Consider the following 288,358-nt stretch of genomic DNA (forward strand, 5'->3'; position numbering starts at 1 on the left):
TATGTGGTGGTTAGATTTTAGTTATAGTATCTTCTTAATGAATAAATAAAATTCACCATCTTTTTTTAAAAAATAAAGAAGCCTACAAAACACATACACACACACACACACACCACACACACACACACACACACAAAAGTTAATCACATCTTTAAAAATACCTCGACAGCAACATTTAGACTGGTGTTTGACCAAACAACTGGGCACGGTAACTTAGCTATGTTGATGCATAAAATTAACCATCCAAACCTTTAAGAAATTGGTTACATTTTGGTGTCACTGCTAAGATATGGATAGAGAAGAACAAATAAATTTAGGGAGAGAAATAACATCAGTTCAGAAAAAGCAAAATTTCGGTGACCGTCGGGTAGACCTTCAAGAGGCAGCTCTCCAGTAAATCTGTGTGGGGTTGCTGGGTTTGTCAGTGCTTTTGACCCCAGGGAGTGAATGGCTGGCAATTGGCTGGGCTGATGTGCTCAGCTGACCTTCATGTGGCCTCTTAGCTCAGCCTCCCTGTCCTGCAGTTGAGGGTCCATGAGGACAATTCCTTGCTGGGTCTCTGTTTGGGTCACATTTTCCAATGTCCCAGTGACCACAGCAAGTTCACAGAATGCTCTCTAATACATGTTAAGCGCATTGGAGAGGAAGAGAAGAGGGGGAAATGACAGATAATTACATTCGAAGAGGTGACTTCAGCAGACAGGGTGATCGGAGAAATGACATTTGAGCAGAGACTTGAATGGAGGTGGTCATGGAGGCGAGGCCATCCCAGACAGAGTGATCTGCACGTGGAGAACGTGAAGCCGGGTCTCACTTGAAATGCCCGAGAAACCAGAGAAGGTGGGATATATGTATGCCGGGTTGCTCGCAACTAAAACACTCAGGGGTCACTCCAGGGGAACTGGGCTAATTTGGCTGTGTGAAATAACCACACAAGAGACAGAAATACCTTTTTCTTTGGGGGTGCTGTGACGGCTCCTCTGACTTTAAGGGTCAGGAGAAAGAGAGAGCGAGAGAGCACTGCTGACCCCTTTTATTGAGAAGCTATTCAAATGAGGCAAGGGGTCAGGTTTCAAGGGGCTGAGTCTAGCTTCATGATGTCTGCTGTCAGCAGGTTGACTGACATCTAGGAAGGCCACACCCAAGGGCAGCGTAAGAGAAGGAGACACACAAAGGGCATTTCTATGGAACATTTTATCCTAAATAGGGCAAGGGGGTAATATCACAAAGGAACAGGTGAGCATAGCTCCACCCATTGGGCTGTAAGAAGACACACCCAGGCACGAAGACACAGTGGCTTGCACCCTAAAGGATGGGGGGAATCGGCTGGGTTACCTAGGCAACCAGATCACAGAGTGACCTACGATGCCACACCAATCAGAAGAGGAGACAAATGCGCTTTGGCCTCCCACATATGTATATATAAAGATTTATTATAAGGCCTTGGCTCATATCATCATGGAAGGAAGAAGTGTCACAAACTGCTGCCTGCAAGTTTGGGACTTGGGAAAGCCAGTGGCACAGTCCCAGGCTTGAGACAGAGAGCCAGTGGTGCGCATCCCAGTCCAGGCTAGATAGCCAGTGAACCAAGAGCTCTGGAGGCAGAGAATCGATGAGCCAGCTCAAGCAGTCAGCAGACAGTGACCCCAACTTTCCTCTACTCTCCATCTATTCAGGCCCTCAGCACATGGAGCCTTGTCCTCCCACACTGCGGTGGGCATCTGCTTTACTGAGTTCACCAGTTCAGATGATGATCTCTTTCAGAAACACTCTCACAGACACACCCAGAAATAATGTTTAGGCATCTGTCTGGGCCTCCAGTGGCCAATTTGACACACAAGGCTAACTATCACATACAGACTTGGAGAATTGGACTTATTGGTGGGTGGGATTTTCCAAGACAAGCACAGGAGACAAAGAGGCCAGGTGGAAGTTGAAGGTACATAACAAATGAAAATACAGTGACCGACCAGAGATCCACAGCTAGAGGAGGAGGCAAGCTGTGGACACCGAAGAAGGCGGTGGGCTCAGTGCGTCTAGAGGTCTTCAGGGGGCATCACTGTTGGAGCGTGCTTTTCTCAGGTGTGCTGAGAAAAAAATGGAGATGGAGCGGCTTAGAGAAGGAGGCTGAGTTGAGAGGGAGAAGGTTGGGGAAGTAAGGAGGCCAAAGGACAAGAATCCAGTCACTGGATGTTCATGAGAAGGAAGTCTCCAGAATAGTGTTGCAGAGAAAGATAAGCAGATACTTGGACAAGGAAGAATGGATGGACCAAGGGCATTGCCTCCAAGTGCCTAAGGACTTTCTGCAAAGAAAGAAGATAAGGAAGTACAAGGGGCAGGTCATTGCACAGTCAATCCTCACCCACAAGGTTTTGAGGTTTGGGGGTTTCATTTAGAGCCAGGTGGTGCAGAGAACTCAGGAGAGGTGATGATTAGGGGGTTCTGCAGGTGACAGATCACCCACTGCAGAGGGCTCAGGCGAGTGGGGAGAAACGAGGGCATTAGCTGAGTGTGATGAAAGAGAAGGTAAGGTTTTCTGACTCTGTGTGTGTGTGTGTGTGTGTGTGTGTGTGTGTGTGTGTGTAGAAGAGGAATCAGCAAAGCTCACATGGACAGTTGTTAGTTACTCATATGAAGCCAAGTTTTGCTTCCTTGCACATTCTTGGCCATGTTCTGAATGACTGTGTTTGCCAAGTAAGCACCATATGAATAATTTATCATCACAGAAAATGACATTTACTATGTTTTAATTATATAACTCTATTTGAAGAAAGAATCCTACATGTTTCATTTTTTTTTTTTTTTGGTCAGACATTGTTATATATTCTAATTTAAGTTCATTTGAAATTAGTTCAAAAAACAAGAATTTAAGGAGGACTGAGTTACATTGCACATAACATGAACTCAGGCCAAGCTATCCTGACCTAGCAATCATGCCACATCTGGCACCGCAAGTGCCATGGTGACTACTCTTTGTTGAGTTTGCCATAGTTTGCTGTCGTCCTATCCTCTAAGATCGCTCTGGTTTTTGTAAGGCCCAGACTTGTGAATTAAATGGCGATATAATGGGGTTGACCGCCCATTCCTGCAATTTGCCCCAGGATGCATGTTATTTTAGTTGCACTATTTGGTCATGGAGGAGATTCATTTCAGAGAATTGTCCTGGGTCCTCTATTATGATTGATAGTCTTACTCTAAGCCAAGGAACCAAAGTGAGAGTGTGCACTACAAAGGATGTGTAATTTTATTTTATATTTGGGAGGTAGATGAATGACCATTGGGTTGGTCTGCAGATCACTGGCCCTATTAAGCTGGATCTGAGCCAATCTCCATGTTTTACCTAGTTCCAATATTCTTCTACTCTTACTGGGGCCCATGGTGTTGATTTGTGCCTCTGTGTGTTATACCTGTTAAGACCTTGTCAACAGTTGTCAGTCACCCAAGCAGATTTCTTGGGGGAGTAGATCTAGGCCCTCACACTGTTGCTATGGTCTTCCTCCTGGGGACCCAGACTTTTCTTCAGTTGGTGGGCCTCACTCCCAACAATGGCTTGGGCCTAGAAACTGACAAAGAACAGAGGCTTTTTGTGGGCTCCTCATCATCCATCCTTGATTTCTTTCTATTACACAGATTGAGCCCTCCCGATAGCTGCCTGCCTGTTTTGTTCCTAGGGATTCAGTAGCTCATCAGGATGTTGAGTTGACTTACCTTAGTGTTCTTTTTTGGCTATAGGAGGAGTTTTCTGTATCTGGGGGAGTCTTTGTGGGTATTTCTTGGCCAGAGGGGCAGGCTGTGGCAGTGGGAGCTGACTGGCCAGCATCACACTCCCTTACGTAGCGAAGCTCCGTTACTGAGGGGCAGTTGCCCAGCCTGCGGCTATACTTCCCAGCATCCTTTGCTCATAAGCCATGCCACATGACTAGATCTTGCTAGCAGATCTTAAGCAGAGGTGACATCATCTCTCCGCTGAGGAGTTTAAGAGGTAGATGACCTTACCCAGTCAACTGCTCCTTTCTGTATGTCAGCAGTTTCTGTGCCCAGGGAGACCATGCAAGCTAAATATAAAAGAAGGAATTGCCTCTGTCGGTCAAGGCCTTTGAATAGCCACAAGAAAGAGCCAGCACCTTCCCAGTGTTATACCAATATTGGACGGTTGTGTAAGCAAGAAACCATCTTCAGTTGTGATAGGTAGTAGACATAGAGGGGTTTGTTTGCTAAAGCAACTATATAAATTCTATATCAAGTCTAAATAAAAGAATTCTGTCCTGGCTAAATAGCTCGTAATCAAATATGAAAGGTATGTTTGTGATGGGTTTATGTAAGATTGTAGATTATGTGACACATAAAATTCACAAAATTATGTGGGTTAGAACAAAATTAATATTCTTACAGTTCTGGAGGTCAAAATTCTGACACAAATTTCATGAGTCTACCATCAGGCCTGGTTCCTTCTAAGGATTCCACGCCCCTCTTGGCTCCAGGGCTGCTGGCATTCCTTAGTTTGTGGCCCCTTTCTTGCATCACTCCAACCTTTTCCATCGTCCCATTTCTTCATACTGACTCTGATCTCCTGCCTCCCTCTTATGAGGGACCCATTTGGACAAATAGCATGATCTCCTCCTGTTACACCCATAACTTATCTGGAAGTCCCTTCTGCCAAAAAGGAACATCCACAGGGTCTGGGGATTAGGACACGGGTATCTTCGTGGGTGGGGGTGTTCCTCATCCCACCACATTTGGATTCTTAAGTGGGTTTTAAAGGCACCAGATAGATGACATGGAAATGTGGGAAGCTGGCTACCCATGTAGTGCAATTAGGCAAGGAAAGGGAGACAGAACCAAGCCAGGAAGGTAGATCTTCCTTCCTGCTGCTGACTGCTCTGGGGTGGGACTTCCCTGGCTGCCCTTGGCCATGGTGAGAAGAGCCACACAGGAGAGCTTCCCACCCTCCCTGACCCCACTCCCTTTCCTGGCTGCCCTGGGATTGCACTTCCTGAAGTACATGTAGTTAATTTCTGCCTCATGCTCTGTTCTCTAGGGAATCTCAGCTAGCGTGACCCCAAATTGAAAGTTACAATTTATTCATTTGTTAAGAAATACTCAGTATCTAGTACATTCAGATATGGTTCTAGATAACAGTGACAGTGATAATAGGAAATGATTTCTGCTCTCACGGAACTTACGATTCTAGTTGGAATAAAAATCATTTAGTAGCAAGTGCTACTTCAAATAGTGGGGCAATAATGACTCAAATTTGGTGGTAAGGTAGGACCCTCTGGAGACCATGTTTAAGCAGAGGCTGGAATGACAAAGAACTATTCCTGCAGAATCCAGACAGAGCGGTGTGCTTTGCTGCAGGTATCAATTTGCAATCAATGTGCTTCTTGCATGGGTGATTCCGGGGGATGACAGGCAGGAGTTGAATAGCAGCCGAAACTTAACTTTTAAAAAATTCATGATTCTACCAAGTACTAGATGGCCAGCTGTTTAAGATACAAAATAAACATTCCAAGCAGGGTTAGGGTTAGGGTTAGGGTTAGGGTTAGGGTTAGGGTTAGGGTTTAGGGTTAGGGTTAGGGTTAGGGTTAGGGTTAGGGTTAGGGTTAGGGTTAACAAATTAATGGTGCTTTCTCTTTGTCATAAAGGAATGTCTTTCATTTTATTTTAGAAGTTAGATTGTCTTGCTGTTTTACATTCAGCACAGGGACCAGCACAGTAGGTGTTATAAGGTTTAGGCTTCCTCATCTGCATAAGTATAAATTGAGTTGACCACCTCAGTCTCTTTCCATCTGATACATAGCTTTGCTCTTATGATTAGTTGACATTCACATCACAGCAATTTCTACCTTTCATTTCATACGATTTTGTGAATCAATTTACTTTATTTGGGGGGGGGGGATACTGGGATTTAATTTAGGGGCACTCAACCATTGAGCCAGCCTTATTTAAAGACAGAGTCTCACCAAGTTGGTTAGCGCCTGCCTCGCTTTTGCTGAGGCTGGCTTTGAACTCACTATCCTCCTGTCCCAGCCTCCTGAGCCGCTGGAATTACAGGCATGCATCACTGCACCCAGCTAACTTACTTTTCAGTTCAGACTAGCATAAAGAAGTCAGGAGCTGTGACACAAGAGGACACTGTTTCTTTTAGATTTCCTTTTAAATGTTAAATGCTTGTGATAGCATTGTAAAGGTGTTATTTTTAAAATTTTGCTTTATAAAATTTTGCTTTATAAATGGTTGTTCACCTTGTGAATTTTCTTCATTTGTGTCACTGTACTGGCGCATACGCTAAATGTCATAAATCTATATGTTTTGGCTCAAAGTCCCTTTCAAAACTTTGCTCTCTGCACTCTTCTTTCTGGGTCCCTTCAACACATGCCCAGACTGCCCACATACTCCTGCTGTTCCAATTGTTTTATTGTCTCCTATCTGCCTATCCTCTACTCCCAACTAGTCTTCAAGTAACTTACTAAAGATACTTTTATTTCCTTTGAAATCCCACTAAAGTAGTGTTGTTTTCTCATCCAAATAGCAACATAATAATACGTACTTATTAAAATTAATTGAATTATGTTATGGTTGGTGTTGATCCTCGGGGTCATATTATCTCTAATCAAGAGACCTATTAAATTTCCTCAATGCTGAGTCACATGATGAATTTAGAGAATCATTCTCCCAAGAGATCAGATTTATAGGAATTATTTGTTTTCTTTTCTGGCCTATCACGGGGGAAATGACAAGAACTATAATCTACCAACTGTTTGCCACCAAGCAAATGTATGAGTGCCTGAGGAGTAGACCTGTTCAAGTCTCAAACTGCTTATCAATGCAATCCTGTTAGAACTTGAAATGGAAAAGAGAAGTCCCTGGGAAGAATAAAGATAGGGACAAGATTCTATATTTTGTGTAAGCCCTGGCTCCTAGCAGCTGGGAAACTTGACTGTGTGCATCTCATTCTGACTCTGCATTCAGTGATGCCACCTTGGAGTCTGGAAGCAGCCACGGTGAGAATATTTACACCTAGAAAACCAACAAACACTCCGAAGCAGGCCTTTATTAATTTACCAGCACGTCACTGCCAGAATTCCAAATGCTTAGGAATTCCAGCTCTGGTCTTGTGGAATGCAGGTACTGGGTGTCACCAGTACTGTTCCCTTTGTCACTGCTGGCTAGCAAAAGACTATAAGCTAGGGACGGACACAATGGGGATGAAATGAAAGCATGCTCTGACTTTGTACTGATACCTGCCCCAAGCCCATCTCTACTCCACACCTGAGCTTGGTTCTTCAGGGCCCTCCAGCAGGAATTTCTTCCTCTCCACCAACCAAGACCTGCCATATTGCAGACCCGGCTCAGAGCCCACCACCCTTTCCCACACATCCATCTGCCTGCTTTAGGCATCTGCAATGCTACCTTATTGATACTCACCTGACTCAGGCTATCTATGCAGTTATTTAGCATGTTCATGTGTATTTATCTCATTTTCATAATAAATTTGTTGAAAGGTGGGGCTGTAATCTGTTCACTACTTATGGCTAAGTTGAGCCCCTAAAGCATTTGAGGCAGGCAGAATGCTGGATGTCCTGGGTCAGGTGGAAGGATGTCTTTGTCCTGGAGAAACTTTATGTCCTTTAATCAATTTACTGACAGATCAAGAGAAATGAGAGGTGATGCTGAGCTAGTTTGTACTGATGGGGAAATGCAGGGAGAGGAGGAGATTCACTCAAAATAATGAACAAAAAACAAACCAAAAATCTCAGGCTGGGGATACAGCTCAGTTGGTAGAATGCTTGCCTCGCATGTACCAAGGCCCTGGATTTGATCCCCAGCACCAAAAAACCCAATAAACAAAAAACAAACAAAAAACCCCCAACCAACCAACCAACCAACCAAACAAAAACCCACCTCAAAAATGGGGACTATACCCCTCACATAACACAGAATAGAAATTCTAACCACAGCTGAAGTTATAAAGGAAATATATTTCTGTAATTACCTAAAAGAGGAAAGTCAGTAAATCCTTTCTTTCTCGTTTTACTGGGGATTGAACCTACGGGCGGGCACTTTACCACTGAACTACATTCCCAGAACATTTTATTTTTTGATTTGAGGCAGGGAGTCACTAAGTTGCAGAGGCTGGCCTTGAACTTGCCATCCTCTTGCTTAAGCCTTCAGTCACTGGGATTAGGTGTGTGCCATTGTGCCTGGCAGCAAATTCTTTAAATAAAAGTATGAGAGAGCAAATATTTTCAGCCTTAAGTAAAGCTACTTAACTTTGCTGGTGCAGATCTGTTCTAATAAAACCACTTAAAAAAACATGTGGCGGGCTAGATTTGGCTTCTGGGCTTCAGTTTGCTGAAACCTGGTCTAAAAGATTGCATACTTTGAAAATAGAAGTGCCAAACCTAGAATCCAAGCCCCATATTTTCTCACATGTGTATCATAATGCTTTTCTGATCAACTGCATGAAATAGCTGTAAATATATTGGTTAAATTTAGCTCTGGAGGCTGAGCCAGGAGGATCATGAATTCAAATCCCATCTCAGCAACTGAGCAAGGCCCTAAGCGACTTAGAGAGACACTATCTCCAAATAAAAAAAAAAATAAAAAGGGCTGGGGATGTGACTCAATGTTAAGCACCCTGGGTTCAACCCCCCTCCCCCCCCAAGGATTCGCTTTATGTATATTTAGTTTTTTCTCAAACACTTCTGGTGCATTGGAATCTTTGTATTCATTAGCACTTGCTTTTATATTTGTAAAATACTTCTAGAATTTATTGAAGGTCCCCAGCATATGACCTAGATAATGTAGAACTTTATTATGACATATTTTTATGTCGACCGATTGTTGTTTGAATCAAGTCTCATAACTGAAAAAACTGCCCTGTTAGATTTCTGAACTATTTTTAGAAATAAATTAGGTGGCCATTTCTTTTTTCCCACAAAGCTGTTTGCTGTACTCTACACTGGTTGAAAAGAATAAGAACATCTCTAAGTATTAATGAAGAATGGCAATTAAAACAGTGTTCTGGGGGAAAAACAAGGTACAAAAGGGTTTAGGCTTTTATATTTTCTTTAAAAATAAATAACAGGGGCAGAGGATATATATGTGGGTACATGCTTGGGACAGTTTAAAGTATTTCTGGAAGAATATTTAAGAAAATGGCAAAAATAAAACAAAACAACCTTGGCTCTACAGATGGAAAACTGGGTAATTCTATGCTGGGAGGAAAAGTCACTTTTTACCTTTAGTATTTAAAAACAAAACAAAAAAAAAAACAGGGCTGGGGATGTGGCTCAAGTGGTAGTGTGCTCGCCTGGCATGCGTGCAGCCCGGGTTCGATCCTCAGCACCACATACAAACAAAGATGTTGTGTCCGCCGAAAAACTAAAAAATAAATATTTAAAAATTCTCTCTCTTTAAAAAAAATACTTAAAAAAATCACCTGTGTATTCTCTTCCAAAGAATTAAAAATAAGAATATGTGAAAATATAGTTGAGCTTAAATCTGAATGACGCTGTCCTTCACTCTGATGCTGACCTCAATAATAAAAAGGCACAGTTCCCCCACTCAGGTCATTCAAAGCCATGGACATCAAACATACCAACAAGCATGTGCAGAACCGGGGACTCAGAATGGACCATGGGTTGAGGAAGCTGCGGGCTCCTCTCCAGGGTGCGGGACAGTTCTGCAGCATTGCAGGCTGTTATGACTGGGGGACCCGGTGGTGTGGACCTCTCATTCCTGTATGCTGCGTTGCAGCACCCTCTGAATCTCCAAATACTTCCAAATAAAACATTAAAGCACACAAAGCTACCGGCACTCAGTGGAGATGCTATTCTTTCCCTTTCCTTCCCTGCCATTTGCTCATGTAACTGGAGGGTGGGGGTGCCCTTCAGGTAGTGGTTCCAGAGGGGATCCAGCCCTCTGGCAGCAGGCCTCTTCAATTGCCACCCCTTGAGGCCACAGGTTCTCAGTAGCACCTGGCTTCAGGTGACTTCCCAGGGCATGGCCAAATGGCTTGTGTGCTCTGCAGCACAGTGAATTGCAGGCGGGTCTGGATCATGGATTTCAAGGTCAGGCATATTTTGGAGACAGGCAAAGGAGACTGACAAAACATATTTCAAAAACTAGATGTGTCTAATGTCACTTACCAATCCTTTCACCTTCTGAGAGAATGATCAAGATGGCCATTAATCTGCCTGATTTTGAGCCTGGGAGCAAAGAGTCCACAGATTCTTTTTCCATGGGTCCAACTAATCACAGATCAGTGAGACCCTGTCTCTTACAAATAAAATACAAAATAGGGCTGGGAAATGTGGCTCAGTGATCAAGTGCCCCTGAGTTCAATCTCTGGTACCAAAACAAACAAAAAAACTGTATCAAGCACACAGACTTTAGTCAGTATTCCCCAGTACAGCACACCTACATAGCATGTTATTTTTTACGTAATCTAGAGATGATTTACCGTATACGAATGGATGTGTGAGGATTATGTGCAATACTGTGTCATTTTATATAAGGAAGCCGAGCATCTGCAGATTTTCACTCCTGCAGGTCCTAGAACTAGTCCCTGCAGATACGAGGGATGAATATACAGGAAACACAGAGCCAAAAGCAATACAACCAAAAATCAAAACAAAAATGAGCCCCTCACAGTTATTTAGAGTCACCTTGATAAAGGAAACACACAGCATGTTAGCTAATATCCTTTATTGTCAGACTTTCTGTGAGCCAACAAACAATTTCACATAGTTGTTCATAAGGGATAAGGCAATTTTTTTTTTAATGGGTAGACTTCATTGTCCCAAGTCTTTATAACTTTTCCATATAAAAATAAAGGTCCAAGTCCAGAATATTTTTCTTCTGGTCAAAAATGCTGACTTATTTAGAGGGGCCAGTTCTGACCACCAACATAAACTTGGGATAAAATGGTCTCATTTTACCAAAGCCTCAGCGTTTAATACGGGTGTGCTTCAGAGGTTCGCCCCTGTGTTACCCCTTGCAGCAATGCGGTAGCTTCCCCATATTCAATGCCATTATGTCTGTAATCTATCCAGAGTGGTACAGGCTTACCTCCAAAGAAAAATGTTTTTTAACTTAACTCTTTTAGAAATACAAAGACTCCAAATAAAATGACTTCATATTGCTCTAAAGACAGTACTGGAGTCGGCAGTTTTAAGAGTGGTTCATAAATACAGTTATCTTGTGGGCTGCAGATCTGTTTGTAATACAGCAGACACAGAGTGCAGACTTTGCTACATGTAAAACAAAACTGAGTCAAAACATGTTTTTTCAAAATACAGCAAAGACAGGAAAATCCAGGATTCCGGTTTGTTAATAAAACCACCTTAATAAAGTAACAACTGAAGACTAGAACTCTGAACTATTAAAATATACAGACTGTTTACACCATTGCACATCCTCTTCCCTTTGTGTTTAATGTTCATGAAACAATGATTAAAAGTGTTGAGTTTATGAACACAGGCATGCACGGGCAAGCACAGACACTCAGAAGATGAAACAAAGCAAAAAAGTTAATACATGTCCACGAGGAAGGCTGCCAGCAGCGCTCCAACTAAAATATACCACCCCTCCGCCCTCACCTCCCCACTCCCTCACCTTCCCTCACCGCAGGGAAATCAGGCTGGGAGGTTAGTGCATAATCACGACAGACAACCCCCTCCACTCCGCAGGTTTCCCCGCGGGGAGCACCTCCCCTCAGTAGCACAGTTAAGGTCCACGGGTTGGATCCCAATTAAGGCACTTCTGGCTGCTTTGGTGGCAGCGTGGTTTTTCTCCCCTTTCTTTTTTTAAGGCATGTGTCATCTAAGAGTAGTAAAGCTTTGGAAATTGTGCAGACTGTTAAGGTTGACAGCTTAATACATGATCATTGAAGCTGACAGGGCGAAAAGGACCCCTGGAGAATCCTCCCCCCAGCGAGGGGCTTCCAGAAAGCCTGGGCAGGTTGGCCATTGGCCAGACTCGGGACCCTGGAGCTGGCCTAAGCCAGAGGGTGGCATGTTCAGATATTGGCTGTGTGGGCTCTTCTGTCTTCACCTGGAGCTGCCCTCGCTGCTCATGGAGCGCGTGGTGCTGTAGCGCTTCTTCACGATCATGCTGATGTAGGCTTTCATGAGCTTGGCCACGTCCACCACCTGCCCAGGGGAGCAGAACCCACACTTGGTCACCAGTTTCCACCAGGTCAAAAGGCCCAGCCTGAACACCAGACATCCTCTATTTATTCTCCAAGCATAAGGCAGCAGCTTTCCATACTAATTCAGGGCTCCTGTCTTCAGTTGAGCTGCCTTTACCTATTCCTAGTCAGGGAATGCGGCTTTTCCAAATACAATGTGCGCCACCTGGTGGTTCATGCATGCAAAACAACAGTTTTGCTTTAGGTAAGTTATGAGAGCTTGCAGACACTAGTCTGGGTATCATCAGGGTTAGAATTACTTCCCTTACTGAAAACAAATGAGAACTGTGAAGTTCACAATCAGTCCTGAAGTTTGAATCAACCAATTTTGGTCTACCCCTTGGGAGGCAGCTGAAGAAGCAGCACCTTGGTCTTGGAGGCCAGCAGAGGGCTCTGGGAAGCTGTCCCGACACCTGGCCTGCTTCTGTTCCCTACCAGCCACCTCATAAAACTGGGAGCTCCCATAGCTCCTTCCAAGGGTGCCACCATCACTGCTACCCTCTTTGGCCAGCCCTCCTCACTGCTGGCTATGTCCTGTGACCCCATCCTAACAGGCTTCATCTCCCTGATCCCTCTGCCCTTCCAATCCCACTCCAGATCACTGTGAGCAAAATCACTGTGGAAGTGTCATGCATGAAGATCCCACAGTGACCTTCTATTGTCTACTGGATTCACCCAAATCCTACAGCCCTGCGTTTGGGGCCCTCTGGTTGGGGAATCCCCAGCCCTTTCCTCTCATTGTGCATTTCTGTCTGCCTAGGGTGCCTGCTGCATGGCACCCCCCGCCTCCCTGCCTTCCAGCACCTCAAGCACCCTCCTCGTTATCATACCATGGGCAGCATTTCCGTCTACCTCTTTGCCGCCAGCCACTCCCTTTGTGCAGGCCTCAGTAGACTAGTATTCTTGCTATATTTGTTAAAGTTTGGAGTTGACATACTTAGAGGCTATTTTGTGTATGACTTTGAGATCTAGAATTAGCTACACAGATGGTCATGCCCCTCGGCTCCCTCCTGCTCTGTGACCGCAACCAGAATCAAGTCTCACTGCTGCAATGCTTTGTCACAATTGTCTAATTTTCACTTTAAATATTATGCTTTTTCATGGACATCTTTATCATTTCCCTTTCTCTTCCTTTCCTCCCTGATAAAACAGAACCAAATTTCTCTATTTTAAAGGTATGCAGAAGAAATTTGGGCTTAATTTGGGGGGAGGGGCCACAATACTGCACTTTCATATAAAAACAAGGAGAGAAATATCCAAATGGTCAAAGGTGTCAGGAAATGGGGTGCCACCTTGCTCTTTCCTCAAGGTCACCAGTGAACACGTGCCTGTTCTGCCTCTTACCTCACTGGTTTCGAAGAGCAGTTCCCGCTCGTCCACCACGATCTTGTACGTGTTTGCCAGGGGTGCCCCGAAAGAGAGGATGTGTTCATACTGGAAGACTTCTAATGGTCTTCCCTCCCCACGCTTGTAGACAGAGACGGCATCTGCGCTGACGCCCAGCCAGAGCTCCTGGGGGAAGCCGCCTTCCTTGCACTGGTGGCCAAAAGAGTTGGGATGAAGGTTTAATGGCAAGGCAGGAGAAACACAGTCTAGAAGCCACCAGACAGAGTGAGACAAGAGCTCAGCACAGAACTCTGACTGCATTCACTGTATTCACGGCAGCTCTCTGGCTACCCTGATTGACTTCTGACTAGATGATCAATCTTACGAACTGGGAACCTCATCAGTCTAAGGTGCTGTATGGACTCTTCACCTCTTGGAAGCATTCTACTATTTAGCCACCTGAATCAGCCACATGGAAGAGGGCTGATAATGCCATTGGCCAGGGACTTGACCAAGATCTCCAGCCACCAAGTGGCCTGAGCCAGGTCTGCTGCTGTCTCTAGTTCTTTCTCTAATCCTTTCTGGGATGGCCACAGAGGAACATTCTCCAAGTCCCTGTGTGCCAGGCAATTTTGGCTCTTCTTTACAGGAGCAGCACCAACTTTTTGCCTTTTAGTGTAAACAGGCAGTTCACTGTCTAACTAAGATTTCTTATATACATCAGTGGAAGAAAAGGAGCCTAAGTGGAGAGAACAGCAATGTAGGCTGAGCTGAACCAGTGCAAACAGGAGACGTATAAATTGAGGATGATGAAAAGAGGAGGAACACGGTACAAAGCATCTGATTTATACTTTGGGACAAACATAACTGAACCAACCATGGACCAAACCCCAAACAGCATCCAATGAGAAGCAATTAAAGGATCTTAGAAACTAAAATTAACATTTAGATTTTTATAGAGCCTCAATTTAAAGTCATCAGATAACATACTGAATTACTGTGACTATAAGAAACTGGAAGCTAAGCCAGATCAGAGAGGAAATATTTGGGCTTTCAAAGTCATGTGCTCTCTAATTCACAATAGCTAGACTGTGGAACCAACTTAGATGCCCTTCAATAGATGAATGGATAAAGAAACTGTGGTATATATACACAATGAAATATTACTCAGAAATAAAAGAGAATAAAATCATGGCATTTGCAAGTAAATGGATGGAGTTAGAGAATATCATGCTAAGCGAAGTAAGCCAATCCCCAAAAACAAAAGGCTGAATGTTCTCTGATAAGTGGATGCTGATCCATGGGTATGTGTGTTTTGGGTGGGTGGGGGGGTTGGTGAAGAACTTTGATTGGGCCAAGGGGAGGCAGGGAATAGGAGTGGGTATGGGGGTTGGAAAGATGGTGGAATGAGATGAACATCGTTACCCTAGGTACATGTATGACTGCACAATGTGGTGCGACTCTACATCGTGTACAATCAGAGAAATGAAAAGTTGATGGTCAAAACCTTCTTTTGACCATCAGTAAGAATTCCTTTGAAATAATGGTCTACTTTAAAAAGATTAAAAGAAGAAGAAAAAAAAAAAAAACGGGAAATGAATCAGAAATTCATTAAACCTCAGCTGGTGGCTAAAAATTTTAAACAACTTAAATGCAGGTTTCTATCAGCATCTAAAAAAATCAGTTCTGTAGCTTCCATAGGAAAAAGTAGCAATTATTTAAGAACAGATGAAGGGGCTGGGGTTGTGGCTCAGTGGCAGAGCACTTGCCTCGCACGTGTGAGGCACTGGGATTGATCCTCAACACCACATAAAATTAAGTAAATGAAATAAAAGTAGGTGTCCATATACAACTAAAAAATTAAAATAAAAAAAAAAGAACAGATAACATCTTAATTTTGTATTCCTTCCTAAAATATTATAGGAACATTTACTGCAAAGGAAGAAAAAAAGCTCTGGGGAGGTAGGAGGTGTTAATGGTAAAGTTCGGGAGGCTTTCATAAAAGAGGGTGAGAGAGCACAGTGTTCCAACTTGTCTTCCCGCCACATGAACCTGCCCACCCGCACAGCAGCCAGCTCTCACCTCCACGTCGAAGAGCGTGGACCCGTAGCCAGGCCACTCCTTGATCAAGGCCATGTACTTGGCCATGGCCTGCTCCTGATTCATCCCCTGAAATTTCTTCCACTTGTCAATGATGCTGGCTCGAGCAGAGCTGACTTCCTCCTTAATCCACATGTCCAACATCTGCTCCTCCTCAACCTTCTGCCGAACAACAGACCCCGTCCGGAAGCTCCGCCTCAGTGTCCCCTCCAGGAAGCTTGTCCTCCTCTTCTCCAGCCGCTCGCAGGGGGTGAAGCTCTTGGTGGACTGGCTGATGCGGGTTTTGAGTCTCTGCAGGGAATAAACCTCTTCGAGAGGTGGGATTGTGGCATGCAGAGTGTAATCCCCCTGCAGGTACTGGAGCCGCAAGGCAGCGAGAACCTGGAGGTTTTCTTCAGGAGCTGGATGGTGGCCGTGGATAACTGCTTCGTGGGCCTGAAAGGAGGAGGCGACAGCCCTGTGGTCAGAGCGGCACTGTTACAGGATGCCCATGCCCCCCTCATGACTGCTCTTGAATGTCACCTTCCTTGACTGCCTGAAGAAAATCATACCCTGAGCCCCTTACCATTTTTAACCCCAAATTACTCCCTGGTGCAGATACCACTGAACTCGTTCCACAGCTTCTATTCCTCGTGATCTGTGTTCCTCAAATGAGAAGAGTTTCTGGCAGGGAAGCTGACATAAACTTTGTAGAAGTTCCATTCTACAAATGAATGCTAGAGCCGCTGGCCTTGTCCCTGCTGGGAATCTAGCACCACGCACCATTTCTAAGGACCAGAGGTGGATTTATAAGGTGCCATCATGGGATTCTCTGCTGTGTGCCAGCAAGGATCTATTTTTAAGAATTCTCTTTACCTGTTCAAACATAAACGCAAATTCCACACTGTCTTTTGGCACGTTGTCCGTGTCCAGGAAGCAGTAAAGTTTGAAGTAGAATTTCCAAGGCAAGTCCCCTGATTCTGATGTGGCGGCCAGCCTAGAGAGAGAAGTCACAAGACTCAGAAAGCAAAATGAGAGATGGCCCTTGGGTGGCCTGCAGGGAGCTGACTTACATGGCAGGAGGAGGCACTGACCATGCTCAGATGACAGTGAGGCTGGACTTGGGGATGGGGATGGGCCGGGGGAGAAAAAGAGGGGGCTAATCATAGTTCCCGGCAGTTTTATCTAACCAGAAGTCTCACTCTACAAAAACAAACATGAAGCCTTCAGTTAAAACTATGCCAACTAGTACTTTTTGAGGAACCCAGATTGATTAGTACCAGTTAGGCCTTATATTGAATCCACAGAATGGAAAGAAAGAAAGGTCATTTCTTCATTTCCTTTACCAATCCTGAAATGATTCATAAATATTGAATATTCTTGTATGCAGACTGCATTTATGCTGAGGAATAACTTTTGTGCCACCACCTAGGGGGCACGAAATCAAAAATGAAAGTGTGAAACTCCAAGTGTGATACTGCAGGTGCATTTCATAATGGAAACATCAAAAGTGGTTTGAAGAGCTTCTAAGTTGGCTGATGGCCTAATTCAAAGCTTATGACAAGTGAAAACCTAAGAATCAAGAAATTCGAAGACAATGAATACAACAAGTGACTGAGAAAGAGAATGGGGTGAAGAACCAGTTTCAAGTTAAATCATATTTGAGACTGTGGCTTCCTCTAGTAATCAAGAAACACAGCTGGCAAAGCTGAAAAGATAAACATGCTCAACCCAGGTAAAACCAACTAACTTGAACATACAGTGAACCAAACACGGAATGGAAGTCCAAACCCTCAGCCCTTGCTCTGACATTTTTTACTTGCCCTTTCAGCACTTTATGAAGGACTTACTTTTCAAACTTTGCTAGAACATCAGCTACAATGGTTCGGCTTTCGATGGCTTTGTCCAGGTGTCCATTGTACTCAAACAAGGCGAACATGTTCCTGCTATCCTCCATGGCGAGGCCCCGGATCAGTTTCTCTACCACCTGGAAGACACATGGGAATTCCTCAGCTCTGGAGGCTATGGTCCCAACACATAATTCTAGAACGTGCCTTCATGTGGACCCAGAGGGAGCTGCTGGCACAAGTGAGGGTCCAAGTAGCCTCCTGAAACTGTCATGTGTATGATCACCCAGAATCTCAAAGGTGACATTTTCCCCTTGTTCTCTTGTTTTTGGTTTTGGTGCAGTGGACTGAATCGACAGACGCTTTTACCACTAAGCCACATCCCCTGCCCTTTATAAAAGTTTGAGACAGGGTCTTGCTAAGTTGCTTTGCTTAGGTCCTTGCTGAGTTGCTGAGGCTGGTCTTAAACCTGTGATCCTCTTGCCTCAGCCTCCCTAGTTGCTGGGATTACAGGCATGTGCCACGGCGCCTGGCTTTCCCTTCTCTTAAAAGTTAGCTTTATCTCATTCTTGCCAAGGAAGAACATAGGGTACTTTACCAATCAATGGACACATTTCTTGCAAACCCATACTAATAGGGAAAGTAATAAAACACTGAAGTACTGTCTTTTAGCTAATAAATTCATAAACTCCAAAAAACAAGTGACTTCAATGATACTTCTTCCACACAAGAAGCCTTCTGAGGTTTTACTGTACTAATTCTTTTAGCCAATGGGTTTCATAATGCTAAGATTAAATTGAATAAAGAAAATGAGTTGGGTGCACAGCTGTAATCCCAGCTTCTCAGGAGGACCTCAAGTTCAAGGTAATTCTGGGCAAATTAGTGAGATCTTATCTTAAAATTAAATTAAGAAAAGTGGGGGTGGGCTGTGGAGGTAGCTCAACAGTAGGCCCAGCATGCCTTGGGTTCAACCCCCAGTACTCCAAGAAAAAAAAAGTTCATCTGACCCAACATTCTCAATATTCACGTGGCAAAAAGAAACACCCTGGGGCTGGGGTTGTGGCTCAGTGGTTGAGCGCTTGCCTTGCACATGTGAGGCATTGGGTTCAATGCTCAGCACCAGGAAAAAATAAAAATAGAAAAACAAGATAAAGATAAAGTGTCAATCTACAACTAAAAAAATATTTAAAAGAAAAGAAACACTCTGTTGCAGAAATAACACCCTACATCCTTCAGGAACACAGCAATGTACCTGAATCAACTCTGCTGCCTCTACTAGATTCTCAGCTGCTTCTCAGATTAGCAGGCACGAGTACAACTTTTTGTTTCCACTCATCTTTAGGAACTATTTGAACCTCTAGGTACATGCAATTGGTTGCAGGTTGCGCTTGCTTCCCTGTTTACCGAGCAGCTGGGTACTGTACGAGACAGCCAGTCTAATCGTGCACGACCTCACTGACTTGGGCGTGTGGGCAGCTGTGCACCAAGTGGGATGAGGACATGCCCTATGCCTCACCTCCCCAGCTGTGGTGTGGGAGGTGATGGTGATCTTGCAGGAGCCGCCGCCATGGCAGTACACTGTGGACGTCATTTCCTGCCTGTGGATCAGAGCTTCGATTTCATCCCGGGAAGGCACAAACTCTCGGCATTTGGTTTTCTTAAGTGATTCGTAGATGAAGAGGGCGTATTTTTCCATCTCGGTTCCTGGAAACTGTTCCCGTACCCTAGGAGACAAATATATGAACTATTAACTGTAGATGGAGACTGGTTGGTCTTGGGATCTGGGCTGTGGGAAGGTCCTGGAGCCCAAGATGGTGAAGGCAACAGTACCTTCCTGTTGAGTGCCCAGTTCATTCTGTGCAGATTTCAGCCTAATTACAGAAAAAATAAAGAGCTGGTGTGTGTGTGTTGGGGGGGGCACTCCCACTGCCAAGCACCTTGCCAGTGCCATTAACACTTCAACTAAGTCTCATGCTGCTGCTGCTCCCCGCCACGCCTCCACCTTTTTTTTTAGTACCAGGGATTGAACTCAAGGGCACTTAACCACTGAGCCACATCCCCAAGACATGGTCCTGCTAAATTGCAGGAGCTGGCTTTGAACTTGTGATTCTCCTGCCTCAGCCTCCTAAAGTTGCTGGGATTACAGGCGTGCGCCACCAGGGCTGTCTCATGCTTCTTAATGTCTTATGAAAGTTGTTTCCCCACAGTTAACCAAAATCAGTAGATTGAACTACATAAGGTAACAGATGGGTTTATCTGCTAAATAATAACCATATTTCTGTATTTTTTTTTTAGATTTTTTTTAGTTGTTGATGGTCCTTTATTTTATTTGCTTATTTACATGTGGTGCTGGAAATTGAATGCAGTGCCTCACGCATACAAGGTAAGCGCTCTACTGCTGAGTTACAATTCCAGCCCCCCATTTTACTGTTGAATGTATCCAATTAAATTAAACTATTTATAAATCTCAGACACAATAAAATTTAAATATAAATATATAAATAAAATATAAATACAAAATAAAATTCTTAAATATTTTTTAAAAACTTAAATCAGATTGTTTTCTACTTGATTGGCCTGAAATAAATATCCAAGTTGGTTTTTCTGTTTCTGTAATTAAATGTACCCAATATCCTACACATGAGGACGCTACATCAAAGTGACCTGGTCCCTGTCATGGCCTTGCATGACCTGAAGAAAGGACACCTGCATCCTATGAGCTTGCTGAAGCAGACCAAAGGGTGCCTGCCTACAGGGTGCTCTTTGTCAGAACTGGGACTGCCCCTCTCCCCACTCGTGAAACAGTTCCTGCTCACCTCGCAGCCCCTGGGCATTACCTTTTCAGATGGAACTTGAGATACTTGAGAATCCCTCGGCTGGGCAGGAAGGTGCAGCTGAGGCAAGTCAGGATCTGCCAGCTGTACAGGTTGCCCACGCTGCCAGGATGGGGCACTTTGTTGGTCTGCTTGATGAGCTGGCAGTACAGCTCATCCCGCAGAGGCCGGAGGTCATGCCCTGTCTGCAGGATGCCCTGGATTATTGGGATAGGGTCGGACATGGATTCCAGTTGTTGGAGGGAATTGAATATCTTGATGGCTTCATCCTGAAGGGTTGTGTAGCCTTTGTCTTTGAGCACTAGGAAAAGCAACAAAACGGATGTCTCAAAGGGGTATGACGCAGACAAGAGGAAGGAATGAATGGAGACAGCCACTTCCTGATACAGTGCCCACCCTGTGCCCCACACTTTAGAATCAGTTGAACAAAGCAGCAAAACACAGGTGGGTAAGGCACACTGTTTTGTTATATAATACTTTTTAGTACATAAAATGCTTATTTAGCCTATGGGACTGGGGTTGTGGTTCAGTGGTAGAGTGCTTGCCTATCATGTGTGAGGCACTGGGCTTGATTCTCAGCACCACATATAAATAAACAAAATAAAGTCCATTGACAACTTTAAAAAAAAAAGTAGTCTATGTCTCAATGGGTTCTGTGCTTAGAATGCAAAATCGTTTAGGATCTGCTTATCTGGTATTGATGCACCTCAACATAATGATGAGGTTACGTTCTGATAAGCCCATGTAACTTAACCTCATCATTATGCATTTAATGCATCTGGATACAAACTATCTTGCTTAAAAATGTGCTCCAAATTCATGTACACAGCCTACATTTGAGCAAAATCACCTAACACAGGCCTGTTTCATTGTAAGGTGTTGATTTAATTTACTGAGAGTTCATGCAGAGTGCTGGCATCTTGAGTCCCTTTAAATCTTACTATAGCCCTTGTACCTCTAAAACTCTGAGATCCCCATTCATGATGACTAAGTATTTGAGTTAAACCAATGCTAAGTTGTTAGAGCTCAGAGTTATTAGGGAAAAAATAAAATCACAGCCCCTGAGGTCCGATGGGATTCTGGACTTACAGTTGAGATTGATGTCCCCATAGGGGAGGGGCAAGAGCGGGGAGTGCAGGGGGTGGTGGGTGTATCGCAGGATGGGGTTCCGCTTATAAATCTGCTCCACTACATCTGAGTTCAGGCAGTTCTCCTTGAAAATAAAGAAGTCATTATGAGAAAGAAAGCAAAAATATACACCTAAGTGAAGAGAATCAACAGTAATTTTCCATACATACAAAAAATCTCCAACATCCACAACAAGTTTAATGGGGCAATGCTGGTGGGAAGCTAGAGCTGATCATTGTAAAGAGAAAGAGAACCATGATGTGGTTTAAGGACAAAACACAAAAATACCTCCTTGCATAGCTCACTCTATTTTATGTGTACATATCATCCCCTTGCTAAAAATGTCCCCTTGGAGATTATATATACTTAAGAAAATTAATTTAAACTTCTCTTCCTAATGATTTGCCCATCAATCATGTGATCTCTATTTATAATTCATTCTTAAAAATATTTTGTAGTTGTTGAAGGACCTTTATTTTATTTATTTGTACATGGTGCTGAGAATTGAACCCAATGCCTCACACTAGACAAGCGCTCTTCCACTGAGCTACAACCCCAGCTCTTACAATTCATTTTTTAAAAACTTTTTATTTTATTTATTTATGTGGTGCTGAGGATTGAACCCAGTGGCGAGATAAGCACTCCACCACTGAGCTACAATCCCAGCCCTTATAATTCATTTAAAAAATATCCCTTGCTAGTTATTTCCCCTGCCTCCGCCCCAGTACTGGGGATGAAAGCCAGGGCCTTACCACATACTAGTTCTTTTTTTTTGAACCCAGGAGTGCTTAACCACTGAGCCATATCCCCAGCCCTTTTGATCTTCTGTTTTGTAACAGGGTCTCTCGCTAAGTTGTTTGAACTTGCAATCCTCCCGCCTCAGCCTCCTAAACTGGGATTACAGGTGTGCACCACTGTGCCCAGCTTTGTGCTAGTTCTTGTTTTTTTTTTTTTTAGTACCTTTATTTCATTTATTTATTTTTACGTGGTGCTGAGGATCGAACCCAGCGCCTCACATGTGCTAGGGGAGCGGTCTACTGCTAAGCTACAACCCCAGCCCTCTTTGCTAGTTCTTAATTGTTTTTTTGAATCCTCTCTATACCTGAAAACTACACATGTTCATGTGTTCCTGGGAAAACTCTTCCTTTCTATGCCTGCCCTGAAAATTAAGAGACCTTCTCATAGAATTAGATCGTGTACTGATGCTCCTAAAATGTTAATCTGGAATATGAAAAAGCTAAGTTATTTTTAGAGCTTTAAATAAACAGAAAAGTTGGAGGAGTGGTGATGACTCATTCTTTCGTGGCAGTTTCATTTCCACTATGAAACTTTTTCAAATAGCACTCAGTTTGAAGGCCAGAAGAAAAAATTTTAATTACTTTTAAAATTTTCTGTGGACTTAAATTAGGATAACTGTCTCATTTCTTAAGCAGCATTATTTCATATCTGGAAAATTCTATTTATTCTTTGAATGCCTGAATTCATAATTAGAGAATATAAAAATAGATATGATACAGCTTTGAAAAGACAGTGTAGCTGATATGTGATTTCTTCTTTCACTGCTTTTTCAAAAGAAACCTTCAAGAAATAATTTTTTTTTTTTAAACTCAAAAATGAGGTGATTTATATCTAGCATCCTGGGTTCCATGGAACACTTTGAAATGTTAGAGAAAAATTTGTTAGAATTTGGATCTAAATGCCTACAAACATCACTTTGGACCGAGGAGGCTAATGTTAGCCACACATCAGCCCCTCTTCCCTTCCACGAAGGCAGCATTTGCCACCTGAACCCCAATGACTGATTGTCTTTGATGTACATCAGTAAAACACCGCCTCACCACCATTCTCCCGTCTTTCCTGCCACAGCACCAGCTTTTCTCCTTGCCCTGGGAATCTGCCTGCACGGGGAACCGTAGTCTTCAACAGGATCCCTTCGACTTGGTTCTGTGCCAGAGGCTGTCAGCTCTGTGAGCAGAGCAACCAGAACATCCATGTCTCCATTTCCACTCTTGCCCATGGCTGAATCATTGATTCCTTCAACTGATATACATTTACTGAGCCACTAAACTTATATAAACAGGAAATTACAACTTGACATAAAATCAATGTTAATCCAGAGACATGGAGCTTCTTGGCACTAGGAGGCACCTGTCAGGGATCCTGAGTTCTAAACCAATCCAGGCTCTTCATGAACCTACTTCTGTGGTCTAGAAACTGCGCAGCCAGGGTAGAGTTGTGGTCTTACTCCTAGAAGGTCCCAACTGGAGCTGAGGTGAAACCTGAGACTGGTCAGGACCCAGATCACGCACATGGCTGTGGCCAGGAGGCCCTTCAGTCCTTGTGCCTACTGAGACCAACATCTAGGCTTTTGTCAGCTGCAGCATCTGGCACCTCCCTAAAAGCAAAATGTTTTTACTGTAATATTTTCACTTAAAATCTTGCATTTAGATTCCTAACTCCAGATTAACCAAGCACTAATTTTGGCTGCACTGGCCTACACTATGGACTTAATGGCTGAGGGCAGCATGTGGGATCGACTCTCAGCTGCTCTATTTTACCTTGATATCCTGGATCAGCTGTTGGGTTGGAGTGTCAATCGGGGCCTTGGCATCTGTCACGTTTTGAATGGCACTGGACCATCTAGTGGCCTCATTGAGCAGCTTGGTGTAGAGCCGGTAACAGTGCTTGCGCCCATAGACAGTGACATTCCAGTAGCCTGCAAGGACAGCAGCAGCACATACACATTGGGGCCAACTCTGTGACCAAGGTGATATTCTTGCACCAGAGCCCCAGAAATTCAGTACCATTAGAAACCTATATTGTGTCAGACCGGGGTCCCTTTAAATTAATTAATGATTTAATTCAATAACACTTGATAAATGCTACATGTGACTGGCACTCAGTAATCAATGACACATTAAAAAATATGGAGATTTCAGTAAAGAGGGAAAGATAAAACTCAGAATTACAGACGTAAACTGTAACGTTTCCTTTTAAAGAGCAGCAGGTATAGACCAGTGTTCATTTCTAGGCTCTAGAATGAACTGAGACCCTCCCTTGGATTTTGACTTTCCATCCCCATTGGCCACCCACCCAGCTCTCCCTTCTACAGAGGACAAGGAACTAAGTGGTGTGCATGGCACAGAGATCACCTGACCCACCCAGACCTGTGTGACTATGTTTAAAAAGCACAAAATCACAACTGGAAACAAAAATCAAAGTAAGTAATCTTCCAGAACACCTTGTAATTCTCCAAATTAGAAGAAAAACAAAACGAAGAAACCCCTCTATGTTTATATGCTGCTCCTCCTGCTCTAGGAAGGCAGGATTTATCTTTTGTAGGTTGCATGCCCCTTATGGCACAATGATGAAAAGGACAAAAACACAAATGTGATCAGTGTGCTCTGTGTCCATCTACACTTTCTTGTCCTTATCAGTCTTTCTATACCTCTGTAAATCAAATCTGTTTACTATGGCTTAAATATGACATGCTCGAACAGCTGACTATAGCCAGCCTCAGAGATAACTCAAGAGCAAAGTTCCTTTTGGGGGAGGGGGATGAAAGTACACACAGTACCTAGGAATCCCACTCCTCTGCTTGGAGCAAGCCCAAGCCTTGTGATCTGACTTCCTGAGTCCCAGGACAGTTTCCAGTCCACAGCCCGGTTACCTGTCTCTTTGAATATCTTCTCGTCCGGTGGCACGACAGAGCAGAGGCTGTTGAGGACCAGGGTGCCCAGCTTCAGGGCGTTCTTCTCTGAGCTCTTGTAGTAATCCAGGGAGTTGTGGGTCAGGACAAACCACCGCTTCTTCAGCTTCAGTGATGACGTCTTAGGACTGTTCTTCACTTCTTTGTGTAACCACCCTGGAGAGGAAGATTCAAATGTGAATTAAAAACTATAGGCCATGGTGTGGTTCAGCAGTAGAGCACTTTTACAGTATACACAGGCCCCAGGTACCATCCCTAACATTGAAAAGTGAAAACAAAACTTTTTGAAGAGCCAGGTGTGGTGGTGCACGCTTGTAATCTCAGTGGCTTAGGAGGCAGGAGGATGTCAAGTTCAAAGCCAGCCTCAGCAGCAAAAGTAAGGCACTAAGCCACTCAGTAAGACGCTGTCTCTAAATAAAATATAAAAAAGGGCTGAAGATGTTGCTCAGTGGTTACGTGCCCCTGTATTCAATTCCTAGTACCAAAAAAATTAAAATCATTAAAAAATAAAAATTAAAAAAATTTTTTTTTTAAAGAGAAACCACAAAGGGGCTGCATTTCTACCTGCTAGGAAATGGCCATGATCTTTGCTTATTCACATTTAAAAACTTCAAGAGTCAAAGTGACTCAGAAAAGTTGCTCAGGGTGGAAATGATGCAGGTATCTACACAAAGGAAAATAGACATCTAGAAAAAAGACAGTGCAAGTATGCAGGGCAATCACCTCTCACTATAAATTCCTGGCCCTCCACTCTGGTGTCCCCCTTGGATCTCTGCAGCAGCGTTATCCAGTGGTGCATCTCCTCTGGCGTGTCTGCGTTGCAATGGAGCACCCGGTTGGCCGTGATGATCACAAATGAATTGGGTCTGAGTGACAGGGGAGAGGGAAGCACAGCCTGTTAGCTCTACTGTCAGCATCTTCTCCCTGGGCACCAAAACTAAATGCCTTTTTCCTGGCTTATGGGTCACAGGGAGAAACACTGTTATGCTATTTGTATTTTTTGTATTAAGGCAAACTTTGCTCATTTCTGCAGGATTTATTTTATTCATCATTAACCTTTAAACTTGGAGGAACACATTCATTCCAAAGGTCCTTGGAGGGAAAACATTTCTTCATGCAAAACTTTCCAGATGAAACTCAGTTCCGGAAAGGCTAAATAAGGTGACTATGGGGGAAATTTTTTTTTTGATGTTTCTCCAAAGTCAATTTCTTTTTGCCTCTGGATATTGCCTTGGATAGTATTTCTGCGGGTCAGGAATGAGCATTAGACACCGGTAAGAGGATCAGTAAATACGTGTAAATGGAACATCTTATGCACTTGGTATGCTTGGTACAAAAAGCCAGCTGGGTCCATGTTTCCAAAGCAATCCAACAAGGGTGCATCTCTCAGTGGGGATAAAGTGATAATGGAAATTTACTTGTCATACTCAGCTCTTTTTCTGTGACAAAGCTCTGAATTGCTCATGAGCCTATGTTTACACTTAATTCCTATACCTAACTGCTTAAACTAATGAATTTGACCTCACCCTCTCATGTGTTCAAGTGCTTACCACAGTGAAATACTACTGAAGTTCAAGAAACAGAAGATTCATTGAACTGTAATAGTCAGGGAATTCAATACAAAAAGGTTGGACTTAAGGTCCCCTTAAAAATAAACATAAAAAGCCCCCCCACCCCCCCACCCCCGAGAAGGGAAAAGTTTGGGCAGTTGAAGAGAGAAAAATCTGAGCAAGATGTCAAGTTCGCAGCATGGACCATCATGTGCCCAGTAAGGGGATGTGAGAGAAGAGGAGGTAGATTAGGTAAGCGGGGAGGTTTAAGCACTGCAGTGAGAACCTGGCCCCAATGACTGTCAATGCGCTCTTGTTACAGATTACATATTCCCCTTATGCTGCTGCTGTTTTAAAGTGACTGTCTAGTGAATCTTTAAGAAGGTGCAGGTTCACTCCTGAAAACAAAGGGTCCATAGTTAGAAGGGCTGTGTTAGTGGTAGGATGATGGAGGACCTCCCACACCCACCAAGCTCAAATCCTGCTCCTGCCCAGTAGACACTATATTTGTTGTCAATTTTAATACACTCATATTCACATTCTGGCTATCTTACTAAAAGCATTAGTCAGTTTTGATTCTGACTCTGGCTCTAGAGCCACTTTTACTGAAGACCAAGAACAGAATTTACAAGCAGCAAAACAATAAACAATAAACAAAACTCACTAGGTACAAAGACTGTAAAGATGATTTGCCTTAAAAAAGCAAAACCTACAGCTGAGTGTGGTGGCACACATGTACAATCCCAGTGACCTGGGAGGCCTAGGCAGGAGAATCACAAGTTTGAGGCCAGCCTCAGCAACTCAGCGAAGCCCTGCCTCAAAATTAAAAATGGGAAAAAGATGGGGTTGTTGATCAGTGCTAAGGCACCTTGTACAAAATCAGATACCCCAAACATGTTACTTTAAGGGCACAGAGAAAGCAGAAATGTCAAAAAAAGGAAATGTTTGTGGTTTTATTTGTTAAAGTTCTATATTTACATTGACATAAAAATCCTTTTCAAATTTAGTAAAATATAGAAGTATACCCTCCTTATGAGGAAACAGCATTTTCTCAATCAGTGATTTTTTTTCCATATGAATCCAAAGTTTGTCCTTCCAACCAAATAAAGAATATTCCCCTTATGCTGCTGCTGTTTTAAAGTGACTGTCTAAATTAGGTCTCCACTGCTTCCATCTGCACTCCAAAGACAGCCAGGAGGTGATGTAAAACTGGATACCAAAAAGGAAAACTTTGGATTATGGGAAATGCCAAGCCCTGTGGTGCCACGGTGCAGTGAAGGGGGTAGTGGCCAGGCACAGGATCTGTGGGCACTTGCAAGTGCTTGGTCATCTGAACTTACCTGTCGGGGCTGTCGGAGGCGCACACGGAATCAATTAGCCCCACATCCAAGGTGCCCTGGGAAGGAGCAAGGAGTAGCCAAAGTGAGAGAACACCAAGGTGGGGCACATGGAATAGCAACATCCCTAGACGACTCCCTCAATCAGCAAACCAAAGAGATACCTTCTTTTTTAATTAACTGCAAAATAACCATTATTGAGGAGAGGTCCCTTTGGCTTAGTGAGTATGGTCAGCCGAGACAGGCAGATTCTACAGGCCTTTCCTTAAAAGTGTTGTGAATTAACCATTGCCTCACATTCTCAAAATATCTTCAGTGAAGAACATTCATGAACTTCTTTCAGCAGTATACGTGTTCTGATTTTTTGCTATATTTTACTACATTTTACACTTAACTCTGCTAAGATATTTTATTTGATTTCAAGTTCTTCTTCTGAGGAAATAATTTTTTCTTATAAACTAGTATTTTATAACTTTGCGTCTGGGATCGAGACAGAAAACAATTTTGGAATTCGCCTAGTCCTTTGAAGAAAAAGTCTCATATGCTTCCAAGATGTCATAAAAATTGTAATTTTTTTTTGTTCCTTTAAAGGTCTGAGGTAGGAAAATTAAAATACATCACATTTCTAACCATCTGTAACTTTCTGTTTTATTTCTATGCATAATTTTTAACCTAAATGGTTTTGTTTTTCCCTTTAATTATTATACTTTTATTTTAAAAGATTATCTAGAAATTCCTGGTCCTGTCCTTTTTGCATCCTGATTGCCTTTCCCTTGCCCCTACGGAACACCCCACCTCCACCCCCAGTGCTCACACACCACGGCATTCTGTGGGTTTGCCTGCTCGTCGTGCATCTCCCGGATCTCCTGGTCCGTGGACGAGTGGACCTGACTCAGCACGCTGAACCACTGGCTGTAGAGAGAGGACAGCTGTCAGGGGCAGCCAAGGGTTGGACTAGCAAAGCAATGGTGCCCTTTTCCATGTTCTCTGTGGAAATATCATCTCCTCCAAGCACCTTTGATTCAAATTTGCCTTCTTCCCCTTAGGGAAATGTGGGATTCACTCTACCAAGGGGAAAGTTCAAAAAAGCAGCCAAAGCACCTTTAAGTATCATGTGTTCTGATGTCTATTGAAGACCTCTCCTCAAAATCCCCACAGACATCTGATGTTGGTATGTTCCTTGAGAAACTGTCAGTAAATAATGAAATACATACTTCTACCTAAAATACTTAAATCAAGGACATTTACTGAATCTTACGTATACCCTAGAGGTCAATCAGGCTCCTTCCCTGTCTTGAAAATAAATTACAAGGTTAAGAAGGTCAATACTATAACTAAGCCCATTTAAGCACAGCACTGGGTATTTGTTCTCTACTTCTTAAATACTCCAGTACTTCTATTTAAGTGAATAAAACCACTGGAGAGTGGGAAAGAAGAAAAAAATAGCTTAAAGTAGAAAGCAGAAAGTTATTTCCACCAGATAACTCGCCCATCTTCATTTCAAATGAGATTTCTCACTTCAAGCCTCACCATAAACAGAAAGTAAGGAAAAATATTTGTGAACTTCAGAAAAATCAGGACATGCACAAGGAAAAAGATCACTAATGGCTATCTATTCATTTAGCATTAAGCAACTACAGCATGTGAGAAGTTACAAGTAAGAGAGAAGCTATGTCATCATCCTCCTACTAAGGGTTTGCAAACATATTATATGTGTGCCCCTACTAAATAATACAGAAGGGTAAGTACGTGGTATGCAATGGGATATTTAAGTGAAAAAATAACACCCACAAATAAAGATTAGGCCGTATAGCAAAGAATTAAAATCTATCTCCTGTAATTCCTGGAGGAGAAAACGTGAATAAGATCTTAAAAACATTCAATCTGAACAACAGCTTAGGGAGACCAAGAAAAGCAGCTTAAGATGGACTTGCCCCGTCAAATGCTGGTGAAGCAGAAGGCAACCCTCTAGTCATCTCTGAGCTTAAAAATTCCCTAAATCAAAATTGTAAAATATATAAACTCAAGATGTGTGCCACATGCACACACATATACTAAGAGGAAAAATGTGCAATCTGTACAGATGCTCTTAAACTTATAAAATTTCTTCACTGAATCAAGTTATAACTTGGAGTCCAAAAGAGAATTTTTAAAAATGTGTTCCACTGGTCAGGGGAAAAAGTCCTTGGCTAAAATATCCCAGATGCTAAATTTAGCAGGTTCATTACAGCATAAAACAGACAGGACAGCTGCCAAACGCTGGGTCTATAATTCAGCTAAAAAGCTGTGGGCACTCCCTGGACCGCAAAAAACCACACGAGGTCTCTAGGAGTCCCAGACGGAATGATGGTGCTGTAATTTCAGGTTTGCTTGTTTTTCCAGTTTGTGTTATAATTTATGAGTCAAACCAGGGTTTCAGTTTGTTCCCATGGGAAGAATTACTTTCTGGTGTCTTTACCCTTAATGTTACTATCGAGAGGTTATATTGACTTAAAAACATTCAAAGGGCAAAGGGTAGTGAGAAGCCCTGAGAACTCAGAGGGTTCTAGTGACTTCTGGGATGAACTGAAGAATAATACATAGGCCATTGGATGTTACCCTCATAAATTGGAACCTAGAGCTGCCCAGAATTGATGACAGTCACCTCCAACATAACCCTACAAAGCAGCAGAATGGATGGGACAGTGACTCCACTGAGTCACACTTACTATGTGACCTTGTGATGTCTCACTGAAAAGCAAAAAGTTCTTCTGAACTTTGTGCTCCATGTCCTCAGCATTCCAACATGGAAACCAGAGGTCCAGAAACAGAGGCAACTTGCCCCAGCCAATAGGGAAATCCTTTCTTGTCTCAATCAAAATTCAAACTCCTTAAGAAAGAAATGTAGGAATTCTAATGCCTCCATCAATAGAACAAAGCTTGCCTTATAAGCTGGGCGTGGTAATCCCAGCGGCTTGGGAGGCTAAGTCAGGAGGATCACAAGTTCAAAGCCAGCCTTAGCAATGGCGAGGAGCTAAGCAACTCAGTGAGACCCTGTTTCTAACTAAAAATACAAAATAGGGCTATGGATGTGGCTCAGTGGTTGAGTGCCTTGAGTTCAATCCCCAGCACCCCCCCCACCAAAAATAAGGAAAAAAGAAAAAAAAACAAGCCTTGCATTACATCTAATTAGAAATACATTAAGAAGAAAAACGTGCAATCTGTACAGATGCTCGTAAACTTACAAATTTTTTTCCCATACCTTCAACTCTTTCTCTGCAAAGTACAAATAGTGGTAATGATAATACTTACCCCGCTGGACTGCTGGTGAGTTAATATACATGATATACTTAAAATACTGCCTCCTACAGATTTATTTCTACTAACTTAGTATCTTGTCTCTCAAACACTTTAGCACAGAGATTTTTAAAAGCCTCCAATTTCCAAAGCACTATCATTTATTTAAACAGCCCCTGCTTAAATTATGCTTCTGTTCCCTAGATCCTTGTGCACATACAAGCTGTTCGCTTTCAAAGTTGGAAACATCCAGAGAGTGGGCTTTCAGCCTTGTTTACACTCACTATCAGTGACCATAAGAGCCTGAACTAAGATAAACAGGAGGGTTGTGCAGGGCACATGAGGACGAAGTTCCAAATCTGTGCTGTGTTTAAAGACTGCAGGACAGAACAAACAGAAAGCCAACTAGAACATCAGTTAAACTTCTCGAACCAGGTGAACAGCGCCCTGTGTGCTGCATATGCCTGTGAGGAAGGACGTGGTTAAAAGAAAGCTGAGAGTGCAGACCCCACCTGGCATCTTCTGGGGATTCCGCAATCAGGTGGAAGGTCCTATCAGCCATAATGATATCAATCCCGTTTTCTTTGTTGGTGTTATCTATGATCTCTCTGCAAAGAAACAAAAGCAATGAATAAAAATCAAGAACACAGAATTTCTAATAAAAAACCAAGAAAAGGAATTTTTATGACTAAGTTGAAACTGTTACTAAAAAACTATATGCGATAGTACCCACTTATCATAGGGAAACCAGATTTCCATGGATACTGGAAATCAGACTACTGAATCCAAATTATTATGATGACTATTTTTCCTAGGTTGAAGAGTCTTTATCCAAAATGCTTGAAATAAGAAGTGTTTCAGACTTAGGAATATCTGCATGTATATAATGAGATAGATGTCTCAGGGATGAGATGTAAGTCTAAACATGAAGTTCACTTGTGTTTCTTTTACACCTTCCACACACAGCCAGAGTTGTTTATTTTTGGTGTCTGGGGATTGAACCCAGGGCCTCTCACATGCTAAGCCTATAACCTACTACTGTGCTAGACCCTGAGCTCCCTGGAGGTAGTTTATAAAGTATTTTTAGTATATGTTTTGTCTATATTTGACTGTGACCCATCACATGAGGTTGGGTGTGGAATTTTCCACTCGTGGCATCACGTCAGCACTCACAAAGTTTGGAGCATTTTGGATTTGGGGGTTAGAAATGCCCAATCCATACACACATACTTGCGATGAAGCTTAATTTGTAAATTAGGAACAGTAAGAGATTGACAATAGTAATCAACAATAAGCACAATTCTAACAACATACTATATTAAAAGTTACATAAACAGTCTCTCCCTCAAAATATGAAATTTTCTGTTTAATATTTTCAGATTGCAGTCGACCACAGGTAAAATTGTGGAACGTGAAACCGGATCTGGTGGGACCACTGTACCTATATCAGCCTTTTTTGATTTTTCTCTTAGAAATGATGAAGATTCTTGTGACCTCAAGGGGGAGCCAGGCTCCTCTCTGACCCCAGGAGCAGGGTATGGTGTTGTGTGTGTGGTATCCCTTGGCTTCTCCAGAGAGGGGCCTCTTTTACACAGCCTGCCCAATGCCTTTCCCATTTAGGTTCTAGAGAGGCTTTCCTGTGGCTCCTGTCTGATCTCTTTCCCTACTTTATAATGGCAGCTATGATTTGATGTGTCCCCCAAAGCTCGGGTGTTGAAAACTTAATGCCCAATGCAACAGAGCTGAGGAGAACCTCTTAGGAGGGCTCCCCCCTCATGAATGGATTCATGCTGATCATTAAAAGGCTTGAGGCTGCCAATTAAATCTCTTGGCCTTTTCTCCCCCTCGATCTTGGACTTCTCAGCTATGAGTCAAATAAATTTTTGTTCATTACAAATCACCCAGTCTGAGGTATTCTGCTACAGCAGCCCAAACACACTAAGACAACAGCTTTCCATCCCAGTTAAAGGCCTAGGCTGCTGTCTTGATGCGGTCCACCCAACAGGGACACACTATTTCCACCAGGGGCCACTGGGTGAAGAGAGAGGCCTTTGGTATTTTTGGATCTCACCATCATCTTGATCTTATCCCTAAACAACTCCTGAGATGCTAGAGGGTGAATTAACAAAATCAGGGTAAAACACAAGCAGATGTTGGCACCAGATCAGAGATGGCAATATATTTGATGGAGAACAGTCTTGGGGATAAAGGCAGCTTGCTTTGACACCTAAAGTAGTAGAGCTGCTCACAGTAAAAACTTAAACAGTCTAACTGGTAGAAAGACCGTTCTAACAAGCATATTGCTATCATCACTGAAACAAGATAAGTATATTCTTTAAAAAAATTAAGATCAGAATTGCAGGCCCCCTCTGGGTGGAAGGACAAATATGACTCAGTGGGTCTAGCAATGGAGCCTCCTGGGCAGGGAGATGATTCCCAGGAAAAACTGACCTGCCTACTGTTCTTGGATGACCCACTTTTCTCTCAGGAACTTGGGTACCTCGTGTAGAAAGTAGGGGTAAGACCTTGTGATCTAGCTGTGAGGCCAAGGTTCTGAACCACAGTGGTCCATCAGAATCTTGGGAAGCACTCATAACACAGGCAGGCCCAGGGACTCAAAAGCTTCCCCCGTGTTGGCAGGGCTCCAATCATGCAGCTAGGCTCTAATTCAGGACTCCGCCCAAAGCCTCAAGTTCAAAGTAACAAAGCAAACACTCAGGAGATCTTTGTTTATACAGCCTGAATTGTAAGAGTAGGGAACATCTTCTATCAGAAAGCAAGGAAGGTATTAAAAACTACCAGGATGACATGGGAAAGACAAGGGAACATGGAGAGGCATCCCTGTGAAAAGTTGCAATGACCGAAAACCCACTAAATACATTAAAATGCACGAGCTCAACTGATACTTGGAAAAATAAATGAAATACCCAAAGTTGCCATCAGTGGAGCATGCAGGGGAACCCACTCATCTTCCTGGAAACTGGGGTAAGGGATGGGGTCAAGCATTTATGTTGCCTTGCCTAAACAAACAGTACCTTAGGACCATAACTACCAGATTAGAAGTCTCTCTTGCTAGAAATCTTCTAGGTAATAAATGAGTACAGTTGGCCCTGTGTGTCCATGGTCTGCTCAACAGCAGGTTGAAAATATTCAGAAAAAAGCCTGTACCTGTATTGAACACGTACTTGCTGCTTCTTTACATCATACCCTAAGCAATACAGTATAACTATTTACACGGCATTTATATTTTAGTTATTATTTATAGAGGATGTGTAGTTTACATGCAGATACTGTGCCCTTTTCTACAAGGAACTTGAATTTGGATACCCCTGAGGGGCAGGGTGTTCTGTAACCAACACCCTACAGACTCTGAGGGATGACTACCACCATTCTGTGACCCCTAACAGTCTACAGTCATACCCCTGGATGTGCCAGGTCATGTTTGTTGCCCCTGAAGAAATTCATGCTCCTAAGCAACAATTGGAAAGAGACCTGCCATTTATGGAGCACTGGTGTGCAGAAGACCTGAACTGGAAGTCTAACAGCTAATCCACAGAAGAAAAATGAGAATGAAGATCATGTTCAAGAAGGCACTGGCCTGGCACCAGTGAGGCTTGGAAATCAGTGAGCCAATGAAGTTGTTCAGCTGCAGCTAACTAGTGGAAGACAGCATGTGGGGAGTGGGGTGTCTATCAAGCAAGAAACCTAATGTCAACACCTACGACAAAGTCTAGACCTCGTTTGGATTCTGATTTTAAGAAAGAAACTATAAAACCAACCTAAACCACCTCCATTTATGAGATAACTGTGGGAAATTGGAACAACTGGAGTTTAATACTGGAAGGTATTTTTTTTTTTTTTTTTTAAGTACTAGAGGTTGAGCCCAGTGGTGCTATACCACTGAGCTACATCCTCAGCCCTCTGTATTTTTTATCTGGAGATGGGTTCTCACCAAGTTGCCCAGGCTGGCCTTGAACCTGCAATCCTTATGCCTAAGCCTATACACCTACAAAGGGCTGGGGGTGTGGCCCCAACTATGAAACCATGAAGAGGAACATCACAGTAAGCGGGCTGAGAGTGGGCAGTGAGGCTGGCAGGGCTGTGCCATGCTGTGGACACTTGCTGTAGGACTCGCACCTGAATTTCCAAAACACCTAGACTGGTTCCTAGTAAGCCCAAAGAAGCAGCCTGGAAATGTCCAATGTGCTGCTCTGTGCACTCATGATTTGTCCTAAAGCCAATACATAAAGACCTTCCTCTCTGAGTCATTCAACTTTCCATTGCCCATGAGTAATTTTCTGAAGTTGCTGATGCTGGCTGATGAGAAACAACATTTCATTTTTAAGTTGTATGACTTCGGGGTTAATTTGATCTTTCCAAGTTTACTTTACCACTTTCTTAAATATTTATAGTCGCTCAGTTTTGAGTGGAGTACAGCCACAGATCGCTCTTAAACAAGTTTACCTAGTACCTGAGTACCCAAGAAGATAAGGTACCCTTAGCATCAACGATATTTTCTAATAACATTATTTAGTTTTTAACAAAAACAATAGTCCCTTGATAATCCAAAGCCTTGGTTCTCTAAAGGGTGGCTGAGAGAGTGGTTCCATGGGACTCAAAGGCCAGTCTTGTTCCTCTTATTGCTGGGAATGGGGAGGGCTAGCATTGAGGACACAGGTAGAAGACAGATGACCCATTTCACAACACTGGCAGTCTGCTCCCAACTTAGCTAATTAAACTGCTGGCTAATAGCCAGAGCGAGGAAGAATTCAAAGTGCCAAGGTAACCCATGAAAGGACTCTCAACCAACTGCTGCAGATTCACACCATTTTTCCTGCATGCGAACATAATTCCAGTGGGTTAACTGTACATTCAAGGGGCCACCTTCCCAATGAGAGACTTATGTCTGAGTGTAACCACAAAAGGCAAATTATTCACAAAGTCTTAAATTCCTACTAATTCAATGCACTGAACAGAATTATCAGACTCAACACCTAGTGGAGCCTCTTACTGCAAGAAACGTGCACAAGGGAGCACTCTATCATTTGGTGCAAATTAGCAAGCAGTGCACAGCAGTGCACAGCACCGCCCAAGGGCCACACCCAGGCTCATCTACTTACTTGGCTGTCCTGACTTCCAAGGTGCCCTTGAGCTTCTCCTCGCTGTCATTTTCAAAGTACATGAGCTTGGACTGGCGGAGGACAAACCAGCGCTTCTTCCAGTTTCTCCTGGACAGGGTGGAGGAGCCACCGCCTTTTTTGTGCAGCCATCCTTGCTTGAGGGCCTCCTGCTTGGAGCGGAACCACAGGAAGGTTTCGTCCTTGAGGACACACCAGCGGCGCTTCCAGGAGTTCATTAAGCCACCTGTTGCCCCAAGAGGAAGTTTTAAAGGAAAAGGTTTAAGAAGTCAATCACATGGGACGACAATTTCTGTAACAGGTCTCAAGGCACAGACAGTCTTTAACCTTGCCTGGCTGAGCTGCACTCAGAAACCCTTCAAGGAAGGCTGGAGATGCTGGCTCCAGTCTCACAGCAGCTGGGTGCCCCTCCTGACGGACTAAACAGCGCTGACTCACTGAGCTGAGAAGACTGTACGGAGCACACAGAAAGGCAACTAAGAATTGACACTCCCACCCAGGAATGAGTCTAGAACCATTTCTGTGTATGGATAATGGTGGCTTCCAAATGCCCCAAAAAGTGGGGAAGTTATTTTAAGATGGTATCCTTTATAGGTTTCCTTCCACATCTGGTCAATGTGGAACAAGAATTCCATCATTTGGTGATAAAGTCTAACAGAGAACAAGAAAATATGGTGTTTGAGGGCGATAGCTCAGTAGCAGAGGGCTTGCCCAGGAGGCCCTGGGTTCAATTCCTAGCACCACAAAATAAATAAATAAAGAATTTAAAAAATATATGGTATACATGTATAAACATGGTTTTTTCAAAGAGCATTATCTGAAAATGGCTTAAAGGAGAAGCTATAAGATGACATTATTAAAAAAAAAAAAGCCGAGAAATTGGACATTAAAAGAGAAAGTTCAGCTTAAATTTGTGTAGTAGTAAACTTTCTAGCTGAAATTAAAAGAATATGCAGATACTATCTTTCACAGAATTAAAAAAAATTTCAATGCCCTTTCCGCAGGACAATTTTATCTTAGTATTATAGATTCCCTGAGGATGCTTAAGAGTGACATTATACCATGACTGTTTAAAAACCTGTTTTAACTAGTATACTGAAGGACAGAATCTACTTCAACACTTTATTATGAGACTTCCCATATTTCAATCTTTGATCACCCAGTAATAAGAGATATTTGACATGGATAGTTAAATAAGCAAAAATAATACTTTATAGATTGGAAAACGAGATCTTTCCTCAAGGACTGGGACAATGGTTGTGTAATCAACCCTCTGACTAGAACCAACGAGGTGGTGGAAGTCCCCTGGCTTTGCTGCAGTGCACAGATGCCGGCTTTCTTCACCTCTGAAGTGCTCTCTGCTTGTCTGGCTGAGATCCCTGTGTGGTCACACTCCAGAGCTGTTTCCTAACCAACAGCAAACTTGCCAAGGACTCCCAGTGAAACATTATTACTATTTTTTGATTTGTGACTTTAATCTGGGTTTTTCAAAACAAGTCCAAAGGAAAACTGTAGTACAAAGTTGTTCTGTTCGTTAAATGATCGCATTCACCCTCAGCTGTGTCAAAGACAGCATTAGTCGCCACAGCAGCCCTCACCACTGGTGTGGAACCTGTCACTCCTCTGTTCCCAGAAGTACCAGTGATAGCCCTCCCTCGGGATTCTACATGTTCTTCTGATACAGCATCACATAGAGAATTTGATCAATGCTGTTAATTTCCTAACTGCAAACACGTTTAGTAAGCTATTTGGCTGGTGAAACCTCCTCCTTGCCCATGAGTACAAAGTGCTGACTGTATTTTCTTTTTTTATGGTTTCTCTGAAAATTCTGGGCATTATTTTATTCAAGAGTTTGATAAAAATTAATTGATGCTATATTTAATCAGTAATGTACTTTATTAAGAGATACTCCAAAATAGTTACCTCTATGAATTCTGATTTAAATGTTCTACTTTCTACTTTTTCTAATCGTTTAGTTTTAGTCAGACAACAATGTAATAAACCAAAGCCACATAGCCACGTATTTTTAGCTGTTTGCCTGTTTTGTTGCTGTGGTACTGAGGATTGATTCAGGGAGTATTCTACCACTGAGCTACACCCCTAGTCCTTTAGATTATTTATAAAGCTGCTCGGGCTGGCCTTGAACTTGTGATCATCCTTCCTCAGCCTCCTGAGTAGCTGGGATTATGTGTGTGCCACTGTGCCCAGCTTCAATGCCAATACTGCAATCAACTGTGATATTATAGGAGATTTTAAAGCAAATTTAGAGAACTAGAAATTAATTTGGGGAAGGAATTATATCAATAAAAAGCTTATATTTATTCTACCTGAGAAATGTCTAAGAAAATCTTTAGATGCCATGATTAAACATTGATTGGATCATCAGGTTCTGATTTGTGATTACATATTTTCCCATATCAGGGGTTCCAATGTGGGTACACGTCTTGATTAAGATCCCCTGTGACTTCAGGCAAGTCTCCCCTAAATCAAACCTGGTGGGGGTTTTGTGAGCACTTTGGATCTGAGGCAGAGGATGAAGAACTTAAAGAGAAGGACTGATATTAATCATCAGACTCCTGTTTTACAAAGGCAGCAGACCTAGCAAAAATAAATCAAATGAAAAGAAAACCACAGGAAAGGCAGAAGAAAATATTAAGGAGGGCAAAAGATGACATATGGAAAAGATAAATATGCCAAGAGCCGAGAAACAAACTGGAAAGGAAAGAAAGCATCCCAAAGCAAAAACTACACAAACAAAAATCAAGAGGAAATAGGGAAAGGAGGCAGAATAAAAGTTTCTCAAGGGAAAGAAGAGGAGAAAATGGAAGAATGAAAGAAGGAAATAGCACTAGAAAAAAAAGTGAAGAAAAGGACTGGAGGGGCTGGGGATATAGCTCAGTTGGTAGAGTGCTTGCCTTGCATGCACAAGGCCCTGGGTTCAATCCCCAGCATCACACACACACATACACACACACACACACACACACACACGGACTAGAGAAGACAAAACACTTGATGGGGGAAAGCAGGAAAAGGAGAGAAAAGAAAGGGCAGCAGAGTCAGACACCACCAGGGGAGGCTGGTTCCTCTTCTGCTCTGTCCCCACGTTCTTGACTTTCCCATCGAGTCCAGGATCATGTGGGAAATGAGGGTTCCCTCTTGGCCACTCAAGTAAAACTCCTACCAAACAGTTTTTCTTTATGCCTTCCCCTGAGGGGCCGGGAGAGCCAGGAATAGGAACAAGGCACGAGTACCAGGTCCTAAGTAAAACATTTTCCAAATGGTATAAGGCTCAGGGTTCCCAAGGGCTAAAGTCCAATATAGTATATTCAGCATTTAATAGCAATTAAAGGAAAATCCTCTTCAGGAAGTGGGTGCTGTAAGCAGTTTAAGCAAACTGTGGCCCTGTCATATCTTTAATCCTCGCCCCCCAGAGCATCACCTTTTTAGGTTCTCTAACACCCTGTGCATGAGGAAATGCAGTCTGTTACTTCTAGCAGTAACAACACACACATTTGTTTTTGTATGTGTGAGAGAAAGAGAATGAGTGAGAGGGGGCAGCAACAGACAGGAGAGAGGGGCTGAAAATGAACTCAGTGGTTGCAAACTCTTTGTCCTATCACTGTGGACCAAACCAGGGGTGCCAGAGCCATGCTCATCATAGCAGGACCACAACCATCCTTAAGCCAACCCAGTATGGTGTTCCCATTTGCTTAAGCCATATAACTCCAAGGAGAGGCACAATGGAGTGGCTTTCCCAGGTCCATCAACCAGTTCAGGGAAGGCAAAATCCATTTCCCACTGCTGTACCCTGGCCCAGGCTCTGGGGCTGTAGGTCATACCTTTCATGTACAGAAAGCTGTGGAAGTAAGGCAGTGTGACACAGCTATACACAGAGTCACGCCGGTAAGAAAGTTCGTCATCTGTATCGAACCTGGAGTCAAAGTCTTCTTCGCTATCTTCAAACTAGAGAAAGAGGAAAAGAGACAGAACATTAATGTTGAGAAAGGATGGAAATCAAGCAATGGAAATGCCAGCATAGGTAAACATCAAAAAATGACAGATCAAAAAGTTCACTCTCAGCTCATAACATTACAATGGAGTGTGGCAAAGGAATTCAGAATAACAAAATACTAATTTTTAAGGTCAAACTGTCAGTTGAACTGAAACCTAAAAAAACAAGATATACTTTAATCCAAAGGCTTGATTCTAAAAAGAGCACTGTTCTTTAAGGGTATAATTTTAATCAAACCATGCAAGAGTTAAATCTCCTTTAAATTACTATGCTAAAACATTTTCAAGTCTTAGAAAGTAAAGACAGCATTTAATGCATGATCAAAGGGGGAAAAATGAAAGTAAACTATAAATAACATTAGAAACTGGAAAGAGCATATTTAAACTCAAAAGTTCCTCCCTTACAACCAGTACAAGATAACATCACATAGTGTGGTGTGGATTGTGAAGTTACTGTAAAGAAAGTTCTCAATATGCCCATGGCTAGTTTGATTCCAGTTTGGGGTGTGTCTGCAGCAAAGCAAACCTAAGGCTCCATTTAAAATGCCCGTTTTCGAAGGTCCTGGGCAAAATTCAGTTCTGGGCTTTGGGCTCCAACCATCACCAGCACATTAAAGTATCACTTATAATTCAAATGGCCTTTGGAAAGAGAAAGGGGTTTAATTACCTTCTTTGGTTCTAGACGTGTGTCTTAAGGGGACAGATGACAAGGGGGTGAGAGGGTGGAGCGCTTCCACATCCCGGACTACTCACCGAGGACTGCGCCCCTTCGGAGCTGAACCGGTAAGCCCCAGAGCTGTTGTACGTCCCCACGGAGCACCGGTAGTCTGGGGACCACTGGCTGCCATAGGAATTGGAGAAGGTCACGCTGCTGCCAGAGGTGATGGCGCCATCCTCGTAGTCATCCTGGTCGTAGTCATAGTCGCCGTCCGGGGAGGGCAGATCTCCAGTGTTCTGGGGCATGCAGTAGGTGGACTCGCCACTGGACGAGTCATGCACGGAGGGGGCGAGCAGCACCGTGCTGTCTGCGCTGGGGCTGGTGGGCACCACTGTGTCATTCATGTAGGGGTCTTCCTCGGAGGAATCGTCGCTGGTCCGGATGCCACTTGTCCGCTGATCCGAGTGGCCGTGCTCACTGGGGTTGGGGGAGTCCTTGAAGGCGTCATCGTCGGCCTCAAAACCCTCATCCACCTCCTCCTCGGGATAGGGCTGGCTGAAGTTGAAGTTGGGCTTCTCGGCGCTTGCATTCTCGGCAAGTTCACTGAGCTCGCCCGAAAACTCGCTGCCCACGGACAGGGACCGCTCGATGTTCCGCACGCACTCGTCGATCTCGTCGAAGTTGAGGGACTCCAGGAACTCCTGAGCAGCCCGGCACGCCTCGTCCTCCAGGCGCCGGAGCTCCTCATCCCGCAGCTGCTGCAGCTTCTGCAGGGAGGCCTGGGTCAGGGACAGCTCCTGCCGCTCCTTCATGCGCTGCAGGTCCTCGATCTCTTTCTCCAGGCGCAGGATCTCTTCCACCTGCTTGTTTTCCTTCTGCTTCTCCAGCTCCCGGGTCAGTTCGGCTTCCTTGCGACTCTTCTGCAAGGCCGCCAGCTCTAGTTGCTTCCTGGCTTCTTCCTCCTGAATACAATGGGAAGGTGGGTTTTAGAATGTCACACTACCAAAACCCACAAGCATCTTCCTTCTTTGGAACTATGATGAAATATGATCGCCATGACCTGAACTGTGCCTCTGTACTGCTCAACACCTCAGGATGTGACTGTACTTGGAGACAGCACATATAGAGCGGTGAAGGCTCTTAGAGTGGGTCCACATCTGACCTGATGGTGCCCTTATAAGAAGTCATAAGGACACATAGACACCTTGGACGTGCAAACATAGAGGAAAGCCCATGTGAGGACACAGCGAGAAGGTGGCCATCAGCAAGTCCAAGATATGAGGCCTCAGGAAAAACCAAGCCTGATCCTGGACTCCCACCCTCCAAAACTGTAAGAAACTCAGTTTCCATTGTTTAATCCACCCGTCTGGTATACAATTACATCAATCCTAGCAAATTAACACAGGGTTTTCCTTGGCTTCAAGAAACTATGCTGTTGTGATCACAATAAAATTTGACAATCACAAAGCTTTCCCCAATGGAAACATGTAAGAAAATGAACCATAAACATTTCCTCAAGCTGTTCTTTCCTTCTACCTATCCCTCACCCCCACCCCCCCAGTTTTGATTCCTACACGCAGTGTTTGCAGTGGGAGGGAAGCAAATAAGGGAGAGGCCAAACTGTTACAGTAATCATCACCTGCTGGGCACGGAGCTCTGCTTCTCTTCTCATTCTCTCTTTTTCTCTAAAAATGGAAAAGAGAAAAGAAGATAAAAATCATAATAATTGTAGAATGATTTTTCAGCAAAATCTACTTTTTTTTTTTTTTTTTTTTTGGTGGAACCCAGGGCCTTGTTCATGCTAGGTAAGAGCTCTACCACTTAGTTATATCCCCAGTCCAAGATGTAATTTTATTTTTTATTTATTTAGGTACCAGGAATTACACCCAGGGGCACTCAACCACTTAGCCACTTCCCTAACCCTTTTTATTTTTTAATTTTAAGACAGTTTAATTGCTTAAGGCCTTGCTAGTTGCTGAGGCTGGCTTTGAACTTGCAATGCTCCTGTCTCAGCCTCCTGAGTAGCCGGAATTACAGGTGTACACCACCACATCCAGCAAAATGTAACTTTTAAAAAGCTCTGCTAAATGCAAGTTAAGAAATATGAAGAATGTAGCCTCTGCCTTTGGCATGGTCCCTATTCTATGTGTGAATAGAAATATGCACAGAACTGGGCTTCAAATACTGCCAAGGAATTTTACATTCCAGATGCCAAGAATCCCTGTTTGTTTCAATAGGAGGTTCTGCAGTGTCCACTGGGAATTCTTGAGAGAGATTGAGCATAAAACTCAAAATGTGTCCTATTGTTTCATCCAAGGAAGAAAGACATCGCACCTTTCCTCTTCCTCCCGTTTTTTCTTTTCTTCTTCCTCCCGCTTCCTCTTTTCTTCTTGCTCCCACTTCTCTGCCAGCAGTTGTCTGTAAAGTCTCCGGGCAAGCTGGCCTCTGAGTTGCTTCTGGAACACTATGGCTGCTTTTTTCAGGTGCAAAAATCTCTTCCTTAGAAGGAAGGCTCTATAATTCTTCTGTATTGTCACTACACCACAAAGGACCTTTCTGTATTGCTTTCTGCAAAGGAAAAGAACAGCAGTTGAAGTAATGAGGTTGTGAGTTATTCAAATAAGCTTCATTAAGGCTTCAAGACAAGAGGAGAGAACTTAGTTTTGAAATGGTACTCTCATCAGATACTTTCATTAGGAGACTGGAGAGAACAAGGAGGCCCTTTGGCTAAATCAAAACAGAAGAAAACAAAAGAATAATAAACAAAACAAGTAAGAACTCTATCACTATCTTGTCTAAATAAACACAGAACCCCTAACACTGACTTCGAATTGCCCGGCAGGAAGCTGGGTAAACAGAACCCAAGTAGATATGATATATTCTCCTGCTCATATGAAAACAAACAAAGCAAAATACCATCATAGAGAGCACTCTATTTCAGAAAATGCTCTATTTCAGAAAATGTGGTTGTGTGAAGCTTCACGTGGCCCGCTATTACACATAGTGGAGAGAACTAAAATGCAGTTAAAAGGAGGTGCCTCCTTCCCCAAACAACTAGAGAATGCATGGACAAAAATGACACAGGGTGGGCATCCCTCTTCTAAAAACCTGAAACTAGTGCTGACACAATGCTCAAAAAGTTTTGGGTTCTTGATGTGGAGGGCATGCTTAGCATGTGGGAGGCCCTGGGTTTAATCCTTAGCACTGCAACAAAAAGACAATCAGATTCTGGAGCATTTTAGATTTCAGAGTGTCACATTAGAATGTTCAACCAGTACAGTGCATGCAAACATGCCAAAATCCAAAAATTCTGGAATCTGAAATTTTTCTGGTCCCATGCATTTTGGACAAGGTATAGTTAACCTGCAATACCAAAGTAAACAGAGGTGCTGTGGCTTCAGCATAGGATGCAGTGCAACTAGGCAAATAATTTAGGCATCTTGGTAGAATCCTCTAATGAGAATTGCAACCGAGATGTCAAAAAGTGGCATGTACTCTTTCCTGCTTCCGCCCAGGTCAGGCTTACTGGGCTTGGGCTGCTGGTGTGGCTACTTAAGAGGCCTGACCTGGGACACCCCTCCATGCTAATGACTCAGGCTACCCCAATGGAGCCACACACAGCCCCTTACAGGCCCTCTCCCCTTGGCATGGCTCTTACCGTGCCAAATAGCCCAAGATGTGGGCCCGGATCACCATGGCTGCCCGAGTAACTTCTTCTTCCCGTTGTTTCTCCAGCTTCTGCTCCAAGGATTCCCGAAGGAAGACCTGCCCAGGAGGAAGTTGCACGTCAGAAGAAAGGAACTTGGTTGGGGGAAGGAAAGCATCTCTGAGTCAGGGCTGTTGTTTGTGGGCAAGGCTTTTTCCTTCTCTTTTTGTCTACTGCAAATTCATAGGGTCATGTTTTCTAGAAAAGTGCTTTTTAAACTTCCCGCCTGCCATGGAGTAATATGTTTGTGAAATCCAATAAAAATATTTTTTGGTATAAATATATACAAAAGGCTGGGCACAGTGGCACACACCTGCAATCCTAGCTGCTCAGGAGACTAAGGCAGGAGGATCATTATTTTGAGGCCAGCCTCAACAACTCAGCAAGACCCTATCTCAAAATAAAACTTAAAAGGGTTGGAGATGTAGCTCAGTGGTAGAGCAACCTCAGTTCAATCAATTGCCAGTTTTGCAAAAATAATAAGAAAATATATATGTATATAAAAGATGCAAGTCTCATTATTTTTGTTATTATACTAGATTCAATAGGCATAAAATTACTATAAAATTGCTATTGGAGTTTCTAAAGGTTTATCTCACTGTGGGCCAGGACACGTAGTTCATGGTCCAGCACCAGTCCCTTCAATCTCGGGAAGAGAAGAAAGGATGATTCAGGAAAGTCGGATAAAGGTTATTCTGCTATGAGGAGGAAATCCCTCCACTCTATTTGTATAACAATGTATCAAGCCCAGGTCCTTGAAGGGCTGCTTTACCATTTGGCTATATTCCCAGCTCTTTTTGTTTTTTTATTTTCAGACAGGTCCTTGCTAAATTGCCCAGACTGGCCTCAAACTTGTGATCATCCTGTTTCAGCCTCTAAAGTCCCTGGGATTACAGGTTTGCACCACTGTGCAGCTGTGGGGAAACCCTCTGTTCACACCTGTTAAATGATTATAATCAGAGATCTTGGCTTTAAAAACTTATATGTGCATAAAAATATCGACATTACAAATGCAATTCTGAGGGCCGAGGTGCAGCTGCAGATGGGGTGCTTGCCTGGCCTGTGAGAGGCCCCAGGTCACATTGCATTGCATGTGTAGGGGTGGGAGGATCAGGCGGGAGGACGAGCTCTTTGGAGAGATAACCTCCACTGCCTGCATTTCTGTGTGCGGAGTCATATTTGTGTCTCTCCCATGTGATAAGACCCTGGAGGGGAGTGGGGAACAAGTGAGGTTTTGGCAATTCCCTGACATAGGAGAAGAGGTCGTTCAATTGATTTCATGGCTGATTTTTGGTGTTCAGGCTAGACTGCTTCCTACTTATCTCTGTCCAGCATAAGCGGCTTAAGGCCTCTGCCACTGCAACATGTTCCAAAGCAGATTTTACTTCTCACTGTCTGGACGGAGCTTTTGGCAACCTGCAGAATTCCAAACTGCCTGCTGGCTCTTGCACAGCAGCTGCTGCGGTAGCAGCAACACCATCCAACATTCAGTCACAGAAAGTTAGAATGGTTGGGGCGCGGGGGTGTGGGGGTGTGGGGGTTCATTTCTGGAAATTTGGGAGCTGCCTCGTCCATTTGTGACCCTGAGACACTCACCAGCCAACATGTGTCTTCTGCTTGAACATACAGGAGAAAAGTTGGGACGAGATGTTTCAGTGTGTCTCCTGAGGAAACACTGTCCTTGAGGAGTCAAGGACTTCACATAAAACTTCCAGTGTTTGGAAGACAAAAGATGGCAGTGGATATGGCAACATGAGCTTTTTCCAAATACTAAAAAGCTAATGGTGAGCAGTATCTTGGAACACTACGCCTCACGGGCATCACCCTACATGTCTCTGGTGTTTGATTGTCCTCTGCCACTGTACCTTGGTCTTCCCCAGCTGCCACTCGCTGTTGGAGGCGTCGTAGAGCTGCAGTAGTGCTGTGCACTTGCCCCGGACATCCTCCGGCAGAGCCAGGTTCCTCATGAGCACTTTATACCTGCAATGCAGAGATGGGCACTGTCACCTTGAGCTAGGGTTACTTGTTTTCTCCCACCCCTTTGAAAAGAAAAGAGGACTATCCATTGAGCTCTCTCTTGCCTTTTGTAAAAATCCTGAAAGGGTCTTCGGACCGCATACCCGGCTTTGCGAATCCGCACCGTCTCCAGCATCCCGGAGTACCGCAGCTGGTTTAGCACAACTGCCTGGTCAAACTGGTCTGGCATCTAAAGCACAAGAAAGGCGAGATGCAGCAAGATGACACAGTCAGATAAGACGGTGCTGATATGGCCATCCTCACCTCTGCCTTTCACGAGTGTGCACACATAACTGTAGAATTTTGAACAAAATACACAAAAACACAGGCTAGAAAATGAACCCCAGTGGATGTACCACCTCTCCTCAACGACCATGCCAGCTAGCCCTCCCCCTTCAGGAGCCTGCTTTCATCCTCTCCCTCTGTTTTCAAGAGAGTTCCAAACTTCATACCATCTCATTTGTAAATATTTTAGCATATATCATATTTTAATAACACCATTATATCTTAAAACTTACCAATAATTTCTTAACATAAATATCCATGTTCAAATACCTATCTCACAAGTATCATGAATGTACCACCATTTTAAAATCTATCCATTTCCAAAGAATCTAATGTATCATAAATATCCCTTTGTTTTACTTTTTGAACTTCAATTTAAGAGCATTTTAAAGTTACAGAATATAGTGAAAGTGAGGGGGAAACATACACACACACACACACACACACACACACGCATGCGCGCACGCGCGCACATGGAGGGATGGGGAAAAGGGGACCAGTAATGCTGGCCAGTGCATAAAAGAGACAAAAAGAATTTAAATTTCCTCAGTTTCTAGTCAAATATCGCATTTATTGTGAGTCCCATACTAGACACAGTGAGCCCAAGAACATACAAATTAAAGACAGGAAATCAAATCAAGACTAAGCATCTGAAATGTGCTCTCTTCTCTGCTCAGCTGCCAAACAAATTGGCATTGCTTCCAGGACAATAGTTTCTTTTAGGATAAAGAGAAAAAAGTGGGTCATTCCTCATTTACAGCTTTTTGAACAGCAATTCATTTTTTAATTCAACCACCCCATCCCCTTTAATTAACTTTTATTTTGTTATTCCGCACGACCTTGAATAAAGGAACTGTAAAACAGAACCAAAGGATGCTATTGCTAAAAGGTACAAAAAATGCAAGGAGCTTAATCTGTGGTCTTTAGCAAATGCGGTCAGTCACTAACACAAAATGAGGCTTAAAGCCATGATATCCTGCACACTTCCAAAACTAACAAAAAAACTTAAAGAATGCTCTGCACACCCTCTGACAGTTTTTGATGGAATAGCTGCTGTCTTCTAGCAGGCTGACTCCTCTCAAAAATTTCTTATACAAACACTGGCCAAGTCGTCTTTACTTAGCAGTATTCTGACCAATGCAGCCAAGAAATCAGGGCAAACAGTCAAAGAGCTGGAGCTATCTGATTAAGAATTGGGGCTCTCTGATTTTTAGTCTAGATTGAACTATCCTTAGAAAAGTAAGAGAAGCATAAAATATGGAAACAAAATGACTCCTGGCAGACCTTAGGCCAGGGTCTCAGGTTTTAAAAATGAGGGTAGAGGTTAAGTAACTTGTTTTGAAGTTATTTGGTTCTGCTGCTTCTGTTCTATTTAACTTGGGGATATAATCTGAACCAGTAACAATCTACAAAGGATAGTGAAGAGATACCAAACGAACACTGAATAAAGCATCTGAATTATGCAACTTTTGTTAAGTTCGTCATATCAGAGAAACCCACATTTAGGAGCTAATCATCTGAGCCTCAGAGTTTAATTCAAAATCTCCAGCTTCCAAAAATCTGTAGCTCTGGCTGCAACTGATGCAAAAAATTTCTTTAATTACTTTCTCCTCCAGCCTCTAGTTGAAAAAGTCCGCACAATTCCTTAGTTAGAGCTCGAGCTATTAAAACAGCCTGAAAGGTATTATTGGAAGGGCCTCCCCCTCCAGGAAGTTTGCTGTGTGCACTTACCATCTTCCAGGCTCTCCCAGGGACATTCCACCTTCCGTTGGGCTCTCAGGCCAAAATTCATATGGAAAACAACTGCCACACTGACCTTTTCCCCACAGCGAAAGACACGGAACAATAATGAACACCATTCCTGCGCTTTAAAAAGTGCCCGGTCGCCATGACAACCCCTTTCCACTCTCGGGCTAATTAGTGTGGTGTGGCTGTAGGATTTGATACAGCTCATGGAGGGGAGGGAGACAGTCCTGGGAGCGGCTGCTATTGTCAGACTCCCATCACCATTGTCCTTTGGCCCCTTCCCAGCAATTTAACCAGGGGATGGGGGATCTACAGGCTGACTGTCGCCCTGAGCAACCCACCCCGCAATCACGAGACGGGCAAGCCTGGCTTTCCATTGGTGCTTCTCTTTTTGCGGGGCAACTTCCTTTTCTGGTGAATTTAACTTTCAAAGATGTCACAGCTGGAGGCTGGACAAGAAGCAACTTAAAGGCTTTTAGCTTTTCAAAACTTTGCTAATGCACTCCAGTCTGGACTGGTAACTAGTTTTCCAGAGCGGGAGTTTGCCCCAACAAAGACTGCCTGCGGTGTGCTAACAGTGACCTTTGGATGGTGACAAATAGGTTGGATTTTGGAAGGAACAGCTCTACCCCCCAGGCAATTATGGTCACAGGAGTCCCAGCTGGATCTGGTTAGTGAATAGTTATTAAACACCTACTGTGTGCAAGGTTTCCAGGTTCCTAGGGAAGATACACAAAAGGGTAGGAGGCTGGATTTTGTTTTCCAGGACCCTGAAGTTTAGGGGGGTGCCCCGTATGAAAACACCACCACTCACATGGCAGGAAGCCCAGTATTATACCACATTAAAGATAATTTGTATCTTTAACACAAATTAAGTTCCTTGGGAACAAAGGAGAGAAAAGTCTACTGAAAGGCTAATGGCAGCGTGTGGACTGGAACCAGAGCTTGGAGGAAGGGGGCTCCACTCAGAAAGAGCAGGAACAAATGCTGTGAAGCAGAGAAAGAACATGCCCAGCTCAGTCTTCAGTCTGGGAGGGACCTGGGCTGAAGGTGTGCTCAAAATGGATGGTGCTGTGTTCAAGAGCCACTGGCCACAGACAAGGTCAGACCTGTGCTGCAGAAGGAATCCCCGTGTCCACATATACAACACTGGGAACAAGACCATCATCAGAGGGACAGCAGAGTCCACTTCAAAACCATGCACACCAGGAAAAATAGCAGCTATTAAGAAGTAAATCCAAATGAAAGACATGTTAGTTGACTTTGGGCCCTTACATAAGGTTTTACTGAGAAAAAGAAGCTAAGCTCATTTCATAAAAGCAGCAATGGCCCTTCGCCACAACACCTGCCCCATCCATCTTTGGATGTGCACATGAATATACACATCTAGATAATGTCATGCAGAAAAGCAGGAAAGACATGCTAGTGCTAAGTCATTACTGAGTTGGGGGTGCTGCTATGGGTGGTGGCAGGAAGAGGCAGCTTAAAAAAAGGGATAGAAAAAAAAATCAGACTGCACTAATAGAAGGAAATAGTCACATAGATAAAAAGGAAAAATTCCAATACTTTGTATCTTTGGAGACATTTCAAAATAATAATTGTTACAATGGGAAAAAATCAGACACAGGATGAACTTTGGAATGGAAGAAAGAAAAAGAACCGGAGAGTGTAAAAGGTTGTCAGAAGGGAGACTGGGAAAGTCACAAGAAACAAGAGAATGTCAATCAACTGATGAATGGATAAAGCAAATATGGTACACACCCATCTAATGGTATATGGTTGTCTACTGGCATCTGTGAGTGGGAAAGGGACCAGGACCCCCTGTGAATACCCAAAGTCTCAGATGCTCAAGTCCCTTATATAAAATGGCATAGTATTTTCATATAACCTACAAGCTCCCCTATACTTTAAATCATATGCTAAAATGCTAGAGAATAAGGACAAGGAAAAAATCCATACACATTCAGTACAGATACAGGTTTTTTTTTTTTTGGTCCAAATTATTTTCAATCCACAGTTGGTTGAGTTCATGCATAAGGAACCCAAGAATACAAAGGCCACCCCCACACAGCACCTTCATGTTACAGAAATATGCTACAATATAACAACATCATGCCAAATGAAAGAAGCCAATCACCAAAGACCACCTGTCATATGATTTCATTCATATGAAATGAAATGTCCAGAATTGGGAAATCTCTAGAAAGTATATTAACGATGGACTGATGGATGAGATAGGGGTCCATATAGGAGGGTAGACAGCTAGAGAATCAGGGGGGTTCTCTGTGAGAGGATGAACATGTTCCAAAACTGACTATGATAATGGTTTCACATATGTGGGGACTTTTAAAATCCCTGAATTGCACATTTTAAATGAGTCAACTATCTGATCAGTGAATTCTATCTCAAAAAGTCTTAAAAGAAAAGAGTGTGTTAAAGGCCAGGGCGACACTGAGGCATTTAAAATGGCAAGAAGGGAGGGGCTTAAGAGGAAGTTTATGTCCCGGAGATGATCAAATATATTTAGCTTCAATTTATACTAGGGGTAATTGAATCCAAACAAACAAAAAAATTTGAAAAGCTTCTAGTTCTATAATCTGAAACCAAAAAAAGACAGGAAATACTAGACAAAAACAAACAATTGATAACTGAGCACACTAAACTCTCCATAAAAACAAAACAAAAAAAACACAATTGCGGCAAATCTCATCTCCTGCTGCTTAAAATTTATATAAAGAACCTCTGTCCCCAGTTATGTTGACAACTGGGGACAGAGGGGACACAAAGACCAGAGAGGGTGGTTTACATCCAAGAAGACAGAGTGCATGCATTTATTGAATCTGACTGCCCTGAATGTTACCCAGCCTTCCTTAATTTCATAAATATTGCATAGTGACTGTAAGAAGCACGACACCTGTCTATGGTGAGGGGAGGTCAGTCTGGCTTATGAAAGAAGACATGTGGACTGCCATGTTCTGCTGCCTTTTCAGCATTTGAGAATATCAACCTGGGAACCCTGGGAGGAAGGCAGGAAAGGAGATGGGTGAGAATCCAGCCTGCCACACTGGATTCATCACCAGTGCCAGCTAGGACTTCAGGGAGACCTCCCTCTACTCTCTGAAGGCAGGAATCTCACACACACATGATTAAGTTCTATAGTGCAAGAAAGCATTTCAGGTGATGATGGGGGAGATCCAACACTATGGCTGAGGTGAGACCCTCCAAGGCCGGCAGCCTCTGGAAGAGAACAATACTCAATACCTTTCACCTCACAGAGAGGGGAGGGCTTGCTGAGTAAGGAGACAGGGCTGACAGGAAGTAGATTCTCATTTCACCCTGCTATCATCCACTGTCCCTAAAAAGGATCTTCAGGGTCACTTTTTAAAAATAAGTTTGAAGGGAAAAAAATAATTTTCTCTAGAAGAAATGGTGTGCTTTATCCGACTATAAATGTATAAACTGATCACTATATAGTTGACTGTAATTAACTTAACTTATAACTTACCATGGGCCAAGAGGAATTAAGGCAGGCTAAAATAAAGTGAAATTAAATATGGTGATTGAGAGGGGAATTAAAAAAAAAAGAAAAAGAAAGAAAATGTACTGTATTGCCCATTTTGCCTTGGCTGACAAAAATATCTAAGTTGAATTTAATTTTCAACAGTAGCTATTGTTAACTAGGTTATTTTATTTTGCCTTAATCTCAGAATGAATTTTCATATAGGTTAATCAACAGATGGCTCAATTTCTTTATAAAGGATATATTATTAAGTCTAAAATAATCATAAATGTTTAAAAACATTAATGCTTTTTTAAAAAAGATAATTCTATTATTCTAGCCTCAAAGATCTGCTATTTCTTATTCAACAATTCTGAAACTGAAGGAATTTCAAACCTTTCAATTTCAAGTCCTTTAATTTCAGGAAGAGATTTCAAATTCTTGACTTTAAATTCTTGAATTTCAAATTCTCAACAACTTTGAAATTGAAGGAATTTCAGATCCTTGCTTAGCAGCCCTGCAGGAACTACAGGCTGCTTTTGTTTTGTTTATGAGAATGAGGTGCTGATAGAAATCCTTCAACATAGATAGCATTGTAACACACAAACTTGACTGATGGCTTAGGTGGGTAATTTTATTCCATTTTGTGGCTTTTGGGTGGGTAGATAAGAAAACTGCAGGCCAACAAGGAAAATGGCTTATTCAAGGGATTTAATATTGCTAAAATTGAATAATTATATTGTTCAGTGGTAATGGCCATTGGTTCAATCCCCAACTCCAAAAGACAAAAATAAATCAAATGATGGAGAACGTATATCAAAGAGTTCTGCATTTTTGAAAACTAGTACTGAATGTCAATCAAACTTGTACATATCAAACCTATTTTCCTATCAGCATATTTCTAAAAACAGGGCATGCTTTTTTAGGATATAACTTTCAAAAGGATACATACTTCTTCAGGGGAAGCATGAGGCGGAATCTAGATAGCTAGGCATGGTGACACACACCTGCAATCCTAGCTACTCAGGTAGCTAGGCAGGAAGATCACAAATTTTATGCTACCCTGGGTGATTCAGAAACCCTGTCTCAAATAAAAATTTCCCAAAAGGGCTGGGGATGTTAACTCAGAAGTACAGCATTTGCCCAGCATGTATAAAGGCCTGGATTTAATCCTAGCACCCCCAAAGACGACAACAACAAAACCCCAATGTGTTCTGTATTGTAGTGTTCCCTGTAGCCATCTGTTTTCTGAAAACACATTCTCCCAGATTTTAGCACCAAGTAAGGTAGTAGGGACCAAACTGTCAGGTGCTGGCATGGTCTAACAGAAGTAATTTAAAAATACCAATTTTAGCTTATGTGGTGGAGTGCACCCATAATTCTAGTGGCCTGGGAAGCTGAGGCAGGAAAACTGCAGGTTCAAATCCAGCCTCATAAACTTGGTGAGGCCCTAAGCAATTTAAGTGCCCCTGGGTTGGATCCCTGGTCCCCACCCCTTCACAAAAAAATAAACAAAAATCCCAATTTTGGTGGGGGCTCCCTGACTGGCACCTGGAGCCCATCTACCCAGGTGGCTGAGGTAAGAAGATGCCAGCCTGGACAACACAGCAAGTCTCCATCTCTAAAAATCAAAAACAAAAGGGGAGGGGGTAGGGGGGAGGGGAGACCAAAATTTGAAGAGCTACAGTGACAAGGATAGGAAACCGGTTCCCTGTGTTGTGAGTTTAGCCAAATGTCAGTATGCAGAAAAGACTTCTGAACAAGGAAACCTCGGAAGATCAAACAGCAAACTCCAAGCAAATCCAGCTCCAGCCCTCTCATGAATGGCATCCTTATTTGCACCTCAGCTTCAGATAACTGACATGGAATGCAGAAGTTCTTCTTTGACCCACTGTGGTTTGACTTCACTTGCATCTCTGTGCGCCCCTTGGGCATCTGCCAAGGGCAGACTTTCAAGCTAACTGGATCCCAAGGGTGAACAGAAGGGCACTCTCCAACTGCAGCCGCCACATGTGACAACATATTTAACAATGACTGCTTTTGCTTTAATAACAAATGCTCATTGCAACTTGATACATTGTTAAGGGTGTTTCTAACAATTTATTTCTAAGAGGAGTCCTTTCCTTCTTTTCTGGGGAGGTAATTTATTCCAAGTCTAAATATTTAAATATGATCCCATCTTGATGGTTATGTAAAAGAAAACCTAATTATTTTAATCCATTAAAAATATTTATTGAGGGGCTGGGGTTGTGGCTTAGCGGTAGAGTGCTTGCCTCGAATGTGTGAGGCACTGGGTTTGATTCCCAGCACCACATATAAATAAATGAATAAAATCAAGGTCCATCATCATCTAAAAAAAAAAAAAAATTATTGAAAGCCTTCCACAGATGGAGCAACCACTTAAGTGTACGGGATGCATCAAAGCCAAGTCAGCCCTGGCCTGGACCTGACACCCAGGCTGCAGGGCTCCACACTGCTTAGCTGCTTAGAATGCAAAATGGCAGTGAGTCCTGAGCTGGTGTCCAGGAGGCCCTGAGCTCACAAATGGCCCTAGAGAGCCAGACAAAGACCACAGCAGGACACCCACAGTTCTGGCAGCCCTAGAGGTTTATTCAAGAAGATATTTTTAAAACTCTCTTGTAACACTTAAACCTTCCCTCCACCTTGGTCAATTGTTTTTTCAAAGTAAACAGCATAACTTTCTAAAATTAAGAATTCTACTTTCCCTTATATTTTAAAATGAATCTTGACCTAATTCATGTGAAACACTTTACAACACATATTATGAGGACTGCTCCCCATCATTCTAAGAAATATAAAACATGCTGATTATTTAGTAAATTGAACCATTACATGATTTTTATTTTGATAGGTAAATATCATGGGACAGAGAAATACTGCAACTAGCCTTACAGAGAGCATTTTATATATTCGGTATATTTGCATTTTGTTCCCCCTTTCAATTTTAAGTGCAACCAAACCTACCTTACTTTCTGGAAATCCCTCTTCAGCTTTAATAAGTTGAGGATTCCATAAGAACTTACCGCAAGTCAATTACATTACACTAATAAAATATCATCCCAGATCCTACAATGGCTTCAAAGTCTCACCCAGGAACTCTGATCACGCCTCTGACTAATTCGGAGGACCCTGCAGGTCATCGCAATCTCTATTTGCTTTCTTAGCCACATCAAACCCACAAAAGCAGAGAAGGAATAAATATTATCAGATAAGAAGTTTATCATGCTTTGAACAGTGTTTCAAAGCCTGGTTACTAAAGCAGCAATATAATTTCCCTGACCTTGAACAGGCAGTAAACAAAAGCCAATTAAACAAGGGACAAAGGCCCTTTGTACTTACATCAGTCATTTCACTTCGGGGCTGTTAAACATTTTACACAGTTGTTGCCACTTGCTAATTTTCACATTTCCAGAAAAGAGGCAGAAACTAATTTTCCCTGCAGAAAAGGCAACCCCCCCAGGTGAGAACAGGAAGCTAAATGGTTACATGACTTGCAAAAGTGGAGCTGTGAGTCAGTCCTGGAGGTCAGATTACAGAGTATGGAAATTTCTCACTCAGCAAGGACAGCCTTCAGCCACACCCCTGGCCCCAGAACAGTTATCACCTAAGCAAGGAAAACCTGGTCCCCCTGAAGCTGGAAGCTGCCTGCTCACCACAGAGCCACACAGACCCACCTGCTCCTTACAAGGAAGAGGGTGAACACAGAAGATATGCACATATGCACATTCCTCTTTCCTGAGGCCCAGCCTGGTCACACCAGACCCTTCACAAACACCAAGCACACGCCAACTCAGACTTCATGTCCAAGGTCCCTGAAGCATGGCTCCAATCTGCCTTTCCACTCAATCACAAACCCTGCATTTTAGTTCAATTATAGTTCATTCTAGTTTCTGGATTCACCACTCACTTCCTGTCTTCACCTCAGCAGAAGTAGCCTCTCCACCAGCATGCAACTGGGTCATCTGCAATCTCCCCCTCCCTTGAATTGCTCAGAGTGACCATGCTCACACTTTCCTTCATGGCCTGGAACTGCCTGGCATACAGAACTGGCATACCAGGTACACACTAAGGCTGCTGTGTTGCATCAGAAAAATTGTGGTTCTATTTGTACTTGCTTCTAATGTACATGTTTGGTTAACAGACATGTTTTGTCTGTGAAACAGGTTTTCAAGAAATGAAGATGGTTTTTGCTGCTTAAAAAGTATGTGAGTCTACACAACTATAGTCAACTGATTTTTGACAAATGAGCAAAGGCAATTAAGAGGAGGAGGATAGTCTTTTTAATAAATGGTGCTGGAATAACCAGAAATCAATATGCAAGAAAAAGAATCCATATGCAGGCATTATAACATTTGTAAAAACTAACTGCAAATGGATTATAAACCTGTTTGTATAATGTAAAGCACAAAACTCTTTGAAGAAAACACAGGAGATAATCTAGTGACCATGGATTCAGTGATGATTTAAAAATACAATACCAAAAGTATTGTACATGAAAGGAAAAACTGGTAAGTTGAATTTCATTCAAATTAAGAACCTTTTCTAGGACAGTTAGGAAAATGAAAAATTAAACAGTAGACTAGAAAATACTGGAAAAATACACATCTGAAAAAAGACTATCAAAAATATACAAAGAACACTAAAACTCCACAGTATGAAAACAACCCAATTTAAAACACGGGCAAATTACCTGAACAGATACTTCCCCAAAGGAGATCTGTAGGTGGCTGATCAGTACATGAAAAGATGCTCAACATCACCTGTGATTAGGCAATTATCAGTCAAAACAACCAGGAGGCACCACTGCATACCTACTAAAACATTAAAATCCAGAAAACAGACAATACCAAATGCTGGAAGGATACATAGCAATGGGAATTCTCGCTCATAGCTGTCAGTAACGTGAAATGCACAGTCAACTAGGAAGACAGTTTTTTAACAAAGCTCAAAGCCTTAATATATGATCCAGCTAGTGCACTTTCTCATATTTACCAACTGAGCTGAAAACTCATGTCCATGCAAACTCCTTCATGTGAACAATTAAATAACCAGGTGGCAGATGGTGGGGACCAGGCTTCTCTCTCATTGGAATGAGCCTTTTGCAAGAAAACTGGAGAAAAATGAATTCTATTTAACTAGGTTCCATTGACTTTCATGAAAACAACAGCAGAACATTCTAGGGTCCTGGGGCCAGCAGGGCTAAGAAGGTAAAGGACATGGGTTATTGCTGGTCATAAGACTCAATCAGTCCTCAAGATGGGTCTGTAGAGAACATGGCCCCAAACAGCTCCATACCCTATGCTTTTTTCCAATTATTTACAGGGTGGGACTGGCATGCATTTCTATGGGAAAGAGATTGGTGGCCAGATGTGATGAAGGAGTATTTTGGTACACAATTTAATGAGAATGGATGCAAAAGACTAAAGTTGTCTCTTTTTTTGTCATTAACGAATTTACTGCTGGTAAATGAAAGAAAAAAGCATGCAAAGCATTTGTTTTCAAATGAGGATATATAGAAAGTATCGATAGTAAAAACCCCACAGCTCTCCTAGAGAAAACCATTCTTCCCAGTTTTTTTTGTGTCTCCTTCTGGATGTGTTCTAAGCATGCATAAATAGAACATGTATATGTGTGTGCACATGGGCATCTTCATAGGTGTGCAGAGGAACACACTTTGGTTTTTAAAAATGTAAATAAAAACATTCCACCCTTGCCCCTAACACCTAAGGGAGTCCTACAGAATCCTTGTCAAGACTCCTGGGTCTGTCTTTTCCCAGCTGCAAACTTGCCATTACCAGAACACATTTGATCAGATCCCCATTGATGGACCTTTAAGAGGTTTCTAGTTTGTAGTTTTTCCTTATCCAACTTTCAGGACATGAAAAGAAATAAAAAAGCAGAACCACAGGGTCCCAGCATGAGTGTTTCCAGTTAATACCTCCTCCTCTGCCCCCAAGGACTCTGTTTCATGGTCCTACACTTTTGGTGGTGGGTGTCAGAAGCACAGTGAATTGAAGATGACCACTCCAACACCCAGCTCTCCAACCCCTGCATGTGCTGCCCACCTCTACCTCCGTGAAAACCTGGCTCCTGGCAAGGCACATCCCTGGGAAAGACCATACTGCAGGTCTCCCGCCATTGGCTTATGAAGTGTCAGTGTTCATTCAGTATTAGTTTGGCATATCAGTCTCTCAGTCAGAAAGTAATTACTGATGATGGGAAGAATAGGGATTTAACTCTCAGATTTTTCCTATTACATTCTGGAATATGAAATTTGGGAGTTCATCTGTCATACCATTAACAAGGTCATTTAATAATGTTTCTAGTCCAAATGATGAAAATCTGAAGAGATGGATTATGATAATCTGCTAAGTCTTAAACTGAAAATTTAATAATAAAAATAACAGCTACCTAGTCATTGAGCAGAGACTGTTTCTGCCACTGGACTAAGTACTTCTACATGTACTGTCTCATTTAATCTTTAGAATCACCCTAGGAATTACATCAGTCCATGATGATAAAATTAAGCTTGTGATATAAAGCAAAGAAAGGGACCCATTTGGGAAATGCTATTGGTTATCATTTGTGTAGCACTTTATAACCTACAGGCTACTCTCCGTACATGATGATGTCGTTTGCTTCTTGCTGCTACCCTGTGAGGAGGGCAAGGTAGCTCTCAGTGTTTGCAAACAGCCTACAGAATGTAAGTAACCAGAGACACATCACATAGCATTTACCAGGGCAGAGGGCAACAGGGACCCAAATCTTCTCAATGTTAGAATCCTTGCAGATCCTGCTAAGGTACCCTAGACTGTAGCAGTGCCTCTCCTTCAGGGGCAGGTTTAAGTACAAAGTGGTCACCATGATCACCTGTGGATGGCTGTCTCCATCGACATGGATTGGCTTCTATTCACAGATCTCTGCAGTGGTAGTGGTGGTGGTGCTGACAGCTGCACTAATTCTGCTGATAGTGATGTCACAAGAAGTCCTGTGAGCAGCAGCACTAGTGACAGCTGTAAAAACGAAGGCTAACGTGTGCTAAGGACTATGTCCAGCACTAAGCTAGCTTTTATTTAATCTTAGCAACTCTATGGCATAGGCATTACTGTTACCCCCATTTTACACTCAACCTGAAGCACAGAGAGGTGAATTAATTTGTCTATGATCACAGAGTTCATGCCCAACACAGTCGAGACTCCAATCCAGGCAGAATGGCATGTAAGTCAACACGATGTACCACACTGCTCTTCCTGCAAGGTGCAAGTTCAGGAAGGGGGAGGAGAATTCCTGCAGTTCCAAAGCATTCATCATTTAACAATGAAGTTTATTTCCTGGTCATATTTCCTGAATATTCCTGAATGAAATTCAACACAATAGCTATATTGATAGCAGACCAAAATAGAAATCAACTTCTGAGGATTAAAACCCAACTGAGATAATACATATAGTCAAAGCAGGGGCTGGCACAGGACAACCTGAGAGCTACATCTGGCCTGCCACCTGTTTTTATAAATAAAGTTTTATTGGAACAGAGCCATGAATTGTCTGTAACTGATTTCACGATACATGGGCAAAGCCTAAAACATTTACCAGAAGTTTACTGATCCCTATATTCAACAACAAAAGCCAGCACTGGGGATGTAGCTCAGTGCAGAGGCTGTGTTCAGGATGCAGGAGGCCCTGGGTTCCATTCCCAGCAAAGAAAAAAGCAAAAACAACAACAACAAAACAAACAGGCAAAGCAAAGACGGCATTCGACTAGTGCAAACTGAGTTATTGTCTGAAGTTACTTATACACCAGATTTCAAAAACTTAGTATGAAATAAACAATGTCCGGTACCTCAATAATTTTGAGACTTTGTATGTTGAAATCATAACATTTTGGATATACTGGGCTAAATATATATATAAAAACTCATTTTTGTGAAATTAATTTCGAACACTTTTAAATATAGCTATTGGAAAATGTTTAATTGTTTATGTGGCTTATATGTCCACTGGACAACGTTGCTCTAAGAAAATAGAATCTCTGCTCCATAAAGGCTTGAAAAATAACAGAAATATAAGGTTAAAATTATAATTCTATTTGCATTTGTTTGACACGTAGAGCATGCTTTATATAAATGAACTGTCCAACAAATTTTGGGCAGGGCAAGGACTGGGGATGGAACCCAGGGGCACTCAACCGCTGAGCCACATCCCCAGCCCTTTTTTGTATTTTATTTAGAGACAGGGTTTCACTGAGTTGTTTAGGACCTTGCTAAGTTGCTGAGGCTGGCCTTGAACTCACAATCCTCCTGCCTTAGCCTCCCAAACAGCTGGGGTTACAGGTATGTGCCACCGTGCCCAGCTGTCCAACTATTTTAATACAAGGCTTAGAGACTAAATATATTACTTCTTACCAACATTTATTATTTCGAATTGAAAAACAACACTTAGGCAAAAAAAAAAAAAAAAGTGAACTAGAAGAGACCTAATAGTTCTCACCAGGCCAATGAGTCTGAATGAATAAATTAGATGTGAAGACTTTCCATTAATTTTAAATAACATGTGTGAAAGATCTTTCAAGGTATAGACAATGATTCTCAAATAATATGTGTTAATCTTACAAATTTCCATTTAATTTCCAAAGGCACCCCAAGATTTCCAGAACATTAAGTTTTTGACTTTTGTTTTTGAAACAAGCCAGTGAACCAGCACTTCAGTGCCTAAGGGAATGATGAAAGACAGCCACCTGGGGACTGTGGGCTAAAGCTGGGCAGAATAGGCCCACATGGTCCTGCCCTGTCCTGAACTGGCAAGGAAACGCCTGGCGGGCACTCCAGCATGCAGTGTGAGCCGTCCTCTCGCAGGGTGTCACGGGACACTCACCCACCGCAATCTTAGCTACCGTTGTGTGCCTGTCACAAACTTGTTTCCAAAGCCCAGGGGTGGCTGGAAAACCACACACACTGAGCATCTGGTCAAGCGCTTCCTTGCCGCACAGCAATGGAGGCCTGACCTCCTCCAGTTTCTTCTTTCCTTCTTGCTCCCTCTGGTTTCCTGCTGTCACAGCCCCTGCACCTGCTGCTCTCACCTCCCCCTCCCTCCATGGCCAGGCACTGGAACCCACTGGGGGGGGGGGGGGGCTCCCCCACTGTGCGCCTCTGGTCACTCCATTCTTAGGAGGTCTGGGCAGTTCTTCACGCCTGAATGCCAGCTCCCTTGGGGACAAGGCACCTGGGCGCTTTCCTATGGTGCACGCTCCTGCTGCCCTGCCAGGAAGAGAAAGCAGAGTTCTCCTGCTAATGGAAGCCCCGGCCTGCTGAAAGGGGGCTGCCATCAATCTTCAACACTGAAAGGAAAGCAACTTTCTCTCTCTTGAATTAAAGTGAAACAGCAAACAATGGCACTAATATTCAAGTATGGATTGCTACATACCAGGGATTTTTATTATCTTAACTAAATCTCAAAGAGCTCTCTTAAGACCAGTGGGCAAGACAGGATTATCATTCCCTTACAGACATGGACACAAGCGAGTGGCTGGCCCAAGGTCACATGACCAGTGACCTCAAGGGCCTGTGCTCTTCCTCAGAGGAAAACCCCCAGCAGGCCCTGTGCGGGGTGCCAGTCCATGCCGAGACCCAAGCTGAAGGTGAGAGTGCACATTTAAGAACTTTTATACCAGTTTGACACAACTGCATCATTTTATTGTATTTTTCAAAAATATCAATCCATAACGAATAAGGAATAAAAAATTTGTCCTTTGCCACATATAGTTGGAGAGGTGCTGTTCTAGAAGGTACCAATGCTAATTTTGAGTACTATGTGGACGATCTTTCTTCATATTAGTATGTATGCAGCTCTGCCATTATTACAATATTACTCAGTAACTGCCTAAAGTTCTAACATTTAACACCAAATCAGGCTTAATGGATGATGAAAAGCTATTGAAATCTTCCTTTGAAGTTGTCAGAAGTATAAAATGTTTAGTCACAAAATCTGATATCACATCGTTAAAAGTCCTCTAGTTTGCACACAAAATAAAATCTGAACATTTCTGTATTTCTGCCTTTTCATCTTATCCCTCGTGTCTATAGTTTCACCCTCTAGGGGGGCCCAACAGCTACCCCTTGTTAAAGGAACTCCAACTATATTCAGGGCAGTGTCTTGGGGATGAGATCATTCCACGCCAGCCACGTCAGCTCATTCACCTTTGCCAGATATTCACTTTCTTGGCTTCCAGTGCAGCCAGGCTCGATCCTGGCCCTAGAACCAGGCAGAGAAGCCGGCACCAGGGAGATGGGAGACAAACCTACCAAGTGACTCCTGGGAAAGACTTTCCTTCCTAACAAAAAGACAGGAGCAGAGAGGAGTCTCTTTGGCTTAGCTTTCTCCCTAGGATTAATGTTTACTCTGAGTAGACAAGGGCTTTGTGATGGGGGTGTAGCTCAATGGTGCCTAACAATGCATACGGCCTTGGGTTCAATAAGAAAGAAAGAAAGGAAGGAAGGGAGGGAGGGAGGGAGGGAGAAAGAAAAAAGAGAAAGAAAGAGAAAGAGAGAAAGAAAGAAAAACTGTTGAAAAAACTGAATGACTATGTTCTGTGAGGCTGCAAGTTTGCAGCTATAGCATCTACTTTGTAAAACTGAAGAAAGACTGAGAATGGCAGATGGCCTTGGCTAGAATTCCTGACAATGTGGACAATGCCCTTTTTTTGGTGGTACTGGGGACGAACTCAGGGCCACATACATGCTAGGCAATGCTCTACCAGTGAACTGTATCCCTAGCCTTTGGTTTCTTTTTTTTTTTTTTTTTTTTTGCGGGGGTCGGGGGGTGGAACCAGGGATTGAACTCAGGGGCACTCAACCACTAAGCTATGTCCTCAACCCTATTTTGTATTTTATTTACAGACAGGGTCTCACTGAGTTGCTTAGCACCTCGCTTTTGCTGAGGTTGGCTTTGAACTCAAGATCCTCCTGCCTCAGCCTCCAGAGCTGCTGGGATTACAGGCGTGCACCACCACACCTGGTCTTTTGTTTCATTTTTTAAATTTTTATTTTGCAACAGGTGTCACAAATTGCCCAGTCTGGCCTCGAATTTGTAATCCTCCTGCCTCAGCCTCTCTAGTTGCTAGGAGTACAGGTATGTGCCACCTATACCTGGCTCAAAAGTGTCTTATTAAATGTGACATTTACATAATTTAACTGCACAGGTCACCTATGGAGAGTGGGAGGCTTCCCTGGGCCAGGGGCGGGGACTGAAAGGCAGCAAGTGCACATGGCTTACCTGTGTAAGCTACTGGTGGATGGAAGAGGTTCCCAAAGAGAGGGGAATAAGTGCTCCCAAGGAAGAGGGGAACTCCCCAGGGAAGAGGTTCAATCTTGGTAATGTGAAGATCCAGCTAGGTCAGAAGGTTCAATCCCCAGCACCACAGGGGGGGAAAAAAATCCCTAGCACCCAAAAATAAAAATAAAAAAAGACCAAGGTCTACCTAGTAACTGCAAGGATGGTGCAGAGTTGGAAACTCCACTAAGTTAGTCAGCTAACTCTGTGAACCTTGAAAATATCCCCAGGGCAAGTTGGTATGGAGCAGGGTGAGCAGTACTGATGCCAAGGCCAGAAAGAAATCAGGGGCAGCAGTCAAGTTCAGGTCAGAAAAGCCCGAATCAAACAGAACAGAGGCCCAGGTTTCCCAGACAGAAATCAGATGAGAATGACCAGGTGGCGGCCTCATCCAAAGCACCCAATGCCCAGGCAACCTGAGATGGGGGAGTTCTAGGAACACAGTACTTAAGATACAATGAGGATTAGACAGAGGGAGTGAGACCTGGAGAAAGGGTTCCCTGTAGGTGAAGAGGCAAAACAGGCTAAAGACGGATGTTCTCAGTGCTTTGGTGAATTACAAGGGGAGGTCATGTGCTGGGGGCCAGGGATATCAAGATTCAGGGTGTGGAAAGGTGTCAGGGTATTTAGGAGCAGGAACGCTGTACCCAAGGACACTGTAAATGTGGACCAGAATTGATCAAAAGAATGTTCTTTTTTTTTCTCTATCTCTTTTTGTGGTGCTGGGTATGGAACCCAGGATCTCAAACATGCTAGGCAAGTGCTTTACCACTAAGCTACATCCTGAGCACATTTTTTAAAATTGTCCAGCAACCGTGGGGAATCTGAGGGTGAGAGCAAAACTGGACATGACCCAAGACAGGACTGGCAACAGGATGAGAGGCCAGGGAGCTGCTGAACTGTGGGATTTTGTAGAGGATGCGAGCTTATGACCATAGCTCACTTATGACCATAGCTCATTTATGACCATAGCTCACTGCCCAAGTTCACTTTGTGAACATTCAAATTTGAACATTTGGATTTGAGCACTCACTTTTTAGAATATAAATGCTATACTGCAGTTGGGAACAAACAGTCTAAGGTTAACGTATAAACCCAAGGCAAAAAAAAAAAAAAAATGAAATTCTAAGGGAGCTCATGGGGACACTAAGTAAGGACAGAGAGGCTTGTGTGGCAAAAAGGAACCGTTTCACTCTTCTGGGAGGACGGGAGCAGGCTGGAGGGGGATATCTTAAGTGATGGACAGATCATATAAATTTAAAATTAAGAGGTTAGTAATTTGAGATATTTTAAAAAGGAATTCTGAGAGTTGATTAAATGTGCTGTAAGGCTAGGGGCATGGCTTGGCGGTGGAACACAGCTGTGCATGCTGGAGGCACCGGTTCCATTCCCAGAATTAAAAAAAAAAAAAAAAAAAAAAGGGATTGCAAGAATCTCTCAAAAAACCCAGAGAGGTGGGGATGTAGCTAGTGGTCCAGCCCTTGCCTAGCAATGTGTTCAATCCCCAGCACTGCAAAAAGAAAAGAAAAAGCCAGAGAGAGTGGGGAGGGAAGCAGGGACTACAGATATATTCTAAATCAGACCAAAGACCCTGGAAAAAGCAATAGAAAGTGCAAAATCCTCCCTGTGCAGCCCTCCTCCTAGGTACAATCGCTGCCTTCCTGCCCAGTGAACCTGATGAAACCTTTTTATCTCACAAATCTAAACTCAGTCTCCCTCTACGGTCACTGCTCTGCTCCTACTCGACCATTCACCACACTGACCAGGTCACGGGCCCCTTATTCAGACGGCTCTGGAAAATCATGCTGAGAAATACAAATTAGGAGGGCAGCTGTCTCTCTTTGTGGATGTTGGCAAGAAGGGCCATCAGTCATCAAAATGCTAAAACAGCTGCAGAACTCACTGAGTCACTTGTCAACCCCTAAGGCTATGCAATCAGGATGCTGAACTAGAAACAGGAGTAAAATAAGGGGTCCAGGGGCCCAACAGCCACAGACTTCAATGTCCAAAGCCCGCAACACTGTCACTGAGATCTGCAAGGCTTCATCAGAGTGACGTTCTTATAATACCACATTAACAGCCTCATAAGACCTGCCACCCTGGTAGTGTGACTCAGTGTATAGATGACAATCAGGACAATATACATGCATGGTTCCTTGCTTCAAGGTGCTTGAATTTCAGAGACACAAAACTTCTAATTCTCTGTAGGATAGAATTTACTCATCATACTTAGTTAAAAAAAAAAAGTTTGTGGTTTTTTTCTAAATTTAGTATGCACAGAAAAACAATGGCTCTCAGAGTCAAACAAATAAATAAAAAATCAGACTAGAACTCAGAAGTCTAAACTCTCACAAAGAAGTGAAAACAAAATTTAGAAAAACAGACAGCCACCAAACATGAGAAAGAGGGGCAGAGTCTGGCTGGAGCTGGAAGGGCTGAGGGCTTCACACCCTGCTTAGGATACAGGAAAAACCAGATGTAGGGGCTTCATTTGCATAAAAATATACAGCCCAGAAAAAACTTCTTCCATAATGAATATAGCTGATTTATAAATATTCATGAAGATATACTAAAATACCAGAAGAAAAGAAAAAATAATAGAAATTTACTTGAAAACTGCTCAATGCTGTGTGCTAAGTAGTAATTTGCTGGCAAGTACTGTTCAGAGGGAAGGCTGGCCTGATGGGAAGGGGCTTTGCTGAGTTCCGCATTCTAGGAGTCCTTTCTCCTGCTTATTCATGTATCAAAGTGGTTGTCTGCGTGTCATAATGGGAAATTAGCCAGCCTGCGATCACAGCCAATATCTGTTAAGTATAAATTAGAAACACCACAAAATATTGCACTGAGCAGTTGGGAGTTGCTAGGGAACGGGAGGTCAGGCAGAATTCAGAGGCCAGGTTATTCCCATCCTCAGGGCCTCTCCAGGACTCTATTCAGGCTGGACTCTAAGCACAGTGGGCACCAGGGCCTGGAGGGCCCAGCATCCTAGCTCCACACCCAGCCAGGCCCTCTAGGCTTCTGTGCTGCACAGTCCAAGTTGCTTAAATCTGAAGGCCCCCTCCCAGCAGCAGGCTCCCACCCTCAGGAAGGCGTCCAATGCACAAGGTACCATATTGGTGTCATGTGCAAACTGGTCCCTTTCTGCAAGACACTGGTGTCTAGGATTAGTGTGAAAGTTATAAACAGAATGCTCCAACATCTAAGTAAAACCTTCAAAAAAATAAAAGCAGCTGTGGGATGTGGCTCAGTGGTAAAGCTCTTGCCTGACCTTTGAAATGCCCTGGGTTCAAGCTCCACAACAGCAAAAAATACATAAAATCATTAATTAAAAAATAAAAGAGATTTTAAAAAAAGGAATGGAGAGTACATGCTCCTAAACCCAAGGGTCAGGAAACAGAAGACTCCACTGTGACAATATTTCCCCTACCTGCTCTTAGAACGACATCTTCCACACATTTCCATTAGTGATCCTGGGTACTTAACATTGACCTATCTTCGAGTTAAAGACTAGTTTACAGGGTCCTGATATTAACTTTTCCATGAATTCATCTTTCCCTGTGTCTAAGCCAAAATGAATAGGGGTCCTTCACAATTTGTAGCTGGAAATGTGCTGCCAAGTTTAATAAACGGTAATAAGTTCAAATTACAAATTATGAGAGGAAATGAATCCTTCTTTTGCTGTACGGTTGCAACAATCAGCATCAGAGTCACCACCAAAGTACCTGTTGTTTTTTTCCACAATGATGAATGTGGTAACCACTGTACACTAGCACTGGGACCACAGTGGTGACGTGCCAGAGTGAGGAGTTCAGGGCATGCTCAGTTATCAATCCTCAAACCCACCCCCCAAACGAGAGAACTCTGTCCTCGCATCATCAATGAGAAAACTGAGCACTTAAGTGAGAGGCCAATGACCCATTACTGGCCAAAGGCAGGAGGAGTCTCTGCAGAACTTCTGAAAGGCCCTGGGTTCAAGCCCCAGAATAGCTCGTGATATGCGACACCTCCTGAGAGGTATCATTCATCATTTTACTCCAGAAGTGTTAGAAAGATGACCTGCTTTGTCTTTTGTTAACCACATGCAGGCTACAGCACAGGCTGCTTTAGTCCCTGGGCAAACAGCAACAAAATCATGTTTTTCAAGAATCTTGAGGGCCTTCTGCCATTACCCTGAAAGATGTAGGAAAATGGTCCAGGGTTAATTCATAAATTGCTATGGAGTGACCAGGCCAGCAGGAATAAGTGCAGGATGGAGCTGAAATTCTGATTCACACGACAAAACCAGTGAGACCAGACCATAGGGTGAATGCTGTTTAGACACACTACCAGGACACATCATACAGGGAACACTCTAAAAAATCCTCCAGGGTCTGTCTCTGCACTTTCCTACCCATGTTTTGGCACCACAAACCATGATCTGTCAGCCAGTCAGTAAAGAGTGAATGGAAAGAGAAGGAACTTGAAACTGGCCTGTGCATCTCTTTACTCCTTCCTATATTTCTGCACCCATCCCCTCAATACAGCTAGCATGCATCTATACAGTCTCTATTCATACTCCCTTGATCAGTGCCCTCTCTAGGCCCCGCATCTTTGGGCAATCAGCAGTCTCCACAGCACCCAATAGGGTGCAATCTGTTTTAGGTATGCAGCTGCACGCCCACCAAAAGAACCAGAACAAAGAACAAAAAAAGCCTGTGCACCCAGGCCAGTTGCTAAAGGCTCTTTTGAGTATTCCCAGGCCTCCTGCTACGTGCCATAACAAGCAAAGTGGATGCGCTACAAGCAGGAAAGGTGAGTCACAGAGAACAAGTGGCGATTGTCTTGCAGTTACTTTTTTAAATTGAGCATGAGAAGGGAAATGCTTTTGCCCTACGGACCTCAGCTGAGCCTGAGTTTTTATCAAGCAGGAAAGGCCTCAAGCCTGCCCTGGATAGCAGGAGCTGTCCAAAAGAAGTGGCCTGTTTGCTAATGCAGCCAGGCTGCAAATGAAGTTCCTCTGAAGATGACCAGTCAGTCACCCAGAGCTTCCTGTGCAGGTTTTGTGCCCATTTTTCCCCCTTGGATGACTGACCCTGAGCACCCTCACAGGCTGTCAGAACTCTGGAAATCAGAGTCAAATGCATCACCACCAGGTTGGACCTGCCCTTCTACCTCACACAGGACCTCATTTACCTAATTTGCAAGATATGGCTGATGGAAACCTCTATAGGCGGCAGCCAATATGTGCACTTGTGGGTCCAGGGTACACTGACCAGAGCTCTGCAGGAGGTGATGGAATGCAATCAATCAAACACACAGAACATTCCAGAGTAAACACCAAAGCAAGGAAGAATAATTTTCCTCTGCATGTCCTCAAACCACAATTCACATGGTAACAATGTTTTATGTCCAACTACACTAATCCCATGAGATGTCTGTCTCTCTGACTCAATGTCTTAATTCTCTAGTAAGTATTGTAAGGACCTTATTTAAACTTAATTGTCTCCTAAGAAAACAGCATGGACAACATGTGCCTAAAAGATTTTGCATTTAAATCCGGTCTTTTTGCCTATCAGTCCAAAAAGTGAAATCTCAGTTATCTAAATTTACCTATATTCTTACCTCATTTTCTTGTTTATCCAACAAGATCTTTTTAAAAGATGTCAAACATTTATTTTCTAGTAAAAATTTCACCTTCATAAATGAGGAGGGGAGGTAGAAGATGCTACAGTATCTTTAATGGGGCCACTTTAATTTTGATGGAGGCAAAATGTGAGTAGTATATACAGTATAATTCCAAAGCCAAACAGTATTTCCTTTGAAGTGAAATACTGACAAATGGAGTGTCTGGCACACTTTAATGAGCTGCTTTATCCTTTCAGAGTGGCTGAAAGTAGGGCATCCATTCATCTGAGGAAGTGGACAGCACAGAGCTGCTGCACAATAGTGCAGGACACAGGCACAGAGAGTCCCCCCCCCCAGTTTCCAGTCTCTAACTCCATGCAGGGGAAAAGAAAAAGACATGCTTCACTTAATGACTCAATGTACCCCACCTGGAAAACATTAAATGACACACAATTTCCTATGGTCACATTAAATAGTAAAACATAAGGTTAAAAGCAATAAGAAATGCATAATGGTTTTCAAGGAGTGGCAGTTTGGATTTCTGGAGGTAGGGGCTGTCACTGGGTTAACAACTGGGCTGGTGTTTGAATATCCTATAAAGCACAGGAGAGACCCCAACAAGGAAGTGTCCACAGTGTCAAGGTCCAGGGATGATGCTTGAACCCGATAATGAAGAAAATGCTTATGAATCATCTTTCTAAAAGGCAGCTGAGAAGGGAGGGGAAGAATGTGAAATTTAGTTATGGACACACTTCTATTCCAGGTACCAGAAGCACAAAGTAGAAAACCCGAGGAACTAGAACAGAAAGAGTAAGTCACAGAACTGGAGGAGACAGTGGGAGCAAAGCTGAAAGGAGGGTTCTGAGCTGGGAAGGTGGTGCAGAGGTACCGGTACTCACCCAGCTGCGAGCTCCAGGGAGAGAAGGCGGCCTTTCTTGAGGAGCAGAGCAGGTGAGGAGGCGAGGGCAGAGCCCTAGGCCGTGCCTCCATCTAGAGGAGCCAGTCAAGAGCCTGGCATGGGGGTGGGGAGGCCTGGTCAAGGTGCCAAAGAAGGAGGGGTGGTTAGCGGTGTCCTGGGTCTAGGGGAGTGGGTGGGGATTAGGAGCCTGGGCAGGGAAACCCTGCAACAGAAAGCAGCAGGCAGAAGGGGGCCCAGCGCCACACAGATCCCACAGGCCTTAGAAATGAGACATGGGTACAGACTTTTTGAAAAAATGTTTAGCAGTGAAGAGAAAATTGCTTAAGGTGGGATCCAGTCAAATTCCTATTCACCTGTTTCCTCTCTCTTTCAGCATCTGTATCTATCCTTCTCTTTATATATCTTCCAAGGTAAGCAAGAGAAACTAAGGGGGAAAAAAACAGGATGAGATGATCCTTTTGAAAAGGCTGCAATAATCTGAACTCTGGGCAGTAAAGCACATTAATAGTAGTTTCTTCAAATAATCACAGATCCTGGGACGTTATTAAAAAGCAACACAAAAGCCAGGAGTGGTCATGCATGCCTGTAATCCCAATGATTTGGGAGACTGAAGCAGGAGAGTTGCAATTTTGAGGTCAGCCTCAGCAACTGAGTGAGGTCCTAAAATTTTTAGCAAGATCCTGTCTCAGAATAGAAAACAAAATGAACTGGGGACATAGCTCAGTGGCAAAGTGCCCCTGGGTTCAATTCCTAGTACCAAAATCAAAATAAATAAATAAAGGACTGGGTTTGCTGCTTAGTGGTAGAGCATTTGCCTAGCACTTGTGAGGCACTGGGACTGATTCTCAGCACTACATATAAATAAATGAATAAAAATTAAAAATAAAGCAATACAAAACCAACAATATCATTCAATAATCACACTGCCAAAGTTATCTCCATATTTCAACTTGTGTGCTTTCTTATTATACCACTAATAATGTCAGGTTGGGCATGGTGGCAAACACCTGTAATCCCAGCTACTTGGGAGGCTGAGGCAGGAAGACTGCAAATACAAGGCCAGCTTCAGCAACTTATCAAGACCTTATCACCAAAGAAAGAAAGAAAGAAAGAAAGAAAGAGGGCTGGGGATGTAGCTCAGTACTTAAATCCCTAGTATGGGGGGCAGGAGGATGTTAGGTTATTTTTCATTTATATTTAACCTTTTGTAAATTTCTTGTTTATGTGTTTTACTAATTTCCCTGTTAAAACATTGTCCTTTTCTTAGTGGTTTGTAAGGGCTCATTATATATTCAGGCTGTATGTCCTTTGTTATACACATTGCAAAAATTTTTTCCTTTTTTTTTTTTTTTTTGGTGTTAATGAAGGGTATTTTGGCTATGTGCATATGCATATGTGCTCTGATTTAGTAAATAAACTTTCAAGAATTTAAGAAAATAGTACTGAGGCACTTAATATAGGATTGTTTACAACAACAAAGAAAAAAAAACCAATAGTAGAAATTTGACTTTAAAGCACATTCACTGACAGAATTCTATACTCAGGAAAAAAAAAAAAAAAGCATAGGAATGGTTCATGATATGCTGTTTACCAACAGAAACAAATCTGAACTGACAGTTCTTTTGGCACTTTCTCCCTTCTCCCCTCCTTTAGTGTTGTACCCTCCATGGTTTCTGATGAGAAATCCAGCCTTTGGAACTAGTATTCTTCCACAGGTAACACATTTGTGTTACTTTAAAAAGTTTCTGTCTTTTCTTCTTTGGTTTTCACAATTTGACTACAAAGTAACCATATTTTGGAGTTAATTTCTCTTTTTCTTCTGGATAGGATTTTCTCTGCTTCTCAAATCTGCAAGTTTGTGTCTTCAACTAGAGTTAGTATGTTTTCAGCTATTATTTCACCAAATATCTTTTCAGCCTTATACTCCTCTCCTGGGACTCCAAGGACACAAATATTAGCCCCACCACTGTCCCAGGCTCTGTTCATTTTCTTAAATTCTTTTTCTATTATTCAGATTAATTTCTATGGATCTTTTTGAGTGAACTGGCTCCCTCCTCTCGTGTTCATTCTGTTGTGGAATCTGACAGTAAGGTTCTTTTTTCTTTCACTTATTGTGTTTTTCAATTGTAAGGGTTTGCTTTGGTTCTCTTTGCAATAGTGGTCCACTTTGTTTTGAATAGAGCCCTTTCTGCTCTGCCATTGCCACTTATTTTTAAAAGGACATGTTTCTTTCTCTTCCATTTTCCCTTCCCTCCCTAACCTCTCCCTTCCCTAACCTGGGCCAGTGGAGGACAGGATTACCTTTCTTCCTCATCCCAGGCAGAGGTATGTACTTGGGCACAGTCCACCACTGGAATGAAGTAATTCAGACCTCCACGATGCACCAGAATATCTAAGAAAATGACTATCTCTCAAATTAACAAGTTAATTACAACTCTGGAGAGAGAACACCTGGAATGTAGTCTCTTTTTCTTTCTTTTGTACTGGAGATTGAATCCAGGGGCACTTAACCACTGAGCCACATGCCCTAGCCGGAATGTAGCCTTTGAATCATCTCTTTAAAAACTCTCTGTTCCCCGACTGGCAGAATAACAGAATGACACAGAACTTCCCCCATGTTTCTCCTTTGCTAAAAGAGCAATAAAATATCTTAACGGAAAAAAAAAAAAAAAAAGTAGGTTGGCAGGGCTCAGTGGCCTCAGATATTTGGGAGGTTTAGGCAGGAGAATCACAAGTTTAGGGCCAGCCTGGAAAGTCAGTGAGATTCTGTCATAAAATAGGCTCAAGAATGGAGTTCAGTGGTAGAACACGTTTGTTAATCCTGTACAAGGTCTTGGGTTTAATTCTCAGGATGACAATTAAAAATAATAACAACATACAAAATTAAGGTAGATTATGATCCTTAAAAGAGTTCCTATTCAACAAAATGTAATCTTAAAAAAACATTTTGCATATTTTCCAAATATTTATAAGCAATAAGTATTGCCATCATGTTGGGGGACAGGTGGAGACAAAAAATGGCAATTATTAGGGTGTTTTTCTTATTGTTTCTATTCTTTGTAGTATATATTTTAGCATAAGGCAAGGAGCTGGCCTGAGAAGAGAATAAGAAACTGTACCCAAAGCAAGAACACGGTGAAATGTTGAGGGCAGGCTACGAGGACCTGCTATGAGGCTGAGAGAAATCCCAGGGGGAGCTTTAGACACTAGAACCTGGACCTGGAACCCACCCCTGGTCTCCATCCTCAAAATAACCCCTTCACTCTGGAGCCACCAGATGAGGGTGTGTGGGGGAGCCTGTGTGAGCAGGAGGAGAGGGGAAGCTGCTCCAAGTGTCAGCAGTCCTTCCCACAGCTGGTGACCGACCAGTGGGAGTCCAGATCAGACCTCAAGTGAATCCACACACACAGGAAGTTGCCCATGAAAATGTTAACGTGGGGCTTCTCACTCTAGAGGATAACAATCCTGCCTGCAAGGAGCGGCTGAAAGTTACCCGTGGGACTCCTGTTCTCATTGGAGGACATTCAGGAAGTCAGGGCCAGAGGGCTGCAGTAAGGAGGGCCATGTGTACCCCTGTGGGGGACACAGCAGAAGATGGGTATTCTGTTTAGCACTTGGTACCTCCCAGTGGGAAGCAAGGAGGGCAGATCGGGGTCTAATCGCATCACCTTCCCCATACACCCTTTAACATTCCATGGTGTTCACTGGGAGAGTGCAGTGTGGGCTGGGATGTAGCTAAGGGGTAGAGCACTTCCATGCAGAAGGTTCTGGGTTTGGATCCCCAGCACACCATACACACATACAAAAAGTGGCTAGGGACTGTCTATCCACAATATTTAAACTTAACCAAGTGTGTGAGAAAACCAATTTTCATGTATTGAGAGGGTTAGAAATGTGTGGTATTTTCCCGTAGCTGACTCATAGGCTATTTTTTCTTTAAGAGGGTAATACATTTATGTCAAATTAATTACTCTCACATGCTAATATTTGGGTTTCCACTTACTTCTAGATGTTTTATCTGTTTCAATTAAAGTAGATTTAGCCCGGTAGCAGTCAGTGCATTATTATTCATTTTATTTAAGTAACTCAATTTACTATGAAAGACCACCCTCACATTGAAAACAGTCACTCCCTTCAAGGGTGCATTTAGCAACTCAACACTGGACATCAACTGAACTGGACATCAACTGAACACCCATTCTTGCAGTCAGGGTGTAGGCAAAGATTAGCATTTCAGGCACTCGATTTAGTCCTTTCTTTGGAGATCTCGCTTTGGGGAATAAGAGAATCCAAAATGTGCCTCATCAGGTTTCTCCAGGCTGATTGCAAAATTCCCACATGTGTTTATGGGTGTGAAACAAGCACACAATATTCAACAGATGACCATTGAACTCCTACAACTTCTCATATTTCCACACTTGTGTAAACCAGTTTATAATGCAGTTCAAAAAGAGACTGATTATTCTTGTGCAGATTTCTTTAAAGATTTCTAAAGCTCCAGCAAGGAAAAGAAAAGTTATATAATTAGTGTGTAAGTTTTTTTTTTTTTACAGAGAAATACTTTCAAGTAAATTCAAACAAAAGAAGCTCCCACTACTGTCCACCTTCCAATTTAAAATGTTTTTTCTAATAAAAGGAGTCTGTCAAAAATATATCACATTACCAATGACTTATCTGATAATTGGATTACGTCCTTCATATTTCTTTTTAAAGAAAGAATTAGTAGTTCAAACTTGTACAAACAATCAAAATCAGTACTTACCCATTTGTTTAGAAACTAAACACTTCTGGTGCTCGGAGAAATGGCAAAATCCACTCCTTTCCTATTTAACCTCTGCAGAGTTTTACACCAGCACAACCATTGCAAAGTACATGAAACTTTTAAGCAAAGCAAATAAGAGGAACAACCCTACCTTGGGTTTTCTTTCTCCCCTTTCAGTTTTTGTGCAGTGTAAATGGCTGCATCTTTAGCAGTCTGGGCTGCGAGCATCTAAGCTGACAGACACAAAAACGGGCTTTCTTCAGCTAGATGGTGTTCCCAGCCTTTTATGTGGTGCCTTGGGCTGCGCCTGCTTAATTCATTCCTGATTCTACTCAAAGGAAGTACAGCCTGGCCAGGCTGGCGTAATGATATTTGCTTTAGATATTTCTATCTACAGGAGCAAGCTATCTCATACATACTGTGTGCAAATACATTTAAAAGCCCAAAGAATCTTGATTTTTGAAAGATGATCTTTTTTTTTTTTTTTTTTTAAACTGCCCCAGGGCAAAATCAATCAATTTGGTTGTGATCTTGGAAAATCCACCCTGAGAACAACACTCTTCACTTGAGCTGAGTTTCATTTATGGCTATTTATCCTGGTCTTTAGAGAGTAAGGCTGAATAGTTGCCATGACAACTTGGTAAACAGGACGAAAGTGACCACTGAGGGGTTTACTGGGATTGTTTTGTTTGGGGAGAAGAATGGTTGCTTTAACGCTTCCATTACTAAAATTTCCTCAAAAGGTAAAGCCGCCTTTTTACAGGTTTGTATAAGATGTTCTCAAAAGTCAAAAAAAAGAAGATGCTGGCAATGGGTGCTCCAGTTGCTGGCGATGGGGAAAGCCAATCCGGACATTAGAGGTAATCGGAGAAAAGGCAAGAACTATTCATGGTTTTTGAATGCCAGTAGAATTCCCCTCCTCCACAAGAATGTAGAGAAAGCAGAACCATCTCAAAAGGCTGAAAGTCACAGGAGCTGACAACTGGGATAACTTTAGAAACTCCCGGCTCCCTAGCTGATGCCTGCATACTTCCTCGAGTCTCTTCTATATAAAAAAATATTATGCACAATTTATCACGTGCAACAGAAACCTCATTGTCAATGCTTCAGCCTTCAGCCAGACAATCAGGAATTACCCTATTCCTGTAAAATTTTACTTGAAAAGAATGTTTACTGATGATGCACAGATTATGAACGCTTGGTATTCTGACACATTTTGACAGTATGTGTTCATCAAAAGTCAAAGAACCACAGGGCACAGTGGCAAAAGCCGGTACTCCCAGAGGCTCAGGAGGTTGAGCCAGGAGGAGTGCAAATTTGAGGCCAGCCTCAGTAATTTTGGGAGGCCCTAAGCAACTTAAAGAAACCCTGCCTCAAAATAAAAAATAAAAAGGGCTAGGGATGTGGTTCAATGGTAAAGCACCTCTGGGTTCAATTCCCAGTACAAAAAAACAAAACAAAACAAACCTCAGAGAATCCAAAACAGCACAGAGAGTAAAACACTAAAGTAGACTTTGGACTTTCATAATAATGTAGCAATATTGGTTCAATTTATAATAAGCACACCATACTAATGCAAGATGTTAATGAAAGGAAATTGGATATGTGGGGCTAGGTGTAATATGGGAACTAGGTATATGCTCAAATTTTGTGTAAATGTTTGTCTGTATTAATAAAAACTGAAATAAAAATGTTATTCCAATAACAGTGCCAAAAACTATAGGAAATTTTTATCCAGGTGTGGTAGCGCTATAATAGGGGTTCATTTGATGCTTTGACTACATCCCTTGTGGCTTTGAAACTTACATGTGTTTATCTTTTTCCCAATTTTCTCTTCCCCAATCTTCTTTTCCCTAAACTTCTCCTCCCTGATCTTCTTTTCCCTGATCTCTCCTCTCTGATCTCATTTTCTCTGAATCACCTTTATAAAAGCTCCATTCCTGTGGATAAACAGAATCACAGCCTTTGGGACAGAAGTCCCCTTTGCTAGCAGAGAAATAAACCTTCTTTTTTCTTTTCCTCAAGACCTTGTCTTCCTTATTGGATTGGTGTTGAGGATGAGGACCAAGCTTTTGGTTACAATCCCATTACTCAGAAGGCTGAGGCAGAATGATTGCAAATTCAAGGGCAGCCTGGGCAATTAAACAATACCCTGTTTTAAAACAAAATAGAAAAGGACTGGGGATGAAGCTCAGTAGTAGAGCACCCCAGGGTTCCATCCTCAATACCTGCCACCAAAAAGAAGAAAAAGAAAAATTTTAAATGAGAAAAAAAGAAAAGGCTACCAGAGGTTTGCACTAAACTAAACTCAAGGTGGCTTTGTTGGTGCATACTGGTAATCCCAGAGACTTGGGAGGCTGAAGCAAGAGGATCAGAAGTTCAAGGTCTAGCCAGAGGGGCGTGGTGACTCAGGCCTGTAATCCCAGCAGCCCAGGAGGCCGAGGCAGGAGAATTTCGAATTCAAAGCCAGCCTCAGCAATGGTGAGGCTTACGCAACTCAGTGAGACCCTGTCTCTAAATAGGGCTGGGGATGTGGCTCAGTGGTTGAGTGCCCCTGAGTTCAATCCCCAGAACCATAAAAAAAAAGTTCAAGGACAGTCTCAGCAATTTAGGAAGGCCCTATGAGACTTAGTGAAACCCTGTCCAAAATTAAAATAAAAAGGGCTGGGATGTAGGTTAGTAGTAAAGTACCCCTAGGTTCAGTCTTCAAGGGTAAAAACAAAAGAAAAAAAAAAAAAAAAACAAAACAACAACCCAAAACCTAAAAAGAAAAAGGGTCTGACAATATTTTCAGATTTTCCTGTTGATTCAGCTTAAATTGAGGAAGAAGAAGCCATATGAATGTTGAGTCTATCTACCAGCATAAACATGCAATGTAAGCACGAATTAATGGCTTCTTACAGTACTACGCAGTAGCTGCAAGTCAGCTTGGCCTCCTGCAACACACATAGCTGTCCCCCTAAGCAGGAGCTGTCAATACTCACACGTCAGAAGGCAGAAAATCTTGAGGCCACATAAGACCAAGTGGGAAAAGTCTTAGTGAGAGAAACCTAGGTCACACCTTCCCAGTACTCCACTTTCATCCCACATCTTTGTGGGCTCCCATACCTGGGTGCTGTGCAATTCTCCTCCCAGGCAGCAGGGCTGTGATGCACCAAGATGTGCTAGAACCAGAGCCCTGTCTTGCAGGAGTGGCGTAGAGCCCCAGGAGCCCTTGATATGGAACACAGGTGACCAAATACCCAGGTCCTGCAGGTAAAGGAGTACTCACGGGGTAGAGCAGGGAGCAGCTGAGGGTGGAGGGTGGTAAAGGGGAAATGTAGGCCTTGGAAAATAATCACAAAGTAAGAAACAAAACAAGTGAAAACAAACACAGTCAGTAATAAGGCAAACAAAGCTCTACAAAGCACAGCAGCCTCCAACAGGCTCAGGAGGCTGTTTACTGGAGCAGGAAGATGTGTTCCATAGAGTTCGTCCCAGTTCCGCAGAGAATTGGGACAAAGCACCAGTCTTGGATGAAGAAGAGCCTATGTACAAACCCTCTGATGTTGTGCTTGGCTGTTCTAAGAGGGCCTTGAACCCTACAGGTATTCTATCTGAGAAGGGGTCACTTGAGGGAGGTAGATGCAGTGAAGTAACCTATTAACATGCAAGATTGGTACATATTGAAAATGCTGCCCCAAAGTGGTTGTATTGGTATATACCAAGGCTGACTTTCGACTACACAAATCGAAGATGATCACAAGGAAAAAACATGCCAAAAATAAAATATATAACTAGAACAGAACTTATGGTAGTAATGATTAACGACAGCACACACGTCCTTTCTGTTGGCACAGCTTGGCACAAACCATGGGCAGCTGCATACAACATGCCCTCTGAGCAGCTCAGGTATAGAGAGCACACACCTGAGCCAGCCTGCACCTGAGCTATGCAGGGGGACAGGTAGCATGAGACAGGCCTACAGAGTGGGGCTTGGTCAGGTCTCCTACGAGCTTGGCATACTTTATTCACAGTATGGGATTAGGATGCAGAGACAGAGGCCTAAAACTAAACCCAAAGTGCTACTGGGAAAAAGTTCATTAAGGATAATGAGAAATAAGAGAAGATAAAGACACAGAAGAATAAGAGGACTAGAAATTCAAAGGAAGAAATGTGCCAGGATGTTATCAGATTTTTTTAAAGAAATGTTTTTGTTTCAAAATATTAAAAACCTATCGGAAAAAAAGTGGTAAGCAGCACCCGCCATTCCCTGGATCAGTGGCTGGATTAATGGAATCCACTCATCATGTTATTAGGACTCTGGAAACAAAGGGGCATGTTTCCACCACATCTGCATGGCTGTCACTTTACACATGTCCTCATGAGCTGTCCAGGCATCAAAATGAAGGACTTTGTGTGACATAAAAAGTAGCATCAGGGCTGGGGATGTGGCTCAAGTGGTAATGCGCTCGCCTGGCATGCGCGGGGCGCTGGGTTCGATCCTCAGCACAACATAAAAATGAAAAAAAAAATAAAGATGTTGTGTCCACCGAAAACTGAAAAATAAATATTAAAAAAAAAAGTAGCATCATGCCTTGCGCAGTGGCGCACACATATAATCTCAGCAACTCAGGAGGCTGAAGCAGGAGGATCACAAATTCAAAGCCAGCCTGGGCAACTCAGTGAGACCCTGTCTCAAAAAAAAAAAAAAAGCATCATGAAAGATCAGTCAGCAGGATTCTGTTAGGTAAAAGGCACTGACACTGAGGTCATCTCTGTGAGAGGGTTATGGTCCTCATATCTCAGGACAGGAGACAGGAAGTCCCAAGACCTTGGTCCAGCTCCTTTTCTCTCAATGTTTCCTTTTCCAGAAAACACCACCATAGTTCACCTGTCAGACCTCTGGCTGCCCTCCTCTGGAGCGGATCAGCAGCCTCCCCTGGGGGCATCTCTGCCTCACTCTTCCCTCAGAAGAGAGCCTTATTCCAGGAGGTCTCCTCTGCTGGATGCCTTCCTCCACCAGATCCCAGCCCTGGGGAAACTGAGGTGACCTAAGCCCCTTTCACGAGGAGACTTGATGGAAGCTGTCAGGATATTGCTATGTCAAGTTAAAAGGAATCCAGGATGCTTCCTCCTGGAGTCCCTGTCGCACCAAGCCTAGCCTACAGAAAGAAGGGAGCAGAGGCAGCCCCAGCTAACTCTGCAGCAAGTGGCCCCAGCCTCACACTCTGCCTGGAACTGCAGACAACTGGTTCCCACACAGGCAGGTCTCCCTGATGCTTATCAGTCTGTTCCCATCTTTAATTCTGTCTTGAATCTCCTCAGGGTTTTTCTGAGGAATGTTAATGAGAGACTTTTCTGACTAGAACTTATTTGCTAAAATACCAGGCAGGGAGAGATCATAGACCAGGGATGCCCTTGGGGAGAGATTCTGAGGAGGCCAAGCAGGTTTGCTCTCATCTGGAAACCTGTGGTCGGTTGGGGCACTCTGGGGCAGCCTCTACTACTACCTAAGCAAATCACAGTAAAGGTTGAAAGAAAGCAACCAGAAGTCACCTAATGGAGAAGTCTGCCCTTTGTGAGCAGCAGATTCTAAGCTCGATGGAAGATTTCATCCTCCAGAGGTGCTGGAACCCGAGGACTGGCTGCAGACTTCCTCCTGTCAGCAGATGTATTTTTTAATCCCCTTCCTAACTTGGCGCCAAGAGGATTTCCCAAAGAAGTGAGTGTCGGTGGGTGCCCTTGATACAATGCCCAAGATTAGTGAAAGGCTGTTTATAAAGACAAGGCCACATGTTGTTAACGGTTGAGTTAACATGTGTTGCAGCATTTCAGTTACAGTCTCCCTCCTTCTACTGCTTTTCAAAACAAACACTCCCCCAAAATATAATAGAATTAAATTAAATTAAAAAACCCGAGAAAACAAAAACCCAACAATAAAACCAAATAACCAAACCCCGTGAAGGATTCCCAGATTCTTTAGGCCCAAATACCCACTGGGGGGGTTCAAGCACTTGCCACAGAGTAGAACAGCCCGTTCTATGGGTCTTGGGCCGTGTGGTCCCACTCGGTGGGCCAATGTATGAATCCTGCACATGTTACCTGCTCATAAAAGCACAAAAGTAGCCATCTTCTTTTTCTACAGCTCTTAGGACAGAGTTTAGAGTTGTTTTTCTTCTCTCTTTTTTGGCCACAGAATCTCAACAAAACAAAACAAAATAAAAACCTCTAGAATCTGCCAAATCCCCGTAACACTTGTTCCTGAACAGTACACAAAATACCTACATTCACATAGAGTTAAATACAACTTCCCAGACTCCCACTATGAACCAAATGCAGGAAGATGTGAGGTGAGAGGAGACTCATCGCCCTATAGCCAGAAATGGACATTCCCCATTGCTGCACACAGGGAAGGCAAGATTTTCCCTATGGAATTTTCTAAAAGAATTCATCTTTGGACTAAAGAAATTGGCAAAAAACTCCAAGACACGTTTTATAGAACATAAATATCAGTAACAATATTTTCAGTGGCATCAAATGAATGTGAATTAGTATTTCCCTATTCTCATTAGCATCTTGACACTTATAAATCACACCTACATCTCAGACAAGTCAGTTCTTGTGCCTGGGCCTTCATTTTCTGGGTGCCTTTCAAATGGCAGTAAGACAGTTTTTACAGCCCATCTCTTGGTGTGTTATTAATTAGTGTGTGCTCTAAGTCAGGAGATAGTAGGGCCAGGAGCCAGTATAAATGGGAACATGAGGTTGAGTTGGCTCGTTTTTAAAAGTGCAAAATCCAAAGCAACTGGGTACAATTGAATCTCAGCGTGGAAAAATAAACATCAAAAAGAAGTAATTTCTTCAACATTTAGACTGCTGAAGTGTTTTCAAGCAGGCCTAATTTCAAAAGCTTCTACAATTTAAAGGAAAAAAAATAATTCTATGCCATCTAAGAATGAAACCCAAACCACTGAGGATCAAGTTTGTTTTCAAACTGAAATTTCTATCCTCAAAACAGCACTGCCAGGACATATTCCTGTCTCACTGAATCTGACTGTAAAACTGCAAGATTATATGTCATAACAGGAAAAAAGGAAAAAAACATCTCATGAAACCATGGCTCCCTAGGGAATGTAATGTGCAACCTGGCAGCTAAGACTTTAGACTGAGAAAAAGACTTGTACATTTGAAGGATGAAATATGGTATTACTACCTCACCGAAAAGCAAGGAAAGAACACTGGCAGAGATGAAGTGGCACCTGAGGTATATGCTAGAATCATGAAGCCTGACCACACTGCCTTGTGCACATGCCTGCTGAAGATCACCCAGTATAAGCAACAGGAACATAAACCAGTGTACGTGATACAGTGTCACACACAGACAGGTTCTACCTATTAATTTCCAACACTGTGTCCAAAAATCCTTATGTATTGTTATATTACCATTTTTGTGCTTTGACCTAAAACATTTTAATATAAATTTGAAAAATGGAAAGGTGTTATTTTTTTAAACTACAAAAATGGTATACATTAAGTCATTTCATATCTTGTATATAAAACTGCTCTGGCCAGGTTCCTGCCCTCTCACCTCACAGGCAACAGACTGAGGGGGTTTACTACAGAGATGCCCACCTGTAACCCATCCACGGGAGAAAGTCCAGGTCAGAGTTCTCATCCTCCCTTGGATGCCCACCTGTAACCCATCCATGTGAAGATGGCCTTAGGCCTGAGCCTAAGCAACTCCATTTTAAAAACTCCAGTTTTAAACCTGCTATTTCACAGGCACATCCACAGAGCCCTCCAGTATGGCCTCAAACAAGTTAGTTCCCCTCACTTTGATCAACAGAGTGAAGCCCCTGGCAGGCTGTCCTCACCTGATAAGAGGGAAAGGCGAGAAGATCAGGGAGGAGACTACTAGACTAGATGTTTCTGATCCTAGGATAAATGATGTCATGGAGAAATCCAGTCGTAGCTGATAAGGACTGAAAGAGGGGGTCAAAAGCCCCCAAATTTAGTATAAATAATAGAGCTGATGAACAGGGATTCAGCCAACCGAAACAAGGATGCTCTCAAGCTGGAGAGCCTGATGAGGACCTGACATCCCATCATTTTTCATCATTTCCTGATCTTCTGCATGATCCTCACTGCTCTCAAACTCTACCGCCTCGTCTGGACCCTGGTGAGAGCCGCAACTTCTCCTCAACCGGTTGTCCACTCCATGCCAGGAAAAGCCTGCCTTGGTTCCGGACCTGGTCACCGCGGTCTAAGTGAGTGTGCATCTGCTGGACATAAAACCTTAAGACTTTTGAACTTAGCGTGCAGAGGGAATGTCTGTCATTAGCCTGTCATGATTAAGTGTGTTTTACAGTGCTTAGAATTAATTAATCTAGAATTGTTTGCTGTGAATTGATTATGTCTATTGCAGTGCCTAGCACTAAGGATTGTCATTTTCTTGATTAAGAACCTATAGAGTGAAATTGTATTGAGTAATTTGAATGAATAAAGCATTGAAAAGGGCAGAAGCATGTGGACATTCTTTATTTCTCCCCTTGACTGCATACTTTGCAATTTTGCCCCCTTGCAACATTAATCCTCATGAAGATGGCAGTTCTTTAATATGAGGAACCTCTGGACATGACTATCTTGAGGGTGTTTTTCTCTCTCAAGAAAGGTTTCTAAGAGTCTTGTCTGCCTAATCAAAATTAACTAAGGCAAGGTACCCATTTAGCCTTGGATTTAGCAACAGCACGTTTCTAATACCCCCCCCCCTTTTTTTTTTAAATTTAGGATAACCTCCTTTTTTACTCTCAGGTTGTTTCTAATTGAGTTACATCATTAAAAATAGAAGAGCCTTTATGTTATAACAACTTATACGATGTCTTCAAATTGGTTTCAATCAATTAATTTAACTAAACTTAAAATTCAGCATTACTACTTATAGTATAGCTTCTTCATCATGTTTGACAATAAAACAAAACAACAACAACAAGTCAACCACAACCAAAAGTCACGCCAAGAACTTTTTCAAAATAGGTATACTGCATTTTGAGCTGGATATAGGAATATCAATCCAAATGCTAAAGAAAAATGTGAAGGCTTCACAATATTTCCTTTTAAAATAGACTTCCCGAAAGCCTCATGTCATCATTCAAAAGCAGACCAACAGACTCAGAGGACAAAGGAAATGTTTTTCCATTTAATGCCAGGTTATGAGAAGGTCATATTCATTTCCAACCATTTGTAACGAAAGGACTTGGGAGAAACCAAATCTATGAGCAGGCACCCCAGGAGGCTGTGTCCTTGAGGAAGAGACTCAGCCTGGCACTCATGAATCTTACCTTCTGCATGTTTGGCTTGATACAACGCACGAAGAAGGGGTTGGAGGAGCTCAGGGTTGCCATCAAGGAATGCAGGGAGTCCTAGGAAAGGAAAGGGTATGTATTGACTTGTTCTCTTATTAGGCCACTTTACATTTCTCAACACCCTAGGTACTTATTGGAAACAAGGCTTAAAAAAAAACAAACAAAAAAACAATATAAATCATAGGAGTAACTTAAGAGATTTTCATTTCTAATTATATCATTTTAATGTAAAACAAGGCAAAAGATATTATAATTCATTATAACTGGAATTATTCCATAACATATGAAATGTATTTATTACTTCCTTTGAAGCACAACCTTTTAAAAAGACTATTCTGGCTGGGTGGGTGGTACATGGCTGTAATCCCAGTGGCTTAAGAGTTCAAAGGCAGCCTTAGCAACTTAGTGAGGCCCAGAGTAACTGAGGGACCCTGTCTCTAAATAAAGTACAAAAAAAAAAAAAAAAAAGTCTGGGGATGTGGCTCATTGCCCCTTGGTTCAGTCTCTGTTACACACACAAAAAAATGTGTGTGTATATACACACACACACACACACACAAATAAACAGCCATTCTGAGCGGTACCTATTTTCCATGGAAATTATTTCTATAAACTCATTATTTCCATCAAAATAGCCTAGGAGAGTACTTGGCTGGTCTTTGAGCCACAATCTCTCACTCTCACCTTTAAGTCACCAGTTAGATTTTATATCAATCTGTAATTCTACTTGCTAAACTTTCCCAGGTTGTTTTATTATGGAGAATTTTTCACATTTTCTAAAGCAGACACAATGGGTCACCAGCTCTCATCTCCAGCTGCAGCTCAAGGCTAATCTCATTTCATCTGGTCTCTGTCTCCATACGCACCAGGCGTACCCCTTGTGGAAAAGCAAATCCCAAACATTCCATTATTTCACCCATCAATATTTCAGTATGTATTATTAAAGGCCGAACACTTTTGACATCAGTCAAATATTATTTCACGTAAAAGATATATAGATTCTTTATATTAACATCTAAATAAACATTAAAATGTACAATGGCTAAACATTTCACATTTAAAATTTGTTCTGTCTCAGATTTTATAATTTTTAAAATTTCTTTTCCTTTTTTTGCATCAGAATGAAATGGTTCATGCACCATAGTTAATGTATCTTTTATTTCTCTTTTTAATTCATTGGTTTTCCCTCAAGCTCCCTTTTTTTCTTACAATTTTGCTGTAGAAGAAAACCAGGTTGTCCATGACACCTTGATCAGGTACTTTTCTGCTCAGAAAGCTTTAGGATCTCTAAGAGAACAAAGCACCCTGGTATTCTTGGCTCTTCATACTCTGGTGTTTAGGTGCACTGCCACAGGCCCTTGTCTACAGAGAGCCTTAGAGGGAAGACTTACTCCCGGATTCTGGACTCTTCTCCTGTTCTGGTCTCCACCAGGAAGGCCACCCACCCTTTTCCTTCATTCCTCACCCAATTCAAGTCCCAAATGTTCAAAAAGCCTTTTAAGACACTCCAGGCAAATAGATAGGGCACCCTAGAAAAAGAAAGCAATTCTACTGGAAGATTAAGAGCCGAAGCTGTACAGTCAGACACACTGAGGTCCAACTCAAATCCCACTGTCACTCCTCTGAGGGCCTGAGTGGGTCTCCTCATTTGTAAAACGGAGACAATAACATGCACACATGGGGTTACAGGAGCAGTGACCCAGACAACGAATATAAACTAATTATCCCAATGTGCAGTACAGTATATGTAGCTGCTGTCATTATATCTTATGTTACATGAATATTGTGTTTATTACATTATATCTAATCTGGAAAACACCTAACCTTACTGCTGTACCACCCATGCTGTTTGCATGCCAGTGTGGCAGCTCATCTCCACCTACAGTGTACAGCAGGCTGCACACAGTGAGCCCCGAGCATCCCTGTGTGAGAGGCCAAAGGGAGGCCAGCCTCACAGGGCGTTTAGTGTCAGCTGAAGAACTGACTCCACTTCTCTTCATGCTGGGATTTCCATTTGAGGGCAATATCTTCATTATACTCTACCTTTTAAGGTAGACAAAATGCTTTCACATTTAAAATGCAAATAAGAATCATTTTCCTTGAATTCCAGATACCTGGACAAAGTAACTGAAATTAATCTTATTTAAATCTGAACTTAGTCACTATATCTAGTTGTGATATTGCAAACATACCTGGGAAAAATATAGACATTCAGACATGGGAAGAAAAACCACCTATTTTTACATGAGCTTCTAAACACAAATAAGATGGCAAAACAGAACTTCATTTTTTCTTTTTTTTTTTTTGTGGTACTAATAATTAAATCCAGGAGCACATCACTGCTGAGTGACACCCTCAACCTTTTTATTTATTCTTTATTTTGAGACAAGTTGCCCAGGCTGGCCTCAAACTTGTGATCCTCCTGCCTTAGCTTCTGGAGTCACTGGGATTATAAGTGTGCACCACTGTGCCTAGCTACAACTAAAACAGACCTTCTTAAGGAGATCTGTTATTTCAAAAGCTGGGGCTTAAACAGTTCTCCTTTATGTAATGATAATTTTTAAAAACCATGTTTTCATCTGCTTCAAAAAATGTATATATTTTATATATGTTTATATACATACATACATATATACACACACAAAAACATATGCATAAATGTATACTATATATTATATACATGTATACACACACACACACACACACACACACACGTTTTAGGGGGAAGTCCTAGGGATTGAACCCATGTATCCATGCATGTGAGGCACACACTCTATCACTGAGTTACACCCCAGCCCAAACAGTGTATATTTCTAAAGGACTGACTATTTGAAAAGCATGATATAAAAGAAAACAAAATCAAACATTCCCATAGTCCTTACTATACCTAAATCCTCTTTTGGGTTCTTAAAAATCATAGTAACAATAACTCACGTGAGCCCCAGTGGAGACTAACCTTGAACTGTGAGCTGACTGTGGGCCGCCGGTGTTTGCTTCCACATTTCAAGGTGTCCTGATTGTTGCGGCTTGAGACGTGTTCAAAGAGGTCATAGATGAAGTCGAACCTGGGTGAGGGAAGAGCAGGATCGTGAGGCACACACACCCCCAATTATTAGCCGTCCGATTACTATAATTATGGTACACTTTCCCACTGATAACTGAAAGGGGCACTCTGAGGCCTAAGAGCTAAGACAGCTTCCAAGGACTTTAAACTAACTATTGCCGCGACCTTCAGGCACTGAAAAACTATACCAGCCTTCAGAGCAGCAGACATCGCAGAGAAGTGGACTGGAGGGACAGTGACTTGGCTGGCCTCCCACTCAGGAGTGTTGTGCTTTCCAGAGCAGCACCTGAGCCCTGTCACCTGGGTTTCCTGACCTGTAGGGCGACAGACCCAGCCCTTGGGATCCACAGGGGATTGCTTCCAGGACCCCCAGTGGACAGCAGAATCCAAGATGTTCAGGTCCCTCACGTCATTCTCCCATATACCTAAAATCATCTCCAGATAACTTATAGTGCCTAATATGGTGTATATGCCATTGTTAAAATATACTGTTTAGGTGATAACAAAAAAAAGTCCATACGTGTTCAGCACAGATGCATTATTTTTTTAATCCAAGGTTGGTTCAATCCATGGAAGCAGAACCACAGAAATGCAGAGCCAACTACATTTGTTTTGCTCTTACAGTGTTGTGAAGACCCTACCAGTTAACTTATGGGAAGGTGCTAATGAGGAACACTAAATCTGGACTGAGGCAGACTAAAGTTCAAATTCCGCCTCCATCACTTGCTAGCTATGCTACGAGGGTGAATCACCCCTGGCCCCCCAGTATTGGTCTCAGATTTTTTATCTGAAAAATGGCGATCATTTTAAAACTGTCTCCTAATGCTGAGGCAAGGATGAAATGCAAAAGGTTGAGAGCATGGTCCCTGGCACAAGATAAGTACTGATGTTAACTGTCATTGTCATTACTATTAAGAAGTTCTATAAATTCCATTGCCACTATTAATAAAATTAAACAAAAAAATGTTTCCCCATATTTTCCATCCTCCTTGCATGGAAGATACGGGATATAATGGGGAGTTTGGTGGCTTCACTATCACCAGGAAAGGCAGGGAGGACATCTAGGAGTCCGTATCACCAAGGTGGCAATGTTAGTGCTTCTTGCTCTGCTGCAGCACTTTTTCGCGTTTGTTCCGGGAGGCTGTGCAAGGCTCACTCTTTTAAGATCTCCAACTGTGCAGTCGACCTCTTGGAGAAAAGCTTGGTTTCTATTAAGAGGTCAAAGATGTCAGAGGTGAAAGGGTAGAGAGAGCCAACAGCTCAAGCCCTCAGCTTGCAGAGGTGTGTGGCTGAAACAGCAAGTTCCTTACCCCATCACAAAACCGCCCAACACTAGCAGAGAGGCGACCCGCCAAGCCCCATCCAGATGCTCCAGGCCTGTGATCTTTCCACTACAACAAACTGCTTTTATTTAAAACCCATATGCAGCTTTTATTTAAATGTATCATTTTAAATCTTTTCAAACTGCTTTGACAGATAACATGCTGTGGTATTTTAAAGCATTTTTAATGGGTATGAAAACTCATCTTAAAATGAAAATAGCTGTTGAAATTATCAATAGTAAAATTTTCACAGAGGATCAGTTAAAACAAGTATAAAGATCAAAAACTTCAAATTCTAAGCTCTCAGCTAATAGCTTACCCGGGTTCCCCTTCACCCCAATTCACAGCCACTAGCTAAGTGACAGGATGGCCACCTGGTATTTACATTTTGAAAAGAATTATAGCTTTTTAACAATTGTGCTACTTCCTTCCTTAGATATCAAAAATGTATTTCTGTGTGGAAAAAAAAAATTGAAGGGATGTGGGACAATTTCAATGGCTTTAAAAAAAATAATTTATTTGTTATAGATCCATGCAGTATAAAAAGCTTTCAGGCCAGGGCTTTCCCCCAAACACTCGCCCATCAACAAAGCCTCCCAACAATAGGAAGCTTCCCAGTTTAATACTTACAAGTAGCTAAACAAACCATTAAAAGTTTCTGTATGTTTTCCTTAGCTACTGAATTAATGGTGTGAATTTATAATTCATGAGTTAGTAAACGAAAGTGTAATAAATGTAGAACTTTACTTGAGCTAACAACAGGTTAATCTTCTTGTCACCCCTGTACTAACAAGAGACACCTGGATCCTACAATACCAAGCCTGAAATGAACACTCTGCTCCAAGCTGGCAGTGAAGAAAGGCGGTCTGACTGGTTAAGGGTCTCAAGTTTTTTAGCTAAACAAAGCTCTACAGCTCACTGGTCACCAGTTGAGAGATCTTAGGCAAGTCACTTAACCACTCCATGCCTCAGTTTTCTCATTTACATAAGGAGATCAATCAGAGTACCTGACTCATGGATTTGCTATTATTTTGACATCTCATTAAATGATAGTCACTGCTATTATTATATATCTCTGTGTCATTGTATTGATGAAATACTGTCTGGAAAAGAAGATATAATGTCAAGGGTTTCCACAGTAGTAATTTGTTCTGTATACATGAATAAGTGCATTTGCACAAATTTTAATTTGCTTGCTAATGACTTCATAGAGGAGACCCACATACCGGCTTTCTCTTAGCAAGTTGAGAAGGTCGTCTCGAAATGTGTCTCTGTTTTTCTCCAAGATGCCTCGGACATCATACTGAACCTAGTTTTAAAAAAATAAGAGAGCGACTGGGGTTGTGGCTCAGTGGTAAAGCACTTGCCTAATACATGTGAGGCACTAGGTTAGATCACATAAATCACATAAACAAACAAACAGAAAAAATAAATTAAAAATTCACTTAAAAAAATAAAAGAGAGAGGCTGGGAATGTGACTCAGTATTAGAGCATTTGCCTAGCATGCATAAGGCCTCGGGTTTCATCCCTAATACCACAAAAAAAAAATAAGAGAGAAGGACAAATTGGTCAACAGAAATGTTTCAAGTGAGAAGCAACTTATTTATCTATCTAAATATCTACCTACCTACCTATTTATTTATTTTATTTTATTTTTAGTACCAGGGATTGATCCTAGGGGTGCTTAACTACTGAGCCACATTCCCAGACCATTTAGTTTAAATTTTGAATCAGGGTCTCACTAAATTGCTGAGGCTAGCTTTGAACTTGTGATCCTCCTGCCTCAGCCTCCCAAGTCACTGGGATTACAGGCATGAGCCACTACACCTGGCTAGAAACAACTCTTTTAAAAGCTAGACTCATTAAAACAAAATTATTTCAATAAATTTGTGACTGTTTTCTGAAACTACTACTTTCTCTTAATACCAAATGCACAAATATATTAAGTTATCTCAATAAGAAGTTACCTCTCCAGCATAGTGTTTCACCCCAAAATTGTTGACTGCAACTCTGGGCTTCACATAAAAGTGGTTATTCTAATAAGAAAAAAAGAAAAAAGATACAAATGCCTTAATTCACTCACTGATTTCCTTGAACTTCTAGAGAAAACCATACACAGTGGGCAGTGAACTGCAGTGCCTGTTATGCACCGTCAGTTTAAGACACAGTAGAAGATGCACTGGAACCATCTACCTCTCTGCTGTGTCAGTACAGTAGGTCAGAATGCTTCCATTTTCCACCCATACAATGAACTTTGGCATATTCTAACAAGTAGTCCCAAATCTAACATTCAATTTAGAATCAGAGGAAGAAAGCTCTCATTTGAAAAGAAATAATTAAATGTGGGAAGCAAAGTTGGGCCAAGACACATCTGTGCATTATCTTCATGAGCAGAAAAGCAATTCGGAAATAAAGAGCCAGCAGGGTTGACATACAGCATGCTGATTGTGCAGTTTCTCCAGTAAGGTGCTGTCTGTGGCTTGAGGAAAATGGCTCTCTTCATTGATGAGGGCGAGGAGGCCAAGCTTCTACAGGTGGAAAAGAAAAGGATGAATGAATCAAATGTTGAAATGTTTACCTTTCCAACTACTTTAGAGCTTCTTTCTGTTCTCTATCAAGCCACTGGTCAAAAGAAAAAGCATGTAACTTCTTGGACTGAAAAATTTATAATGTTATGCCATAAAGAAAACCAACTAATTTAAATTACAATAAATATTTTTCAAAAAATGGAAGCCACTGAAATTTGGGGAATCAGTCTTTTGCAACTGGCTAATCTACTCCTGGACTAGCCTGGTAAGGCTCTGCCACTAAGATCTATTGAAGCCAGTTCACACATTGTTGATTATAAAACATTGAGTTCAATGAAACAATGGGTCTGAAGCAGCCAAGTATTTAAATTCAACTTCGCACATTTACATGTATGCTTCCAAATGGTCCATTGTGTTCTAAACATTCACATCTTTGATGTACGAGTTCGTGCAAGTTATTTTGTTCCCATAAATATGAATCAGCCCGGCTGGACACCCTTGGGACTGTTACCATTCTTCAACAACTGCTTACCTTCTCAATCAAGTCCAGACATTCTCCATTGTCTATCCAGTCGATATCTTCCCACACTAATCCCTCTCTGTAGAGAGATGAAGAAGGACAAGTGAAATTAAAATACAGCTTTAAACTATCTGATTTGGTGGATTTAAAAAAAAATAATTGAAATGGAAGTCTGCAAGTGCTTACCTGCTATATTCTAATTGTTCTAAAGAAAAAATATGCTTGTTGAAGTATTCCTGAAGTTTCTCATTTGCATAGTTGATATTGAATTGCTCAAAGTGGTTAACCTGAGAAGGGAAATGGTCAACAAAAATCTTTAGTTCCCTCACCACTACATATAAAAGTGGAGAAAAGGAAAAAAACAATTGACAGAGAAACATATCCATGTCTGTTTCAAGAGATATGCTTCATAGCTGCTCAAAAAACAGAACAGACTTCATGTGTCCCACTCTTCGGAAGCCTACCTCAAAGTTTTCAAATCCAAAGATGTCAAGGATGCCAATAGATTTGAAGTCATCTTTGCCCTTGATCCTGCTGTTGATCTTCTTGATCACCCACTCAAAGCAGCGTGCATAAAGTGCCATGGCCAGGGAGTCTCTGCTGTCCACTGCCTAGGGGACAGGACATGCTAATAGCCCCAACTGCCCACACCTGCTCTGAGGAAGGACCTAGGCTCCCAGTGTTAAGTAAATCCACACTGTGCAGGAAAGCACAGATATCTAGAGAAAGCATAAACTCACTGACTGACTTTCCAGTAAGAGTCTCCAAGAGCCCCTTGAAGTATCAGGGTTCTAAGCTCAACTTTATATGTTCAGTTATATGAAAGAACCTGAGTCTACATATATGAGTACACATTTTGTCAGGTTTAAAACACTGATTAAGACCTGAGTTTTAGAATTTTCATCTTCTCCTCCACTTCTACTTTGTACACATGAAGTTTTTCTTCATGATATGGTTAACATTTTTACTCATCCAATTAAAAAACATATCAGAAGGGCTAGTGCATACAAATTGGCTCAAGGCAGCAGCAGAAGCAACAAGAAACATGCTGTTGCACTGACTTCATGTATAAGAACAACAACAATAACACATTATTATGGCTAATGTTTATGTAGCGTTTATTCTGAAGGAGGCATAACTTACCATATATTTGTTATTTTTACCCTTGTAAGAATCCTATGAATTAGGTGTGATAATTACCGTTGACTTACAGAGGAGGATATCGAGGCACAGTAAATATATTTTCCAAGAATGGACATTAGTAAGTGTAAGGACAAAGTCTCAAACTCAGGGGCTTTGTATTAGACCTGTCCTTGTAAACACTATGCTATACTGTCTCTCAGGAATTAATTCAACATCTTTGTCTATTCCCAAAACTTGGATATCTTCTACATGTGGACCATGAGCCAAAGTCATTTAAACAGCTCAATGTCAGTCACTTGTGTGAATCAAACTCACAGATCTGAAATCCCAGGGGTGTATTTTAAGACAGGCGTTGCAGACAAAGTGTGGGTACCTGTTGAACATTGAGAGGCGTGAGGATCTCTTCTCCCCTGAGGAACATCGATCTCTGGGTCAGGGCATCGGTGAGCTGCGTTGGGTCCAGCCCAAGTAACTCTGCAGACCTGCCCAGAGCTAAAAGCAAAGTGTAAGGCCTAAGTACACCCACAGCCTCCTAAAAGAAACCAGCCACCGGACCTCAAATAGGTTCAGAGCTAACTATACAGAATGACACTACAAAGCAAAACATTTCTGGATCCATTTGGCAGAAATGGTAATACAATGTAACTGTTCTCACAACAGTGTTTTTCTGTTTGGGAAAACAGTTTTTTAAATAAAAAATATTTATTTTAATATGATGTGGGTCTGTTATTTTTATGATTAAATGAATTAATAAATCTTTTAAATGCCTCTGTTCTAATTTCTAACATTTAAACACATTTAACCCACATCAAAAAAGTACTCCCGTGTTCAATGATTTGAGGATACTGAGGAGCACTGGGTGGGATCAAACATTTGAGAAGTACTGGCCTACAGACCATCTCCTCTACAGACCCCGAACTCCTCCAGTTCCCAGCTTCTAGCACCTCACCTACTGCTTCTATCAGAAAAGTACTCAAAACACTGGTAAATAAGTCGCTCCAGAAAAATGAAAGCTCTATGTATATTCACTCATTTTATCTTGACAAAGATCTCCGAGGTCCTGCTGAGCAGGCACCAGGGTTAGGGGATTAACAACACAGGCCACAGCTTGTGGCAGACCTGGGATCTGAACCCAGCATTTTGGCTTGGAAATCTAAAGCTCTTAACTGCTACACTAAAAACCAGGGCAAAGCTCAAGTCCACCTGACTTAATATTTTCCCTACATCAAGTCCTCCTTGTTCCTATTTCCACTTATTTGGCCCATTTTCCTTTTTTCTTAGTAAGGAGAACAAAGACACCATCCCCTTTCAGTAGTAACGATCATATGCCCTGGCCCTTTACGAGCTGACATTTCACATCAGATACAGCTAAAATTCTATAGCTCTTCAGCTGGGGGTTGGGGGGCACTGGGTGGCAGAAAGTGCACCCAGCATGTCCAAGACACTGGGTTCAATCACAGCACCAAAAAGAGAGAGAATAAAAACTTCCCTAGTTCTCTACTGCAGGGGCCAGAAAACCTCTTTCTGTAAAAGGTCAGTCAGTTAATTTCTAGGTTTAAATTGCAAGAGGAAGACTCCAAGGAAGGGAGGAAGGCTGAAGGCAGGTGCAGCCTCTCACCTGTTTTGAAGGACACCTGCGCCCCACCAGCAGTGATGAACTCAATGTTCCCGAGATGCAGGATTCCAGCCAGCAGCCTCAGCACCTCCCGCACCTCCTCCCTGCTGAACTGCATCACTTCCATTGCCGTCTGCAAGGATATAGACACAGGTAATTTTATGTTGATCTTGACATTGAAGGAAACGAACATTCATGGCTCGATAAAATTACGAGGTGTTATTCTTAAGGTAAGAAAACAAGTAACAGATAGTAACGACTCACTTTTCAATGACCCATGTGAATGAAGAGGGATAAAGAAAGGACTTGGAAAGCTCAGAGATTACCCAATCAATGAAATAAAATAAATACCTTTCACATAAGCCCTGTATTTATTCTACAAAAAAAATTACTTGAGGGAGTGATAACAGTGATAATGACCATGGTAACAGGATATGTCAAAGAAGAAGGAACTGTTTTCTTAACATAAAACTTGTGGGGTGGTGCTGGTATTTAGAGGGACTCATACCTGATGAGACTTCAGGGTAAACTGAGGCCCCTGCCTGATGGTTATACAGCACAGGGGCCAAACAGATGGAATAAAATTCTTACTCAGGAATTCCATTGATGGGACACTCTTTTCTTTCTTTTATACAACAGACACTGAAGGGAAATTTGAATAGATGAGGATCTATTTTTCCTGGACAGTCCTGATATCTCTATTTTTAATTTCGCCAAAGAATGTTTATGGCTGTGTCTTGGCCTCAGGATAGTAAGTGGAAGTTAAGTAATGCTGTTTTGGGAAAAATAAAGTCACCTCTAGGTTTTTGTTACTAGAACAAGCATTTAAACAACTGAGCCAGGTGTTTTCTGAATCAAATCTAAGATTCATTCATTTTCTTTTGTGATTTAGAAGCATATTCTTTTTAAGGAAAAAGGCTTTTAAAAAGAATCCCCCCTCCCCCCACACACACCCTGAGGACAGACTTGTTGACACACTGATGACAAGGAGCTGTACAGAGAAGGGGATCCTTACAATGACCAGCAGGAGACCAGGAAGAATGGAACCATGTACCACTGTGACAATAGAAACTGCAAAGGAAACAACTGGAGATTTTTAAATGTGAATGGTCTAATTTCTTTAAAGGGAAAAAGTAATAAAGCCAGAAGGAGAAGACAAACAATGGAGAGGGAGACATAATTAAAAACTCTCCTGAAAGACATGTGAGCAACAAAAACAGAACAGGCACTTCTAGGGAGGAAATGCAAACCCACAGAGAATGTCTCTCTTCCTTGAAATCACATATGTGCAAATTAAAGCAAATCTGAGGGCACGTCTATTAAACTAGCAAAAATTTCTGAATTATCAACTTAAAGACTGGTGGAACAGGGAAATTTATACACTGCTTGTTGCTACTTTAAATTAGTAATCTTTCTGGAAAACAACACAACTATGTAGTAGTATCATGCCAGGTCACACACACAATCTTATCATTTTAGTATCTGGAGAAAAAACAACAAAGTTTCATAGACATTAAATAACTCTTTCTTGGTTACACAATCATGATTTAAAGTCAGGTTCAAGTAACTCAAAGGCTAGAAATTAAGGGTTATTATCCACTCAATTACATTACTTTCTAAGTAAAAAAAAAAAAAAAAAGAAAGAAAGAAAGAAAAGGAAATCTCCTATGTAATATCCAATAATATCAAGGCCAGAAATTTGTTCCAAGGAAAACTTCAGCAGAAAAGCTTTTTTTTTTTTTTTTTTGTAAAATATTCACTACAGTAGAGACTGTAAAAATTCTAACTGAAAAGATATATCTTAGAATTAGACAACTCAAATATACAAAGCAAACTTGTAATAGTAATGTAGTTTTTAAAGAAAATTATACACATTATAAAGAACAATTACATTTCTTATGGATTTACATAAAAAGTGAAAAAAAAAAATCCTTTTGGTTGTGCTGGGGAGGGAACCCAGGGCCTCATTCACTCTGGGCAAGTGCTATACCTTCAGACCCCCAAACTGAATTTTTGCACTTATTTTTAAAGATCAGGCTGGTAGGAAATTTTACAAAAGTGAAAATACCTGCAATAGTAACTGTTAGGGTTAACTGTTAGTTAATGGTGTTGGTAGACACATGAACATTATGTTCTAGCATGTTTTACAGGCATTGATAATATTTTTACAACAAAAAAATCAGACTATTAATGGGTTGGTAGATAAATAAGATTCTGACTATTCAATGGAAAACCAACAGCAAAAAACAAACAAACAAACAAAAGATTGGATAGTGATACATTCCAAGTAGGTGACAGGAGGAAGCTAGATGAGGGGAATACATACTGTATTGTTTCTCTTATATGAAACTAGGGAAGATAAATCTATAGTACAGTGGCTGAAATTAGATCATTAATTTCCTAGGAGTAGGTGAAGGTGGCTAGAATTCTCTGGGAAGGGGTGCAGAGGAACTATCTGGGTACAGAACCATTCCTTATCTTGATATTGGTTGTGGGGACATGGGTGTAAAAATTCAAATTTCATATAGATTTAAATGGAAGCATTTTATTACGTGTACATTATATCTCAATGAAGTTAGTCATAAAATATTTTAAAACCACAAATTAATCAAAAGTGAGAAGCCTTATTTCAGAGGTAAAGGCAAACACTGATGCAAAGAATAAGAACTATTTGTAAGTTCTTTATCAGTTTTAAAAAAAACCTATGGGAAAATCTTTATTCAAATTTCAAGACATTTATCAGTGACTTATTCTAAAAGATAAAAGCAAAGAAATAAGGTTAAGAACTATAGAATAATTTTTCATTTCTATTTTTAAAATTCTCACATATGACATTGGGATGGCCTCTTTCACCACTTCTATGTAACATAGTTTTTGAAACACTGGCCTGAGCAATTAGATAGATGAAACAAATTAAAGGGATATAGGAATTAGCACTATCTGCTGATGATATGATTCTGTATCTAGAAGACCTAAAAAGCTCCCCCAGAAAACTTCTAGCACTAGTAAATGAATTCAGCAAAGTAGCAGGACATAAAATCAACACCCATAAATCAAAGGCATTTCTGTATATCAGTGACAAATCCTCTGAGAAGGACATGAGAAAAACTATCCCATTTACAATAGCCTCAAAAACAAACAAACAAAAAACTTGGGAATCTTTTTTTTTTTTAAATTTTTTTAATACTTATTTATTAGTTTTCGGCGGACACAACATCTTTGTTTGTATGTGGTGCTGAGGATCGAACCCGGGCCGCACGCACGCCAGGCGAGCGCGATACGGCTTGAGCCACATCCCAGCCCCCAAACTTGGGAATCTACTTAAGGAAAGAGGTGAAATATCTATACAATGAAAATTACAGGACCTTAAAGAAAGAAATCAAAGAAGACATTCAGAACTGGTATGTTTAAAAAGTATTGTGGGGGCTGGGGCTGTAGATCAGTGGCACTGTGCTTGCCTAGCATGTTTGAGGCACTGGTTCAATCCTTAGCACCACATTTAAAAAAAAAAAAAAAAACAGATAAAATAAAGGTATTTTTTCCATCTACAACTACAAATTTTTTTTTTTTAATTTTATGTGTGTGTTACTGAGGACTGAACACAGGGCCTTGCACATGCTAGGCAAGCACTCTACCTCTGAGCCATACCCCACAACTATAGTTTATAAAAATTTTCTAAGTCAATCTTACAACGACTACACAAAATCCAAATCTTTACCAATTTAACTATTTACACTTCACATAATACTAAAAAGAGTAAGATTTAAAAAAATAAGTACATGGCAGCAGAAAATTCCTAACTAGCAAATGAAAACCCTCAATACATTCCCCATAAAAAATTCCTTGATTAAGTTCTTAAAACATAGAAAGGTTGTATATGGAAATATGAAATGAAATAAAATTAATGTTTACTATATTCATAAATTTGTGACTTCTTTGCTTTCAAGTTTAGCTCTAAGTGATTAGTTAATTAGCAGTATAGTGATAAGTGGTAATTGCATTAATCATATGATGGGGTAATTTAATGGCTGCAACCAATTATCACCAGTGTGGGTGTGTGTGCTACAATTGCTAGCAAGAGTCTCCATTTACTGTCTCTTGCTGTCCTATTTATAGTCAGTTCAGCAAGCAATCCCCCCTTGGCAAGAGTAGCCACTTAAAGGCTTATTATAATTATTTTATTATCTCAATAATATGGCTCAAGACTGAAAAAACCCTGGGAAATTCTCAGTGTGGCTCAGAATTGCCAAATAGCAACTTCTTATAAAACTGGTACTGAGTTATAAAAAATACTTTCAATAAAAGCTTTTATTAAGCACATAAAAAATAATGCTTGCGAATGTGTGTGTGTGTGTGTGTGTGTGTGTGTGTGTGTGTAAAGGCAACAAATATATGATACAGTCTCAACTATCAAGCACCAAAGGTTGTCACACTGGAAAAAGGAATTGCCCTCTCAGAGGACACAGGGACCTCAGACGAACCTTGAACAATGTTATGACTTAAATGGTAGAAGGGGAGGCAATTTGGGACACAGCAAATTATAAACTGTAATTTGAAAATGATTTATTATGTAATGCTATGTTATGCTGTATGATATAATGTTATTTAAATTTTTTTATATGTATAAAATTTTCTTACGCCCCTGAAAGTTGTCAAAATGAAAATGGAGTCACTTATGTCAAGCTTACCCAACTAAATAAATAAGGCCAAAATGTCGTGAAGTTGGGGGAATCTCACGCACCTGTGCCCAAGGACAAGAAGTTTCACAAAAGACTGCCAGGACCACAACCTTGGGCAGAAGCCACTGTAAGCTCACAAAATCACTTCTGTAACATCTACCCAACAACCACCTGTCCAACCTCAGACGGGTGTCATCCTTGCTATTGACCTTTATAGCCAGTGGCTGTTATTAAAAAACAAAACAAACAAACTTTAGTAATCCTCCCCATTTTGCCTTTAAAACCCTACTCTTGCCTCAACCTCCTTGAATACACATTGCAGTGCTGTTCCTGAACAAAATCACTTCCTGAATAAACTCACTATCTGTGGACGATCTGTATGTTCTTTAGATTGACAACTTCTGCCTTTTCCGAGACTGAAAGAGACTGATGTTTCCATCTTTGGCAAAATGAAGCAAAAAGTCAATCCTTTAAATCTTAATAAAAATCTGACTCATGCTGAACGAATGTATATATACATAACCATGGTCACGTACTACTTGAAACCCACGGATGCAGGTAGTAAGGTCTGTGTGATCAGGAAATTCCAGCTGGAGTCCATGGCCACAGTATTTGTGGAGTGGAATGAAGAGACTATTATTGTTCATCAAAGGCTCTTGTTACCTCACATACACTTTATCGGCCACCATCCTGGTGGGTCAAATGTAGGCAGTAAAATAAATTAATTGTTACTTTTGAATTGAAATAGCTTTTCATCCTCACTGAAAAATTTATAGTGCATTTTAGAAAATTATTAAAAATGGCTATGAAATTGAGTGCAGGTTCACTGCCTCTGTCCCAGGAAAAACCAGATCTCCACTAAAACTTTGCAAAACCCCTGCAGGTTCTTACATCTACTATAGCTGTTGTCAATGATGCATTCTGAAAACACAAAACATTCTCAATGAAATAAGCAATATTCTCAAAAGGTTCTATTGCAGAGTACACTGACATTAGGGTCCACAAAAAGAATAATATATACTTAATGTTTTTATTAGTGCATTAATAGTTATATATAACAGTGGGGTTCATGTTGACATATTTATAAATGGATATAACATAATCAAGACAATTTTAATAGCTACAAATAAACAACAGAAGTGACACTTGCTTACATAATTCACAGAAATAAATTATTCTCCCTTAACATTTTAGCATATTCTGTAAACACACAATCCTTGAGCTCCAACAGAATGTGGTTCCTTCCCTTTGATTCCACTACCTCTGAGAAAAGGAGCTTCATTGAATTAAAATAAAAATATATAAATTTAAATGGTATTTGATATTAGAAATACTGAGAAAAATGACATAAAACTTCTGTTCTAAATCTTTTCCTTTCTCCAGCAGAAGACAGGTAACACGTCTGACATGTTCACTGCAGTCTCTGGTGCCTAACGCAGTGCCTGGCACATGGCAGATTTTTGCACATATGGAGTATATAAAAACCGACTTTGGTTAATGCTGTTTATGAACCACATCTGTCACTCCTGGCTGCAGAGTGCTTCATGAGGCAGTAAGGTGGGACAGCTGTTATCAGTAATGACACATACTCAAGTCCCTTATATAAAATGGTGCAGCATTTGCACATAATCTATATGCATCCTCCCATGTAAATTTAAATCATCTTTGGATCATTTATACTACCTAACATTATAAATGTGGTGTGAATGGTTGTATTGCTTAGGAGATAATGACAAGAAAAAAAGGTCTATACATGGTCAGTACAGATAAAACCATTGAAGGCTTAATTAACCTACAATTAATGGATAAGAAACCTATGGCTACAGAGGCATTGACTGCATGACAGAAACTATATTAGGAAAATTATCATATAATAGTTATTAAAAAGTTAATATGTTCTTGTAGGGCACAGTGGTGTACTCCTATAATCCTAGCAACTTGGCTGCCTGAGGCAGGAGGAACTCAAGTTCAAGTTCAGCATCACTAACTTAGTGAGGCCATCAGCAACTCTAACTCAAAATCTAAAAAAAATAAAAAATAAAAAGGGCTAGAGTTGTAGTTCAGTGGTAATGTACCTCTGAGTTAAATCCCCATTACCAAAAAGAAAAAAAAAAGTCAATATGTTTATTGAAAACATATTACAGAAAATGATGCAGAATAAAATAAAATCCTAGAATTTTGCCATATAACATCTGGGTATACATTTTTGTTCTAATCTTTTTTCTGCACATACAATTGCTATATGTATATGATATGAAAATGTTGATTTTAAAAGAATATACATATATATTGCTTTGTATACATTAATTCATATAAATAATAGCAATATATATATATGTATATATATATATTTATTATCTATAGAGAGCTACCTCCTACCCTCCTCACTTCTTATACAATAGGCAAAGTTTCCCATATAATTAAATATACCTGAACTGATGTTTTACTTGGTATAAGGGAATCTCATTTTATGAATACATGAATTACTTAAACTATTATTTCCCAATTTTTGCTTACCATAGGTTTAAGATGACAGACCCTCATTGTGCACAGAATGACACATGATGTATGATTTTTTTCTTCTTTCCCTCCCTCCTTCCCTCCTTCCATTTTGAAATTCCAGAACGAGGTTAAATAATAATAGCAAAAATGTCTCATATGTGACTTAATGAACATCAGCTAAGTTTTCATTGATACTACTGGTGAGCCAACACTAAAAAATATTTATAAATTAATGTTTAAGGATCTATAAATATATTCTATAAACTGGATGTCTAACTAGAATAAATTTGTTAGGTATATTCATTATGTCAATATCCTTTCTAGAAGATATAACCTCTGGTCATAAGATTGAATTTTAAATGCCAAAACCTCTGATTTTGCTTTAGCAATAAAAGCTAGCAATCGCTGAAAAGAAACCTTGCTCCCAAGGTTAACTGTAGCTAATAAAAAGCTCACACAGTTCTGAGTGGGAAAATGGTGCCCCCAGAGGAAGAGAGTGTAACTCCACCCGTGGAATTTCTCAGGGCCCTCCCAGGGCCAGGGAATCCCTAGATGCCAAGTACACCCTAGTGGCCAGCCAGCTCATGGAGCATGGGACTGCAGGGAAACCAGACCGGGATATTTAAGAGTCTTGTCTGTCTCCAGGTACAACAGCCTGTGATCAACATTATTGTTCTTCAGCTTGAAGAAAGAAACAAAAGGAAAAAATTCACAAGACAGCCTTTTTTGCCCTACTCATTGTTTAAGAAATAATACCAAGGGATAAAGCCTGTAAATATTCAATACAGATGCAATCATTTTGTTGTTTTAAAACATATTTTCTACTTGGGGCTGGCTGAATCTTTGTATGTGAGGCCCAGAAATACAGAGGCTGACAATACTTAGAAAAACAGTTCATAAGGCCCGGTTTGTAGGGCCGATTCCCATGCCTCTTGGTGTACACACTGCAAATGGTGCTGTCCACAGGAAACCACTAAGAGGTTAAGAAAGGGATGGTAAAAGGCTGAGGGTGTCGCTCAGGAATAGAACACTTGCCTAGCATGTGTGAGGCCCAGGTTCTACTCTCAGTACCACAGCAGTGTGTGGGGGGGGGGGGACTAGTGATAAAAATCACTCTGAATTAGAAATGGAAGACATCACTCTGAATTAGAAATGGTGACATCTTTAAAAGACAGGAAAAGAGGAAGACAATCATATTTGAGCTCACCCTGTCTTGAAATTTCATTTTCAACTTAAGGATATACCATTTGATGTGGAGAGATGATGTATGATTTTTGACCACTTTAAAAATACTTGGAAAAAAATAAAAAATAAATAAAAATACTTGGATTCTATTGCACAAGGCATTGTTATACAATCTATGAGACTAAAATGGGATATGGAATAGAGAATTGCTGGTCTTTTAACAACAACCTAAAGAGACAAATCTGAGGTGCATTGAAAGCAGGTGGGCTATGTCTGGTAGTTTGGAGTCTGGGATTTTCGGTTAAGTGTTTGGAAGCTGGGTGTAGTGGCGCACACCTATAATCCCAGCAACTCAGGGGGCTGAGGCAGAGGATGGTGAGTTGGAAGCCAGCCTCAGCAATTTAGTGAGGCCCTAAGCAACTCAGTGAGACCCTGTCTCTAAATAAAATATTAAAAGGGGCTGGGATGTGGCTCAGTGGTTAAGTGCCCCGAAGTTCAATCCCCAGTACCAAAAGTAAAAAGTGTTTGGATACTGGTTCCATCACACACTGCATCAAGGTAGGCTGGTCACCAACCTCTCTGAGACTCAGAACACAGACAACTATTCCAATGACCTGATAGGGTTATTAAGAGGACAGATATAACTCCACTCCTTATAATAAGTAGTTGCCCCTTGATATCCACAGGGGACTGGTTCCAGAATCCCCTACAGAAGTTAGAATCCCAGAATGCTCAAATCCCTTATACATAATGACACAGTATTTGCATATAACCTCTGCACATCCTCTCATACACTTTAAATCATCTCTAAATTACTTGTAACACCTAATACAATGGATATAAGTAGCTGTTATACTGTACTGTCTAGGGAAAAATGACAAGAAAAAAATCTGTACATGTTCAGTACAGACACTTTTTATTTTAAATAGTTTATTAATTGTTGGTAGACCTTTTATTTATTTATTTATATGTGGTGCTAGACTCAAACCCAGTGCCTCATATATGCCAGGCAAGTGAGCCACAGTTCCAGCCCCGAGTATAGACACTTTTTTAAAAAAAATATTTTTGTTCCAAGGTTAGTTGAATCTGATGATAGGAAACACATGGATCCAGAGAACCAACTGTGCTTGATTCCTGTCAGCTGCATTTATGATGATGATGATGATAATGATCACGAATCAACCCCAGATGCACTGCATTCCATGGTTCTAGTAAGGGCCCTGGCCCAAAGTGGGCTCACAATACCACAATCTCCTGGCCATGCTCGGTCAGGTAGGCTGTTAATAGTACTAGATGACCAGGTTTCTTAAATGTCCCTGTGATGTGTAAGAACTGCTAGAGACCATGGCATGCCACTCTTAAGATGCCCACTCTTCATGTAATCAGAAATGGCTGTCACATTTAGGCTCCAGGAAATGGATGATATCACACTGGTCACTGGGTCCAACAGCTGAGGGATTTGTTTTTAGTATGGAAGCTGTTTTTCAAAAGAAATCTGACTTATAAGCTAAAACTAAGGACCTCTTTGTGCTAATGCAAAGCCTAGAACTTTCTTGTTTTTGCCTAGTGGAGGGTAGGCATTCTGCATAGGCGGTTCCAAGTAAGCCACCCCTGGGTCTTAACTTGCCACCTTCTAAAGAAAGAGGATTCCTTGAATTCCCTTCCAGTCTGGGGGGCAGTCTTCCTCTCTACTTGGTATAAGAAGAAAATACCTGAATTCTCATACATCCTTCCAAGTGTAACTATTTCTATTAAAGAAAAAAATGTTTTGAAACAGAAAATGAAATCTGTAGCTTGTTAATAGAGAAAATAATTTTAAAAAATGCTTACAATGACTTCCTTAAAGGATTCCTGGTCACTGATTGTCTTGTCTTCTATACATCCAGACTGATTCAAGTAATGGTAGTTTTCTGGCACAGATAAATAAAATTCTTCTACAGAAAGAAAAAGAAAAATATACCATCAGTACTCAGTTGGCCAGAGTAAGACAAAATTCAAAAGAGTTCACATTGTGATTTTGTGTGTGTGTGTATATATGTGTTTTTTTTTTTTTGGGGGGGGGGTTGTTGTTGTTTTATTGTCTTTCTTTTTTGTGCTGGAGATTGCATTCTATGATTTTTAAAACTACAGTACACACATAATCCTATGTCCCTAACAGTCCCCTAATAATGGATCATTAAGTTTCCTTGTAATCATAATTTAGGGAAAATAGAAAAAGCTTAATCATACCAAATGGGATAGGAGGAAAAAAAAAACTGACGAGAGTTTTATTTTTTCTCTTAACAATCAAATGTTTAGAAATTACTTTTATTTGGCTTTGGTTTAAAAGTAAAACCAGCTATCATAGTATATTTTTCATAAATATTCTTCAAATTAAAAATGTTCCAAGACTCCCAAACAAACAAAAATTCAAGATCGCTCTATTGATCATCCTTTCTAGATATTATTTTGCCCTACAATGAACTGGGTATCTTTCGGTACCCTCATTAATCACATTCCACGGCCATGGATGGATGTGGACAGCATCATCATTTACTCCTGACGAGTGAATGTCCCAAGTGGAGAAGGAGTCTCTGACCCAGGTCATCTGGTGTTGCCCCTTCCCGCCTACCTCTCTCTGCATGTTCCAGCCCTGCCAGCAGCGCATAGAATATGTGATAATTCCTTTCCCCAGGATTTTGCCTTACTACTCGGTTCTGCGGAGAGAAACCAAATTTATATTCAGAGACGTTTCCTCTGCTTAATTCACACAAACTAAGAATTTCTGAAAATTGTTACTGTGGAAAAAATATGAATTCAAGCATGTACTCACTTTTTCTAATAAATCTTCATGTGAGAAGCAATGGCAAGTCAAGGAATAAAACAAAGATGTTACACGTTACACTAGTTCTCAATTTTCTGTTCTTTGTTACCTGATTAATTACAGTTCCCTATTCCTCTGAGGTTGAAACTTGCAGTGCCAAAAAACAAGCAAAGCCCAGACTACTTCATGTCAACTGAATTCTAAGCCTGACACCTGATACTTCATCATGTCCCAAACTATTCGATGAAAATGATTTAAAACAAATATCTGATGTTTGATAATTACTATGGTTTAGATATAGTTTTGAGAGCATCCTCCAAAGGTTCACATGCTAAAAGCTTGATCTCCAGTGTGGAGGTAGTCGGGGGTGGGGAACTCTGTGGAACCTTTCAGTAGTGGGGCCTTGCCAGGCACAGTGGCATATGCCTATAATCCCAGTGGCTCAGGAAGCTAAGACAGGAGGATCACGAGTTCAAAGCCAGCCTCAGCAAAAGTGAGGCACTAAGCAACTCATGAGACCCTGTCTTTAAATCAAATACAAAAGAGGACTGGGGGCGTGGCTCAGTGGTTGAGTGTCCCTGAGTTTAATTTCCGGTATCCCCCCAAATAAATAAGTAATTAACCAGATAAATAAATAAATAATAAAAAAGGGCAGAGGATGTGGCTCAGTGGTTAAGTTTCTCTGCGCTCAATTTCTGACACCAAAAAAAAAAAAAGGAAATAAAAGGTAGAGCCAGATTAAGATCCATTTCATGTTCCTTTTGGGGCTTTGGGATAAATCAGAACAATTTTCACTGACAACAGTTACATGCTATAGACAAAAAGTAAATGAAACAGGATACAATCTACAATTCTCCCGCCCTGAATATTTCCCTTCTGACAGATGTTCAGCTGAACGAACTTCCCAAAGCGACTGGAGTTGTTATTGTACACTGTTTTTGCATTGCCGAAAGCTTCCATGATGGGGCTGTGAAGGAATGAGAACAGTAGATGGTTATTAATTAGGGCAGATTTAAAAACAGCAAAAGCATTTCTCACAAATGTCAAAATATACAAACAAAGAAAAAAATCTGCAACCAAAAGGACCCAGAGTGGCTGTGTTTATTTTCAGAATAGGCAGACTTTTCAAACACTTGCTGAAATGGGTTCATCCTGCACATCCATTTTGAATGAGAGCAAGAATCTACAGCTAGTTACGCTGGCAAAGCATAAGACCAGGCTAAGACCACAACAGCTCATCCCTGTGCAAACTAGCCTCAGTTTATAAACACGAGTCAGGGGTTGCAAGAAAAAGCCTGCCCTCAAATTCTAAAAGCTGAAAAGGTTCCAGTCCTGAAAATGTCATCCATTTGTTGTATGTCCTGTGGGCAACCCATTTAATATTTTGAATCTTCTGCCACTGTAAAATGGAGTCAGGCTAGGCCACGGGTTGGCGACTTCTTCTGTAAAGGACGAGACAGTACTTGTTTTAGGCTTTGCAGACCATGTGGTCCCTGTGGCAACTACTCAGCTCTGCCACTGTAGCTTGAAAGCAGCCAGACACGATACAGTTGAGCATGGCTGGGTTCCAACAAAACTATTTGCAAAAAGGGCTGCAGGAGAAAACAGAAGTTCTGGAGATAGAGGGTGGAGATGTTTGCACAATGATGTGAAAGCACTTATAACTACTGAGCTATACAAGGAAAAGTTGATGGAATTTTAAATTTGGTTATGTATACTTTACTACAATTGAAAGAAATGAAGGGTTTGCTTTTTTTTTTTTTAAAAAAAAAAAAAGGTTGCATGATATATCACTTATAGTCTGCTGACTCTCTAAAAAACAGGCTCTGCAATACCCCCTCCCCTATGAGTTCTAATATCTTCTAAGGCACAAATCAGATACCAGGCAATTACCTATCTTCAATAACAATTCAGATGATACCTGGCACACAGCCCCCTTTCAAAATTGTGAAACTTCCTGTTATGAAATGCGTGTCACTAATCTGTCCCAGCAGAGGCTGCGCAAATGCCATTCTGCTCACCCTGAGCCTCCCCATGGCGGAATGCTGGACAGATCCCTCCTTGCTCCTCTGCACACTGGGCCCTGTGACACAGGGCTGGAGGTTTAGCTCCCACTGATAGCAAATGCTCTCCAAAGCCAGCTGATTTGATTCTCCTCCATAGCTGCCAGACTAGCTAGTGCCCATATGGCCCAGGTCCTTCAGAAGCTTGGAAAGCCTCCTAGGCAGGGAGGAGGCTGCTCCTCCAGCCACATGGCAAACTAGCCCAGCAGGGAAGGGTCAGGAGCATCTTCCCAGAGTGAAAGAGTTGCTCCTGGGGCTATTAGAAGGTGCTACGCGTGTCAAGACCGGTTTTTAAGGAATTGTAAGAGAGAAGGCAAGAAAAAGAGAAACTCGACCAGGTGATCTAAACTATTCCATGCTGGGGAAAGCAAATCCTATTAGTTGGAAACAAGAAAATGGATAAAAGAAATACCTGCTTTCAAGAATAGCTTGTTCAACACAGGATGTCTTCTCCTTTAAGGACAATTCCAAAGACTGTTGACTGATGACTGAGAGAAACTTGAGGATCAATTTAGTGCTTTCGGTTTTCCCTGCCCCACTTTCACCACTGAAAGACAAAATGCAGAAGTTTGTGCTTCTCAGTGTATGTACTGTTTTAAACAACCAGTGTGGTCAATGGCACATAATTCCTCAACAGAACAACTGCTAAAAAGTGGGAAAAGGGAGATTTCGAAAAATTCCTCTGTAGAAGAGCTGAGTTAAAGGGAGGCAAAGGTTCCTTCTCCTGCCGGCTGCCCCATCTTCAGTCCTACACAGGCCTCTTTTAGCACATGGGTGAACAGTACTGCCTTTTGTTAAGTAAATGTCCCAAAATGGATGGTGCTCTCATGGCAGGGAAGTCCTGCAGGAGTTGGGATCTTGCTTTGTTTTGCAGTATTCCAAACACCTCAACAGAGCAGTGGGTTCATACATATTAAATGAATAAGCACATTTCAAGCTTCAAGCAAGTGAATGAATGTGAAATCATTAGTCAATTTTTTGGAGAAGATGAGGAATGAACCTGAAGGTACACGAACGACCCACACTTAATCACTTCATCCTCAGAGTGAGCCAGAACAGAATAGCAGGTTTGTCTGCCCAGAAGCCCCTGGGAGACCTAGTGTTAGTGATGGGTCAGGAAAGTGAACAAAACAACTTAGACAGAGGGTGCCATGGAAAGAAGTAAAGGAGGTCTGAGACATGCCTCAAAAGACTGGCAATAATGAGGCAGGCACGGAGGAAAGGGGAAGGATTCCGGGTAATGATAATGCGAGTGAAGTACAGTAGCCAGACAAGCCTGGACGGACTCTCACAGGACATGGGACTGCTCGGGGCAGCTGGGCCACACCAGAGGCAGCACAGAAAGATGGTTAAGACTGACTTGGTACAGAGGCACAGGCAGGAGCAGGAGGGTGAGACTGACCCGTCAAGGGTACTGTAGAGAGCACAGTCCTGGAAGGAAATCGCTAGAAGGGCTGAAAGCTCCCTCAGGGAGACAGGCTGTTGCTATTACCCGGGGTATAGTGGTCAGGTCCAGGATACAAGTAACGTGACAGGAGATGCAGAAGGAAGTGCGGAGATGAGACGGATTTGGAAGGAGAATCCCAACAGATTTTGTATAAGGCGCCATGCTTGACACTGTGGGGAGAACAGGAGAAGCAAAGAAGCTGAACTTATAAGGAAAGAAAACCAAAAGGATAATCAGGAGCACAGCTGGACAAACGCCCTTGCGAGGTAGCAGGTTGATCAGTGCTTGATGGCGGGCTTCACAGAAGGGTTCCTCTGTATCCTAACGATCTGGTGGAATGCCTGCCAAGACCTGGGATGTTATCAGGAGAGAGAAGCATTGCTGAAAACGTGGTGGATGATTAAGCACATGTAATAAAAGAGAGGAAATGACTCAGAGACAACACCAGGGAGCTAGATGGGGTAACATAACCCCTGGGGGACTCTGCTGGTCCAGGCCCAGCACATTGGGCATGGGAGGGCGCCATGATTCCCACCTCAGAGACATCACGTTGCGGGTGCCCAGGGCTCCTGGCAAGGTAGGTACACACCCAAGAATGACCAAGCAAAAACGTCCCCTTCTTGCAGACAACAAATACCTGAGAATCCACACCTACCTTGAGATCATAAAGCAAAAGCCAAGAAAAGCAGAGAGGAGCCCAATGGGAATGGCTGAACCCCAACCTTGAAACTGTCCCACCCAGTGTTATTTGAGATAATCAAAGACCCGTGGAAGTTAGGGCCAGCTTCGGTTGGGTTTCCTTTATCAGCAGCTGGAATCTTCTGAGCACAGGGCTGAGCTTGCCCACATACCTGGGCGCAAGGAAGGCATTTGGCCATAGTGCACTGAGCATATAACACACACGCTGAGAGAGAAAGTTTCAAGGAAGCATTTAAATAACTCTCCATATTTCAAAGAATGTATGCCTACCTAGCAGCTGTTGGTGACTGAATTATTAAAAATGAACACTAGAGGATAAGTCCTTTAGTTAAAATAGGTGAGGAAGAAACAATGTCATTCCCCAAACCCACTTCTTTATCTCTCAGCCCACAGAAGGGGACATTCCAACATCCCTTGAAGTGAGGGCGGTCAGTTGGCCAATGGAGCTGAACATGGCCAATGGATACGAGGAACTGAATGACAGAGCAAGAGCCATATGCCACTGCCAAACCTGTGCCTGCAAACCCCCTCATGGTTCCCTGGATTCTCCACCTTCCTGCCATCTGGACCCCCTCAGGGTGGCACATCTCCAAAACAAAGAAACACGCAGAGGAGTCAAGTCCCTCCCCTACCCACCAAGAGCAGTGGCATGGCAACAAGGAAACCCTGGCTGTGTCATTCCCCTGAGATTCACCCACCTCGAATAACATGACAAAAGACAACCACGAAGAGCATACAAAAGACTTGGTCAAGGGAAAGAAAAGAACTGTCCCTGTCATCAGCTCTCACTGTTAGGGACATGCACTTGAAGAAGAGATGATATACAAAGAGAACCCACACAGCTGGCGGTTGATGGTCACAGATATCCCTCTCTGCCCATTTCCAGCTAGACTTGTCCTTACTGCATCACATCTTCTTCAAGAATCTTTAAGTACTTTTTTTTTTAATTTTTTATTGTTGGTTGTTCAAAACATTACAAATTTCTTGATATATCATATTTCACACTTTGATTCAAGTGGGTTATGAACTCCCATTTTTACCCCATATACAGATTGCAGAATCACATCAGTTACACATCCATTGATTTACATATTGCCATACTAGTATCTGTTGTGTTCTGCTGCCTTTCCTATCCTCTACTATCCCCCCTCCCCTCCCCTCCCCTCCCCTCTTCTCTCTCTACCCCCTCTACTGTCATTCATTTCTCCCCCCTTGTATTATTTTTCCCTTTCCCCTCACTTCCTCTTGTATGTACTTTTGTATAACCCTGAGGGTCTCCTTCCATTTCCATGCAATTTCCCTTCTCTCTCCCTTTCCCTCCCACCTCTCATCCCTGTTTAATGTTAATCTTCTTCTCCTGCTCTTCGTCCCTACTCTGTTCTTAGTTACTCTCCTTATATAAAAGACATTTGGCATTTGTTTTTTAGGGATTGGCTAGCTTCACTTAGCATAATCTGCTCTAATGCCATCCATTTCCCTGCAAATTCTATGATTTTGTCATTTTTTAATGCAGAGTAATACTCCATTGTGTATAAATGCCACATTTTTTTTATCCATTCGTCTACTGAAGGGCATCTAGGTTGGTTCCACAGTCTTGCTATTGTGAATTGTGCTGCTATGAACATCGATGTAGCAGTGTCCCTGTAGCATGCTCTTTTTAGGTCTTTAGGGAATAGACCGAGAAGGGGAATAGCTGGGTCAAATGGTGGCTCCATTCCCAGCTTTCCAAGAAATCTCCATACTGCTTTCCAAATTGGCTGCACCAATTTGCAGTCCCGCCAGCAATGTACAAGTGTACCCTTTTCCCCACATCCTCGCCAGCACTTGTTGTTGTTTAATGGCTGCCAATCTTACTGGAGTGAGATGGTATCTTAGGGTGGTTTTGATTTGCATTTCTCTGACTGCTAGAGATGGTGAGCATTTTTTCATGTACTTGTTGATTGACTGTATGTCCTCCTCTGAGAAGTGTCTGTTCAGGTCCTTGGCCCATTTGTTGATTGGGTTGTTTGTTATCTTATTGTCTAATTTTTTGAGTTCTTTGTATACTCTGGATATTAGGGCTCTATCTGAAGTGTGAGGAGTAAAGATTTGTTCCCAGGATGTAGGCTCCCTATTTACCTCTCTTATTGTTTCTTTTGCTGAGAAAAAACTTTTTAGTTTGAGTAAGTCCCATTTGTTGATTCTAGTTATTAACTTTTGTGCTATGGGTGTCCTATTGAGGAATTTGGAGCCCGACCCCACCGTATGTAGATCGTAGCCAACTTTTTCTTCTATCAGACGGCGTGTCTCTGCTTTGATATCAAGCTCCTTGATCCATTTTGAATTAACTTTTGTGCATGGCGAGAGAAAGGGATTCAGTTTCATTTTGTTGCATATGGATTTCCAGTTTTCCCAGCACCATTTGTTGAAGATGCTATCCTTCCTCCATTGCATGCTTTTAGCCCCTTTATCAAATATAAGATAGTTGTAGTTTTGTGGATTGGTTTCTGTGTCCTCTATTCTGTAAGTACTTCTTTTTGATGCATCAGTAAACCTTAGACAAAAGTAAAACTCTGATGTGTGTGTGCTCTGCACCAGAGCTTCTCAAATTTGGCTTCACATTAGCATCAGCAACATATCCCTCATCCAGTCCTGCAGGGTAGAAGTCAGCCGTCAGCATTTAAAAACAAAACAAAACAAAACGTTCCAGATGATTCTGTGAAGCCAAGTTGAAAAACTATTGCCCTTAAAAGCAGCTTCAGAAAATTCAGACAGGGCTGGGCTACTGTTTAGATCGTGAATGTCCCCCAGAGGCCCATGTGTTGGTCTGCAGGGTGGTGTTACTGAAAGGCATGGAATTGGGGCTGGGGTTGCGGCTCAGGGGTAGAGGGCTCGCCTAGTATGTGGGAGGCCCTGGGTTCGATCCTCAGTACCACATATAAATAAATAAAGGCATTGTTTCCAACTACAACTAAAACCCATAAAATATATTAAAAAAAAAATAAAGAAAGGCATGGAACCTTTGAGAGGTGGGGCCTTTTGTGAGGTTCTCAGGCCCCTCAAAGTGTGTGCTCCCAAGGGGATTGTGGGACTCTGGCCCTTTCTTCTCTCTTTTGCTTCCTATCCATTAGGTGAATTAGGTTTTGTTCTATCACACATTCCCACCAGGATGTGCTGCTTCACAACAGATCTAAACCAACAGGGCCAATCCATCACAGACAGGAACCTTCAAAACTACAAGCCAAAACACCCCCTATTCTCTCTACAAGTTGATTATCTCAGAAATTTTACTATAGTAATGAAAAAAAAAATTACTAATAAAGATTGCACCAGGAGACAAATGGTAACTACTCACATATGGGGATGTGCAAGTGTTATATCAACAAGACAAAGAATAAAAAATTAAATAACTCGCATATTGCTAAAACACAGAAATATGCCAGATGTCCTCAGACATTAATGTCAAAGTAACAGAACTCTGAAAGTAGTACACTTTTACCTAACTCTCCCCCACCTCTTTCCCCGTCTGTCCCTACTTCTTTTTAATTCTTCATAAGTCCATGATGATTATAGACCTCTGCTTTGGTGCCGACAGGAGAGTAAGTACAAATGGGCTTCAGCAAAAATGTGTCTATCTGCTCGAACCAAAATGATCTTATGTTATTAAACCAAAAACAAAATATAAAAATAAAAACACATCGAAATTCTGTAACTATAACAATGAAAATAAAAAAGAGAAGAAATATAATCCAGAAGCTGCATGGTCCATGTTAAAAATATTGGGTTTTTATAGGCATAATGGAAAGTCATCAGGTGTCTTTAAGCAGGACAGTGGCATGGCCAGATTTAAGATTCAAAAGAATGGTTTTGACTTCTGTGTGGAAAATGGACAGGAGGGAGGTGAGAAAGGAAACAGGGGGGCCAAAGCCACATGGCTCAGTAATTGACAGACATGGGTAATGACCCCTGAGACCCAGGGAGCCTGCTAGTGTGATATTCTGGGTGTTGGTAATGACTGTACATCTGTGAAGACTTAGGCTATACTCAAGATCACTTAAGACATTGTACTGTATGTAATTCTACTTTAAGTTGAAGAAGAAAAGAGTGAATAATTTTTTAAAAAAGATTTTACAGTTATAAATGAACAGTATGCCTTTACTTTGTTTATTTTTATGTGGTGCTAAAGATCAAACCCAGTGCCTCACACATACCAGGCAAGTGCTCTACCACTGAGCTACAGTACAGCCCCAGCCCCAAGAATGAATGACTTCTGGATAGGGTTGGTGGTGCACATCCACAATCCCAACTACTTGGGATGATGAGGAAAGAGGACACAAGTTCAAGGACAACCTCAGCAGTTTAGCAAGCCCCTGTCCAAAACATTTTTTATTTTATTTTTAAAAATTTTTTAGCTCATTGGTGGAATGACCCCAATACCACAAAGAAAAAAAGAATAACTTTTAGATTAAGAAGAGTGATTTTCAGTCTCAGACTCGGGAAAGGACAGGATGAAAGGGAAGCAGAAGACGAGGAGCACGATTCTGAAGAAAACTGTAAGAGTTTACAACACACCATCTTGAGGTGCCCATAAGACATCTCAGTGATGATACCTAGGAGGCAGAAGTCTGGAACTCAGGGAACTCGGGGGACATAGGTTAGTCTTGGGAGACACACAGACACAGGAGGAAAGAGCAGCATAAGAAGTTCAGAAGAAAAAAAGGTGAAAAATGATCAAGGAACTGAGAAGTGGCCAGAGAACCAACCAGAAATCCAGAAGGATGGAGAGCCATCAGGAGAGCTGGGACAGCTTGCTGCAGAAAGTGGGTGGCTTAAAGAGGCTGTGGGATCAAAGACACACCTTTCTGTCCCCAAGAAGGGACATATTAGAAAGTTTTGAGTGAGAGGGGGCTGGGTTAGTTGGTAGAGTGCTTGCTCTCATGCACAAGGCCCCAGCTCTATCAAATAAAAAAAAAAAAATGAGAGAGAAAAAGTTTTGAGTGATAATGCTAATGATCCAGCAGAGGAGGAAAGGTCAAAGAATCAGAAGCAGTGAGGCTCAAAGACAGAGCAACATCCCCAGGAAACAGACAGGAGGCATCCAGAACACACCTGCAGGAAAAGAGCACACAGGGTGCAGTGGTCCAGCTAATCTCCTAGCCGTAGAGGTGATGTCGTATTCCCTCGATTCAGTGCAGTATCAGCAAATGATGACCTTCAAATCAGACCTGCTGCCTGTTTTTACACATAAAGTTTTATTGGTACACAGTCTACTTTACCATGTTTTCATCCCATCTGTGAGCAAAGAGCTGAGTAGTGCAGCAGAGGTGGTCTTATCCACAAAACCTAAAATATATTCTTTGTACTTTTATATTTTAGATGTGAGGTGTCCCCCAAAAGCTCATGTGTAAGACAATGAAGGTTTGGAGGAGAAAAGATCGGGCTATATCTTTAACCTAATCAGTGAAAAATCCCTGATGGGATAAACTGAGTGGTAACTGGAGGCAGGTGGGGTGTGGCTGGAGGGAATGGTTCATTGGGGTGTGGCTATGGGGTATATATTTGAATCTGGCAAATGGAGTCTCTGCTTCCTGATCATCATGTGAGCCACTTCCCTCTACCACACTCTTCCACCATGATGTTCTGCCTCACCTTGAGCCCTGAGGAATGGAGATGGCCTTCTATGGACTAAGACCTCTGAAACCATGAGCCCCCAAACAAATTTTTCCTCCTCTAAAGTTGTTCTGGTTGGGTATTTAAGACATAGCAGTGAAAAAGCTGACTAAAACACCTTACACCTACTTATTGTTGGCATCTGACAATCAAACATTTCTCTTCCTGTGAATCAAATTCCTGAGCCATGTGATTTTCTCAAAATATAAATCAGATCACTTCCTATCTTGTTAGAAGACTTTGGAAACATCTCTTCTGTCTAAAGAATTAAGTTTAAAAGTCTTAGCAAAGAAAACAAAACCCTAAAGACATGGCCCTACACCAAGCAGTAGGATTCTCTTATGTCAGAGAGAGTTAAGTTCAAGTCTTGGGTTTGCTGCTGAAAGCTAGTCTCTTTAGTAAGTCCCTCTGCAAACTGAGTTGCCAGCCTCAGCTTCCCCACACACTGCCCCCGAGGTTCCTTAGAGCATTACACACAAATGAGTCTTCTCAATGGACTTCAGCTCCCTTTCACTGCCTTTCCCACCCCATTTCCTGCTGCAGAATTACAGGAGCAAGAGCCCTGACCCATGCCCTGCTCTGCTTGGTGCCTTTCCAATCCAGGACCTAAGTTTTCTTCAGCATTCCAAAGCCATCATTTCTAGAAACAGAAAAAGACCAAACACCCAATTATCATTCCAGGATACAAAAGACACAGTTAAGCAGAAATTGCTCACATTCTGAACTCCACCCCCAACAAGCCAAAAAAAAAAAAAAAAGAAGAAGAGAAAGTGAAGATCATAAACCAATAGTCACTCTGGATTGTTCATCTTGCTGAAAGCTGGCCTCTACCAGACCCTTTCCTGGGTGCCTCGCTGCAAACAGAAACAGGCCTCAGGCCTATTCACTGTTAAACAAAAACGATGGGAAGCCATTGTTTAGGCTGGGTTCCTGCACTAGTCCCCATGTACCAGATCAAACCAAAATGGAATCACTTATGCTAATTGCCACATAATCAAAACTGAAGCTTTGAGTCCCCAGATTAGTTTTTTTTTTTTTTTTTTTTCTGAAAACAGGAGACTCCAGTCTACCTGAATCAGTGCAATAAGACAGTCTACTCGGCTTCAACCCCTACGAGAAGGTAACCTGATATTGACCACCCGGACCCTTCTCCATGGTTCTTTCCTGATTCCCACCCTACAAAACCCTCTGCTCTGTCAGTTCCCAGCAGGATCTCTCATTTATTTTGTAGAATGAGGCTGCCTTGATTCATAACTCATGAATAAGTGCCAATGTGATATGCACGTTAACTGGCTGTAATTTTGTCTTTGTACTTCTCTGTTATCTTAAAAGGTCATATATAATAAAAAGACCATAATAAACTAAACCCTAATGGCCCAACACAATGTCTGAAAAACTGTACTAGATAAACCAAGGTCAAATGCTGACCTTATTAATTAGATGAGAAAAAAAAATTCTAATGAGTTTTAAGTTCATATGTATTAAGTTTTATTTTTACATTTAAAACTATAAAAGCATAAGATTCCACTTAAATGGATGCACAAAAGTAAAATGAAGAGGTTAAGAGAGGTGACAGTCTTAAAAATGAGACGAATAAGTGTGGAGGCCTGAAGGCCTGTACCACAGGCACAGGATGAAAAACTGGACCATAAACTCCTGTCTAGATCCAAAGAGGCTTATCTTCTTACTCATTTGTTTATTCATTCTTTCATTTCTGGGCTAAGGATTAAATATTTTCTGATTTTAACATCACTAGGCACCAAGAGAATCTTTTGAAAGTAGTAACACATTTTATCCACCAGAGGGCAGATCACACCCAAGGAACACTAAATAGGCTCCTGTAACCAGCAATTTATACTTTCAGACTCAATTTTATTCTCTTAATTCCACAGCTCCATACACCCCCACACCCAACTTAAAAAGAAAAAAGGACTGCTGGAAAGATCTGTTAAAATCAAAACACATTTTAGTGAGAACTATATTCTTAAAGTCTGTTTCCTGAGTTAATTTAGATACACAGTTATTCTTTTCTCATCAACCTTACATAATAAGAGCTTTCTGTTTGAGACTCACTTCCCACCCCCACCCCCTTAATTTTTAAATACTATGGTCTTTGGAATAGAAATGTCAACCTCCTTTTATTTTATTTACACACACACACACACACACACACTAACGTGCGCGCGCGTGCGTGCACAAGGCTCTCATTTGATTTCTCACTTTCTTCCTAAACTGCCCTGTCTAGCAAGGGATATATTAGTCATGCTCTCATTTTTTTTCCACTGGAAGTAATAAATACAAGCAATTATCCATGAAATATTTAGGTATGTAAGTGGGACTAACAATTTGATATTCTTAAAAACAGGTTAGGTTCTCTTTCTGTTCATCTTATGAAATTATATACTGTATGCTGATATAATGACCTTTAATTCTAACTTCAAAACTTTAACATAGTCATCTAAGAAACAAGCACATAGTGCTTCTACTGAACTATCAGTCAAGTTATATTATTAGGCATGTTATTCTTAAAAGCTGTTTCTATTGTAAGAAAGTGGCTTCACTTTGATCAACAATAAATCAGGTTAAATGAATGTCTACAACTCACACGCACACATTGTTAATAGTAACAGGGAATGAGCACAGTTGTTCCCATGTGTGTAATTCCCATCTGTTAGAAATACAAGAAATCACCACAAGGACAATAACAGGTCAAAACCACCCTTAAAAACACTCCCCTGAAAGTCGCTTTCTGAATGGCTCCTGGAGGTATCACACAGAGGGCCCACATCAAAAGCTGCCGGAAGGGTTCCATGCACTGGTACCTGGAAAGTTCCCGGCACAGTGTCCAACACACCATAATCCTTCAAAAAAATAGCCAATTATTTCTTCCTCACCTTCAATTAGATACCATAGGGGACAGTGTCAACGTGTCTCAGGTGCCTTCAGTTAGGGCGACTCTCCATTCCCTTGCCTGGGTTTTGAGGATCTTGAGGAGAGGCTCCTCTGGCACACCTGCCCACCCCCCAGCAGTAGGTGTGGCTTCCCTGGTGGGAGAACTAGGGAGAAAGGCTGAGCACACTTAGCCGTTCGATCTGTTCCTCACTATCTGGGAATTGGATTCTCACAACAACTGTGGTCACCGGCTACCTGGCTGTACCCATTCACAACCAGGTGCTTCTGTCTGTCTGTAGGTCTAATTTTGGGCTACAGTGCTAGCAAGCCCAATTGGCTGGGACTCTAAAGATGGCATATGGCTCTCCATCTGTCTTCTTATGCCTTATTTCCATTTAATTGGAAATCAGTGTGGGGGGCCAGGATGGTTTTCTTATTGTCCTCCTCCAATGCAAACATCTCATTGAGCCACACCCCAGCCCTATCTCACTAGTTGATTAGTGCCTCATTAAGTTGCTATGGCTGGCTCTGAACTTGTGATCCTCCTGCCTCAGGATCCTCAGCCGCTGGGATTACAGGTGGGCACCACTGTGCCCAGCTACCCTTTTCTTTTTAAAATATTAATTACTGTGCCACAAGTGGGGACTGGGAAGTCACCTAAAACATATCAAAATCTTTCACTTTTGCAGTTTTATTAGACCATCACTCCTCAGTAATGCTCATGTTCCATGAATAAACACCCAGACAGACAAATGAATGAAATGCTTGCATAGTCCATGGAAACCTCACTACAACTAACATTCATCACATCTGCTTTGGCAATCATCCAGGGGTGTGCTGATCACAACCAGAACACAATTCCAATTTAAATAATTAACAAGAAGATGAAAGAGGACATCACTAAATATATGTGATGAGATCAATGTGAACTAATTAATAATGGAAATTAAGAATTTTCTTTTCAGTACTGGAGACTGAATCTCGGGTCTTACACATTCTGGGCACTAACTTACACCCTCAACCCATTTTAATTTTATTTGGAGACAAGGTCTTGCTAAGTTGCCCAGGATGGCCTTGAACTTGAGATCCTCATGCCTTAACCTCCCAAAATGCTGGGATTACAATCATGCACAATTACACCCAGCAAAACCAGGAAATATCTTTTTTAAAAAATACATATTTTCTACTACTGTTGGACAGTTCTTAGTGATAAAGGTTTGATGGTGGGGTTCCTGGTTCTTTATTTTTCAAAATGAATTGGATGTTGTCTAAAATAGATATGACAAGTGCATTTTTTCACTACTAAAAAAACTGAAATAAACATGTTCTTACATCATTCTTTTGCCATATCCATACTAAATCCATTTCTGTAGATAATTTAGGGGTAAACATTAGAGGCACCCGATTATTCAAGTCTTAAATTTGGGACATTCTATCTGGAGTAATTTTATCATATTAGACTAGAGAAAACAGAAAGGTTTTTTGAGGATACAGGCATTTTGACTAGCATACATAAAACATTTAAATTTGGAAGAACCATGCAGCATTTTCTTAAACAGACAGCACCATGCCACATAACTGAAACAAACCAAAGAACAATTAAGGCAAATTGCGGGCAGGGAGTGAGGGAGTGAGAAAATGACAATGAACAGGTGAAAGGAGCAATTCTAACTAAGCAAAGAGCCCAACAACATGGTACATCTGCTTTTTTAAGATTTCAAAGTTAGCTCTTCTAAGTGCATGTTTTCTGAAAACTGCAGTCACCAAACTACTCAAAACAGAAAGCTCCATCTGAGAAATCAGGTAGTGAGAAAAGCCTTTCTCCAGGTCTCAGAGCAGGTGTGAGCTGGGCCAATCCTGGTAAAGCCCTCCTTCTCCAGGACCAGAGCCCACGCCTCCTCCCTCGCGCCCCCTGGCGGCCTGCACTAGCCCTGCGCGTTACCTGATAAGGACGCACTGGTTGTCGTGGCGCTTCCACAGGCATCGGTAGCACTCGTTGGCGATGGCGAAGATGTGCGGAGGGAGCTCGCCCAGGTGGCGCCTGCTGTACTGCTCCATGGTGGCATGTTCGTACAGGCCAGCGATTGGCTGGTAGGGGTTCACCGAGGCGATGATGGAGCCAATGTAGGTCTGCAAGCACAGAGATGGGGACAGGGATGCAGGAGTTACACCCAGGGAGCCTTGGCAGATGACTTGCTCTCCAACAGCGCAAGTTTGACAGCAGTTCCACATCCGCATGCCAGCACGACCCACTGGTATGCACTACAGTGAAGGGTGACCCCTATTCCCCACTATCAACTTGTCCCCACCCTTTCTGGTACAAATTTTGACCTTCTGCACAAATGAGTGGGGCCATTTCAAAGTGGGCTTTCAGAGAAAGGTAAATAAGAGGGGAGGATGGTGAGGGGCCAGGCCAAGCCCCTGCCTGGGTGGTCTCCCTAATCCTAATCCCTTCCCTGGAGCAAAGGAAGCTGGTTCCAGTTGGCTGCTCCTGGGGTGGCCCCTACAGGAGGGTTAAAATGGTAAGGGAGGGAGAAAATAAAGTAGAGGGGGATGGGGTAGGGGGAGAGGGGGCAAGCAGAGCTACTTAATGAGTGCTGACTTCTGTCCAGGGTGATGAAAAAGTTCTTGAGGTGTCAGTAGTTATTTGGAAGCATAACAATGTGGATATGCACTTAAAATAGTCAAAATGGCAAATTTTATGTCATGGGGAAGCCACAGCTTTTAAAAAGTGACAAGACCATTTGGAAAATGCTAGGCCTTCTTCCAGTAACCACAGTACATCACAAAGTGCCAAATAACTTACCTGGAACTTAGATAATTGCCAATCTCACCTTTTTAGGACAATCTCAAGGCCAGGAATTAAATAAGAATTTCAGATTAACTAAACAGAAGCTATAAGATCACTAAAGCTTATTACCTGGGGTCCCTTCCATAGAGAAGTGTACTTCCTCAAGATGCTAGGACAGTTTGGTTACCTGGTTTCTAGACACAGGGAGGAAGAAAATCAAATGTGGGTGCAAGCAGAGTCCTGAAACTGCCACCACCACCTTTTGTGGAGCAAAAGCACCATGCTAAGGGCTCTACAGAGTGTTAGGGGCACATCCATGTCCCTCTCAAATTCATGTGCTGAAGCTCCAACCCCAGTGCCTGAGAATGCTACCATATTTGAAGATAGAACCTTTAAAAAGGAGATTACTTAAAAATAGGCTATTAGGGGCTCCTAATCCAATCTGACTGTGTCCTTATAAGAGGAAATTAGGACACACAGAGACACAGGGGCATGCACTTGGAGGAAGGGCCACATAAAGATGCAGCAGCAAGAACATAGCCAAGAAAGGAAGCTTCAGGAAATTAATCCTGCTGACATCTTGATCTTGAAGATCCTGACCTCCAGAACTCTTAAGAAAATAATGTCTTCTTTGATATAAGGAGAGTAACTAAGATCAGAGTAGGGACGAAGAGCAGGAGAAGAAGATTAACATTTAACAGGAATGAGAGGTGGGAGGGAAAGGGAGAGAGAAGGGAAATTGCATGGTAATGGAAGGAGACCCTCAGGGTTATACAGTGGAGGGGGTAGAGAGAGAGGAGGGGAGGGGAGGGGAGAGGTGGGGAGGGGGGAGGGGAGAGGATGGGAAAGGCAGCGGAGCACAACAGACACTAGTATGGCAATATGTAAATCAATGGATGTGTAACTGATGTGATTCTGCAATCTGTGTATGGGGTGAAGGTGGGAGTTCATAACCCACTTGAATCAAAGTGTGGAATATGATATGTCAAGAAATTTGTAATGGGGGCTGGGGATATGGCTCAAGCGGTAGCGCGCTCGTCTGGCATGCGTGCGGCCCGGGTTCGATCCTCAGCACCACATACAAACAAAGATGTTGTGTCCGCTGAAGACTAAAAAAATAAATATTAAAAAATTCTCTTTAAAAAAAAAAAGAAATTTGTAATGTTTTGAACAACCCACAATAAAAAATTAAAAAAAAAAAAAAGAAAATAAATATCAATTATTTAAGCCATCTAGTCTGTGGGTCTATGTTATGGCAGCCCTGGCACACCACACAGGGGGTGGTGGGGGCAAGCCCTTAAATATTCAAAATACTCTATGAGGTTGGTGGCATTTATTTTTTCAAATGAAGAAACTGAGGCATAGGGAGAAAATTCTGTAGTCACAGACACAGAGCCAGTAAGTGGTAGAGATGATATTTGAATCCAAGCAACCTAATTACAGAGGCTTCTCTTAACACATTCATTAAGTATAGCAATTCAATAGAGCAAAAAGCAAAATGCCAAAAAAAACCCCAAAACAACAACAACAACAAAAGAAGAAAATCTAGACAGAAAGTCCGAACGTGCTGAGAACCATATTATAACAATTTGTAGTAATTTATAGTCATAGTAACTTCCAGGAACATCAAGTAAAAAATTATATGTTCTATATAACTTTTTCAAATATAAGACAGTCTAACATATTTTGGAAATAATCTGAACCCAAAAAAGTCAAATACAAATAATATTACCATAGCAATTCTTCTTATAGAATTGACACAGGGAGGAAGTAAATCAAATGTGGGTGCAAGCAGAGTCCTACAACTGCCACCACCACCTTTTATGGAGCAAATGCACCATGCCACTCTACAGAGTGTCAGGGGCACATCTGTGTGCACAGTTCTACTTATAGGCTTATAAAAAAGAATTCATTCAAAGCAGATACTCAAAGAATTACTTGGGCACCCCTGTTCACAGCAGCACGATTCACAATAGCCAAGAGGAGGAAACAGCCCAGATGCCCATCATGAGTTCAACGGAGAAACAGGATGTGGCACATCCAAACTATGGAATATTATTCTACCAGAAAAAGGAATGAAGTCTGGGACATGCTACAATGTGAATGAGACCTGAAAATATGATACCAAGTTAAAAAAGCCAAATCCCTTGAAATAGAAAGATTGGTGGCTGCTAAGGATGGGAGAGAGTGGAACAGGGAGTGACTGCTGAACGGATGGAGGGTTTCCATCTGGGCTAAAGAAAACAGTTTGGAACTAGACAGAGACTTCGGTTGCATAACACTGTGAATGTACTAACACCTCTGGTTTATATAATGATTCATTTATAGCATGTACCTGGTCCTTGGTTCAACCCCCAACACTGCAAAAATAAACAGAAATAAGATGACTAATTTTACATTGCTATATTTCATTTAATTTAGTATTAGGATATACATTTACCATTAATGAATCTTTTTTTTTTTTTAAGATACACCTTTACCTTGGATATTCTGTACCTCCTGTTCCTAACATATTTGTATGAGTGTTGTAAAATTCTGAACTGAGCCCCCCACCTTTTTCTTGGTATTGGGGATCTAACCCAGGGGTTTGTCATCACTGAGCCACATTCCAGCCCCTTTTTATTTTTTATTTTGAGACAGAATCTCACTAAATTGCTTAGGGCCTTGCTAAGTTGGTGATCCTCCCATCTCAGCCTCCCAAGCTGCTGGGATTACAGGCATGTGCCACCATGCCCAGCCTGAGCCCTTTTTTCTTAATGTACTGATGTACACATAAAGCAATCACTAATTCTAGTCATTAACATAAGCTTTCTTTGAGGGAATGCTCATTTCTGCTAGAATCTCACAATCATTTCACCCCTTCATAGTTGGCGAACCTCACCAACCAGCATCTTTTAGACTATTGCTCATTCCACAGGGTGGATGATGCAGTTTTCCTATAGGGACAGGGGGCATGATGACAAAGGTGAAGATGTAACACCCAAATGATCTTACAACTATTTCTATTTGCAGTAATTCACACTATACTTTGCCCAAGAAGAGTTTCCTATGTTTTAGGCTGAAAATGTGGCAGCTGTGCCAGTTAGACCACACACAGCCTGGAAGTCACGGTCCTGCATGCCTTCCCCACACAATCACCAGTGCTTCCGGAGGCCAAAGGAAGCTGGGTATTCCTGGCAGCAGCTGTTCCATGTGAAGGCAGCCCACAGAATTTGCAAATATGTGGTCCATCTCTCAGTGGTTACACACGACGAGGATCACACTTTTCCCTGCTGACCTGGTCAATTGCCACACAGCACTATTGCCACCAACTGCAGATGGCCTATGACTTGAAACTCAGAAAAACCATTTGACACATCAAAAGACTGCTCTACAGAGCCATCACATTTCAGGAGGGAAGGAACCTCTCACACCACGGCCTCAAAAAAGCACATGCTGCAGAGGTGCAGAGGAAGGGGCGAAGTGCTGGGGAGTGATACTGGTCAAAGTAGATTGTTATATTATACGCATATATGAACATGTAACAACAAATCCCATCATGATGCCCTATTACAATGCACCAAAATAAAAAACGTAAGAAAAAGCACATGCTATGGGGGTGAAGGACAAAACCTGATGTGCTTAATTTAGTTAGAGCAAGACGTCAGTCATGGTCAGTGATCACTGTGGTTCTACTGGTTGTGTATGTTTTCTAAAATCACACTGAGCTTCAACACCTAACTCATAAGAAGGTAAAGATGCACTGCTCAACTGTCAATCAGCTTAGTGAGTTACCATGAAGAAAGCATGGTACCTTATTATCATGCATTGTTATGAAATTAAAAGCTCCATGTTAACACTGCTGACTTTAACAAAAAAAAAAAGCCTCGATTTTCCCCACTGTAATAGAAAACTTCAGAGGGGTACAGCTCACACCCTTGTGTTTTTAAACCCAGGTTAGTATAGTTGATTTAACATGTTTTAAGAATTTTTATCTCACCCATACTCTGCCCATAAAAACTATGCCCACTGCAAGTGAGGTTATCTTCTAATCTACACTAAAATCTTTGCTGCTTTGTGGCATGGCCTGCTCCTTCTCCACCCTGCAGGTTGAGCATGTCTCCAAATCCCCTGAAGAATAAAAGGCAGAAGGCTTTTCCATCCTCAGGTCTGTCCAAGGGATGGCTGAGATGCTGAAAAGTCTTTGCAGACAAAAGATAGTTGTTAGAGCTAACTTAAAAACTTGACGGAAGATACCTAACTAGGCTTTGATTTTACTTTTCATTTCGACACCAGGCAAACATCCAATGAAAAGAAAAATTTCAAAATGACTTGCATTTTTGACACATTTAAAACTTTCCCTGCTAGGACTAGGGATGTAGCTCAATGGTAGAGCACTTGCCTAGTGTGAATGAGGCCCTGGATTCCATCCCCAGCACCACAAAGTAAGGGAAAATAAAAAAACTAACTTTTCATCTTTCAAAGTAAATATAAATATAAAAGTATAAGTACCTTAGAAGCTGCCTGCTCAAGTACTGACAGCTCTTCATGCCTCGTGATCCACTCTTATAGCTTTAATCTAGACCACGCACAGAATTCTCCTACCCTAAAAACGTTTGGGACACTTCTCTACTTAAGTATGAAATAAACTGCTGCACCTGATTTTTAAAGACCAAACACTTACGGTAAATGACAACATTCCAACCTGACCTCTTTGCAAGTGTTAAGTATTACTGTATGGTCCTCTCTATTCTGAAGTTGGGAATCCAACATTCATATTGTGAGTAAAAAGAAATCTGAAAAAAAAGTACCCTAACTGGCAGTTTAGGCCGTATTTAATACTCTTAGCAAAAAAAAAGGGAAAGCAAACACCCTGGGATTAGGCAGGAATGGGGCACTGTTAATGAGAACAGAGTTTCAGCTTTGAAGGATAAAGAGTCCGGGAGGCTACCCAACAGTGTGAACACACATAAGCATTCCTGAAGTGCAAGCAGAACAATGCAGAAGATGGTAAATTTTATGTAACAAGTATTTTGCTACATACTCATTAAAAAAAATTAAATTTAAATTTAAAAGAAAAATTAAAATTTTTCTTCTCTTAAAAGGTGAAAGGAATCTCTTCTAACTACAAAGTGAGATTTGCAAAGAAGCCCAGGCTGCAGGGTAAACAACAATATGTTCCCTAACCTTAATGAAGTTTCAGAGTACATGCCTTCAAATTTTAAATCAAAATGAGAAGCAAAAATGCTGCAGTTGACAAATTACAGACCACTTAGAAAGGGAGAGGACGAAAGACATTTACATTCTCAGGGAGGAAGTAATTTCACCAGAGTTAAAATAATTAAGAAAAACATTTTGTCATGGATGACAGTAAATTCCACAAATGCACACCCACATACCAACAGAGATAAGAGAGTTGGAGACAAACTTCAACAACCTGACATCTCTTCTTTAAATTAAAAAAAAAGCAAGGAAAATGTAAAATGTGTATCTGGCTGGTTACAGAGAGAATCTGATTTTTTATTTCCCTTTTAACAATTATAAGAAACCTTATCTCATTAACAATCGAAACGCTGGGCTGGGGGTTCATTTCAGTGATAGAGTGCAAGGCCCTGAGTTTGCAACATATATACATACACACATACATACATAAATAAAATTCCCTTATAGTGCCCCCATTTAGTACCAAGGGTAAACAAGGCTCTTACAACATGAAGGCACAAGCTTCACTATTTTACCTTGTCACTGACATTATGTCACTGCTTAAAAGGTTTTGGGCATCCAGAAACTTCTTCCTTGTTGCAGATTTAAATTAAGTATACATGTTTCCAAAACAGCTTTAACTGACATTTCTTAATCCCCTGGCCAAGAGGGCTACCTGCCCATCATCAGCTGCTCTGACATCATCCTGGTGCGGGTGGGCAGAGGCCACTGCTCCTGCTCTTCTGGGAGGAACAAGGTGGCAGTAAGATGCTCTTTCTGTAGTCTTGAGGTGGATGAGTAACAGTGAGGATGGAGACTCTCATTTTGACAGAGTGCCATCTCATGGATGTAGAGTGCCTTCAGCCATGCACAGAATGCTACCCAGCCCCAGGTCTCCATGTCCTGAACACTCCACTTCTAATTATGTCTAGGATCCACCCTCTTTCCTGCCATCTACAATACCTGCCCTGCTCAGGGACTCACCTTGTTTTGACTCAGTTTCTACAAAGCCTCCTTTCTCCATGATTCCCACAGTCTTGCTCCCTCAATCCAACCTCCAAAAAGACTGATATCACAGCATAGGTCCTAATGAATTAGTCATGCACCACATAATGATGTCTGGGTCAACAGATGGCCTGCATATACAACAGTGGTCCCATAAAACTATATTTCACAGTGATATCATAGCAAACTTGGTTTATGAGAGTACACTCTACAATGTTAAATGTGACCACAAAATAGCCTAAGGACACATTCCTCAGAATATTATCCCAGCTGTTAAATGACACATGACTATATTCTCATAACAGGTTATCAAAGGGGGCAGGGGCTTCAGTCCACTGAAGGTCTTTTTTTTTTTTTTAGAGAGAGAGAGAGAGAGAGAGGAGGGGGAGAGAGAGAGAGAGAGAGAGAGAATTTTTAACATTTATTTTTCAGTTTTCAGCGGACACAACATCTTTGTTTGTATGTGGTGCTGAGGATTGAACCCAGGCCGCACGCATGCCAGGCGAGTGCGCTACCGCTTGAGCCACATCCCCAGCCCCCCACTGAAGGTCTTTACTATTAAGCTCTTACTGTCTGCGCCTATGTACATGCAACAGGGCACTTCCATATCAGCTAAAACAGAGGTGTAACATGAAATGGCAATCACAGCAGTAGTTCACAATGGTCTATTCAAAGAAAGACAAATTACAGTATTTGAAACCTTGGAGGTTCACTGGCAAAAGTAGTATGGCCAAGGACACCACCATCCTCCCTACCCCCACCTTAAACATAACACCTCATTTATATTTGCATGGATGACTGTGTCACTTAAAAAAAAAAAAAAAAAAAAAGGCTGTGTGTTTCAGAGATTCGCTGAGCAATAAGGAAAGTCCAACATGCAACATAAATAAAAATGGCAGCTGGGGCAAGAACAGCCTTATGTGAAGGATGGAGTGAAGACAGTGTCACAGGAAGTCCTGAGAGCTACAGGGGGTGGGAATTTGTTGCATATTTCTATCCTTTCACATTCTACATAAGGCTATTATTACCGCTCCAAAAATGGCCATGATGACTCTGTGCAGCTTAAGACTATGAACACATGCCACCCCCAAGCATGAGGCAGGGCCAGGTACCAGTTTCCTCATGTTGGATTCCAAATTCCACAAGAATAAATAGCCTGGTCACTTTAACGGCTGTTCAGAAATAGAAAGTACATCCTATTTTGAAGCACACAAAACAATTTTCTAGTCGGAAAAGTTCCACATACCTCACCAAAAAATACATTTCCTTGCCCATTTTAATAATTTGGAACAGCTGTATCACATATTGCTTTAAAATGTTGGGAGAAACTCACTGTGTTTCTTCAATCCAAAATGTACCAATTCAAGGTTTGCAAAAGACACAAGAATAGGGACTCGGGCTGTAGCTCAGTGGCAGAGCACTTGCCTAGCATGTGTGAGGCACTCAGTTTGATCCTCAGCACCACGTAAAAACGAAACAAATAAAATAAAAGCATGTTGTCCGTCTACAACTACCAAAAATAAATAAATAAATGAATAAAGGCATAAGTCCTAATATCTAACCCCCACCAGGAAAAAAAAAAAGTATAATTTGACATGAGTATGTTCTATATCTCAAATATATACCTTTTAAAAATTTTTGGTACCAGGATTTGAACCCAGGGGTACTTAGCCACTGAATAATATCCACATCCCTTTTTATTTTGAGACAGGGTCTTGACAAGTTGCTTAGAGCCTCACTAAATTCCTGAGGCTGGCCTTGGACTTGCAATCCTCTGGCTTCAACCTTCCAAGCCACTGGGATTACACTACACCCTATATATACCATATTTTTAAAAATCAAGTAAGAAAATCTGTAATGACCCAGGGGTCCACACTGTGTGGTCATCACAGTTGAAACTAGGACATGCTCATGGTGTGGACAAATCCTCAGTCCTGAAGCTGCCTGCCCTGGTCCTAAATCTCTCTGGGCCTAAGATTCTGATCAGTAACAACAAGGCATCCTCAGTTACTCACTTGATTATTATTTGAAAATGCTACATAAATCAGAGATATTTATTATTGTTATTGCTAATGAAAATAAAACTTTTCATCATGTGGTCCTGCAAAGCTGGATGTAAATCAGCTGAAATGCACTGGGGAAACTAGTTGTGTAGAATTGTGCCATGCACACTTTCCTAAAGGAAAGAAATTTTTTTTTTTTTTTGTATGGGAAGTGGGGGTACTAGGGATTAAACTCAGGGGCACTCAACCACTAAGCCACATCCCCACCTCTATTTTGTATTTTATTTAGACACAGGGTCTCCCTGAGTTGCTTAGTGCCTCATCATTGCTGAGGCTGGGCTTTGAACTCATGATCCTTCTGCCTCAGCCTTCTGAGCCACTGGGGTTACAGGTGTAGGCCACCATACCCGGCTTAAACGGAAGAACTGTTAAGAATCATAAGCCAGATATATCCCCGACCTACCATTCCCCTCTTTTTTTTCTCCCTCAATCATACCAGCTCAATGTGGCAATGACTCACTTTCTAAATCTTTACTTTGAGTGCAACTTCAGTTTAAGTTACAAATCCATATACTGAGTGGTCTACTAGACAACTTCCCTTGGACATCCTGAGATGGCTCAAACTCAACATGGACAAGACTCTTCAAAACAGCACAGAGTTACATCCTGACTAATACCACCAGCATCTATCCAAATGGGTAGTCCAGTAATCGTATGGAAATTCAGTCTCCTTGACCACCAAAGCCAATTAAACTCTTGGACTCTACTTCTTCCATCAGACTTTCATGATTGGCACACCACCATTCCCATCTAGTTTACCGGTCACCTCTCCTCCCAGATTTGATGCCTCCTGCACTCATTCACCAACCTCTTGCCAGAGTGGGATTTCGAAAACGTTGGTTTGAATTTGACTCCTGCAATTTCCATGAGTCCATTCAGCCTCATTAACTTGCACACAAGAGCCTGTCCTTGCCTGCTTGTGGCCATCTTGCCAGCCGGTGGTGTGTAGCCTTTTCTCCAGTCTTAAATCTAGATCAATGCATCATGCTATTTTGATCACATGCTGATCTGCTGCCAGGAGAGCCACCCTCCTCCTTGGCAAATTCCCCACACGTCCTGCAAATTCAGGGAACTAACGCCTTGTCTGGGAGTCATTTTCTGACCCCCTTCTGGCTCTGATGCTCATTCTTTGTGCTCCCAGTATTTTTATTACACTCACAGTCATCTGAGTTGCAGTCAATAGGTTAGTATCTGACCTCACCAAATCAATTCAATGCCTTACATTTCTGTAATTTTTTCAACAATTACTGTGAACAAAAATAGTTGTGCAGCCTTGGAGTCCAGTACAGAGCCTGGCACCTGGGCAGGGCTGAATCAGTGTAGATGTGGAGGGGGCACATGATCTGACCACCAATCCATCAAAGAAATTTGTGTTTAATTTTGTTCTAGTGCTCCATGCTCACTGCCCTCTACATAACAAAATTTTTTTTTGTCTTGGTCCAATTACACAATGAAAATCAGTTTCAAGCAATTTTTAAAAATGTTAAGTATGCAAGTGTCTTGAAAAGAAGTCAAGATTACAATAGATAACTCATGAAGCCTGGCTCTTAGAAGTTCTGGCATTTCCACTTCATTTAATGAATTTCTTTTCCTTTTTAAAGACTGACTGGGACTTATTTAGTTTTTGTTTGTTTGCTTGTTTTGTTTTTTAGGTGCTGGGAACCAAACCAGGGTCTCCCATGTGCAAGGCAAGGCCCTACCACTGAGGTACAACCCCATCCCTCAAGTGAATTTCTGACTCAAATCCTCTCCTAGTTAAAAGCAATCTGAACAGAGGGGGAAAGTAAAGAAAGACAAAAACAGTTTCTAATTGCCACTATCATGTGCTGATGTGGAAGTGGCCACTGAAGAGCACAAATGTTTGGTAAAGTTTAAAAGTATATATATAGTCAAACAGATGGTTATAATTATCTTCTGGCAACGTAAGTCTTGATTTCAAGTGAGAAAAGAAAAAAAAAAAAAAATCCCCAAGCCAAGAACCCCTTGGCAAACTGCACCACATTCAACTGTTCCTGGTACGTGTCACACATCAAGACTGACCATCCGACCTGGGATCATCCTGTGTCCATGAGGGGCACGCTGCCACTGGATACCGCCTTTGGAAAGGGATGAAAACAAACCTAACAGTCTACTTTGGGAAGACTCAACTTAAGGAAATGAAACACACATTTTGATCTGCATGTCCCCCAAAGAGAAAACTCCGTCCACGGCAGAGCTTGGCTGGTCTGCGCAATGCGAACAGCTGTGATCTCCCTGCAGGTGAATAAAATCAATAGTTCTTTAATTGGCTGGTGACTGCTAACATTCACAGAGGCAGGCTTCAAAGTTAATTCAGGAGCATCAAACACATTTACAGATTCGGGCTGGAATGCCACCTAACCAGAGAGGGATATTTTTGAACCACCTAAAAATACAGTAGCGTGAACCATCTTTTGTGCTTAAAAAAGCATGTATCTTTAGACACAGCCTCACTTCTTCAAATGGGCTCCTTTGATTCTGATCTTTGTACTGTTTGTTCAGCAAGACCAACAAACTACCCAAAGGGCCGGGTGGAGCATGGATGGGCTTCCTCTGCAGCCCTCCTCTACTCCATAATTGCAGGCAAGCTCCCAGGTTCTCTGCGGCTCCCCGTGATGTGGTTTTGAGCCATTCCTTAGTGGTTGGGAGAAGAGTCTCCTCCATGCAATCGCCCCAGAGCTCCACAAGTCCTCTAGTGGAGGGAGTGTGCTTCTCCATTTGGCAAAAGACAAAACTGCCTCACCCTGGAGCTTGGCAGTCCCTGTACTGTAGACACAGGGCTTAGAAACCTCGCCTGCTCGTGTCAACACTGTTTAGTTGCTGGGCACATAATCTGAGATGATCTAGGCTCCAGAGGATACAGTAGGAGAGACATCCAAAACCCACCCGCCCTTCCTGCTCTCCTCAAGAAGCTGCCAAGACCATCAGCACCATGTCTCCTCACCAGCCTTCCTGCTTAACAAGGCTGGATCAGCACTGAGGGAGGATGGAAGCCTCCATCCTCCCTCTCCATGCTTCTCAGATCTACTCTCTCACTTCCGTGGCTCCACTGGTCTAAAACCCTCATGTCTTCACCACTGAATTCCTGTAACCCTCTCTCAGCCAATGTACTCTTTCTATTGGCATCTCCTATCACCTCCCTATCCACTCTTCTAAACATATTTTCTCAGGGAAATTTTCCCTTCAAAAACCTTTATCCAGGGCTGGGGATATAACTCAGTTGGTAGAGTGTGCCTTGCATGCACAAGTCCCTGGGTGGGGGGGAGAGAGAAAGAGAGAACGGGAGGAAGGGAGGAAGGGAGGAAGGGAGGGAGGAAGGAAGGAAGGAAGGAAGGAAGGACCTTTATCAAAAATGGTATGCTTGGGACTGTGGTTGTGGCTCAGTGGTGAAGCGCTTGCCTAGCACATTCAAGGCTCTGGGTTCAATCCTCAGTACCATATAAAAATAAATAAATAAAATAAAGTATTGTGTCCAACTACAACTAAAATACAAATATAAAAAAAAAAATGGTATGTTCTCTACACCATCAATCCCAAACTTTTCAGATTAGCTGCATGAAGGAAGGGTCCTGGCCTGTACTACTGACAACCTGGGCCAGATTCCTCCTTGAGACAGGGCTGCGCTGTGCACCTTAAGATGGTGAGCAGCATTCTTGCCACTAGTCACTAGATACCATTAGTTCCCCCTCACCTATCTGTGACAACTAAAAATGTTTCCCAATATAGCCAAGTATCCTCTAGGGGTAGGATCATCCAAGCTGAGAACAAATACATTATGGTTTTCTAAACCTCCTGCTTATTCCATCTCATTGCTCAACATTCCCCAGCAAACATCTGAATCCAAAGCAAGAACAACCTTCTCTGGATTCAGTGAGGTCTATACACCAGACTATCATATCTCAATCTTTCCACATGGGGTCCCACCAGCCTTTTCTTCTAATCAACATTTATACTTCCTTTATAAAGACCATCCTCTCCATAGAGCTTGTTGTAGCAAGTTGAGGCTTTCTGACCCACCCATAGGTTCTCTCTCCCCAGCTCTTACTCTTTGGACCATGAACACACACCCAGTCATTCTCTCCTGAAGTCTTAGAAACATAACAGATGTAAGTACTTGTCCTCACCAGGTCTTATCAGGTAGTAGGAAGAGAAAGGAGAGTGAGGACAAGAGGTTTAGGGTAGAAGCCAGGGGTGGTTGGGAGCAGAGGGGCAGAGGTCTCCACTAGAGGATGGGAAAGTTAAGAGCAGGAGCCTCAAACAGCAAGTCCTGGAGTTGAGGAAGGGAATCAGCAGTAGGGTACAGGACAGGGGTGCCGCACAGCAATGGCAGGAGACTGGGGCTGCCCTAACAGTAAGAGCACCAGCAGCATGGCTCAAGCCAGGTGGTCCAGACACTGCCAACAAAGATGTGTTGCCCAGGGCAGGCGTCTACCCACAGCATCAGTTAAGGGGCCCAGGTAAGCTTTAGGGGCAAGGTCAAAACCAGGACTACGTCACCCGCACGTGACATTTCTCTCAACAAGAGACTTTCTTTAATTATTCAAGATGGTATGCTGGGCACTGGCCTTGGTTCTGTCTCCTTGCTAAACTCCAGGCTTTGAGGCTAGGGCCAATGTTGTAAACCTCTTTCAAGCCCCATCGAACACAATGCCAACCAAGCTCAAGGCAGGAGCTTTCTAAATAAATGCTTACTCATAGGAGAGGAACAAGTTGTATAAGAAGCTAAGTTTCTAAGGCTTTCACCTATTTTAAAACAACCCTGCCAGATGGGGGGGGGGGTAGCTTTAAAAAAACAAACTAACAAAGCAGACATTTTGAAAGATTAAATTATTCATATAGAGCTGAAGAGGAGGTTAGAAAAGGGAGGCTCAACTTTGATTTGTTTGGCCTGAAGGCTTTTATCTTTTCATCATTCTCTACGCCACTTCAGTGGAAGATGCAGAAATCTAGGGGGAAAAGAAATAGTTTACTAAGTTCTGATAAAGTCCTTAGACAAAAAGCCTGGTCCCCAAGGAGAAAAGCTAAAGGTCCTTCTTAGCAGAAAGAGCTGACTTCTCTACCTGGAGGTAATTCCACTCACCAGCAACCTGGGTGGCCTGCCAGCTCAGAGCACAAAGCCAAAGGATGATGGGAAATGCACACACGAGTGGGCGGGAGTGGTGAGCACAGGGACAGCAGCTGAGACCCTTCTCATAATGGGAGGCAAAACAACAGCTCCTCCCCAAAGACATTCACAGTCATCCCTACAGCCCAGTCAGGTATAGAAATGGGTCTTTGCAGATTAAGCATGAAGATGTGATTATAAACCCTGAGATGGGGAGAATACCCTGTGGGTGTGACCAAGAGACCCTAGCAGGGAACCCTTCTTGGCTGTGGGTGTGGGAGGAGGCAGAGGCAGAGAGGAGGAGAGATTTGAAGCTACAAAAAGGACTCAATCACCAAATCAGGGACCAGGGGGTATGATTTCTAGATGCTAGGAATAGCACTCATGTGACAATCAGCAAGAAAATGCGGACCACTGCCCACAACCGGAAGAAGGAACAGTGATCCTCCATTAGAACCTCCTGAAGGTGGGGGGGCAGCCCTGTGACCCACTGCCTTCAGCCCAGGGAGACCCCTATCAGGCTTTTGACCTACCAAATCCAAGGAAATAAACTGATTATTTTAAGGTGGTACACTTATGGCAGTGCGTTACATCAGCAATAGAAAACTAATATAATACCTCTGGCAAAATTCAAGTCATTTTTTTCCCCCCACAATCTTTTAAAGATATAGGCAGATATTTCTGAGATGAAATTCAAGGTAGAAAAGTGGTGGCTTTTCTGACAGTGGTGGTTTTGTTTCTATTTGAGTAGTCTGGCAGGTGCTGCATCCCTCACAAATAACCTCAGTGGTAATAGCGAAATCATGGGGGCTGCCCTATGGATAATAATACAATTGTCCCCAAATCAGAGGGAGGCATATATATAAAAGCAGAATTAACTGAATTGAACTGCAAATTGAATGCACAAAAATCCTGAGTTTTTCCCTCAAAACACAGGAAAAAGACCTTCAGTCCAGGAAACAGGACCATGATCCTATTCAAAGGATTGGCTGGGCAATTTAGCAATGAAACTTAACATCATTATTATTTAAAGGGAAAAAGGAAAAAAAAAAAAACTTACAAAGGCTCTGCCTTTGTACTCTTAGATAGGTTTTTCCTTCCAATGGACTTATGAACTTGAGTCTTTTCTGTAAAGACAAAAAACTATGAGTTTAGAAATGCTTAAAAGAGACATACTCCAATAAAAAAAGAATCCTCAAAATCTAGCTTTATATCTTGGTATCAACTAGAATAGGCTATTTGTAATGTGTGGCAATTATTTTACAAACGTTTATTGCACAACTACCAGGCGCCTGGCAGTGTCCTTGGCTCAAGGAAGGCAAAATACGTCCTTAAAAAACCTGGCAAGTAGTTACATGACAGTGTGGGGGATTTAATAATGAGAATAGCTGCAGAGTGCAGCAGTAGCAGAACCCTGAGTAATGGGTGTTCCACAGCTAGTTAATTCACTAGTCACATGTAAGCAGATTTTGGAGAAGGAGACAAAAGAATAAATGCACATTCTGCCAACACATGTAAAACGCAGAATATGTGGCCACTTTTACATAAACATGGATAAACATTACCTTTTCTGAAGAACATATGGAAACCATTCTAATCTAGAGACTTAGGGTAAGCAAGCCCAGCAAGTCAGAGGACTACAACACGATTGACAGGGCTGCCTGAAAACATTTGGCAAACATTAGGTCAATCTGGCAAAAATGACACTTTCACAATGTAAAAAAAGGCAAATAAACATACTTTATTTTTAAAAAAAAGTTGGGGAAAACGAAACATTAAATCCACAAATACCTGGTTCTTCCTCTGTCCTAACCCTTCCTCCCCAAGTTAAGGGATACTGTAGAGTCCTGAGTAGCCAGCATACCTGGGGTTTCGGGCAGTACCCCCTAGTCACGTCAAAGGCTGATACTATTATTAATCAGAACCCCAACATTAGCAAAGTTACAAATTACTCCTAAAAATTACTAAAAGGTCAGAATTTTTCAAGTATCAAAATTTGGCACTTTTTAAAATTATATGAATTTGAAATTGATAGTTTATTATTAAGACTTGCAAAGAGGCATATGGAAAGGGGAAATACACAGGTCAATAAATCTTTACTTGCTAAGAGGAAGATGGAAAAAGGAAAGAAATACAGAGATCAATAAATCTTCACAGACAGTGTAATATCTGTACTTTAATGTCAAAAAGATATTAGAAGTAATTTTTACATATTACTTTATAATATAGGTTTATTCAAATTTCATGAAACTAAGGAGAAGAAATGCACGAGTGCTTTTTTGTGGACATTTCTCCATTCAAAATAGCAAAACAGCAACCCCACAACTTGGAAAGTTGAATTCCCTTGAATGCAAAAATCCCCCAGGAAGAGCTCCAGAGCCAGGAAAAGCAGTAAAAATCTATAAAAACAGAAAACTGAAAAAAGAAAGAAAGAAAGCAGCTTAAGCTTAGATGGCCTGTCTCCAAGTCAACATTTGCCCCAGTCCTTGATGGAGAAAGCCAAACAACTCCAGGTGACTTCTTAGTCCCTTACAACAGGGACAGGGCGTGCACTTGAGAAGAAAGAGGGCAAATGACCTCAGTGTGCAGAAGGTCCTTCAACAGAAACCAAATCCCCTCTGACAAAATTCGGGCAATAAACCTAAGGAGAAGATGATTTGTTGAATCAAGTTTCTAACTTGGTAAAACCCTCAGAGACTGTTTTACTTAGATTAACAGAGGTTCAGGAAATACACTGAAAATAAAAATAAACTGTCACTCAAACTCGAGGAACTTCTTCTTGAAGAAATTAGAGGTGGAACTCACATATATCTGATTTCTCTTATATCGCTGGAACAGGTTGTACATGATGGAGCCTCCGTGGAGCTCTGACAGGGCGGCCATGTCGTCCACACCCTCCTCGTTCATGGGGTGCATAGGGGTCACCTTCTGCTGGGTGATTGTGCTCTGTTTGTAAGTGAACACCTGAGGGAGGGAGACAAACTCAGTTGTTTAGTCAGCAGTAAATGGTTTTCACAGAAGCTTCCCAAACCAACAACACAATCTCAGTATAAAGATCCTCAATTAAAAAATCATTTTCTTTATGTCACCTATGTATTTCTAAGGGAAGCAATTATTTGACAGTTGCTATCAGGTATTTCTAAAAGATATTAGTTTAAGCACTAACAATTCTTTGAGAAATATAGAAATTACAAATCTATAGTTCATTTCTCTGTGTATTTCTGCAATTGCTATATAACAGCTAAGAAACTAGCTAAGTCCTTAGAAAGTAATTTGGCTTTCCCAAAAGATGTTTTATATTGGGTCATACAGTAATTTCAAAGCTTCATTAAGGTTCAGTAAGGTTCATCAATTAAGTATTATAATAATTTAAGTTTTAGTTTCAATAGTTCAAATATTATATAAATTCTTATTTATTCCATATATATTCCATGTATCTGTTTGAAGACTGGAACATCAATGTTTAGAAAATATTGCTGGCCACATGCCCTCTCAACCAAGACATAACTATTCATTATCTATAGGCTAAACAGATCCATGCTCAGAGTTTTAAAAAATTTGTTTCGTTGACAACCTATATTCCTTAAAATTCCCAACAGCAGCAATGAGTGCTACACACACACTGCTGCTTGTTCATCAAGAGACTCTGATACAGTAGGCTTGATTATTGAGTTTAACATGTATTTGTGAAGATCTGCTCAGTGATCTTTTATCATAATTGATTTGGTATAGGATGAACCACACACAGCAAGTTAAGCCCCATCAGTTGACCAAAGCTTGACCAGCCTCCAAACTAACAAATGTGGTAAAACCATCTGATTATGGAATTCTCCATATTTACTCATTTACTAGTTGGTAAAGTTTTGTATTTGTTTGTTTGTTTGTTTTTTGTGGTGCTGGCCATCATACCTGGGGCCTTGGGCATGCTAGGTAAGGGTTCTATCTCTGAACTACATATCCAGTTCCTACCAGTTAGTAGATTTTATGCTACTTTTATTGCAATCATCATTTAAGTAAAACAAAAATGCCAATAGGTTTTAAAAAAAAAAAAGGAAAGATGTAAGCAACATGAAAAATATAAAACATATAACCTTCACAAGTATACACTCACAGGTACACATACACACTTACACATAAAAAACAATTTTCTGGAATATTTGCAGAAATTTTAAATTGGAAATTATACATTTAAAAAGCAACTAGCTACCTACATGGCAACAAATGGCATGTTTTTGCAAAAGTGAATAACACACCAAGAACTGCAAAAATACCACTCCAATGGTTTTCCTGAGCCTTAAGAAGTGGCATGTTTTATATTTATGGAGAAAAATGAAAGCTTTAGTTGTGGCATTTCTGCCACATGAACCATAAAAGTTGGTCACAAACAGTCCTGAGAAAGTGCTCGAGGCCAAAGCGGGGACCCACCCGTCTCTCCTGAGCAAGAGCCATCTCATCAGCAGCTCCTTGGGCTCGGACCTCCACCAGCGGAATGAGGCAGCACTGGTGGCCCCACCTCAGGGCAAGGGGCCAACCTGCCATGTGAGCACTCAGGCTGGGCAGAGGCCTGGGGCTGCAGCAGAGTGTAGGGTAGAGTGTGCCACGTCCAGAAAAACAAGTATTAAAGCAAAAGACACAAGGACATTCCAGAGTGAAGAAACACATGACCTTTCATTTTGAGTCATGAATACCATGGAAGAAAGTTAAAGAAATGGAAACTCAGGCCAACAGTAAAAGTAGTCCTAAGGCAACCAACAGAATTCCAGATGTTAAGCAATTACACCCCTCTGCCCTTCCCAGCTTGCCACATCCCTGGGACACCCATCTAGGCAGGAATTCCAGAAACATGGCAGTTGGACAGGGTGGCTGGGTCTTCCATAGAAAGTGACGATGGGGTGCGGCAGTGGCAGAACCGGCCTGGCCCCATCAACTTCTGGCCAGCTGAGGAGTGGAAAGGAGGAACTGTACCACCTCCCAGGTCTCACCTCACTCTGCAAGCTCAAAGTACAACTCAACTCGCCTCCAACACTTTCTTCCAGAAAAGAAGACAGGGCACCAAAGCCAGCACAACTATCTTCTACCCAAGGCTCTGTAGATTCACTGTCACCAAGTCTTTCCTAATGTTGACAAAACTGTGCCTATCAGTTTCTTACTGAGTATGTGAAGCAATCCAGAATTTAAAGACAGAAATTATTTAGAATATTAGAAATTTTAGCTATAGGTAAGATCATATTGATGATGCTTTCTAGAAATAATCATGTATACCCTACAATACTTAGTGTGTGTGTGTCTCTCTCACATGCACACATGCAATGATAATTTTATGTTATATGTAAATATTTTCTTTTCTTTTTAATGTATCGGAAAGAGCAAGACAGTGCATGAGTCCAAATGAACAGCTCAGAGCTGGGTACAGTCACTGAAAAGAAAAAAAAAATGCTGTGATCTGTAAACAGAGTCCCCATCTTCTGTGTACAAAATGTGGGCACATTACCGTTCTAGAAGGGGGAAAATCAAAAACAAACAAACAAACAAAAACTCCAACTATTCATTCTTGTGACTTCAGGATCATGTTGAGAGATAGACAAAATAGGAGGCTATAAACAGAAAAAAATTTAAAAGCATATGTCAAGATATAGAGTTGCAGCTGATAAGAAAAAAGAAATGAAAAAGTGGAGAAAAAAATGTATTTGCGAAGGAAAGGAAGGATGATCATCCATCCAGAAATGGGTTAACATTGCTAAAGATCTTGGAACAGTATCTGGCACATATAAGTGTTCGAAAATTTAAAAATTCAGAAATTCCATTCAAACCAGGCAGCTAGGGACAGAGCTTACATTCCAATTCAGGGGAAGGAAGTGAAAAACAAGCATCCAAGTAAATACTCAGCATCACTGATCCACTGACAGTGATGAATGTCTACAACCTGTAAATGAGAGGAAGAAAGGACAAGGCCGACCAAAGGGAGTTATTTTACATCAGGTGTTTGGGGACAGCCTCACTGACAGGTGAACATCAAAGGAGAAAAGCTACCGAGGTAAGGGACACAATGTGCCCCTGCATTCTGGTGTCTTAATGCATTACTGGTTGAATGAACAACTGATTTAATTTGGAAAGATTTCAAAGGATTAATAAGACCCACAATCCTATTCAAGAAGTTTTAAAGAGAGCCTCTTGAACTATCAAAAGTCACTTCTATGTGCAACAATTAATGGAGTACGAGTTGTGCAAGATTATTCCCAAGCAGCAGAGAAGAAACTTTCCAGTTTCAAGAATGAGGTTCTTTTAAATAGGACTGTTTCTAAAAGAAATGACAGCCACAATGCAATAATAAGATGTATTTCTAAAACCCAACTCAGAATAAGCTGAGTTACTTCAAGGGAGCAAATACCAGGAAAAATGCTATGTGTTTAGAAAATGAGCCAAATGTGGAAGATTCATAGTCAGGAAATCAACTTAGCAGAAATCAACTTAGAGCAGTTTGGAACAAACGGCTCTTGTTATAGAATTATAAACCACTGGTCACAAGATGAACTGGGTTTGTGTGGGGGCAGAACAGAGGTAACCAATCAACACTAATGGGAAAAAAAAAAAAAACCTCAGAGATTTAACCAACTATAGGTCCACTGCTGCATAAAAAATGAAAAGGCAGGGAGTCAACTAATCAGATAAAACAGCTTTTATCTTTAACCGTAGAACAGTACAAATATTTCAAGGAAGCCCCTACCGGCTTGTACAGTTTTTATAACATACAGACATTTACAGATTTCTTTTATTACAATTCATTTGGAGCTTTCAGACATAAAACCTAACTTTCCCAATTCAAGATAAGTAGAAATGAAAAAAATCCTGACATGATCAACAGAGGGGACACAGGACATTCTCCGTCATGGCAATACCACCTGACGTTAGCCTAAAATTTCTGTTAGAGCAGTGGTTCTCGATTTCGCTCCCCAAGCACATTTGGCAGTGTCAGGAAACATTTTTGGTTGTCACCGCCTAGGGGAGAGGACATGGGTGCCAGTGGTACCCTGGGCAGGGGGAGGAATGTTGCCAAACATCAAGCTATGACCCAGAAGTGCCAAGCGTGAGGTACGATGGTCTAGAAATGCCTGACATGCCAGAAAACCACATGTCCACCTAGGTATCAGAAAAAGTGGCAGCAGTGAGCCAGAGCCTATGAGCAAACTCTTCATAACACACAGAAGTACGTGTTTAAAAAAAAATCAAAGAGATAAAAACAGCGAACAGAGGCCAATAAAATCAGCATGGTGATATCATATAATTCAGTGTTTTATTATTTTTCACAGGACCCAGGCTAAGAAGGGTGAGGGTGAGGGTGGTGATTTCCAGGCACTGGGATTTGCTCACGTTTCATAAGCATTTTCTAACTATACTGCCTTGTGGTCCAGCACTACTGTCCACTCCATCTCTGCTCCTGGGAATTGTCCCCCTGCTCTTTCCTGCCCAGATCCTCACACCTCCTCCTGTGTCTGGACTGCTGTCACCCTGCTACTCTCCTTCAGGTCTCAGCTCAAATGATATCTTCGTGGCCAACACTGAGACACTGAGTGGAGGACAACCTGCCCAGCCCTGCTCCAGCTGTCTTCATAGCTCCTTTGCAGTTCCTGAGGGCTTACCCACCACCTGGCTTCAAAATCATCACCTAATCCTTCCAAGCTAAACATTCTTGGTCAGGATCTTTCAAACTCTGACCACAGTATGTTTTTCTACTGTAAACTACTGTAGAGTCTCATCAGTTTCATAAAAGCAACACTTACTCTCACCATCTCTTGAGAAGATGCTGGTGCCATGCTCTTAAATCTCCCAGTTCCCAGAAGTCTGGGCCAAATAAACCTCTATTGTTAACATATTACCCAGTCTCAAGTACCTTGTTATACCAACAGAAAACAGACAACAATGTGTGATGCTTCCCCATATTTACTACCTATTTCATTTATTTTAAATGCTGGAGGTGATCTACACTGATTTATACCTCCCTACTACAAGGGCAAGAACCTTGCCTATCTTGTCTCCCAGTGTTCAGCCTTAGCCCACTATACACTCAATACATACTGAGTAATGGCCCTGGCCCTCAAAATGGGTATAATGTGTATGAAGAGACAGAAGGAGATAAGGAGCAATCATAGCCTTGGAAATCACATTGAGCTGGATTCATTTCCCCTTAATACATGCTATTACTCAAGGGCAAGGAGCATGTGTCCTCTAAAATAAGGATGATGATGATGATGTTAAGAATACTTAACTCATAGAATCCATGAGAAGACTAAAGAAAATAATATAGGCAAAAGTCATAGTGACTGTACCCAATGAGAACTCAACAGAAGTAGCTACTGGGCTGGGGATGAGGCTCAATGGCAGAGCACTTGCCTAGCATGTGAGAGGCCCTGGGTTCAATCCCAATTACAGTGGGGAAGACAGCTATTCCTATGGTGACACAAGGAAAGGAACAACGTAGAGTATCCCATAGGGAAATAATCCAGAGTTTAGGGAGTAGAGGAGCCCAGGCTGCAGATGAGGGTCTGAACACCAGCTTGCTGGAGGAGAGAATGAGCAATGGGGCAAGAGGTACATTCAGCCTATATTTTTGATGACAGCCTTGCCTGTAAGACACCTGGTGAAAAACTCTTTGAACATAACACTTGCTTCCCCCATTTTCATACCTCTGCACAAATTTGGCTGGTCTTGTTTAGATTTTCCTTGAAATTCTACCTTGCTTCAGGGGATGCATCTCCTAAATTTCCTTTTTTCTTTTATGTATTGGCTCAGTAATTCAGGAACCAAAGTAGTGACTGGCGACAGAGGTCATTAGCCATCTGCCTCCTGACACATGGCTAGCATGAGCAGTCACACAGCAGCCTTGAGTTCCTCAAGTGGAGCTTCACGGGCTCTGCGCTGCCAGTGGCTGGCATGTGCTCTCCCCAGCTCCGCGATGACAGTGGGCTCTCCGCACCTGTGCACTCTGGGTCCTCAGATTCAACCAACCACAGATGTGGAATATCCAGGGGGTAAGTGTCTGTACTTGTTGTTATTCCCTAAACAATCAGTATAATCATTATTTGCGAATTTACATTTGGTATTGTATTTGGTATTATGGTAATTTAGAGATGAATTAAAGTATATGGGAGGATACCCCTGAGTTACAGGTAATTTACATGCTATTTTATCTAAGGTATTTGAGCATCCACAGGTTTTCATATCCTAAGGGCAGTGGTCCTAGATCCAACTGCCAGGGGATGCCAGGTGGGGACTGCATTCTCCATAAATGCACACTGTTGTGTTTCTTTGTAACCAAGGTCTAGAATGACAACCTAAGGATTGTGAGTCCAGACTAAGAAGGCAACAGTTGGCCTAACTGAAACTCTTCTTGGCCTATTGCTTTTGCTGCTGCCTCAGTAGACTGAGGACACTATTTGAGGGATGAACGTGTAAAGTCCACTAGAAAGTGAAATCTCATCAAAAGCAAACTGATACTGGTCCACCCCCAGGGTGCAGGGGAAAGTAATAGCAGTGCCCTGCGTTCAGCTCCACCCTGTCAGAGACTCAGCACCCTAGCTGTCATGGCACAGGGGGTTACAACTATCTTTATATAAATGAATATTCCGAAACTTTGCTAGATAACCAACTTCTAAATATAGATAAAACAATAAAACAAAAACTGTTTTCAATTTTTTTTTTTTTCAGTACGGGGGACTGAACTGAGGGTCTCATGCATGGTAGGCAACCACTCTACCACTGGGCTGCATCCCCAGTACTTTTTATTTTGAGACAGATCTCACTAAATTGTCCAGGCTGACCTTGAACTTGTGATCCTCCTGCCTGAGCCTCTGGAGGAGCTGGATTATAGGTGTGCACCACCACGCCCAGCTTAATGAGGTTAAATCATTTCAATTGTCATCAGGCTTTCAGCACCCAACGCATCATCTGGTACCAAAACAAATTAAGGAAGTGGGCCAGGCAGAAGAAATGGGCACTTACAGGCGTTGGCTGCTTACACTGGGTACACTGATTATGGTACCTCATTTGGTCCACAGAAAGGAAGAAACACTGTTGCTCAATTTTTTAAGGATAAATTCACAGAGGATCAGATAAGTTGGGGAACTTGCCCAATAGCACATAGCACGGGGAAGCATTCCTGGGAGTCTTAAAAAGGCATGCAAGGTGAAGTCATACCTGTGAGGGTCAAAAGACACCTTTGAATTCCTGTTCTATTCAGTAATTGAGGGACACCTGTTGAATTCCAGCTCTGCCCGCTATCTGCTGTGAGCCACTGAGCACATTCTCAGCCTGAGATGATCTTCAAGTGTATCCAATGAAGTAGCCTGTCTCCAGGGCCAGACGCTGAGAAGATCAGAGCTATGAGGGTAGGCTTCTCCCAGAGCCTGCCCACTTCTCTCTCCATTTTTGTGGGTTGTTCCTCTTCTACACTAATTGAGGTCAGGGGACAGAGCGGTGGGCAAAATCATGAATACAGGGGCAAAGAGCTCACTCAGGGTGGAAGGAAAAGGAGTACAAAGGGCAGAATTCCAATGGCCCTTTGAAAGACAGAGACGGGGGAAAGAAAGGCCAGTTTTCATCTCTTTCCCCAGGGTCTAGGTTTAGTTTTGTTCCATTTTTCACTTATACACTCTCTGATTTCTTCAGTCATCCATGTCAGGCTGTGAACTGGACAGTAAAAGATAATAATGAATTAACAGCCCCGCCCTTGAACAAGCTCATAGTCCCTGGAGGGATCAGAAAATTAAACAGGCAACCCAAACCCATGGGGGCTGGATCAGGATATGCCCCATATACGATGGGAAGAAGCCACCTGGGAAGGCAGTGGCTGGGAAAGTAGCAGACACAGGGTACCCTAGCAGGTGAGTGTGGCTGGGGCAGGGTCTGGGAATGTGAGGGGCTCCATGTGCCACCTCAGTGTGTAGCTTCTGACTGCGGGAACTGAGAGTCACATAAGCCACTAAGGAGGGCCAGTTAAGATTCTACCTACTCATCACCACAAATAATTTTAATACCAAACACAACGCAGCAACTGTTTCTCTAGAAAGAAGATATAAAGAATGGGACTCACTATAAAATGTAAATCAATGAAACCAACCTTCTAGAAACTCCACAGGAAGGCAATTTTCTTAATCCCTTCTACAAAAAGGGCTGCCCCCAAATGGAGGCACAGATGACATACCACCACAAGTGCCAGGAGGATATGCAGGACGTGACAAGGACAGGAGGCTGTGCTGACGCAAGTCCCTGGATAGCACCTCTTAACCGGCCATCTTAGACCTTGCTGATGCCGCCACAAGGCAGCCAGATAGGAGCAGGAGTCTAAGAAGTCACAGATCCCAGGGGAGCAGCCTATAAGTTGGGAGGAGATGTGGAGCCACATGAACTGGGCCATCTGAACTGGCTTGCATGACCACAGCTCTCCATCCAGAAAGAGCCAGGCAACAAACCAGCCCTGACCCCTCTTTCTAAACTTGAGTGGGAAAAGTGAACTACAAAGGGATGGCTAACACACGCACACCCATTAAAGAATATAATCAGGACACTTGCATTTTGTGGAAAACCAGACCTCAAGTCTGAATGTGCACACAAGGTTAAAAACTGTGATTTTCAGGGGAGACTTGTGCACAGGTTTCTTGTTTAATTTTTAAATTTGTAATCGACACATAATTTAAATATTTATGGAGAGTGGTGTGGGGTTTCAATCGTTGTATACAATGTGTAACGATCAGATCAGTCAACTGTATCCATCAGCCCAAACACTTATTTCTTTGTGTTGAGGACATTCAAATCCTTCTCTACTATTTTTAAACACACAATTAAATTTTGTCAAACATAGTTATCCTCTTGTGCTCTAGAATGCTAGATGCTAGACGTTATTTCTCCTATCCCACTGCACCCTTACCTGTTATTTCTATCTCCCCTCCTCAGATTTCTTCTGTAATGCCAAATTACATTTCTTTATGATCAAAAAGAAAATCTTATATTTAATTTTTAAGAAGAATCTACTGTGCAAAGAAAATCACCCTTGTTGAGCCAGTTGTCCTAAGACATTTACTCTAGAGCTTTCTTGTAGCTCTTCCCACCACGCAGGCCAACTCTTCCAACACAAGGAAGATGTTCAAATCATTAAGCCAGTCTCTCCACACCGATCTGTTTAGTATGAAGAAAAAGATCACTGTACAAAAATGTCTTTTCATTAGAGTGATACTAAAATAAGTTTGTGATATATTTGTACTACACGCCCACACAGTATAATCCTAGGTTTATTTTATAAAACACGGACGCACACACACAGGCGCGTCCACACTTGGGCATTGATTCTGGATAAATGAAAACTTATGTTTGCACAAAAACTTGCACATGAGTGTTCATAGCAGCTCTATTTATAATAGCCCAAAGCTGAAAAAAGCCAGTCCCAGAAGTTTATTTCATGCTGTGGGGCTCCATTGCCATAATAGTCTCAAAATGACAAAATTACCAAGAATGAAGAACAGATTAGAGGTTTCTGGGGTTCAGGAGGGTAATGAGTGTGGCTCTATGAGGGCCACAGGAGGGTGGGTCCCTGCACTCATGAGACTGTGTATCTTGACTGTACCCCTGTTGACATCCTGGAGTGTGACTGGGCTCTTCAAAACACTATTACTGGGGGCAACTGTGTTCAGGGGATCTTTCTTTATTATTGCCTACAAATAAATGGAGATCTAAAATTTTATCAAAACAAAAAGTTAAATTTAAAAAATTTTAAAAAAATGCACGTGAACAAAAGACTGAAAGGAAATAGATCAGAACTCCACTAATGGGTGCAAGCTTATAGGTGTTTTCCATTTTGCTTTTTACACTTTTCCTATGACTCTCCCCATATTCTCAAACTTCATCACATTTCTAGGAAAAAAGTGTCCAATCAACATCACCATTCATGAATACACTGGATAAGTAAAATATATATATACATATATTTTAATATTTATTTTTTAGTTTTAGGTGGTCACAATATCTTTATTTTACTTTTATGTGGTGCTGAGGACCAAACCCAATGCCTCGTGCATGCTAGGTGAGCACTCTACCACTGAGCCACGACCTCAGCCCCTGGAATCAACATATTTTTGAAACATGAACATGTAGAACAGCTTTCAAAGCAAACAAGGGAACCAAGTGCCCCCACCTGAAGAGGCTTTTCCTGCAGCATGTGCAGTCTCATCCCTGAGAGCCTCTCCTAGAACAGGCAGGGATGGGTACCAGCCCCACACTGGCTGGACATTTGATGGACAAGCTCTCGTTCCTGAGGCTCCTGGCTCCTCCCCGGAGACTGGTCCTACTAATTCTAAGTGCCATCCTGGTCACAAGCCCAGACCATTTCACATGACACAGAGCTATAACATGAATCTGAACTCTCCCCTCCAATAATTCCAACCCCGCCTGAATGTTTCACAAGCATGAAAAACAAGGACACGCCTGTAATCCCAGGACTCCGGAGACTGAGGCAGGAGGATCCCAAGTTCGAGGCCAGATGAGGCAACTTAGGGAGACCCTATCTCAAAAAATAAAAAGAGCTGGGGATGTGGCTCGCAGTAGGGTGTCCCTGGGTTCAATTCCCAGCAATTAAAAAACAAGAGTTCCCCATGCTTACTTTCAGAATCCCTTACTGTCGACTCCCCAAGCTGGCAACCAATCAACCTAAGATCCTGTCCCCGACCTTGCTGGTCCCCACATCTGCTTTCCAACACCTGGAGATCAGAGAGCCCACCCCACTGGAATCCACCCTTTCTCCCCTTCCTGGGTCCTCACTGACTCCATCTGGGCGGAATTCATTTCAGTGCCTCTACATTCTGTGGCATGGATCCAGTGTTTCTCAAATTAAGAATTCAAGATACATTCATTTTATAATTTTTATTTTAATGACATTAAAAAATCTAGTTCTGATGTTGGTTTTTCTTGGTGCTGATAATTTAAAATTAAAAGGTATTTTTAGAGTCGAGACTTTGGTTTCTTTAGTTGGTGTTTCTCAAATAGGATCTGCTGGAATCTTTACTCCTTAAAAAAGCAAACTGCTCAAGTTGGAGCCACGTGGGCTGGGGGCCAAGCAGTCTTCACTGTGACAGTCCCTCCACTCCCCTCAGTGACAGTGATAAAACACTGGCCCTTCCCTGTGAGAAGAGAGTGAGATCACATACGAAGGAGCACCGGCTAGGAACTCAAATCCCTGAGTCAGTTACTGTCATGAGCAATTTAAACTGGTCATTCCAGGACTGAAATTCTTCCACAGTTGTTGCCAGTGGCTTCCAAGATAAAGTATCAATTCCTTAGCATGATTTCTCTCCAGTGTCCTTCCTGAGCAGCTCTGGCCACTCCTCCTAAACTGACTCCAGTTTTATCAGATTGACCTGGAGTCCTTGGAGAGTTAACTCTGCTGGGGTCATTCCTTCCTTGGCTGGCCACGTCCTCCTGGTCACTGCTCTTCACCAAGCCCTGCCTGAGCCAGAGCACTTGTCTCCACAGCACCCTAGGCAGAAACCTCTCCTGTCACTTACTATACTACATTCTCATCTCACCTTTCTCACCTCGTCTAGTCATCAGGGTGACAGTTCACATGTCAAAGTGGCCGATTCCCCGGAGCTTCCTGATGAGGATCTGGGGCTGCATCTGGGCTAATGGGAAGGGGGGCAAGAAGGAATCATGGTGTCTATACCCAGTAGGGATATGAACAACTGCCTCTCATTGTACTGGACCCATCCACGAGGACCAGGACGCATCTCATGAAGACCAGGTCCTCACTGCTTCATCAAGTGCCTGGTCCCAATGGCTGCTTGGAAACTTCTGCTAAAGGGATGGCCATCAGCTGCCCATCTATGGTGCCACCACCATTTACTGAGGACCTTCAATTTGTCATCCAGAGCCTAACTCCAAAGACTTTGTCCTAAGTCAACATTTTTCATGTACTGTCTGCCTTGAAAATCTTAAACTGAAATAATAGGATATTAATTCCTTGGGGGCTCTTTGAAATGAAAAAGGCGTAGCTGAGCCAAATATGCACATATCTCTGAGTTTTAAAACAGAGTCAAAATCAATTTTTATGAATCCTAGTTTTATGCATTATGTTTTCTCCAGGGTCACTCATGTCAAACAAACACCTTTCCACGTAGCAAGTAAGAATCAGGAGCTCATGTAGAGACACCATGGAGGTATTTATGAATCTAGTGAACAAAAATAGAATCTGAATGATTCCAGATTGCAAACTGAAACCAAGTCATTTTTTGGCGATTTATTTGGTAAAAGATGAACAAAGAGGGCAAGAGGTCAGCTTGGCTCAAACTAGTGTACAAAGACTAGAAGAAAACATACCATCCAGAAGGTAATCAGAAAGTTCAGAGACAAAGCACAACAGTTTAGAACATGAAATAAGTATCTCACCACACTTTCCCTATTACTACTTCACCTCCACCACCAAGGAAATCTGCAGAGATGGAGAAAACCCTACCTGAATCACTGAAAGGAAGAGGGAAGGGCAGAGGCCAGAAAGAGAAAAAGGTCACTAAATAAGGAGGGCAAAGGTTGGGGGGGGGAAGCACTTTTAATAACATTGGAAAAAATTAATAACATGCATTGAGTTTTTCCAGTCCATAGAGCACAAGCAAAATTAGAGGACAAAATACCCTTGGTGTCATAAGAAGTCACTGTTTGTCTCTAAATGTCTATGCAGAGAAACACTGTAAAAGTCCCGCACATCCTGTACCAGAAATCTGTACCTACTATCTAAAAGCCAGCGTATTTGAGAGTTAGAGAAACTAATGGGAGTCTAGTTGAAACCTTACAGAGAGCCAACCAAGGTCATGAGTGATAAACATGACCATGGTTTTGTCAATATCATCATTCTTTGCATAGCTTCCCATCCCCGCTGAGCTTCCCAAAAGCAGAGTTTGAAGCTCCTTCCTTTCAGGTGATATGCTTTATAACATCACATTTCTTCACATTTCCATTTTCTAATGCCAGTGGATCAAAACACAGGTTTTGTTTTTGTTTTTTTTTTTTTTTTTAGAGAATTTTTTTTTAATATTTATTTTTTAGTTCTCGGCGGACACAACATCTTTGTATGTGGTGCTGAGGATCGAACCCGGGCCGCACGCATGCCAAGCGAGCGCGCTACCGCTTGAGCCACATCCCCAGCCCTTGTTTTTTTTTTTAAAGGAACAATGGGCTCTTTGTACTCCGTCACTCATTAGCAAATGGTGAGTGCTCCCAGAGAGTAGATCCTCCCCCTGCTGCTGCAGACACCAACTGTCATCCACGCAATGGCTACTCCCACTTGCATTATCCACCCCCACACCTGCAATGTTCTGAGTCTGCCTTCATCAACCTGGTGCTACCCCTATCTACTTCCCAGGGGCAAAGACACCAGAGAAGGCCAAACCCAGACACTCCTTGACCACACATGTGATGAGAAGATGGCCAGATGGAAACTGACAAAGAATATGCTGGCAAAATGCACCAAGTGATACAGCCCTCACCTCGTGGACATCTGAGAATTGAGAAAAGGGCATGCGCTCAGAGCAGCCAACTCTTAGATGCTTAGGATTCCTTAGATAAGAATGAATAAGTGCACATCATTTTAATCACAATATAGATATTTTTTAAAATAAAAAAATTAACTGTTCTCTTGACAGTTACATATACCTCTTTGAAAAGTACACGAGTTAACACATGGCAGGTGGAAATTTGAAGTGGTGCTGATGATCTGGAGAACAGTCTGGCATTTCCCCAAAGTGTTAAACAGTACTACCACAGGCAAAGGGCCTAGTGATTCCATGTCTAGATAGAGATACCCAAGAACATTACCACACAAAAAGCTGAAGACAAATGTTCAAACCAGCATTATTCCCATTAGTCCAAAGGTGGAAATAACCCAAGCATCCATTAAGAGATGAGTGATTAAACATAACACGGTATAGCTGCACAACGGAATATTACCCAGCTATAAAGGGAAAGACATGCTGATACACATTGAAACAAAGATGAACCTTGAAAACATGCTAAGTGAAAAAGGGCAGACACAAAATGCCACATATTATATAATTATATGAAATGTCCAAAATAAGCAAATCCAAAGAGGCAGATTAGTGATTGGCAGGGCCTGGAGGGGAGGGTTAGGGACAGACTGCTTGCGGGTTTTCTTCAGGGCGATGAAAACGCTCTAAAATTGTGTCGATGACTGCATAACTCTGTGAATATACTAAAAAACCTCCCTGAACTGTACAATATAAAGAGAGAAATTCTGTGGCATGTGATTTATAACTTAAGAAAGCTGTTGTTTTTAAAACACACCCAAGGCAGGCACTTAGCACAGAAATGAACACATTAGTGCCAGGCAAAGGATGGGCTGACCTGTATATGAGAGAAGGAAGCACTGCTCTGACATCTCCAGTCACATTTCCTACTGGAAGATTGCAACATGGCAATTAAAAAGAAAGGATAAAGCAGAAGGGCTTAAGCATACCTGTCCTATGAAATTCTCTGGTCGACAATTCACTAGTAACACTGGGTTCTTTCAGATTTAAATGGCCTTGTGAAAAAATACTATCATTCTAGCACTAACGATTACCAGGAACAGAGCTGCTACTGGCATGGCTGGGCACAGTGGTGCATGGCTGTATTTCCAGTGACGTGAGAGGCTGAAGCAAGAGGATCACAAGTTTGAGGCCAGCCTCCACAACTTAAGACTGTCTCAAAATAAAAAGGGCTGGGATATAGTTCAGTGGTAGAGCATCCCTTGGCTTGATCCCCAGTACTGAAAATAAATAGATAGGTAGGTAGGTAGATAGATAGAGAGAGAGAGAGATGAAAAAAAAAAAAAAAAAAAAAAAAACATTCAGAAGCTGTAGATATGCAAAACCCTAAAGACAAATTCAGAAACAAATATTCGGAAATACTGCATATTTTCAAATGAACCCAATTTTAAAGTTGTTAAAGCCTTTTCACTGTGTGAAAAGAGCTGAGGCATTAAGGATAATTATTTTGTGAGTTGAGCTAAGCTACTTAAGAGAAAAAATATTTCTGCACAAAAGGTCAGAACACTGTACTAACAACTAGAACAATTTCATTAAGTGGGCTAAACCTCAATGGAAGATTTTCTACACTTGTAGAAAAATGGCTTCATATTTAATACTGACACCAAAATGTGTTTGTGCAAATTTAATACTCTTTACATTATGCATCAAACAAGCATCAAATGGCAAAACTAGAGATTAATTTTCATTAGAAAATTCTTCTATTTTTACCATTTTTCCGAGAGAGAAAGGACGGTATGTTTCCATGAGCTCTACAGACCATCAAATGCACGAGCCCACAAGCCTGCAATGCTAATACCTAATTCGGGCTCTCCTCCAACACAGCCAAGCTACTTGAACTTTTAACAATGGAAGCTGACTTCTATGCCAACTTTTCTTACACACTGCTTTTCATTAATAAGCTTTTCTGTCAGTGTGTCTAATAATAAAACCCATGATCTCTTCGTCCTAACCTCATTATTCTAGATTCTGGAGGACGGGGGGCTTGGAATTTTTTGAGCATTTTTAAGCTCCCCACACTCTACACAGCCATGACATTCCCTGCTGAGATGAGCACAATATCTGATAACTAGGCAAAAAAAGGACTCAATCACAGAAGGCATGAGACACTAGCCTTGGGGGAGGAGGGTAGAAGAAGTGGGGGTAGTATCGCATAATAAACAGAAAAGCAGGTGGCAAAGTATATCCTTACCTTCTCAGTAAAAGCATAACCTTAGTAAGGGGTATCTTAGAGAAAACCCTTTGCACATAAAAACACTTTGGATAATGGGCCCTAGAACTGTTGAAGTATAATTTCTGACTCTCATGATGGAGGTTAAAGTTGCCTCTTACCCATCTTTTGCTCAAAGCTCTTTTCTTCAAAATGTACTGACTCTGTACCCAGGGACGTGCAAAAGCTGAGGAAGTAGATAAATAAGAAATGCTGCTGCAATGCATCAGGGGAATGAGTGGATGGGGAAACTGATCTTTGAAGTGCCCTTAAGAGGTACTCCAAAGAAAGCCCACGGGCTCTGGGCAGAGGCCAGCTCCATCAGAGAAACGTGGTCCCTGTCAGCCCTGGGTCCCAACCAGCCCTGTCACTAGGCGAATATTGACTGACACATGTCACTGCACTTCTGGGAGCCCATCTTTCTCTAATTGTGCAAAGAATACCCTCTTCCCTAGCTCACAAGGCTGCTGGAAGCATCAGACAAGTGGTCAGGACATGCAGGACTAAGGACTTTGGAAGTGCAGGCTGCTGCCAAGATATGACTCTAGTTCCTATTTGCTAGCAGCCGCTGGTTCCATCACGTCACAGCGTGTTTCCTTGGAAATCCTGCTGCAGATTCTGGTTCCTCTTGCTCTGCTTCTTCCCTGAGCCCTGGGTCACACATTCACCCTGCCATGTTTGGCAGCCAGGTGACACCACACCCATCTAGCTTGATCTAGCACTGATCTCCACACACCCTGGAACGTTCCATGGGCTCTTTCTTAAAGTGTGCGCCCCACCCCACTCTCACCTTTGAACTTTCTATGGCAGTGACTGAGATGCTGTGACTTACATGTGCATATAAATGACTATATACACACAAATATGCACAAATATCTATATATAAACATAGATACATGTCATTATGGCAATTCTTATTTATATAATCTAGCCAATACCTATGCTATATCTATCAATCAGCCCTCTGGAAGATGCTGTTCTTATCCTAATTTTATAAATGAGAAAATTGGGGATACCAAAGAGCTTAAGGAACTTGTCTGAAGTTATATTTGTTAATATATGGCAGGCAGGACTAGGAGCCAAATGATCATCTATGAGTATGCCAATGTTCATGCCTCTGGGTGCCATCAGCATATGCTCCATTCTCCTGCTTCGGATATGTTTTGTTTGCATCCATAAGGTCCTGGACTCCCTTGTCTAATTTTCTAACTGAAACGAACTCAATCACTCTTGCCTGTCCATTGCTAAAAATCAAGTAAACAATATTTTCAAATTGCATTAATTATTTGTACAGCATGTCAAGTACTTGGCAATGGGTAAATTAAAGACAGATTTAAAAAAAAAAAAAAGAGGGGAAACAGTTATGGGAAATGGACAGTTAACACTTAACCAAAAATCCTCTAAGTCTTCTGAAGTTCATTAATACCCAAACTAGTTTGCACAAGTTGACCTAGGAAGGTTAAGCAAGGACACCAATAAGTAAATAGTAATGACACGATTACATAAGAACTTCAAACACTTGACCATATGACTTCATTTTAATTTATCCCAATACACACAAAGACTGGCAAAGAAACATGGAGAAATGGGCATGAGTTAGTCACTCAACCAGCTCAGCTGCTGACCAGCTAGTCACTTTTTCTCCCTTCTGTTGCCCCCATAAACATGAAGAACTCAATCCATTTTCCAATCCGGATTTCCTTGAGTACCCCTGAATTGTTTCTCTCTAATCATGACACTAGAAATTACTTTCTTTCCAAGAAATTTTGGCTACTTTTTTTCCCTTTGAATAATTAATCCTTTGCCCAACTCAGAGCTGATAATGGAGCTGTGTGGATTTTACATAAACCACAGAAAAAATATACATTTCACTACACTCAGGTTCATGTTTCACTTACATAGACCTTCAGCTTTAGTGTAGTGAGGAAAGTGGAACAGAGATCAATGGTTCTTGAAAATAATGATTATATTCAATGACTTTAAAATTTGTCCCCTTTTACTTTCTCCAAAAATGTGTCTAACTGGCTCTCCTTGTTTTATTAGGAGAAAAACAAAGAAAAGAGCAAACATAGTTATAAAGGTAATCACAGTAAAAACTAGAAATATTTTTAAATGAAGCAAGAAAACTCAATTAATATTTCTACTAGTTAAATTCACCTACTAGAACTGAATGCCTGGTTGTCCCTCCCAAACGTGGCCTTGTAGCACACTAGGACACAACAATGGCATAAACTGGATTCTAGTACCTAAACCACACTTGACTGCTAATTCTAAGCGTCACCTTGTGCACTGGTTTTTGTCCTTACAATGAATGTCAATCCAACTGTGAAAGTAGGTGACAGTTCAAGCAACATTAAGAACAAGCACTGTATTGCCTACACGGGTCTCAATCAAGAGTTTTCAAATCAAAGTGTGTGAAACTCTTACAAGTCTCACAGAAACCAGTTAGGAAATGAAGGAATTCTGCTTACTTCTCCTTATATTGCCTATAAAACATGTAAATTCTCCAGTAAGATTTTATTCACATAAAGGAATTACAGATATATTTTATGTGTGTGTATGTGTATCTATCTATATATCTGATTTAAGTTATTGATATACGATTTAAATTATTATGTTAGCCAAACCTGTAATTGACACTTTAATTTGATGTGTTAAAATGATCAAAAAACTTATCTTTAAGTGAAGGGAATAGAATAAAGTGGCTGTACAGAATTAAACCTCTCCCTAAACAAGGCCCAGGAACAAGGGGTTTTAAATAGGTAATAGAGCCCCATTGTTGAATTATCTGCAGAATTTCCAAACCCTTAACCCAGACTAACTTTCAGTAGCCAAAGGGGAAATGTAAGACAATAGAGCTATTCATAAAGCTTGACTTCTTCAATTTAAAAAGCTATCCCTTATTCTGAGATTATGTCCTTCCTGTTTGGGGTAATGTTAAAATTGTCTTTAAAAAGTAAAATGACAGAAATAGTAATCAAATGCCCTTACCTGACAAAATGAAAGACAGGACAAGTCTATGTTGTCTCCTAGAATTTCTTGCGGCAGGAATCCAAGGGCCTGGTAACCAGTGGGTTACAGTACCCAGGTGCTGAAGAGTATCGAATGCTGACTGACCTTGGCCAACTCCTTTTACGGGCTGGATATTAATTGTTTTCAAAGCGAAATGAGGCCAAACAGAAAGACAAGGTACTGGCAGACTAATTATAACATTACTGTCATTAAGTATCATAAGACTAAACAGGATTTGGATGAAATTTCCTTCACACCAAACTTTCTGCAATATTAAAACCACCCTGAAGTCATTCAAGGGCGACAGTCATTTCTGGGTGTGAGATAGAAACGGTCTAGAATGGACCTGCCAAGTCTCGTCTCTTCTTTCCCACCGACTCCCAAGCATAAACCTGGCTCCACAGAAGTCCATTATCATAAAAAGAAAATCTCCCAAATTTTGGTCATCACGAAAAAGCACCAGCTTCACTCATTTATTTCCAAAACCTGGGTTGTCTGGTTCTTTGCTGGCAGAAGTATCTAGAACACGGTTGAGAGAAGCTGGTGGCCATAGACATCTCCATCAGCAGCAGCATGGTGGGTATTAAAAGGTGGGGAGGAGCATCATCATTATGTAGGATCCACCTTTGGGGTGATGAATGATGATACATGACAAGCGCAGAGTTTTTGCAATAGCAGGCACATCCCTAAGCACTCAGACACTCCCTCCCCACTCCTCAGGCCAACCTGGAACATATTACTATCACCATTTCACAGATTCACAGACAGACACCATAAGTTATTTAAAAATAGTATAATATTCAAATGGAACCTACATGAGATTCATCCTAGAGAAACGATGTTGGTATCGGCTGGTTATCATTGGTCACAAGAGCCCAAATGCAAATGGTAACCACAAAAAAAGAATCATTATGGAATCTAGAACATCCCAAAGTGAATGCATGTTACTGAGCACCAATTTTATAAATGGTTTCTCTTGCTGTTGAGGAACATGATTAAACAAAGACTTGAACATGTTTCTTTACCATAGAAATTATGATTAAATGCAGCTCTAAATTTCTTTTTAAAAAAAGAATATAATAAAGTGGCATTTCCTGGACTTAATTTAAGCCATCTCTCACCTACTCCTCCCATCATTTAGGATTTGTGTTTTCTGGTAAAGTCTTTGGGAAAAACCTGGGGTTGATCCCTACCAGTTGCTTACAGAAAGGCCAGTCTGAACCAGACAACTCAAGAAGCTGGTATCCATCTACCTGACTGACACTGCTGGTCCCAGTGACCATCAAGGGCAAGGCTTCTGCTTTAGGGCTTAGTCCTCAGGTATGGACCACAGCCCCTCCAAGGGTAGCAGTACAACTTGTGGGCATGTGTGTGTTTTCAACTACACTTAGAAATATGAATATTACTCAGGAAGGCTAAAATAATAGCAATTACAAAAGCATCAAATAATTCCTTATTTGAATCAATTATTTTAAAAGTATTTTCCCCTTCCATTTTATTAACCAAAAAATCATTTCAGTCCTTTATCTGCACATCAGTGGCATTTAGTGATTACTGCGATCTAATCTGCTGCTGGACAAAAAGAAGAGATTTAATCCCCTTTCCCCAGTGTAATATATTTTTTGGCAATATAATAGCTTTTCCACAGGTAACTAAAAATAAATTTAAAAGATAACCCCTAGACACAATCTTAAGAGTAACAGATTCACTGAGAGTCAGTTATAACTAAATGTTTATTAAAGATAAAATTTTGGCCTATGCTCCCACAATAAAGGATGTACCTATAAAAGCATGGGTTAGCAAAGAAATGTAAGGGAGAATTAGGAGAATACATTTAGAGATTGTTGCAGGGCTTTGTGGTTGGGATTATCCCACAACATTTCTCCCACTTTACATTAACATAACACCAAAGTATTTCACCATTCTACATTCTTTTCTTGTATATGTTGAAATCAAATCCTAGTTGCAAGATTCAGACATAAGCTAAACATCTGGCCAAAAGACCAGATTAACAGCAAATTTGGAGAAACATCCAAATGGTGTTAAATAAATGTTCTTATTTCAGAGGATACTTGTTCACAAAATATTTCAACTAGTAAACTTAGTCATGAAAAAAATGATTTTTTTTTTTTGTCCTTTCCCAGCTTGGTTTGAAATCTTTTCAACATTTCAAAGTAGCTAAAATATATGCCAACACATACAAAAGAAATTAAGATGGCAGGCTGCATACATCTGCTTTGACCCAAAAACAAAAGCCGTTTTGCTCTGTCTCTAGAGCCAGTGTAATAAAAGCACGAAAAGCCCAGATGGCTTAGATTTTCTTCACACAAAGTAACTGAGAAGGCTGACATTTAAACTATTTATTCAGAGCTGGGAGTGTAGCTCAGTGCTTGCATGAAGCCCTCAGGTTCAATCTCCTGGCACTGCCCCCCCCCCAAAAAAAAAAAAAAGTGACACTGAACTATTTATTTAGCAAGTCTATCCTTGTGGCAGTGGTAGACCCAGAATCAATGAGACAAAGGAATACTTTTAGATAAGTAAAAAATTAATTGGTCTATACTAATATCACTAATAATCAGTCTCCTCTGATAGTCCAGGAAAACTGTCTTCATGAGAGAGCACCTACATTCATTCATTGTTTCTTATTTTTTAGGCTTCATATACAAATCCAACAGACCAACCTCCAGCTGTTGACATATTTTTAAAAATAATTTTTGATAGAAAAAAAATTCTTAGTTAAAGAGAACAAGATCTGAAATGGACACTGGCAGGGAGAAACAGCAGAAGAAAGGACCTACATAAGTGAGCTGGAGTGACGTCCATTCAGATGCCTTAAGGGGGTCCTCTGAAAAGTTTGGGTGGGTGGAGAGCAAATGTTTCACCTGGGTTTTTCCTGTCATATAAAATGGCTTTAGTACTAGACAGCAGAAGGCATAAAAACTTCATTCCTACCCCAGGGTCCATTTTACATTTCTGAACTTGGAAGAATTTAAAAAGTGGCCACTGGTGTCCTGGTGATTTTTGTTGTCATTGCTCTTCCCCTGCATGAGTTTATGCTTTTTAAGAAAAAGTTACAGGGGCTGGGGTTGTGGCTCAAAGGTAGAGCGCTCACCTAGCATGTGTGAGGCACCAGGTTCAATCCTCAGCAACACATAAAGTAAAATAAAGACATTGTGTCCGTCTATAACTAAAAAATAAATACAAAAAAAAGTTACAAGTAAACCTAGAGCAGTGGCCTAGGAATCCCGACCCCACGTACTAAGCTTCAGTTCATAGTTGGCAAGTCAGGTTCCTGGAATGACGGATCCTGAAACTGCTTCTGTTGGTGCAACAGAGAGGGGGTGTCCACAGGTGTTTATAAGTGACATTTTAAGTCATGTGCTTGTCATGAGATTCAGAACAAAGTGAATCTAAAGAAACTATGTTATGAGCTGTGGAGAATTCTGTGCCTGGCAGGCTCAGGAAACACTTCCAACACAGGATCTCATTTTGGTGCTAAGGGGTAAAGTGGGGACAGGGACCTTTGGAGACTTCAGATTTCCAAAACCCATGACTGTGGTTTCTCTTTAGTTTGGTATAATGGAAAATTACACCAAACAATGCAAATTTTAAAAATAGTTTCAATTTGTATGTAAATGTGTGATTTAACTAGTTAATTTAGTTGAAGAAATCAGGAAAATTTGCTGATTACCAGTTAGGAGGAATGGATGATGGATGGACAGATACACTGAAAAACCCAATGAAAACAAAACCTATATATAACTTTAGGTAGATTAAGTGGGTAAGACAATTGAAAGCACTGGTTTTTAAAGTCACTTAACAAAAGTACAGAGTCTAGGTCATCTGTGATGTCTACTGCTGTCTATGTACACCGGCTTTATCGTGGGTGTTTAGGAAAAGTCGTCTCTGTGAATATGTAAATTAACTCGTTTATCAGTCAGGTTGTCATTTTCAATTTTTATCCTAAATGCACTCATTCGGAAGAGTTTACCATGCACCATGTACCAAAAAACTAACTGGGACTCAAAAAAGACTTCTCCCTCAAACAGAGGTGGCCTGCTAACGCTGAATGAGGTCCGTCCATCCATGAGAAGCTGTCTTTCCTCCCAATTCTTCCATTTTTCTCTCACGTGACCTTGATTAACGTTCTCTGCTCCAAGTCTGGTTACACGTAAAATAACACAGCCAAATTAAATGATCTGGAAAGTCTTTTCCTCCTCAAATCCCTAAGTTTAACAAATAGCCAATAAATAAAAGCTTGAATTAAAATGACCAGTAAACCTCCTAGGACTTTCTTCCAGGAATTCCTAGAAAGCCCTTGCCAAGCAGCTGTCCAGGAGCCGAGGTGTAAGAGCAGTAAACTCTGCTCCTGGAGACCAGTGAGGGTGGGACGAGAAATGAAATAGAAATGACGCTGCCCTACACCTGACATAAGCCAGCGCTAGCACCACAGAAAAGAAAACCTCAAGAGTCCATTGTAAAAAAAATAAAAATATTATCAGACAAGGATCTTATCATGTCATTCTCTTCTTAAAGCTCTACCTTCTCTTTAAAAATTGTTCCACTCTGCAATGTTCCCAGGTAAATGTCCAAGCAACCTGCAGTGGTCACTGTGTATCCCTCTGAGGTCAAGATCATAACAGTCTTCCCCGTACAGGAAGCTTTCCTGACAATCTCTCACCTGCTTGGGCACAAGAGCAGGAGGGAAATGGTCCCTGGCAACCTTCGGGGGTATATCTATGGCATGACTAATTTCCCAGACAGAAGAGAGCTGTCTATTTTCAAAGGCTGTCACCCATCTGCTGTGTGGAGCTGTCCTCTGTACTTGATCCTCAGCATCAGTGCCTCCTCTGTGCTACCTCTTATCCAGGATGACATCCATTCATCCTGGGGGAGACAGTAGCAGCTACACTCTCTTCACGTAAGAGAATACATCAGACCTCTTTAATGAACCCCAAACCTCTTCCTGACTCAATACCCATTTTCTGGGCTTCTTCTATGGAGACCATTTCTTAAGACTTACTCATCTATCAGTTTTCTCAGAACTATGAAAAAATGTGTCTATTTTCCTCTGTTCTTAAGGGAAATGGTGATTTTAAATTTGTACAATCAAGATATCCTTACTTTCAGAAATATTAAAATGGGACCCATTATGAAGCCCACAAGAATTGGCTATATATGTAGGCCTAACCATTCTTCCATGTTCATTTTTTTTCTTATGTTTAAAAGACTATTTCTTTTAAATAAAATGTTGCATATCCATACAATGGGATATTATTGAGCAGTAAAAAAGGAATAAGGAACTGGTACAGGCTGTAAGACGAGTGATGCTTGAAAACATTAGGACTACTAAGAGAAGCCACACACAAAAAAAAATCTCATATTGCAAGGTATATTTTCTTCTTTTTTTGCTAGGGATCAAACTCAGGGCTGTAAGTATACCAGGCAAGTGCTCCACCAGTGGATTATACTCCCTGCTCTAAAAGTTCACACACTGCATGATTCTACTCAATGAAATATCAAGAACAGGCAGAGCTGTGGAAGACGGCTGCCTAGGTCTAGAGGGATGATACTGGGAAGGCTGGGGATGACAGTCTAGGGGTATAGAACTTCTTTTTTGAGTAATGAAAATATCCAAAACTTTACTGTAGTGATTACTACACGATTCTTTGAATACACTAAAAGCCACTGAACTGTACATATGAAGTGGATGAATTACATGGGATATGAGTTATACTGCAAAAAAAAAATGCTTAAATTAAAAAAAAAAAAAAAAACTTTTCATTTCATACCACAGTTCCAACTTATGAAAAAAAGTTTTATGAAAGGAAGTTTTTAACTAATGGAATCCTAAGTGCTAAAAAGTGGCTTTAGCCACTATTGCTCTTTTTTTTTTTTTTTTTTAAGAGAGAGAGAGAGAGAATTTTAATATTTATTTTTTTAGTTTTCGGCAGACACAACATCTTTGTATGTGGTGCTGAGGATCGAACCCGGGCCGCACGCATGCCAGGCGTGCGCGCTACCGCTTGAGCCACATCCCCAGCCCACCACTATTGCTCTTTTAACATTTGCTCCAGGAACATCTATGAACTATTTTAAAATTTCCATCAAAGAGAGCAATGAGCCAATAATGGATACTCTGAATGTAATGAATACTCTTCTCATAAGGAAGAATCATTTTATATCATATTTACATCATTGCAAAAATGTCACAAACAGGTGACGTCCAAAATAAGTGTGGGGTTTTGGATGCTGACTATTGCCCCCTCCAGCAATGTCTATAAGGAACACCATACTATTTTCCGAGGCAAGTTAAAGTTCTTTGATGAAGCATAGTAAGACAGAAGAATAAACATTTTAAATGAGCTATGTTCAAATTTTAACTTTAAATATACTTTATATCACTTTAAAAATAAAGCTAAAGTTAAAATCACTGCAATTTCAACCTCCCTAGTCTACACTGCTTGGGGAAGGAAATTAGGTTAATCGGACAGGATTTGTCCTTTACAAAGGCATGCTGGCAACATTCCCTGGAGGCGTGGTCTCTTTTGAGTCCTTTGTTACAAAAGCTTCCTGAAACTGGGGACAGCATATGTTCCAAGCCATTGTCACAGGAATGACTGTCTCTGGACTCAGCCAGTTAACATCTGTCATTAGCTCTGTTTGCAAGAGCAAAAGCAGATGCTTGGAGTTAGACACTGTGAACTCTGACATGGCAGGAAGATGGATCCATTTCAGAACAGAGGATCATTCCAGGAGAATGAAATACTTGCTGAATTCTCAAGGGTGAGCTACCCTGTTACCCTCACTAGAAGACTCAGGAATACTATTAATTATTTCAAAATTACTCCAAGAACCATTTGGAACACCCAAACAGCAGCTATATTAAAGACTGACTTTACCCTCTGAAATGAAGCCACTGCATTTGAAGCTTCTAATACAGGCCATGTGCTGAATTTATAAATGTAATATTAAAGTATTATATGAGATTGCACAAGACCTTTTATAAAGTCTTCATCTAGAAAACCCTTTGAGGATGCTTTTGTCCCTCAAAAATACATTGGAATAATCAAAATATCTCACCCACTGCAAAGTATATTTCAGCCATTTCATCTTAAACAATTTTGGAAATGTATGGACCAAGATTTATGCAGAATCTCTGAAGAAAGAACTCTTCAAATAGAGTAATTCCTTAGAATAGTTTAAAGTCATTGATGAACCATTAGAGCAAAACAAGAGCTGAGTCTGATCCTACAGAGGGGCTCTCTTGAACTAGGGAGTCTTGCTCCTAAGTTCTGATGGGGCAGGGACCAGGTGAGACAAGATGGCTGGGATGAACCCACTCTGGGGGGTCATGCATGACTCTGAGCCAGTGTCTTTTACATTTCCTACCCTAGGGAATGCCTCACCTAGTCCTAGCTTTTTTCTGGTTACTGGCCTGCTGTTCTTTGATGCTAGCTGATAGGAACAATGGGAGAAAAGAATGTACTAGACAGAAATCCATCCATGGAAAGCTCAGGAGCTCTACAGCAGCTTCAAAATAGAGAAACACTCTCCTCAGGCTGTAGCACCTGGCTTTGAAAACAAGGAATATGTAGTTCCTAGCAAGGCAAATGGTGAGTTAATAATAGAGCCACTCTTCATGTTAATAATAAGCTTTAGGGCAAGATTTATACTGGATGTGTATAAGCACAATCGACTTGCTTTATAAAATACTCCAAGAAGGCCTAGACCATCCCTGGAAATGTGTTGGGCTGGAATTAATACACAGCACATGGGCTTCTACCTTTTTGCTGTGCCTGAGAGCAGCTCTCCATTAAACCATCCCAGAAAAACCCACCGAGTTATAGACTAAACCACTGACAGGTGTTAGTGTTTAAGACTAAGATCTCCAGACTCCGTCTTGTTTCTGACACAACACTGGTTCCTTTATGGCTGCAGCAGTCAAAAAAAAGGTAACTTGGCCTATGTGAGTGACCATCTGTGTTTTTAAAGAACGTGCTTTGGGAGGAAGACGGTGTATCAGATGCTTTTATTTAGAACACGGATTAAAAAAAAATACAGGCTGCCAAGCCCTACAAATGTGCTTTCAAAGCATGGCTTCCAGACCAGCAGCATCCACAGCTCCTGGGAGCCCATCAGAAATGCAAATGTTCAGGCTCCACCTGAGACTCTGGCTGAATCAGGAACTCTAGGGTGAAGCCCAGGATTCAGAGGTTTAACAAATCTTCCAGGGGATGCCAGTGCCTGCTCAATTTTGAAAGCCACAGCCATGTGTGGCAAGAAAATGAAAATTGGGTTTTTCCTATCTTTACCTTCCTGCTTTGACCATCTTAGGCATTTCCACTCACAGGGAAAACAAAATGAGGGGGCTTAACAATGAATGTTCTACTAGCAAGTCATGAGAGTTCACAGCATTGCCTCAGACTGGCTGGTTGAGCTGGATGTGGAAAGATTCCTGAACTCACATCCAGGGAAGCTGTACCCTGGGGTGAGGCCCAGAAACCTCATTTATTAGTTCTCCAAATGAGTCCAGTGTACAGCCAGGACTGGGGACCACTGTAAGGCAGCACTAAATATCCTATCAGAAGCAACTGGGGAAAGTGATCCTTTAGATCAGGGACAGCAAACATTTTCTGCACAGCAGCAGATGGTCTGTACTGCGGGCGCTGTGCCTCAACCACACTGCTGTCGCATGAATGCACTCACAGACAACAGGCCAAGCCATGGGAACAGCTGTATCCCAATGTGACTCTACTAAACTGGAGTTTCATATAATCTTCATGTGTCATAAATATTCTTCTTTTGACTTTTCCCAAACATTTGAAAATGTAAAAACCATTCTTGGCTCGTAGGCCATAAAAACACCAGGCTGCATGCAAGGGCTGTGGTCCACTGCTCCTGTTCACTTAAACACAGGAGTAATTACACAAATACTGAGTTTCGTCACGTCTTCATGACACATGTTGTTTCAATATAAACAGCTGTCTTCAAAACAGCTAGATGCTACTTCTTTGAAATATGGGGTTTAATCTGCATTCAGTTACATACAGCCCTGATGAATCACATACAGCAACACACTAAGCATTTCTGTTACCTTAGAAAGTTCGATCTGTCACAAGTACCCTACCTAATCAGAGAGTTTGAAATAAAAGCTAGAATTCACACTTTGACTACAGTTCTAAGTAGCACACATTCCTAAATAGAAGTTACCAGCTAGGCATCCACTGGACATATGCCTCCTTCTCTCTCTAATGCCACAGCTGCTACCCGTTTACCCACCCCTCTTCACCCTGTGTTCTCAACCAGCCCAGGAAGGAGACTCTCCATGTAGGGCAGGAGAACATTAGAGGGAAGTGGGAGAAGCAAGTCAGCCTTGGCGTTGAGGCTGCTAGAATCCACTGCCATGATCTGGGTGGCTCAGAAACAATATGAATGTACTCCTCACAGTTCAGAGCTAGAAAGTCTTTCTCTGCTTCCTGGCCGCCATGAACACTGCTTCCTTCCACCATGATGCTCTGTCTCAACTCAGGCCCAAGACAATGCAGCTGGCCAACCACAGATTCGAACTTTGAAACAATGAGTCAAAATCCATCTTTCTTCCTCTAATGGTTGTTGTCATGTATTTTGGTCACAGTGAACAAAAGCTAACACACAATTTAAGAAGTTCAGTAAAGGAACTATCTGGGAAAACCTAAGGCCTAGTTGTTGAGCATCACAGGTAACACCAGTGCCATCTGAGTCCCAACTGCAAAAATTATGCTTTTTTCAATTTTTAAAGTAATATTTTGAGATAATAGTCTTTCAGTCAATGATAACTCATTCAGTTCAGTTCAGAACCTGGCTGCTCATTATACAGAATGTTGGATGCTTTATAAAAGCATACCCTGAGCTGGGCTGGGTGGTGCACACCTGTAATTCCAGAAGCTCAGAGACTGAGGCAGGAGAATTGTGAGTTCAAAGCCAGCCTCAGCAACTTAGTGAGGCCCTAAGCAACTCAGTGACAGGGTCTCTAAATAAAATATTAAAAAGGGGGCTGAGGTGTGGCTCAGTGGTTAAACACCTCTGGTACAAAACAAAAACCAAAAAACCACCCTGTTCTGATGCCAGTTTCATCATTTTTGCAGGGCCAAGGCTCCCTACAAAAGCTTTCCAGTGCACTAGAATATGCAATCAGGGCTGAAAACCACTCTATTGGGGAAGCAGCATGGAAGCTGCTATGAACACAAGACCGTGAAACACTGAGGGGAAATGGAACCCTTCTAACTTCCCAGAGCAATAAACAAAACAGGGGAGATGGCATGGGATCCTGCCATCTTGAAAAGAAAGCATAAAGGTCATCACAAACAAAAGTCAGCTAGAATAAGTCCCTGGAGCCTACAAAGAGAGGGAAAGATAACAGAGCAACGATAGTCCATAGCCACCAACCTCCTCCCCAGTCTCATGCTCTCTTACGTCACATTCCTCTGTGTAGGAAGATGATCAACTCTGGATGCAAACAGACAACAGACAAGTATGGACCCTTGGACTACTACCCTACTGAGGATCGATATCCATATCCTTACATATGGTTACCTATGCCTTCCTCATAGAGAAGCTGAGAGAATTAAACAGGACTAACAGATTGGAACGCACTGGTGTGATCCTGCTAGAAAGATGTCAGCGGGCACAGCATCCTCTTGCCTGGATTCACCCACCTGAAAGTAGACCCTGATGAGGCCTTGCCCTCACCGATCACCAGGAAGACATGGCTAAGAACTAGGGAGCTCCTTTACCCCTGCTCACCAGCGAGGGGGTCACAGGAAGACTGGGAGTCCCCAATGTCGAGGCTGTGTCCTGGAATGGAACCCTGAACACTTCTTTAAAGTCAGAGTTGAGCAATGGCGGGCTTGAGCATCACCCTGGCTCTGGGGCACTGCAGATGCCTGAACAGGTCTTTGTTGGTGGGCTGGGTAATCAGCTCACCATGAACATCACTAAGTCTTCAAAAAAACTTGTTCCAAATACCAGGCCTATAAATGAATTTTTGGAAAGGAATGCAACCCATTCACAGACAACCGCCCAAATTTAACAAATTGCCTCTGCTTTTTCCACTGAAATTCCACCCAACATTAAATGATACTAAGTCTAATTCACATAATTTCTGAATTGTTTTGTTTCTAAATGAGGTCTTTGCATACATTTCTCACTAAAAGATATTTATAAGAAAGGTATATTTATAAATATTCAAAATAAAAGGATAGAGTTTGATTTAATCAGCTATTTCATTTCTTCTAGTCATAAATTCCAGCCTGGTCTGAGCTTAAGTGTCTAGCTTTAATTATTTTCAGCATTCATGGGTACAAGAACGCAAGATAGTACCCAATTTGCCTTCAAATACAAGGAAATTTAATTTGTGAAGCTAACCCCCAAATTGCAAGCAACAATGGAGGCCCGTGGCCCCAGACATCAACCCTTCTCCTTATGCTCAGACATTCGCAAAGGGAAATATCCTGCTTGCAGGATAGATGTGGATGTACCACAGGCTTGTCCAGGAACAAATGGGCTGAGCTACCCAGAAGCTGAGCCTGGAATCTGAAAGTCAACCAGAGATGAGTGGCACAGGCAGGCCAAGCCCAAGTGCTGGGAAGAAGAGGCACACTCAGTGGATTCCAGGAGGAAATGGGGGTCAAGATCCAGGAAGATCCGTCAGGCAGAAAATCAACAAGTGGCCCCAAAGGAGGACAGAAAGCCAAAGAGGGTCATGACCCACAGTAAAGGCCATCTGCTCTCTCTTTTATGTGTGTGTAATCAGCAGGAGCCTCACTGGGGCCAGTAAATACTGCTATCACAGATTCAATCCCTTCTCCACCCGTGGGGAGGACAGTCAGGGAGGGCCCAGCTGCTCAGTCCAAAGTGGCTGGGGTAGGAAGACAAACGCCAAGTTCTAGAAAAAAAGGTTCAGGAGTAAGCTGGCTTCTAAATCCACTTAAGCTGGATTAACTTAAAGCAGCAGGGAAACAGTTCACAGAAACTAGGGAGGCCTTTTCAATGGTTTGTGGGGTGGTACTAAAAATATGGCAGATCCCAGCAGTGGGGTGGCCTTGGCAAGTGAAGGTCTATGACGTTTGTTTAGTTCACATTCCTCAGAACACAAACCTAGCTGATAGTGTTTGTCACCATAAACGATTATGGAAATGCAATCTTAGGTTTGAAATGCCAAACTCTGAGAAAAGAATTTGAATTGAACTCTCAACATCTACTCCCTCCCCCCAGGAAACAGAAATGCAATTTATCTCTTTCAGAAGTCTATCAAATGAAATAATTCCCTTGAAAAAGCCACTCTTCCTTATCTTTATTTCATTCTGATCCTATGGTCTATAGGTGGCTTATCCACTTCTTGGGTAGAAAAAATACAGTGAAATTCCACCATGATGCTTGTGTATGTGGCACTTCCTTCAACCACCTGTGGTCCTTTAGGATTTATAATTTCTGGCCTAATGTCCCTGAGCACTCAGCAGATTGAGGTGGGAGAACTGCTTGAGCACCAAAATTCAAGACCAGCCTGGGTAACAGAGACTCTGTCTCAAAAAAAAAAAAAAAAAAAAGGCTTATAACTTCTTCATTAAAATGACAGCTGGGCACAGTGGTGCACACCTGTAATCCCAACAGCTCAGGAGGCTGAGACAAGAGGATCATAAGTCCAAGGCCAGCTTCAGCAATTTAGTGAGGTCCTAAGTGACTTACTAAGATCCTGTCTCAAAATAAAAAATAAAAAAAGGTTGGGGACATGGCTTAGTGGTAAATTGCTCCTAAGTTAAATCCCCAGTAGCAAAACAAAAACCAAACAAACAAAAAAAGTCATGTGATAATAGTCTTAACAGAATACACAGCATTCTAATGATTTGTTTGGCTTCAAGGTGATTACAAATGGGGTGACTTCCATCCATTCAGTATTTGCAGGAGACTGCCTCCATGGGCCACGCTCTGTACCTAGGTACTAGAGGCCCAGCAATGAGTAGTGTCCATCCTCAGAGACTTGACCAGGAGACTGAAATAAACACATGTGATAGGAAGTTGAGGCCTGGCTCATTGAGGAGACTGAGAAATCTTCCTGAGAAGGTCCTACCAGTGTGCTCACCCCTGAATGAAGATGGGGGAACTAGAGACATCTACCCCTGAATGAAGGCAGGGAACCAGACACATCTCTGCAGGAACCAGGCTCCCAGGGAGGTAAGGGAACAACAAAGAATTGGCCTGCTTAAGCAAGAGTTTCCTCCCAGGTTACAATAAGTGACCTTCCCATGCAGAGCTCTGCAGTTTTGAAAGCAAAGACATGTGTTTCCTAGAGCTAAGTATACTAATAAACAAGCAAAGTTTTTCTTTTTTCTTCTTTCTATAATCCCAGGGTAAAAATTAATGGAAACATTTGACTTTCCATCTTTCAGCCACAGATGCCAAACTGCATTCCTGGAAGACGTCTAGAGAGTTAGAACCACGTGGGTTTTAAGAGTATGAAAACTTTTTTTTTTTTTTTTAAACTCAAAACTAAGGAAGTTGGACAAGTGCCGTTTCCTTAGTCTTGAAAGCAAGACAAGTCCCTATGGAGTTCATTCCCCTGAGGATAGACCTCTGACTCTAAGAAATTCCACAGGCTGATGTTTAAGGTCCATCTCAGAAACGGGTATTTCCAGGATGCAACAGCGAAATGTGAGAAAAGCACATAGAATTCAAGAGCTTCCCAACTCAGTGTTCCATTTAATACAGCTGCACTGTTTTGAGGGATGTGGATTCCAGGATAACAGATGGGACCCTACTAAAATTTCAATGAAAGAAGACAAATACATCCAGTTGGAAAAAAAAAAAAATATCTGTCATTTGTCACCTGCGTGCCCCATTTGTCCCTACTTTTAGGATGACTTGACAGCCCACTCACCTATTGAGAAGAGCCCTTCACCCACCCATAGGGGTAGCAATGCCCAACCCCACATGCAGAGCATGTAGCCAGGGCCAAGTGGGCAGCTGTGCTAGGCAGACCTATTGGACTATCAGATTCTCTATTCTGGGAACCCAGCATTGGGTCTAAAGCCATCTTTCTTTACCATCTTTCTTTCTACTCCTTAAGAACAGGTACAAACCAGAATTTCCAAAGTGCTAGTATTTTTTTAAAACAGCACCAAAAAAAAAAAAAATTAGTATCTAAGAGGCAAGTAGTTTTAAAAATAAGTTAAATAGGGTGTTACTGCTTACTGGGTTCAAAATTTTTATTTGGGGAGATTCAAGTGTTTTGGAAATAGTGGTGATGGATGCAGAACACCATATGCAGACTTAATTTACATGCCTAAAATTTGTTTAAATGGTTAAAAAATTGTTAAAATGGTTATATTTTATATAAAGTCTCTATAAAAATACATACCACAGTAAACAAGTCACATACACAGTAGAAGGACCAAAAAGAAAAAGGACCAAAAACTGTACATTTATTCATTTTCCTCTCAACTTCAATTTGGACATTTGTAGAAGAGACCAATCATGGCAGATCCTGTACTATACAATTGCCAGAAAAAGCAAAAGCCCAAAAAAGAACATGATAGCTGACAGCAAACACACAGAACCAACAGCTGCAGAATTGAAGCAGGCAGTGGCACTTCAAAAGCCAGGCCTTTGCATATGCTTTGCCTCCCGAGTGGAATGACGAAAAACTTTCTATTTTGTTGAACTTTACTATAAGTCATCAGAAAAATCTTACATTCAAATCATAAGCAGATAAACTAAAGCAAAAATTAAAATGGAGAGCCATTACATGCTGTTAGGCTGAACCACACAAACTACTGCTCAACTCTTTTTGACCCTAAGAATGACAGTTTCACAGGTTGAAATCCATAGGCTGGTTTCATTGGAAGCAGCAACTGAAATACAGGAGACATCCAAGCCTTGAGAAGCTATTATGGACCAAACCCCCCCACATCTTATGTTTCTTTCCTTTTGAGAAAAAAAATGGGTAAGTCATTCCTATTAAGAAGAAAGAAAGAAAGGAAGGAAGGAAGGAGGGAGGGAGGGAGGGAGGGAGGGAGGGAAGTCAGTCTGAAGGAATAGAATAAACTTTTAAAAAATCACATATAATAAAATATATTAATAATATCAAGGGGAACTGTCCTCTTTGTCCCACAGTTTGGCTCTGAGTCACTGTATCCTCATGACACCATTTTGGCATCATAATTGTTGTCCTCAAACTCTGTTTCCTCCATCTTCACAAGTCATGCTGTCTCCCGGCTGGTCTCCCCTTCGCTCCACAGTTCATCACCCAGCAGCGCTTCCCAGGGCTGGAGCTGCCCCAGGGGCCTCTCCTGCTTGCCATCCCTTGTGGGGCCTCACCAGCTGCTGCTCACTCACTTCCTGTTCCAGGCTCCTAAGAGTTGGTGGGTAAGATCATGCTCCTACCTCCACTCTACCCAGGCAGCTGCCTCCACCCAACAGCTGGCTGAGCCTGAAGCCTGGAATGTAGCTTCCTGGCTGCTAGGAAAGCAGGCATTCCGCTGAAAACAGTGAGGACCCGCCACTTTCCCTCCAGTCAGATCTGACTGCTGCCCACCTATGGGTGAAGTCACTGAGCTCCAGTTTTCCAAATCCCGATCACTGGCAGGGTCTGCTCTAAAATCTGACACATGCTGGGCTGCCCCCCACTGTCCACTTCCAGCTTTTGACAGGCTCAGGGAGATTTCTCCAGGAAACAACAGATGGTGTAGTGAAAAAGTGTGAGGAAGTCAAAAGGCTGCCCACAACAAGTCACCAAGAGGCAAAGCCCAGAGAGAAAAACAAAAAAGAAAGAAAGAGGAAAAAAAAAAAAAAAAAGCATCTAGGCAGGGCAGAAAGTGGGGTGTGAGGACAGCAAAAACTGAAGAAAGTCACCCCACACTAACTAAACCATTCTCAGGCTTTATAAAATTAGGTCCATAGCACTGACTCCAAGAAGTCAAAATAAGCAGGTCAAACCAAAAGGGTTAGAGCCAGCTTTAAACAAGAGCTGTGATTACAAGTGATTAGTACTGTTTCCTGTGTGGCTTGAACAAATGGAACTTTCTTAGGGGTGGGGACAACTTGATAGAATAGGGTGATCTAATGACTTTTGGAGGGATTAATAAAATGAGAAGAATAACTTTTAAAATAAAATCTGATTATATTTGTTGCAAATGAAAAGAGAAGGGGTTGAAGAAGGACAATTACTTATAGATTTGGGTTTAAATCCCCAACCAGTAAGTATTTTGGAAGACCCAAATAAAGACAATTCAAACAGAAAATGAAATGCAGTCATCACACCGAGGAGGAGCCTTGATGAAGTTCACGAGGGTAAATTAAATAACTACCCATCAAATACGATTTAGATAAACTGATATCACTAAGCTATTTTGGAGCAATCATATTAGACTCTTTACAGAAAAAGATAATAGTCCCGTCCCTCCAAGTGAAAAACCTAATTTAGAACTTATTACTCAGTTCTACAAGATGCAATGATGGCCACTGCACCTCCTGAACATTCCAGAAAAGACTATGTTCAATGTTGTCTTGAATTTTACCCTTTGGCAAAGGTGGGTCTTTTACCTCTATCTGTACTCTGAAGAACAATGGTATTTTTTAAAAGCTCCTCTTTCAAAATTCTGTCGCACTAAGAAGAATTAATCTTGAACTTCAGGATGTGTGCTGTCCAGCCTGTGTGCTGTGGAGCTCAGAGCCCAGATTTCAACACATCCCAGTACATGTCTTGAAATCTTACCCCCACCAATGCATATTTTTCTACAAACTGAGAGAGCCATGTTATTTGCTCGTTTTTTCCTTCCATCTGCAAATACTTCAGAAAGTATAATTACGAATTAAAGGGAGCATTTTGATTCTCTGTATTCCTAGCTTTAACCTGTAGTATTTTAAATTTTAGAGTGAAATGAAATTTAAAGTGAACATTTGCTATGATTTGGATATGAAGTGTCCCTCCAAAAGCTACTGTGTTAATGCAGAACTGTTAAGAGATAAAGTGATTAGATTTTGAAATTTGTAACCTCATCAATCCAGCCTAATTTGAATGACTGACAGGTATGTATGTGGGGGTGTGGCTGGAGGGGTGAGTCACTGGGGGAATGCCCAGGAAGGATGCATCTTTCCTTTGCACCCCCACCTCACTGCTTTCTGACCTGCCAGTATTATTCATTCTGGATTATGGACTGAATCATCCCAGTACATGTGTTGAAATCTTACCCACCCCCCCACCCAATGCCATGCTATTGGAAGGTAAAGCCTTTGTGGAGTATTAGAGTGTGACAGTGGAGTCCTCAGAAATGGGATTTGGGCTTTTATACAAGAGACCTGGGTGAGCTGCCTTGCCCCTTCCAGCATCAAGGACACAGCAAGAATGCACCTGGGAGCAGGGCTCTCCCCAGACACAGAACCTGCTGGTGCTTGATCTTGAACTCTTCAGCTCTAGAACCACAAGAAATAGATTTCTATTGTTTATAGGCCACCATGTCGATGGTATTCTGGTGGGGACACTTGGTGTGTTCCCTTTGTGGGGACTGTATCTCATCTCTATAGGCACTATGTGTACATTCTACATGTCCTCTGGGATTTTAACTTATCACTGAGACAAAACTTCAAGGTATGAGGTGAGGAAGGGGGTGTGGGGGAGAGCACATTGCCCTTGGGTGACCCAAAGCAGATGTGGAAGCTCAGCAACTGGCTCTTACCTGACCATAGTCTGTCTGGAAGACGACGACGCCCTCTGCACAGGAATTTACAGTACTTGGGAAATGCTGGCCATTTTCCTTCAGCCAGACCCGTGTTCCCTGTAAGCAAAACAAACATCATTTAACTATGAGTTTGGCTTGTATTTTATGGCAAAACATCATTCTTAAAACTACCATGACCCTACATGGCTTAAAAAAAAATCTTTTTGAAAAGAAAATGTCTTCCCAAGAAAAGAAGAAACCTTCAGAAAGCATGGTCCACAGCCCTTCCTATCCACAGTGTGACAAGAATCCTGCTTGACAGAGAAAGCAGGAAAACAGCAGCCCCTGTGCTCCCGGTGTGTCAGTGATTCTTCTAAATGACTGAATTCCACTCTCACAAGCACCCTATGAGCAGGCACCACCATCTCTCCCATTTTATAGGTGGAGAAACTAAGGACCGCAGGTAAAGTAATTAGCCCAACACCAATAAGCAACAGCACTGACAGAGAACCTGAACCAGGCAGCCGGGCTCCACACAGGAGGTTTGACAAGGTCAAAACACCTCTCTGAGAGCCTTCTGGTGGCTCCTGTCTTCCCAGATCACACACACTAGTCTCCTTTGAGGACATCAGACCATTCCATTGACACCCCACCGGTACAAAAATCTACATGTCAATTGAAATCTCCAAAAGAGGGACTAAAGAACTCAGTATGAAATTTGTTAGAATTCCACCACTGAGGGCAAAAGATTATAACTTCTGCAACTTAGCATTTTGGCCATATTTTTTGGCACTGATTCCATTTCCATTTTTTAAGAATTTTCCCACTGGATAAATGAGCAGCGACCCAGGCAGGTCTTAAATCAAGCCTCTCCAATTCCTAATCCCATGCTCTTTTTACACATCACACTGACTCTGCCTCCTTCACATAATTCATAAATAAAATGCATTCGTGAATCTGCCAACAATTGGAAGACAACAACAAAGAGGTCACCTTGACTAGACAGTTTTCTCACATAACTATTCTCTCCTGTCCTCCTAAAAAGAAAATGTCAGAAGATATAAAATTTAGACTGAGTAGTTCTTTCCCTTGTGCCAATAAGGACCTTGTTTAACTCCCTCAGTCAAGGACTTAAAATGTTTGCTGTCATACTCAGGATCCCTATTAGTCAACCTTGAGTTCCATGAAAGCATTTGTGGCCACCTAGCTAGACTTTGGGGTCCCAGAAGGAGGGGCCACTTGCTCAGGAGGTTCTGCAAGCATTTCCAAGAAGTCAGAGGGGGCTGGAGGTGCCAAGGTTAAAACTCTTTTCCCCACAAACTGGCTCACCTAATTCCTCAGTGAGTTTAGAGGCTCTCGCAGCACCCCAATTCTTTACCAGCCACTCCTCCCCACAGACATTCAATTCCCAGGGTTATGGGGAGTTTGAGTTGTTTACCCCATCCCCCATCCATAGTTCTTTACCCATCTCCCTAAGATGGTTGGAATTCCCCCACTAAGAGAGCATAAAAAATGAATACGTGTTTCTACTTAAAATCCTGCAGGCTGCCTATTTAGAGAACACACATTAACACCAACAGGGGCCAAATTCCCACTTCCCCTTGACCAGTCACGTCCCTCTGACTCTGGCTTCAGGCTGAGACGCTGGTAACACATGGAAAGAATGACACTTAAAATTGCCTGTCAGTCCTAATTTCTTTATTAGCAAACAGCTGCTTCCAAAGAGAACAGTGACTTCAGACAGCACCGAGGCCACTCTCTCAAATGTCACTCAATACCCTAACCGCATTATCTATAACTGTCTAGAGAAAGACTTCCAAGTTCCTGAATGCCTTCATTCATCTTCTTTTAAATTCATCTTCTTTTTAATTCACTGAAACATTGAAAGTTTGAAATACCTCCAAATGCGCACATGCACTCTCACACTTTGGGAAATTCCCAAAGCCTTATGAGGTGAGAGTTGTTACTCATTAGGTTAAAGTCATGAAGCATAATTCACAATGCACCTCCATCCCAGAACCCTGGGTCCACAGCTTCCTGTTTAATTCTGACCATCATTAGCACCATTTCCATCAAAAAGGATTTCACACACCTGTTCTCCACTTCATTAAAACTGTCAATTAAGTCAGAATGAAACTATGATTTTATCATATAATATTAGTAAATGAATACAAATCATCACCAGGATTCACATAAACCTTCCGACTTCCAGAGGCCACACATGACATACTCTTAGTCCAGCATGTGTTTTTTTCCCTTATTAGATTCTCTTCACCTTCTCCTTTGAAAGCACTAAAAGCCCTTTGTTGACACAGTGCTACAAACTCAAACATACACCTCAGCTTCTGCGTCCAAAGGTCTTTTTCACAGGTGTGAAGAGCTGCTGATAACAAAGTTTTATGAGAATTCCACCCCAGAGCCCACTGATCAGTTCCCCCAGTCCATAATAAATAGTCGTCTTCCACAAGGAAGAAAGGAAATGCATTCAGAACACTGTCTTTGTTCTTTGAAAGTGTATAAACATAATTTTCACAGAATCAGGATTGCAAAGTAAAACCACTGAAATTGGATATTTTTGCACAGATTGTTCTTGGCGGTTTCTCTGAGCCCCAGTCTTTCTACTTCTATTCTATTAGAACAGAGCACACATGCCCAGGTCCAAGAGAGGCCACCCACAAGCATCTGAAATTGAAGTCACAGGCAGACATTTACCAGATCATCCAAGTTTGAGTGGGGAAGAAAACTTTGCCTGCCACATGCAAACCATTATATTCTTTCATTGTTAAATAAGGCTGATAATTTAATATACAATACAGGCACCCTAACATATGGACAAAGCTCACAATTCAGTCAAAATTGCCTTTATAAGCAAGTGGAACATGTTTAAGCCTAACACACATGTTTTATTAAAACTTGGACAAGTTTTCATCTCTCTCTTAGACAGATATGTGAGTGTTCAATTTAATAACTAAAAACTTTTCCATACATAATGACCAGTAACATTTTTGCAATACAAAGTGCTTGCACATAAATTCCTATCTCCTTTGATGTTTAGAGCAAACCTGTAAGACAGACAAGTAATAACACCCCTTTCTTCTAAAGTGAGGTTCACAGAGGTTCAATTTCCTATGGCCAACAAATGATTTCCTGGCTATAATAAAAAAGACGGACTCTACCAAATGTTGGTGAAGATGTAGAGAAACTGGTGGGAATATAAATGTTATTTCCTCCTTGAAAAACAGTTTGGCAATTTCTTTTTCTCTGTCTCTTTTTTGGTACTGGGGACTGGACCCAGGGATGCTCCATCACTGAGCTACATCCCCAGCCCTTTTAATTTTTTATTTTGAGACAACGTCTCACACTAAGTTGCTGAGACTGGCCTTGAACTTGTGATCCTCCTGCCTGGGCCGCCCGAGTCACTGGGATTGCAGATGTATACCACTGCACCTGGCTAGCTGGGCAATTTCTTTAAAAAGCCTAGACATATGGCCCAACAATTCAACTCCTTAGCTACACCTCATCAAGTATTCACAGCAATATTATTTACAATTGCCAAATACTGGAAAAAATTTAAATGTCTATTAACTGGTAGAGACAAATAAAATGCAGTGAAACTACATAATGGAACTTCTCAGTTAAAAACAATAACAACAACAAACCACTGAGAAGTTCCAATACATTATCTAGTAAGGACAAACCTCCAAAACATTATAGTGAGTCAAAGCAGCCAGACACAAAGACCACATACTGTAGGTTTCCATTTAATGAAACTTCTGAAAAAGGGAAATTCTTAGACAAAGACCGTAGATGAATGGGCCCAGAGCTAGGAATAGGAGAGACAACGACCAAATGAGGAAAAAGACGCTTTTGAGGGTGAGGGAGATTTTCTAAATGTGGACTGTGGTCATGGCTGCACCACTGTCTAAAGGTACTAAAAAACCATTCAATTGTGCACTTAACCTTGATTGTTTCAAGTCATCTAAACTTTAAAAAATTTTTACTTTCCTATATACTTCTCAGCTGTATATGAACATCCACAGCAGGAAAAAAAAACAATTTCGTTTTTATAATTGAGCAATTGCGGTTTCAAGAAACATATTCCGCCTCCTCCGCCCCCAACACACACACACACACACAAACACACCCCCCCCAAAAAAAAAAGGAAAGAAAAAATATCTAAAATGATGTAAGTAAAAGGACAAAAGCTATAGTAAACCTCTTAAGGTCCCATACTGAATTGAGTCCCTGCTCTCCATTAAAACAGACTAGGGGGCTAGGAGACCATCTGAGAGACTTGCCTAAGCTTAGGGTCCTAGGCAAAGGATGACATTAAGGAGGCTGTATCATTGTCTCCAATTTTTAACTCCCCCCTTCCCCACCCCCCAATGGAAAATATAACTCCTGGCCAAATGCCTTATGACTGGCAGCTCCCCGCCCCCAGGCATTCATCAGCAAAGTGAAGTCCTTGCACCAGTCCTAGAATATTGACCTTCTGGCTCATTACACATAAAGTTCCTGATCCCTGCTTTAAGATAAAAAGAACATTATCACGACTAGAGATTTCAGCCTACTATTTACCTTTAAAAAACGAATCTACTTCTTTTGTTTTAAAAAAATGACCTTCCTGAGGTGGAGGGAGTTTACAAATGAGGTAAAGAAACAACTCTAAAGGGAGATGAGACCACCACGTTATGTGACATGTTCTAAACAGACTCACAAAAAAAGAGAACGTCCTTTAGCCAAGTAGACAATTCAGTCTCAGACCCAGGACAGGGTTCCAGGTCCCCTAGTCTCTTACACCAGCTCACCTGGCCCATGGTAAGTACTACAGTTCAAGATTCTCTAGCAACCTACAAAATAAAGTCATAATTTGCTCCTGAAATGTGGTCTGTATTTTTGTTGTTGTTTAATTCAAAGATCAAAGAGTTTTAGAATGGATGTGAGAACGAATATGGTTATTTAAATCTGTATTAATTTAGCCGCCAAAAGAAAGTACATTTTTGCCTATAACAACCTGGCTCAGAAGATCTCTGGTGTAGAAGCACTGGGAGTGTGTGTGTGTGTGTGTGTGTGTGGGGGGGGGTCTTGTTCTTGATGAATTCCAGAAACTGCATGTGGGTAATATATTATAATAGTACAGACTAAAATAGCCCTTTTTCTGCTGTTTTACAATCTCCCTCTTTCCCACTTGTAGGAAATGGGATATTCCTTTCCAATTTATCAGGTGTTTTTCTCTAATTCTTATTACTCAAATCTGTATCAAGGGACATATGGCTTTTACAAGTAAAAGTTCTAATACAGGTTTCTCAACCTTGGCACTATTTATACTGTGGACTAGATAATTCTTTGTTGGGGATGAAGGGGGTCATCCTAGTTGAAAACCACTGTTCTAGAGAAATACAAAATTCTGGAGTCTTGGTCAGATGGAGGGAGTTTTCCAAGCCATTCGTTGTGAGTGACCTAATTAATTGCAAGCAGACTCCACTTTCTAAGTTCTATGAATTTCAACAACCTCATGAAGCAGGCTCTGTCCCGATAAAGCACACCTGGGGCAGGTCTAATTTCCGGCAGCATTAAAGCTGGGTGCACACAGCACTGAGGGCATGCTGCAGCAGCATAATTCAAACCCTTTGACAAACACAAGGGAAAAGGACAAGGGGTCAATGGTCTGATGGCAGTGTCAAAGGGACTCTCTCCTTGTCTTCCTCTCTGCAGGTTGGGCTCTGTTTTCAAATAGAGCTGACTTTTAATGTTCCCATGAAGTTGACTGAGACTATGACACAGCATGACCACCGTGCTCTTTAACTTTAGCCCCCCAAATCTTGCAAACCCCAATACAGAAAGTGTGACTTGGTGCAGACAAGAATGGAGAGGAGTAAAGTGAAGCGTAAAATCACTCCCATGAAATGGTCATGAAAAATGCAGCGCTGAACAGAGGGGGGTGGGGGGATTGGAAGCCAAAGGCAAAGTCTAAGCCTTCGCCCCTGCTGAGATGGCCCTTCTCCACCTCAGCAGGGACCAGCAAAGAGAGTGAGGTGACAGGCACCCTCCCCAGATCCCTGGGCCTGATGCCCAGGCATCTCAGTCGCAGTGGGTGGCCTTTACATACCCTTGCCACTCAGCACACAAACAAGCAGGACCCACAAGGGCTATGGCTACGTCAGCCTCTGACTCATTTCCTTGTCTTCTAGCTGCAGGTTCTGGACCTGAGGCTGGCAATCATTTGTGGACAACTGACTCAGATTCCGAAGAAAAAAGTGTAAACTCAGCCTGTGGCTGCACTGGCTCTGAATGGAATCCGGGTGGTTTTAGGTTTAGGTAAGGGATGCAGAAGGCACCTGGGTATCAGTCTGAAGTGCCAACCTGCACCACTTCTGAGGAGGGGAATGTAATCAGAGGAGGCTCCAGTGGGGAGCTTTGGAAGCACACAGCTGGCAATTCTGTGGGTTTGAGGAGCCCAAGTTTGTCCTATCTTCCTGTTGTCATGGAGCAATGGCAGGGGTTTATTTTCTATATAGGCAGCCCAAGGACAGCTGTTCCATGCCCATTGGAACTGATGCTGCCGTTAAATTCCAGAGGGAAAATGTGTTGCTGACATTCTGTTTCAAAATGAGATCACAGACATAACCTCCCCACACCAAAAAGTAGGCCAGAAGTGTTGGTAACTCTTCAGACTGTCTTACAGAAGTCTTTAAGAGTATTGCCAAATTACTACACACTTTTATAAGGAATGTATTTTCAGTATTTGTAGCTACACTGTATTTGCAGCTTTTAACTATATCATCATCATTACCACTTCTTGGCTTGCCTATGGACTTAAGGGTTACTGATAACACAGCTGACCAAGTGTTCCACAACCAGCCAACCCACAAACACACCTAAAAAGCAGTCAGCTGTAAACTGAGGCAAGCTTGCCTGAATTCATTATTATAAAGTTCACAGATGACTTTGACCCACAGTCTGTCCCAGCTCTCTAGTGCGCTTGATGAGGATCACGTGACTTCCATTCTTTCCAGCTATCCTGCCAATAATGTCACAAGCTGTCACCACTGTCAGCGACCAGGAAGAGCAGCTTCCACTCAGAGGATATCAGAAAAAGTATGTGGCTAGCATGAGGTAAAAAAGGAGGGGAAAAGGAAAGAAAACAGTAAAGGGTCTTCTTTCTCTACCAATAAACTACCAGACTGCTCAATGTTCCCCAGGTATAGATACAAGGGTTCACTGGCTTCCCACACTCCCAAAGCCAAACCCAAATTGAACTATGCCAAAGGGCGAGATGCCTAAATTATGAATGTGTGATTGTGTAGCCTAAAGTTGATTCCCACGGTGATGGGGTTCCACCATGCCAACTAATTTAGTCCTGGTTCTTATATTTTGATTTTCCTCACCCTCCTCACAATTCCTTACAACACTTACTTACAACACAGCCACTCTTTAAATCACAGCAACTAAATCACAACAAATAATTCCAGAAAATAAACATCTCCAAATTTCTGAGATCATCTCAAAACCTGCAGGAATATGATTGAGAAACAAAATCTATTATTCCACCTATGAATTAACCGATCATCAATGCACATCTAAAACTCATTCATCCATCCATAAATTGCTCCACCCACCGATGACTCCTCCTTCGACAAGCTCATCTTTCCAACAGATACTTTTGCTAGGCACTGAGAAAGATTTACCAGTACTTAAAATTGTTCTGGCCATAAAGAGCATAGGGGTAAACTCTGCCCATTCTAACACTCTCCCTAACCGGTTACTTAGCTCTGCAGGGAATAATCATGTAAGATAAGAAGCAGGACATGTGGTTTTTATAAAATGTACAAAACTGTCCTAAAAACTCTCTAAAATCTGTGGGAAATCCTCTTGAAGGGACCCAGGGCAATGAGAGCCGTGTTCCATCCTTCCACAGAACAGAAAGGGCAATAAAGGACCTTGGGATGTTCACACTCTGCGTGAAACACAGCAGAAGTCCCTGGCCTCTTGCTTCCTAGTTGATTGTCCTTTCTCAACAAGAACCATTTAAAAAAAAAAAAAAAAAAAAAAACACAAATAAACAAAAGTGATAGGATTATCTTAATGAAATCCTGGCTGTGTTCTGGCTACCATCTGTCTTTAGAAAAAATACACAAACTTACTCAGAACAGGGTTTTGTTGTTACTTCATAAAAATGAATGACCCAAGAGCCCAGTAGGAGGTAAAGACACTTGAAACAGCTATTTCTCATTCCTGTCACATACATATTAACTTCTTTGCAGAATTCTACTGTTTCAAAAACAGCCAATGTTTTTCATAAAATCATACTTCCTAAATTAAAAGTGCATACAAAATCATCTAGTTCAATCAAAAGACAGATAACATGATGGTGAGAAGGTAGAAAAACTAGAACCCTCTCACACTGCTGAGGGCAACCTGAAATGGTGCAGCTGCTGTAAAAAATCAGGCAGTTCCTCAAAGTTACCTGTAAGGTTCTCATATGACCCAGGAATTCTACTCCTAGGTATATACCCAGGAAAAAAAAAAAAAAGATCCACAAAAATTCACAGCAAATGTTCAGAGCAACATTGTTCAAAATAGCCCAGATAGGAAACAATCCTAATGGAATATTTTTTAAGTGTGGTATGCCCATACAATGAATTATTATTTAGCACAAAAAAGGAATGAAGAACTGGGAGAGGCTTAGATAAGCTTTAAAAGCATTATGCCAAGTGAGAAAAGCCAGTCAGAAAGAAGTGTTGTGTGTGACTCCATTGACATGAAATGTCCAGAAGGAAAATCAATACAGTCAGAAAATAACCCTGGAGGTAGGGAGCAGCTACAAAGAGTGGTAACTGACAGCTAAGATGCGGAATGAATAAAATGTGAGGAACTAGATAGTGGTGATGGCTGAACAACCCTGTGGAGATACTAAAACCACTGCTGTGTACAGCTCGAAAGGGTGAAGTTCATGATGTCTGAATTGTGTTTCAAATAACAATGGGAGAGAAACTCACTCTCTGACTTCAATTATCCTGAAGACCACCTTCATCCCTGACCTCCCTCATTACGTATACAAGGAAAGTCCTCTTCTCAGTTTGCACAAGTTTCTGTCATTTACAAGCAAAAGAATGCTGGCTATTATTTTGTCACACATAAATATCTAGAAAGGAATTCACACTCGTTAGAAGACAAATGACCATAAATAGTTGGTTATTTGTTTTGTTTTTGTTTTTTTTACCCAGAGTGCTTTACCACTGAACTACATTCTCAGTCCTTTTGTATCTTAAACATTTTGCAACAGGGTCTCACCAAATTGCTGAGGCTGGCCTCAAACTGGCAACCCTCCTGCCTCGCCCTCCCAAGTTGCTGGGAATATAGGCATGTGCTGCAGTGCCTGGTGCCTAGTTTTTATATGTTTCTTTCTGGAACATCAAAACAAGACATTTGAGTTTGGGGACTGGATGTAATACTAATATTCATACAATGTTTATGTCACTTGTGTTATGGAAGGCAAAAGAAGATTTGTCTGACTTGCCACCAAATCCTCAGCACCTAGAACAGGGCAGGCATGCTGGATGTGGCTAAGGATTTAATTCATTCATTCCCAATCCCCTGCCCTAGCTCAGTGCTCTCCTGAATGCCCAGTAAATGCATGGTAGGTTTTGGAGGAATTGCATGGATCATAGAAAGGGGCAGGGCCACTGGAAGATTTCCGTATGAGGGCGCTAAAATGGCACTGGAAGCTCCCCTAGAAGATACGGACTCAATTCCAGTTCTACTCCCTATAGCTCAGGACAGTTAACTATCTGAAACCTCTCCACACAAAACGAGGTAATACCATTTGTCTGAGGTGGAGTACATGAAGGGTTGCACCAGCTGACTCAGGCATGTGCTTCAATTATACAGGGCTTTTCTACCCAACCCAGTATCAACATGGGGGTCACTGGGTACCCCTGTGGCTGACAAATTCTTGGGTCACACCCAGATGATTTCCAGCCACATTGTTTCCCCTTTCTTTCCTCTGAAAGCCTTGCTACAGAACCAAAGAACATACAGATCCCGCCTAACTAACCACACACACCCTCCTTTCCTCCAAGCCACCAGAGGACAACTTCTCCCGCTTTCCAGTACGAAGCATTTTAAAACAGCAGCAATGCAGGTTACATCTAGCAGGAAAGAACTGTAAGGGCTGAGGAGGGTGAGAAACTTATGGTGTTAAGTGCCTGTGTCTGTGCCTCTAGATATCTACCAAGAATCTATCTCAGTCAATACCTCATACTGAAATCCATTCTCATTTCTCTCCCTGTTCCCTCTCCTCTTGGCTTTCCCAGACACTTGAGAACAGGCTGACACTGCTTTTTTTAAAAGGCAAGGGCTGGGCGTGAGGTTCAGTGGTAGAGTGTGGGCTTAGCATGAGCGGGTCCCTGGGTCCCAGCCCAGAGCCACAAAACAAACAAACACAAAGGCAGCGTGCACAGCCAGCCTATGCTACCCTGGTTAACTCTCCACCACTCTCATGTATTGAAATCGAAGGAGACTCTTCTCTAAGGTACCAGGCAGCAAGGGTGGGGATGCACACAGATGCAGGAGCGTGACAAGCCAGAGGGGGCGGGGGGGGGGGGGGGGGGGGGAGGGGAAGAGGGGGGAGAGAGAGAGAGAGAGAGAGTGAGTGTGTGTGTGTGTGTGTGTGTGTGTGTGTGTAGGGGGAGTCAGTGTAGATTTTGAGTTATCTCTTCATTTTAGAAAGTTTTAGAATTGTAACTTGTAATATTAGAAGTCCCTGTGTGCCCTTACATCTTATATTATGACAGCACATTTGTCACACTAAGAAACCAACAATGCCACCTTATCCCGAACTCAATGCCACACTTTATTTAGATTCCACCAGTTTTCCCCTGATGTCCCTTTTCTGTCCCAGGATCTCTTCCAGGACATTATATCTAGCAGTCCTTCCTCCCTAGTTTTTCTCTGGTCTGTGACAGACGCTCAGACTTTGCCTCTTTGATGGCCTTATCAGTTTAAAGAAAAACAACAAAAATACCAGTCAGGTGTTGGAGATGTTGTCATGGTTAGACTGAAATTCAAGTTCTATGGCTTGAATGTATCCTCAAATTTCATGTTTTGGAAACTTGGTTCCCAATGGGACACTGTTGAGAGATGAGACCTTTGGGAAGCGGATCATGAGAATGGATTAATCCATTCATGGATAAATGGACTAAAGGGTTATTGCAGGAGTGGCTTTGCTATAAAAGGAGCTTTCTCCATCTCGCCACATGATGCTCACCTCAGCCATGCTACAATAAAGTGAGAAGACATCACCAGTCTCCACATCATGTTTTTGGACTCCCCACATCCAGAATCAAGCTAAATAACCCTCTATTCTTTATAAATTACCTAGTCTTGGTCATTTAGTTATAGCAACAGAAAACAGACTTAGTAGTGGTTTTCAATGATGACTCAAACCAGGGGATCAAATGCTTGAACAGGAATCCTGGCTTGACCACATTTGGGCCAAGTGGCCTTGAACAAATTAACCTCCATGGGCCTCAATTTACAATCTGCCTTGTAGGAACTGCACAGATTAAATAAGGGATAATGCTGAGGATGCAGGAGAGTGGGTGTTCAGAAGTTGTTCCTGGAGAGCAAGGGGTCCCAGTGATTCACTTAGCCACCAGATGCTGTGCCAGAGACATCAGACAAGGTTAATAACAGACACGTCTCGCTTTCAGAAGCTTGTGGTACAATACAGGCAAATGTAAATTTGATGCCACAAGAACAAACCTGGGGACACATTCAGAGTACCAAACCCCAGGATGTTGCTGAAGAAAGCAAGGAGGCAGCTTCACAGGGGCTGAGTGGGTCAGGTCCCCATCATCAAGTTGAAAGGTCCAATTTTCTGCAAATTAGCCAAGCGCCAGTGTAAGGTAAGACATACTGTAAATTGGCTTATGTGGCTCTACTTAATCACCATCCATAAACTATTAACAGCTCCACACAAACTGAACAATGAAGGCATTCACCTTTGTCCAGTTCAGGAACAAACAGTCTCAACAATCTAAGCTGCCAAGCCTAGAAACCATGAAGGACTAAAATTATCTCCCCCTCACCAGTAAAGAGTGTATACTTTGTTATACAATGCTATATTCTTTTTTCAAATTATGTTAAAATACATATATGGGGCTATGTATAATGTAAATACACATACATAGGGATGTAGCTCAGTGGTAGAGTGCTTGCCCAACATGTACGAAGTTGGGGTTCCCTCCCCAGTAACACAAAACACACACACACACATACACACACACACACACCAGTGGTAGCCAAGTCATTGTGAAGGATCATTTTCCATTTCTGTTCTCAGTTCAAAAGACCTTCAGTCCCTCAAAACTTGGATACCCTCAAGATCTCCTTCATTAGAGTCAGTGTGGGGAGCGGAGACTGCTTAAGACCCTGCTGGGGTGAACCAAAATCATTGAGGCTTCTTGGGAATAAAGAGGGGACAGCAGGCTCATCCCAGCAAGGGAGCCACTTCCCCAGAGAGACCTGAGTAACCCAGAGCAATTCCCTAGGAGTGAATTCCAGCAACCCTACCCTCTCTCCGACCCCACCACCCTTCCCAAACCACCAGCCACAATTTAAGCACTTCCCAACACACTCTACCCCACTCAGTAAGCAGCCCAAGTCCTAGCTGGAATGAAGGACATGCATGGGTTAAACCTGTAAGGGCAAGAGTGTCACTGAAGAGGCAGGATATTGCCCTACACTTGACTGTGCATGATGGTCCCAGCTCCTGACCTCTTCACCTTCAATACTCCTGGTCTCACGTATTCTGAGAAATGAAGCCTTCCAAAGGCTGATGGGAGGAAAGAAACTGCCAGCAGAGTAAGTTAATGACTCAGAGGCAACAGTCACCAGTGGCCAAACTCCCAACAAACTCTCACAGGACAGAAATGGTCTAAGAGGGAGGCTCTTACAGCAGCATCAAACCACTGTGAGGCCCTTAAATGTTGACAGTGCCCAAGAATCAAGTCCAGACATGAAGGATTGGAATGCCAGGGTTTGGAGCTTCAGTGGCTCCATCAGAACTTGGGCCCTGTCTCAGTGGGGAAGCACACTTTTGCTAAGCTGAGCCAGTCCTCCAGACAGTTATCCAAATAAATGTGGGCTCCTTTTCCTCCCATCTGCAAATTCACCAACTTGGTGATTCTCAAACCTGGCCTGACTAAAAAAAAATTCTCCCAGGAAGCAAACACCAGCTTAAACATAGAGCCCTGGGTATAAAATTGCTGATTCAAATAGCTGGCCCAGAGGGGAAAGCATGAGCTCCAAAGAAAGCCAGGAAGGGAAGGAGGGGAAAATGGAAGGAGGGAAGGAAGGAAACCACACAAATATTCTATCCACAAAATCGAATGCATTGCTCCTGAGGAATTTACTATAAAATGTTGGTACAGACCTCTGCAGTTATGATTTACTCCAATAATTAACATTCACTGCAAACTGCAAGCATTTGTTTTAAATTATTTAGTTGAAAGGGTAGTCAGTGCATAACCTGCCATTTAGAAATGGTTTTAAAAGTCTGGATAGAAGTGTCCCTATAACAAATCAACAAATCTGGCTTGCAGGATGCTGTGGTTTGAATGTGTCATCCAAAGTTCAGGTGCTGGGAACTAAATCTCCAACAGTGGGATACCTTATCTTAGGGGTGGGCTAGTGTAGGTTCCTGACAAAACGATGTGCTTGGCCCTCTTCCACATGCTCCCTTTCGCAATGTCCTCTTGCCCTTCTGCCTTCTACCATGAGATGATGCAGCAAGAAAGCCCTGGTCTGATGAAGGCCCCTCAACCACGGACCTCCCAGCCTCCAGAGATAAAAGAAGTCAGTCTTTTTTTCTTTAAAAGCTTACCTAGTCCCATCACAAAACAAAGTAAGCCACTAAACATCACCTGAAGCTTGTACTTTGTAAGAAAATGCTCTTTATCCGTATGATTTAGGGACACTGCAATACCACCACAGATACACCAATAAAATATCACTATAAAAGTCCTATTCCAAAACAGCTGCAAAATGCCTGATGGAGTTTAACTAGCACCTCTAGATGGACTCATGTAAATCTGCATTGAAGCCCACACCTTGGCTTCCCAACTGGCAATTCATCTTCCTTGCAGATATCCATATAAAGCACATATTGTATGCTACTTTCTCTCGTTAAAACTGTCAAAAGAAGATTTCTATGGCAAACAATCTGAACTTCTTTGTTCTCCATACAAATGCCCTGGAGGTTTGACGGCCAGTGTAGGAAAAAACCTCCTCCACATTGGCACTTACAGGCTACCGTGACTGTCCCCAAGCACCATTTTAGAAGGACACAGACAAAAGGGTTCAAACTGGACTGGGGCTGTAGCTCAGTGGTAGAGCACTTGCCTAGCATGTGTGAGGCACTGGGTTTATCCTTAGCAACACACACACACACACACACACACAATAAATAAATAAATAAAATGAAAGCATTCTGTCCATATACAATTACAAAAAAATTAAAAAAAAAAAAGGTTCAAACCTCTTATTTAAGAAGAGCAAAAGCTCCCTAACTGTTTAAAATGCAAGTGTGTCCTAGAAAAACTAGCAACAACAAACACAGCCTAGGTGGCAGACCCAGAATCCAGAACCATCATCTCAAATCCACTGGGAGCAGCTGAAGAGTGTTACTAAAGCTCTGCAGACCCTGAAAATCTCGAGAACTCCTTGAACTTGTTTTGTTCTAATAAGAGCTGACCTACAGGCATGCATACCCTCTTGCTGTCATCAATCACAGATGGGTGATAAGCAGAATTCTCACTGCAGGCAGGCGGGGAAGTAGTCACCAAGGAGGCTGCTCAGAGGTTCTCCTGGGAAGGGGGCAGAAGCAGGAATGACCAGCAGCAGCTCCCAGGGATCCACAGAATGCCTTCATTTTATTTTTTTATTTTTATTTATTTATTTATTTGTGTGTGTGTGTGTGGTGCTAAGGATAAACCCAGTGCCTCACAGTTTCAGAATCTCCTGTTCAATGGTCTTGGTTCCATCCGAACCCTTCTTGTCTGCCAAGTCAATTTGTAATTTGAGCTACAAGTGTAGTTTTAAACCTCCTAGCAGTCACATTTACAAAAAGGAAAAGGAAAAAAAAAAAAAACAAAAAACAAAAACCCTACTGGCAAAGCTTGGTAGCATGCTTTAGTCCCAGCTAGTCAAAAGGCTAAGGCAGCAGGATCCCTTGAGCCCAGGAGCTGGAAGACATTCTGTGGAACATAACGAGACCCTATCTCAAAAAAGCCCCAAATAATGAAAAAAACTACAAAGAAATGGGAAAGATGAATTTTAACATTATCTGTTCTTTAACTCAATAGATCCAAACTAGTATCATTTCAACATGTCTTCAACACACACACAAAAAATGTATTCTAGACGTTTGACATTTTAAAAAAATTTTGTTGTTGCTGTTATTGTTGTGGATGACAGAGCAATTTTATTTATTTATTTTCATGTGGGTTCCTTCTGCCAAGGAACAAACCCAGTGCTTCACATGTGCTAGGGCAAGTACTCAGCCCTGAGCTCCAGCTCCAGCCCCTCTTTTCTCCCTACTCATTCTCAAAATGTGCTGTGTCTTTTACCCCCGTGCACATCTTGATTGGGAATGTCCACGTGCCCAATGCCACATGTGGCTCATGGCTAAAGTGTTTTCAACCCCAGAAGGTAGACTCACAGCAAAGGTGGTGACTGAACAAAGATAAAGTCACAAATGCAATGGCTTCTTCATGTTTGCTTTTCCTCATTTCAGGGAACATGTGTACAAAATTCCCCAGTGACAACAGGCAAAGGTACGCATGAATTAGTCATCATGTCACCTACCTCATCCAACCTATTTTAGAGGCAGAAAAATCTTTTTCTCTACCTCTGAAATAATAAAAGAACATGATAAATCAGAATCACTCTTAAGAATGTAAATTCTCGGAGTCCAACATATAAAATGATTTAACCAGTTCTGGGAAATAGCACACAGACTGCCCATGACATTTTTGACGAAAGGAAAAAAAAACAAAACAGCAGTTTACTGCAATACAAAACACACAGCAATTTCCACAGTGGTGTTTTCTAAACTCTCGAATTCCTAACTGCACATGCTGGCTCACCGTCCAAGTTACTGGTACTTCAGAGCTAACGCAAATAAAATCAGAAAATTAAATGAATAGTGAGCAGCAGGAAATATGCACTTTGATCTCAAAACGGCTCCTTCTGCCTCCCAACCAGGCTCAGATATTTCTAATGTGATAAAAGAAGGAGGAGAGAGATATATAGACTTATTTACAGTGGTCTGAGGCACAGTGTGATACCTGGCACCAGAAAGGAAGGAACATAGATGAGAAGGAAGGTGTGATAGAGGAAGGATTCATAACAAAGATCCAAGTACGAGGTGACTTAAACTCACCGGGCAGACACATTGCCTAAATTATCTATCAACACCCACTATTTTTCAGAGTTCCTTACCAGGAGCAGCTCTGTCCTTCTGTGCTGTCCTCAGGGCAGATAAGGAAGTCATTTCCTAGAGGTAGAGAGGGCCCTACCCCTACTGGCTCCCCAGCAGCTTCGACAGCCAGACCATCATGAAGCCATATTTTCCACACAGGCATGAGTTCACTCAAAATAAATGATTTATGAAGTTATTTGCTTTTTCAGCCCTAGATAAGGTATGCAGAAGTCCTTCTAGAACTCTAACCTGCTGCTCTCCTTCTACCATACATCCCAAGGTGGATTCTGACCTTTTAGCAAATGCATTTTACCTGCAGAACAACCGCCACCTAAAATTCCAAATGTATTCATTCATTCTACAAATATCTATTTAGCCTTTAGGACTGACCAGGCATCATGTCAAGGCCAAGAAGGACAGAATTCAATGGCAAGGTCATGGCATTCAGAATCCAGTGGATCAGGCTCTGATCCCCTACTGGCTGGGTCACCCTGGTAAAAAGTAGTAAGTACCAGCAGGCACAATGACCATGTGGCAGCCACTGTCCTGGGCCCTTCACATATACTGACTTGTTTCACTTCTTACACCCTACGAGTGAGTCACTAATAATGCTCCCGTTTTACAGATGTGGGAAATGAGGCTGAGCAGTTCAAAAACCTGCCTAAGTCCCAGAGCTAACAGGCAGTAGGACAGGTTTGGTTTTCCTTTTCTCAGAAGAGCTTTAGTGATGTATAATTTACTTACTATAAAATTAACTGAGCCCAGGAAAGTTTATCCTCAAAACTACATACAACGCCCCTCGACCCACCCACCTTCACTCAGCTTTCCCAAGCCACGGTGTCCTATTTTTACGAGATGCAGTTGACAAACTCTAATCCACAAAGCAGTTAAGGGGTTCAATGAGAGAATAAATAGTAGTAAAACAGCACAGCGCAGAGCTTGGCACAGAGGACTGTTCAAAAAACAGGCTGCTCTTAAAGAGTTTAATCAGAGACAAAACTGGTAAATACAGAGCCCTTTGGGAGGCAGAGAAATGACATAGTACAGCTCAAGCACAAAGGGAACTGTGTGTTTAAATGGGAGTGAGGTCCTGTATCCCATGAGCTGAAGTATTTGAAATGATGGGCCGGGTTGAAAATGCCGACTTTAATATCAGGCTAAGTCACTGAAAGCATAAAGAGCAGCAGAACAGGCAGTGCCTCTAGGAACAAGATGAGTCTTGCATGTGGAACACACGAGGCATGAATCGCGCAGGCTGTGGGGAGCGGGCTAAATCCCTGATTCTAGAGCTGATATAAGGACCTATCTGCAAGCTAACAATGCATACTTGGCTTCCAAACCCTCTGAAGGAAACGCCTCCAAGATGGGACTGAGTGTGCCAGGCAGATGCAACCTGTGCGTTTGTACACTTGTCTGATCTCACTCTGCAAAGCTTACCATTGTCCTCTGACGACAATACACTTCCCTGCTGACCCTGAATCCTTCTTCCCCCACCCGTTACTATGGTCTGGATCTGCCCTTGGAGCTCATCCTTTGTTCTAGGACTGAGGCAGGAGGTCAGTGGGAGGGAGGGGCAACAAAAGGAAGGTTCTCCCAGTCCAAAGGCCAGCAGCCCTCCCTGAAACCCAACCTGCAGCTCCTGCAGGAACGAACCCCAGCCAAGGCAATGGGCCACTGACTGGCAAGTGCCACCAAACTATATAGTTCCATTCTAGGGTCTGCCACAGGAAAAGATGAATACCTCAGACACAACCCACAGTTCAGACACATTTTATAGCTCTCAAGAATCCAAGATTACTAAGTAATCTTATGTTTGTTTTAAAGAATAAACTCCCTTCTGGGAGTGAAACTAAGAAACTTAACTCCTGATTTCAAAGATACTTGTTGTCTGGATAGAATCTTTTGCATTCCAAGTCACCACGAGCACTACCCATGCTCAGACAATGTGTGGATCCAGGGTGACAACCTGAGGAGTCACAAGGAGCTTGTTAACACAGTGACATCTGAGAAGGGACAAAAATCCAGCAAATGTTGAGTCCAATTTCCTGTTCTATGTCTTCCATGGCAAATTTTTTTTTTTAAAAAAAAAAAGGGGGAAAAGCACTTTAAGGTTAGGCTGGACACATCCTCACCTGCAGTCCATCAGAAGCATGAGATTTCTCCTACCTGGCATTTTCACAAAAGTAATGATGTCACACACACATGACCCGAATCCAAAATGGGCTCTGAAGGCAACTACTGCCTGTCGTGACAGTGCTGTCCCAACCCTGTGTGGTGGAAGACTTACAGAACAACCTGATGGTCATGAGGGGCAGGGTCTGGAATGGCTCCTCCACCCCTCAATACAAAACACTGGAATAAAGAGCTCACATGTTGCTCCAAGGACTAATGGAATGTCGTCCTTAGTTCAGGATGGACTAAGGCAGGTTTCTCAACAGTAGCACCACTGACATTTGGGGTTAATTCTGTGTTGTGTCCTTCACCTTTTATGTCAAGGTCACAAAGGTCTGGCAGCATTCCTGACTTATATTCACTGGGTAACCTAAGTCCCCTGTGTGACAAGCAAAACTATCTGCAAACATTACCAAATATCTCTTGGGGAGCAAAACTGCTCTTGCTTAAGAACCACTAGTCAATAAGAAGAGGACTGTTTCTTCAGGCCCACTGGAAAAGGGTTTAAATCAGTAACTACTAAACACTGGGTGTAAGAAGCCAACACGGCCCAAACCACCGGATCACAATCATCATCTCTCTAACCTCCTCCTCCTCTATTCTCAACTCAAAGATCTCTACCATCACTGGCTCGGCCACACTACAAAGGGGACCTTCTTTCCACTCCCACCCCCCACAACCAGAGGTGCCAGATCTTCCACCCAGTTGGTCCCTCCGTGTTGATGGCTCCTGGGGTACCCACTCTCCTCTCAAGCCCCTGGTTAAATGCAGAGGAGAAAAATATCTATATCTGAGAACCCAAAAGGACATGGTCATTTCTGTAGGCAGCTGAAAATCTTTGCTTTCTATTTGTTTTTTATTTGCCTCTTTGCAACTTCTATATATTCAGTGATGGAACCAAGATTCAAAGCAGAAGTAACTCTAGGTCATGTGTGCCTGTTATCATATGCCATTGTTTCTCAAATGGGAGACAGAGAACGAACCAACAAGGAAACCCAGGAAGGGTGGGATAGTCCATGAAGCAACAAAGACTTCAAAACCCGAAGAGCAATCACCAAATCTGTCCTTTAGCAAATTGGTTTAGAGTAATTTATTGGAAAAAGACAACAAAGAGGGACAATTTCTCATCCCTAAATGAGACCCAAGTACTACCATATCCAAAAAAGATTACACAGACAATATTTTAAAATGTCATTACAAATATTTACATAAGGTAACATACACTTCCTCTTTAAAAGCCCCACAGAATATACACCTTCACTATAGAGAAAGTGAAGTTTCTGACTTGTCTTTTAAATGGGGAAAAAAACAGGAAATCTCTGCTTGAGCATTTCCAGGTCTTAGCAGCTGGGAAGAAAATAAGAATGAGCAAAATGTACATCCACGTGACTTCCTTTTTCTGAACTTTCAATTTTATTTAAAAATATAAGACAAAAACTCATCTCTACCTTTCTTTGATTAAAGAAGCAAAACTTTACTGCAGGTGTGGCAGTGCATGCCTAAAATCCCAGCAACTTGGGAGGCTGAGGCAAGAGGATCTCAAGTTTGAAGCTAGCCTGGGCAACTAAGCAAGAGCCTGTCTCAAAATAAAAATAAATAAATAAAAAGACTTGGGGATCTAGCTTAGCGGTAAAACGCCCCTGGGTTCAACCCCTAGTTCCAAAAAATAAAATAAAGGAGCAAAACAGTGATAATCACTTAAAACTAAAGTAAAAACCCACCTTGTAATGTTCTCTTAAGCTGTTCTAAATAGGAAATCTGTACAGTCACATCAACTGGCACATACTTAAGACTAATGATGAAAATGACATAAAACCACGCAGACATGAGGCGTATGTGCACATCCAACTAAAGTGACCCTGGGGAAGCCCCAGGCTCCTGTGAATGAACCACCATCAAGTGTCTGAAAACCTTCCACGGCTTTTACTGCTTGTGTATATTTAGGGGACATAAACTACTCCAAAAAGTTTATTAGGCGTATCAATTGAAAACAGAAGTACAAAGTGGGACTTTTGGAAGAGCTACCATGACACTAATAAAAATAAACACATTCCAAACTAAATGTGGGCTTTCTTGCCAGACAGACATCAGCACAGATAAACATAGAATTTACATTATATATGTAAAACAAATAATAGGTATATGTGTATATATTTTTACAATGTATTTTACACACACTTAGTTATTTAAACTCAGAGCCAATGCTAGAAAATTACTTAACCACAAAAAGGAAAGATGAATCTGTGCATGCTTACAGTATAGATGAATCTTGAAAACACCATGCTGAGTGAAAGAAGCCAGACACACGTCACCTCATACATGATTCTGTTCATATGAAACATTCAGGATGGGTAAATCCACAGGAAAGAGAGAGAAAACTGGTGGTTGCAGGAGGCTGGGGAGGAGTAACTGGGTAGGTACTGCTTCATGGGCACAGGGTTTTATTTGGGGGAAGCAAAACTGTCCTGAGATTAGATGGAGGTAATAGCTGTACAACTATGTGCACCGACGGCCATGAACTATATACATCTATATACATGAACTATCGTACATCTGGAAGTGGTTCATTTTATGTTAGGTGAATCTTATCTCAAAAAATGAGTAAAATTTTAAAAAATCATTGCTGACAGAATCGTCCAAGACAATGTAGTCCGGTCTTTCGTTTTACATACGGGAAACTTGAGTTGGGGCCAAGAAGACATCAACTTGTCCATATTTGCAGATGGTAAATGACAGGTCAGAGCTCCACCTGGGTCTTACACCCTACATTCTTTCCCCATAAAAATTAGTGTATACCTGAGTAGAGTGATACACACCTGCAGTACCCACTATTTAAGAGGCTGAGGCAGGAAGATCACTTGAGCCCAGTTGTTCAAGGCCTGTCTCAAAACAGAAAAATAACTAATATGACATCTGCAAAATGGGGATAATATTGTGTTTTCAAGTTGCAATTACAAGGATCACATTAAATTTTTGTGAAAAATGCTTATAACCCATACCCCATACTAAATGAGCATGAATATTTTAGAAACTTTAGTAGTAATAACAACAATGATCACATTATCTAATAATTTTTCAGTGCTCACTGCCACTCCTCTAAGAATTTTAAATGCATTCACCATTTTATTCCCCATCAACCCTATGTGGCAGGTACAGTTTTGAGCAAAATCGTCTTAGAAGTGGATGTGTGAGGCACAGAATGGAGACTAGCTGCCTAAACTCATACATCCAGCAAGCATCAAATTAGTATTGAAACCCAAGCACCTGGGTTCTGGTGCTTCCAGAACCTTCTCATCTACACTACACTCCCTGAGTAACTCAGTGGGGAGGCACTCAGTCATTGTTGAAAGAATGCTAAGTCACAACAGGGATGGGATAGAATCTTAATATGACATCCAATTCTTCCTCATATCTCTGCAAAAAAATAAAGAAGAGAGCAAACTTTTAAAATACAAAATTAAAACATTTTCCTTCCTTCAAAAGACAAGATTATCCAGTTTCTATCCCTGGATTAACCAAGTAAAACATAAAGAATGAGCTGAAAGACTGGACCATATGGGGATCCAGTTCAAAACTACAGAAATTTAATCTAGGACCTCACTGTCTCAAAACAGCTTCACAATAAAGTAAATATTTTGGGATGCAAGCCAAAACTAATGTGAAGGAAAATACACATCATTCCATTCCCTTCTGTTGCTCAAAATTAAGAAGTACCACTTTTCACTATCTAAAGAGGTATGTCCCAGCCAAGCTGTGTTTGGACCACTTGGTAAAAACCAAAACATTTTGCGTTACTTGTCAACATTTCATAAACTGGAACATTTTCCATAGAATAATCCAGATTTCTGACCTCTTTTAAAATTAAAGGGCTGGGGATTGAGCTCAGTGGTTATATACTCCTGGCTTCAATCCGTGGTACCAAAAAATAAATAAATAAACGTAGAAGGCCTGGAAACACTGAGCCCTCTAAGGTCTATGAAGGCCAGTTAACCAGTCTCCACCACTCCCTCCTGCACCAACCCCGCCTTCTTCACAGCCCTTCCCTACCTGCAGTCTTTGTTCCCCTTTTATACAGGGCTTCACATAGTCTGGGTCTTACTATAGGGTTTAAAAAATGCATTATTTTGTATGTAATGCCCCCCATTCCGGGTAAGATTTTGAAGGGCGGTATTTTGGATATTTAATGGACTCATCAAGCAGTACTCTTTATTATAAAATTTGGCTTAACTCAAAAGGAAAATGAGTATGAGTTGAGACTAGTCTTGGACACCACATATTGAATCATACCTTAACTCTGACCAAATGGCAGAATAAAACCCTTTCTTCAAGTCTGTATTTTAGCCACCCAAGTGAGTAAGTATGCTATTTATAGTCACCAAGGGTTAAGCTTCTAGACACCACCCTTCCCTGTTGCCCTGCACCCCCCACCCCAAGTCCCCTCCCTGAGATTGAATTTCAGTCTCTTGCAAGTCAGGCTTTTCCTTTTAGTTTGGTTTGGGATGATTCCTGAGCTATAGGCACGCTTTCTGGCCATCTGCCAACTGAGCACCAGAATGCAAGGGAAATGTTTATTCCTCAAAAAAAAAAAAAAAGAGAAGATTCTACCTTCCCTTTGGTTTTCATTCAGTTTACCAAAAAAGAGCTTCCATTTCTCAGAGTGATTCCTTCTTCTGTGATTAGCATCAGACCCACACGTAAAACCATTTCTTTCTTCTCAGTTACTAGAAAGGTACAAGCAATTATCAATATTGTCTTAAAACTCTTTCCAGTTTCTTTTAAAAATTCAAATCTTGAGTCCTGGTCAAGTCTTCCTCAATAAGCCACGAGGCAGGAGCTGAATATGTGACAACTCTGGAAGGAAGCCAGGCCGTCAGGACGAGAACGGCTTATGAACATTTCAAACTGCAATTTTCTGCCTCTCCTTGTATGGCTAGCTGAAACTCAAGACCGCATGATTAATTTCAAGTTCACCCTGATGTTGGAGACTCTCCTTCTTTATGGGTTTGGAAGTGAAAGGATCTTTTGAAAAACTGCATCTGCAGAGTGGACACTCCAGCGTAAGTGACAAGGGGACATGTCATCACTGCGACCCCAGGAGGGCAACAAGTCAGACTGCAGGTAGCCAATGCTAAGTGCACCACAGAAGACCAGCAGGAGGATGGTCTAGCACAGAAGCAGGACCAAGCCAGGGGAATGACAGAAAAGGCGGGTGTGCAATCTGGTGTTACATTGTGGCCTGGGGTCCACAACTTCTTGAGCCAGAAAAAGAGGAACAAGTTAGAATTCTGCTACCTGCACAGGTGCACACTGAAGTTCAGAAATAAAGCTGGTGAGAACCAGGGCTCCAAATAACAGGCAAAGCAAAGTTCAGACCTACAGAGCAGGAGGGACGGGGGAGGAAGTCAGGGTACATTGCTGAAGAGGCCCAAAAACAAAAAGAGGAGGGCCCAGAGGTACTTGGAGAAGGATGATGTGTTACTCCCTGCACCTCTTAGAGGGTTCAGTTAAGGTGAAGAAGAGTGCAACATGCTTAGCTGGTCCCACTGGATGCAGACCCTACCCCTTACCCCAGGACATTGGCAAGGAGAGTCAGGAAGGAAAAAAAAAAAAACAGAAGCTACCCACAAACCAATGAAGAACACCATGGTCTGTGAGCTGAGCCTCATGTCCAAGATAGCTGTCTTCCTAGAACACTCTGTGAAGCTGGGTAGAGCACAAGGTGCTTTATCTGAGCTATAGGCAGCTGAACTGAGAGGGCCCACTCACTGAAAGCGCCCCGCTGCTGGCCCTGTGGCATTTCCTCACTGCCACTTCGTGATTCCAACAAGCAATAACCTTCCCAAGGACCCAATGAGCTTCTTCTGGAATACCCTACAAAGCCTATGGGACTAGTTGTAGAAGAACCTACTATCCATTATAGGTAGGTCTACAGTATCAGAGAGTGGCCAGCAAAAGAGCAATTCAGTATGTCCCAGAACCGCTGCCTGCTGGAACTAGTGAAGTCTAAAAAACATGGCCCATCTTTGTCACTGTTAATTCTGCACACCTGTTCTTTCTGCTGAGTCCACTACTTCTGCTTTGCTTATTTGTAAATATTGAGTTTCCAGCCCCAGATATGTCCTACAATTGAGAAAGTCCTAGACAAAACTGGGTACCCAAGCCATGAAAATAACCTTGAAATATAATCTCTGCCTGATGTGACAATCCACCGGGCAGTGAGAGCTGTGAAAAATACATGCATAGCAAGTTGGAAGGAAACAAATGAATACATCGGTTCTGGAGCAGCCAAGAGACTTGGAATCCCAACCAGCTGTGCAATCTGACAAGAGCTTAACCCCTCAAAACCAGGATGGTCAACTGTACATGATATTAGCTATGGAATCTGTTATGGTTTGGATATATGGTGTCCCCCAAAAGCTCATGTGTAAGACAATGCAAGAAAGTTCAGATGTGAAATGATTGGATTATGACAGCCTTAACATAATCAGTGCATTAATTCCCTGATAGGGATTAACTGGGTGGAAACTGCAGGCAGGGAGGGTGTGGCTGGAGTAGATTGGTCACTTTGGACTTAATATTTTGTCCCTGGTTCGCAGTGTCTCTCTTTGTCTGTTTTTCTCTTCCTCTCTCTCTCCCTCTAGATATCAGTCCTGAGCCGCTTTCCTCCTCCACACTCTTCTGCCATGATGTTCTGCCTCACCTTGGGCCCAGAACAATAGAATAGGCTGTCTATGGACTGAGACCTCTGAAACCGTGAGCTCCAAATAAACTTTGCCTCCTCTAAAATTATTCTTGTCAGATTTTTTGGTCACAGCAGTGAAAAAGCTGACTAAAACAGAATCTAACACACAGAGGGTTCAAAGAGACCCTGAGTATAAGGACTTAGTACAGCAGACATCACCAGGTAAGTGCCTCATAAGTGTCCTCTGCTGCTGCTGTTGTTACTCTTAGAGGTTCATAGTTCTAGATACATCTGAGGGAACTTCTAAAAGTTCATCAGTGACTCAACTGTCCTTGTTGGTGCTCTCTGCCACCACTTAGCACAGGCAGTAATGGCAGGGAGTGGAACTCTTCCCAGCTGCCACGTTAGCTTAGTCTCACAGCATTCCAGGTCAACCAGAAGTCCCGTGGCACCACTGAGTCACACTGAATTCCATCAACAGTGGTCTTTAACAAACAGCAATCTCCAAAGCAAAGAAATCACTCAGCATATTCTCATTTCTAATCATTAATCTGGATTAACAGAGCTGATGAGCCAATACTGGGGCATGTCACTTACTGGTTGAATTGCCAGGTCCCAAGTGTTAAATTCTAGCCTTGGTAAGAATGTTATCACTGTAGCCTCAGGACAAACCTTTCTAGCCCAGATTCCATCAGGAACCATGTCCAGAGACCTTAATTCTTACATCAAGTCAGCTAGTGCTCAACAAATTATCCACTTAGTAAATTCACTTGGCAACAGCTGATAGTGGTGCCAACTCTTGGTCTAACAAATTAAATTACCATGTGGAGTCCCAAGGACTCTTTTAACTAAAATTACATCCAAATAATAACCAAGTCATACATAACATTAAAGTTCATCTAGCAAGATGTCTTGTATACTTAGTCTTCCAATGTCAAAAAAGCTACAGTCAGGCTGATGGTGTAGCTCAGTGGGTAAAGTGTGCACTGAGCACAACCAAGGCCCTGGCTTCAACCTCCAATATTGGGGGAAAAAAATAAAAAGCAATGAAGTCAATAAAAATCAGATTAAACTATTTTTTTTCCTCCTCCTGATAGGAGAGAAAAATGAGCAACAAGAAGCATGGAAAGAAGTTACTCCTAAACAATAAATTAAATCAGGAACCTTAAGAAGACCCAACTTAGTTTCAAACCTGCCTGTAAATCGTCTTATTTTCAACAATGCCAAGTACAGATTCAGCTGCCCCTACCCAAGTTTGCAGAGTGATCTCTGTGGCTGCCAAGAAAACGACACACTTTGTGAAAATTAAGCAGAAAGAAAAAATCACACACTCATCAAAATTGGGAGAAATGGAAAAGAAAAGAGGTGTGGAGCTTGCTAGTAAGTTTCACTGACCTCACTCAAGGAGGCTGCCTCTGGCATTATCAGGGTTGGTAACCTGAGTGTTTGGTAATTAACAAAAATAACAAAGGACATGAGGAGGTTCAGCAAGTAGAGTGCAGATTGCTGAGGCTGGCCCCTTCTATTCTTCTTCCATCTCAGAAACACACATATCGGGTTCCAGCACTCTTTGGCAAACTGGTCCTATTGTCCATGCCTTTGCATCTTAGAATAAGTGGAAACCCATCAGCAAGTAGTCTAGAAAATACAGCTACAGACCAATTACTCACTGATGCCTCAGAAATCAACTTTGGAATAAAAGAACTAAGATACAACCACAGACCCAGATATATAATAACCAAGATAACTAAATGAAATGAAGGTATTAAAAGTAATAAAAATCAGATGAATGCATTATTCACAGATACTCCAAAAAGTACACCACAGGAAATTTCTTTGGCAGTGATGATTTTACTTAAAGACAAAGATGATTAAAATAACAAAATAAAAGAAAGTAAAATCTTATAGAAACAAGCCAATCTGATTTTCTTTCTTTTTGGTTCCAGAGATTGAACTTAGAGGCACTTAACCACTGAGCCATATCCCCAGCACTTTTTTATTTTTTATTTAGAGACAGGTCTCACTAAGTTGCTTAGGACCTCAGGCTGGCTTTGAACTTGCAATCCTCCTGCCTCAATCACCTGAGCTGCTGGGATTAAAGGCATGCATTATCATGCTGAGCTAAACTAATCTTCTTTATCAAGGCTTCTCAGTTCTGACACAGTTATCCTTTTGGACCAGATCAGTCTTTGTTGAGGGAACTGCCCTGTGTAATCTGGTGCTTAGAGCATCTTTGGTTCCTAACCCAGTAGAAACTGGTAATACTCTCCCCACATAGGTGGTAACAACCAAAAATGTCTCCAGACAATGGTAAATGTTCCCATCGAGACAAGACTGAATACTACTATTCCATATAAAACATAACTCTAACCCCACTCTGATGTTGTATCCAACCCTTGGCAATATCCAGGCTACACACGTTATCACAGAGAATTTATATCTGTTGATCTAACTATGCTAGTTGGTCTCTTTTTAAACTACAAAATCTGTATTCCTTAGGAAGGAAAAACATGAGCAGCTACCAAGTATCACTTCCTTAACTGAATTACAGCTTTGAAAAGTTGACTTAAATGTAAACCATTCATTATCTTTTAAAACCTCACACTGTGGACTGGGCTGTAATTCAGTGGTAGAGCACTTGCCTACCATGTCCAAGGCCCTGGGTTCAACCTCCAGCACTGAAAGCGGTGGGGGGAATGGTAGAGGGGAATCAATTTCCAAAATAGTTCCTTAAAATTTTTATCACTAAACTTGATTGAAACAGCACTTTTCTCTAGCTCTGGTAAGAAAGGTGTGAACAGATGACAAGCCCAAAGCTGTGACAACTGCCCATCCCATGAACAAAGTGGACAGAAGCGTCAACTCAGCAAGTTACAAGCAAGATTTATAAACTGTGCATGGAATCCAAAGCAAACATAGTCCATGGGAATATGAAGTTTCCTAAAAACAGACTAAAGTCCAGAAAAATGATTTAGGATATTCAGTGTGACCTGAGCCTTCAGCAGGGATGCTCCCTGGAAATATATAAAAACTACTGAAACTATTTTCTGAATCTTTTCCCTGAACAGAAGTTCTTCTTATGCCTACCACACAGCTGTAGCCAGCACAAAACAGCAGAAGCTCTGTTTTTGTTTTTTTTTTAATATTTTTTTTTTAGTTGTCAGTGGATACAATACCTTTATTTTATTTATTTATATGTGGTACTGAGGATCAAACCCAGTGCTTCAAACGTGCTAGGCGAGCAAAAAGCTCTGCTTTTGCTTTGCTTTGATTATAAGAAAATTTGTATTCCTTGCTCCAGTCACGGGCAAAAATAGGTAATTCCTCTTAGGCTTCTATCACATGACTTTGGTCCACTTCATGTGGAGAAGCCAAATACACATTCCTGAAGATTTCCATACAGATTCTATTTTCACCTCTTTTACAAACTTGCACACACACTAAGCGAATTCATGTTCCACACAGCTAGACCCCTACCAAATCCCAGTTCTACCACTTCCCAGCAGTGTGAACTTGGGCAAATTACTTCCCTTTTCTGTGTTCTCATATGCAAAAATGGAGATAAAAACCATACTAACTGTATAGGACTATTGGACAGATTAAGTGAATTCATACATGCAAAGATATAGTGCAGTCCCTGACTGTGGTAAGTGTTCAATAAATTTTTAACCAGTAAAAACTGGATAGAAGGAAATGCAGATTCATTGAGGCTTAATGGCCAGCACAATGGCTGAGCCACATGTAGAGTTTCACTTATTCAAATTTGTACCAAAACCTCTGTACTATATCAAATCTTGGGTACACATATTTTCTTCTTTTGATAATTACACCACTGCCAAATTAAAGGGCACTGCTATCACACAAAAATCTACTTTTAAAAAAAGTTTTCTAAACTGAATTGTGATAAAGACAAGATATACCATCCTTTTAAATATACTCTAAAATTCTGTTTTCCACTAGGGAATAGCTATCCAACTTCATCAAACACTTCATAAGGCAAAAGAAAACCCTCTTGTGAGCCTTTAATTCTCCTGAGGATATCTAATTTCATTTCACACGCACATGCCAACTCTAAAGACTTGCATTTAGGGACTTGGTGGAGGTTTAAGTGCCAACGGGGATTTTAAGAGACTCAGTACATAACAATCTGAGTAATAGTTCTGACCCCATCATTTGATGATAGAGTTTAGATAAAGTAGCATTGCTATCTGTGCTGAAGAATAAAAGGAATCTACTTGAAATCTCAAAGACAACATGAAAATAAATTCACATGCCTGCTAAAAGCCCTCTTAACTCCTTGAAAGAAGGACTTCTCTATTTCAGAAGCACATTTTCTTAAAATACAAACAATACATACTTATAGCCCACAAGCCTGCTGCAGCCAGGCTACAACTATTTTTGCTCCCCATTCTCATTCTCAGAACTGATGGCTTATGTTTTAATTTTCTATGATAAAATACTGGAAAATAATAACTATGATGAAAAGACAGCTGCATAAATCACAATATATGCAAAGAGCCCCCGATTTGTTTACTCCTCAAAATATTGTGTGGTGAAACCCAGCCCCAATTTCATAATAAAGGGTACATTTTATCAGATGTTCTTTCTCCTAATGGATACTTTAAAAACAAGAAGAGATCCCATCTTTTAAATATTTTATAGGAAAGATGCACTGGTCTTATGTAAAAGATCCCTAAGTGACTACAATTTTAGAATCTAAAATACAATAATTGAAGGTAAGAAGGAAATGGTTGCAGCTAAAAAACTCCATCACCATGAGGAACACAATTTTCAAACAGCATTGTTTTTGAACTGCTTACTGCTCTCTAAGAAGATAAGAGTTGGAAGCAGCCTCCCTACTGTCTCACACAGACTTGCCTTGTGGGCATGGGGTCATCAGAGTACTGTTTTGTCTGTCATAGGAATTGTGTTGCCAAGATTTTCCTTCTTTTGGGATTCTTCTCAAAAATAGGTGCCAAGTTCAACTTCAAGGTTATGAAGTTCAGGTGCAGATTATAAATTCTGCACTGATTTTTTTTTTTAAGACCTTGAGAATTACTGAAATTCTCAGATGTTCCTCATGGTGATAGGGTTTTTCAGCTGTAACAATTTCCTTCTTGCCTTCAGGCAGATCTGATGTCTGAAAATTCCACTTCTTTATAGCAAATAGCTTATTTACTAGATTTAGGCAAAAATCTTTGGGAACGTGGCCTTGGTCAAAGACTTTGTTTCCCACGCCAATAGCTGTAACTGCCTCCACCAGGAACCATGAAGCCACAATACTCAATGTGATCTCTACAGGTGCACACATGTATAGGACATATACGCATGTATAGGACCTACACAGTTGGCCATCTACAACTGCAGGTTCTGCAGCTATGGATTCCATTAGCTATGGTTCAAAAACACTGAAAACAAACAAACAACAACAAAAACCCAGTCTTTACTAAATGCACGCAGACTTTTTTTCTTGTCACACTGTTCCCTGAACAATAGTTTAACAACCATTTACGTAGCATTTACATTGTAGTCAGTATTACAAGTAATCCAGAGATGACAAAGTATTTGAAAGATGTGCACAGGTTAGCAGTACCATTTTATACAGGGACTTGAGCATCACAGGGTTTTGATATCCGAGGGGATCTTAGAACAAATCCCCATGAACACTGGAGGACAACTGTATGTTAGATTTATACACACACACACACTAATTTAAACAAAAGTCTTTATCTCTTTCATAGTTGAGAGATACTGGCTCACCGACCTGTTGCTGAAATACTAGACACACTTTATACACACCCTTGGGGTAACAAACAAGGGCGACTGAATGTTTTTCATATAAAACAACAGTGTTCCAAAGAAAATTACTATGTAGAGAAATTCTTTGACTTGACTTTCACAGACAATCTCAGTGGTAAGAGCAGAATACAGGGTGTCTCTCCAGGGCTCAGAACCAATCTCAACTAAGATTTTAATTACAAATGGGAAAAGACAGCAAGATGGGCAGGGAGGGGTTGGGGGAGACCTGAGTACAGCAAGCTGGCTCAGAAACGGGAAGTAATGGTAAAGGTAGGTCAGAGAGTTCCAGGACTGGGAGAGCTGGAGACAGCCCCATCCCTGGCTGATCAGGTGGCTCTCACCTGGTGTATTAAAAAAGTGAAAGAGAACACTGCACTTTCATGGGATTTGCCTCTCTTTTAAGATATTTGAGGGTTTTGTTTGGGTTTTTGCATTGAACCCCATAAACATTTTTCAAAGCATAAGGCCAGAGGCTATAAGTAGTAAGCTGCAAGAAAAAGCTCCTGTCCAGCATGAAATAACTGGAATAAGTACTCCCCTAGCTTCCACACTGGTGCATTCCTCCCCTACAGAGGACCAGAGCACCAGAGAGTATGGAAGGAACCGAAGGACCAGCTGCTGGTCTCAGGTCATCCAGCACCTTATCTACATACTCTGAGCAGGTTCCTAGGGAGCACCTGTTTTTGAAACCAGAGCAGCAGGGCTCCCTGCCGAGCCACAAACCTTTGCGTAGAGTCTGTCCCAGGCCTTTTCAACTTTTTCTTGTCAAACACCTTTTCATGAGGACAATCCACTCACTGTCACCACCACTATTATGTCTGAGTCATAGAGACTTTCAATGTCCTTAGAAGTCTTGGTTTACATCAAAGAAATCCCCCTGCCACTTGGTCCTACTGAGATGCTGATGAATGACAGGAGCAGCCTGTTGTATTTTTTTCAGGGTCCCAAAGAGTCTTGTCCAGGGCTGGGGGTGTAGCTCTGTAGTAGAGCAATTGCCTAGTGTGCCTGAGGAGGCCCTGGATTGGACCTCAATCACCATAAATTTTTTTAAAAAATGTTTTGTTTTGTTTTAAAGAATTCTTGTCAACCAAGGAGATTGAGGCAGGAGGATCCCAAGTTCAAAGTCAGCCTCAGCAACTTAGCAAGACGCTGGCTGAAATTTTTAAAAATTTTTAATTTTTTTAAAAAAGGCCAGGGGATGTAAGTCAGTGATTAAATGCCCTGGTTCAATTCCTGTTCTTAAGGCTTTAGGTGAGAAGACAACCTCCTTCTTCCCAAAGGAGAACAACTGTCAGTGTAATACTCAGTAGAACCAATATTTCTCTAATGCTCTAGAGAAAGGATCTAAAAGAGCACTTGGGGGTGAAGGAACCCAGATGGAACCAGTGGAAGCCTTAGGGCGGAGAGCACAGCTGCACGGGAACCTCCTACCCAGGCTGACTAACTCAACACAGGACTCAACATGGAGTTAGGACTATAATGCCCACAACTCATGGGGAGAATCTGGATCCCAGATAGAATAAAATTTCAGCACCGAGAAATGTGTGGTCCCCATCACTCAGAGAGATGAAAACAATCAGGAAATAGTAGAGATGAGGAAGGCAAAAAATGCTATTGAGACCTAAGTTTAATCTAAAGCCAGAAGAGTGTGGACAGAGCACAGTAGTGCTCAACTGGGGGCAATCCCCACACACACACATCAGGAAGAAACCTGGAGACACCTGACTCTGGAAATATGCAGTGCTACTGGCATCTAGGGTCTAAAGGACAGTGATGATGCTCAAAATCCTATAATGCACAGGACAGGTCCCCACAACAAAGATTTGGTTGAAAACATCAAAGATGCCAGGGTTGAGAAGACCTTAAAAGAGGGCACACTTGCCCACATCTGAAAATCGGAGGTTGAAAATTACCTGAGGGTGGTCCACTCTGGTCAACAGCAGGAAATGAGATAAGCAGATGTTAAAAAAAAAAACCTAGCAGTGGCAGAAGAAGTCAGCGCATCCAATCCAGGAGTTTTGTTTCTGAAAACACTTAACCATCTCCACAGGTAGGTTTTGAGCATGTGCTCTTTTCTGCAGCAGTAAGATGGCCAGTCTCCATGAGAGTACTAGTTTTTTCAACCTTCACATTGATAAATCCCCTGGGGTCACATCATTAGAAGGAAAAGTGGGCGGAAATAAACAGAAGCAAACCTGTCCTAAATGACAATGGTATACATTGTTAAAGGCGGAGTGTGTCTTCACTTGGCATTCAACACTTTCATTTTGAAATCTATGGAAAGATTTCCTGGGTTAATAAATAATGAGCTTAAACACACCCATTACCTCCCCCCCACACACACACACTTAACAAGTTCCATGTTACTTTAATCTCCACAGTCAGAATAGCAACCACATATTAATTATTGTTGCCCAGGGTTAACTCCAAGGACACTACAAGACAAAAGAATGCAAATTCCACACAAAACAACTCCCCACAAAATGTCCAATGGCTCCCAGGTGATGCACATCCAAGTCTATTTCTTTGTTGTTGTTTAGTTTTTGCAGGATTGGGCACTGAACCCAGGGCCTCACCATGCTACGTAAATGCTCTATCACTGAGCTATACCACCAGCCCCATCCAGGTCCCTTAGTGGTGTTTTGGCCTTAAATAAACATCAGTAACCAGGCTGGGATGAAGTGAGGGGTTATATCAATCAATAGCCTTGCTTATAATTAACCAAGAAGTACAGAAGAGCCTAAAAGTAGAAGCATAAATCTAGGATCCTGTGTGCTAACTTCCTCCACAAACAGTGCATTTCATTAAGATTCTCATAAGAAAATACAAAATCCCTATGACCATAAATACATCATGGTGGGGGTGTCTCAGCTGTGCTTCCTACAAGCTATACTGACTCCTCTCTTTAAGCTTTTGCCACCAATTAGTCCAAGTCAAAATATGCAAACCCTCTGATCAAACAACTCCACTCCTGAAAAATTTTACCTTCAAGAAATAATCAAACAAGTGTGCAATGATCTAGGTACAACAATGTTCAGGAGTTATTATAAAAGGAAACATCTAGAGACAACCTAAAATGATCATATAATTGTCAACATATCCCCCAAAAGAATGAGCAGTGCTACAGAGCCCCAGAACCCTGCCAGGGGCTGTAGATTTTTGAGTGCCAATACTTCACCAAGACAAAAAAAAAAAAAGGGGGTGGGAGGCAGAAATTTGTCAAACTGCAAATCATGGTTATGGTGGAAAGTAGTACTGATTTTGAATCTGAACTAGAAGCAATTATTTGGTCTGTACTATCACTATGAATAGTATCATCAAAGCTTCCCCAAACTCCAAACAGAACTAATTTGACCGTTTCATTTTAAAATCATGCTTAGCATAATTTGAGACAAAATTTGTACTTAATCAAAAAGGAATAAAATGTAAAATATGCAACAAACATGGTATTTCAAGAAAATATTTAAAAATCTGAATAAGAAAACCTTTTGTGTGGATAAGAAGGAAAAGACTGGGCTGAGGCTGGGGCTCAGCAGTAGAGTGCTCACCTAGCATGTGCAAGGGCCTGGGTTCAATCCTCAGCACTATATTTAAAAACAAAACAACAACAACAAAAAAAAAACCCTAAATATTAAAAAAGAAGAAGAAGGAAAGGAAAAGACACAATTTCCAAATAATTTCACATAGACTCTTTTCTGGGCAATGAGCACAGATGTATCCTTAAAGATTTCTTTTTAAATTTTATTTATTTATTTATATGTGGTGCTGAGAATCGAACCCAGTACCTCACACATGCTAGGCAAGTGCTCTACCACTGAGTCACAATCCCAGCCAAAGGTTTTTAAATGATTGACTCCAGCCTTCATTTTCTTTACAGCACTGAGAAGAGTGAAGAACAATTGAAGAAGGCACAGCTCAGTGGCAGAGGGCTTGCCTAGTAAGTGCAAGCCTAGTTTCAATCCCCAGCAAAACAAAAGAGAGGCTAAAAAAAAAAAAAAATGCTTTAAAAAATGGTGAAAATGAGGGCTGAGGTTGTGGCTCAGTGGTAGAGCACATGTGAGGCCCTGGGTTGGATCCTCAGCACCACAAAAAAATAAATAAAGTAAAGGCATTGTGTCCATCTACAACTTAGAAAAAAAAAGAAATGGTGAAAATGACAGAGACTTATGAAGTTCAAATATTTTGTAATACTTCATACAATCAATAAACTATCATTTGCAATTTCATAAATTTTTTTAATGTAAATATTGCTCTATGAAGTTTATTAACAACGTTGGTATCTACTATCCTGCCTCAGCAAAGCAAGCCTCCTCTAGACTAAAATTAATAAAAGAACAATCTAAGAACCGCAAGGATTCAAACCACTTGCTTATGGTTTTCTATGATGGCGTTACTATCCATACAATACAGATGATGGGAAAAATCTTCCCTATAACCATACAAATTAATGATTTTGCTAAAATATGGGCAAGAAAAATAGATTCATGGAAACTATGGCACCCATGTCTTTATTACTCATGCAAACGTCACTACCCATCAAGAGATCATCCAGACATGGGTAACTGTCATTAAATTCCTTGGATACCCTGCTGATTTTAGCAATAACTTTAGCTTTAAATATATTTTTCAATTCTGTCTTATAAAGGTATGTTTGTCAATGTAACGTAGAAGACATTTTACTTGCCAGTTTGTGAGCCTGGCTCATAATGTTAAATATTCAGATATGTGATATGGGGCCTACATTTATCCTCTTGGCCCTGGCCCTGCAAATGGTCCTGCTAATCAAAGAGCTGCCTGTGCACATGCAAGTTTTCTAACATTTAAAGCTCTTCTCAATCAACTCTTATGTTTTAAAAAAAACAATATAGGCTTATATACACAGAGGCATAGGGGGCCAAGACAAAGCATATACCGCTGAACACAAGGGAGCTTCTTTTCATCTGCAGATGATGGCATTCTCTAAACCTAGCATAGTTTCTAAACTTAGTACATGTTCAATGCAGGATTAAGGAAAGAAAAAATGAATTTACAGATGACATGTAAACATACAGTAAAGTCTTTAGAGTAAATCTGTGTTTATCCAAGCTTTTATTTTTTTTCTTCAGCACACTCCTCAGAATTAAGTCTGTACCTCCACACAATGTATGCCACAGTCAGTGGATATGACCCACATATTATTCAAGGACACCCCCCAAAAAAAAAATTTAAAGAATTATGGAATTCTTTGGGGACCCAATTAAAGAGACCAAGTAAAAACTTCCATGGGTGGGGTTGTAACGCAGTGGTGGAGCTCTTGCCTAGCAAGTGTGAGGTACTAGGTCTGATTCTCAGAACCATATATAAATAAATAAATAAAGTTCTATTAACAACTAAAAAAATATATTAAAAAAGAAAAGAAAAGAAAAACACGTCCATTCTATTCTAACACCCCCAAATCCTGTTTCATCTTGGGCTAAGAATCACCAACAGTAATAAAGGTAAAGTGTTGCCATCCCAAAGTGCCAAGAGTCAGTCTTGCCTACCTCTTCTTTCCTAGTATAAATATCTCATTTTTAATTACTACAACTTAAAATGCATTTATACAGAGGCAACTATAATCCTTAAGAGCAGATACTGAAGGTAGAGCAATTACTTGTCCAGCTCCCCTATCACTCTCTTGCGCTGTGTCTCAACAGGCCAGTGGAGGCTTTGCCACAAGAACTCCAACACCTTTCCTTGTAACTGGCAGAGTCAGCTGGTATGACGTCATGTGATGTGAGATGCCAGATTTAAACTGGGGACTCACGTTTCTTCCTTGAGGCCTGGAGGACACATTTTCCAAATAGCTCTTAGCAAGGCCGCAAAATGTTTTATTCAAGGAATGCTCTTTGAGAAGTGATCCGACCTGACCTGCCATCAGTGCAACAATGAATAAGCTAAAGCGGGAATAACTGACGCAGACAAAGGCTGGAAAAGTAGCCAGAATCTTTCATCAAAAGAAGAGATAACATCAGAAAACCTCAAAGAATACTCCAATAAGTGAGGTAGAAATGGGCAAAACAATGAGACTTACCTTTTCTTTCAATAAATTAAATACTTCTCAGTTTTTAATCTAGTTTTCTAAGGGCCTCATTATGTAAATCCTCCTCCTACCCTGAGGAGGTTGGGGCTGACAGCTCTAGAAACTATATTCCCAAGTATAAAGGAAGTCAAATAAATATTGGTGGCATGTTCAAAATCTGATCATTTTCCTGTTGGGTTTTCAAAGTTTCTGGAGTGAGGACCAACCACTTATTTTCCCAGATTTCCATGCAGTTTTCAACTCAAAAAAAAAAAAAAAAAAAAAATCACTTATGAACTGCTTACTATATACAGAACTCCAACAACAAACCTAGAAAAGATGACACAAGCTGAAGGCAAAGGAAATGAATAGGACTGAAAAGCCCAGCTACAAAGGGCCCTCCACGACTCTGTAGACAGCGTACCCAGGTTCAAATAATAACCAGTTTATTTTCTAGCTGTGTGACATTGGGCCAGTTACTTAACCTTTCTGGGCCTCACTTTCTTCATCTATAGAGCGGATATAATTATAGAGCCTTACTCATATGGTTGTTAAGTGGATTTAATGACTTACTGAATGTCAACTGCTTGGCAGCATGCCTGGCACATAGTAAGGACTGAACAAACACAAGCCGTATTTATTATTATCTTCAAAGAACTGTAAAAGTGCTTCATAATCAAGGGAAAAGGTGAGATGCATCTCCCCTCCCATCATAAAATCTGCACTCTGGGGGAAAATACCTGCTATTCAAGGGGTCAAATCCCTCCCTTGAGGACCTTTTCATGAACACGAGTTAATAAAGCTTATTTAGTAGTGAGATACTTTAACTCTCCCGGCTCAGTTTACACATTTGAAAAGGGGAATATAAAGACACTTTACGTGTCTTTATACTTTACGTGTAAAGTGTCTTTATGTTCCTTTAGCTAACTCTAATTGAGCTAGCAAACAACTCTCAAGTTCCTCCTAAGCCCAAGACAGAAAGAGAAGAAGTAGGCTTGGGAGCAGAAGAATAGGACTCCCGTGAACTAGACCTTTGGGGACAGTTTCAAAAAGGAGCTAGACAGGCAGGATACTGATCAGCAGAGAGGAGGGCGTGAGCAGAGGTTTGCAGTAGGAAGGGTTACAGATCCTTTGGAGCAGAATTCACGTAGGGCAAAAGAATAACGAGAGAGTTGCGAGATCAGAAGGCCTTGAAAACCAGACTAAGGATTTGAACTTGATTTTATAAGGATACTCTTTACACAGAATTCTAGAAATATAAAAGTTGCCAAGAGAATCCAGGTTGAAAAGGTGAGAAATCAAATTGGCGCCAACCAGCCCAGGAACTGATCCTAGGGAACATCTCCCAGGCCACGATTTCCCTAGACCAGTGAGTAGTGGTACTTCATTCACCATCGAGGGCAGTTCCTTCTTAATTTTTAGGTACAGTTACTACTACCTTTTCCCCCAACACTGAATTTTGTTTATTCTATTTTTTATGTGGTTCTGGGGTTGAAATCCAGGGCCCTGAGCATGTGAGACGAGCACTCTACCACTGAGCTACATCCCAGCTACTGTAACTGACCTTTCATTATGGCTCATATACTATGTGCCAAGTGCTCTGTAAATCTTACCACAAATTTGCCTGAAAACTAAGCAAGAGAGATACTACTATGCCCACATACTAACCAGACAGTTAAAGGCTAGATAACCTGGCCAGGAGGCCACAAATGGTGAGGGGTGGATGGAGCTGGGCTTCAACTATAGGAAGGGGATGCTGTTCACCAGGCCTAGGTGCATTTAGGCAGAAGGAAACAGTGGCCACCTAATACAGGCTCAACCAGTGGCTCATTCTTGAATGTCCCTAGCAGATCAGTGACATGAACATGTTATGTACCAGTGACTCTGAATCCAAAATTTTGAAATCCAGTAATAATAAGGTACCCAAATCCCACCAGTCACAGTAGCAGATGAGCATAGTCAAGGTTCACGTCCTCAAAGGTGACTGCACTTACAGCCAGAAGAGCTGGAAAAGCAAACACTGCTCTCCAGACCACTCTGGTTGAACAGCAAAGGAAGGTCCTGCACATGCTGGTTTGTGCCTGATTAGGGAACAGGTAAAAGAGCAACAACAGGCAGGCCATCTGAGAGGAGCAGAGTTTCCTGGCCAGCCTGGCCAAGGAGCTCATTGCTCCCTGCTAACAACTGCCCTGCCTGCAGCTGCTCCCAGGGCTTTGCTGTCCCCAACACAGCAGGGACAAAAGAAAAAAAAAGCACTTGACAATAGAAATTCTTCTGGACCATGCAGAAAAGGCAGGACACTAGAAAGCCTCTGGGAGACAAAGAAAAAGGGACCTACCTAATGTCCTCATATGATTTCACAGTGACCAAAGGGGCTACCTTTCAGGACATGGTGAGACAGGAAGTCTTCAGGCACACTGAGAGGTGATTTAGTGTGGGGGGCAGCTGCCCCAAACAGCAATGTCTCAGTGTTTTACTAATAAGAAAAATGTCAATAGATTGAAATATATCTATGCACACACACACACAAACACACACATATACACACCCACTAGAAAAGGGAGAAAAGCAGGCTTGGGAACTTTGCTTTGTAGCTTAAAAAAAAGCTCCAGGTGATAACCAAAACCATGGTCTTCTCAGGTTAAGTGGAAAAAGAGGTCAGTGCTTCCATTTCACATCTGTGGAGATGCGTTCATTCCCACCCAGACTGAACCAAGCCGTGAGAAAGAGGTGCAGCTGGGATATTTTCCACTGAGAATTTATCCCTTACAGCATTAATACCTGCTTTCTATATTGGTATTTGAGTGCCTACTTGTGTACATTTTACATGATCTATTCAGAAAAATCAAAATGTTCATTTATGTCTCATTAATAATCCTCAAAATATCTTGCACTTAAATAGCCATTATGCCACACCTATGCCTAAAATAGAAAACATGAAAAGTCAAGTTCATTTGGAAATTACTGGCCCCCACTGTACTTGGCCCTGGGGACATGGAAACGGCATCCAAAACATCAACCAGTTTGCACAGTAGTCTTGCCACTTTTTTAGCTGAGCCTTTTCTTTGCTTTTTTTTTAACTGATTTTGGTTAGCCGTACCTAAACTTAGTTTCTGTCTGAAGTCAGCTTTTGTTTTTAACGACTTACTTAGAATCGCAGAAACAACAAGTTTCCCGACCTGTGCACACACAATTAACTCGAGAGAAGCCATAAAAATCTAATGAAGGCCAAGAAGAAACTGAAACCTGACTGGGGAGTTTGGCGCCCTCCCTCTCTCCAATCCTGGAGCACATTTTGAAGTCAGCTGTGTCAGCTGACTGGCACAAGCCTCACAGGCTTCCCTGGCCCCAGGCCGGCCATAAGATGCCTGATCCCATTTAACACAGGCAAGCACAGACAAGAAGGCGGCGTTTGCCTGGCGTACAGGAATTGGTACCGAGAGGCAACTGCCTCATGCAGACGTTTTGGGGTGTGTCAACTTGAGAGTGAGGTTATTACCAGCATGTAATGAGTAAGTCAGGGATGCTACTCAATGCACAGGACAATCTCCCTGACAGTCCAACAAACATCTATCCAGCCTACAAGGTCAATAGTACCCAGTTAGAGAAACCCTGGTCTAACTGTGAGGAGCAGCTGCAATTCACAAGTAGCTCCTATTTTTTCCTTATTATTTGACTATTCATACATAAAACACACAATATCTAATTCTGTATTTTTTTTTTCAGTTGTTAGCATGAGCTTCATACTGTTGTCTGGCAAGCAGCAAGTCATTATCTCTAAATCATAGTAAAAGTTAGCAAAGAACAATAGTATACTACTTAGTGATAAGGAGGCCCTACAAGTTGGCTGTCCTTGGGAATCTATCACTTCCATGCTTAATGTTTCTATTCTAACAGAGCATTACAACATGTTCTTCATTGGACGATTTAACAAAAGGATGCTCTGTTAGAAGACATTAAAAAGAGAAAGAGAGAAGAGGGTCTACATTAGGAGTGTGTCTCCAACTAACATACCACCTGTTTGGCATCTCCGGCCCTGCTGCTTTCCTAAGTTATTATTTTTAGGGGTGGAAATTTGAAGTCTGATTGGAAATTACTAGATTGAAAATCTAACCTTAAATAAATGAGAATTTCCCAGAAGCTTGAAAGTCCTTAGTAGCAAAGAAGAAGGCTCTGCATTCTGCAACATGTTCTTCAACCTTGGACAAGTGACTAATCACATTTGGGTTAAGATTTTTCATGTAGAAAATGAAGAGGATGGAGTAGACAATGGGTAAAGGCTAATTTCAGTATTATCTTAATCATTGAAATTAAAACTAGCATCCAAGTCTCCTTACCCAAGGTAAGTGCAAGGAAAAAAGAATTCATAATCCAAAGTCCAATAGGGAACATGAGATCAGAACTTGGAGATCTAGCATGTTATCCTGAAGTTCCTCCCACTTACACTAGAGGGCACAGTTCTTCCCAAGGGGAGGCCACAGACAGCCCCCCCCCCGCCCCCCACCCCCTGTCCCCCTCCCGCCCCCTCCCCGACTGCAGGCTTCAGGATGGTGACCCCAGAAACTGTACACAAATTCTATGTTTCATCAGTTTTTCTGAAGGACCCAGAGCACCAAAACAAACAAACACACCAAGTAAAGACTTTCCCTAGAGGCAGAGCCCCAGTTTTCTTACAGATGAAAGCAATTAAAACAGAAGCCCTAAGGTCATTACAAACTACAACTCGCAAAAGTCCTGGTGCCTTCTCACATGAAAACAAAAGCCCACGGATTTTAGAATATGCTAAGGTCTCACAATTGTGTATTTTGCCTTTCCTTTAAATAAACATATGTATTGATGGATGATTAATTTTCTCCAGTCTACCTTTCACAATGAATGAGGCAGCACTTTGAAAAATTGAATATTTGGTATCATGCAAGAATATTTCACTTGGCTATTAGAAGTAGCTGTCTTAGAACAGCAAGTGAGCATCTAAAGAAGAGGGAAACGTGAAATATTATATCCAATTTAAGGCAGAAAAAAATAAGTTAACTAACACCAAAGGCAAACCCTCACCAATCTGATTTGCTAGAAATTTCAAGATTGTCCTAAGATTCACAAAACATCCCCAGGCGTTCAACGAAATTCACATCAGTCTCCCTCAAGTCAAATAAGTTTACTTTGAGCCACTTCAAACCTCAAACTTAAACAGAATTTATTAAATAAACACAACCAAGAAAGGAAAAAGGAGCCAAGAAACCACAGCAACTCTCGATCCCAGAAGGGAAAAAGTTTCTAGTAACTGGTGTCCAGCCTAAAGAGGGCATCGGTTTTGTCTCTTAAAATAACCAGTTTTCCCTCAACGAATTTGCTTTAAATTCAAAAATTAATAAGGACAGACAGCACACATACAGGATCTTTTGATCCCATGCTCTGGAATTATCCAAACCCGACATAAGCACTTCTTGGTGAGCATGGAACCCGTGCTCCAAAGAGGTCTGGCAGGCAGGGAACACAAGTGACTGATTAAACCCTTGTCGCCCCCTCCCACACTGCCCTGAGCCGGCTCCTCGGGAAGAGTTTGCAGCACCCCTACACAGGAAGCCCGCACGTTTTGCAAAGGAAATGCCAGACCAGACCTTTCTTGGAGAAAGGCACGTCCGTGCTGAGCATTTTATGGGGCTTCCTGCAGCCAGGCAGCTCTTTCCGGGACTCACCTGGTGCGGGTACCGCGGGACACTCGGGGAGCCAGCCACCCACACACAGGGCCACGCACCTTCGCCACCTCCCGGACACACCGAGCGCGGGACAAAACACAACCTGCCCGGGCTTACTCATCGCAGGCTCCCGGCCGGTTAGGGGGGTGGGAGACTTCAGGCGGCTCCCGGAAAGTTTCCCCTCTCCGATCGGGGAAGGCGCCGCGTGCCGCGCCCAGGCAGACCCCGCGCCCTCGGCCCCTCGCCCCCGGGCAGCCGGGTCGAACCGCGGCCGGGCGCACTCACCTCGGGGAAGAAGTTGTCCATTGTTCCGGCGCGCTCCCCGGCTGGCCGAGCGCGGCTCGCGGAAGTCAGCGCGGCGGCAGGTCCGGGAAGCCGTCGTGTCACGGTGCGGCTCCCAGCGACTCCAGCCCGCGGGGCGCCCCAGCAGCCATCGCCCGATGCCCTTCTCCTCTTTCTCACCTTTTGTTTGCCCAAACCCAAGTCTCTACCTCATCCGTCCCAACTACAGCCTTTGTCTCTTCTTGCTCCAAGTTCCTCACTTCTGGGCTAAGCGCTCCCGAGCGCAGAACAGCTGGTGGCACATTCCTCCCCCGGGTAGGGGGAGGGCGGCGGGGGTCTGGTGAGCGCGCCCCCTCCCTCTGCGCTCCGCTGCGGGCGCTCGGGGCGGGCAGCGGGACAGCCGGCCACAAAGCGCGCCCGAATGGCTCTGCCCGCACGAGCCGCCGCGGTGAGCAGTCCGGCGCCGCGGCTCAGCCGGCTCTCGCCCGCGGGAGCCTCAGCGACAGCGCGCGTCCCGCCCACCACAGCGCCCCGCCTTCGGCCCCGCCCCGCAGGGAGCTGAGCCCCGCCCCTCCCCATGCCGTCCCGCCCCCCCCCCCCCCCGGGGCCCAGCTCTCAGCCCGCCACAGACCCGGCGCCCGCCCCGCCCACTGCGCTCTGCGCGCCTTGGAGCTGGGAGGTTCGTGGATCGCAAAGCACTGGGTGGTCCTCCCGCGGGGTCCACCTTAGCACGGGCGGGGGACGTGACTCTTCCTTGTAGTGATAGAGACTAAATAGTCATGGGAAGTGGGGCAGAGTCCTCACTGCCTTTGATGTTAGCGGACCCTGGAACGAGCTCGGCACCGGTCTCAGTGCAGCTCCGCGCTGGACGGCGCGGTCCGCCAAGATCTGCGCCAGATCAAAGCAGAAAACCGAGGCTAAGCAGAATTTCTGGACTCTGTCTTCGCGCATTTTCTCTCCTGCGGTCGGGTTAAAAGTCATTTTAATAACTGCGGGAAAATGTAGCCTTGTAAACTGAAAGGGAACATGCCCAGTGCCCAAAGGAAACATGGACAGATTTAAGGGAGATGGGTGAATGCTTAGATCCATCTGGAAACGGAGCGCTGGTTTCCTCTAGAACAGTTCCTCAAAGTTTAGCGTGCCCAGAAGGCACCTGGGGATCTTGTTACGTGGAGTGGGATTCTGCGGGGTAACTCCTGACAATCTGCTTTCCTAACAGGCTTCCAGGTGCCCCTGGAAAGATGCTGCTTGGTCCACTGCAATGATAGAGCTTTTTAACAACTAGAGAAATTAGAAGTCAGGGGTTAGAAACTTTTGTAGCAATTTAACAGTGCCACTACATCCCACCACATTATGGATACTCTTTGAACCGACCCAGTTGGGTGTTGTCGGACTTACTTCTGAGTCACACCTGGCACAGCATATTGGCAGTTGGCAGATTGAGAACCAAATGACTGGTTGTTCACCACAAATGGTTTGAGAAGTTCTTTCCCTGGGATCTGCCAACTGCTGTGCAACCTTTAAAACAGCTTAGAAAGGTATCTTCCAGGGAAAACCTTCTGAGAGATGTCAGATGTATCAGAGATGAATGAATGAATGAAACAAGTTTCAAATCCTTGTTTGGAAATTCAAGCATTTTTGTAACTTAATCTCAGAGCGGTTATTTAGCATTAATATCATTACTTCTACCCACTACCCTTTGGGAAAAGTAGGGTATAAACTAAGCAGTGATATTGGGCTATGTCATTGCTCTATTCTGCATACGCTTAGGGCACTACATAGTAAAGGTTGTGTTCAAGGTTGAAGTTATGATAGAGTCAGGATAAATAACAATCCCAAACACCAACCAAAGTGCTTAGTCAAATGAGTCCTGTACCTAATTGTGTTCAGATACTAGAGCAGAACAATTACAGTCATTATGGTATTAATCTGCACACAGCATCTCTTTCAAAAGAAATTGCTAGGGAGCTTGTTCCGGGGGTGTGGCTTCGTTCTCAGCATCAGCCCAGTCACTGGTATATTGGGCAAGCTTGGCCATATCATTTCAAATCACTCTCCGATCCAATAAGTTCTCTTCAATTGTAATAAAGGTACCACACTAATGCAACATTAATAATAGGGGTGAGGGTGAAGGGTTATATGGACACTCAATTTTTTCTGTAAACCTACACCTTTTTAAAAAGTTTGTTGATTTTTTTTTCAAAATCACTTTCTTGTCAAGTAGAAAATATGGATGATAATTGCATTTAATTTGACTCATACAAAGAATTGTGAGCCATATCCAATATATGAAGTTCAATTTCATGGAATCATTTCATTTCCTTAAAAAGTTTACATCAGTTTTACAATTATGATCCCTAGACTGTCTTGTCAAAATCCCCTAGGAGAAGTTGTTAAAACAAACTTAAAAAAAAAAAAAAAAAAAAAAAAACGACTCAATCTCTTAAGCATATTGGGAGCCTAAAAGTCTGTATTTTAGTAAGTATCCAGGAAGCCCAGAGTTTGAGAATCACTGCTTTAAGTTGTCAAAATTCATCAGATTTTCTGTATGTGTGCACATTCTCAAAAAGGTATTAAGATAAATTGCAGCACTGACTCTATTTACAGAACAAACAGCAAAGTGCATGTTGTTTTAAGCATTCTAAATAGGGTATCTAATCCCCAGGTATTTGGGGTAGAAGCAGTTGTTTGAAAAAAAAAAATGTGTTCAATTTACAAGGTTTGTTGGCAAGATGAACAGAGAAGACATTTAAGTCAATAGATAGCTAAGAATACCCATGCTTGGTACCATCTTTTAGGAGGTGTTTCTGTGCAGGGAGCAGTTCTCCTGTTTGGACAAAGCTGTTTAGGCTCAGAGGGCTATGCCCCATGCTCTCAGACGTGACAAGGTACCAGAACCTGTCAGAATGACTTGTTTCTTCTCAACAATCCTACTTATTTTCAAAGATATCAAGTTAATGGTGTGTAATGTTTTCAAAAGAAAACACCTCAAAAAGCTCAAGTTCTCTTGTTTTAGTGGCATCAATTATTTCAAGACTGACAACACTTTATTTTACTCTGTTTGGAAATTCAAGCATTTTTGTAACTTAATCTCAGGGCGGTTATTTAGACTGTATTGGACTATTTCCCCACCATAAGAGAGAGTGATGTAAGTCTATTTGTGAGTTAAGTAATATAACCTTTCTTTGTTCTCCACCACGTGCTTATTTGTTTTCCATTGAGATGTGTTGTCTTAATTCCTTTGTGCTTTCAAATTGAGTTGCTTCGTTGTTGTTGATGCTCCTTCTGTTGATCCTAATCTTGATATGTGTGCAGGTGTAGAGTCAGTTCCATTATCTTTATTTTTATTAAATACTCAACACTTAATTGCTCCAGAGTAATGGTTTAATTACTAGTTACAGAAAGGGAAAGTTCTGCAGGGTTCTTTCACACAAATTAGAAGTTAATAACTGACACATTTCTAAACTCCTTTTGTGCTTGACTAAACAGTAGTTCATCCTTTCTGCTTATTTACAGTGTTGGATGTTGAAAAATTCAAAGGTGTTTGTCTTTTTGAACAAACACAAATTAAGGGAATTCTTCAAAGTATTTCCTTTACTTAGCATAATTTGCCATTCAAAAAATCTTCAAGGAAATATTTTTTTCTGTGAAACTGAAAACCACTGTGAATCATTTCTATAGAAAAAATACAATTTTGATGGGGGATACCTTAAATGTCACACATTGCAATAGAATTAGTCAAGTGCAGAAGAAAAAAAGAAATAAAATGGAGATAAGATACTCAAAAACCTCCTTTTGATGGCACTCATTTTTCTAGACAAGAAGAGCTAGGGCCAGCGTGTAATAGACCTCATTAGACAGCATTGATGGACAGTGAATTCTAACTAGACCCCTGTCACTTCAAACTATAAGAATGTTTTCTAAAGTGATATCCCACACAAACATGAGTGTTGTTTTTATAAATCAATCCATGTCCATACTTGGTCCTTGTTATGGTTTAGATGTGAGCTGTCCTCCAAAAGCTCATGTGGGAGACAAGGCAAAAGGATATAGAGGAACCTTAACCTAATCAGTGAGTTAATCACCTGATGGGATTAACTGAGTGGTAACTAGAGGCAGGTAGGGTGTGGCTGGAGGAAGTGGAGCATTGGGGGTGTGGCTTTGGTGTATATATTTGTATTTTCTGATCATCATGTGAGCTACTTCCCTCTACCACACTCTTCTGTCATGATGTTCTTCCTCACCTCAACAGCCCCCCCCCACCAATGGAGCCGGCCAGCCTCCTATGGACTGAGACAGAGGAAACTGTGAGCCCCCAAATAAACTTTTCCTCCTCTACAGTTATTCTGGCCAGTTCTTTTAGTCACAGCAGTGAAAAAGCTGGCTAAAACAGTCCTGCTTCTGTTCACATGAAAAATAGTACAAAAATCTTTGAAATCCTGAAAACCTCCATGATGATACGTTAAGCCCACTTGGAGCTTCATTGGACATCTCCCTCCCTTTCTCTTGATTTCTCTGTATGTTCAGGCCTCCACTCTCTTCACTAATCCAGAGGCTGGGAAGCTGACTTTCCAAGGCCTGCATCCCTGTCCCTGTTGTTAATCACATGTTTAACACTTTGAATTTTGTGCCCTTACTTATTGCCTGTTCTTGCAACTTCAATCTTTTCCTGCCCTTTATCTAGGCCAGTAAATGTGATTGTGTCCACTGGGTTTGTGAACAGCTGTTCCTTAACATAATTGCTTTCCTGAACCACTAGGCCATCTCTCTTCAAATTCCTTGCCTTGGTTTGGATTGTGTTGGTTCAAGCTGGAGGCTTGGTCCCTAATGCGATGGCTTGGAAAAGTAGAGAACCTGTTATGGTTTGGATATGAAGTCCTCCAAAAGCTCACATGTGAGCCAATGCAAGAAGCTTTGGAGAAGAAATGATTGGGTTACAGCCTTAACTCAATCAGTTAATTATTCCCTGATGGGATTAACTGAGTGCTAATGGGAGGCAGGTGGGGTGTTACTGGAGGAAGTGGTTCACTGGTGTCATGGATATGGGGTACACATCTGTATCTGGCAAGCGGAGACCTTTCTCTGCTTTCTGATCAGCATGTGAGCTGGTTTCCTCTGCCACACTTCTGCCATGATGTTCTGCCTCACCTTGAGCCCTGAGGAATGGAGTCTGCTGTCTATGGATTGAGACCTCTGAAACTGGGAGCCCCTAAAGAAGTCTTTCCTCCTCTATGTTCTGGTTGGGTCCTTTTAGTCACAGCAGTAAAAATGCTCACTAAAACAGAACCCTTAAGAGGAAGGGCCTCGTGGAAGGCAATGAAGTGGGTTGGGAGAGCACTCTTAGAAGGGATTGACACTTATCTCTGCAAGTGCCGTCTTGAGAGCGGGTTGGTGTAAAGTGAGAGCACCCACACGCAAGGTCTCTTTTGCACAGGTCTGCTTCCCTTATTGCTTTTTCTGCCATGTTGTGAGGCAGCCAAGAGGTTCTTGTCAGAAACAGCACCACAATGTTTGAACTTTCCAGTCACCAGAATTGTGAGCCAAATAAATCTCTTTTCCTTGTCCATTACCCAGCCTCAAGTATTCCATTAGACCAACCCAAAGGAGACAAACCCACTCCTCAATATTCACTTCTACATTTCATCCCCCAAACAAAAATTTTTTTTTAAATTTTCTAACTTCGTTTCAGGAATTGATTCATAGGTGTGCAACCTGTATAATTAAGTTGCACAGAGCCCTGAGCTCTGTTGTTGCAATCTTAAAATTCTCAATGGCCCTACTTTTCAGCTGGTGCTGGGCTCCACTAATTATGTAGCTAGTCTTTAACTTTAGCTTTTTTTTTGTTGTTGTTCTTGTTTTTAATTGTACTGGGGATTGAACTCAGGGCACTCAACCACTGAGCTCAGCCCTATTTTGTATGTATTTAGAGACAGGGTCTTGCTGAGTTGCTTAGCACCTTGCTTTTGCTGAGGCTGAGTTTGAACTCACCATCCTCCTGTCTCAGCCTCCTGAGCCACTGGGATTATAGGTGTGCACTACCGTGCCTGGCCTCAGCTTTTAAGACACCACATTTGTCTGGTTCTCTCTCCTTTTTGACCACCCCTACCCTTTTCTTATTTTTTTGTTTTGCTTTGTGTGTATGTTTGTTTGTGTGTGTGTGTTTCCTTTGGCTGTGTGGCGGAGATTCAAACCCAGCGAGGGCCTCGTGCATGCTAGGCACACACTGTACCACTCCCTCCCAGCTCCTGTCTCTTTTGCAGGCTCTTTTTCTCCTCCCTCCTCCAAAATAGGATAAATCCCAAACATGCCTTCTCTCCCCCTACTAATCCTCAGTACCCCAACTGCCATCTCTTCATAAATAATCCCCAAACCCACAGCTAACCTTTAAGAAGGCCCACATTTCCCCCCACCTTTTTAATTTTCCCCAGTGAGATGCTATTCACACTTTACACTCCCAAGCCAAACCTTCTTCCTTCTTCCCAGGACTTTCACAAACTTCCCTATATTTGTTCATAGGATAACTGATAAGAGGCTACATGTTATTCAGACATAATTGTTTTCATATAATTCATAATTCATAATTGTTTTTATATATACACCAAAGCCACACCCCCAATGCCCCACCTCCTCCAGCCACACCCTACTGCCCTAAACCCTTTGAAGCTCTCATCTATATGCTGCGAGAATCCCCACATTGCAAATCCCTCTAACCCAATGAAGAATTTTCAAATCTCCCTTGCTTCAAACATGTGACTTCAATTCTAGTGACTTATAGACACATTCAAGGAATAATCTAGAAAATAGGGGCTTAGAACATAAGTTTTTGTAACACAGTCTATGATAGAGTCAATGGGTCACATGAGAAATCAGAGACCCATGACTTTTATATTTTAAATCAAATTATATAATTATATAAAACATATAACAACCATAGAATTTTTATATATGATCTGATTTAATGTTACAAAACTCATGAACCCCTATAATTTTATATATGATACACACACACACAGGCACGCATGCTTACACATAGACACACACACACCCCTAGCCTTGAAGGTCAATACAATAAAACAAAACAAAGCTGGCCTTCCCTGTGAGAAACTTCAGGGTTATGATTACCAGATACATCAGAAAACAATATTTAGGCAAACTCTTCTTAACAGCCTGGAAAGGTCTGGTTTTCCTCACCTCAAATTACTTAATATCACCATTGATTTTGTCTTTCTAATTAGTTAAGAATGTGTTTGGAATTTTTTTTCCTAAAGTTTCCATTAAATGCAAATGTGCTGCAGCTGAGAATATTAGGGGGAAAAATCAGATAGGCAAACAAAGTTGTTTACATAAAATTGTCCAGAGCAGAGTCATTGAGAGTAGAGAAAGACCAGTGCTTTTCAGGAGACTGGTTAAGTCAACTCTGGTGAAAATGCACACAGCATACTGTTTGTGGTGGTTAAACTGTTTCTGTGCATCAAGCCACCAAAAATCAAGTGGTTTAACACAACAATGAGTTGGTCCTTGAACTCTGTGTCTGTCACCTAGGTGCTCTGGGGCAGCTGCAGTCAGGTGGTCCCACATTTCGCAGCTGGAACAACTGGGTCAGCTGGGACTGCCGTTCTACTCTCTTCTCCTGGACTGTGTTCACATGGTGGTGGTCTCTAGACTCCACTATGGTAAGAGAAGAAACTGAAAGACCTTTTGAAAATTTGTGCATTAGGCATATCATGCTATTTTTGGCCAGCCTAGATTCCAGAGTCCGTTGATGAAAAGAGTTCCAAGACTATGTGAACAAATTGGCCTTTCTAAAATGCATGGCTCAGCGGTACTAATTACATCCACAGTGTTGTGCAAGCATCACCTCAAAAGGAAACCCATGCCCACTGCTCCAATTCCCATCACCCCCACTCTCCACAGTCATTTGCTTTCTGTCTCTGTGGATTTGTCTGCTCTGGATATTTCATATCAATGGAATCATGTGATAGGTAATATTTTGTGACTGGTTTCTTTCATTCAGCATGCTTTCAAGGTTCATCCTTGTTCAGTGTGTATCAGTACTCATTCTTTTTATGGTTGAATAATATTTCATTGTATAGACATACCACATTCTTTTTAATCCGTTGATCAGTTGATGGCTATTTGGGTTATTCCCACTTAGGAGCTATTGTGAATTGTGCTGCTATAAATATTCACAAACCTGTTTTTCAATTATTGGGGGCATATGCCTAGGAATAGAGTTACTGAGTCATGTGGCAATTCTATGTTTAACTTTTCAAGGAACTGCCAAATTGTTTTCCTTCCCAGCCATTTTTAATCCACACTAAGTGAAAGCTAAAATAATAAAGTAGCCGGCTGTGCTGGTACACACTTGGATCCCACCTGTTGAGGCAGGAGGATCACTAGTTTGAGGCCAGCCTGTGAAACTTAACAAGACCCTTTCTTGAAATAGATGATTTTTTTTTTGTACCAAGATTTGAAGGCAGAGACACTTAACCAGTGACCCCAGCCCTTTATAAATTTTTTATTTAGATACAGCTAATTTGCTTAAAGCCTCACTAAGTTGCTGGGCTTTGAACTTGTGATCCTCCTGCCTCAACATCCTGAGCTGTTGGTCAAAATACAATTTTTAAAAAAGGGCGGGGGGCCTTGCTCACTGAGTTTAAGTCCCAGTTCTGGGAGAAAAATAAAATAAAATAATTCTATGTTTATTCATATAGAGAAACAAATAATAAAATCTACAAAATGACATGTTTCATTTGTATTTTATAGAATTTAACAAGCAAGCAAGCAATGGTTGAAAGCAAACTTGTTTGTTTTTCTGTCACAAAGACCTAGAGAGCTGGAAGGTTCTGGAAGGTCCTCAGGGACATGGCTCCTTCCAGCTCTCTCTTACCCTGCTTCAGTGTGGCTCTCAGCCTCACCTCTGCTCCCTGGGCAGCAGGAGGTAGCAGGGATGATGAGCAAGGACACACAGGCATGCCTGGACGTTGTCATGCTGATGTCTACTCATCTTCTACTGGAAGAACTCGGTCATCAGCTGCAAGGAATACTGGGAAATGAAATACGATTCTGTTTCATTTATTTGTTTTTTATCCAGCTAAAAATTATTACTTAGAAGAGAGAAAAAAACAGATTTTAGGGAACAACTGGCTGTTCCTCCCCTTATAATAAAACTAATTATGAAGAGAGCTTTGAACAAAAGAACAAAAATGATGAACAGATGGTGTCTACAGATGGTGGAGACAAGGGCAATTAAAAATTGTTCTTGACCCTTTTCTATATTTTCTGATCTTTTTAGTGATACCTATAAAAATCATAAAGTCATTGTTATTTTGAAAAATGAAATATTAAATTTCCTTCACCAGAGCACTACTCTATTCATTTATTCTTCCTTCCTCTCTGTTGTTGTAGGAAAATGTTTATTTTGTGTTTATGATGTCAGACATTACGAGATATGATAATGAATAAGATAGGGTCTTTACCATTAAGGAAGTCAGCAGACCAGTTGCACACAGAGACACGCTAAAAGATTATGTCAAAACAACTATGGAGGGCTGGGTTGTGGCTAAGTGGTAGAGCATTGCCTGGCATGTGAGGCACTGGGTTCCATTCTCTGCACCACATACTAATAAATAGAAATAAAGGTCCATTGAAAACTAAAAACAAACAAACAAACAAAAAAAAAAAACTATGGAATTTTCTATAATAAAATGATGCACAAGTAGGACATGGTGATTGCCACCTATAATCCCCACTACTTGGGAGATTGAGATGAGGCCAGCCTAAGCAATTTAGCAAGATCCTGTCTCAAAAAAGGCCAGCAGCATGGTGAGGGGGTGCTGGGCAGAAGGCTTGCCTACATGCTTGTGGATTCAATCTGCAGCACTGGGGAAAAAAAAATACCCACACAGTTATAAGTGCCATAAATATAAAAAGTGATGCCTGATGGCATGTTAGAGGTTAAATAGTATTCCTCGAAATTTTTATATTGAAGGCCTAATTCCCAGAACCTCAAAATGTAACTGTATTTGCAGATAGATTAAAGTGAAGCCATCAGGGTGGGCCCTAATCCAGTCTGATTGGTGTATTTATAAGAGGATATCTGAACATGCAAAGAGACACCAGGATGCAAAAACATACCTGGGAAAGACCATGTGAGGACACAGGGAGAAGGCAGCCATCTGCAAACCAAGGAGAGAGGCCTGGTGGAAACCAAACCTTCTTTTTGGATTTCCAGTCTCCAGAACTTTGAGAAAATAAATGCCTGCTGTTGAAGCCACCCAGCCTATGATACTTCATTATGGCTACCTTACCACTAATACAAGGAGTCCGGAAAACATCCCCCAAGAAAGCTGCCCTTGAACCAGTGCTGGGGGGTTGAGTAGGAACCTATCACTTGCAGAAGAGATGAGAGCACATTCTAGCCAAAGGGCGTATGGGAAGTCCCAGAAGTGTGAAAAACATTTTAGCAAAGAGCACCACCATGTTTTACATGTGGCTTTTCCCCCCAGGGTTCAGGTGGCTGGTGCTTGGCCCCCAGTGTGCTAGTATTGAGGTAGTTTTAAGAAATAGAGCCTAGTGCAAGGTAATTAGGTCATAATGGTGTTGTCCTTGGAAGGGATTAAGATAGTTTTGTGGGACCCTGGTTAGGCCTCATCAGAGGATTGTTATAAAAGAGCAAGACAGGCCCCTGTGAGCTCTCTGATTTCCCATCTCATCATGTGATCTCTCGCCACATTGCCACCATGATGCCATCTGCTATCATCTGACATAGCCAGGGATGCACTTCACCAGAGCTGGCATCATCTTGTTTGAACTTTCAGTCTCCAAAACTATGAGCTAAATAGATTTTTTTTTTTTATAAAGCATCCAACCTCATGTATCTTGCTATAACAATGGAAAATAGACTAACATAACTACCAAGTTCAGAGTGTTAGGACAGAAAGTGTGCATGTGGAGCTACTGAAGTGAGTCTGGAAAGCCTGATTCAAATGTCCATTAAATTAGTTTATAGCTAGTAGTATGCTGGTAAACTAGGGAGGAGAGTCCTGGTTCATAGTATTCACTGGGTCCCATGTAAATATGCTCACCATGGCTGATACCAAAATTTCAACACCATTTATTAAACATGGAGTTGGGAAGATATGCATAGTTAGCTCATCATTATTTAATATTTTTGCCAAAATAAATTCAATAGACAAAATAACTACAAGTACATAGATGATGGTAAAGTGTACCATAATAATTTGGAAATGATGAGCTTGGGATATTTACTATCTTTGATTTTAACAAAATCATTTAATTATAAGGTTTTGGAACTTAATTTTGAATAATGGCTATGTTTAAATATAGCTCACAAATTCCCTGAAATTTAACAATCTACTCTCATGAGTTGGTGTGGGCACACAGCTGTTTATATCTACTACTTCCTAAGTGACTGTAGTTACTATGAGTGGCAAAAGATAAGTAGTGCATTGTAAAATGTATCACTGAGTTGAGATCTCTCCCTGTCTTTCACAGACAGACAGACACACACACACACACACACACACACACACAAACACACACATACACCTTTAAAAGAAATTTGAGGGAATTCCTACAGAAAGTAAAAGATTATGGGCATCAGGGGAAGAAGAATGGCAGTGGTAATCAAACCATGACAGAGGAGGAGAGATTAGCTTGAGCCTTAAGAAGAGAGGTAAGGGTCATTTTTGGAATGCAGAAGGAAGATAAAGAAGATGAAGAGCGCCAAAGAGATCATCGGAAGAAAGGAGATTTTGAGATGGAGAGAAGGGAGGGTAAGGATTTTGTAATTGGAGGCCCGACGTGATCTCAGCTTCTTAGTCAAACAGAAGATAAGATGGCTTGCATATCTGCACTGATTAATGTATAGGTTAGCCAGTTTTTATCTTGAAAGCCAGAGTATTGCAACCTTAAGGGAGTAGATAAGGGAGGGGGAAAGAGGAGGATTCTGGCAACTAGAGACGATCCAGTGAAAGGACTGGGGGAGGAAGACTGCCCATGGTGATTCAGGACCAGGACCAGCTCACACACAAATGGGAAGGCACTGAGGTAAGGATATGCAGAACAACCTGCCAGGGAGCCTGCACTGCACTGAGTCCGCAGAAGCAGCCAGATGGGGCCTCCTCCCTCCCAATCCCTCCACCCTCTGGCATCATCTTCGTTCCTACTAGAACATTCTGATCTGCAGACAGCGTGTCCCAGCAGCCCATCTTTAAGCCTTGTGATTAAGGCATGTCATCCCCCCAACTACCACCCGTGGCTTTCATGGCCATCCTCTGTCCAGGGCATCTCCACTGCCGTCCTGTCCTTTCTTCCTCAACCCTCCTGTCTTTCTCTCAGTGTCACCAACACGTTCTCGGCTTCACAGCACTAAACGTGATCTTCTAAAACGCGATCCAACAACCCTTCACTGTAGCTCCTAAACCCTCCAATGGATTTTTTTTTTTTAACACTTAGCACCAATACCAGCTTCTTTTGAGACTGAAAATTACTACAAGACCAGCATCCCATCTCTCTTCCCTCCATTTCCTACCAACAACCACTCTGCCTTCTCTGTGTCTGGAGCAAAACAGTCAGGTAGTGCCTGCCCCAGGGCATTTGCATTTGTGTTTCCTGTACCTCCAGTGCTTCCTCACCCTCCACTCACCCCTCCTCACTGAGGACTCAGCTCAGTGTTATCCAACCGGCCCATCTATTCTGCACGGACCCACTAGCGTGCATCATAGTATCCCAACTGATTTTCCTCAGAACATTCATGGTCATTGAAATTATGTTCTGTTCTCTGATTTTGTCAAGGGTCAGCACACTGCAACCGATGAGCCAAATCTAGCACGAGTCTGTCGTTGAAATGAGGTTTCATTGACATGAGCCACCTGCATTCGCTTGCATGTTGTCCAAGACGGCTTCTGTGTTACCATGGCTGAGTTGAGTACAGTAGCATGACAGAGACCATATGGCCTGCAAAGACTGGAATATTTACAAGCTTTCCCTTTCAGAGAAGACCTGCTGATCGCAGGTCACTTGTTTACTGTGTGCACATGTCTATTGTCTACCTTCTCCCACTAGAAAGCCAGGGAGAGAGGTGGGTCATGTATGTTTTTATTCCCTACTGTATCTCCAGTACCCAGAAGGCTGTCGGTCACCACTGCACAAGGTGATGAAGAGTGAGGGTCACACTAAATAAAATACTTGACAGCTAATGTTGCCCCAGCCCAACAATAACAGCATTACTAGTGCTATTACTAGTAACAATAAGGGCTAAAGTGTATCAGCAAGTGTTTAGTGCTGCCCTGGGCACGGCGTTAGATGCTTTGCCTTATAACATTTAATGATTACATCAACCCAATGAGGCAAGTTTCATGTACCCATTTTATACACAAGAAAACTGAGACAGAGTTCAAGTAATTGCTCAAGATCTCACTGTTGACCAAAGGTATCTTGAGCCTGTGCTCTTCTTTCTGCCCTTGGTACTCTAGGAAGGACATGAACTTCAGCATCAGACAGAACTGGGTTAAAAAAATCAGACGTCGGTGCAACTGAGCCCTTGGCAATCTGTTGAATGAGAAGCTAGGAAATCATCACCTACTTGTCAGAGTCTTGAGGGCGAAATAAGATAGGTAAGGCAGTAAGCCAGCACCTGACACATAGTGGGTGTTCATGATAGTTATTCTTTTCTTATTTTTGGGGACAATGGCTATACTCATGTCTTCCCAGGGAGACATTTCACTGTCTCCCTGGGCCTCAGGTGGGGCAGGAGTGTTGAGCGGGCTCTCCTGCCTGGTGAAGCCGCTGGGCTGCATCCTCATAGCTGGCAGGGTACTCACCAGGGCTGGAAGCCATGTGAATCCTTTCTCCTCGGCTTCTCCCTTTGACCCTGGCTGCTGCCTCGATTGGGAACAATCCCGCGGCCTCTCTAACTGCCTTCCCTTTGAGACTCAGAGTCTTATGTAGACCTCTTCTGTTTCCACCATCCCACATGGAGCCCCTTGTTCTGATCTCTACTCCAAGATGAGCAGAGAAATTTCAGCAGAAGGTGACACCCAACCATCACTGACTCCCTGTGGTCTCAGGACTGGCATTTGAGTCAGTGCAGAGACTCGTGCAAACAGGGAAAGTCCTGAAGAGTTCTGAAGGAGTTTTAATATGCTGGAAATATGATAAATTTGTTGTTGCCAGGAAAGACCATTTGGGGAGAGGGAGTTGTGGGAAGAGTGACAGGGTAATATATTGTGGGTTGTGAATTAGTCATGGGGCTCTTTGAATTAAACAAGAAAAACCAACCCCGGCAAACTTAGCAAGGAGAGTGAATTTATGAGCAGCATATGGGTAGCTTGCAGAATCAAAGGGCAGGGCTCCTTTTTCCAGCCCTAAGTTGAATTAATACCACATACACCTTGATATGCTGAGTACAATACAATAGGAATCCTCTACAACTCATGCATGTCCATGTATGTCCAAATTGAAGGCACTCTATAAAATACCTGACTAGTACCTCTCAAAGTGTCAGGATCATTGAAAAGAAGGAAAGACTGAGAAACCATCACAGACCAAGGAAGCTTAGGGCACCTGACAATGAAATGCAATGTAGAATTCTGAAAAGACACACATGAAAAGGTGGGGGGACATTTTTGGAAAAACTAGTGAAATCTGAATAAAGTCTGGAGTTTAATTCATACTGATGTACCCAAAGTGTCTTCTTCATTTTGACAGATGTATCAAGATACTGTAGGATGTCAATCCAATAAAGGAAATCTCTATACTATCTTTGTAACTTTTCTGTAAATTATTCCCCCCAAATGTGTGAGAGTGTGTGTGTGTGTGTGTGTGTGTGTGTGTTTAAATAAATCTGCTCGGAAGAAGTTCAAGGGAATTCACAAAGGCCCAAAGGAAGTCAAAGCAAAATCTGAAATGTTAAGTGGTTCCCCAGCAATGAGCAATGGGAGACAGGCTTTGAGATTCTTGCAAAAATTGGGTCCTTCAAAGGACTACCCTCTTAGAATCAAGCAGCATTGAAAATTTACAACTCTTGTCAGAGGTACTGAAATGAAAACTTGACAGCTTAGGCCTTGATTTGGTCTGAAAAATGGAATCTACCCTGAGAACTCATAAACACAAGCAGTTCTTATTCTGGTTTAAAGTTTAAATTTATACTACCTGTTATGTGCTAGATTATGTGTCTCCCAATCATATGTTGAATCTCTAAACCCAGTACCTCAGAACAGGACTGTATTTGAATATAGGCCTTTAAGGGGTGATTAAGTTAAAACGAGGCCCTTAGGGTAACTTTAATCCAACATGAATGGTGTCCTTATAGGAAGAAGAGATTAGGACATACAGAGAGACAATAGGGCTGTGTATACACAGAAAAGTCAAGACCTTGTGAACACATAGATAAAAAGGTGGATGTCTAAGTTTCTCAGTGATGCTATAACAACATAACAGACTGAATGATTTCTTTTTCTTTTTTAAAGAATTAAGATAATATCTTCTTTTATTTTTATTTTTTAAAAATATTTTTTAGTTGTCATGGACCTTTATTTTATTTATTTACATGAGGTGCTGAGAATCAAACCCAGTGCCTCACACATGCCAGGCAAGCGCTCTACCACTGAGCCACCACCCCAGCCCCTGAGTGATTTTTTTATACCTTTATTTTATTTATTTTCATGTGGTGCTAAGCATTGAACCCAGTGCCTCACGGGTACGGGTGCTAGGCAAGCACTCTATCACTGAGCTATATCACCTTAGGCCCAGACTGAGTAATTTATAAACAACAGAAATTGATTTCTCAGAGGTCTGGAAGCTAGAGGTCCAAAATTAAGGCACCAGCATGTGTGGTGTCTGGTGAAGGCCCAGATTCTACTTTCAAGATGGTGTCCTGAGCAGTGCTTCCTCTGGAGGAGATGAATGCTGTGTTCTCTTATGATGAAAAAGCAGAAGAGAGCAAATTCTCTCCCTAAACCCTGTGAGGGCTCTATCTTCATGACTCAATCACCTCCTGAAGGCTCCACCTCTTAATGCATTGATGATTAAATTTCAACATAAATTTTGGAAAACATATGCAGACCATAGTAGTGGTCACCTGCAAGCCAAGGAGAGCCTCAGGAGAAACCAAACCCAGCGTACCTTGAATTTGTTTGTTTTTTTCTCTTTCAATGCGGGGAATTGAATCCAGGGTTTTCTGAATGCTAAGCATGTGCTCTACAATTTGAGTTATAATGTGGTATTGGGTTTAGAGGTTCAACATATGATTGGAAGGGCACATATTCCCAGCCCCACCTTGATTTTGAACTTCCAGCCTCCAGACGGTTAGAAAACCAATGTTTGTTATTTAAGCCACCCAGTCTATGGCAGTTTGTTATAGCAGTCCTAGCAAACTAATGCTCTGCCCCCGTGTCCCAAGAAAACCCAAAGAAAAATATTAATATTTTTAAGCACCTATATGGTAGGTAGACTCCTTTTGGAATGAATCTTCGGGGGGAAAATTCACCCTCATCCCAACATTCTGTGGTTTACCACAGATGAAGAACAGCCATACATGAATACATCATAAAACAGAAAACCCAAATACTTGGACTTTATTGCCCTCTATGTCTAGTGCTGAGGCTCCAAGTTTCTTAGGGCCTCCAGGTTTTTTATTCTCTATCTGGCTAATTGGGATGGGCATAAGAGACATTGGAAGAATGGATGACATTCCCACAGACCTGCTAGGAGTTTTGTTATAAAGGGAAGCAGAAAAATCGGTCAATATCTGAAAAGAAAAAAAAAATTGTATTTTAAGGAGAACCTATTTATGTCAGGATGCAGATGAAGTTGAAAGAGGAACAAAGACTGATGAAGAGTAGGGGAGTGTGGGTGGAGAGATGCCCTGAGTGGGTGAGAGGGAGGGAAGGAGATTTGGTAGCAGAGTCTATAGTTCTGGATCTGACTAGGAAGGAGGGCCTTGGAGAAGCAAACTGCCCCCAGCATTGGAAGAGAGAGCAACAGGAAATTAAGTAAGAAGCTTGCTTAACATAAGCCTCAGGGGTTCTCTCTAGTCCAGTTTCTCCCAGGGACTGTGGGGGGCCTTAGTAATGTGTTTCTATGGTTTTGTAAATGTTTCACAAAGGTGTTATTGTTGTCGTTGATTCACCTTAAGACTGCTGCTTCTTTCCCCGGGAAGTCCAGTTTGCTATACTATCCTGTGTTTAGGGAGCATTAGAGTGAGTCGGGGACTAGAGCAAGGGAAATTTTAGTGGGGCTCAAAGGTTTTCCAGAGATATAGAATCAACAAAATAGGTATATGTGATATGTATGCATGTGTGTGTGTGTAAGAGAGAGAAATTTAGCCTCAAATCTGCAGGGTTGACCGGCAGGCTGGAAAGCTAGGGAAAAGTTGTGAAACAAGTCCAAAGGCTATTTGCAGAATTCTCTCTTGTTTAGGGGAAGGCAATCTTTGTTCTATTAAGATCTTCCACTGATTGGATGAGGCCCACCCCCATTATGGAAGGCAATCTGCTTTACCAAAGTAATCCTATTTAAATGTAAATTTCACCCCAAAAAACCGCTCTCCCAGAGAGACATCAGCCTGAGTCAGTTCAGCCCAGACCCACCTGGCTGACCTGTGCAGGATCCAGCACCCAGGGTAGGCCTGAGTCCATCCAGCCACCAGCAGACACCTGCCGGAGCTCAGGCCTGACCCAGACTCACTTGGCTGACCTGCGTGGAAGCCAGGGCCCAGGTTAAGCTTGGGTCTGCCCCACCACCACCACCTGGGAGCCCAGGTCTAACCCACTTCCATCTTGAGACACTGCAGCCATCCCCATAGTCTTCCCCATGCAGTAGCCTCTACCTTGGGACAACAGACAGGGCCTAGAAGCTGCTGCATCTTGGAGCAGGCATCCCAAAGTCAGTGTAAGGCCCCATCTCTGAAAGATATTGCATCCATCTTAGGGCACCTCTACTGCTATTTCTAGTTATCTCCTACTATAGCCGCCACCTCCTATAGTTGCAGTAGTATCTGTCCCGGGATGCCGGCAGGATCTGGAACCCCAACATCAAGGCGAGGTACAGATAATCTGCACAGGTACTAAAAGATTATATGGTAGAAACTATAATACCTCAGATCCACAATACAAGAAAGAAAATCACATAGCAACATGAAAAATAAGGGAGGAAAGTGCCCCAAACAAGCCAGGATACTACAATAACAGAACCCATGGACAGTGCAGTTGACAAAATGTCAGAGGAGGAGTTCATAATGTTCATAATTAAAATGATCTGTGAATTAAAGAATGATCTAAGTGAGCAAATACAGGCATCCATTGGTCACACCAACAAAGAGATAAGGGACCAAATACAGGTAGCAAAAGATTACCTCAAGAAAGAGATAGAGATTCTGGGGAAAAAAAAATCAGAAATCCTTGAAGTAAAGGAAACAATACACCAAATAAAAACTCAATAGAAAGCATCATCAATAGACTAAATCACTTGGAAGACAGAACATCAGATAATGAAGAGAAAGTATTATTTTATCTGGAAAATAAAGTTGACCACACAGTGAAGATGGTAAGAAACCATGAGAAGAGCATCCAAGAATTATGGAATAGTATCAAAAGACCAAATATAAGAGTTATTGGGATAGAGGAAGGCACAGAGTTTTGAACCAAAGGAATGCACAGTCTCTTCAATAAGATAATATCAGAAAATTTCCTAAACGTGAAGGAAAATCAAATACAAGAGGCTTATAGAAGACCAAATGTACAAAATTACAGCAGATCTACACCAAAGCACATTATAATGAAAATGCCTAGCATACAGAATAAGGGTAGAATCTTAAAGGCCACAAGAGAGAGGAATCAGATCACATATAGGGGGAGACCAATTTGTATCTCAGCAGATTTTTAAACCCAGACCCTCAAAGCCAGGAGATCCTGGAACAACATATACCAAGCTCTGAAAGAAAATGGATGACAACCAAGAACCTTATATACAGCAAAATTAAGCTTTAGATTTGTTGATGAAATAAAAACCTTCCAGGATAAACAAAAGTTGAAAGAATTTACAACTAGAAAGCCTGCATACAGAACATCCTAGGCAAAATATTCAAAATATTCAATGAAGAGGAATTGAAAGTCAGCAAAAGGAGGTATTGCACTAAAGGAAAAACTAATCAAAGGAGAAACCAAGTCAAGTTAAATACCAAAAAATAAACAAAAATGGTGGGGAATACAAATCATGTCTCAATAATAACCCTGAATGTTAATGGCCAATCAAAAAACATAGACTAGCAGATTGGATTAAAAAAAAAAAGACCCAACAATATGTTGCCTCCAAGAGACTCATGTCTTAGGAAAAGACAGCCACAGACTGGAGATAAAAGGTTGGGAAAAATCATACCACTTCCATGGACTATGGAAGCAAGCAGGGGTTTCCATCCTCATTTCAAATAAAGTAGACTTCAAGCCAAAGTTAATCAAAAGGTATAAAGAAGGACATTTTATACTGTTTAAGGGAACCATTCATCAACAAGACATAACAATAATAAATATATATTCCCCAAACAATGGAGCATTTATGTTCATCAAACAAATTCTTCTTGAGTTCAAGAGTCAAATAGACCACAACACAATAATTCTGGGTGACTTTGACATACCTCTTTCACCATTGAACCGATCTTCCAAACAAAAGCTGAACAAAGAAATTATAGAAAGCAATAATACAATTTAATAACTTAAACTTAACTGACATATATAGAATATTTCATCCATCAACCAGTTAATACACTTTCTTCTCAGCAGCACATGGATCCTTCTCTAAAATAGACCATATATTATGCCACAAAGCAACTCTTAGCAAATATAAAAAAGTAAAGATACTAACTTGCATTTTATCAGATCATAATGGGATGAAATTAGAAATCAATGATAAACTAAAAAAATAAAAGTTACTCCAACACCTGGAGACTAAATAATATGCTACTGAATAAAAAATGGGTTGCAAAAGTCATCAAGGAGGAGATTAAAAAATTTGGAGAGGTGAATGAGAACACAGATACAACATATTGAAATCTCTGGGACACTATGAAGGCAGTACTAAGAGGAAAGTTTATTGCATGGAGTTCATTCCTTAAAAGAAGAAAAAGTCAACAAATAAATGACTTAACATTACATCTCAAAGCCCTAAAAAAGAAAAACAAATCAACATGAAAAGCAGTAGAAGACGGGAAATAATTAAAATTAGAGCTGAAATCAATGAAATTGAAACAAAAGAAACAATTGAAAAAACTGACAAAGCAAAAAGTTGGTTCTTTGAAAAAACAAATAAAATTGACAGACCCTTAGCCATGCTAATGAAGAGAAAGAGAGAGAAAACTCAAATTACTAACAGATGTGATGAAAAAGGAAATATCACAATAGACACTACAGAAATACAGATGATAATTAGAAATTATTTTGAAAACTTGTACTCCAATAAAATAGAAAATATCAAAGGCATTGACAAATTTCTAGAGTCATATGATTTACCCACATTGAATCAGGATGATAGACACAATTTAAGCAGATCAATTTCAAGTACTGAAATAGAAGACACCATCAGAAGCCTACCAACCAAGAAAAGCCCATGACTGGATGGACACATAGCAGAATTCTACAAGACCTTTAAAGAAGAACTAATACCAATACTCTTCAATTTATTTCAGGAAATAGAAAAAGAGGCAGCACTTCCAAACTCATTCTATGAGACCAGTGTCACCCTGATTCCAAAACCAGGCAAAGACACATCAAAGAAAAAAAACTTCAGACCGATATCTCTAATGAACATAGATGCAAAAATTCTCAACAAAATTCTGGCAAATCGAATACAAAAACATATCAAAGAGATAGTACGCTACGATCAAGTGGGGTTCATCCCAGGGATGCAATGTTGGTTCAACATACGGAAATCAATAAATGTAATTCATCACATCCATGGACTTAAAGATAAGAACCAAATGATCATTTCAATAGATGCAGAAAATGTATTCAACAAAATACAGCACCCCTTCATGTTCAAAACACTAGAAAAACTAGGGATAACAGGAACATATCTCAACATCATAAAAGCTATCTATGCTAAATCTCAGGCCAACATCATTTTAAATGGAGAAAAATTGAAAGCAACTCTCTAAAAACTGGAACAAGAAAGGGATGCCCTCTTTTATCACTTCTGTTTAACATAATTCTTGAAACACTGGCCACAGCAATTAGACAGATGAAAGAAATTAAAGGGATACTGAAAGGTAAAGAAGAACTCAAATTAGTGCTATTTGCCAATGATGTGATTCTATACATAGAAGACCCAAAAAATTCCACCAGATAACTTCTGGAACTAGTAAATGAATTCAGCAAAGTAGCAGGATACAAAATCAACACCCATAAATCAAAGGCATTTCTGTGTATCAGTGACAAATTCTCTGAAAGGGAAACGAGGAAAACTACTCCATTTACAATAGCCTCCAAAACAAACAAACAAACAAACAAAAACCCTTGGGAATCAACTTAATAAAGGAGGTGAAAGATCTCTACAATAAAAACTACAGAACACTAAAGAAAGAAATTAAAAGAAGACCTTAGAAGATGAAAAGATCTCCCTTGTTCTTTTTTTTAAATTAATTAATTTATTTATTTTATTGGTTATTCAAAACATTACAAAGCTCATGATATATCATCTTTCATACATTTGACTCAATTGGGTTTCCCTTGTTCTTGATAGGCAGAATTAATATTGTCAAAATGACCATACTACCAAAAGCACTATACAGATTTAATGTAATTCCAATAAAAATATCAATGACATTCCTCATAGAAATAGAAAAAGCAGTCATAAAATTTATCTGGAAAAATAAGAGACTCAGAATAGCTAAAGCAATCCTTAGCAAGAAGAGTGAAGCAGGTGGCCTCACTGTACCAGACCTTAAACTTTACTACAGAGCAATAGTAACAAAAACATTATGGTACTGGCACCAAAACAGACTGGTAGACCAATAGTACAGATTAGAGGACACAAAGAGTAACCCACAAATTACAATTATCTTATATTAGACAAAGGTGCCAAAAACATACATTCGAGAAAAGATAGCCTCTTCAACAAGTGGTGCTAGGAAAACTGGAAATCCATATGCAACAAAATAAAATTAAACTCCTATCTCTCACTATGCACAAAACTCAACTCAAAGTGGATCAAGGACCTAGGAATTAAACCAGAGACACTGCACCTATTAGGGAAAAAAAGTAGGCCCAAATCTCTATCATATCGGGTTAGGCCCCTACTTCCTTAATAAGCCTCCTATAGCGCAAGAATTAATATCAAGAATAAATAAATGGGATAAATTCAAACTAAGAATCTTCTTCTCCGCAAAAGAAACAATCAGTGAGGTGAATAGAGAACCTACAATCTGGGAACAAATTTTTACCACAGGCATGTCAGATAGAGCACTAATTTCTAGGATATATAAAGAACTCAGAAATCTTAACACCAAAAATAACAACAACAACAACAACAAAAACCAAACAACCCAATCAATAAATGGGACAAGGAAATGAACAGATACTTCTCAGAAGAAGAATACAATCAATTAACAAATATATAAAAAAAATGTTCAACAGATCTAGCAATTAGAGAAATGCAAATCAAAACTACTCAAAGATTTCATCTCACTCCAATCAGAATGGCAGCTATTAAGAATGCAATCAACAATAAGTGTTGACAAGGATGTGGGGAAAAAAGGCACACTCACACATTGCTGGTGGGACTGCAAAGTGGTGTAGCCAATATGGAAAGCAGTATGGAGATTCCTTAGAAAACTTGGAATGGAATCACCATTTGAACCAGCTATCCACTCCTCGACTTATACCAAAGGACTTAAAAACAGCATACTACAGGGACACAGCCACATCAATGTTTATAGCAGCACAACACAATAGCTAAACTGTGGAACCAATCTAGATGCCCTTCAGTAGATGAATGGATGAAGAATCTGTGTTTTATATACACAATGCAATATTATTCAGCATTAAAAGAGAATAAAATCGTGGCATTTGCAGGTAAATGGATGGAGTTGGAGAATATAATGTTAAGTGAAGTTAGCCAATCCCCAAAACCCAAATGCTGAATGTTTTCTCTGATTTGAGGAAGCTGATTCATAATGTGGTGGTGGTGTGGGGGAGCATAGGAAGCTTAGATGAACTCTAGATAGGGCAAAGAGGAGGGAGAGAGAGGGAGGGAGCATGAGGGTAGGAAAGATGATGGAATGAGATCGACATCATTACCTTAAGTACATGTATGGAGACATGAATGGTGTGACTCTACTTTGTGTACAACCAGAGATATGAAAAATCATGCTCTGTATGTGTAATATAATTATAATGAGTGCTGCTGTCATATATAACAAATTAAAATTAAAAAATGAAAAGAAAAAAATAAATCTTAAGCTGCTTAAGAAAGCAAACTTGTACTGTATCCTTCAGATAATTAGAAGGACCATTTTAGATTTAAATTTTCAACCTTGGTGTGTTAATTTTCAGTAAATTTCTTTTAGTAAAGTAAATTTTCTAAATGGTAGTTTGTTAGTTTAATGTCAAAATCCATTCCTTATAAAATAATAAAGGAACTTTAAATCTGAAAAACAAAACCAAAAACACCCTCACAGAAATGTTCAGAAAAATGTTTGATCAAATATCTGGGTTCTGTGACCTAGCCAAGTTGGCATGTAAAATTAGCCATCGCAAACAGGTTGTATTCTTGTGTGCTGGGAAGATTTGAGTTTGTGTTTAAATGAATGCTAGCTGATTGAGGGTAGGGATTGCTTTAGGGAACCCTCCTGCCTGCTGTTCCTCAGCGTGTCAGGAAGAAGGCCTGGGGATGTGCATTCAGAGGTCAGGACGCATCCGTGACCCAGGCTGCCCAGAAGCAAAAGCAGAAAATCTGGATTTGAAATAAACAGAACAAGTCTGAAAAGGTCTTCCAGATTTGACTGTTCATATATAAAAAATCTGGATGATGTCTGCCTCAGTTTGCCAACAATCCTAAAAATGTAGAAAGGTGCTACCATTTATTCTTTGTGAAGTAGAGAGACTCTCCTATGCCATTAACAATACAAATTAAATTTCTATTCATCAAGACTGCTTTTTCAGTCTAGATTGTTTCTGTGGCAAATGTTAGCCCAAAACAAAAAACTTTCACCTGAAGAGGTGATCGAGGAATTCCCCAAATTGTGGAAAGCATTATTATACAGAAGTAGACATTAATAACAAGCTTCTTATAATGTGTGATTTGTGATGATGCCTTCACCCATGTTACATGACTCACTTTTGACTTAACTTTGTATTTGTAATTGGATATTATTTTTAGGGGACCCAAAATTGCAAGAGGGGAGTATGCATGGGCCCCTCAAAACCAGCATCTACTCCTGCGTAGGGTGGAGAAGGCAGAGCCAATGAGGAAGAAAAGAAACCAGCCAGACTCAGAAGCCAGAGAGCAGTGTCCTGGTTCAGGAAGCGTTCCTCAGAGACAATGCTGACAAAAATCTCACCTCTGGACTTTAAAAGTTTTCAGGGAGTTGTAAACAGCTCCATTTCACAAAAACTTAGGAGTTTATAAGCTGCCCATCTGCATGAGAATCATTAGGAATGGAGTTACCAGATTTAACTACTGCAGATTTAGGATGTCCAGTTAAATTTAAATGTCACATTAACAGTTAATAGTTTTTAGTATGAGTAGGTTGCATGCAATATTGCATCTTGCCTGGTAATGCGACTTTGGGAGCTTATTAAAAATACATTTTAGCAGGTTACCCAGGGAATTCGTATGTATGTTAAAGTAGGTGAACCCACTGTGGACTCCAGAAAGTGTTCTTGAAAGTATTTAGGTCACTGTTCAAAAGAATCCTGTGAACTATGAAAATTGACCTCGCCAAATTTATTTCTAATTCTTGTCCACAAACTGGTTGCATACTCTTCCTTACTGGGATGCCAAAATGTTTCAATTAGGGATTCTTTTATCTCCCAGGGCAAAGCAACATACTAGATAACAGCAAGTTCCTGATGAGCCCCTGATGTAAGTAATTGTTCCTAAAAGATATTGACTCAACAGGGTAGGTCCTTGGTTCTCATTCTTTACTCACCTTTTATAGCCCATCTCTGGTGGTCTTGGTGTTGTGTAAGAAGGGCCTCTGAGTGCCAACATAATGGCATCCAGGGCTGGCTTCTTGGGGACATGACCCGAACATATACAATTCATAAGGGGCCCATACTTGGCCAAATTCCCTGCTGCCACCATCTTGATATTCATCATATTTTTCTCTTTGAAGTTGTGTTTTCCAAGTGAAATTTGATGGGATAATGGACCATGTGAGCAGAGGAGACATACACAAGATGAGTAAATAGACGTTCCATCTGCCCTGTTTGTGTATGGTTTACATGTTGCCCCAGAAACCCAGTATGCATGGAGTTTAGAGTGGTTGAAGCTGAATACAAAGTAAGGGTGCCATGTCTACAGCTGAGTAAAAGGAGACCTGCTCACATTTTAAGAACCCAAAGAGCAAGGAATGGTAGCAAAATGTGTGCACGTCAAGAAGCGCAGTAAAAACGGTGGAGTGGGTTTAGCGCGGTGTTTCCCTTATTCTTGTTAGAACAAAATACATGTGATACATGCACAAAGAAGGAAATATGAAGCATTCCATTTGGCTGAGTCCACATGGGTTAAATGAACTGATACTTCTATTTAAAATTGGCATTGCATGGGCTGGGGTTGTGGTTCAGCGGCAGAGAGCTTGCCTGGCACATTCGAGGCGCTGGGTTCAATCCTCAGCACCACATAAAAATAAATAAACAAGATAAAGATAAAAAAAATTAAAAAAAAAACAATTGGCATTGCACAATGTAAAGGCAAATGGCAGAAATTCTGCTCATCACTTAAAATTTTAATTTTTCTTTACTTGCAATGACATTAAAGAGCAAATAAAAACACCAGGACAAAGGAAGGGAAAGCATGCAGGAGAAAGCAGAAAGGTGAATGCTTTTCATTTTTGTACTTTTAATAGTGATTTCTCCTTATATTTTGAACAAGGGGTCACACATTTTCATTTTGCACTGGGCCCTGTAAATTATGTAGTCTGCCTTCACAGAGACAGAATGGTCTTCTTGGATACTACAGCACAGTTGTTTTATGTGCAATTAGGGCAGCAGGGGAGGGAGGGAGATCTTGAAGTGCAGTGGGTGTTATTTTAGGAAGGGCGGAGCTGGCCATGGTTTTGTGAAGGAATGCACTTCAAAAAATAAGTACGAAGATGAAAGTGTGGGGAAACCAGACTTTCATGGTGCTCTGTCTCAGCCTTCTTCTATTCAAAGGAAGGAAGATATCCCAGCCAAAGAAATTAAAAAGGGAGAAGGGAAGCCCAAGTTAGATGAAGTTCCTTTTTTTCAGTAAATGTGATTATTACACAAATAGACTTAAAGGATTTTTAATGAAAATTATAGACTATATCATTGATATTGTTAGATATGAAAACATTTTTTTTCAGCCTGAAAGAATTTAAGAGGACTTGATTTTGATTAGCTGATCAATAAAATAAAAATAAATTCAAAGATCATATCTCATTCTTTTAGATTGTTTAATGTAAATATTTTATGGAAATGTCAGTAAGCCTACAAATATCAGAAATAATAGTCTTGCACTCCTTTGGCAAATTTTTGAAGTTTGTTTTCTTTAAAGGTTCTTTGAAAGAACATCAAAGTGTTTTGGATTGGTGACTTTCAAGGGTTTTCCCCTCCTCCCTCTTCTTTTTGGAATCCTAAATATGTCCTTACATAGAAAACTTGGATTCCCAAGAGAGAAAACTAGAAGTCACAGAGAGGATTTCTGGATTTTTCTGAAACGCTGCTCTAATCTATCAGTTAAGATAGCCAGGTGACAACTAACAAAGGTAATCAAAGACGAGTTGCAACCTGAAGCATGTTGAATCAAAGCCATTTGTCAGGGAGGAAGATCGGAAACGCACGCAACCTCATGTTTTAAAGGAATTTGCAGCCAAATTCCCCAAGAACTAGGCAACATCTGGACTGCACTTAACTCTTCATTATTTTTATCTTGCATGACATTTTGTTAAGAAATAGACAATGCTTTTTAATGAACTATAGACCAGCAGATTAATTTATTGATTATCTATCTCTATGTCCTGAAATACAAGGAGGAATCTTACACAGTGACATTTATTGATCACTTACTTCATTTTATGAAATTTATCTGAATTGTCTACTTTTAATATAATGAAGTGGGTTCCACTATTATCCCACTTTATAGATGAAGACAGCAAGAATCAGAGGTTAAGTAATTCTTCCAAACTCACAAAACTTGTAAGAAGGAGAATTCAAAACCCTGTGCTTTGGTGTTAGAGTCTATCGAACTTAACTTAGACTCATGCATTTAGCTACTGTGTGGAGATTAAGATTAGAAGGGGCTTCTGCATGAATTTCTCCTCTTCCTCTCCACAAGGATGACTGTGCTTGAGTACCTTATGTGAAGGCAAAAGGGAAATATACAGCAAGATATACATGTCCAAGGTCATTTACTTCTGCTCAGGGATTTTATACTTAAGTTAAAACCATGGGCAAGACTAAAAATGGAACATAATTTCCATTTGCTCTCCCATGTCTCTAGAAGTGGTCTGATAATACCTGATCTCAGAAAATCTATTCTCAGAAAATACAAATGAGCAATCTTAGTATGAGTCCTTATATAATTTTAGAATAATTATTTAATTAGATGATCCAAGAACACTTAGTATTAAGAACGTATTGATCTTTGTGAGTTGGCCATACTTCTGCAGGGTAAAATTGCCATGCTAAACTGATTTTTAAAGGGCTCCTAGAGTGATAATGGAATGTGCTGCCAAACTTGACTAAGTACTTTGAAAATCCTATAGCTTGTGGCAAAGATGCTGAAACACAGTCTGAATGATAATGCCTCCTGTGTATTATTTTTTAAAAGTTTTATTTCTGGAGCTGCATCAATCTGGAGAATTTTCAAGGGGTGTGCCCTAATGCATTTGACTTTGTCCTAAGAAACTTTCTCAAATCAGTGTTTTGACAAAATAGAGAAACTGTTTATCAGGTTTTAGAGTGATAAGTATCCACTGCAGATAGCATGATTGGGTCAAGATTCTAGACGTTGTAAAATCCTTGAAGACTTGATAATTACAGAAAAGATGAAATTTAATGGGAACAAATGAGTAATTCTCTATTTATATTTTAAAAACTGACTCATCTATGACAAGAACATTAGTCAGGATAAACTAGATTAAGGGGTGGTAACAAATAATCCCCCAAACTCTAGTGATTTAAGCCACAAAGTTTTATTTCCCATTTGCATTACATACCCATGGTGTACCATCCAGAACCTTTGGTTCACATTTTCCTCACTCTGGGTCCAGGCTGATGGATTCAGGCTGAAGAAAGCTGTCATTGGAACAACGCTGTTCACAGTGACAGAGGGAAATAGCAACATCACATATCTCTCATTAGCTATTAAAGCTCATAGTGAAGTAGCACTGTTCATTTCACATCACAATAGCCAAAGGAGTCTCATGAGCACACCTGACTCTAGAGGAGCAGCAAATATACTCATTCCATGTGCCCAGAGGAAAGAGAACAGGCCTGACCAGCATCGCAGGTTAGATTCAGCACAACTGCTCCTCATGTGAAAAAGAGTGAGAGAGATTTTGTTGATGCTAAAGCATCAAAAGATGGACTTGGTCGATGACAAAGCTAATGCAGTCTTAGAGTACATTGATTGCAGGGTCTGTGGCAGGCTGAATGATAGCCCAAAGACATCCAAGTCTCCATAGAGTGTTACCGTCTATGGGAAAGGAGACTTTGCATCTATGATTACCTTAAGGAATTCCGATGGGAAGAGTATCCAGGATTATCCAAGTGAGTCTTGAATACAATCTCGAGTGTCCTTATGTAGAAGGAATGAAGATAAAGGGAAATTGGAGCAGTGTGCTTTGAAGATGAAGGAAGTGTCAGCCCTGCTGTGACACCTTGGTTTTAGTCCTTGTAAGACTTGTCTCACTCTTCTAACTTTCAGAACTAGGAGACAAAAAACTCATGTTGTTTTAAGTCATTAGCTTTGTAGTGACTTTTTGCAGCAGCAATAGAGACTAACACAGTATCTAAAGCAAGAGCTGTTTTGTTTCCAGGTAAAACAAGCAGAATAGTAAAGAGGCTCAGTAGCACATCCCAGACAGAGCCACTGAGACAGCTAGGGACCTGATCTTGGAGAAGAGGAAAAGCAGACTTTCACATGTGAGTTGTCTTGTGGACCTGGCTGAGGACTGCTTTGTGTGGACACTGAGCAGACTTGGACTTGTTAGGAATGGCCTTGTTATACACACAACAAGAATGCCACATGTTCAATGCTAGAACGGGCTGTTCGTACCACCACATATTGGCACAAAGAGGCTGGGTAATCGCCAGTCAAGGACATTGTCAGAGAGAATCTGCATTGGGTGGAAATTCAAATATATAACTTCTTGAGACTCCTTTCGTTTTGTCCAGTAAGTAGTTCTGATAGTTAACTTGATGAGGGATCTTAGAATGGTTAGTAGGAGTGGCGGCCAAGAAGAGGAACAGAAGATTCTTCTGAGGTTTTGTGCAGCCACCAAGAATGCTCATCAACCTCCCTGGTGTGGAGAGAAGGGAAAGATAAGGGAAAAGTCACAGGAACTAGGGTCCTACCTCACCACTCTGGAGGGTAGCACAGAACAAAGGATACATCAGGTTTTTCCATTTTCCAAGGTTCATCACTGATGGGTGTGGGTGAGCCTCACCCTGCAGAAACCTCCTTGAACGTAGCCACACCCTTGAGTGGGTGCAGTGAACCTTGGCAGGGAACATTTAGTGTGAACTCGGAGCAGAGCCCAAGTGGACCAGTCCTACCTGAGCTCTCGTTTCTTTTCTCAGCTCCCTAGTATAATGCTGAGACCTCAGGCAGTAATTCCAAGGAATAAAGAACAAATCTCACTAAAGGCAGGAAGGCAGTTTCAGAGAATTTGCCCTCAATGAATGGAAAAAATGGAAAGCTTTGAACAGAGTTCGTAACAAAATGTTAAGGCATGGGAAGGTAACTAGGACACTGTTCTTCAGTGGGAAAGGGAAGAGGCAGAACATGGCAGATAGGTGGATATTGCTTAGGGTAAAAAAAGCAACCCCAGAAACAGGACAATGCCCCAGTGCTATTGGTTACATTGACCTGGTACCCAGTACATTCTAGGCACTGGTATAGGTTCTTGTTCTTTTCACACTATGTTCTCGCACATGCTGTAAAGTAAGTATTCTTATTATCTTAATTTTGTAGATTAGCTGAGGTTAAATCACTCACAGACAGCAGATGCAAACCTATGAGGCCTGCTTTGGAACATCTTTTTATGCTGCTTTAGAATAATTTAATAAGCAGTTGAGCAAGTTGGTAAAAAATGTGATAAGAAACAGTTGAATAAAAGGAGACTTCAACAATGATAGGACAACTGAGGGCCATATCGACACAATTTCAACATAGGTAAATAAAATACAAATTGTGTATGAATGAAGAGATGGAACTAAAGACCAAATTTGTGGTCTGGAAGTTTAGCTCAGAGGTAGTTTGTCTAGCAACATCCAAGGCAGTAGATTTTATCCCCAGGAACTCCTGCCCTCCCCATCCCCATTAGTAGCATAGAGAAAAGGCTTACAATAACCACCTTAAATGAAGAGGAAAAAGACAGTATAAAAATCAATGAAGATGAGGTAAGACACACAGAGGGAAGAGCAAAAATGCCTAAGACTAATGCAAGAAAAGGATTCAAACATATAACAATGCCTCTCATGCCTGAGGCCCTGGGCCCAATCCCTAGTTCTGCAGAAAAAAAAAATTATTTTCTGAATCTAGTTTGCATTCAGGAAATGAGAGCAGGTCCCTATTCAAATCTTGGGAGATGAGGGGTTTTTTTGCTTTAATATTTTTTTAGTTGTATATGGACACAATATCTCTATTTATTTTTTATGTGGTACTGAGGATCGAACCCAGTGTCTCACATGTGTGAGGCAAGCGCTTCACTACTGAGCTACAGCCTCAGCCCCAGAGGTGAGGTTTTGTTAGTATTTCCTTTGCTTCATATGAACTGCTTTATCTTCTATTAAAATCTTGTAAAGATACCTTATACTTATCATCTAATTAAGTTGAATCCTCATTCATATTAATACCCCTTTCAACACTTGATATTCCAACAAATGAATGTTAAGAGTCTAGGGTTGTCTGGGATGAGGTCCACCTTAAAATTAACAGCAGTTACTAGGTGTTTTAGGGTATGTTGGATGATTTGACATTTCAATCTTTGTATTTTTCTTCATTACTTTAATGTTTTATAATGAGTGCATGCCTTTAAATAATAAAACAATAAAGTCACTCTTATTTAAGAGAAAGAAGCCGATAAAAGACTTAATCTTGAGAAAACCCTCTTTAGTTTTTTCCTGAGGGTCCATTAGAGAAAGTTTCTTGGCTTGCAGATGGGTGTGCTAAGTATCTGATCTGATCATAGCACCATGCATCACACTGAACCCCATACATATATGTACAATCATCACATGTCAATTAAAAATAATGTACATCTTAAAATAAATAAATAAATAAATAAATGCCCCACTCTCCAGTGGACTAAAGAAACAGTCACTGTGCAAGTCAAAGAGCAACCAGAAAGATGCCATGAGGTGTCCACTCAGACCTCCTTTGCAAACCTGGGAGACTGGAAGTGAGAACAGTTGACAAGGGAAGGAAGTACTTTCACAGTTTTTGAAAACACAAGGACATTTAGGAAGGGTGCTAGATTTTTCATACTCTTGTAGTTGTTTTCAGTTTCTTCATCAACCCCAGAAAGAGCTGGAGGGACAAATCCTCCTGACAGTTTCTTTGCCAAATTAAGAATTCCTTATGCAAGGGAATTTAACTCCATCTCTTCCTCTGGAGCCTCAGTTCTCCTGGTTCAGTTCCGAAGCTCATACTGCTTTCCAGCCTGAGTGATACTCCCGGCTTCAAAACATTACAGAGACCTGCATTTGATTCTGGCCACATGAGGCTTAAATGACAAGAAAATGCTAATGTGACTGTTCAAGACTAAATCCTCTTAATGGATGATACAACCCTAACACTGTTAATGGTAGGATGCACCATATTTGTATTATTTCATAAAATTTGCAAAATGGACACATGTTATTTATATATCCAGGAAAAATATAATTTAAAATTAAATCAAGAGATTTTGTACGGGAGTTTAAAAATATCTATATTCCCTGGTCCTTGACTGGCAGCAAAACAACAACTGAATTAATTTCTCCTTTAAAAGTTATTCCCTTAAAAACCAGGAGAGCAACTGGTTAAAAAGAAAATTGAGAACAAATAAAAGGAAATAACTTCTTCATGCAGTTTGTGGTCAGCTAGAGGAATTTGCTGTCACAGAGGTCAAATGGTGACATGCAGTCCTTGGACAGCTTGCAAGGCCAGTGAAATGAAGGCAGTGATGGCTGGAGGCACAGAGGCGGTCACTTAGGGTGGCAAAGTAGAGCTGCCCTGATGACCAGCTAGAGAGGGAAGGAGGGAAAGAGATCTCCAGTTTCAGATGAAGAAAAGATTCAGCTTGAACTAGTAACAGGAACATGCTCTCAACCTTGATTCGGATATTCACTACAAAAATCCTACTGACAAATTGCTCTTTAAAATTGAAACTACTTTCATTTTAATGCCACATTTGACCTTTGGTCTCATTAGTGGACTCACTCTAATTGGCCTTGCGGCTGTCATTGTTATTCATGTGAGCACTTGGGCAATTATTGAATTTAAGGCGCTGAGCCAGGCACTAGCAACCCAAACGCAAATCAAAAGGAAAGAGCTCAGTCTACTTAGCAAACCAGATATGTGGAAAAAAAAATAGACAAGCCATTAATACATGAGGATTAAGTGCCAGGAGACCATAGAAGAAGTTCATTCTGCAGAGTTCAGGATCAGCAAAAGTATTTTCTGAAACTTCCTTAACGTGAGAATCATCCTTGAACACTTGCTTTTTGGACAGATTCCTTAGCTCCAACTCACACTTAGCAAGGAGATCCAGGGGAGAGACTGGACATCTGTGAATTTAACAAGTCCCTTGGGGGATTATTACCTTGGGGCCATCTGGGATACCTGGGTAGGTAAGAGTTTGTCACAGGAAATGGGGAGTAGGGTTTACTCTGGTTAAAGGAACACTTCCCAAACTTCTGAGTCCACAAATCACCTGGCCTATGTGAAAACACAGGTTGTGCGTCAGTAGTTGAGTTGGATCCAGGATTCCATCTGTAACCAGCTCCCAGTTCTGGGAGCTGCTGTTCAGCCAGCTAGGCTGAGTAGCAAACTCATACTTCTATTAAAGGGCTGAATTAATCAGTCAGGAGATATCTTCAGTGGCATGAACCTTTTTCTCTCTGAATTCTTTTCTTTGTCCATTCCCAACCTGCCTCATGTTCCGACAAACTCTATATGGTATTTTGTAGACAGACGTGTGTCTTTTCTTTTACCCGCCCTCTTTGGGTTCAGAAAACTTCTGGTTCCAGATTCAGGTTCCCATATGTTCTTTAGTCCCAATCTTAGCGAGGATTTCCTCCAGAAAACATTCCCTGACCCCAAACCCGGGTTAGGCCCCTCTCCTGTGTGTTCTGACAACACCTTCAACTCTCCCTGCCACGATGAATGCAGAACTGCACGTTTGCTTGTCTGCCTCTGTCCCTGCCCTCTGTCGTCTTTTTCTGTAGGATGGCTGTGAGGAGCTGCTTCACAGACATCTTGTTCATGCACTGAACTGGATTCAATTGAAGGCGTGTGTTGAACAGCTTGGAAAGCATTGATGAGGGCTCAGAGAGAAAAAAAAAAAAACTTTCCAAGGTATTTTGGGGACTGGAATAACAGTGCAGTGAGTGCTGCTCATGAATTGTAGGAAAAAGGAACTAAAAACACAGAAGGACACGAAGGCCCTGGTATAGGACTTGAACTTGACTCTGCAGGGGCAGTCAGTAGTGGAAGTGCATTCCTCAAGTTTAACCTGTTCTGAGTCACGAAATCTTTGAGAATCTGATGAGAGCCATGGACCCTACCTTCTGAAAAATGTCCATAAAAACAAAAAGACAAAAGAATGAAAATGAAATCTTACACATGAGGGGGAGAGTTAGAGATTCCCTGAAACCTATGGACCCCAGGAAGAGAACTTGGACATCAAAGGAGACTGTGCAACAGAGGATGGATTAAATGTAGCCCTTGGGCTGTTTTTAAAATAAAGCTGTTGGAACACAACCACCCTTGTTCATTTAAGTATTGTCTATGGTTGCTTTTGAGCTCTAAATGCAGAGCTGAATAGTTGTGGCAGAGACCTTCTGGTCTGCAAAGCCCAAAATGTTTCCTAACTGGCCATGTGCAGAAAAGACTCGCTGACCTCTGGGTTAATGTGTCAGAGCATGGCCAGGGGAGGCTCCAGGCTGTGCAGGTCCAGAGGGCTTTCTGCATGATAGTCTAGGCCTCTTGCAAAAACAGAAAAAAGACTTTGTACATTTTAAACTGTATTTGCTTTTCCAGTTTAAAAACAAGTAAATTAAGCCTAAAACAAACCAACAAAACCCAGAAAAGCCTAGTGCAGGGTCATTTTAAATTATAAACCCTACAAATTTGTAATTAGCCGAGTGTTTTAAAGGTTTTGCTTCAGTCTGGGTTGGGGGGACTAAAGTTCTAAAATCCAGCTGTTCTCCACTATTCCCAACAAAGGTGTGCTGAGCAGCAAAGAGAACTGCAGTTTTTGTCAGATGCAGGGGGCCAGGGAGAAGCTTCCTGGGTGATGTAAGGTTAACTACTTAGCTGCTAAGTACTTCTGTTTCCTCTTTTTTTTAAAATATTTTTTTCTTTAGTTGTAGATAGACACATTTACTTTATTTGTTTTTATGTGGTGCTGAGGATCGAACCCAGTGCCTCATGCATGCTAGTAGAGCGCTCTACCACTGAGCCACAACCCCAGCCATTTTTTTCCCCTCTTTTGTAGCATACAAGAAGAGGTGCTCATTTTCAGCAGCACTGATGTGAAGAAAAATGATATATTGCTGCGAGGCAGATAGTTTTTAGAAAAGTTAGTCATTAACAACCTTGGTGTCTGAAAGAAGTCACAGTGCTGGTGTCTGACACATCACATTCCTACTCTGATCATGCAGCCTAGATCCCCTAAAAAGGACCTACTGTCATGTAATTTGGGGACGTGTAGTAAATTCAGCCCATAGCACAGAGACTGCATATATTGGATTCTGTAGAAAAGCTTGTCTAATGAATAGATGAATAAGTGATGAGTGCTGAAGGCTTTTTCCTAAGTTTTAAGAGGTAGAGATGTCTTTCGATGAATTATATGAGGATTCCATTTTCTTACATTTAGAAATACAGTCCAGGGCTTGGGGTGTAGTCCAGGGGTAGAACGCTTGCCTAGCGTGGCCCTGGGTCCCACCTCCAGTACTACTGGGTAAATAAATAAAAATACAACCCATGGGATTGGGAGTGATCACAACAGAAGCATTTCTGAACTAGATTATATTGAGGTGAGAAGCAAGTTATGCGAAGGATAACCAACTCCCAAGCCTTAAATGAAAAGGAAAAAAAAGACCTTATTGAAGAGTGAGGTGGGAACAGCCCACAAGGAAATTCTCCATTTCCATTTACCTGACATCCTGCCCTTTTACATCCTCTGCTCAGTCACAATTCATTTCGTTCCCATAAGAAATATTTAAAGAACCCTTTGTAACAACTCGGGAGTTGCAGCTTGGAATACAATCTATCTCTTAAATCCCTCATAGGGCCCTTTTGTTTTCTGCCTGCTCATAATCTCTCAGCATGGATGTTGAAACAATTTATGGGATGTGCTTGCATTTCCTCTTTTCTTGTTTCTCTTAGACCCTTTATCCCAAGTTCCCAAGCACTTAGACCTATTAACTCTTCTTAGAGCATTTTTTAATGACACCAAAGTAGCGAGAGAATAAATGGAATTATCTTAGGACAGGGTATAGGAGAAGAGAAAGAATGTGTAAGGGATGGTTGATCTGCTTTCTAAAAAAATTCACTCCCTGTCCTTATGGATACATTGCATATAGTTGGGAGGTGGGGAAGCATTCATATTTAAGAGTTACAAGAAGGTACAGAATCTGCTAAAAACACAATGACAAGAAAGGACCTGAATTACAAAATGCAGGCTGACCCATTAAAGAAAGAACAAAGTCCCGTGGGAATCCAATGCAGAAGGCTGGGAGTTCAAGTTTGGCCTCTTTCAAAAACAGAAAAAAAAAAAAAAAAAAAGACTTGTACATTTTAAACTGGTGGTGGCTTCTGCCCACCAGATTGGTTTTCCTGGGAAACTGGGGGGTCATTCTTCTCTGTGCCCAGAGAAAGCATTGATCAGCCTGTCTGCTTTCCCAGCACCACCTTTTATTGGGCTTCCTGTCATCTCTGCTTTTACCAGTAGGAAAGAAAACGACAGAATAGAAAACTAAAATTCTGCCCTTTGTAATAAATATGTGTGTGCTTCCTTCAAAGAGAAGATTTGTGAAGCTTAATTTGTTTATCTCTGTAAAGCACTTTAATATTTTGAGAAGGAAAATGATCCAGGAACCAGCTTAATCTGGCCTAAAGTGGAAGTATTTAAAATAATGTCATAGAGGTTCAGGATTAATATTTTTTTCCTTCTCTTTGGAGACTGTCTTTTTAGAAAGCATGGGCAACCACCAACTGGAGAGCAGGTCTCTGGAGAATGTTCAACTTTCTCTTAGATTTACTTAAAAAAAAAAAAAAACTCTAGGAAACAGGATCAGCACAGATCTAGCCCAGGCTACAATGTCATGAAAAAAGTGTATTCTTTCCACATAGGTTCGTTTTTTGGAAGTCGTCATCATTTAAAAACCTGTGAAGCTGACAAAATTTTTTTTTAAAAGTGGCAATTAATTTCATGTTCTTTCTGGAAGAAAAGCATTTGAGAAATTGTGTGGGGCCTGTGTCTGGAGTTTCCAGAATGAAACAGAAGATTACATGTTTAAAAACAAAACAAAAAGTTGAGGGGGAGGGCATATGCCACAGGGTAAACCAATTTTTATCTTTATTGTGCCAAGAAAAAAGTTTATATTATTATGAACTTGAAAAGAGGACCTTATATTATTTGTTCTCTCATTTGTTTCTTCACTCAAAGGAGGGAGGAAGACATGGGGACACATGAGCTTTCTTCCATTTATTCTTTATCTGTTTCTCTCCTTAACTTCAACTCAACTGCGTCTTCCATGGGTCTCATTTCAAAATGCGAATGAAAGCAAAGGATCTTACCGCCACAGGTAACCTCAACGGCTCTAAGGGTGGAGAGCAAGTCAAGCCTCCTGGAATGAGTTTTGCCTGTCAACCTCAGTAAAGGCTGGGGCTCTGTTGAAATTTCTGGCTAATTTGGGGAGTGGTGCTGAAACACAGCCAGGGATGGCAGAAATAACTCAATGCCTTGAGGTTGTCCACTTGCAGGATTACCTGGGACACATGGCGAAATGAGCTGCGTTACAACAGAAAGAAAAGGGAAATAATTTCTCATCCTTGGATAACATATAATACCATTACCTTGATAAAGCATCCATGCTGCTGATTATAGAATATTATAATATCTGTCCTGATAGCTGAAAAGATCTGAGAGGCACCTGTGTGGTGCCTCTTGGCTGTATGAAGCGATTATTTTTCTCCTTTAAAAATTTTTTAATTTTAAAAATTGAAGTTGCTGAGGGCCTCACAAGTTGCTGGGACTGGTCTTGAACTTGCAATCCTCTTACCTCGGCCTCCTGAGTTGCTGGGACTATAGCATGCACCATGGCAACCTGTCCTAATGTATGCAGTGATTTTATTCTCGGCTGTGGCATTTCCCAGAAGTCTCCTTGCTTGTTTTGTCTGACAGTAGAGCTGGTGGTCCTTGTAGCACAGGTTGCACATAGAAAGCTCTTTCTATTCCCTGAAGTGGATGAGCACCAATTTGTTCTGATTTATGAATGAGTTTTTCCTGGAGAACTGGTAACTTTTGTTTGGCATACGGCTATTTTTTTTAATGTCATTTTAATTTTAGGGACTTTTTTTTTTTAATGTGCTTGCTCATTTCCTGCAGCTGGGCACGATCTGTCCATTATTTCAATACGCCAGTTTCCCCTCATTCCCCTTAGTGAAGGGGAGCAGGATAGGGGGACGTGCCTAGCCCTTTGTCCGAAGGGATCTATTTCTCTTCCAACAGAATTCCTTCAAAAAACACCCTTCAAAAATCACCTCCCAGTTCTCTCATCCCTGGTCGGCTCTATCCTGAAAGCCTGAGTTGATTCTAGAAGGCTGGCACTTTGTGAAGTAAAAACTGAAAGGAAAAACAGGGAGAGAGATTGATATGAATAAGGAATGTCAAAGGAGCATAGAAAATGTGGGAGAGAACTATGACCTTGAAGGAAAAGGAAATAAGAATGGGAAAGGAAAGGAAAAAAATTAAATTGGTTTTTTAAAAAAGAAGCACAACAAAGATTCAGAACACACTATGGGCAAGTGTTTGTGCCCTTACCCTACTCTGGGAATCACACAGATCAATTAGTCTTGTTCTAACCTTTGAGAAGCCACAATTAAGATCAGAAATCACATGAGGAATTATGTGCAGAAATGTATGCCTATGGCTACCCTTGTTTACGGAGATACATGGACATGAAGAGAGTTTTCAAAAGTACTTAACCTATTTTTCTTCTCTATTAAAGTGCTTCAAGTGAGTGGAATAGCTTACAAACCCAAAGTTTTAAAAATATGTGCTTTGTTCTCATAAATCCCTTTTCTGTCTTGCAGCTTAGGTTGGGGGCTTTGTGAAGATCCCCAGCCTGAGGAGGTGCCCAGGGCTTGGGAGATAATTCCTGGGACTGTGTCCCTTCCCCTCCCACCAGAAGTCAGAACGTGTGCTGCCAGAGAGAGGGAGGAAGAAAGTACAGTTTTTTCTCCTCCCTTCCAAAGCTGTTAATGTCCTGTGCTCCCATAGACAACTGCAACAATTGATTTCTGCGGGGTGAGTTGGATACTCATTGCATTTTGTTGAACAAGATACTAGATGGAGCAGAGTTCCTTTCTCTTCTCTCTTTTTAACGGGCCGCCATCCCTGAACCACAAGGGCTTGTTGTTGGCCCAGATCACCAGCTCACAGCCCCTAGCAACACACACAGCAGTTTAAGCAGGAAAGCAAAGGGGGCATTCCTTCATAAAAGGCCTCAGTATGCACTGTGTGGCGGGCAAATGCGCACAGGTCCTTGAAGTACTAAAAGTCAGAGAAAGGAAGTTTGCCCAAGGAAAGCTTGTGATATTTTTGGCAGATTTTCTTACTACCTGTATTGCGTCTATTATGATGTTTACCATGACTTGTAAAAGAATAGCTACTATATTGGGATATGATGAACTTCTCAGCTGGAGAGAGAACCGAATCTCACAGAGAAACAACATTTGGGATTTGAGATGTTGTGTTCTTTGTGGTTACATTTTGATGTTGGGATAAGGAAGGGAAAAAACATTTCCCCATGACAGAAACAGCCAAGCTGTGTCCAGTCCATGGAAGGAAAATCAAAATGTTTGAAGTGAGCTTTAGAGTTGTTTGGTCTACATAGATAAAGGGCTCTAGGCTTTGTCTACCTCACTATCATTTCCTTTTATATTTTTAGTGTGGTTGCTATTTTTTTCCCCCTCAGGATTCTGCTTTATTTCAGCAAATGTTGGGTGGTGGTTCTGAGTAATATATTTACCATAAAACTGTTGGGTATTTCAACTGCTTTTCAAGACCAGTGGCTTTTGGGGGTTGTCACTGGAAAGCAGTTTGAAAGCTCCATAAAATCTCTCCCTGCCTTCAAGGGATAGTCACACTACAAATGTGATTGATTGTTTCTGGGCTCCCTAAGAGCCCCAAGCAACACAATGTTAGGCTGGGCTGGAAGGAAGTGATGAATGCTTTCCTCAGAGGGAAGAATTTAGGCTCTAGAAGGGAGAACCTTAGGGCAAAACCCCACTCCCCAGGAGGATAATTAGTATGGTAAGTAAAGATGGTTCTTGTAGACAGTTCCTTGTAATTAGCCCACTAGGAATGTGCCTGGGACATCTTTCTCCCTTTATTAAAGGGGTCCCGGGACCACTGAAGGACCTATGTTCAGCCTCTTACCCTAAGGAGATTTTCACCGATGCCAAAGTCCCTTTGCCTCATCTTTTGCATTTCAAGGGAGTAATATCCAAAAAGCAGTGGTTCACTTGTTAACGTACTTCAAGGTCTCTCTTTCCATACACCAGAACACCATGTATTATGTATGCATCATATTCAATATAGTACATATTGTTTAATAAAACAAAATTCACAGAAACGTTGTTTGAATATAAATGTGTACACTGTTACCCCAATGAGATTTGGGGATAAAAGAGGTTTTCTAAAAACAGTTACAATGGTAATAAAAGGTGTTTTGTTAAATGTATTTTATTAGGCTCTTGAAAACTCATTAGGGAGTCCCTTCCCCATTCCACACTAATCCGAGGTGATTTGTTTTTAAATTTGTTTTTATTAGAAAGTTGAGGGGTTGACAATAGAGGTTGATTTTACTAGCCAAACTCCACCTTCCCATATTTATAGGAGAAAGAAAATGACTCTTGTGAAATTTGATGATCAAATTCTCTGGCATTAAGCTCTGCTACCTCCTTGTCTGCCTGCTGGAATTCCCAGCTGGCACCTGGGACCTGTAACCTTGAGTAACTTGTATTTCAAACAAAGGGTACCCATATGGACCCATATGGAGATTAGGTGGGATATCTGCCCACTGCAGTCTGTGTTCTGCCCACTCAACTCTTAAGATGGAACTGTCTTTTCAGCCCCACCCTTTTCCCTCAGGTGCAGAGAAGCTGCTTCACTAGTTGCCCATTCTTTTTTTTTTTTTGTACTGGGGATTGAACTCAGGGGCACTGGACCACTGACTCACATTTTATTAGGACCTATTTTGTATTTTATTTAGAGACAGGGTCTCACTGAGTTGCTTAATGTCTCGCTGTTGCCAAGGCTGGCTTTGAACTTGCGATCCTCCTGCCTCAGCCTCCCGAGCTGCTGGGATTATAGGCTTGCACCACTGTGCCTGGCTAGTTGCCCATTCTTGACCTGGGTTAATGCTCCTTAGTTATCTCCTTCTGATACTAACCATTTTTGCCTGTTTTCTGATGTGCCAGCTCAGAGGCATCTGGGATGGGAAAATGTTATTTATTTAAAAGCTTGATATATGAGTAAAAGTTTTTATGGGAAATCAATCAACTGCCTCAAAATTAGAAAATTTTTCATTATCTGTAGTTAACAGTGTCCATGAGGAGAGATGCTATTGAAATACACAAAGTTAAAACAACAATAACAAGAAGAAGAACAACAAAAACCCTTTGGTAAACAGTGGTGCAGCTTATTTCTTCAGCAGACTTTAAATTCATCTTGAATGAGAATTTTGCTTTTGTTGCCCAATATTTTAGTATATTAAGGACCATAGCTAGTGTGCATACCTGTAATGCCAGCAACTCCAGAGGTTGAGGCAGGAGAATGGCAAATTTGAGGCCAGCCTGGACAATTTAGCAAGACTCTATCTCAGAAAGGGCTGGGGGTGTAGCTCAGTGGTAGAGCATCGAGAAAGTATTGGTTTTAAGGAATCACAAAAATACATCTTAAGGCAGTCTTGTAAGCAAGTGGATTGAAATAGGGAACTGAGAATGAGTAAGGACACTTATAAATTCAGTAATCAAAAGATGAAAATTAAGAATAAAAATATATAATACAAAAATTAAGGATAAAAAGATACAAGGATAAAAACATTAAATAATTTTTTTTTTACAGAGAGAGAGAATTTTTTTTTAATATTTATTTTTTAGTTTTCGGCGGACACAACATCTTTGTTTGTATGTGGTGCTGAGGATCGAACCCGGGCTGCACGCATGTAGGGAGTTGGTGTTTAATGAGGACAAGTTTCAGACTGGGAAGGTGAAAAAAAGTTCTGGAGATGGGTGATGGTTGCATAAAAATGTGAATGTGCTTGGTGTCACTGAACTGCATGGCTCCCAGGGGTTCATATGGTAGTTATGTATGTATATTATCCCACAGCAAAAATGCCCCACCCCCACCCCCCAAAAAAGGGAAAAGGAGAATACAGAAAGAAAACAAGTGTTGCCCGGACCAGCTTAAGAAGCTGACAGTTGAATTAACTAGAAAGCTTGTTTTTGAACCTTGGTAGAAAACAGGCAATAATCTTCTTAAAATAATTAAATTGGGGCATAGTTCTACAGAAAGAAATAAGGAGGAAAACATATCAAGAGCTTAGTATTTGTAGGGTATATACATGTGAAAAACATAATAGAAGGCCTTTATTTAAAGTGTGGTTGAAGGCCACTGAGTCACTGGATAGCTGAAGTATTTGAGGCTTGAGTAATGGCCCAGCAGAGAATCCCGGAGTCAGCCCGGCTCACTCTTCACTGGGGTTGGTGGGGGTGGAGGGAAAGTCAAGTAAATTCTATCCTATTCTAACTCGAATACTTTGATATTGTGACCAATAACAAATTCCTCAAGGAGGGGAAGAATGTTCTGGGTTTTTGTAACCTTGATTAACTTGTATTTCAGACAAAGGGTACCCATATGGATAAGAGACAGGAAGGAAAGAGCTGAATTGGGAATCCATTTTTGTTCCCTGTTGATGATGGATGTCTTATGGCTGGGGTCAATGCCACATGTGATCTCATCCTGAGAAGACATTCTTTAACCAGATGGGCAAAATATTTGAATTTGAGTGTGTGGCAATTTGATTGATTCCACTTAAACATCTGAGGGAAATCTGAAATTATTCTGATAGGGCATGCTGGTTATTTTGTCTCTCTGAAGTTACAGCTCTTTCTGCGTGTTTTCTGGCTGGGATAAAGTGATAATTTATGATTCAGGTATTTGGAACTGCCATGGCTCAGAGATGCAATGTTCTGCGATTCCATGGCTACCAGGTTAGCAGGAATCTAGTTATCCTGGGGATGCAGTTGGGCAGGGTCAAGCAAGGATGTTTTGGAGCCTGATCTCATGAGTCTGAGTCCCAGATCTACCCACTCTTGAGACCATGGACATTTGCCTGTATCTCTGTGCTTCAGGTTTCTCATCTGTAAAGTGAGGGTAATCATAATAGGAATTGTGTTAAATGGGTGTTGTGAAAATATGACTTAAAACATGTAAAGAGTCCATAACAGTGCCTAGTGTACAGGAAGCTATCTATGAAAGTGAGCTATTATAATCATCAGTCATTGCCTCTTTGGAGGAAAAATGGCCAAAACAGTGAGTGTTAAAGCTGGTACAGTAATTCTGCCACTTAAGAATCAGAGTCCATTTATCATTTTGTTGGAGAGTTGAAAACTCTTGGCTGCTATAAACATATCTAACTGAAAATAAAGTGTTGGTTTTAAGGACTCATCACTATATTCACTCATTTGTTGATTCACCAAGTGTCAGGCATTGACAAAGTGTCAGGCAAAGCCAAATCAATTCTACCATGGTACTTGACCTTATGGTCCTCAGTCTAGTGGTGCAAACACTTAAAGAGATTGTTACATAAATGTAGGTGCAAAGGTGGAGATAATGTATAAGGCAAGATGGAGGAGAGACCTGACCTAGGGGTAGGGGAAGGTGGGAGGAATAGTCAGAATTCCTGGAGGAAATAATCTCAGAAAATATCTGCTTTGTCAAGTCAAGATTAATTTTAACAAGTTTGTGTCTTAACATGACTAAAATACTATTATTTGTCCTAAAGCAACAATGGTTGCTTAACCATAACAAAGCATCTTGTTTTCCACAGTCTCATGTGTCATATTGTTTTTTAGTTGGTTTGTTTGAATCAGGATGCAGATAAAGACATGCCTTGTGATGGGCTTATGACTCTCAACTGTCCCTAATATTTGTGGATTTCTCCTTCATCTTTTAAAAAGTTTGTTGTAATTTATTTTCTGAAGAGACTTGTTTTTCTTGTAGTTTCCATAGATGGGTTTTACTGATCATATCTTCATAGTCCTCCTATTTTCTATGAATACCTGCTTAACTCTAAAAGATTATTCAGATTCAAGTTTTTGGGTGGGGTAGAACTATTCCATAGACAGTGTGGAGATGTATGTCCATCAGGAGGCACATAAGGTCTAGTTGCCTCTCCCTGTAAGAGGCTCAATGCATATGTCCATTCATTGCTAGGAGTGTAAAGTGACTATTCCAAGTCTATTCTCTTTCTTTAGCAGGACTTCCATAAAGAGAAACTTCCCCTCTTTTACTATTTGCTTGCTCAGTGGTCTAGTACTTCTAGGAGAGGTCTGACCCGTACTAGATTGAAAATCCACATGAATAGTGGCCCCATGGTACTGCAGGACTTAGCAACCTTTAAAGCTAAAATCCCATCCTCATACAATGTTACTAAAGCAAGAAGGCTACTGATGAATTTTTGTAAATACTACTTGTCATGGGAAGAAGTTTCTGCTTGCAACATAGATTTAAAAACACTTTAACATTCCCCCAAGCTTTTAATAAAAATAGGTGTTTTTTTTTTAACAGCAATTACAAAAGGTAATCTTGCCAAACTGAAATCCTAGACTGCATCTGATATCATTTTAATTTTCAATGACCTACTTACTGCATAGCATGATTTACAGTTAAGGTTTATTGCTTTACCAAAGTAATGTTTTGACTGTTTACTTAAAATACAAAGCAAAAACCCAAACCAGCAAAACAAAACTGCCTGAACCCCTCTGTTTTATTCTCTGGTGGAGAAAAGCTTTTAACAATCAACATTATTTCAAAGTTAAATGTTAAAATAATTTTGTACCTGAGGCCATAATAGATGTGTGTCTTAGACTTGATGTATGCACAGTTTTGTGTTTTCTAAAGGCAGCAGAAGAATATATTTCTACCACTGTGTGCAGGATGAATAACACACACACACACACACACACACACACAGCCTAATTTAAAATGGAACATTTAAGAAGTACTGCATTTTATTTATTATAAGAAACATCATATTCTCCAAAAGTCCCTTTTAAATTTAGTCTCAAGTGTGATCAGCTGTTTGCATCTGCTTGGTGACATAAAACATTTACAACTGTAGAAACAAGAGTAAACTGGGAGGACTCAGGCATGACCTCAAGTCCCCCTATTCCCGCCAAATGGAACACTGATCACCCCAGATCTTGACCGGCTTTCCTCTTGCCCTCTTTCACCTCATCACTTCCATCCTTTGTCTCCAACCACATTAGGTCCATTCAGTGTTTCTCTTTTTAATGCCTCCACAATTTCTTAATATCTACAAAGAGTGAATTGATTCCTACCCCGGAATATGCCGGCAGGAAGCAGCGGGTGTGCGTATTGGACCAGCCCCAACTGAAGGAACAGGCCAACAAGGGGGACATTGTCTTTCTTTTCATTCATTCTTTTATTTTTTTAGAGCATTTTTCTTTCTTATCCAGATTAGTCTGACCTCAGCACAAGACAGCTATATATTACTTTGAACGGCAAACTTGCATGTCGCCTGGGTTGCGTTGGTGGTTTTCCATGAATGTAATATGATAATCCCCACGGAGCCACTCCAGCCACTTATTACTCTTACTCTGATAGAAATACTTTGTTGTTGCTATTATGATGTCTTTTATTTTTAACCCAGCTGAAAATGGAAGCATTACAGAGCTTAGAAATATTAATGAGAAAATAATCTCTCTTACATGGCAGAGTACCCCCCATTACAATGGACTGGAATAAAAGTATTTTGTCCCCATTTTACCTTAACAGAGATATATTAACTGAGGCTTTCAAGCTAAGCTGTTAAGAATGAAACATATGACACACACATGCAAATGGAAATGCCCTGGGCATATAAAATTAACCTTCTCTTGTTGCACCTGTAGCTCTGACAGTTACAAAAGGAGTTGCTAAATAATGTACATGCTCTGGATGATTCAAAATGCAGCTGTGAGCTTTTCTATTTTAGAAATCCTGAAGGTTAAGGCCTAATCAAATGCCCTCTTTCTCAGTTTCTTTCAAATGGCAGATCCTTGGAAAAGTTTTCATTCAGGACAGTTACTCATCTTGAAGCTGACCAACAATATTAATAAGCTTCAAAGGAAGGACCTTCTAGTGTTTGTTTACAAACAGATAGACATGGACTTGCACTCTCACTGTTGTTCTAACGAAACCATGCCAAAATCCAGATGGGTGTTTAAAAGCAGATGAGTCTCTTCTTTCCAAAGGACAAACTCACTAGCATATTTTACCTCTAGGCATGGTGCCATCAGGATGATTCGTGAGATGACACCGAAATTCTGAGCAAGGATTGCCTGTTGTCATAGTCTGGGCTGTTCTAACAAATACCACATACCAAGTAGCTTACAATCAACAATCATTTTACTTCCTAAAGTTTTGGAGTTCTGGAAGTCCAAGATGAAGACTCCAGCAGATTAGGTGTCTGCTGGGGCCTGTTCTTCACAGATGGTCCCTTGTATCTGTGTCCTTGCATGGTGAAAGGCTCTCTTGGGCCTCTTTTATAAGTCCCCTGGTCACTTCATGAGGGTTTTTAATCTCATGTCCAAAGACCTCACCTTGGTTGGTATTTTAACCTATGTGTTGGCGGGGGGGAAACACACATTCAGATCACAGCACCTGGCGGATGAATTTTTCTTGTGTGATTCATGAGAACAAAAATAGAAAAGCTCCTCCCTCCCCTCACTGTCATCCTGTGGAGTCTTGAAACTCCCCCCAAAGTTTGGTTTGTAGGTCAATAATGACAACATATAAGTGGCAAGAGGCTGTGGAAAGGTTTGTCACATAGGCTGTGGAAGGAGAGCAAGGTGGACTTCCAGGCAAGGTGCAACTGGCTGGAGGGGACAGGGAAGGGCAGCGTGGCTCTTTGTGCCTTTAGGAGGTGGCCAGGGCTAAGGCCTATGCGGCTGGAACTTCCACTGGTGCCAGGAGAGGGCACTTTGGATTTCTTATCAGCTTGCCCAGATGTAGGGCAAAGGGGCAGGTGGCATTGTGGGACTAGAAAGATGTTAGTCATCAAAATGGGGCTGAACTTCAACAAATAGTGCTGGGAAAACTGGAAATCCATATGCAGCAAAATGATATTAAGTCTCTATCTCTCACCATGCATAAAACTCAACTCAAAGTGGATCAAGAACCTAGGAATTAGATCAGAGACACCGCACCTAACAGAAAAAAAGTAGGCCCAAATCTTCATCATGTCGGATTAGGACCCTACTTCCTTAACAAGACTTCTATAGTGCAAGAAATAGAATAAAGAATCAATAGGTGGGATGGATTCAAACTGAAAAGCATCTTCTCAGCAGAAGAAATAATCAGTGAGGTGATGAGAGAACCTACAGAATGGGAGCAAATTATTATCACATGCACATCAGAGAGAGCACTAATCTCTAGGATATATAAAGCACTCAAAACACTTAACACCAAAGAAACAACCTAATCAATAAATGGACCAAGGACCTGAACAAACATGTCTCAGAAGATGATACACAATCAATCAACAAGTATATGAAAAAATGTTCAACATCTCTAGCAATTAGAGAAATACAAATCAAAATTAAGATTTCATCTCACTCCAGTCAGAATGGCAGCTATTAAGAATACAAACAAAAATAAGTGTTGGTGAGGATGTGGGGAGAAAGGCACATTCATACATTGATGGTGGGACTGAAAAGGGGTGTAACCAATCTAGAAAACAGTATGGAGATTCCTTAGAAAACTTGAAATGGAACCACCATTTGACCCAGCTGTCCTACTCCTTAGTTTATACCCAAAGGATTTAAAAACAGCATACTATAATGACGTAGCAACATCAATGTTTATAGCAGCAAAATTCACAATAGCTAAATTGTGGAACTAACCTAGATGCCCTTCAATAAATGAATGGATAAAGAAACTGTGTTATATATACACAATGGAATATTACTCAGCATTAAAAGAGAATAAAATCATGGCATTTTCAGGTAAATGGATGGAGTTGAGAATATCATGTTAAGTGAAATAGACCAATCCCAAAAATCCAAAGGCCAATGTCTTCTCTGACATGTGGATACTGATCCATAATGGGAATGGTGGGGGAGCATGGGAGGAATGGAGGAACTTTAGATAAGGCAAAGGGGAGAGAGGGGAAGAGAGGAGGCATGGGGGTAGGAGAGATGGTGGAATGAGATGGACATCATTACCCTAAGTACATGGATGAAGACACAAATGGTGTGTCTCTAAATCATGTACAACCAGAGAGAGATGTGAAAAATTGTGCTCTATATGTGGACTATGAATTGAAATGCATTCTGCTGTCATGTATAACAAATTAAAATAAATAAATAAAATTTAAAAAAAATAACATTTAAAATAAAAAATCTATGTATTAATCACTGTGCAATTCATATTTCTAAAATTATCCCACCATTATAGTTTAGACATAGGGTCTGGGGATAACTGGCATGTAAAATGTAGAGGAATAAAATTTATTTCAGTTGTTTTGTAAAAGAAAAAAATGGGGCTGGACTCTTATTACACCTCATTTTAAATTGAAGACCTGATACGCTCTGAAAGGTGGTCAATATTTTTAGACAAAAACCAGGTGCTGATCAAGAAGAGAAGATTTGGGAATTTTTTGTATTTTCTCTTTGGGATTTTAAGGACAAAAGGTATATGGTCATTTTCTGAAAACAAATTCTGATTTTTAAAAAATCCATACAATGTTTAGGTTATTACTAAGGATTCTTAAAAATTGAGCAGATCAATGCTTACTGTGGATAGGTTATTTTTCACTCCTTAACCTAAATCCTTTGCACACTTGGTCAAAATATTTCTTGGTTTTCCTCACTACACTGGATGGACTGATAGGAAACTAGGAGGCAAAGGACCATTAGGGATTGTTCAGGATTATTTCATTCCTCTTTCAGATGGAGAAACATATGACCCAGAAGTGTCCAGTGACTTTGGCAGAATCCAAGCCCTGAGCTTTTAAAAATGTACCTCAACTAGCTTAGTTCAGAGAATTTAGAGGTGTCTTATGCTTGTCTAAATGACAATGCTCTCTCTGAAGAAAAGTTTTAAAAACATACTCTTAAAAACTACATGAATTTTGGGCTGGGGATGTGGCTCAAATGGTAGTGCGCTCGCCTGGCATGTGTGCGGCCCAGGTTCGATCCTCAGCACCACATACAAAGATGTTGTGTCCGCCCAAAACTGGAAAATAAATATTAAAATTCTCTCTCTCTCCCTCTATTTAAAAAAAAAAAAAACTACATGAATTTTATGTGTGACTTCCTCAGAATCTTCTAAGTCTGAATTTATTGCAGAATTTTAATATGAATTCTAAAATGGAGACTGTGTATTTTGTTACACTAAAAACGTTAAAGTGTATCTTATCATTCCTTATGATACCCACAGATCTTTTCTTTTATTTAGAGTATTAATTGTTAAAATGACATCATGCATTTTCTTTTATGATTATTTCTTTCCTTAAGTGTTAGATTCTGAGATTTTTTTTCCTTAAAAAAAGATTTTTATTTAAAAATATTTGTATATGTTTATGGAAGTGTTTTTGGTTTGTTTTTGAGATGGAGTCTCATCATGTTGCCCAGGCTGGTCTTGAACTCCCGGGTTCAACTGATACTCCTGTCTAGACCCCTGAGTGCTGGGACCACAGGTGTGTGCCACTATACACAGTTAGATTTATAGAAGGTTTGAAAATAATACTGAGGGTTTTCTGATGTCCCACACCCAGTTACCCCTACTAATCTTACATCAGAATGGTATATTTGTCAAAATTGGCTAACCGATATTGATATAGTATTATTAACCAAAGTCCAGACTTCATTCACTTTTCCTTAGTTCTCACCTCATGTCCCTTTTCTATTCCAGAATTCCAGCCAAGACACCACATTCCATGTAGTCATTGTCTTTTTAGGCATTTTTGAACTGTGACGGGCTCTCAGACTTTTCTTGTTTTGTTCTGATGTCCTTAAGAGTTTCAAGGAGCACTGTGGAGTATTTTGTAGAAAGTACTTAGTTGCGTTTTGCCTGATGTTTTTTTATGGTTAGGCTGAAGTGCTGGGTTTATGAGAGGAAGACCACAGAGTAACGTGCCCTTCCCATCACATCATGTCAAGGGGACACACTCCTAGCATGGTTTTGATGCTAACTGTAATCATGGGGCTGAGGTTGTGTTTATCAGATGGAGGATCCAGCAGGTGCACTGAGAAGAGATGATGGAATGGGTTTTTAATGTATGATTTCTACACAGAAAAGTCATCTTTCCCTGGATGTTGTAGTCTTTGGGAGGAGTTCACTATGGACAACTCCTTAATTTAAGAAGCTGAGAGGGGCTAAGGTTGTGGCTCAGTGGTAGAGTGCTCACCCAGCATGTGTGAGGCCCTGGGTTTGATCCTCAGCACCACATGATGATAAATAAAGGTATTGTGTCCATCTACAACTAAAATATATGTGTGTGTGTGTGTGTATACACACACTATATCTATCTGTCTATCTATCTATCTATCTATCTATCTATCTATCTATCTAAGCTGAGAGTTTCCCTTCACCTCCTTAAGATGGGAATGTGTACATAAATTAATTGAAATTCCTCTGCAAGGGTAATGTGGCTATTATTCCATATAAATAGATTGATAGATTGATTGATTCATCCATCCATCTATATCATCTTTCATTTACTTAGCTGCCTAGCAGTATGGACTCATAAATATTTATTTTATACTTTGTATTATAATCTAATACTGTTTCTTTTAATGGTTTATATTGTTCAAACTTTGACTGTGGGAGCTCTTTTAGTTTTTGCCTGTGTCCCTTTTGACACACTCTAATTGTGGTGTTTTTTTTCCCCAGAACTTCCTATTAAAAATTATATATATATAAAACTATATATATATATATATATATATATATAAAACTATATATATATAAAACTATATATATATATATATATATATATATATATATATATATATATATATGGATTAACCTTTATTTTTTATTTACATATTTTTATTTTTATGCAGTGTTGATAATCAAACCCAATCAAACCCTCACACATGCTAGAAAAGCACTCTTCCACTGAGCCACAACTCCAGCCTCCAGAACTTCCTATTTTCTGGTGCCAATGCTGCAGCTTTATCTCACACATCCTCAGTCCTAGAATCAGCCGTATCTTTGAAGTCTTGATTTCTTTTGAAGAGTGGCAAATCCACGGTAGAGGTGTGAAAGGTGCTTTTTGCTTCCAGGTGTTTTTTTCAGCCAATGAAATATGCTGACATGGCTACCCTTGTATGTGTACATATCTAGGAAGACTTCTACGTGTGTCCATCTTTATATTAATCTAAAATGAGTTCTCCCTGTGCCTTCAAGTCTAACCCACATGGATTACTCCAGCCTCCTTCCCTTGCTTTTTTCTAAGGGAAACAGTAAGAAACCTGGCTGCCACCCTCTGCCATCCACTGGCTTAACTGTTCAATTCTAGTTGTACCTAAGTAGTGCTTTCAGAATTGTTCATCTGACTTGGGGATATTTTTTAAATCATTTTCCAACCCATCTCATAACATCTCCTCACCTACAACCATCTTTTTTTTATTCCCAAGAGTTATTTTATTTCTCTAACTTTTTAGTTGATTGATAGTTTTTTTTTTAAAATCATTCTAAGAGCATTTTTGAAGTTAAAAAGTCCATTTGTTCACAGAATTGTCTCCATTTCTTCTTGTTTTTCGGTTTGTTGATCTTGGCCTCTGTCAATTGTGTTGGAAGTTTTCTTCAAATATTTCATGTTGGTTGACTATATCAACATGTCCAGTCATGAGGCACGATGCTTAGAAACTGCAAAAGTACCTAAATAAAGCACTATCTAAATAATTTCCTGTGCTAAAGAACTAGCTAATTAGTTACAATTATGAACATTTAAAAGTATTTTGTTAATTAAGTGTTCACTTATTGTGACTAAAATATTCTTCCTAAATCACAAGACAGAATTAGGAACAGAGGCTTATATTTTTAATATTAAATATCCTGAAGAGTGTGAGAATGTCTATTTTTGTACACTAGATAAATGTGGAAGGATGGATGGACCAACATTATGCAAGCTGATTGGCAGCTGTGTGTCTTGGAGGAGGATTTGTTGACTGGTGGCTTCTTCAAGGAGGGAAGCCAGCATTTTCTTTTGGGGAAATCCCAGAGGAGAGCAATAAGTTTATAGTGAGAAACAGATTTTATATAACAAACCAGTAAACCACACTACCCAAGATTCATGAGACAATTCTTAAATTTACAAAGTGCAAAAAAAATTTTTTTATAAAGTGCAAAATACTCTAGTGTCATGCATTGAAAAGATCATAATCAACAAGGGAGAGAATCGAATAACAGCAAATGGGGTAGAGAGAGAAGATGGGAGGGGAGGGGAGGGGGGATAGTAGGGGATAGGAAAGGTAGCAGAATACAACAGTCACTAATATGGCATTATGTAAAAACGTGGATGTGTAACCGATGTGATTCTGCAATTTGTATTTGGGGTAAAAATGGGAGCTCATAATCCACGTGAATCAAATGTATGAAAGATGATATGCCATGAACTTTGTAATGTTATGAACAACCAATAAAAAATAGGATATCTTAAAAAAAAAGAAAAGATCATAATCTACTAAATTGATTCTATAAGCTAGTAATGAGCCACAACCAAAACGTGAATGAGCTTAGCCCTAAAACCCTCCATGGTCTGATCTCTATGTGCCTCCTCATTTTGATTTTTTTTTTTCATCCCCAGCAAATGTCTTGTCAGGTCCAAACTGCTTGTAAGGAGCTGCGATTCCTGTGACTTTGAGCTTTGCATGTGTTCCCTTCCCCTGATAGGTCTCCTTTCTCTTCTGCCCGATAACTTTCATGTCCTGCAGATTCAGCAAGGGCACTTCATCTGGGAAGCCTTTCTTGTTCTTGTCTTTTTTCTTGTTCCCACTCATTGCTGGGCAAAGGGAATTTTATCTCATCTGTTCTCTTTGTTCCCCTAGCTCTGAATGCACATGCTGCTAGCATATCTAACACACACATACACGCTCTTACACACGTTATAAAACCACTGATTTTTATATCTACATTTCCCATGAGACCACAGATTCAGACTAGAGGCTGTGTTTTATAGCTTGTCCTTCTCTGCTCTTGGGGTCCTGATCAGATAAGGAGTCACATATGAATCAGAGACTGGCATCTACCTTCTACCTCCACCTACAAGACTTCTGGTACTTTTGTGGGGGCATGTGAAGTAGGTACATCTTGGTTCAGAAAGTTTTTCTATAAGCCCTGCCATTCCTACTCTAAATCTGTATAAACAGCCCCATGAGCCTTAGGCCTCTTTGGATAAGGCTGACTCCACACAGGGCCATAGTTGCTCCATACTATGAGCACTGGAGAGTGTGTCCTGTTAGATATGGACCCTCAGGTGCATTTCTAGAAAGTCAGCTGGCTTGGACTCTGAGCTAGATGTCCCTATTTTATATAACAAAACCAGTATACGCATACAGGAGTGGAGAGACTGCTCTTGATTTGTGGTCATCTGGATAAACCCTTCTTCCTGTAGGTTAGAAAGGTGGAGAAAGGGAGTAGAAGCATTTCCCCCAAACTGTTACACATCCTTGATAGACATCAAAACTCTTCACTCTAGAAGTTGGAACAAAGAAGAAGACAAGACCAAGAAAGGCTTCCCAGATGAAGTGCCCTGTGCTGAATCTGCAGGACATGAAGTTATCGGCCAGAAGAGAAAGGAGACCTATCAAGGGAGGGGAACATGTGCAAAGCATGAAGTCACAGGAATCACAGCTCCTTACAAGCAATTTGGACCTGACAAGACATATGCTGGGGGGTGACAAAAAAAAAAATCAAAATGAGGAGGCACATAGAGATCAGACCATGGAGGGTTTTAGGTCTAAGCTCTTTCACGTTTTGGTTGTGGCTCATTACTAGCTTATAGAATCAATTTAGTAGATTATGATCTTTTCAATGCATGACACCAGAGTATTTTGCACTTTGTGAAAGAAAATTTTTTTTTTTACACTTTGTAAATTTAAGAATTGTCTCATGAAACTTGGGTAGTGGCTCAGGGCATCAAGGATCTCATTCTTATATGATGTCCTTAGCATATGGTAAATAGTCACTGGGGTGAGCTGTGAGCTCAGCATTTATGACTGAAAGGATAGATATAGATAATGATAATTAGACTAGAATTCATAATCATAAACATACTAACTATTCAGCCAAGAGAGGAGAAAAAGGAACAAGATGGGAAGATTAGAATGTAATATCGTGACTAATGGATTCAAGTGACTGCCTGTCTTACTGGGGATCTAGATGGGTTGGAGAAGAAATTTATTAAAGAAGAAACAGAGGAATTTTGAGACCTGTGTATTAAAAAGCATCATTAGCAAGGGTATTATTAGAAGTATGGGAAAATAATGGTAAAGCATTGAACAAAGATTGAGAATAAGTCATGTGTTAAAATAATTTGGGGGCCTAACAGAATGTCCTGGAGGCCTCAGATAATCATTTGGGAAGGAGAGAGAAGTTTTTAATATTAAAAAGAAATACTCATTTGTTATGTTAGAAAACATTTCTTTTTTACAATTAATAGATGATAACTCCCACCCAACCCATCCTGAAATGTTTATTTTTAGGATCAGAAGTTAAGCTCATATCATTAGGGAGAATAAGGAATTTTGGGCTCAAAATAGGATGAATGTTTTAGAAAGGATAATGCTAGATGCCAACAAACAAAAATCAAAATATGCTACTTATTTCTCACTCAAGTCCACAAATCTATTGCTGATCAGCACGTGGCTGGCTTCTAAGCATGAGTCAGGGATCCTGCTCCATGTCTTGCAGCTCTGCCATCTTCTCTGTGTGGTTTCAAGGTCCCTGTGATCAGGTGCACAAGCTGGTAGACTGAGAAGGAGCAGTAGAAGAAGTTTCACTGCTTCTTATCAACTTGGTGAGAAAGTGGCGTCTGACATTTCTACACATTCTGTTGGTGACCTTTAGTCAACAGGATGCAAGGGAGGCTGGGAATCTAGTTCCTGGTTACTAACTGCTACTAGCCACTAAGTTATATCATGAGAGGGAGCTCAGGTTTGGGCAGACAATTATCCATTTCTCCAAAGATTGGTATTTGGGATTTGTATGAATGTGTCTATGATTTCACAAAATAACTTTCAATAATTACAGTTTAAGATATCATCTAAGACATTAATCAAAGAAGAAGAAATGTAAAGAATAACTGCTTTCAGAATTAAAAAAAAATTCTCCTAAATGTGTCATTTTGAGAAATGTTACATTATGAAGGAAAGGATTCCACACTGGTCGTGAGCTGGAGTTTGGCCACTATTGATCTGTGGCAGGTTTTCAGGTCTTCTTGCTTGATGTGCTAGTTTTTATCCTTTAGTTGGGCTTCATTTTGGAGACTTTGGTTTTTGATGCCAGAAAAGTTGTAAAACTTTAGTTAGGACTAATGAGCATAACAATGCATGCTATTTGACTTTTAAAAGTATTGCTAAAATTATAGCAAGACACGACCCAAACAGTGATGGGTAAGGGCAAGAGCACTCTGGGTTGCTGATATTGATTTACTTGTTTCTATTCCAGCCAGAGGACCAGCTATGAGCTGCCAAACTCAACCTTTTTCCACACCAGAATTCTCTACTCTTAGTTCCATTTTTCTGAAGACCACCTGACTGGATTTTTCTATGCTTAATTGCATGCATGAGTGGATCTGTGTTATTTTTGAACATTTGTGGTACTTCAAAGTAGGGGAACTTATCAATTAGATGTAATAAGAACAGAAGGAAGAGTTTGAGGAGCTGGGAGGAAGCCTATAGTTTCAATTTGGCATCTATTTATATCTGATCCTTCAAGATTGGGAGCCAATTTGGGCAAATGGGAGTGAGACTTGAACATATAAAACCATTTCTTTTCTTGATTTCCAATCACACCATCTCATGCTTTTCATTAAATCTTTTGTTTTGCATTTCAGTATGCCTGGATCCCTTTTGCTTTCTCCAATTTATTTGTTCACCCTCTTCCTTGCTTCCCTGCTAAATCAGTTGGTCTTTCTTAACCATTTGATTGTCTTACTTTCTCTTCCTTGGTCTTCACTATCAAACCATTCTCACTAATCTGGAATGAAATGCCAATAGCTGAATTATGCTTTAGAGGAATAAAAATAGGCAAAAAGTTTCTTCCTATCTGATTTCCTTTTGGAGGGTGGGAATGTAAATAAGAACAGTGAAAAGGAAATACACAGAGACCGGAAGCAGGGAGCACAGCTCTCAGGCATGCTGGGTTGATGCTAGGTTGAAGGAGTTTATTGGACCTCTCTTCTGATGTGACTGAAACTGTCACAGGAAGCCAGAGTCTGCCCATCTAACTGAAAAAGTGGATTAGGGGCAAGGAGTCTCTTTTTAAAAAGTGATGCATCTCTTTTAAAGCCTTTGACTTAAAATACATACGTGTACGTCCCTTGGCTGATCTTTAATGTAGGGCCAAGAATTTTTTCCCCTCTGTTTTTTGTTTGAGCCTACTGATTGGGGTATGGTGTCATCTTTCTTGGGTAAACAACATCCTCTAATTTATCATCCATGAGTTCTAACTTTGGTTTCTTTATAACAAAGGCAGGATTTAAAGACACCTGTGAAATAAAGTACGTAATTCTTTTGATTTTCATAACCCGGCTCCCTTTAGTCATTTATAGTTGTTCCATCCAATTTACTTTGACAGCAGTTATTGTTAGACACTCACTTTTATTTAGTCTCTATATTCCACTGTTTTCATTTACAAAACAATAGCTTTCTTCTCACAGATTTCATGGGTTTTCATAGTAGTAAACTGATTTTAATTAAATCCTTAATTAAAATAAGAACTTTAATTCAGATAAAATGATTTGAGAATAAATACAACTGAATTTTATAAGCACATGGTTTCCTGGTTGCATCTGAAAACAAATGTCAAAAGCACCAGTGAGCTGTATGCTTATCAAATTGGCTTGTGTGTCACACCCCACAGAGAGCCTACTGGTTCTAGTTTTCAGCATGTTGTGGGTTTCAGTCAGTTTGCTTGACAGACAGATTGGAGAGTGTTGGTTTCCCCAAGTGGGTTAGGTAAGTAGAGGCCCATTGGAAGAACTCCACATTATTCTCGAGTTTGTGAAGCTGTCATTCCAGATTTAGAACACAGAGTGATTAGGCCCTCCTTACAGTGGGAAGATGTTACTGAATACAACCTGAAGTACCTGGTGAAGAGGCTCTAGGCACCATGGTTTACCACAATGATGAAGATGAAGTACATGGAGTTCTGCTACTAAGTTACTGTAATTTAAGATTAAGTGTTGCTTTATACAAACACTCTCTTTTAAATTAATGTATGTTTAACTGTAAATACCTAGCTTTATTATTAATACATTCTTTGAATTAATTTACTGAATCAATTTTACTACTGGAAAGTACTTTGGGATAAGCCAAAGTCTTAGGAAAGAGGAAGAGTACCGTAAGTAGAGTTTCCCAAGATAGTTTAGACCCTACTTCCCTATTTTGCCTGGAGCTGAATCTGAACTTGGCCACCTTATTAGTAAGGAGAACTGTCCAGAGTTTTTGAGAATCTACCATTTCTAGAACTATGCTGGTTTTGGGGCATACAAAGGGGTGTTAGTGCAACATGGGCTTACTGATAAATACTTATCCAAATACTTCTGGCTCTTAGTTTTAGGATAGGCGAACATCTAAGAGTGGTAAGTTTTGGAATAGGAGCTTAATGACAGGCTTGACAGAACAAGAATGGAGCCACTCTCTCTGGCTGAGGGGCTCTTGGAAGGCATTCAGGAGGAGGTAACTCTTGGGCTGAACCTTGGAGGGTAAAACCACGTTTGTCACACAAAAAAGTTGGGGGAAGGCACCAACCGCAGCCAAATGCATGGATTACTCTGCAAGATGCTTAGACTGTGCATGGGCAATTGTTTGGTTTATAGGATACACAGGGCAAGGAGGTCACAGGTTCAAAGTCTCTTCTTCATTTTCTTCTTCTGATAGAATATGGGACAGATCTCTCCAGCCTAGCTATAGCTACCTTTTTGTAACTGGAAGAGCACAAATGCCTGTTAGCTGTCTGTAGTCACAAAACTGTGAAGGTCAACAAAGGGACTTCAAGTTATCAACCTATACTATCCAGCAATATTTGTAGAACAAAATGAGTAGAACTAAAAACATGCAGGAACAAAGCACTGACAATTTGAGAAGCCATTTTGATATCATAAGTGTCATTTGTTGTTCTTGGATCCTAACCCCCAGGCATATCTATGCCTTTTTGCTAAATGTTGCACAAGAAATTAACCATAGTGAGTGGTTGCTGTGCTCACCACAGCATAATGGTGGTAGGACTCACTATAGAGTATTTTTCTCACCATGCACTGTGATCAGGTTGAGTGTTTGGAATTTATAATCAACAGTGGTTTATTTAATTAAAAACTCGAAGCAGCTGCATGTTTATTCCAAACTGCAGAATGAATAAATGCCAAATTCTTTGTTTGGGCTTATCCTTTTTTGGTGATGATTAAGTGGTGACAATTAAAATAATAGTCAATTTTTATTAATTATGGACTTACCCAAGTTGTTTTGTCTATTAAATTATTGTCCTCATTTTACAAATGGGTAAACTGAGACTCAATTTTTTAACCTCAGTTTAATTTACACAGTGTTTTGCTGCTAAGATGCTAGACTCTCTTCATATATTTTTATTACTATTGATAGTGACCTTAAATGATTTGTAGCCCAAGATGGATTTCGATATATCTATATCCTCTATTAATCCTGTAGACTAAAATTAATCAAATACTACTTGGCAAGATTTCAAAAATCACTTTTTTTCATGTAGGTAAGAGAAGGATTATCTCTCAAAGGATATGTGATTAATCTTGTATTCACTTTGTATATATTACTGCTTGTTATGGTTTGGATGTGAGATGTCCCCCAAAAAACTCATGTGTGAGAAAATGCAAGAAGGTTTGGAGGAAAATGATTGGGTTATAGCCTTAACTTAATCAGAGAATTAATCCCTGTTGGGATCAACTGGAGGCAGGAGGGGTGAGGCTAGAGAAAGTGGTACATTAGGGGCATGAGTATGGGATATGTATTCTGTATCTGGAGAGTGGAGCTTTTCTCTCTCTCTGCTTCCTGATCACCATGTGAGCTGCTTCTCTTCACAATACTCTTCCACCATGATGTCCTGCCTTACCTTGAGCCCTTGGGAATGGAGCCAGCTACTTATGGACTGAGACCTCTGAAACCCCTAGCCCCTAAATAAACCTTTGCTCCTCTACAATTGTGCTAATTGGATACTTTAGTCACAGCAGTGAAAAGCTGACCAAAACACTGTTACATGTCTAAGGAGAAGAACCAATATGTCCTGAAGAGGGAAAGGAATCAGGAAAGTCTAAGGAGAGGGGTAAAGAGCTGCATGGTTTTGTCTGGTTCACATGCGGTGGCTTATACAAAGCTCCAGCCTACGTTTAGTTTTAGCTTTGGACCATTTGCAGGATTTCCCTAACCTGGTTCCTGTCCTGGGAGTGGGACCCAGTGAAAAATTCCTCCTCTCAAGCTAAGATGACATTTGGCCATATTAAGATGTGACAAACTCAGGCAGTGGCGGTAAATTCCCACCCTGGAGGAAGCTCAGGGGTCATAACATCCTGCAGGCAGCTCCAGGGCGCGGATCCCCAGCTTCCAAAGACATGATCTTTTTGCCTGTGCTGGAGAAGCAGGAGGTCTCTGGTTGCCCACCTGTGTCTATTTATAATAGTTCACAGGACCTTTTTCAGGACAAAGAAAACACACTGCACTGACTTAGGACAAACAAATGTTTATGTTGATTGTGATGGCCGTGTGTGTGTGTGTGTGTGTGTGTGTGTGTGTGTGTGTGTGTTTAGCATCAAACAGGAAAATAGCTTAGCTCTGAGCAGGAAAATAATGATTCCTGAATACTTTGGAAGGAGAATACAAGGGAGATATAAATGTGACATAAAGACGTAACTGCCAAGTCTTCAATCGGAATTGATTTAGCATTCACTGATTCATTCACTCACTTTTCCAACCAAAGATGATTAAGCTAACACTGAAAGCTAACCACCCTCTCACTGCTGGGGAGACCTTCAGAGGATTTAATCTCCGCTCTCATTGAGTTTATAGTGGAAAAGGCAAATAGTCATTAGCTAACAAATAATTTTGTTTAAAGCTCTCCAGAAGAAACCTGGCAAAATATTACATGGACATAAATTAGTGTCATAAGCAACCCAATATAGACTAGAGTTTCTAGAAGGACGTATCATGTAAGCCCAGATCTGAAATGTAGGTCAAGGTTAGACAGGAAAAAGGCAACAGGAAGAAGGATGGGTGGAGCTGTTTGGGGGGAAGGAACAGAGTGATACTAATTTGAAAAAGGCTTAATTTATGAAATGCTTGGACATTAACTTTAGTAACTAGCCTTTGTGTGTTAAGAGTTTTCTATACACTGCCATACTTGATCTTTTATAGTACCTTTGCAAAGTAAATATTATTTCCAGATAAAGAAATAAAAAGGTCTAGAGAAATTAAATGACAGTAAGTTGAAGAATTGGAACCCAGATTGAAGTCCAAATTATAACATTTAAAAGGGAGAAAGAGGTGGGCAAGAAAAAGGAGGAGGTGGTGGGAATTCCTAATCTCAAAACCATGTTAGCTATCTTTGCTTCAGTTCCAAGCTTGGACTCTCAGTCCAGTCACGTGGGAAGTCCATCTGTTTCTGAAGTCAGGGGCTCTAGTAACTGATGCTGAAAGAGAGATCCCTGAGCGTCTATCTCTAAACCACTCCCTTAGTTTGGGCTGCTATCAAACCATAGAGACTGGATGCTTTAAACAACAGACATTTATTCTTCGCAGTTCTGAGTGCCCAAGGCTGAACTTAGGATCCCTGCATGGCCAGTCTCTGGTGAGGGTTCCCTTCCTGTTTTGCAGATGGCTGCCTGTTGCTGATCTCCACACAGAGGAGAGCAGTGACTTGAGAAGCAAGTCCCATAAAGGCACCAATACCACCACGAGGGCTGTAATGACCTAATTGCTCCCCAAAGGCCCCATCTCCAAATGCCATCTTGTTGTGGAGCAGGGTTTCACTATGTGAATATGGGGCAACACAAACATGAAGTCCAGAGCAACCACCTGATTCAAATTCCTGATCTCTAACACTGAGTCCTGCTTTCCATGACGTGTTTGGAGGGCTGTCCTTTTGAGACATTTACCTGCCTTCAAGATCAGCTTTGGTGTATGTGAGTGGGGTGTGGACATGGTGGTGACCCACACTGGTGGAGCAGGCTGGCGGGGGCATCGCCACACTGAGGATGCCTTCAAGTCATAAACTGTGGACGTCAAAACTAAGCTCAGCCCTGAAGACATTTGGACTTCTAACTGCTAGAAGGAAGAGGCTCCTTGTGGCTCCCTGCTCACGGCACCCAGCCTCCACTAAACAAGGCTTAAGACTGTTTCTCAAATCTGAGTTGTCTTCAACCTTGATTTTCCTGATTGTGCACTTCTTATTACATATAGGCTGGTTGAGCATGGAAATTTTGCCCGGCTGATAAAGGGGCTCTTGGGAAGGTTAACCCAGCCAGACAGATGGTGTTCTGGCCCCACCATCTTCTACCCAGAAAACCTTTACCCCTATTTGGCGGGAGTAATGAAGCCCAGAAGGAAATTCCAAGAAGCAAAGTTGCTCTTGGCTATGTGTCACTAGAGACAGCCTCGGTCAAATTAATTCCCAACCTCTTTGGTTTACAAGCTCCTTTTAGAATCTGCTGAAAACGATAAACTTTTCTTTTCCCATAAAAAGTACCACACACAAAAGTTTGCATTAATTTTGGGGCATATCATCCTACCATGGACCAGAGATTAAACACATATTAAACATAATATTATATGTTGCAGCAAATAGGAAGCCAGGATGAGTTGATGACAGTCTCTCAAAGGATCCTTCTCAGACATTGAAAAATCCAATCTGAAAGAAGGTGACATGAAAATAGTTATTGTTAATGATTGAGATATACATTCTGAGAAATGTGTCATTAGGTGATTTAGTTATTATATGAATATCATAGAGTGTATGTATACAAATCCTAGTGGTAAGGTCAATTATTCAACATGGCCCCTGACTACAGTCATGAGACATGGTAAATACCAGATACATGTGGGTGCTGCTGGCATAACAAGGCATTGTCTTTTTTTTTTTTTTTTAAATTTTAAGTTGTTGATGGACCTTTATTTTATTTATTTAGCTATATGTGGTGCTGGGAATTGAACCCAGTGCCTCACACATGCTAGGCAAGCGCTCTACCACTGAGCCACAACCCCAGCCCCATGGCATTCTTTTTTATAGTAAAACACTTTTTTTTTTAAACAAGAAGGAATTTTTAATAAAATAGCAATAAAAAGTATAGTGTGATAAATCTATAAGCCAGTAAAATAATAATTTATTATCAAGTATTAGATACCATATGCAATTAAATTTTATATATACATATCTGTACATCTATATATATAGCAAGTATATATATATATATATATATATATATATATATATATATATATATGTACAGGTACATATATCACATATATGTGTGTATGTGTGTGTATATACACTTTCAAAAAAGTATTTTTTAGTTGTCGATGGGAACAATACCTTTATTTTATTTTTTTATGCTGTGCTAAGGATCAAACCCAGTGCCTCACACATTCTAGGCAAGTGCTCTGCCACTGAGCTACAGCCCCAGCCCATATATATATATATATATACACACACACACACACACACACACACACACACACTTTATGAGAAAGGGTTTATTAATTTGCCCATGCTGGCCTTGAACTTGCAATCTTCAGGCCTCAGTATTTCAAGTAGCTGGAATTATAAGTACGTGCCACTGTGCCTGGCTTCTTTTACTATATTTTTATGTAACTGGCAGCCTGATGGGTTTGCATACATCGATATCATCCCAATCATGTCAGTATATGAGGCTGTGATGGCTATGAGGACACTAGTTGATAGACAGTTTCTGCTCCATGATAGTCTTATGGGACTGCATCATACATGTGGTCTGTCATTGACTGAAACATATAGTGCATGACTGTAATTCATCCGTCAATCAAGTGATCAAGCAAACAAGATCAATTTTCTTATTCTGCTTCAATTTAAGGCTGTAGTTGTGTTCTGGAGAAAAAGGTCATGCAATTTAAATTAAATATTTTAATGATGCTTACTCTTTGGAGATGGGGTATTGGGGACTGAACCCAGGGCTTTTCACATGCTAGGCAATACCACTGAACCACACCCAGGGTCCTTTTTATTTTGTTTTGAAACATAGTTCATTATGTTGCCCCAGCTTACCTCAAACTTGTGATCCTCCTTCCTCTGTCACCCTAGCAGATGAGATTACAGGTGTGTGCCACCATGCCCAGCTTACTTTTTAAATGGTCTGGTAGGACATCTTTGGAGAACATCAGCTAGAGACGATCTTCAATGGTATTCTTACATTACCTCATTTCTCGTGAGAACAATAGTGGGATGATTGCTAAAATTTATAATTGCTGAGTGTATAAATTTAAAAGCTAATGATGAAATAGGATGTCTAGGAGTCCAGTCCTAATTCCTGTAATTGTTGTCTTGACACTACAGGGAAAGAAAATGTCCAGTAAATTAACCTTTGCTCTTCCTATGATTCTAAAAGAGCAATATCCATAATCACTGTGAACCTCACTATCCTGAAATGGTCCAGTGTTGTAGCTGTGGTCAGTGTTGGATATTTTAATTGCAGTTCTTAATCAGCTACAGCCTAAGCCCATAAGCCTTGAGTTGCTTTTGAGAGCCAGGCCTGTAACTGTCCAACCTTTACAGGGTAGCATTGAGGGTCCATGGGGGTAGTGACAAGAAGGAAATTGTGCTTGCTTCAGAACATTCTGAAACATTAGTTAAAAATCATAGGGATCTAGACACCTTACGTGGGAAAATGATACTGAATTCAAATATGTTCTTGTTCAAAGGAGTTGTCTGACTCTGCAGGCATTATAGACTTCAACTTTTCTTTTGAAAAAATATCGAGTGAAAAAAGTGTACTACATTTAGTGGCCTCTCAACTCTTGGTGGTGGTATACTGTGTATGTGACAATTCACCCAGCAGGCATTCAGTCAAAAGGGAGGCTGTTAAAATAAACTGTGGAATTCACGAGAAATCTATATAGACTCTTAACATACTACCAAGAAGTGCAAGCCCGGGTTAGCTCCATCAGGGTTTCTGTCTCCACGAACTTGTTTAATAAACAAGCCTGGGGAACAGAGTAAGGACAGATGTTATTAGTGGGCCCTAGGTCAGTCATAAGATTTGTTGTGATTCCAAAAGGACATGTTTTTACCAAGGGTACACTATTTGATGTCCTTGTGGATAATTAGAAACTCACTTGGCTTTTGGCAATAAACATGTTCTTATTTAGTTATTTCCTTTGCTTTTTTGGTGAGTTTTCAATAGAGGGGATTAAAGTTATTGTGTCCAACTGAAGTCGAGGCTGAGCTTCATGAAGGGGTCTCTTCTGAGTAATGAGTGGAAATGACCATCTGAAGCCACATCCACTCCCCCGAGGTCATTAGCTGTTAGCCAACTAAAATTAACATGGATGTCGAGTGAACATTTTTGAAGCAGAACTAAATGGTTCCTATTGCTAAAACTTTTAAAAGTGTTATATTCCAAATAACTCATGTGCTATACAACTAGCCCCCTTATAGTGTACATTTGCTGTATTTTAACAGAGTCCTTGGATTGTGCAACTATTACTGCATTACTGTGACAGGACTATTTTTGTCCCTATCACAAGAAACCCTGGCTCTATTGCAGCCACTTCCCACTCATGCCCTGGGTCACCCTGTCCTATTAAATATTTTCCCTAAACATCTTAGTTTTTAAACTTGTTTTATTTAGAGTAGTAAACAGTATACATCATAGTAAATGATCACAGTGCTATGCTAAGTGATTACATAGAACATTTACTTAACAAATATGAAGAAAATGATTTTTATGGACCTCACGCTGTTTTGAGCCTTCCTATAGAGTTGTGAACAAAACAGATGCAAATTACTGTCCCTGTGGAACATGCATTCTAGGAGGTGGGAAGAGCTGACAAACAAGATAAATAAAAAAATATGTAATACGTGGAGATGAGTCTACAGAAAATTAATTATGGGAGGGTAATAAGGAGCCAGTGAACACAGATTTCATACCCGTGACTACGGATACATTGGTATGAAAAATTTGTTCAAAAGGAATTCTGTTTGGAATGTTTGAAGGGGAACCTTAAAGGGTACTGAAGAGGTGATATTTTGATGTGGAGACACCTCAATTCAGTCACCTTCCCCTGTGAGATCCTGGAAGGGGCTGTGTGTATGGAGAATACACAGGCGGAGTGAAATTGAGAGACCTCCATTGCTAACTGGATGTTGGCCCTCAGCCCTGGGACCCCTCTGCCTGGTCAGCGGCTGGACCCCAAGGGAGCTCCTCTTGGTGAGTGGCTGCTGAGCACATGCTGTTCACATTCCTAGGCTGCACTCTTTAGTCCTTCTCTTCCTCCGTCACTTGAAAGAAGCACTCTTAAAAATCAAGAGTGGAGAGCGGAGCCAGAGAGAGGGAACCAGGGAACCTCCTGAGCCACACTTAGAGTCTCTGTTCCAAGCTTCTTATTTATCATTCAACAAATGTTCACTGAGTACCTACAATGATTCACAGTGGTGGTGGCTTCTGAGGTCCAGGAGTGAAAGGCAAAGATACAGCCCTCCTGGAGACAATGATCAATTAGAGGAACACTTCAAAAATAATTTCCACAAGGTGCGAGGAGGTGCTGTAGGTGCAGTGGTCAGGGTTCTTAACTTGGAAGCCAGATGGCTTGGGTCTGCGTCTCTGTGACTTCAGCACCTACCTGTCTCTGTACCCCGGCCTCCTCATTTGTGAAATGGGATGATGACAATCGTATCCATGCACAGGCATGAACACCCTGTGCTGTGAAGACTGGACAAGTACAGCTCTCAAGGGGATTTCTCTAAAGACAAGGAGGAGCTAAGTTTGCTTGACAGGTGTCTGCACTGTGGCCTCAAGGAAGGGAAGAACCCATTCTGGTCTGTGGCTGCCTGTCTCCTGGTGGAAGATCCCAGTACTAGGATGAGGGCAACATCCCTTCCTAGAATTTGGCACATCCTCATCTACAATCCTTCCTTGGGAGTGGAATGTATTTATCTTTTTCCAAGTCAACATAGGGGAGGAGAGAGTTCAGGATGGGGAGAGGAGTGGAGGGTCTTCGGATTTCTTCATTCTTAGGCCAACATCCACATATCTTGGTCTTTTTTTCCTTGTAATACCTAAGGCTTGATGGTCAGGCTGTGGTACGTTCTCTCTGCAGGGGTGGGGAGCATGGAGAGCAGTGCAGCGTCAGATGAGTACAGAACCAGTGTTCCTACTACCTTGCCCCCTCTTTCCTCCCCAGGTATCCTCCTGAGAGTGGTGAGACCAGGAAGATCCACCCCTGTCCTTTGATGACCTTTGGGCAGGTGCCCCTTTGCTGCTTAACTTAGATATTTCCACAGTAGGGCCAAACAGGGCTTCAAGTTCTTTCCAAGGCCACCCTTGATTCTAGGCTAAGAATGAGCCCTTAACTGTTGTTTCCCATTTTAAATTACCTTTGTTAATCTGTCCAACCTAACCACAAGGCAAAATTAAACAGCAAACACTGGTTCATACGATACCCTCAAATTATACAGGGTTGGCAATGAAACATGGAAACATGAATTATCTTCCATTATCTAGTGAATCTCTCGGTACCCTGGAGAAACTGAAAATTCAAAGTAAATATGCTTTCTTCTTATTGCTAGAGAGAAATTTAAAGTCAAAAGAAAGAAAAGAGAGAGAGAAAAGAGAAAAATAAGAAAGATGTTTCCTTTCTTGCCTGTGCATATTAAACTCCCAAACCTCTCTTCTTATTTGATTTTTAATATTATTAGCCCCATCTTTATCTTTTTTTTTCAGGGGATGCTAGGAATTGAACCCAGGGCCTTGCACATGCTAAACATTTACTATACCACTGAGCCACACTGCAGTCCCTAGCATCACCATTCTGAGCATTCACATATGGAATTTTGGACACTTCCCAATTTGACCACACCCCCAGGGCCAAGCTGGAGTCTTGGAATCTGTTCATTCCTCTGATCACTTTCACTGCAGTTTGGGAAATAGCCCTACTTCAAGCTTGGAGTATGCAATTATCTCAAGTTGTGGAAAGCAGGGTTTTGGCTCACAGAGTTCCTCTTTAGCCATAAAACCATAACTTGATGAGCCATAGGGATAATTACCATCTAATTTATCCTACTTTGCTTTTAAAAATAATAATTAAAATGGTATTTTATTAGCACAAATGTATGTTAAAATTTCAGATTTACGACCCCTTTGAATACAAATAGCAAATTAAAAAATGAACTATTCTGCTAAAAATAAATGGGCAATTGGGAGTCCAAGGACAGTATCACATCCTTTGTCAGTCTCAGCAGTCTCTTTATTCCTTTGTTTTAGTTTGGTTTTGGAGAAAACTCCTGACTCATGCTTATAGACAGTAGCAATCTCAGGACCCTCCTCCAGATTTACTCCAGAAATCTGCAAGAGGAGCACAGGAGCAGTTTCAAAGTGGGATCTGTAATGACATCCTACTGTGTCCCCCTCTCGCTCATTATCATACCACAGGCCACTGTACCATAACTAGTGTGCACGACCACAGTCCTGGGACTTGGTGGAGTTTGATTCTGAAAAATTCAGGCTATGAGTTTGTGCTCCTTCATGAAGCTACATAAATGCACAAAGGTGAGCTTGCATTTGTAAAAATCCTTCTAGTCACTTTACAGGGTACAATTCAGGAGCATTTGGTGCAACCACAGTGCCATGCCACCATCATTAGTGTCCCGTACTTTGGTTTTGCATGTGTTCCTAAGAGCTCTATCAAGCATTTTGCAGGCAACACATGAATATCAACCATTCCTATTAAGTTGCTATTTATACCCTCACTTTAGCTCACACCATTCTCAGTTTTGATTAATCTCTTCAGAACAAACTTCACTCTCTTTCCCCCAGGTTAGAATTCTTCTGGATTTTTCTTTCTTAGTCGTGTTTTCAGAGCTCCAGGGAGGTAGGAAGGTGAGGTTGGCAGATGTGGCCTGATCTCCTGATAGTGTTTTCAGGACTAATTAGCTACTTACCCTCATTTCTTTAGTTAGTATCTTACCTGTCCCCTGAGGTAATCTTGATGACCTAAAATCTCATCACATGTTTCCTGTGGAAAATGAGAACATTCACTCTTATGACAATGTTTTGTTTTTGTCCAACATGAAGGAGAGGAGAGAGAGAGAGAGAGAGAGAGAGAGAGAGAGAGAGAGAGAGAGAGAGAGAGAGAGAGAGAGAGAGAATCAACTATATCTCTTATAAACAACCATTTTGATCAAAAGATCACTTTTTTACTAGAATGATCCTTTCAGTAGCCCTGTCAGGAGGACATTCTTATCATCTCTATTCACAGATAATGAGACAGAAGCACAGAGAGATTAAATAACCCGCTCCAGGTCACACAGCCAGGTAAAAGCAGAGCTAGGACTTCCACCCACGCAGTCATCTCCAGAGTCCACACCTAGTTACTGAGGGACACTATTTCTTCTACTGAGACCACAGTTCCTCTTTAGAATAATAATAAGTGGTATGGGATATGTCCAAACCACATAAGGAGATTGAGAAAAGGTTGGAACCAACACCACCGTCTTTTTGATTTCATAAGAAATAGCACACGGAGAGGAATTAGCCTAAAGAATTCAATGAACATTTGCTATTGTTATTTGGAGACAAAGAAGTGGTGCCACTTAGTCTTATATAGAAAGACACAAAACTTCTCTAAGCTATGGCTTCCCTTAAGTAAAATGGAAATGATCATAATGCCTTCCAAGATTGGTAGATTAGCGAGGACGTTCTGAAATATTAGAGAACCCGAACCGATAGTAATTCTCAGCAATATTAGTGATTACTTAAAATTCCAAGTTCAAGAAAAAACCAATATTTTATAAAGAGGATCTTCCTTTCATTAAACAGAGGATAAAATAAGGACCCGAGGCTCAGAAGCCCAAGATAAACCACTGGGCTTAATCCTATCAAGTGGTTTATTTACCCCTAAACACTCTGAACACATCCCACTCTCCAATGCCTGATGTCACTGACCCCAAAAGCTGTCAGAAAAGCTGGAGAAAAATCAAACAGCACAACTGAATAAGAACTGAGCCTCTGAAGTCGGCCTGGCTTGAGGATGAAGACAGGAATGAACAGGCAGAACTGGCTGGGGGTACTGTAGGTGCCTCTTCTTAAAGAGGTGGCCCCACTGGGCAGTGCAAGCTGGAGTGAGGGTCCAGCAGGGGCGGCATTTGCAAAACGACCCTGAAATCTGGCAGGAAAACCCTGCCTGATAGTCTTGTCTGATATGCATAAAATTGAAACGCAAGTAGTGGATCTTATTACAATTCAAGGTTATTTTAAAAAAATGGATAACCCAGGAAAATACTAAGGATGAAATGACAGTTTCTAGGCCAGTTAGAAAATGAGTTGAGAGTGTGTGGGTGAGTCAGGGAGAAAACCCAAAACAACAACCTTGATTCAGATTTTCTTTTGGGATGGGGGTTGGGTGATGGGATTTTTAAAACAATGACCCTCACATCCTGCTTACACCAGCTGTTAAAAATAGCACTTGGGGTTTTTGTTTTAATCTCTCCTGGGTATAGGCTATGTTACCAACCACCTTTGTACACACAGCAACTTCATCCTAAGAAAAAGGAAGTTGGGAATTTTAGAGAGTGGCAAGATCCCTCAGCTTTGGCCCCTGTGAACAATCTTGAAGATTCTATCTCCTTTTCTCTCTCCCTCCAACAATGGCACACTTCCATACGTATTTCTCGTGTACTTAGTGTGTTCTAGTCACTAACCAGAGGCAGAAAAGAGCAAGCTCCACCCTGGAGATGGTCCCTCCACTGTTTGCTGTGCCGCTTCAAGTGTGTTATGTAACTACACAGTTTGCTAACCCTGAAGACAGAAGGAGTGCTGGTAGGAGGAACCATCATGACCTTGAATCCCTAACATAGATTTCATTTCAAATTTAATGCTAATGTGATCAATCTTCTGGAAGTTTCATTCCAGTTCAAGCATATATTCTAATTTTTTTAAAATTGCAGTTTGTTTAGGAAACATATACTGAATAGTGGAACAACAGCAAAAGAAAAAGATGTTGGAATTTCCATTGCATTTTGATGGACAGCATGTGGATGATTTGCCAGTTCTATGGATTCATGTGCATAAGCTGCTGTTCCCTAAGTACCATTCCTAGACAGGCACCAGCTGCATCACTTGGGAACTTGCTGGAAATGCACACCCTTGGGACACAGATCTGCTGATTGTGAAACTCTGGAACTGTCTCCAGGATATTTGGAGGTACACAAGTGGATGTTTTTCATGATCCAAAACTTTTCAGCCAGTGTCATTCTGATAAATTTTATGTTCCGTATAAATCTCAGTAAAAAGTCCTTGGACCCATTTCCCTCTGTATAGTTGGAGTTTCTGTATAACTTGTGCAATGAAACCTCCATCACTATAGCCCTGTAACTTGGAAGCACTGCAAATTGTCTTTCCATCTCCTTTAAAATATTCTATTTCCCACCAGGACACAAGGGCTAAAATAAAGGAGGAGGACAAAGCACCCTCAAGTATTCCACAGACAGGCGGATGAGTAGATTATTTACACTGCCTCTCTACTGGGTCATC

At 41.4% G+C, this 288,358-nt stretch overlaps 1 protein-coding gene across 1 annotated transcript; it reads right to left on the reverse strand.

Annotated features, from left to right (window-relative positions):
* Window positions 1–10,698: 10,698 nt before the first annotated feature.
* Myo10 (myosin X) lies at window positions 10,699–217,726 on the reverse strand. The gene is made up of 41 exons (XM_027954392.2): window positions 217,245–217,726; window positions 174,103–174,201; window positions 137,399–137,557; window positions 120,374–120,561; window positions 108,157–108,291; window positions 106,524–106,648; window positions 105,691–105,704; window positions 105,490–105,574; window positions 104,709–104,812; window positions 94,516–94,645; window positions 93,271–93,389; window positions 92,219–92,365; window positions 91,941–92,041; window positions 91,767–91,833; window positions 91,142–91,234; window positions 90,674–90,742; window positions 89,932–90,014; window positions 87,276–87,384; window positions 84,296–84,376; window positions 46,880–47,004; window positions 46,664–46,778; window positions 44,751–44,857; window positions 43,427–43,660; window positions 42,732–42,777; window positions 41,188–42,054; window positions 40,263–40,386; window positions 36,403–36,646; window positions 31,795–31,890; window positions 28,825–28,918; window positions 28,010–28,065; window positions 25,843–25,985; window positions 25,081–25,275; window positions 23,969–24,126; window positions 21,372–21,495; window positions 20,286–20,583; window positions 18,965–19,172; window positions 17,452–17,588; window positions 16,478–16,598; window positions 15,605–16,057; window positions 13,541–13,732; window positions 10,699–12,158 (listed from the first exon to the last, which is right to left on the reverse strand). The coding sequence occupies exons 1-41, from the start codon at window positions 217,263–217,265 to the stop codon at window positions 12,057–12,059; spliced, it is 6,168 nt and encodes a 2,055-aa protein (XP_027810193.2). The 5' UTR covers window positions 217,266–217,726; the 3' UTR covers window positions 10,699–12,056.
* Between the last annotated feature and the right edge of the window lie 70,632 nt (window positions 217,727–288,358).

The sequence above is a fragment of the Marmota flaviventris genome, chromosome 5, assembly GCF_047511675.1.
Source record: "Marmota flaviventris isolate mMarFla1 chromosome 5, mMarFla1.hap1, whole genome shotgun sequence".
NCBI classification, from domain to species: Eukaryota; Metazoa; Chordata; class Mammalia; order Rodentia; family Sciuridae; genus Marmota; species Marmota flaviventris.

Bases quoted from the DNA above. Each gene is read 5' to 3' on its own strand.
- Myo10 (XM_027954392.2), bottom strand. From the start codon at position 217,265: ATGGACAACTTCTTCCCCGAG. The intron at 46,779-46,879 runs GCAAGAGAGAGC...TCTGCATTGCAG, and splicing joins TTTCAGGATTTTTACAAAAG to GTATAAAGTGCTCATGAGGA. The intron at 43,661-44,750 runs GTAAGAGCCATG...TTTCCTTTGCAG, and splicing joins ATCTTGGGCTATTTGGCACG to AAAGCAATACAGAAAGGTCC.